This window comes from Microtus oregoni, unplaced genomic scaffold, assembly GCF_018167655.1.
Source record: "Microtus oregoni isolate MIOR12 unplaced genomic scaffold, Mior012 000018F_ref0000195, whole genome shotgun sequence".
Lineage (NCBI taxonomy): Eukaryota > Metazoa > Chordata > Mammalia > Rodentia > Cricetidae > Microtus > Microtus oregoni.
The window spans coordinates 28,053,444-28,341,801 of NW_024543077.1; the positions used below are offsets into that span (position 1 = coordinate 28,053,444).

The 288,358-nt window shown below is 43.7% G+C and overlaps 2 protein-coding genes and 1 long non-coding RNA gene across 5 annotated transcripts; 2 read left to right on the forward strand and 1 right to left on the reverse strand.

Moving 5' to 3' along the window:
- The first annotated feature begins 1,073 nt into the window (after positions 1 to 1,073).
- On the forward strand, positions 1,074 to 121,067 carry LOC121458908 (laminin subunit alpha-1). The gene is made up of 63 exons (XM_041668293.1): positions 1,074 to 1,155; positions 23,514 to 23,684; positions 23,982 to 24,094; positions 43,172 to 43,414; positions 44,462 to 44,641; positions 46,429 to 46,518; positions 47,608 to 47,725; positions 49,394 to 49,572; positions 50,208 to 50,313; positions 51,187 to 51,347; positions 52,387 to 52,527; positions 53,733 to 53,906; positions 55,767 to 55,868; positions 56,148 to 56,359; positions 57,154 to 57,265; positions 60,502 to 60,612; positions 63,915 to 64,042; positions 64,753 to 64,839; positions 65,617 to 65,828; positions 67,531 to 67,637; positions 67,923 to 68,103; positions 68,831 to 68,967; positions 70,188 to 70,424; positions 71,609 to 71,752; positions 72,562 to 72,741; positions 73,583 to 73,768; positions 74,279 to 74,406; positions 75,102 to 75,222; positions 76,236 to 76,373; positions 78,124 to 78,245; positions 80,963 to 81,049; positions 81,682 to 81,875; positions 83,007 to 83,149; positions 85,011 to 85,100; positions 87,851 to 87,962; positions 88,166 to 88,328; positions 91,190 to 91,400; positions 91,589 to 91,705; positions 91,826 to 91,989; positions 94,556 to 94,691; positions 95,514 to 95,607; positions 96,959 to 97,075; positions 98,762 to 98,944; positions 99,247 to 99,401; positions 101,952 to 102,095; positions 103,415 to 103,548; positions 104,573 to 104,723; positions 105,483 to 105,607; positions 106,226 to 106,376; positions 107,877 to 108,021; positions 108,813 to 108,954; positions 109,057 to 109,171; positions 109,338 to 109,508; positions 111,357 to 111,508; positions 112,169 to 112,354; positions 113,665 to 113,800; positions 114,930 to 115,042; positions 115,584 to 115,773; positions 116,290 to 116,448; positions 116,958 to 117,111; positions 118,897 to 119,030; positions 120,072 to 120,294; positions 120,849 to 121,067. Exons 1-63 carry the CDS (start codon positions 1,074 to 1,076, stop codon positions 121,007 to 121,009), a joined length of 9,255 nt encoding a protein of 3,084 aa, XP_041524227.1. The 3' UTR covers positions 121,010 to 121,067.
- On the reverse strand, positions 118,133 to 141,142 carry LOC121458909. 3 transcript variants are annotated; one of them, XR_005975886.1, is made up of 3 exons: positions 140,731 to 141,142; positions 130,598 to 130,714; positions 118,133 to 121,283 (listed from the first exon to the last, which is right to left on the reverse strand). It is a non-coding gene; the product is annotated as an uncharacterized LOC121458909 (long non-coding RNA). The 3 variants fall into 3 exon arrangements; XR_005975887.1 differs by lacking the exon at positions 140,731 to 141,142 and adding an exon at positions 132,006 to 132,227; XR_005975888.1 differs by lacking the exon at positions 130,598 to 130,714.
- Positions 141,143 to 199,061: 57,919 nt separating this feature from the next.
- Positions 199,062 to 206,323, forward strand: LOC121458777 (zinc finger protein 120-like). Its single transcript, XM_041668138.1, has 4 exons — positions 199,062 to 199,079; positions 203,981 to 204,107; positions 204,291 to 204,351; positions 205,435 to 206,323. Exons 1-4 carry the CDS (start codon positions 199,062 to 199,064, stop codon positions 206,321 to 206,323), a joined length of 1,095 nt encoding a protein of 364 aa, XP_041524072.1.
- Positions 206,324 to 288,358: the final 82,035 nt, after the last annotated feature.

Consider the following 288,358-nt stretch of genomic DNA (forward strand, 5'->3'; position numbering starts at 1 on the left):
TTTTTAAAGGGACAAACTCTACAGGCCTGTTTTGTACTTCCTTTTAACAAATAATAGCCGTGCATTCTCATTGAATTTTACTCATTAAGTGACTAAGGACCTGTGCTTAGAAACAGTGGAATTGATAGAGGTATCAAACTAATTTAGACAAGTGGCTATAAAAATGATTTCCCTCTAGGAAAGAGGAAATAGTGCTGAGATTACACAAGGCATTATGACGTATGCTTATATTGTGGAAATGCGTTATGAATACTTTTGCGAGGAAACTAAATTAATTTTTTTTCTAGGATTGAAAGTAGTTTTTCCAAAATCAGCGTTGAGACCTGGACTTCCCCCTTTCTTCAATAGCAAATATACATACGGATAAAGTCACTTGCAACCATCTGTGCCTTTTTTAGGTAAATAAGTTAGGAAACAAGTTATTACTCATTTTTTGAAGGAAAAAAAAAACCAGAACCCACCCCAAACTAAAACCTTAAGAGCTTCCTCTGCAGGCACAGGGTTCTGCAAAGACGGATTGTGTTCTGATAATAGTTTTTGCGGCCCGGGATTGGCCAAGACTACCCAGGTCCAACAGGCAGATTAAGGGTCAACAGGGCAAATACTTTCTTAAAATCCACCGTTCAGAGCCAGGCTTAGCAAAAAGTCTCTTCTCTGAGGCTTCTCTCTCCACTTCCAACTGGACCCTGCTGCTGAAACAGCTCACCCCAACTGGAGCCTGGGGGTCAGAGTGCCACCTGGGAGAGACACCACCCTCTAAAGAAGGACCTGGGAAAGACAGGGAGCCCCCTTCGGGGAAGGACCCCCCAGGAGGGACCCAGGCAGGGCGGGAATCCCCTGTAGGACAGAGCCTCCCCTTGGAAGGATCCCAGCAAAGTAGGGCGCCTCCTGGGGGAGGGACCCCGGGAGAGATAGGGGCGGGGAGGGGCGGGGCGCGGCTAGGTCAGCGGGGGTGTGTCCGAGAGGCCTGCGCACCAGGCGAGGGTCGGTCTGGGAAGCGCACACTTGCGCGGTGCCAGCGAGCGAGCGTGGACGCAGCCTTTCCCAGGAGCGCAAGGAGCGGCGACGGCGATATGCGCGGGGGCGGTACGAGAGCCGCGCTCCCGGTGCTCCTGGCCTCGGTGTTCTGGGTCACCGTGCAGAGCCAGCAGAGAGGTGAGCCCCGCGACCGGAACACGGGTGACCCGCGGGCTGGGGAGCGGGAGCGTGCGAGTGGCGCGGGACAAAGCGCCGAGCTCCGGCGTGGGGTGGGCGCACGCACTCTGGCGCAGCGCGGACCTACTGCAGCAGCAGAGGACGCTGGTGCTCCCGGAGCCTTAGGCTTTGGTTTCCTCTGGTTCCGGGCGGGGCGGGTGGGGGTCGCCCGCTTTCTAGTTTCTGTGGGACCTTGCGTTCCAGCAATGCAGTGAGTGAGTGGCGAGAGTGAAGTATCGCGGAGGTGAGAAGGGCCATAGACTTCTCACCCAACACCTGAGTGGTTGTGACTGGCGGGGACCTCCAAGCTGGTTGCCTGTAAGCACCGATCCTGGAATGAATGGGAACAGAGTTCTCCTGCTTTCTCCTCATTGTCCTGTGCTGCAGAGATAGAGAGGGAGAGACCCTAGTAGGAGAAAGGCTGGCTCCTCTGGGTCCGGGTTGGTCTAGTGGGAAAAGACTGATGAAGAAGGGGTCCCAAGGTCAGCCGTCCTGGGCGACTGGGGCGCGCATATGGTATCCAGTACGCAGATGTGTTCTCTGAAGCGTGGTCTTTGTGTAGTCCCTTGAGTGCCCAAAAGGACTTCCCACGCGTGTTTACACATGAGGTGGGGAGAGGCGCTAGAAAGGACGGAGAGAGTGTCCTCTCTGCGTGGAATCAGTAGCTTTTTTTTTTTTTTTGCAAGGTTTGGGGACAGAATCCAGCCCAAAGTGAATTTTCAGTGGGTGCAAAGGGTGGGAGGTGGAGGGAGAGCGAATTTGCTGTGCCACCCAGAGTTGTCCTCCGGCTTATACTTAGCTAGCCAGCCACAAATGTTTGCTGAAAACATCCCCGTGCATGCAACAAGTGACTATAAGCGTGTTCCCACACAGACTGCTCTAAGAGCGCAGGTTAAAAGTAGAAGGCCCGATTGGAAATGCCCTCGTGGGAAAATGTTTGTTTGGGCATTGTGCAGAGCTGCGAGCTGTGCAGGCCGTGAGCATCCCATTCATTCATGCATGCATTCATGATGAAAGCGCTGGACCGAGCTGGAAACACAGCCTTGAATAGCCAGGCGGCTGCTCAGCTCCCGAGCGAGCGGGGGCTGGGAGAGGGGAATTTACATAGTTATCAGGGAAAGAAAGAGCCCGCCTTTGGGAGGGAAGCCTTTGACTCTGAGAGTCCAACTCCTGGTCTGTGAGGTTGCTGAAAGTGACTAAATCACCGTTCCCACAGGGTGGAGAAAGCATCTTGCCTCGGTTTATTGTTTCAAGAAATTGAAAGTCTTAGATTGAAGAGGTGCCCTGAATGCTTTCCGATCCCCCGGGGGCCGGGCGCCTGGCCTGGGTGGTTCTGAATGGTGTTTGGAGAAAGTGGACTGCACGGGGCTTTCCTGCTTTGAGATGCGGCAGAAAGCTGCCTCAGGCAGAGCCTTTGAACCGCTCCTGTCTAGTCTGTCTTTGCCAATCCACACCTTCCCTAATGAACATCCTTGGGAATTTTGTTCCCTGTATGTGGCCTGGATGGTTGGTGAGATGGCATGACAACATAATAAAATAATCCTGACCTATAAATCATCCATTTAATTAACTACCTGTGGGATTTGGGTGTGTGTGTATGTGTGTGTGCTGTGGTATGGTCTGGTGTGTGTGTGTGTGTGTGTGTCCTATAGCTAGCCTGGGTCTCACTCGTAACATTGTCCTGATTGGTCTTAAAAGTATGGGTTCAAGTCATTCCCCTGCCTCAGCTTTCTGAGCAGCTTGGACCATAGGTACTAACCACACCTAGTGGGGTGCCTGTAGTTTTGAAACTGATCACGGTTCTAAAAGTGTTAGAACATTAAACATTCCTGTCGTTTCCATGGGGACTATATTATAACTGTGCCTCTGGCTAAGATGGAAACTTTGAAGTGAGTTGTTCAATAAGTACTGGGTAATAAGTGTTATGTTTCTAGGACTGGGTGTAGCTCAGTGGTAGAGTGCTTGTCTAGCGTGCAGAAGGCCCTAGGTTCAAACTCTAGCACAGCCCAAAGGAATGCCCAAGCGGCTGTGTTTCTTAAAATAATATGCTAACCTCAGAGCTGGCTACTGCAGGTGCAGGAGAAGACCTAGGGGCAGAGTGTGCGTTTCGGTCAGTGGTGTGTTCGTTTTAGCAGGCATACGCTTACTCCGTGCTGTGCTTCACGAACTGATTTCAAAGACCCTGCTTCTCTTTCTGAAGCTGTATTCTAGGCACAGGTAACGAGGAGGCTGGGCATACTTAAAAATGACTAACTCCCCCCCTCCATGAAGCCTGTGCTGACAGCTCTCTCTTTCCTTTCCTAGACTTCATGTATAAAGCCTGCGTTTTTAGTTAATCTTCTGTATTGACCACAGTGTCTTGGGTAGCTCTTAGAATTGTGCTATTTTATTAGCTAGCACAATTAAGTGTGTGTGTGTGTGCATGTGTGTATGTGTGTGTGTGTGCTAGTGATAATGATGCTTGAAGCACCATTTCATTCCTAAGGTCCTATGGACATTCATTACGATTTACAGTAACTTCATCGGCAAGTGATGTGATGCCTTATGCCTTTAGGTACCTAATTCTGCAGCATCACAGCTACTCACGAGGTACATCGCTCATACTTAGTTTTACTCTCTGGAAAATTAATGTAGGAAAAGAGTTCACGAGTGTACTAAATACAGCCAGGCCATGATAAACATGTGTGCCATTGCTATGAATACTGGTATTACTGTTATCTACAGAGTTATGTGGAGAAGGCCCTTTCCGAAATTATATTGTCTCTATACTGTTCTAAAACTATCGAAGTCTGTGTTTGAATCAAATTGTGCTGGGCACAACTGTTCAGATATATCGCTCTGATTGGCCTTGGCAATAGTTCTGCTTCCTAACTTTGGTGAGAGTCCATCCCCATCCTGTCCCCACCCTCAGCCCTGCTATAATCTTTCTTTTTTCTGAAAAGACTAGCTTGGGAACACTTGCCTTCCCTGCTTGGGTTTCTTTCCCATTTCCTTGATGATCGTGAGTTAGCTCCTGAGTCAGGCTCCTTCTGTGGCATGACCTTGTCTCTCCTTATATGTTCCCAGATCCTTCTGTGGCATGACCTTGTCTCTCCTTCCCAGACCCACCTTTCCAAAAATGCTACCATGGTGCTGTGTCACACTGGGCTAAACCCAGGAGGCTGGAAGGCACCCTGGCCTACTGTCTAACAGCCTAGGGTCTTAGGCAAACCTATACCTGTGCCAGGCTAACCAGTGTCCAGGAACGAATAGGAAATGCTCTGCCAGTCTGCCTGCTGTCTGGGTTCTAGAGACCTGGAACTCTTGCATGCCTTCTGTCCCAGACTCCAGTGTTTCAGAGTGCACTAAGGGATACATAAGAAACGACTGGTAATGGACTTGGTCACTCTCTTTCGAGATGGCCACTGCCTGCTATTTCTTGGCTGTCCTCGCATCGCGGTTCCTCCTTGGAATGCTTCAATGCAAACGGTTTGTGAAAATTGCTTCTCTAGTAACTGTACTGATTGTTTGCAGTTAAAGCATGGATGATGGAGACATGACTAGTACCCGCTCGCTGCTCTGCCTGTGCAAGCTGCCTCTGTGTCTCCTGGGCAGGTTTTGATCACTTACTAACGTGTGCACTTTGAAATTGCTACCTTTCAGCTTGTCCTTTCCAAATAGGCCTTGGACAGACAGTTGTTACCAGAGCAGTGTTTTCTAGAGCTCTCAAAGTTTCAAACTGGATTGTTGCTTTAGACAACTTCTAAAAGTACTGTTCCTGTATTGCTAATGGGCTTCGTTTTTTTTTTTTTTTCTTTCCTCTTGGTCCTAAGGAATTGATTGACACATATTTGAGGCTTTTTTCTGGCGCAGAGAAATGACAGCATGGCAAATCTAAGGCAGACGGGATGGCTTAGTTTTCTGAAGAAGTTATTGTTAACGAAGAAAGTTAAGCCTGCCTTGGGAAGGCTGAAATTATCAGAAGCCAACCACCAGAGAGTGTGGAAGCTACACCCGAGCCGCAGTGTTTAGTGGGTCCCGTTCCTCAGCAAAGTATGCGTGAGCTAGAAGATATGGAGCGCTTGTTTACACCCTTGTCAGGAATCCCTTAACGTGCTTCTTTTCTAATATAATAATATGCATCCCCAGACAACTGAGTCAACCAATGCATCGCAAAATTAATGAGCAGGAAAAAGCCTCTCTGTATGCCTTGTTTAGTTAAGGTCATGAACTTTGGTTCTGTTGGAGCTTGCCCATCAGGTAGCAATTTCAGCTTAAAGCATCACACACCAGCTGGGTTCATTGCTTTTTTTTTTTTTTTTTTTTTTTTTTTGTCCTTTATAGGAGGGGTGACAGTCACTGCTCAGAGTAAGCATTTGCTAATAAAGAACAGGGAATCCTTCCACTTGTGTCTTTGTTTTCTCAAGGCCGGGTCAGGAGGACTCTCTGTGGGTTAACTGGTTCCCACTCTTGCTGGGGGCCGGGGGCAGCAGACAATGGGAGCAGTGTGGAGCTCGGTGGATAACATTCTTGTCTTGGTTAGCTCTTATCTCCAAGTGTTAACTCAGAAATGGTGGCCTTGCCACCACGCTGCTAGGAGCGTGACTGCAGATTATGCCCACTTAAAAAAATAAAAAAAGTCATTCATTCCAGAAGTTATCTTTGAAGTCTGCTCTGTTGACTCAGCGGGCCTTAAACGCTTGTACCTCCGTCTGCTATCTCTGGTGGCAATGTCGCCTTTAGATCAGTGGCGATGCATGGACAGTACCAGCTTCTCTCAACTCCCGGAGGTATTTCCTGGATTTTTTCTCCCCATGGTTCTGGAATTTCCTGCCAGAACCTTAGGACATTCTCAGCAACAGTAGAGATGTTAAAGGAGACGTTTAAATTTAATAGATCATTTTTACTTAGAAAAGAACATTCAGGGCCATTGACGTGTCTCAGTGGGTAAATCACATGCTTCCTTATGACCCAAGTTTGATCCTTGGGACTCATGTGTTGGAGGGAGAGAACAACTCCAGTAAGTTGCCCTCTGACCTCTACATGTATGCTGTGACATGCCTGTGTCCATACACAAACATGCCCACACATACACATATACAATGCTGATGGTAAGAGATCACCCATTAAATGTCTTCTACGCTTGTGGTGAAGACAGAATTTTACAGATACAAAGTGGTGACTTACCACTGCAAGCAAAGGGGAAGGAATTCTTCCTTCTCAGAATGGCTCCCTCCCTCATTGCTAAACATTCATGTAGGTTTTTTTTTTTTTTTCCCCTGTGACTTTGGTTTACCAAACTCTCCTGGTTGGTTGGTTTCCTTTTTTTTTTTTTCTTTAAAACATTTGCCCAATTTGTTTCTTTGAAGTTTTTTTTTCTGTTAAAATATTCCTCCCCCCCCCCCCTCTCTCTCTCTCTCTCTCTCTCTCTCTCTCTCTCTCTCTCATTTGTTTCCTTTGCAAATAGCCCCGAGCTACCTGAATTATCAGCCAGGTGATCTCCTGTCTTGCAGCAGTGAGACTAATCCTGCTAAAAGAACTCCCCACTGTTACCGTTACTGTATGCCCCTGTCCCTTTTTTGTTTGTTTTCAGTACTGGGTTTCCACGTGTAGCTCTGGCTGTCCTGGAACTCACTTTGTAGACCAGACTGGTCTCAGACACAGAGATCTGTCTGCCTCTGCCTCTGGAATGCTGGGATTAAAGGTGTGTGCCACCACACCCAGCGTCTCTTTGCCTCCTGAGATTCCTTCTTTTGCCTTCCTACCGTGGCCCACCATAATTTGCCCAAATTCCATCCCGGCTACCAGCTGTTATGCTAGCTTGGCATCCTGCTTTTCTCTTAGAAATTGTTCCTCTCCGCGGCACAGCTGTTGAGCATCCCATCACCTGAGATGCAGCCCAGCATCTCCTCACTCACAGCCTGCAGCAAGGGATGTCTTCTTGTTACAGCCTGTGCCTGCTGCCTCATTTCTGAAACTGCACTGGATTCCGTATTCAATCAGGGTTCCCACACAGTCCTGGCTGTTCTCCGTGCCACTTCTGGATTTTTTTTCCCAGAATGCCATTAGGCAGAGTCAAAAAGAAAGGACACTTCTCGTACACTTCCAGGCGCTTCTTAGTCCACGTGGAAAATCAGGGTCCTGGCTCTAGGACCTGGGTCAGGGTGACAGGAACACCCACAGAGCCACAACGTGAAGACGAAGAGTTAGATATTCAGAGGCACTTCCTAGATGATCCATCTTGTTAGATGCCTCTCGGGTTCTCAGTTTAATTGGGGACGAGCAATGTGAACTAAGGTAACGCGGAAGCCAGTTGTCAGCTGAGGCACATCAGTCACAAGGCGAGTGGCTTCCAGTCTGGGGAAGAAAGGTGCTTCCGTGGATCTTAGCTCTACTTAAAGTTCTAGTGCTTTCAGAGGAAACTGGCCTGACCACCACAGCAGGGGACACTGATGGCAGTGACACTTGAGGTCCCCGCTGTCCCTGTGTTGTGGGCAAGCCTCCGTTGCAACAGGGAGAACAGGGTCCTCTCTGTGTGTCGGTTGAACTCTGAGTTCATGTGACTTCGAAATCCAGTAGCTGAGAGCCGATGAGATGTGGCACGCATTCCGAGGGGTCTCACACCTGGGACCTGAAAAGAAGTCTCCCCTTAAACGAAACAGAAACAGAAGAAAAGTCTCGCTCCGGAGCCATAGCGTCTCCTAGCAACGTAGTCACGGTGTGGAACCACTTAAAGCTGCGCACCTATCCCGCTCCAAGATGGCACACTCAGCCGTGACCCCTGACCCCTAGAGCATCCTAGATTTCCTGATACCCAATAGATGAGAGGCAGAATTGATGGTTCAAAAGTCCTTTTCCATTTTGTTGTTCGGAGTCACAGACCTTTCTCTCCATCTTCGACTCTACACTCTAAGTTTCCTAGTTTAAATATTTTTTTTTCCCAGAGCAGTCTCTGGCTGATTTTCTGTCTTTGTGTCTGTGTCTCACGCTTGGGTAGCATTCTTTTCCTGACCCTGAACCCCTTTATCCCAAATCTCTAATTCTAAATTTTTGTTTTGGGAGGAAATGTTTCTCGAACTCATCACCACTCTACTGCAGGCTTTATGGAAGGCGTGCGTTCATTCTAGATGTTTGGAGTGGAGGGGACTGGAGATGTTTGTTTCAAGGGATATGCTTTTGTTTCAAGGGGTATCCTTTTGTTTCAAGAGGTGTGCTTTTGGAAATTTCTTCCACTTTTTCTTAAGGAATTATCTAATGGGTTGTTGCTTGGTTTTGTGTTTTGGAATTGGGCCTTGCATTTTGTCTATGCTGGTCTTGAATTTCCGAGCTGAAGTGATTCCCCTGCCTCAGCTTCCTAAGAAGGCAGGACTGCAGGTATAAGACTTAATACTTCCTCAGGCGCAGAATAGCATTCCGTATGAGGTTGCTGTCATTTCTACCCAGGTTGCTTGTTTCTTTTCTGTGTCTTTCTCCTTCACATCCGTGTCTGTGCACTGAGGTCATGGTGGAACTCTGTGACGTGGAGGCTCTGTGTCCTAGCTAGTTTTATGTCAACTTGACACAAGCACGAGTCATCTGTAAGGAGAGAACCTCAGTTGAGAAAATGCCTCCATGAGATCAAGTTGTAGGGCATTTTCTCAATTAGTGATAAGTGGGGGAGGGCCCAGCCCGTGGTGGGTAGTGCCATCCCTGGGCTGGTGGTCCTAGGTTCTATAAGAAAGCAGGCTGAGTAAGCCATGAGAAGCAGCCAATAAGCAGCACCCCTCCATGGCCTCTGCATCAGCTCCTACATCCAGGTTCCTGCCCTGCTTGAGGTTCTGTCCTGACTTCCTCCAGTGATGAAGAGTGATGTGGAAATATGAGCCGAATAAACCCTTTCCTCCCCAACTTGCTTTGGTCCTGATGCTTCATTGAAGCAATAGAAACCCTAAGACATGCTGCTCCTGACTGCCTTCCTTTCTGTAAATCAAGGGCTGCAAGGATATTTCTCATGTTCTGGTTGGATTTGCTTTCCTGTCTGAGAAACTCAAGTGCCTGACAAGGGATTGTCTCCTTACCATGATTCTCAAGGAAGGAGTTGAGGCTCTGGAGTCCAGGCACCAGTGTTGCCTGTGGATTACGTTCCTTGTCCCTGTTTCCTTTCTTCCTTGGAGAACTCGGAGCTTCCCCAACCCCACCTGTACCTAGGCTGACCTCGCAACAGCTCCCTCCGTGGATTCTCTGCTGAGGTATGTGAGAAGGTACTGCAGTGACTCTTCCAGACAGGGCACAGAGCAGGGAGTGGGGTTCCACCTGCTGTGGCAACGTTGCCCTGCTGTGAGTGCTGGGCTGTGTCTACCGCAGCCTCTAAGACAGTTGTCAAAGTCCCCAGGAAGCTGTTGGCACCCGTCATTCCTGAAGAACGAATTGACCCTGTTGAGTGCCTCATGCTGTCTGCTGAGTGAGGCTTCCAGGGCTCTCGGCTATGACCTGACTCACCTTCCATGCTGACTGTTACCTATCTTGTGTTGCTATAGTTCTCACGTCTATGAACCTTGACTGGCTTTTCTACCACAGGAGAAGCCCTCCATTTCACTTGGGTCACTCTGACTTATTCCAGAATGCTCGCTGTTCCTTTTCCTTCTTCTCGGGCAGGTTTTGTAACTATCTCTTTGCTTGTTTGTTTTTCTACTTGTAATTTGAATACCTCACCCAGCACCCAGCACCTAGTGATGTTAGTTCTCTGGTGACTGATGGATGAGTGACTGTCCCTGTGCAGACAAACAGCAGGGGCCAGAGAGGAGAGTGGGAGACATCGTGCAGAAATCCAGACAGGTAACCTGCTTGGGGTCAGGAGAATCAGCGATAATCTCCTGAAAAGACCAGGCTAGCCCAGGAAGGCTGGAACCTCTGTGTGTCACCCGTATAGGCCTTGGAAAGAGAACAAGGAAGGATTTGGATGACAGGACTGGGCCAGGAGTGACCAAGCATTTTTAGGACCCAGGCATGAGTTCACAGTCTAGAACAGCACACACGAATAGAGACCATCTGGCAGGAGAAATACCTTCAGAAATGCTTTGGCTTAAAGTTGGGTCTTAAGAGCTCTCAGGCCAGCCAGGGTCGCCAAATCCAAGAGCTCCATTCAAATTCAGGAAGTCTCTGCCTTCAAAAAAGAAAATAAGGTGTGAAGAGATTGAGGAAGATACCCAGTGTAGCCCTTATGTCTCTAACATACACACATGCATGCACACACACACAGTCCACGGCACATCATTCTTGCCTTCCAAAGGTGTTATTAAACATTGCTATCATTTATCAGTCTTGTTAAACCTGCTGCCATTGGGTATAAACAATAGTTAAGAGGCTACTCCCCCACACTGGCTAAGACCAAGGTGGCAGCATTAGGGATGGTACTCATTGAGTCTGCTAGCCTATCTCGCAGACTTGGTGACCGTGTCTGCTACAGCAGCCTCCTCGCTCCCAGCTTTGATGACACCCACACTGTCTGTCTTCACATAACAACAGCCAGACAGCCTAAAGAAGGGTAGTAACAGACATGCTCAAACCAGAGCACCCACCAGGAACCACATCACCAGGTCACAAGAATTTAGGGCCATTTGCAGCCGTCACCAGAGTGACGGTCGATATGAACAACGTGGAACACACTGAGAAGCTGTTATCATGGATTTCTCAATGAGGATGTATTTTTAAGTGTATCTTGCCAGTTACATGTGACAAGTGGCCGTGGTAGTTATACTTACTCCAAACCAAAGGGAAGCTGCTGATCAGGGCAGATGACTGGGTGTCTAGAGAAAAAAAGCCTTTTTCCTGAGGACAACTCATAGTGACTTTAGTCTAGCTATGGGTCTAATGTTAACCTTTCTTTAACTTGAAACACACTCCGACCACACACACACACACACGATCTTGGCTTCATCCCAAAGTATCTTTAAAATAATTCTATTTATGAAACCTATTAACGTTTACATTTAGCAGAATTTTCACTGTGAGGCAAACCTCAGTTTGAGTCTTTGTCAGCATAATCAAGTGAAGAGCTGCTGAGAATCTCAGTGTGAGAGAACATAGGTGCATAGGTCAGGGCACGCAGGTGCACAGGTCAGGGCACGCAGGTGCATAGGTCAGAGCACGCAGGTGCATAGGTCAGGGCACGCAGCTGCACAGGTTAGGGCACGCAGGTGCATAGGTCAGAACATGCAGGTGCACAAGTCAGGGCACGCAGGTGCATAGGTCAGAACATGCAGGTGCACAGGTCAGGGCACACAGGTGCATAGGTCAGAACATGCAGGTGCACAGGTCAGGGCACACAGGTGCATAGGTCAGAACATGCAGGTGCACAGGTTAGGGCACGCAGGTGCATAGGTCAGGGCATGTAGGTACACAGATCAGGGCACACAGGTGCACAGGTCAGGGCACACAGGTGCATATGCACAGGTCAGGGCACGCAGGTGCATAGGTCAGAACATGCAGGTGCACAGGTCAGGGCACGCAGGTGCATAGGTCAGAACATGCAGGTGCACAGGTCAGGGCACACAGGTGCATAGGTCAGAATATGCAGGTGCATAGGTCAGGGCAGGTGCATAGGTCAGAACATGCAGGTGCACAGGTTAGGGCATGCAGGTGCATAGGTCAGAGCATATAGGTACACAGATCAGGGCATGTAGGTACATAGATCAGAGCACCCAGGTGCATAGGTCAGAGCAGGCAGGTGCACAGTTCAGCACGCAGGTGCATAGGTCAGGGCACCCAGGCTCACAGGTCAGAACATGCAGGTGCACAGGTCAGGGCACCCAGGCTCACAGGTCAGAACATGCAGGTGCACAGGTCAGGGCATGCAAGTACATAGATCAGAGCACCCAGGTGCACAGGTCAGGGCCAGGTGCACAGGTCAGAGCATGCAGGTGCATAGGTCAAAACACCCAGGTGCTTGTATAAGTCAAAGCAGACAGGTGAACAGACCAGAGCACGCAGGTGCACAGGGAAAGGAAGAACAGATGATCTTACCTGGACTTTGGGCCCTGCACCTCAAAAGAAAGATTTATGCTTTCTGGGAGACAACAAGGCCAGATCTATTCAGGGGTGCCACCAGAATAGAAACAGTTGGGAGTGGGATTCTTAAAGCTCAACAGAAAGTGAAAAAGTCCCGAAAGGGGCGGGGTGGATTTGGAACCTATACTTAATTTTTAATGAGTAAATTTAGCATGTGTCTGTGTATGTACGTACACATGTGTGCAGGTCAGGTGGGAAGGTACATATGTGGATGTCTGGGTCCATCTTGTGTCAATCATTTCTCTCCTTTCACCATGTGAGTCTTGTCAATTCAGTCGTCTGGCTTGCTTTTGCCCCTATACAGTCTTTGGAGAAGCTTTTGGCCTCCTTCTGTCTCCTAGATCCAAACCCTCCATGAAGCAGAAACTCAAGGTCTCAGGGCACCCAAGGGACAGCTTCAGAATTTCTACAAAACTGCCAGTCAGGAAATTATGCCGGCTGTTGAGTTCTGTCGGTGGACCATTTTTACTGCTTAGCAATATTGAATCTGTCCTTCCATAAATCATGTTTCTCTTTGTTTATCACCATCCTTGATTTCTCTCAGAAAATTCATGTCTTTTTTTGTGTATTGGTCTTGAATTTATTTCATTAGTTTTTAGTGCGTCTGCGTGTTGTGATTCAAGTGTGTGGCAGATGCCGCCACTGTAAGCGTCCTGTGTGAAGGCCCTAACAGATTGCCAGTGGTCTCTGTTTATAGAGCCATCTTTGCTTGGAGCCTTTAGCATTTTTCTTTCCTAACAATAAGCTACAGATCTTTGTTTTCATGAAATCTCAGCAGTTCTCCCAAAGATAGCTGCTCAAGGTCTCCGATTAGAATGCCGAGTCGGTGTCTGCAGTTCTGGTTAAAGAGTTCCCGGATTGCTGAAGGAGGCAGGATCTGCCTGCTGACCACCCTGGTGAAATTTATGCCACGCTTACTTGGCAAGATTGGCTCAGCTCAGTGTAGAGCTGGAGGAAGGCCCACAAGGTCCAGTCCTGTGAACTCAAAGCATCGTTCCCTAGGGAGTCGGTTAGACACAGAGCTTGGCGGCCCCAGTGTGACCCCAGTCCTGATTCAGCAAGATCCCCAAGTGACCTGGGAATAATAAAGCCGAGCCTTCACTTGTATCTGCCTCTCTATGCACCATGTGCACCGCCTAGTCACAGCAGCCTTGATTATGACTGGGGAGGGGGGGGGGTCACTCTTCACAGAACTAGCCTTCATTTTGTAAAAAGAAATCTTATCCACTTGGGGTGCGTTTCAAGTCTCTTTAAGGGATTGCTGGAAACCGAGTAACACTGAAGCCCAACATACTGTTTTCCCTCTGTGCACGGGCAATAGTAACTTCAATTTGTGAAGCAAACATGGCAAGAGATTAATAGCAGCCAGCGACAAAAGCGGAGCATAGAAACATAAGGCAAATTTATAGCTGAGTAGAGAGAGAATGTGAGATTCTGGAGACAGGATCGGGAAACAACTTTGCTCGGTGTTAGAGGACAGTGCCCTTTTTTTTTTTTTTTTTTTTTTTGGTTTTTCAAGACAGGGTTTCTCTGTGGTTTTGGAGCCTGTCCTGGAACTAGCTCTGTAGACCAGGCTGGTCTCGAACTCACAGAGATCCGCCTGCCTCTGCCTCCCGAGTGCTGGGATTAAAGGCGTGCGCCACCACCGCCCGGCGACAGTGCCCTTTTAACTGAGGAAACAGTGTTATGGAGGCCGTGAGAATGACACAGGTCATCTAAACTCTTCGCGCCTTCGACTGGAGCGTCTGCCTCCCTTCGTAACTCTGTGTGTCACTGACAGCCATCTCAAAAGTCTTTTGGTTTGTACAGTGTGTGCTAGATTAAAAGTAGTGTCAAGCCAGTGGGTTCAGGTACCTTGGGGGTGAGCATGGAGAGTGTTGACGTGTGGCACATCTCGAATGCCAGATGACCTCATCAGACACTATGGTCCACGTACGTCGGGAAGGCGAGTCCCCCCTGAAGCTTTCTTCAGGCATGGGCATAGTCACATAAGTTAAGGATACAAGTCAGTGCAAACGGAGTAAGGGAGAGGCAGCTTGAAATTACTAAAAATGCCAAGGTTGTTTAGGCCAAGGGCAAATGTGCACGTGACCCCCGCAGAGCATCACTCTGAGCGCATGCCTGGGGTAACATCAGGGATATTAACAATTTAAATCATAACCAGACTGCAGAAGTGGGAAAAGAGCTAGAAGAAAATAATCAAGACCGTAAAAGGCCATTAGAAGAGTGCACAGTTTGGGGAAATGTTTAGGCTGACTAGGAAGTGATGGATGATCTGGGCAGGGTGGCTGAGGCTTTTAGTCCAGCACCTGGGAGGCCAAGGCCTGAAGAGTGTGGGTGTGTAGCCAACCGCGGCTACACAGCACGACCCTGCCTTAAACAAAATGGAGTTAGTTGTTAAGTGAACAGTGAGATAGATTTGTGAATAGGAACGAATCTCTTTATCAGGAGGGAATACCCATTTCTGACTCAAAGGTCCCATTTGCTCTGACTCTCAAGTCAATCTCCTTCCTCTAAGGATTTGGAAGGAGTGAGGCGTGGGCGTCCCTGGTCAGTGGACAAGATTGAAGTTTGAAATGTATATGGATGTTGTGTTTTTGTGAAGTTTGGGTAGAATGTTGAAATTACTTTATCATGATGGGAGTGTGTGTGTGTGTGTGTGTGTGTGTGTGTGTGGTTTCTCTGCAACTAAGATTAAACTCTGAACCCAAACCTTCACTATGACCAAATATTATTAATCAAATCCCACGGGGGCTGGAGTAATAGCTCAGTGGGTAAATAAATCACTTGCCTTGCAAGCATGGAAGTCTGAGTTTGGTTCCCTGGTACTCACGTGGTGTCAGGTTCTGTAGCGTGTCTGTAAGGACTAGGATAGTGTCCTTATAGCAAGATGCAAAGTAGAGATGCCAGAGGCTCCCTTGGGAGTTAGTCTGCTGTATGTAGAGGGGGACAAGAGAGTCCAGGCCAAGGTGGAGGGTGAGGACTGCCACCCAAGGGTGTCCTCTGACCTCCCCACCTGCACTTTGGTATGCGTGTGCCTGTACACACACACACACACACACACACACACACACACACACACTTGCAAGCACACAGAGACACATACTTGCACACATAGGCACACACACACATGCACACGTGAGCACACATCAGATGCGTGCACACACACATACACAGATGAAACCCAGTCTGCAAAGTGACACACACGGAGAGAAGCAGGCCTGTACTACTGGACATTGTCCCCTACAGACCACGTTTGTGCCTAACTTGTTTCCCCCTTTGTTTTTAGCAAGGGGAGAAATCTGACTTTGTCAAGGACACCTTGAGAGCGTTGCTATGGAAGCGGGCTTTTAGCAGAGCCCTCCTACTGCCTTTTGCTCAGCCCCCACTCTCCTTTCTGAAATCAAACTTCCCTTCATCCCACTTGAGAGAGAAAGCAGTGGGCTGTGCTGAGCATGCGCTCCCAGGACCCTGGCCTGGGCTTTCCCCGTCTCCGTGGTTCCCTTTTCCTCCCTACGGTTGTCTCTCTCTTTCGTCCATCTCTGTCTCCTCTTACCCTCCCTTTCCATCTTTTCTCTCGTGCTTTCCTTCTCTCTCCCTTCCACGCTCCCTCTCTTCTCTTTCCATTTTTTGTCTCCATCTATCTTCCGCCCTCTATTTCTCTGCTTCCCCACCTCGCCCTCGTTCTCTGTCTTGTTCTACATTGCAGTGGGTCCTGCTACTCAGCCCGTGTTATCTCGGGAATGCTTCAGCCCTTTTTCTTTTACTAAAATCATCAATGATTAAATTTCCTTCCTTCCAAAAACCAAACAAGCATGTGCTTTTGGAAGAGGAGAGTCGGCAGTGGAGTTTTCTCTTTCTGGTGGCTGAAAGCATCCTGTCCCTAAAGTGATGCAGGTCACCTTTGTTTAAATAATAATTTAAAAAAAAAAAAGCACTCCTACATGTGTTCTGCTTCTTTAGTTGAGTAATAAAATAGCTAACTGGTAACTTTTGGATAATTGTCCTTGGAAGTAAATGCCCTGATTTCCATTAAACAAACAAGACTTTCATGTTTATTTAAAGCTCAGCTTTGATGTTTAGTGTTCAAACATGTGAAATACCGATCTTTGATATACAAAGCCAGTTCATTTGGTAGCAATCTGAGTAATTTTTACTTTATAACGAGCACAGTTATGGCCATTTAACCACAGGGCTGCATTCTGGGAAGGGCACTGCAGGCAGCTGCATTCTGGGGCCCAGTAGGGCTGAGGCTCCCCCACAGGCTTCAATGGGACACATCAGCCTGTTGTCACAGTCAAGAGACAGCGTAAACAAGAGGATGTGTTGCTGGCGTCACGTGGTGCACTGTTTGACAGAGAAGCTTATGTTTAAGAAGGAGATGATGAACACTCGAAAAGAAGCAGCAGGAGAGATGGCTCAGAGGTTGGGAGCATTGCCTGCTCTTCCAAGGGTCCTGGGTTCGATTCCCGGCAACCACATGGTGGCTCACAACCATCTGTAATGAGGTCTGGTGCCCTCTTCTGGCCTGTAGGCATACACACAGACAGAATATTGTATACATAATAAATAAATAAATATTTTTTTTAAAAAAAGAAAGAAAATAAACGGCAGTAAAGAAGTGTGGGGGGTGAACTGAGGAAGACAGAAACTGGCAGCCGTCATGATGATTGTCCAGTAAGTGCTTGTCCGCAGCAATGGTTGGTGCAGCGAGTTTGTTCACGTCAGCAACGCCATAAACACGTGCGTAATGTGCTGTGAGAGATTAAGTAATTGGCAACTTTGAGGGCCGTTATACACTTTTAAATATGGTTCTAGCGTCAGGATGCAGGACCTCGGACTTCCTAGCAAGCACTCTACCGCTGAACATACGCAGCCCTTTCTTGTGTATGTGACTTGGTTGGTCTCCCTGTGTAGCCCGGGGCATGCCTCAGCCTCCAGAGGGCTGAGGTTACACGAGTGTATCCCCATACCCAGTTTCCAACGCAATTTATGGGCTCGCCGGCTCTCGTGTGGCTCCTGTGTTTCTGTAAACTTTATTCTAATGCACACAACTGCACTGGAAATAGAAGTTCTTCAGAGGACATAGTTGCACTTAGACAAACCCTGGCCTCAAAGCTAAGGAGCAGATGAACTAAAAGTGCATGTTACAGGAGCGTCTGCCTGACCCTGGCCATTCAGATGGACGGTGAGGCCTCTCTGAACGTGTGTAGGACGCTGCAGTGGGCAAGCAGGGATCCATTGGCAGGAATTTGATATTGTCATGGCAAAACTCAGTCTCACATTCATTCCTTGGCCACTGATTGGTCAATTACATTCTTGGCCACTTTAATATTAAAAAACTAAGACAAAAATTTCATTCCAGTACTTATTTATTTGGTTATTAAGACTCATTCTACACTGGGACTGGAGAGATGAGGGCCCAGTTCAGATCCCTAGCAACCACACAAAGGCACGGTGGGGTTTGGTGCACGCCTGTAACTCCAGTACTGATGGGGCAGGGTGGACATGAACAGGCTAGCCCATCTCACTAATCCAGTGAGCTCCAGGCTCAGTGAGAAATATGGTCTTAAGCCCGAGGAAAGCACGTAATGGCAACCTTTGGTTGCACGTGTGATATAGACACACATGGACACACACACATTTACATGAACATACACACACAAAAGCCTTGTTCTGATTCATCACTGTTTCTTACCACACAGATGTGGTGTGTGTGTGTGTGTGTGTGTGTGTGTGTGTGTGTGTGTTTGGGTACACACATGTATATAATGAATCCTGTCTCTAGCCTGAGTGTGCTTCGAAAGTAAATTGAGGAGTAATAGCACTTACATTATTTCACGCTTGATAAGACCCTGTGGAGTTGAGTTGAAAGCAAGGGGGAACAGCACTTGAATGTGGTGTCCAGAGCCCAGTGGCACTGACTCTGTCTCTTACAGAGCAGCAAATGAGCCTGTCTCACTCCATGGTGGCTGTGTGGCACAAGGCATATGGTTTTGTCATGTTTTCTTTGGTCCTTTATGTTTTATTCATTCATTCATTCATTCATTTATTATACTTTTGTTTTGATTTTTGAGACAGGGTTTCTCTGTGTAGCCCTGGCTGTCCTGGAACTCTATAGCCCAGGCTGGTGTTGAAGTCACAGAGATCCCCCTGCCTCTGTCTCCCAAGTGCTGGGACTAAAGGAGTGTGCCACCACCACTCGGCTGGTGGTTTCATTTTGATCCGGAAGCTTGCACACATCGTTGTAACAGAGGCTTGGATTCTCAGCACGCTTATTTTACCATGTGCTGGCATAGCTGTACTGTCTTCTTGAGGAAAAACAATCGGATTAGAATGAGCTCTGCCCAGCTTGTGAGCAGCTTGCAGATCATGCTGGGGACATGTTGTGAATGACTTCAGTGTAAACCTTACCGTGTCACTCCTGAGACCCTCCTCATCCTGGTCACTGAGCAGGTGGTACGCATTACTAAAATCTGTTAAGCTTGCTGTTATTGTTAATGGTATATTCTCTTACTTAATATAGTACCTACTCCTTCTGATGTTCATTTTCTTGTAAATTAGCAAAGCTGTTGGGTATGGGCTAATCGGACTTCCGAAATGTCAGCAGCTGAACCCTGCCTTGCTGCTGAGCTGTCCTGAGCAAAAGACCAGTGGTTCCAACACACTAGTGGAACAGCCAGGACATCTTAGACAGATATGCAAAGGATTACTGCTGATGGGCTTGGCTCTTAAATGCACATAGCCCCAGGACTGTCAGAAACAAAAGCTCACAACCTGGGTGAACCTCTGTCTCCTAGCCAGATGGGGAGCACACCCCCTAGTGGAGGTTCCATTATAGCTGGCCCCAAACACAAGCTTTTATGACCCTGATTGGTCCAAAACAAATGGCTGTGTTTTGCTGCAAAGATAAGTCCAAGCTGTCCCTCAGGCGATATAAGCAGGCTGTTCAGGCTCATCAGGAAGGCCGCTAGGAGACAGCTCCTTGTGCTGCCATTCCTGATATTGCAACATCAGGACCAATAAAACTCTGGAATGGTCTTTCCTTGAGTGTTCCCAGTGGTGCAGGCTGGAATGCCGAGACAGTATAAACAAAGAAGACAGTGAGGATGACTCAGGACCTAATGGCTGAGAAAGCACAAGGCCAAGGCCAGCAGCTTCCCAACTGGCGCTCCTCAGGTCCCTGACACAGGCCAGCCAGCACCACACAGAGTTGCCTCTTGATGGCTTAAGAAGCTGGATGGAGGCCTTAATGCCGCTGCTCGGCAACTGAAATAACGCAGAGCAGGAAGACTGAGGGCCCACCAGTAGGAACTGCACAAAGGCCTGAATCTGCTCTTTGAAAGGCTTCAATGCGACTTCTGCAAAATGCCTGCTGATTCTGCTCAGCTAGAGCTGGGGAGAGATGCTTGAAAAATGCCTGATGCAATCTGCATCATGCATCTAGTTTCTGAAGTTCTTTAGGTGCTCCAGGCAGCTGCCCTAGCTGAGCTCTGATCCTATATTCTGTGTCAATATAGATAGGCACCCAGAGTTCTGGCAGCCGTAATGGAAGGAACAGGTGAATAAATAGTTCAAGAATGGTCGCTGGGGCTGGAGGGATGGCTGAGTGATTCAGAGAGCATACTGTCCTGGAGAGGACCTGCAGTGGGTTCCCAGCACCCATGACAAGCTGCTCACAGCAACCTGTGGCTCTAGAACCTGGGGATCAGATCCCCTCTTCTGTCTTACATCATACACACCTAAAAAAGAAAAAGGGGCCAGGACATGAAGAAGATAAGAAAGTAAGGAGAAAGAGACAGAGAGAGACGGGAGGAGGGGGGAGGGAGAGGGAGCGAAGGGAGGGAGCGAAGGGAAAAGGGAGAAGGAAGGAGGGATGGAGGGAGGGAGGGAGAGAAGGAGGGAGGGAGGGAGAAAGGGAGGGAGGGAGAAAGGGAGGAAGGGAGGGAGTGAGGGAGGGAGGGAAGGAGGGAGGGAGGGAGGGGACCAGCCAACCCCAAGGAGCCAGACAGGAAAATGCTCAGGTCACCAGAATTGTCAAATCTTCAGAGCCAGTGGTCTTGGGCTGCAGTGTGATCCCTGTCACATTGGCCACTGTCCCCAGTGTGAGCCCTGTCACATTGACCACTGTCCCCAGTGTGAGCCCTGTCACATTGGCCACTGTCATGTTCCAGGAGTGCTGAGAAGCTGGGAGCTTTCTTCCTTATCTCTGGATTCTGCAGTGATTTCATAGATGCATCACGGGTAATGAGAGATGAAGCAAGATAGCATTTGGCAAATGAAGACTAAATGTGTTTTAAGACTTAGCAAGAAATCACCAACTTTAATTCAGGAACTTGAATTCTTACTTGTCTTAGATTCTTCTGAGGTTTGAATCGGTGACTTTGACTGTCTTGTTCAAGTCTTCTTTGTTTTCCCGAAAAGAAAAGCGCTCGTGACACTAGACGCCATTTGATTATTCATCCGTGTAATACATTCCTAATCATGGTTTAATTCTGGAAAAAGCTATGGGAACAAGCTGACTAGGTTCCTTTCAGCAGAAACTGCAAATCCTTTCTTTGCTGATGATCACACTGATTTATAGTATGTATTAGATAAATATAACATTCTATGGACATCACAAACCATTCTTCTCCCCAAGATGGAAACACACAGTTGTACACACACACACACACACACACACACACACACACACTCTTACCTCAAGGGCCTGAAGGATTGACTCTGTAGTTTTGATCAGAATCCATGAAGAAAGTGCTGTTGTCAGCTCAATCAACATTTGAAGATGCTTTAAGGTGAAAAATTACAGTACAGGGAAGAACTCAAAAGCCCTGAATGATGAATTATTAAACAAGCGAGAAGTGTCTGGGAGGAAGCGATGGTAATTATGTAATATTATTTTTTTTTTTTGTCCATAGGTTGGTGGCAGTTTTTTTTTTTTAACCTAATTGTAGTCAGGGGACTTTCCAGTATAGTCACCTGACCCTGAAGGACATTTTGGGAGGCCAGGCGTGCTCGGTTTGTAAAGGGGGCTGAAAGCAGAGCAGCCGGCTAGCAGGGAGGCATCATTTCATGCTCTGTGGGGTTTGGTGTGACCAAGGGTGCAAGTGCTGGTTGAATGCATGGGCAGGTGGATTATTCTGTAGTGCGTTCTGAATGGGGGAGAAAGAGGTCCCAGTTACCTCGGCAATAACTGGAGGAAATGAAGCCCCAGCAAAAGCATAGAGTCTAATACATTCTGTGTGCGGCTCGCACGTACTGGGCATCAGCCTTCCATTCACCTTGGACTTTTCTATGCAAAGCCAACCTCGCCTTCTCAGGAGCTTTCAGTGGATTTCCTGTCCCTCTCTCTCTACCTGCTTAATGCCCATGCATTTGTCCTGGGTTGGGGTATCTCTGCAAACTTGAAGATGACTCAATTGCCTGGGAGAACTTAAAACACACACACACACACAAAACAAACCAAAAACAAAAACCAAACACTCTGTTCAAATTGTTCTCTACAGACACTAAGTCTGGCTCTCTTTTGCCTTCTACAATGTAACCAGACACAACAGAGAATGGTAATAACTTTCTATCATGGGAGTAAAACATATGTATGTGGTGTACAATTTTGAGCCGCTTAGAGTCTTGAGTGCGGCCCCTCTGTTATAGTAGAACTGCTAGGTAATTCTAATCTGTTATGTGAGAAAAAATAAAAGGACTACCTTTTTGTATTTTATTAATTCTTTGAGAATTTCACACAATGTATTTTGAACGTATTCACCACCCTCTCTACCCTCCCACCCAATTTTGAGAGTCCTACTTTCCCTACCGAGTCTAGTCTGTGTGCCCTGCTAGTCTGGGGATGGAAGCCTGCTCAAGGTGTGTGGTCAGGGCCACATCATTAAAACAGCAACAACAAACATCTGGCTGTCTCCCTTCGAACCGGTGCAGAGGAAGTCTTTCAAGAGAACCATTTTGTCTTTGATTTAAAATCCTAAATATTTACAATAAAGCGCCATCGAATATACTAGGTAGAACTCAATGGTTAAAGACAAGAATTCTGTCTATACAATTTGTGTTACTAAAAAGCAGGTGTGGGTATGCATACTTGTGAAGGGTTTTGGATGTCGTAGGCCAGTGCTCTACCACTGAGCTGCACCCCCAGAGCTGGGTATGTTATTTACAAAGGGCATATCAGAGTCTGTGGTCCTTAAAGATCAACATCTAGTGGGCTGGAATCTGCAGGAGGCTAAGCTCTTGTCAGAACTATTTACGCGGTCTGTTTCGGTCGATGGCTCCCCCACCCCGCGCACACTGTTATTTCTGGATCTCTATAGCTTCTCTGCTGCTAATGCCCTTCGTTATCAAGATAAAGTTAAGTCTCAGAAGAAGTCTAGTGGATATCCTGGTCTCAGAGTTGCGCAAAATCTGCCACTGAGTTCTTTGAACCTGCCCAGAGCCCAGCTGCTTGGAGATAAACATCGGCTAAGACAGAGATACTGGGCCGAGCAGGGATTATCCGTGTGGGGAGAACTGTACAGTCTGGATCCTTGTGTTCCGAAGTTTCATTCACCCAAGGAAACAAGTCATCGTGAGGGACAAAAGAAAGAAAAAAGAAGATTGGATGTAATTACAGGGAAGACCCTGCATTCCTGCCAGAGACAGGCAGCTGGCGGCTGTCTTTGAGGACAGTGGCCAGTTTCTTTGGGCAGTGTGAGAATTATAACTTGTCTTTAAACATATTGCTTAAACATTTTATTAGAAAAATTGCAACCCACGATCTAGAATTGTGCACTGAGAACCTGGATTCGACAATTGCTGTTCTCTCCCCTCTTCAGTGACTCTCCCTCCATGTGTCCGTCCGTCTCCGTGTCTGTCCAGGCTAGTTTCTGCTGTATCTCCAAACGAATTCAAGGCAGAAGAACACCCGCTCCTAAACATTGAGGCTACCTGTTCATAATCGTTTTTGTTGCTAGGTCAAGATGCGCAAATCTTCGTGTTTTCATACTATATTTTTCACAATCATATGTGCCTAAGTAAGAATCCCAAACCTGGATCAAAGTGTGGAAAATATTTACTCCCGAAAATTCCTTCATGTCTTCTAGCTAGTGTTCTTGGTTTTTCTTACAGATGTGTCCTGTTTGTCTCAGAGTTCCACATCAGTGAGCCTTGAAAGCCTTGGGTGTACCCAGTTTTGGTGGAAGGGCCCCTCATTCAGCACACGGATTTACAAGCTTTTTTGGATTTGCCCGTGATGTGGGTTGCATAGCTGGACTCGACTGATTTGGCTTTTGAACTTTGACTTCCAGGCTTGTTCCCTGCCATTCTCAACCTGGCCACCAGTGCCCACATCAGTGCCAATGCGACCTGTGGCGAGAAGGGGCCTGAGATGTTCTGCAAACTCGTGGAGCACGTACCCGGCCGGCCTGTTCGGCACTCCCAGTGCCGGGTCTGCGACAGTAACAGTACAAATCCTAGAGGTAAGTATAGCCTTTCTGTTCATAGAAAAGTGCACAGGGAGATGCTTATGCAACTTACTTTGTGGGTTCTAGGATTGAACCCAGAGCTTTGCATGTGTTTAGCATGTGTTCCGTCTCTGAGCTCCACCATGGGCTCCCCGTGGGAATTTATACTTTCTGAAGTAACAGTGACTGCCGCTGAGATCCTCAAAAGCTGCTCACCTTGGCGACTTGGCTGTGCCTTGGCGCTGAGTTTAGCAGTTCAAGAATGAAAGTCCAGAGCTGAGAGCTGCGTGTGTTCCTGTGTTCTTTTAACAGAGCGCCACCCGATATCACACGCGATAGACGGCACCAATAATTGGTGGCAGAGTCCCAGTATCCAGAACGGGAGAGAGTATCACTGGGTCACCATCACCTTGGACTTACGGCAGGTAGGTGGGGCCGGTCCTGCTGGTGGAGCTCTGTAGCCCCCTGACGTCTGCCTTCTTTCTTAACACATTTGCTCTCGTCCCGCCGTTCCTTCCAGGTGTGAGGTAGGTGATACAGAAAACTCCATAGCACCATTTCCTGGCCCTTTTGGTTGTGATCACAGCCAGGAGTGTGGGGGTAGATCTTGCTGGATGGAGAGGCTAAACGTGGTGTGGGAAGGGTCTATGGGCACCTGAGGGGCAGTCAAGGCAGGCCCTGACAGAAACCTAGGGGTTTACTGTACAGGGAGGAGTGGCTAGACCAGTCTAGATCACCCAATGGGGCAGAGGCTGTATCTGTCTGGTTGGCGGGTATCAGGCACACTCACGGGCTTGACCCTGGAGAAGGTCATACAGGACTGGGCTGGCTGAAGAGGTTGGTTGTGGTGTCTGCAGTTAGTTCTTTACTATTTTACACAGGTAACTTCCGCCCGTTTCTTCCACTGATGGGTAGCATTTGAAATATTCTGCTGTTAGGCTATTAGAGCAACCATTAAAAAAAACCTACTGGGACCCAGTGTATGGAGGAGTCTTGCTTTTCAGAAAAAGAAATGTGTCTTGATCTGGTGAAGTACAGTTAGAGTAGAACCGAAGTTTACAGGGGGCGGTGCATTCTAGTTAATTCTGCTCACTGTCGGGTGGTGTGGACACACACCCTTGCCTGAGCCCCACTGCCGTCCGTGATCAACTTCTGCTCACTGTCGGGTGGTGTGGACACACACCCTTGCCTGAGCCCCACTGCCGTCACTGATCAACTTCTGCTCACTGTTTGGTGGTGTGGACACACACCCTTGCCTGAGCCCCACTGCCGTCACTGATCAACTTCTGCTCACTGTCGGGTGGTGTGGACACACACCCTTGCCTGAGCCCCACTGCCGTCACTGATCAACTTCTGCTCACTGTCGGGTGGTGTGGACACACACCCTTGCCTGAGCCCCACTGCCGTCACTGATCAACTTCTGCTCACTGTTTGGTGGTGTGGACACACACCCTTGCCTGAGCCCCACTGCCGTCACTGATCAACTTCTGCTCACTGTCGGGTGGTGTGGACACACACCCTTGCCTGAGCCCCACTGCTGTCACTGATCAACTTCTGCTCACTGTCGGGTGGTGTGGACACACACCCTTGCCTGAGCGCCACTATTGTCACTGATGACTTTGGATGTTTTTAAACTGAACATAAATCATTCTGAGAAAGCCTGCACATTTTCTTTGAATCTTGAATTTTACGGCTCCCAGACTTACGTTAGGTCCCACTTGCTATGTTGAAGTCCGTTTCCTATGCTGACATCCCTCAGCAGGACAGAAGACTTTCTGATTGGCGGAATTCTCGATTAAAGATTAGTACCCATTAGGGAAGTGAATACCAAAAGCACAAGAAGATAGCATTTCACCCCCATCAGGATAACTGTTATAAAAGAGAAAGGAAGTCGCAGGGGTAGCCAGGGTGCAGAGGAGGAAGGCCATCTGTACACTCCTGGTTGGCTTGAAGGGATTCAGCCACCGAGGAAGACAAAATAATGGTTCCTTAATAATCTAGGTATAGACTCACAATGTGCCCAGCTAGTCTCCCTCCAGTTATAAAACCCACAGAACAGGAGGGAAGACTCAACGATACAGCAGCATCACTCACAGAGCCGAAGGGCGGGAGCAGCTCAGGTTTCCATCGGCTGATGAACGTGTAAACTGTGTGTGGTACACACATATTGCCCAGCCTTGAAAGCAAATGAAAACTTGACCTATACTCTAATGTGAGCGAATCTTGAAAACATCCCATGAAGCTGTACACCAAGAAGAAACGGTGTCTGCTTTGGAGGTAGGAAGTAGGCTGGTGGCTGCAGGTGTGGGGAGAAGAAAGAGTGGGGGGGGTTAGTGTGCAATGGGAACGTCGAATAAGGATGCCGTGTAGATGGGTGATGTTGATAGTTAAATGGCATGGATCAATGCCACCGAATCATACAACTTAAATGGCTAAAATGGTAATTTTAGTGTTACCTGTATTTTATACAAGTAAACATTTTAACACCCTATGAAGGGTGCACTGCATCAGCCCGGGTCCAGCCAGGGAACAGAGACCATGTGAGTTGCGTGTGCAGAGGGGCATTTTGACTATCAGGAACTGGTTAGACTGTTGGAGAACTGGAAAGGGGGGCGGGGCAGAAAGTCTCTCAGACAGTGACGGCCATGGAGGAACCAAAGGAGGGGTGGAATCATTCATTAGCATCTGGACCCTTGGAGCAAGGGACAACACCCCTCCGCTGACTTCAGGAGGGAGTCGGGAGCTCCTCTGGGAAATACTCAGAAGCTAGAGTCAGGCATCTGCAGGGGTGAGACTGACAGGAGAAGCAGGAGACAGGAGCAATGTAGCCTCCCTCCTTGGGTTCCGGCCTCAGCCCTGCAGCCTCCTGAAGAGACACCTGGTGATTTGCAGAGCTCTAGACTCAACCTCAAGACACAGAATCCAGGGGACACTGTCAGTCCTTTAGCCATTAGGTCCGTCTTCGCCAGCAGGTGATCACTTGCTGTGTTCCCAGCCAGCACAGAGAAGCCGCTGCAGGTGCCCTGGCATACGGTGGTCATCCAGAGCCCAAATACATTGAAAAGAAGAGCGAACTTTGGAATCCTAGCAGAATCATGGACTGACTTCACATACAGCCTAGGACCTGGTGCCCTTGGATCTCAGCTGAGAGAATGACTCAGGCAGGATCGAGGAACTTGGGAACAGTTCTGTTTCATATGAACTTGCTGTTGATTTTGTTGACTTGGTATAGTGGAGATGCATAGAAAGGGGCACCAAGGTCATCTTTTCGCAGAGTATGGTAGCATTATGAGTGGTATAGTGTGCCCAACTAATTCCTCCCATCCTGTAGACCTCAGGTTGCTTCTTCCTCTGACCTTTGTCTTTGTGCATAGTGTGTGTGTGTGTGTGTGTGTGTGTGTGTGTGTGTGTGTGTACATGAATATGGACACCAGGAATCAACGTCTAGTCTCTTTAAATGTTCTTCACCTCATCTTGTTGAGACAAAGTCACTCTAAGGACCTGGTACCCTGAATTGTCTAGGCAAGCTGACCAGTGAGCTGTGGGGTCCACTTGTCTCTGTGGTCACACATGGGCACCACCGTGCCCGGCTTGTTAATGTGTGTGCTGCGGATCCAAACTCAGGTCCCCAGGCTTGTGTGGCAGGCGTGTTATAGACTGAGCCATCTCTCAAGTCACACCCCACCCCCATTAATGTCCTCTCTCTGATCTTCAGATATCACCAGAGGAAATGCTAAGCAAGACCTTAAGATAACCTAGTTAGACTTAGCTAATAGGATTTTTAGCAATACAATCATGCGAATATGAGAAAACATGCTTGCATGTCAAGGATAATTGTGTTTAGATTTGTGAAATAGAATGGGAATATTGTAAAGCAGACAGAAGGTTCAGGTTGTCATGCAGAGGGAGAGGCGCTCACCATCCATTTACTCTTGAGAGGACCACTGATAATACTGTAAAACTGGGCCAGCTTTCCTCTTTTCGCTCTTGTATCCCTATGCATTTAATACCTCTCCAAAAGTGTTAATGTTTACTGGAACTTTCTGTGCCAGGTCTGTGATGTGTAGTCCTTTGATCTGAGGTGTGCCACTGAATTCTCATAATCAAGCTCCATTCCATGCCAGTGTCTACCTTTGTGTAGATTACTGAAAAGAGAAGAGAGTTCGTGCAGCTAGTGAAAGGGTGGGCATTTGGCCACTCAAGATGCGGGGCCATCGCGTGTGTCCTTAGACCCGGCCCTTCCTTCAGCGAGAGTCTCCGATGTAAAAGGTCATGCCCCAGTGTTTTAGTTTACATCTTGACTTGAGCATTTCCCAGTATGACTACAACTCACTATTAATGCTTTTAGAAGCTGTGCGCGTGGTCTTCTATAAGGGCTACCCAGCCTTAGCTTAGAGTTCCCGGTCCTGTGGTTTGGATTGATTCTCTTATGGATAATAACTTGAGCTTCCAATTGAAAAGTTCAGTCTCACCTCCTGCCAGAGAAATAGCGCCGTGAATAGAAGCCATATTTTGAAGTTTAAATGGCAGGTTCCTGGTGAAGTTTTGAGGGTCACTTTAAAAGGACTGTTTACTGACAAATATACAGAAACCTAGAGGTGTCACTTGGAGACGGTCCAGCCTTTTCTTCCTCAGCTCACTTCCTCCATCTGATGTCCTGACTGTCCTGCAATGCAGAGATACTCTCCATTTTAGGAAGGAAAATGCCAGGACAGAACAGCTAGGCCCCTGGCCTGTTGCTCCATATTCCTCCAAATCTCAGCTCCTTCCACACTGTCCACGCTCCCTCATGGGATCCCCAGTCATTGCTGTCTTTCAGGTCACAACATGAAGATGCAGCTGCCAAGGGTCCTTACAGGTTATTTTTTTCTTTCTATCTTGAGGGTACTGAGATTCTAGCCTCTCAGCTTCTTCTGTTGACCTTTAGTGGAGCCTCGTGGGGTCCACATCCCTGCAAATCCGCAGGTATCAGCACTGCTTCCTTGCTCTGGCAGTGCAGGTAGAATTGGGTGCTCTTGATCCCATAGTGTGGGACCGGGGAGAAAACAAATTGAATCGATATATTGTCTTTCCTTTGAAAGGAAATTTTAAAGCCTGTTCAAATATTTTTTCCAGGAGGGTCAGATTTGTGAGTTACAAAAAAAAAAAAAAAAAAAAAATCCCTTTTAAGATAAAATCTGTTTCGTGAGAAAGGAAGTGTTCCCTATGGCACCGGCAGAGGCGCTGCCTCCTGGAATCGCTCCACTTTGTGTGTGTGTGTGTGTGTGTGTAGGTTTAATTAGGAAGTGGCACTTAGTTGTGGGAACAGGCTCACAGAGGAATCTTTGTTGTGGGCAAGCTCGGGGTTGGGGGCAGTCATAGAGAGAGTCTCATTAGTTTAGAAGTCCATTGTGTTTGGTCCCCACAAGTCCCTGATAAACTGACAAGACTTGGGTGGTAGACGCTGTTGCTAGACACACACGCTGTTTGCTAAGCACATTGACCAGGTTGGTCTGAAAACTCACGCAGTGGATTGCTAAGATACCCTTAACGTGTAAACTGTGCTCTTACGACAAATGGGTCTTGGCTTGGTGCATTAAAAACAAACAAAGACAAAAGTTCTGCAGCAAAGCAGTTACCCTTCTGAAAGCTGGGTCACAGAGGCCTCTGTTACCACAGCACCGCTGTTAGGTCAGAGCCACGCTTCAGCGTGCATACTGACCTCCCCAGTCTCAGACACGAAGCTTTCCTGGCATTTGTTTGGCAGAATAAATAGAAGGAATCCATGGCTCTTCGTGGTGGTTTAGAGTCACCCACACTGTCCCTTGTTCACGCAGGGTGGTCTCTGGTAATCTCCACAAACGTTTGTTTTCGTTAGCCGTGTCTTCCGTCTCATCTTAGCTTCCATCCACAGCTGCCCAGTGGTGTGTAAGAAATCGGTGTCGCCAGCTGTGGTGTGCCATCAGGGACCACCACCCTGTTGGCTTGGGGAGTTCACCAAACACTCCTGTCCTGTTCTTCTTCTTGGGTTCTAAGCAGCTTGGACATCTTATCTGGCTCAGAATCAGCGCTTCTGGCTGGGACCTGAGAGGGATTCTGGGAAATGAATGAGGATGGCTTTATGACATTCTTTCTCAGCATGCTTTCGCTCTCCCAACTCTTTGATGTCAAACAAAACCTGCTTGTGCGTTTGGGGACAGAGAGGGAAGTCCACCAAAAAAACTCATTCTTTCTTCCTGTTATAGTAGGGATAAACAAAAAGATAAATTGCAATTTCTGAAGAACTATTTGATACATAGTTAACAGTTTGGAACTTGGAATCTATTCTAGGTCTCCCCTCTGCTTCCCTCTGCTTTTGATACAGGCTTTCCCTATGTAACCCTGCCTGGGTAGGCTGGAACTTGCTATATAGACTAGGCTGGCCTTAAACTCATAGAGATCTGCCTGCCCCTGCCTCCCTAATGCTGGGATTGAGAATTCAAGAACAATTGCAGTGGGTTTTTGATCCTACTGCACGTACTGGCTTTGTGGGAGCCTAGGCAGTTTGAATGCTCACCTTACGAGACCTGGATAGAGGTGGGCAGTCCTTGGGCTTCCCACAGGTCAGGGAACCCTGATTGCTCTTCGAGCAGATGGGGGGGGGGACTTGATCGGGGGAGGGGGAGGGAAATGGGAAGCGGTTGAGGGGACGAGGCAGAAATCCTTAATAAATAAATAAATTTAAAAAAAAAATAAAAAAATAAAAGTGTGCACTAATAAACCCATCTGCAAGGTGATTTTTATGCTTATAGTGTATACTTTTATATACAGAAAATTCTAGTGTATACTTTTATACAGAGAAAATTCTAGTGTAGAGGTAACAGGAACTTTAAGAAAATACAACAAATCATAAAACAAGAGTTTTGGAGGCCTGGGGAGATGGTTCAACAGTTCTCCAGAAACCCATGTAAATTCCATGTGGGCATGGCAACCTCCTTGTAATTCCAACCCGGAAAGCAGAAACTATGGATCCCTAGAGCAAGCTGGCTAACAAGGCACTAGCCACATCAGTGAGCTGGCTAACAAGACTAGACACATCAGTAAGATGGCTAACAAGACACTAGCCACACCAGTAAGCTGACTAACAAGACTAACCACATCAGTAAGCTGGCTAACAAGACTAGACACATCAGTAAGCTGGCTAACAAGACACTAGCCACATCAGTGAGCTCTGGTCTTGGCTGAGTGTCTTTGTGTCAATGAACAAAATGGACGAGGAACTGAGGAAGAGTCCTGACTTTAACCCCAGGCCTCTGTTCACAGGCACATACATAAACGTGTATCCACACATATGCAAAATTATGCACACACACATGCGCACATCCCACAGATGTGAAAGAGGATGGAAAAGGATTTTTTCCTAATCACCTGCAATTCTAACAGCCGGAGTTTTACTTTCTGTCCCGCTCTTCGTCTTGAGGTCTACTGTACGTATTTACTAGTTAAATACATCGTGGAGTTGCTACTCACTAGGTTCTGGAGTCTCCGGATTTGTTGATACACAAGACGACTGCTGTGCCCACGCAAAACTGTCAGTATAGAAAAAGTAAGCTCCTTATCTGTACCAGCCAACATAGCAACTTCTCTTTGGTCAGCAATTTGAAGAAGACTGTTCCCTCCTGAGGCTTGTGCTCTAGTGTAGGAAATAGATGGTCTGCAGTTAACTTCTGCCGATGCCTAGGGAACACAGAGGAAGGGGCTTAGGGCAGGCCTCTCACAGAAGGAAGGAAGGAGGAAACAAACGGGAGGATGTGCAGGAGATGGAAGCCCAGGAAAGTCTTGCAGCAGAGAAAATGAGACGTGTGGGTTTGAGACAACACATTCCGTCTGAAATGTTTTCGCTCACTTTTCTGCACTGTTCTCCATAGGATATTGATTTCAGGACTGGACTATCTCCCTGGTATCAGGATACAAACCCCAGACCCATTTTTTTATGTTATAAGGCACATTACATATGTATTAATAACATCCTCTTGTGTACTTGGAATCACCACTAGCTGACATGGCATACCTCAGGCATCAGCGTGAATGCTGGGTAAGCATTGGCTATACTGTGTTGTTCAGGGAACCAGGATAAGGAGAAACCTGCCTGGGGTCAGTCCAGCTGCAGCCGGCAAAGCCTGACAAGAACACACGAGCAGATGCTCATGTGTGATGTCGAGTCGTGTATGCTGGAGCCGTTACAGACCACGACAAGGCAGGGGGCCCAGCAATTAGCATGTGTTATCAGCCCTGGTGGGGACTCCCCTTAGTGCTGGGCTCCGATGAGGAGGACACGCTCTCAGTTGCAGGCAGTGAATTACACAGATCGCGAGTGTACAGTTGGATGGATTCAAGCCACATACTAATCAATTATGGGCCATTCTTGTCACTCCAGAGTGTTCCCCATGCCCTTCCCTGGCTGTTGCTCATCATGTTTGTCCTCTCTCTGGCCAGAGAACCCTCTGCTCTGACTGTTTCCCTTCGGTGAGTCTACACGATGATAGATAACTTCCTATCGAGAGATCTCACCCTGCATCTGGCTTCCTTCTCTGAGAGCCCTGCTGAGGTTTGCGCCTTCTCTTTCTGAGCAACGCTTCACTTTACGAGCACACTGACGTCCGTTTCTCTGCTCCTTGACAGAGCTGTTTTCAGCTTTTCTCCATTGTGTAAGAGCTTCTGTGAGTGTTCTTGTAAACATCTTTCTCTGGGTGTATATTTTTGGTTTTACAAGGGACGGAATCGACCAAAGATAAGAGTATGTTTAAGTCTAGGACAAATGAGTACATTGTAGCCCGGAAGGTGACCGCAACACAGAGCACAGAATTGTAACTCTTCTTCCAGAAGTCCAGGTACCTTCGAACCTATTGACCAATACTTAAAGACTGTCTGTCATAAACACGATCACTGTTGACTCTGCCAAGGCCAGGGAGTATTGGTTTTGTCTTTAGGGCCATCAGCTAAATTCCTATAACAGTGTCTAAAGATTGAACAGTACTTTATTATATCGGTACATAATGCTTTATTTAACGTGTTATGACAGTTGGACACCTAAAATGTGTTTCTAGTTTGGGACTACTATAAATCACAGTTTAATATTTCTGTGGCTGTGTGTTGATTATTTTTCTCACTGTGGAGTCTTTAGTACCAAGGATTGGAACTCAGCGCCTGGTACATGCTAGGCCAGTGCTCTACCACTGAGCTACATCCCAGCCCTCAAATGCAGTCTTTGCTAGTTTGGTTTATTTTTCAAAAATATTATTTGCTTTATGTGTCCATGGTGACTGAGAGTCTCACAACTCCTTAGCATCGTGTTTAAAAGGGCCCCTGCCTCACCCCACCTCTTCTTTTCTTCCCTCCTCCCCCTTTCTTTCCTTTTGAATATCAGAGAATTAACCCGTCAGTCACACACTTTTACCTTGTCATGATATTGGACATCTGTCAAGGAGCACTGGACTGAATACAGTGTTAGGTCTTCTTAATTATCTTCTCATCCATTAATTATGTTTCGATCATTAATCTCCATCAGGGCTGTCAAACTGTTCTGAAACCTGGCAGTGATGTATTTCAGGGCTCGAGGATCAGCGCCTGGATTTCCACCTCTCTTTCTAACAATCGAGAGAACAGAAGATTAACCGTGTCCTCATTTTGAGACGGTCTCAGATGAGAACGGCGGCCCTTGGGGGAAGTGATGGGACTTGAGGTGCCCCGTGTCCCCACTGTGCCTTTGGCTCAGTGCTGTCTTATCGCCGTTTCAGCTGAGACTTGTAATACAGAAATCACGTTTATTGTATGCTGTGAATAACGCAGTGGGCTATGGGAAATCCTCCTTGGGATTTATTACCTGCAGGCTATATCATGAAAAGCATTCAACTGAGTTTTATAATTGCCTAGATTGAAGGAACTTTAAAGAACACTAATCTCTAATAATGCATTACCTTTTGGCAGACAGAGTGACCAAGGTAATCCAACTGTAAACCTTAGTTCTGATGAAATCATGGTAATAGGGACAGACTCACTAGTGACTGGGCAGGCTGTTACTGGGAATGCATTTCCTTAGCACTGGGGTCCCTTTGAAATCTATACATGCATAAGGTCATGCGGACATAATGCTGCTTGCCCAAGGATGGTGCTCATACACGGAAGCATTTCCACCAGATTAGAACGGACCTGAACTCCCAGTCTGTGCCCCATATTCTTCATTGTGCTCTTTCCTTTCTCTGCCTGGTTATGTTTAGATTCCTAAATCCGTCAGTGCGGGAACACGTTGATAGATGAAAAGCCCAGGAACAGCTGTCTGAACAGAGGGCTGAGTGTGCAGTAGGTAACACCATGCTGGGGTCTGTAAGCGCACTCCGGTGTTCACAAAATCACCGAATGACCCATGTCTCCGAATGTGCCCCCTGTGCACATGGCTGTACTTCGAGAGAGGTGCCTCCCTCGAGCCTCCGTCTCAGCCTTGCTACGGTATGGAAATGAAGCCCAGGAAGCCCTGAGATCAAGTGTTACGACTGTGAATCATTAGCTGGACGGCACAGCTGTACAAACCAAGACGTCCTGGGAAAGCTGGGCAGGCTGGGAGATCATTTTCCAGCCTCAGCCGCCAATGGTGGTGGGCTAAGGTGTCTCCGGGTTCGTAATCACTATAGCATGTTCAAAATGGTTTTCCTTTTTGAAATTAATAGTCTCTTAAGGTTTTAGATTCATAGGAAAGTGGGACAGAGGTGTAAAGAATTTCCATAGAGCCTCAGTACCATTGTACTTGGGTCAAATTTGGGCTTTTCGTGATCGACCTTTAAACAGAACATTATAAAGTGGCCAACCTGGTGTATGGTCAGCAGTCCAAATGTTTCTCCCCTGCAGTACTGAGGTAACCAGAATTGTCTGTCCTCAGATTTAACTTCCTCTGTTTGCTCCATTCTTCACTATCATGGGATCAGAGATAGACACCTTTGCTGTTGCTCTGATGGATGTGCAGAAAAACAGCTTCATTGACCATGCAGAAGGGTTGTACCGGAACCACAGACTTTCAGGGTCACCGCAGCTCTAGCCTTTCTTGGGTTTCCTCGCTGCTTAGCGGTTGTTCAGGATACAGCACCCAGGAGTAAGCGTTCTGCTGACCCATGGGGCTTCCACACCAACCATCTGTCGGGCAACTCGGGTCCCCTAGCATCTGTGGGCACTGGGTTTTGCTCTAGGTAAAGTGTCTTTCTTCCCTTGCCAGAGCTTAGGAAGACCCTGACAAAAACAGTGTCACCAAAAGGATGCTATTCCAGCATCCTCTGCACTGCTCTCCTGACCTCCAGCTCACTGGGATCCTGGCTTCTCTAGACGTGGTTCCCCGCCTGGAAACACTGCGCCCTGCTCGTTCTGGTGCACACCTCTCAGTCTCCAATGAAAAGCTGCATCTTTACTTCACCCACTTCCATCTCGCTGTGCTTTCTTTCTTCCTTTTTAAGCTGGTTCTTGTAATTATACAGAATGTAAAGTTTGCCACTTTAAACATTTGAAGTGTAGCATTCAGAGGCATTTAGTGTATGCAGTTTCTCCAGCGCAGTCATTCCCCAACCCAGATCCTTTTTAATCTCCTGCTTTATCCAACACCAGCTCTGCTTATCTCTCACACACTTGGCCATGGCAACACGTATTCTTTCTTTTTATTTTCAAAATAAATATTCTATTTTATGTGCATGTGTGTGAAGCAGACTTACACATGTGGGTCTGGGTGCTCATGGAGGCCAGAGGCTTGGGTTTCCCCAGAGCTGGAGTCCTTGGTGAGTGCAGCCATCTGATGTGTGTGCAGGGAACTCAACTCAGGTTCTCACCATAGCATCCCTCACCCATCTCTCCAGCCTGACATTAGTTCCTTCTGCTAATCTGACTACTCCAGACATTCTTTAAGTAGAACAATACTATTTTTTGTAGTTTTGTGTCTGGGTTATTTCTCTTAGTGTAATGGCCTCCAGGATTGCTCATATTGCAGACTGTATTGAAATTTTATTTCTTTTTAAGACAAGATAACTTTCTCTTGTATGTCTTTCCCAAATTTCACCTAGTCAGTCATCCATGGATGGATATGTGGGTTGTTTCCAACCTTTGGCTATTATGAATAATGCTGCTATAAACACTGGTGATTAATAACTTCAAATGCATCCACTCTATCTTCCAGGCACATACCAGTATGGGAAATGTTGAACCATATAGTGATTCTCTTGTTTGATTTTTTTTAAGGGAACACATACTATTTTTCACAATGGCTCACTATTTTCTATTCCCGCCATGCTGCTTTTAAAATAATCAAAATATTTCCTACATAGTCTTCATATTTAAATTGTTTTCCTTGATGATCTCTAAATGTACTGATTTGTCAGCTCAATGTCCAACAGCTTTCAGATGCTCAGTGAAGTGAGATGTCCTGTGAACGAAAGAAGGGTTTTCACTTAGGAACCGGATGAGGGAATTCATATCCAGAGCGAAATCTTGCTTACCCACAAAGGGGCTCTCTGATCTCGCCGGTGCAAAAAGCTGTTAATGATTCAGTCGGCGATGAGGGGAAAGAAAACCTGCTGCTACCGTTCTTAGCAGTGGTCAATGTGTAACTCGCAGGGTGGTGTTGTGGGGATGGTTCAGTAGCGAGTTTCCCAGCTCTTTCATGCAGAACCCTCAGTTGGGTTTGTGGGGCGCAATGAGGAGGCCCTTTGCTGCCACTGCCTTGACCATGGTGTTTTCTTTAGAGGAGAGGTGTGGAGGGAGAGAAGGTCCGAAGCCTCTCATCGCTGCTCTGTCTGCTGGGTCAGCACCAAGTCAGTGCGCAGACTAGGAAGGTGCTCAAAGGCCGAGTTCTCAGCCCGGATTCTCGGCACCGAGACTGGAGGACAGCAGGGAGCAAGCCCCCTTCTCTCATAGTCCAGAGTGTGGAAGTTCTCAGTTACCGTCTGGCGTTAGTTTTTTCCCCCCGCACATTTTGACTTTTCAGGAAACTCTTTAGGACTTCTTGCTCATCCCTGCCCTGCTCATTTGATCTTTTCAAAGTCATCACCACCCTCTGTTATGAATTCCATGTGTCAGAATTCAAATCCACGGTCATCGCTGGCCCTGTCCTGCCCTGGTTTATGATTCTCGGTGGTCTAAGAAAACTACCATGGGATACCAAGACCTACCTAGGAGAGGTACCCATCACCTTTCCGGTCTCCTTCTGGCTGTCCGTACCAGGCCACCTGCTTGCAATGTCTATATTCTATGGTGTGAGCTGTTCCTCTCCGTCACGTTGCCTCTTTGCCCTGCTCTGTAGACACCTGTTGTCTCTTCCCACACTCACCTTTGGAACTTCTCTGGCCTCCTCTACAAACCAGATCAAACTCCCCTGCTAGATCTGAATATCCTCCCCGCCCCCTCGTTCTCCTCATGACTCGGGCAACCTCATCCACAGACGGCAGCCCCTCTGCCGCTACTGTTTTTGTGGTACCCACCACCGTCCCTCTGACACAGCAGATACACGGTCAGTGTTTTTTCAAATGAGGCGCACACGGAAAGATGTTCTGGCGTCCCCGTTCTCAATGTCACATGTGCCTTTGTGGGGTACTCCACTGCCCAGGTCTCCCCCTCTCTCATGGAAAAGCAGTTTCTCCTCTGAGGAAGAGAGGATGTGCTGCCCTGGAGTTCTGAGTGCCCTTTTATTAAGGAACAGGTTATTATCCTCAGAACACTCGGTCCCAACCACGGGACAAAGCTGAGAGGCACCCGTGTCCCTCAACTGTGCACTAGGAGAGAATGTCGCTTTCCAGAAAGCATCCCACTAAGCCACAGCCTCCAATTTTGCCCTTTTTTTCCCTGAAAAGTTGAAGGGGTTACTATATATCATCACCTCTGTTTTAACAAGAGCAAATTGGAGCTTCATTACTGGGGAAAAACCTAGTCTGATTTCAAAGGTGAAGACCTCCCGTAGGTGGAACCTGGGCCTATCTGACTGGGGGATAGGAGCGCTGTTTCTGTATTGATGGGTCTGAGACTGACCATGTTCATCCCATCCTATCTCGGGGAGCTTTCAATAGAAAGAGAAAAGGGAAGAGCCCCACAAAGAGCATTTGGTGACAAGAAGGTTCCAGAATACATAGTAGAATTTGGCCATATATTTGGAGAAATACATTGAGATAGAATACTAGGGATGGAGAACATCCTATCTTTCAGTTCTCTCTTCTCTGGTAAAGTGGCTTAACATTTTTGTATTGAAATAGTAAACACTGTTAGTAATCTTCGGGTGGGACGGTGGCATCAGGAGGATGCCTTCTGGGCTCATTGGTATAGCCTTTCCCCACTGATGGGAAACAGGTCCACCGCTGACAGACATCTTTAAAATTCCTTTTCCACCTTCAGATCACATATTAAAGCTGATTCTTGTTGGGCTCCTATCTCTGAGCCCTCTTGCTGGCCAAGGTCTTGTGCATTTACATATTTCAGCATGGATCAAAAGTGAATGTTCTTTGATGCTCTGAGATGTTCCTAAGAGTTGTAGGGTAAGAAACCTGCTTGGTCGGAGTTTATCCACACAGGCAGTCAATCCGTCCCCCCCCCCCCCCCAAGAAAAGGCAGAACAGGAAGGAGTTGGGAGTCACTGAACTTTGACCCATTTACTTCACGGGTTAATATCAGCGCCAAAGTGAGAGGAAAAGAAATCCAAAGTTCCCTCCGCATTCTTGAAGCTATCTTTTCGTCCTTATTTGTATAGGCTGGTCTTCTTGGAGGGTTCGAGAGAAACGGCCAGCCCTCACTTTACAGTAATCACTCCTGAGGGATTTGTCTAGAATCACCTTTGCAAGTGTGCCTCCCCAGCAAGAGTCTCAGCTCCCTGGCTTGCAATGTCCTCGCTTTGAGGCTCCTCCCTATCGCTTTGCCAGGTTCTCGAGTCACGGATGACCCTTCTGTTTAGCGACTGTTTCTTCATTCTCGAGTAAGAAATGAGAATCCAAGTGGTGCTTTGAAATTTCCTTATGATGGTTTCACAAGCAGCAGAGCTTACAAAGAGCAAACTCGTTGCTTCGGTAGGGAATCAGTCAAGTGATAGGGTTTTATCAAATACACTCTTCACCTAGATACCCTTTGTGATGAGTTTGTTTCCCCTGAGACTGTCAGCCATAAAGTGGTCCCTGTTCAGTCGCTGTCAGAGATGCAGGTGGGGTGGGCCTCTGCACATGGATTCTGAGAGAACGCAATGGTACAGAGAACAGCGGCGGAGGAGGAACCTCTGGCCTTGCGAATGAGGTTATCTGTGCTCTCAGATGTCTGTGCCTGGGTTGGATTTACTCTGTTTAAGTTAAGATTGAGGCTCACACCAGAATTCTGTCTGGATTTCTTTGTGTAGAAAGGCTGCAGCGTTTGATGTGTGCCGACAATACTTTCTGTGACAATGTTTATGTGTATCCAAGTATTCAGTTAACGAAGGCCAGCGAGTGGAAAGCTGTCGTGAAGTGGATTTGAAAATGGCTGGATCAGCTGCAGCTTTGGCAACACAGCACTGACTCAGACTCCCGTGGAAATGCTTGCATCAACAGTGTGTGTTCAGCCAAGCTTACACCGAGAGAAAAGACAGTTTAGTCTCTAGCATGTCAGAATACTGGCGGCAGAAGTTTCATGGATTTGGTTTGGACAAAGGTTTAAGATTCTATCCGTTAGCAGAATCTCTCGATTTCGCTTTATTGTGTGTGAGATCTGCTTCTCAACTAGAATTGGCAAGTTAGGACCTTCTTAGCTGAGACTGCTGTAACAGGTACCACAGGGCAACATAAAGGAAAGAAATTGGTCCCAGATCAAGGTATCTTTGTTTGCAGGTGGTTGCCTCTACTCTGTGTCTTCGTGTGGTATTCCCTCATGTGTGTCTGTCCCACGTTCTTCATTTATTATGTGTGTATATGCATCCATGTTTGCACACCTGTCTATGTGAAGGCCAGCCTCCAGCTCAATCGTCTTTAGATTTTTTTTCAATTTATTTTGTGTGTGAGTTAATGTATTTAGGTAAACGTATGCACAGTGGAGGCCAGAGGGTGACCTTAAGAGTCATTCCGCCAGGAGCTAACCATCTTGGGTTTGTGACACTATAGTATCTTTCATTTTATTAGACACATAGACTAGGCTGGGCTGTCTGGCCAGCAAGCCACAGGTTTTTTTCACCCAACTCCAACCTCTCCAGTGCTGGGATTACAAGGACATGCCATGGTGTCCAGCTGTTAAAATCTGGGCCCTAAGAACCAGACTCAGTTCCTCATACTTGCTGAAAGATCTGTCTTCCTGCTCCACCTCACTGGTCTGGAATTCACCAAATTGGTTTAGCTAGCTGGCGTTGGAGCCCTAGAAATCTACCTCGGAGCAGGGCTGTGATCACAAGGGCATACTTAGCGTCTCATTGTTGTTTGTTTTTATGTGAGTTCTGGGGCTTGAACTCAGACCCTTGTGCGGCACAGCAAGCTCTCAGCCGAGTGAGCTCTCTCCCACACCACTCAGTTCTTGTAAGGACGCCAGTCACGGTCAGGCAGCCACCTTTTACTTCAGAGACCTTATCTCCAAACACAGTGGCATTTGGTGGTCAGGAGTGACAAGTCAGGACTTTACCCAGGAAATCTGGGGAGTCCGTAAGTCAGCCCGCAGCATGCCTTTGGTGGCGCCCATTTATATTTAGACTCTTGACAGCATCCCCTTCCTCCTTATCAGGCTTGGAGCTCAGGCCAGTGTTCTTTTCAATTCTTGTTCCCATTTTGGGGAGCCTGAGACAGACTGAGGCAACAATGGCCAATAAAGTTGTGTTTAGAGTCCTCATCCCATCTGCTTCCTTCCTATCAGAGCTACAGCCCGCATTCCTCTTTTAGTTTGCTTCCTGGTCTCTGATTTGGGGACCTTGAGGTCTGTGGAGAGATTGTGAGAACAATGACCTGTTTCCTGATAAAAAGACAGGTGCTTGCCCTACAGAGGGACATACCACACGAACACAGAGAGCTAAAATGTCAGGCAGCCATGGCCTTCACAGGTTAGCCTCTGCAAGGGAGCACTCAGCATCGAGGGAACAATTGTTTGAGATAAGGAGAGATGGTTGTAGGCACATAACTGGTGTGTGATGGGCTAACTCTGACAAGCTCGTGTGTCCCGAAATTAGTGAGCACTAGGTGGAGAAACAGAAACCAAGAACTTCAGAGGCAGACAACTTTACGCCCTGTGTTTATGTATTCATACACAAATGTTATGTGTGTAAAGCTACAAGCATACAAAAGATCTTATGGACGCATTCACATATATGTATTATGTGTGTAAAAGTCCCCCACTTACTGACAGCGCTACTCCAGAGTCCCCTCAACATCTCAAATCCACAGATACTGGTCTGTCAGTAACTTTTCAGTGTTTCCACAAAGTCCCTGCTGAAAACAACTTCTGGTCTCCACAGGTGTGCACATGCACACGGCGTGTGTGCGCGCACGAGCACACGCACAGATTTTGGATGCTAGAAGTGATGTTTCAGAGCGCAGTTTAAATAGTTGGTGAGGGGTCATGTGACAGTGGAATCTGGCATCTTCTCACTATCACATAGGATTCAACAGATGTTTTCATCCACACAGAAACAGGGGTTGTCAGAAAGCAAACCCCATCTCAGACCAGTGAGTCTGCCATGATTGGGAATGCCCAGAGTGGTGCTGATGTGGAGAGATGGCGCCTCGTTTGTGCTGGATCTGGGACTAGATCTAAGAAATCCTGTTCAGATCTACCCTTCATCCGCCTTCTTCAATCATACCACACACAGCCTCCTCCTGTGTGCATAGTCGCCGTTGGGCTGCATTGCTTCCTAATCAGTAGCTTACACAGTTCTAGGTTCACAGTAAAGAGTGTGCAGGTCATTCATGTCTTCCTTCTTCCACCGTGAGTTCTTTTGTTATCGTCTTGAATTAGTGTGGGGCATTTATACAACCAGTGGTCCTGCATTCATCCACGCATTGACTGGTGTTTAGTTTGCTCTTCTAAGCTGTGCGTGTTCTGCATGTTTTGACCACTGTATAATGGCCTACGTCCGCAATGAAGGACCATGTAGGGTCATTTCATCTCCTGTCCCTTCTGCTTATCCCTCCCTCCCCTGAGTTTCTAACAACCTCTGATCTTTATACTGCCTCCATAGCGTTACCTTTTCCAGAATGTCAGACAGTTGGAACCTGGGGCATGTTGCCTCTTCAGAGTGGCTTCTTTCAGTTAGCGGTGTGCAACTAACTCCCCTTCCTGCCTTTTTGGCCACTGTATGTAATTTGTTTGTCTGTCCACTGGCTAGCATGCCATTTGGGTACATTGTTTACTTAGGGGAGCACTTTTTATTGCTTCTTGAGTTTGGACAGTTATAAACAAAGCTATTGGGACCATCTTTTCAAGTTTTCATTTGGGTGATTATTGACAAGCATAGTTATTGGTTCATACAGAGGGTACTTACAATTTTATGTGAAAATGTGGTACTGGTGTCTCATGTGTTCTTGTCGCTCCACGTCTTTGCCAACATTTGGTATTGTCTGTGCTTTGTATTTTGGCCCTTCTAACAGACTATGAGGAGTTATCTTTCTCACATTCAGCGTTATCTTCAATTCACTGTAAGAAATAGATTTAAGCTGGGCGGTGGTGGCGCATGCCTTTAATCCCAGTACTCGGGAGGCAGAGGCAGGCGGATCTCTGTGAGTTCAAGACCAGCCTGGTCTGCAAGAGCTAGTTCCAGGACAGGCTCCAAAACCACAGAGAAACCCTGTCTCAAAAAAACCAAAAAAAAAAAAAAATAGATTTAACATTACCATTAATGTAAAATAACACTGCTACTGTCAGATCCTAACAGGAAGATGGGAAACAGTGGAGAAATCCCATATTAACACTAACACTGTTAGTGATAAGAGTTAAGTACGTGTTGTTTCGTTGTTGTTTATTTTGGAAACAATACCTTCAGGAGGTACATGTTCCTGACTGTCAGATGTGAACAGTTGTACTTACAAGTATAGAAATACCCAGACAGTCATCATATGATGGTCCTCTCATCGAACACTCGGGCCTTCGAGCATTTGCAAATGCTGATTCTGTTTTAATATTTTATATATTTAATATTTAATGTGTACAACATCATTAGTTGCTGCATATGCATACCATGAAATAACCACAGTACGTCTGTAATTCCAGCTTTATCATCTTTGGTGTGTGTGTGTGTGTGTGTGTGTGTGTGTGTGTGTTGGAGCACAGGTCTTTCTGTTTAGCAAATTCCAAAAGAGTCCAGGATTGTTACCATAGCAACACTGTTAAACTTTGGACCTGTCTGTCCTGCACAGCTGAAAAACTGTGCCCGGCATCTGCCTCTTGTCCTTCTTCCAGCCCCTGGTAACCAGAGTTCCGCAAGGTGTCTGTGAGTTGGGTTGGTTTGGGTTCACACGCGAGCGAGTTCCTGTAGTGTTTGTCTTCTCACGTTTGACTTATTAATTCTGGATTGAAGTCTTCTAGTGTCTCTGTTTCAGGTCTTTCAGGTTGCGTATGTCATCATTAAAGCCGCCAATGCCCCTCGCCCCGGAAACTGGATTTTGGAGCGATCCGTGGATGGCATCAAGTTCAAACCCTGGCAGTACTACGCAATCAGTGATGCGGAGTGTTTGACACGCTACAAAATATCTCCAAGGCGGGGACCTCCCACTTACAGAGCTGACAATGAAGTGATCTGCACCTCGTATTATTCGAAACTTGTACCACTTGAGCATGGAGAGGTACTGTGTCCACGGCAGGAATGGCTGCCTGTTATTAGAGACCCCTACTTCAGATGCCACCATGGTATCCTTCATGGGAGTCTATAGTAAACATTCAGAATCAGTCACCCTTAATCCAAAGGTATGCCTGTGGCTGCCTTGCTACTTAAAGTCTCCCTGACTGGTGTCTGCTTTAGCTTCTTGTTTTCTTCCCAGCATGCAATTCCCTCGGTCTTCACTCTGCTGTGTTTGCACAGCCTCACCAGTCCCCTTCCCACCACAGAATCTTTCCGTAAGATCAGGGCAAGAACATGTGTTATATTAAAGAGAAGCCAGGATGGTGATATATAAGTGTAATTCTCGCACTCCAGAGGCTGAGGCAGGAGGATCATGAGTTGGAGGGATACGTAGCAAAACGTCTTCAATAGTACTAAGAACATGGGTAGAGGAAAAGGAGATAGCAAAAGTGCTTCTAAAAGGTGTAGTTCCTCTGTCTCCCTCTTCCTCAGGGGTGTGGAGCGGCCCATGAAGTAGCTACTCAGTGTATGCTTCAGTAAACCTGGAGTGAAACAGAAGCAATACAATCTTCATTGGCACCTTGCTTGATGAGCGAACGCTGTAGAACTCACAAGCGTGCTCTGTAGCCGTAGCTGGGCAGAAAACTCTCCAGTCACAGAGATTAACTAAGACAGCAGGCATCCTTAAAGTTTGGGGCACAGTTCTCTTACCCTCTCTAGCCTGCTCATGGCTTAGGCCTTTGGTTGAGGAGATGCAGCATCTTGGTCTGTGTTCAGAGACCCTCACAATGCGGGCAGAAGGGCACCATTGAAGGGACTCCGGTGGTCTCTGAGGTAGTGGAGTGGGTAACCCACAAACTGAGACAGAATGGGGATCATGGTTTATGAGTACCTAACATGCGGTAGATGGGCTGTTTCGTTTGTTTTTTGTTTTACACAGAACCCAGTTTTTAGGTTTATCTTTGTAAAGATTCTGATGCCGTCAGCCAGCATGCATGTATGTGTACATGTTACACATGCGCAGAATTGACATGTGTTTGTCTGTGTCCAGATTCACACATCACTCATCAACGGCAGGCCAAGCGCTGATGACCCTTCACCCAAGCTGCTGGAGTTCACCTCAGCGCGGTACATACGGCTTCGTCTGCAGCGTATCAGGACGCTCAATGCAGACCTCATGACCCTTAGCCATCGGGACCTCAGAGACCTTGACCCTATTGTCACAAGACGCGTGAGTATCTGCTGTGGCCCTGACCACCTTGAAGGACTTGATTCAGGACATATTCTTCGTTTCCTTTGGCTTGCTATGACTACCTCCTGTCATTTGTGGCAAAGCTCTGTAGGTGATGGCCCCGGCGTCCATTCCACAGATCTCCTTTCTCCTTCCTACCTGTCCCCATAGTGTGCACACCTGGAGAATGGCATGGCCACTGTCCTAAAGATCCCAGTCTGGTACCACATCCGAGCTTTAGCAACTCGGGCACTTTAATTTTTTTTTCTTCTGAAGCGATAAAATTGGAGAAATAGTCAGGAAGACATATTCAGGAAGCTTTTAAATGTACAGTTGAATATTAAGGTCACCTGTGGCCAAACATTTTTATGACCCTCCCATCACTTCGCAGTGAATTACTAGCTTGTGGGGTAGCTGTGTGTATAACTCAGCTAACCTTGTTTAAAAGCAGATGCCACATTTTAGTCATTTGACATTTGCAAGCCCTGATCTTTTTCTTTCTTTTACTTTTTTTAAATTTATTTATTTATTAAAGATTTCTGCCTCCTCCTCGCCACCACCTCCCATTTCCCTCCCCCTCCCCCATGAAATCCCCCTCCCTCATCAGCCCGAAGAGCAATCAGGGTTCCCTGACCTGTGGGAAGTCCAAGGACCACCCACCTCCATCCAGGTCTAGTAAGGTGAGCATCCCAACTGCCTAGGCTCCCACAAAGCCAGTGCGTGCAGTAGGATCAAAAACCCATTGCCATTGTTCTTGAGTTCTCAGTAGTTCTGCTGCCCTGATCTTATAATAGCCAGTCTTGTCAAGCCCTGCGGGCTGTTGGAATGCCACCCATGGCGCACCCTGGTGGGGTTCATTTGTATTTTCCTGATGGCTAGAATGAGCCTGTTAAGAGTTGACCTTTTTTGGTCCATTTTCGCGTATTTTTGGTTTAGACCATATTATGGATATCTTCTCACTGAGTTTTTCTGTTTATTTTTTGAAACTATAACTTTTGATGAACACATCAACATAGGAAGAATTTTGGAGGACTTTTAAACAATATTGAGTTATCTAGTCCATACACTTAACGGTACTGTCTGCACTTAGGTGACTCCGCCTTGAGTCCCCTCGGCAATATTTTATTGTTGATTCGTAAACCTGCTACTCAGAGATGCAAGAAGAAAGCAAAGATAAGCAGCACGGGTGTGCAGGACTGAGTCCTCATCGTCGGTAGCTGGCACGATCATTCGCACAGATAATCTACAAAACAACTACTAGAAATAACACTGAGGTTGGCAAGGCAGTCATGCCAAATCAATCCATAAAGGGGAAAGGCATTTCTAAATAATGGTAGCAAACAATGTAAAATAAAATTAAAAAAATAATACGACGAGACAGAAGTATGAGCCAGCGATGCAGTGTGACGTCCAAGGAAAGACGGTTTGCGCGCATGCACGAGTCCACATCTTGATGATGCGTCATCCTTCCTGTGCACGTCTGTGCACCTCGGCGGTCCTACGGAACTCAGCAGCGAGAGTGATGAAGAGGACTGCTTTGGCTTAAGGCAAAACCACATTGGAAAATTCTTCTAGACTTCTAGATTCTGTTCATGAGCTGATTCGAGTGTTATTGGTTCAAACTAAGACTTTTTTGTGTGTGCAATAACATTTAAAATGTGGATGTAATTAAGTTTAGCATTCCAAAAGCAAGCCATGAGCCCAGCTGGTATGGTGGGGTGCCATCCCTTACCTTGCACCAAAGTCAGAGGGTTTCTAACTTCTGTTTGTTACACCCCTTTTTCCAGTATTACTATTCAATCAAAGACATTTCCGTCGGAGGCATGTGCATTTGCTACGGCCACGCCAGCAGCTGCCCATGGGACGAAGAAGCTAAGGTTAGTTGTGGTGTTTTACTGTTACTGAAACCTCAGTGGAGCAGTTAAAGTGGCAATGTTTCCCTGTCTTTATTTATCCAAAGCAGACAGTAAGAGGCATCAAACCGTGTTAAAAAATTTAGACTACCTGATTGGTTTGATTTTTGCTTTGTTTGGAGGACATATTTTTAAGTAACCCCTCCTGTGTTGTTTAGTAATAATATGTCCATGAAAAGAGACTGACAACTCCATGATCTTCCATATTCTTAAAAGAGAGTCAAGTAAGTGGCATGTGCTGATATAAATTATATTTGCTATTTCTGTGATTCCCTTCTTTCCATCTCGGTGGTACTAAATCAAGATAAAATAGACTTTGTCTCTGTGGATGTAATGCTAAATTAATAATTGGATAACTCCTTTCAAAACACTCAGTTACTCCCAACCTTTAGAGCTCTGTACCGGTTGAGAAGGAGTATTCTGTGCTACTGTTAATTATATTTGTTTGATCTTTGCACTGCTTGGGGCTGAACTTGGTCCTCAGCATACTACGCAAGCACTCCATCAGTGAGACACACCCTCAGCCCACACTTTCTACTGTAAAATCATTTTTAACATTTACTTAATGAGGTGTATGCCAGGGTACATATGTAGATGTGAACTCATGGACCACAGTTCTCTCCTCCCATCATGTGACTTTCTTGGATACAACTGTAGTTTTCCGGCTTGGTGGCAAGTGCTTTCGCAGGCTTGCCTATTATTATATTTTGGTACTGAAAACTGTATTGATAAACATTAGAAAATCGTCAAGCAAACAATGATGAAATCTATTAATAAGGAGTCAAACCATTGACCGGGACTTCCAACCCTAAAGTCGGCGCATCCTTTTAAAGGACATTCTTGTTAGTTAACCCATATTTCAGTTGTGTTTGTAATCAGGTTATGTGTGTGTCCTCTCCGGAAGTCCAGTGTCAGCTGGTTTGATACAGTCCCAGATGCCTCGCTGTCAAGACTTACCACGTCACAGGATCACTTTCTTTTTTCTTAAATGAAATTAAGAAAACCACACAGGTAAAAGTTTTCAGCTTTCATTCCGTGTCCCTGTTCCGGCAGCAACTGCAGTGTCAGTGTGAGCATAACACCTGCGGGGAGAGCTGTGACCGCTGCTGTCCCGGCTTCCATCAGCAGCCCTGGAGGCCCGGGACCATTTCCTCGGGCAACGAGTGTGAGGGTGAGTACACCGTCGGCCTGGACAGAGACGGCTCCTGCTTGGCGTGCTTAAGTCATGGCGTCCTGATTATTAGAATGACTGGATCACTTGGTTTTTGTTTTGTTTTGCATTTCAAATACTACCCAAAGCAGCATATCCTTGGTGACATTTAAGGGCTAAAAGTATTATAGATTCACATTTTTTTTTTGTTTTGTTTTTTCGAGACAGGGTTTCTCTGTGACTTTGGAGCCTGTCCTGGAACTAGCTCTGTAGACCAGGCTGGTCTCGAACTCACAGAGATCCGCCTGCCTCTGCCTCCCGAGTGCTGGGATTAAAGGCGTGCGCCACCACCGCCCGGCTAGATTCACTATTTTACATACGTTTTTTTCCCCATGTGTACTGTTATTAGCTATAAATGTGAAGGTGAAATTAATTAATTATGGTACTGAGAATTGAACCTAAAGGAGTCCACCATGCTAGGAGAAGCTCTACCCCTGACTTACATCCCCAGCTATAGTTACTTGGTCCAGCCAGAGATCTCGGCAGGTAAAAGGAGCTTGCCATCAAACCCAGTGACCTGATTTTGAGCTCTGGGATCCATGTGGTGGCACACAAAACCCAACTCTCTTTTTGCTGTCGTTTGATCTCCACATGCAGCTATGGGCTACACATGCCTCCCACAACACCCTCCCCCCGCAAACACACATGCACCAGCAAATTGAAAACATGGTTAAATTGAAACAAAACAGTATTTCACTTTATCTCCCTCCTTCCCACTTTCTACTTCTTAGTATTTTTTTCTAATTATCTATGGTATATATTAATATGTTCCTATTTTCAATGTTTCTTACATGTAAAATGACATAATAATACATGCCATTCTACAGACTTGATTTTAGTTCAGCTTTTCCATGTGTCTAGGTGTGTCTTGCCTGCTTGTGTGTCTATGCGTCACTTGCATACCTAGTGCCCAGGAGGAGGGCATCAGAGCCCCAGAAGTGGACTGACAAATGGTTAGGATCTGCCCCGTGGGCATGGGAGTTGAATCTGGGTCCTCTACAAGAGCCCCAGTGCTCTCAACATCTGAGCCCTCTCTCCAACCCCAGAACTGCTTTTTTGTTTTAAGACCTGGGCCTCACATTTATCAAACAAGCAGACCCACCCTCCAAGGCAACTATATCACATTTTGAGGGGTAACAAGGTCTCCTCTAGTGCGGGCTGAGTCAGACCCCGTCCTGCTGCAGCCTCTTAACCCTGAGATTACACGTGTACGCTGCCATTTCCACCCAGTACATTTAATAATTTTGATAGCAATTCCCATTTTTTCCTCTAGGATGTTGTCTGTATCTTTTTTTTTAAGCATCTATTTATTTAGTGTGAATGGGTGTTTTGCTTGCATGCAGTCTATGCCTAGTGTCCAGGGAGGCCAGAAGAGGGCATCGGATCCCCTGGGATTGGTGTTAAGGATGGTTGTGAGCCACCATGAGTGTACTGGAAACTGAAACCTGAACCTCTGGAAGGACAGCCAGCGTCCTTTACCACTGAGCCATCTGTCCAGCCCTTGCCTATATCTAATGGAATTATTTATGCTAGGATCTTAAGGCACGGGCATTTACATTATGGAATGAGGGTTTTCTTTAGATAGGACACAGTATGTGTGTTAATTGAGATATTCAACTATTCTCCTAGAATGCAATTGTCACAATAAAGCCAAAGACTGTTACTACGACGAGAACGTTGCAAAGGAGAAGAGAAGTCTGAACATGGCTGGGCAGTACATTGGAGGGGGCGTTTGTATCAACTGCCGGCAGAATACCACAGGGATCAACTGCGAGACCTGTGTCGATCAGTATTACAGACCTCACAAGGTAGGTGTGCTTCTTCCTGCAGCCGAGCTCCAAGACCTTCTTGACCTTCTTCCTGCAGCCAGCTACACAGCCTTCGAGGCTGGAAAACACACCTCCTTAAGGGTGGACCTCTGTTGTGAAGGACCTTTCCTTTCTTCAAGGTCCTAGAGTCCTCCAGCTTTGTCTCCTACCCTGGCTTGCTGCCTTGCTCAAAGTGGAAGTCTCCATGCGTTGATATTTAACTTGAATTGGGGTTACGGGCTATGTGATTACAGATAATTCTAACTATAAATGTGCAGACTTGGTTAAGAACTAGGGGGGCCATAGCTCGTCCGTAAGATGCATTCATTCAACCTTCTGTGACTGTTACGGAGTCAGACTCTTGGAGTGGCAATTGTAAATGGCAGAGAGGGAAGGGGGACTGTGGAAACAAGAAAGGGTGACACCTTGCTGACGATACTCACTGCTGTCAGCATCAAAGAGATGTTTAGAGCCTCTTGCTTGAGGATGTATTATCTTCCTGACGCCTACATTCCCGGTTACACATATCTCTGCGATAGTCTCACCTGGAAGCTGCTGCCTTGACATGGTGGCTGTTATTTCAAGTCATGCCGTTATCCCTGGTGAGGTCATCCAGGACACCTTCTGCCTTTCAGGTGTCTCCTTATGAGGACCAGCCTTGTCGTCCCTGTGACTGTGACCCAGTGGGGTCCCTGAGTGCTGTCTGTATCAAGGATGACCTCCATTCTGACTTAGCCAACGGTAAGAACTTGGTCTGTTATTACATGCGCAGTTGATCTAGGTTGTATGTATAAACTGTCTGTGTTGTGCAGAATTGTTTCCAGGGTCGAGAAATTGGAGGGTTTGTGTGGATTCTCTTGTTCACTAACTATTTATTATCTTCCGCATGCAAACAGCCATCTAGCATGTGGGTGGAGCTTTGGTAGTCACTTTATTCTCTTATTCTGGCTCCAGGAGGGTCGTGCTATGTGGGCAGCATGTGACTATTACGGTTCTTTCTTTTATGATTAATATTTGTTTGGCTACGTCACATTTTATATGTTCAAGTAGTTATTAGTGAATGAATAGATACTATTTATTAATGGATGAATATATATATATATATATATATATATATATATATATATATAGCCTGGTATTTCTCTTTACTGAGTCTGGCTAAGACATTGAGTGCAGCTGTGGTCGGCCCATTAGTGGGGAACTTTGGGTTTCTTCGTCCCTTCCATCCGTGATGAATAACACGGCTGTGGGCATTCACGTAGTTACTTTCGTGGGTGTGTGTTCTATTTCACTGTGGGATCAGGAGTGGGGTTTCAGTATCACATGGTGGCTCTCCCTGTGGGTTTAATCTCAGTGTTTCTCATTACACCAACACTATAGCAAGCTGTGGTCTATAGGCCAGTCTGCAAACTGTTTTATGTGTCCAGAGAAAGCTGTGGACATTCGCATATGGATGGTGGTCCATGGCTGCGTGAGAGTGCTGAGAAAGAGCACACGGTTTAGTCAGCTGTACCTGAAATCCTGCTCAAAGAGGTGGCGCCATCTGCACTCGCCAGCCCCTGCTTTAAACCCTGGAACTTCATGTTGAATCAGTGTTGCTGTTTTCTCCCCCAGGGAAGTGGCCAGGCCAGTGTCCATGTAAGGAAGGTTATGCCGGAGACAAATGTGATCGCTGCCAGTTTGGCTACCGGGGTTTCCCGAACTGCATGCCCTGTGACTGCAGTACCGTGGGTAGCGTGAATGACGACCCATGCTCAGAGCCATGTCTTTGTAAGGTAAATGTGGAGCCAAAGAAGCTTTGAGTGTCTTCTGGGGCTCTCCGGTCCGCTGGATCACATGATCAGGTCTTGTGCAGAACAGGGAGGTTTTAGTAGAAGCAGCATGTCGCAGCAAGCTTGGATGGAGATGGGCACCTGGTTTCCTCTTTTGTGGCACCTCTGGGTAGCAGCCATGTATTCCCGAGGCATTTCTGGGACTTCTAGATGAAGCCCAACCTTGCATGCCATTTCCTTGGCATTGGCTTTAATTCTGGGGCATTGGCTCCCAGTTTCATGTTTGGAGGAGAACCAGGTAAATACTGAATTTCCCAGAACCCTAATGAAATGCAGATCGGTTATCTTGAATTTCTCTTCAATGAGAATTGTGTAATTGTAGGAATGTGTACATGTGGTGCCCGAGGAGGGTCTTATTTGGTTATGGGATATTAATAACCGTTTCCCCGGAATTCGTGCGATTTCCTGTATGTACCTTATGTCTTATTCCCATGAAGGCAGAGTCTTCTGTCTATGAAAATAAGCTTGCCTATAAGTAAAACAAATAACCATATAACCCTCTTCAAATCCTAAAATGGTTGTACAGGCAAGGCACGATGCGTATGCCTGAAATCCCGGTGTCTAGAAGGGTTTGAGAAATGGAGGCCAGTCAGCCTGGGCTATACAGTAAGACCCTGTCTCAAAGAGGGGGGAAAACTAAAACAAAACGAAATGCAAGTATAAATAAATAAGCGAATAGCTTTGACTTAATGAAAAGATCTAAAACAAAACAAATTTTTTTTTTGATGCGACGACCAAGCTCTAACATCTGAGACTTGGTCTTGGTCACAGAAGCAAGCCAGTTGTTGCGGGTTCCCCATTCATAAATATCAACTGCTTGAGGTTTCTCACGGACTTTGAATATTTGTTTAGCGGAGGATTTATTACCTGTTTGTGTGGCCTTCTCCTTCCCAGTGTCTGTCATGATGTGTCATCTTTCCTCTATCTCTCTGGATACATTGGCCCCCACCAGCTAATCCTTCTTTTAAAAATAACTTTACAGAAAAATGTTGAAGGAAAGAATTGTGATCGCTGCAAGCCAGGATTCTATAACTTGCAGGAAAGAAACCCCCGGGGCTGCTCTGAGTGCTTCTGCTTCGGCGTCTCTGATGTCTGTGACAGCCTCACGTGGTCCATTAGTCAGGTGAGAGACGCTGCGAGTTGGTTAGTAAGTGGGCCAGGGAGGCCATCTGTGGTCGTGTTAGGATGCCAGGAGGCCAGCTTCCCCTGAACCATTCTCTTTCCTTTGGAGAGACCAAGGCACAGATCCAAGGCAGCCCACTCGTAAGCGCATTGCTGTCTTTGCATTCTAATATGTGTGTTTATTTCCATATACGTTCTCTAGTTGGAATAATTGGCTGGAATGGTGCTGTAAAACATTCCTTGTTTGCATTTCGTCTGTAGAACACACTTGGGGTCACGGGAATTTTTCATTTCAAAGACGCTTAGAGTGGGAGGCATTCCAGCGGTGGGAGCAGAACGACCTCAGATGGCCCGGAATTATAAGGACAGGCAGGGTTGGGGTATGGGCTGTTCTGGGGCAGGGGATTGGAAGGGTTCACTGTGAGATGACTGGAAGCTAGGGAGGGGCTTCTGGGCTCTGGGATTAGCTACTAGTGATCATTGTGGTCAACACACTAGGGGGGCTTCTCACCACCCCTGGGCAAGCGACTCGTTGGCAATACAAGGTCGGAGATTTTTATATATTTTTCGTCATTTTTAGCTATAAGGCGGGACCAAGGATCATTAGAAATAGGATAGATTAGGATAGAATAGAAACAGGAAGATACTTTAATCATGACATTTATAGACTGAGCATCCCTCATCTAAGAAGCTAAGATACTGGGGAACAGAATATTTTGGATTTTTCCCTTTAGGAATATATATATTCTTTTCCCATATACACCTTATCCACATAACCTGAATATAGGTTTTATGTAATGTTTTGTATGTACCTGTTTTATTACTCAGGTGAGGTCAGGTGTGAAGCTTTCCATTTGTGATTCCAATAACTCTGGGTTTTGGGGACATTTATAGATTAGTGGTATTGAACTTGTAGTAATTTCTTTGTTCTTATTAAACATCTCAAGTTTGTAACCCTGTTCTGCATGCTCATGCCCTTCAGTTGTGTGTTAACCGATGTGGATTTGAGGTGTGTGTCATGTGCCCAGCCTCTCTGGATCCTATGACAAGTCCCTCAGTGTGGTTCAGTGACAACGATCCTGTTAGCTCTATCTTGAGCATAAACTCGCTCCACCTGTCTCCTTGTTGCAAAGATACTTACACAGGATTGGGTGGAATCTAAGGAGACCTTTATGCCATATTCTAAAATTCTTAATTTTTTTTAAGGTGACCAATATGTCAGGGTGGCTGGTCACTGACTTCATCAGTCCAAATATGATCCAGTCTCAGCAGGATGCCCTGGGTGGGCGCCATCAGGTAAGCATCAACAACACGGCCGTCATGCAGAGACTGCGGTCCACGTACTACTGGGCAGCTCCGGAGGCCTACCTCGGAAACAAGGTACGTGTGGGAAGGCAGGGGGAGGAACAATGTCCAGCTAGAAATCTCAGAGAACATTAAGAACGCAAAGCAGACTTGCCACAAGTTAGTGCTTACAGCCTTCATGCACACCACACTGGGCACTAGATCTCTTCGGTCCTTTTTGAACTCTGTAGTACAACATCCCATTATCCTTTGCTCTTCTGCATCTTGTTCCTCAACAGTGTACCTTGTGAATCTTCACCATCACTGGCTTTCTCCTTTATTCATCTGGGTCCTTGAATAAGTCAGACCTTTACGGAGTGTTGGCTACATTCTCACTTTGCCGGGTGAGCAGCAGACCCATGTAATGGTACAGTTCCCAGTGGCCCATGTAATGGTACAGGACACCCAGGGAATGGCTCCTACAGCAGAGTGTCTGTTCTCCTCCCTGTTTCCACATCAGGATAAACTGATGCTCACTGAAGGTCTCAGGAGACCAAAACAATGAATATTTTAATATAAAGAAAATGCAAGACAGTGATCTACAGTGTTGCTTGTCCAGAGAGTTGACTTTTAAGATTGAACCTTCTTCCCATCAGTGATTGGTTTTCACTCACCAGCCAATTATGCCCCATCTCTTTGGATTCTGACTAACTAGTACATACATCCAGGTGGCCTGTTTAAGTAACTCTGGTTTGTTTTAAGGTGACCCTACACCTTCATAATAGTAGTTGGTAAGCATCTAGTTAATTTTATTACCATTTTTTTCTAATTTGTATATAAATATATATGTAGAGCTACCTGCCCATCTATCTGTTTATCTGTTTGGGGGACAGACAGTTGCTGTATATCCCTGGCTGACCTGGCATTTATACTCTGGCCTTAGACTTCTGAGTACCAGAGGTATAAGTGTATACCTTCATATGTGGCCTAACTTGTAAATTATCATTATACAATAGATTCTATTAGACAGACATCTTATCACCAGAGAAATTGAAAAAATTCGTTTTCAGATTTTATGATTGTACCATTGCAGCCTGAATTTTATGGCCTATTCCTTAGGAAGGAACTCTCCAATATACATTAGTTGCCCCTAGCATGCGTTAATGGGCATTCCTAGTATATATTGATGGACATCCCTCATATACATTTAAAAGCGAAAATCTTTGAGCGCTTCCTTTAAATGAGGTATCTAATTAGCTTAGCAGTGAAATGAAAAGGTCCATGTAAGTGTAATAAATACACTGCCAAGATGGCTTGACAGGTAAAGGTGCTTGCTGCTAAGTCTGACCTGAGTTCAATCCCTAGGAACCACATGGTTAAAAGAGAGACTCAGCTTCCTTGAGTTGCCCCAGACCTTCATACCTATGCCACGGCACACACTCCATCCCCAAATAAATGCATTTAAAATTATTTTTAAGGTCTATCTATCTATCTATCTATCATCTATCTATCTCTCTATCTATCTATCATCTATCTATCTCTCTATATATGTCTATATATCTATCATCTATCTATATATCTATATATCTGTATATCTATCTATCATCTAGCTCTCTCTATATCTATCTATCATCTATATATCTATATATCTATATATCTGTATATCTTTCTATCTATCATCTAGCTAGCTAGCTATCATCTACCTCCCTCCCTACCTACCTAACCAACCTTTGTTTTTTTTTACCTTGGGGATTCTATATATCCTTCTTCTGCAAATGTCAAGGATTTCCTCCTCATCATCATATCCAGGATATTGTATATGATATGCCTTTACTGTGAATTTCCTCCCTGTCACCTTCAGGATGGATGCACCCAGGTGGATCCTAGCAACATTTTCCCCTGACTCAAGGCTATAGCCATTGTCCCCTGGTCCTTACCCTCTCTGTACTCTTTCAGCTGACAGCATTTGGCGGGTTCCTGAAGTACACGGTGTCTTATGACATCCCGGTGGAGACAGTTGACGGTGACCTCATGTCTCATGCTGACGTCATCATCAAGGTGACGAATGCGCATTGATTTGCTATAGAGCTTGGGGTCTGGTGGGAGTGGCACACTCATGAACACATACATGTGTGGGCATGTAGCATACGTGCACAACTGCATATACACACACAAAATAAAAAAATGTAGTTAACTCCCCCTTATTCAGTAACTCCAGGTTGAGAAACACGCTCCATTACATGTTTGATGTAAGAACTTGGTTGCTGGCTACAGAATTTTAATTTTTGGTCACTAAGTTGGATTACAAATGTCTCTCCTCTCGGTTTTATATGCTAGGGAAACGGGCTCACTCTAAGCACAAAGGCGGAGGGCCTGTCCTTGCAACCCTATGAGGAATACTTCAACGTGGTTAGACTTGTGCCCGAGAACTTCCGGGACTTTAAATCCAGAAGGGAGGTTGACCGCGACCAGCTAATGACCGTCCTGGCCAATGTGACACATCTCTTGATCAGAGCCAATTATAATTCTGCGAAAGTGGCACTCTACAGGTATGTACTGGAAGGAGGGAAACAGATTTCTACCGAGGTACTGCAATCTTGTCTTTAATGTTGTATACTTCTAGGTTACTATAAATATGAAGGCTACAGTTGAAGTAGGTGTGTTAGAATTGCCTTCACGCATGTGACAGTGAAGACATGAGATACGTGTAATGACAAATGCGTCTGGTAGGAAACAGACGATTTTAGGTTCAGCATCCTTCAGGTGTAGTGCTTCCAAGCAATGCTTCGTGAGCCAACAGTACCTGAGCCATTTAGTCTCCCTGGCCCTTCTCTCTCTCTCTCTCTCTCTCTCTCTCTCTCTCTCTCTCTCCCTCTCTCCCTCTCTCCCTCTCTCCCTCTCTCCCTCTCTCCCTCTCTCTCTTCATTCCCCTGATGCCAATGACCTTAGTTGTACACAGTTATTTGAACTACTGAATCATTATTTGGTTGCCTCGCGGGGGTCTGTTTGTGGAAGCCCGGTGTAAAACAGGACGCAGCTGAAGTAAGCCTGGCAACGCCCGGCAGAGGCTCGTCGCTGCATTCGCAATGAGGCAGCTGGTATTGGGGCAGTGCCTCCATCAGAGCTTTCCCTTGGCAGCCCAGGGGCAGTAGCACTTGTAAACTGCTGGAAGACTCCCACAGGAAAACGGTGGCTTCTGCAGTGCCTGGTGGAGACTCTCTAGGTACTCAAAGTCACTGCTTGCCCATGTCCTTCAACTAAACCTTTTAGGGGCCTGTCTCTGTGAAGTGGGATGATCTTTTGCAAGGATGAGAGCTATATGATGCCTCTTGTCTGTTTGCAGGCTGGATTCGGTCTCTTTGGACGTAGCGAACCCTAATGCTATAGACCTGGCAGTAGCCGCTGATGTGGAGCACTGTGAATGTCCCCAAGGCTACACGGGGACCTCCTGTGAGGTACTGCTGGCCCCTGCCAGTCTCCTCCTTTCTTTAGCTTCCAGAGGGGAAGTGTGTGCTAAAGTTGATGTGATGAACATGTGTATGTTCACTTTAGAAAACTCCCATGTGGCTGAGACTTTATTAAATTATAGGACCATTGGGCATTGTATTGTTTTCAAGAGTGAATCCTGCTCTTGCAAAGGAAGTAAATTCAATACCTAGCACCCACATCTGACAGTTCGTAACTTTCTGTAACTCTAGCTTGAGGGGGATTCGATGCCTCTGGTGTCTGTCAGCACCTGTACTCGTGTGTGTGTGTGTGTGTGTGTGTGTGTGTGAATGCACACACAGACGTGCGCGTGCACACACACATGACTAAAATACATCTTTAAAAATAAACAGACAGCTAGATTCCTCTGGAGGGGTTGACTGGTGTACCTTGAAGTCCCTGGACTCTGTACAGCTCTCTTGCCTCAGCCAATAGGAAATTGGCAGTACTTATTACTGGCTGTGCATCTCTGAGGAGGATCAACTTGATTCTCTGAACATTTCCAGCTACCTATGAAAGACCAGCATATTTGCACAAGCCAGATCCATCTTGAGACCACATAGTCCTCTGGTTTACTCTGGCTGTCTGGACCTTATATGGCAGCGCAGGTACTGCACCCATGGATTGAATCAACCATGTACTGAATGGCTATATTCCCCACTGATAATATTGTGCCTTCACCAAGTATGTATAGATCTTTTCCATATTATTCCTAAACAAGAGAGTATAATGTTTACTTGCATAGCATTTGTGTTTCACTAATTGTCATTAGCGATCTAGAGATGTGTTAAAATATCTAGAAGATGTACAGAGGTTACATACAAATACAGTATCATCTTATATAAATGGCTTCAATGTTGTGGCATCCATTGGGGACCTCGAGCCAATTCCCCACAGAGATGGAGAGGTGACTTTCTATGAAGATGTGTTTATATGTTATCAATAGAATTCTTGAAATTTAGGTAGACCAGATGGCTCAGCCTGTAAAAGTGCATGCTGCCCAACCTGGTGGTCTGAGCTTGATCTCTGATAAGCAATAATGGGAGCAAAGAACAGGTCATGCTTGCACATGCGCGAGCATGCACACACACACACTTTGGCTAAGTATTGATAATAACCACTGATGAGTACATGCTGTGTATTTAGCCAAGCTCTAAGATCTTCCATATTCTCCCTCATGATTCATGTGTCCTGACAAGTAACTCTCATGTAGGAGAGATCAACTGCTGGTGGAGTCTTTCCAAATTCCCTGGGCTTTGAGGGCTGTGGACTGATGATCATACAGACATGAAAGACTTCACTCGGCTGTGCTCAGTAGTCCTGAGGAACTGGTCCCAGGATCCATGGAGAATCTCGCAATCTGCCAATTGCATATATAGAGTTTAAGTGATATGATATTTCCATATACCCCAGCAACATGATTTTTGCCTGCTTTATATGTCCTCTAAATTACTAATAAACCCAGCAATGTAAATGTCATGTAAAGGGTTGTTAAAATATATTCAAGGGATAATACCCAGAAACATGTGTGTACATCTTTTCCCATAACACATTTATTCACTGTTGTTTGACTCTATCCCTGTGGTCCCTGAAGACATGCAGCCTTCAACTGAATGCCTTTTCCAGTGTTTTTACTAAGCAGCCGAGTTCATTCTTTTACCAAACTCATACACAGAAACTGGTATCAGGCTGCTGCTTTTACGAATGGATTTTTCTGCAGCACTTGAAGCTGCTTGCCTATGGACCGACACTCTCTAAGGGTAGCCAGTTGGATGGAGGCTTTAGGGGACTTCTGTGAGGTCCATGTGAGAGACTGTATTTATTGTTTGTATACGTTCAAAACTTTGCCTTGGACCTGGTTGCACAGGCTTGTAATAAGGGCCTGAAGCAGGGGGATTGCAAACTCGGGATTTATCTGGGAATGGTATCAAAACTATCTCAAAAAAAAAAAAAAACAGAAACAGGACTTGGCATATAGCTCTGTGGCAGAGTATATATGTGTGCAGAGTCCTACGTTCAATCCTGAGTACACACACACATGTTACACACCCCACTTATTTGTGTATGTGTGTATATATGTATTATATCATATCATATATATATGATACAAACTAGTGTTATCAAGCCTCCTTCTCCCACCCCATCTCTTCGAGAGACAGATGAGCAGGCAGTGAAAAATCCAAGCCCTTGGCAGCTGGATATGGCATGGTTTTGGAGATGGGCACTGTTGCCTTTGAGTTGTCTCCCTGAGGCCACACCAGGTGCTGCCTAATGTCCTGTGCCCTGCACTTGCTGTCTCTAAAGCAGAAGTGCTTTTCTTGAGGAGGCCTTGAGAGCCAAATGCACCGCTGTGTGGAAAGCCGATGGTTCAGGAGCAATGCGTGTCCTTGGGTGCCCATACGGCCTCTCTGACTTGATCCCACAGGAGGGGCACCTGGCGCACTGTAACCCAGGCCTGCCCTTGAGCATGGTCAATGTTTGATAGCAGCCTTCAGTGATTTGTAAGCAAAGGGGGCGGCAGGGTGGGGAGGGGAGTTGAGAGAAAAGAAGTCCTCTGATAGAAAACCGACAAGACGGGATTCCACCTATGCTCGTTGAGGGTCGGTGCAGTAGAGTCCATGAAGGTTCAGTGCGGACCCAGGGCATAGCCTTTAAATTCCTGTGTGCCTGACTCTACTTCAAAGGGAAACATGTGGGGCCTTATCATGTGGGTTTCCAAGGCCAATTCCTTGGGCCTTCTGCCAGTGTGTTAGGGTGGCCAGCATGTTGAGGACATAGTGTGATAGTTACCTATAGGTAGTCTGAACAAGTCGGTTTTGCACACACCTATAAATATATATTTACGTACATATGTACCAAATATGTCAAATGTGTGTGAGCTATATTCATCCACGGAATACATTAAATACACACTAAATAACCTTGTGCTAGCTGAGATGGTTGCACACCTCAGTAAGTTTGCTGAAAGGCACTGGGGTTGCACACTTAATTAAAGTGGACATGGAAAAGCTGTCTTGGTTAAAACGTTCGACAGTTAGAAAGGAAAAATGTGTCCCTGCTTGTGAAAAATTAAGCAGTTTGCTTTTCAAAGTGCATTGGACAGAAGATAGATTGCAGAATAGGCGAAGCCCCACGTTGCCCGATACACACACACAAGGCCGTATTTCAGGAGCCCAGGCTACAGACTGGTCCCTTTCTCTTGCAGTCCTGCCTCCCGGGCTATTATCGAGTGGATGGGATACTCTTTGGAGGAATCTGCCTACCCTGCGAATGCCATGGCCATGCATCCGAGTGTGACATTCATGGAATTTGCTCCGTGAGTCTATTGCTGACTTGGGGGTCCCTCACTCTGACTTCCTCATTGCCACGTGTTGTGAGCTGTGACTCCCGACCTCAGCTCTGATGCGGTAGACATCAAATTCAAGTCTGTATCTTCAGCCGTCACCTGTTTTTCTTTAACCTGCTTTGCTTCGTGCCTTGCTTTAGTGGGATGAGTTGAGCATCTGAAAATTCATCTCCAAATCCAAGTCCTGAACCTTGTGACCTGTGGCTTCCCATCACGAAGGAGAAGTCCCATACCCATTCTTTTGTGATGAATCACTCAAAACACATGCATGTTAAAATTATTGTATGTCTTTGCTTTCGGCCTGTGTGTATAAGGCATACACAAAACATCATGCTTAGAATTAGGTTCGATCCTCAACACACCTCATATATATTATATATATCCATATATACTATATACAAATGTACATGTAAAACTTTACAAATCTAATGTACAAATAGAATCATAAGCCTTGATAAAATCACATTTGCCATATGTAAATTTGTAGTTAGTTCAGCTGAATCCTACAGACAAAAGCCTCTTTTGTGAGCATTGTAAGTAGGAACAGAGCTCCACAAATGGGCAGTTAATCTTAAGTATGAGCTTTGTGGCTGGCGCAAGGCAATGCTTGTCTAAGTTCAACCAGGAATTCCTTCTGCCTTTAAGGAAGCTACCCTCACCCTGTGTTTAGATGGATTCACTGCTCAGGGAGTGTGTCAGTGTATATATATATATATAGTTACTGTCTGGGCAAGGAGGCCCCAGCCCCATGTTCTTTAATAAGAAAGGTTGATTGAGTCACAGGACCAAGGGAAGGTAATTGTCAGGCCCCAGGAGAAGGACCGAAGCCTGACATCCTGGATTGCCTTCTTTCTCATTGTTCATTGAGCAAACCTTCATTTGTTCTTTATTATCTTTATTCTAGCTGCTAAGCATCCACAGCCACTGCATGGGTATCTCAGTCCCTCTGGGATGGCTTTCCTTCAGAACCTGGCTCTAGTGGCCGGGGGGAGGTTGTTGTTTGTTTCTTATGTCTTCTGCCGTGTGGGTCTGCCAGCTCCTGCCCACCCCTGGCCGCAGATTTCCCACCAACATTTGAGGGTAGCCAGTGTGTTGAGGATGCGTTTCTGTTGGTTAGCTTAATTAAAGATAGTCTGCATATAAGGATTTCGTGTGCTTCTATAAATATATAGTTGCAGAAATATGTTTCAAATAAGCTCAGTGTGTATGAACTGTACTCATCTACCGAATGCATTCAGATGCAAAGGAACTAGAGCTAAATGAATGGCACCTATTTAGTATGTCTGGTAACTACTCTTTTATTCTCCACTTATAATACACAAATTCTGGAGTTGCAAACACTTTTTAGAAACTGGTTTCGACTTAGAGGGAAGCCATGGCACATTAGAGAGTCCCTTGGTGTCTTAATCAGGGTTTCTAAAGCTGTGAAGAGACACCATGATCGTGGCAACTCTTATAAAGGAAAACATTTAATTGGGGGCTGGCTTGCAGTTTCAGAGGGTCAGTCCATTATCATCATGGCAGGACGTGGTGGCATGTGGGCAGACATGTGCTAGAGAAGGAGGGATGCATCTTGATCTACAGACAACAGGAAATAGGCTGCATCACTGGGTGTAGCTTGAGCATAAGAGACCTCAAAGCCTGGCCCCATAGTGACACACTCCTCCAACAAGCCCACACCTCCTAATAGTGCTACTCCCTATGCGCGCGCGTATGGGGGCCGGTTATATTCAAACCACCGCACTTGGGGATCTTGGCCAGCATCCCAATGCTAAAATCTCACATAACTGTGACATTTTTTGTTGGTACCACACCATTCATTAAACCATGTGTTTTCCTCCCATCTTATCAGCATTTCCACTCCCACCTGTTCTCTCTTTAGGGTTAAAACCAAGAGTCCTCTGGCTTAACAAAGCCATGTTTCCCTTGTCTCCTGTCTCCTGTGGTAGCTCACACTTTCTTGTGCTCTTCACGAATGACAGACCCTCTGCCAAATGCCCTTAGCGAGGACTTGTCACATATGATGTCACATATGATGCTTCCCTGTGACTTCACTGAAACTGGACATTGGGACACAAGGCTGTGGAAATGATACAGCTTATCTGAACATCCAGGGGTCCATGACATCACTGTGTTTGCTTCTGGGGATGTCTGCCTGGTCCACCTAGATAAGATAGTACCTGCTAGCCTTTTCCACCAAGTTATTATTTTCCCCTTTAGACGGGTAATGCTTATTTTTAAGGGAAATGGGTGGAAATAAAGATAACTTAGATGAAAATTGAAGGAAATCCAAAGTCTTGCCTAAGAGCTGGGCTGAGGCTTAGTGGTTCAGTTCTTTCTTGTCTTGGGCTCTTATGTCTTAGCTGTTTCAATGAAAGAAGAAATTTCTCTTTCCAAAAGAGATGATGCTCTCACCCTCTGGCATCCAGACCACCAGCAGCATCAGCACCCAGAGTGGCCCATCCCCAAGGAAACACCAAGACATGTGCTCCTTGGGATCATCAACAGAATGGCAAAACAGTTTACCCAAATAGAAAGAAAGTTCAGCCTGGCCCCTTTGATCTGACTCCACACTCCACAGACTTGTGTGGACATAAAAACACTGCTCTTGCCTCAAAGGAGATGAGAGAAAGTTTATGTTGGAGTCAAAGTTGGATGAGTGGCGGCCCAAGAGTGCAGACTTAGGCTACCCCAAATCCATGCTGTAGCATGGCAATAGAAGTTTGTATAGTAACAGAACACGGTCTTACATCAAGGTCCTCTTCAAACCTGCTGCTGGAGAAGATAGATAGATAGATAGATAGATAGATAGATAGATAGATAGATAGATAGATAGATAGATAACCCGGTGGGGAATTCTCTGCTGCAGTCCCAGCTGCTGTCTGCTGATACACTTAGATTTTGGATGGTAGAAGCTAGTGATCTTCTCTTCCAAAGGACTTGTTGAGTTCCTAGTAGGTAACTCCCAACCTTACCTGTATCTTCAGCCCCAGGGGATCTGATGGCATCTTTTGATCTCTGCAGACATCTGCACACACGTGTGACTATACCCATGTGTGGACATACATGCGTATATGCATAATTAAAACATGTAAGACTTGTCTGTCTGAAAACAGGGAATTCTTCCCTCCGTCGCTCAGGGTCCACGTGGGTTTAAGCCCTTAACCCTTCCTTGGTTTTGTTTTAACTTGAAATTCAGCTTCTTAGTGGATGAATCAGAAAATCCTTTCAGGAAGTCTGAACTGACTCATCTTTTCATGCGTGTGACCTAGGCGTGTACACACAACACCACAGGGAATCACTGTGAACAGTGCCTGCCCGGCTTCTACGGGACACCTTTGCACGGGACGCCAGGGGACTGCCAGCCTTGTGCCTGCCCCCTCCTCATTGACTCCAACAAGTAAGTCTCAGCCTCCACTAGCTGGTTCTGTCTGGTGTGGCCAGATCCCCCCTGCTGTGCATTCTGATGTTTCCAAGCAAGACTGTGTCATGCATGTTCCGTGCCATGAGGGACAGTAAATTGGATGAGAGGCTCAGAGGGAGAATGTTGTTATTAAAAAACCTGGTGAATTTAATAACACAATGGGAGGCGTGTGACAGCAACAATGCACACACTTTTCTCATCTTGTCTAATGTCTGCCGTGTGTCTTTCACAAGAATCCATTTGGTGCTCAAGACAGTGATGATTTAAGCAATGTTCTTGGGTTGGATGAGGCTTGATCAGATGATCAAACTGTGAAAATAGAAAGCTGAGTCTATCCACCGAGTCAGCAATTGTATATTACATGCCTGTTGTAGACTGAGTTTCAAAGTAGGCGATGTGAGCTGCAGGGCACACACACATGAAGCAGTAGATGATGGACAAAGGAGGCTAATGGCTGTGCCAGGGCGGATCTAGGACCAAAGACTGAGAGAGAACCTGCAGAGGAAGCAGGAGATGATGGACAAAGGAGGCTAATGGCTGTGCCAGGGTGGATTCAGGACTAAAGACTGAGCGAGAACCTGCAGAGCATTTGTTAGGACAGATGTTTCCAAAAATAACCATTTTAAATATTTAGGAAGGAGCAGCGTCCACTGGAAAAATCACATTAATTTCACGTGTTTTCACAGTTTCAGCCCCACCTGCCACCTTACTGATGGAGAGAATGTGGTTTGTGACCAGTGTGCTCCGGGTTACTCAGGATCCTGGTGTGAGAGGTACCTTGTGGCTCTCCAACCCCCAGTTTCACAAAGCAGAATCAACTATTTTAAAAGTCCAGCAGAAAGTCCGTATTTTCTTCTTAAATATCTACAAATCTATAATGTTAGTGGATGCATAGCAGTTATCCAGACCCTGTAGATGTGGTGTGATAATTCATTGTATGTATATAATGTGTAGTGGTGGACACTTAAAATCTATAACTTTAAGTGTGGTTGTGGCATCTCGGTGCATTGCTGATATTGCATAAGGTCATGGAGAAAAGCAGGATGACCATGGAGAGAACAGTGTTTCACCTCCTGGAGTGCATCTGTGATCACACCAAAGACTATGGGGGGTGGAGGGGTCAGTAGTTACAGTCGTCATGTGTCTGAGTATTCAGTTGTCCAGACAATAGTGAAGGCATTGGGAGGTTTGATTTAGGAGCCATCTCTGGCATCCAAAAGCTCGTCTGTGTTTTCCCACATATAAGCCTTGGTGTCTCTGCCCCTGGTGCATCCTGTCAAGAGCTGGGTGACATCCTGAGTGGCCAGAGGGAGGTCAGAATTGGCTCTGGACGTGGTTGCACAGCATCTGGGTTTATGCTCGTTTTGGATCTGTTCCACCTCACAACAGGCACGGAAGATTTGTGACTGTCTGGACAGAGTCACCCTTTTTCCATTGCAAATCTTAAGGGACAGAGTCTGATTTATTAGCCACCCAGGGAGGCCCTGGCTAGTGAGGTATTATCTCAAACCCTCTTATTTATTAGATCCTGCTTTCCATCCTGGATACAGATGTGCAGACGGTTACTATGGAAACCCAACAGTGCCAGGGGGAACCTGTGTACCATGCAACTGCAGCGGCAATGTTGATCCGTTGGAGGCTGGCCACTGTGACTCTGTCACTGGGGAATGTCTGAAGTGCTTGTGGAACACAGATGGTGCCCATTGTGAAAGGTGTGCAGATGGCTTCTATGGAGATGCTGTGACTGCCAAAAATTGCCGGGGTGAGTGCGTGACCAATGCAGTCATAGCTGTTATATGTCGCCATATGAATCTCTTAACACTTGCCAAAAGAACTCAGCCTGGAGGAGACCTTAATGTCTTGTGTACTGATTGTGGGTTTTCAGTTGGACAGATGTAGATCTGATACTCAGTTCCTTCCTCTGCATTCTTCAGTGGCTTAATTCGCTGTCACCTCTAAGGTCAGCAGTCTGCAAAATGCATATCCTTCATGACCAGGGAGGAGGCTTTCTCAAGCATGGTGGTGGAGTATCCTGGTGGGCTGCTCCTGTGCTGCCTCACCCTGATATGCTGAGTTCTGCTTGGAGCCTTGAACATAGGGATGTGGTAAAGCCACTCACCAAGACAGTCAGTTTCGTGCCTGAGGGGACCCAGCTTTGGGGCTAATACTGGAGCCCTCGGCATTTGTATTGTTGCTTTGTTCAGAAAATTCTATTGTGTATGTTTTAAACATGCATACAATGTACTTTGATCAAATCTGGCCCACCAAGTCCTCCAATCTCCCTACGACTTCTCCCTCACAACTTTATGTACCTTGTTTTTAAACCTACTGAGTCCGTTTAATGCTGCCATTATGTGGATCTCAGAACTTGGGCCATACACAGAAGCAAGGGCAGTAAAAAGAGGGGTTGCATCTCTGAAGAAAACTTTCTAGTAGCCATCAACTGCCGATCACTCCTCAGCTTCATGGGTCCCTTCCCTGGTTCCCGCTGTGATTTCTGCTGGCTTGGCCTTGTTTTTGCACAGTCTTAGGAAAGGATTCATGAAAAATAATGCCACTTAAATATTTTTGATAACTCCAGGTAAATATGTTGGTCTTATATTACAGCTTGAATAAAAGGTGGTGCCAGCCATACAGAAAAAAAATAATGTAGGCACATATTAGGAGATGAAATCAATCATGGCTTTGACCCATCAGTCTAAACTACAAGGAAACCTTGGTTTAAAGTTCAGGGAGTGAGAGGTCTGTGGGTTCCAGTCTGAAGAAAGATCCCATAAGATGAGTACTCAACTCTGCTCACTGACTTTAACACTTGTGGTGTCCCAGAGACTTCTAAAAATGACACATTAGGAAATAAGAGACCAGGAGGACACAAAAAAAGAGCTGAGGTTGATGAACATCCTAAGGGAAAGAGGGATGGGAAAGAGGAGGTGTGGTAAGAGACATGCCTTCAGAAGGATAGGGTAGGGGGAAAGGAGGCAGGGAGGGGAGAGGGAGCACTCCATCAGAGTGCATCTGTCCATGTGTTGCCTGGGGCAGGGATGAGGAGTTAGGAGTTGTAATTGGAATCAAGCTACAGAATTAAAGAGTAAGACCCTTCTAGAGCATCAGGCAATGGGGCAGCAGGGTTGCAGGCCCTCAGGATATCAGGCAAAGCTTGGCATTGTCCACATACACCAAGGAAAACCAAAAGCCAGAAAGAAGCCAGGTTCTTAGGCAAGTTGGGGTTAGCCAAGAAGCTGATCCAGCCCTGGCTAACGCTATCAAGTCTGCAATGTCCAGGGTCAGTGCTTCTTCTGCTGTGGTTGCTTCACAACCTGGCTGGGCTCTCACTGTCTGTGAAGTATGTTAGCTCTGTGATCTGGCATGTTGAATGTTTAAGCCTTTTCCTGTGGGAATTAAAATGACTTTACTCTAACCCATACTTTAAAAAGAAAAAGCATTATATGTCTTGTGTGTTTTAGCCTGTAACTGCCATGAAAACGGCTCCCTTTCTGGCGTGTGCCATCTGGAGACTGGGCTGTGTGATTGCAAACCTCAAGTGACAGGCCAGCAGTGTGACCAGTGCCTGGTAAGACATCTACCAATCACTACAGGCTGTTCAGTTGCTTGCCATTGATGCATGACCGACGCTTAACCTAGGTCCACGGGAACTTGAACTGATGTGGGACGAGCATACTCTTGACTGGTCTGTGCTGTACCTTCCCATCTAAAGAGCATGCGTGCAGAGTGCCCAGGAACAGACATGTGCTGAGAGCATGATGAGTCTGTGGAACATCTTCTGTGTGTGACGTGGAGAACATTCCAGTGTGTGCATATGCCACTAACCCGTGATCCTTCCTCTCTTGTGACATAGCCTGGCTATTATGGGCTGGACACAGGGCGTGGCTGTGTGCCCTGCAACTGCAGTGTGGAGGGCTCCACATCAGACAACTGCACAGAGGATGGCCAGTGTCCCTGTGTACCGGGCGTCAGTGGGAAAACATGCAACAGGTGTTCACACGGCTTCTATGGGTACCAGGATGGTGGCTGTACACGTAAGCTCTCGAGTTCCTTATGTTCCCTATAAAGCCTTCTCTGTGACCTTCCTTGATGTCAGAATAATTTCTGTGACATTACTTTTCTCTTGTCTTTACAGCGGGTTCCCATACCCTTTTTCTGTTTCTAGATACAAGCATTTGGTCCTGGGTCCCCACCTGCTTGTGTGAGCTTAGTCTTGGTTTTTGAGACCTTGATTGCAGTCAGCATCCAGAGACTTTTGCAAGGACTGAGGGTCACATCTAACACAACAGTTGGCAGATGATGAGGACTTGATGACATTAGAGGGTGGCTCCCAACCTTCCTAGTACTGAGACCCTTTAATACAGTTCCTCATGTTGTGGTGACCCCAACCATAAAATTATTTCATTGCTACTTCATAACTAGAGGTTTGTTAGTGTAATGAATTGCAATGGAAATATCTGATGTGTGACCCCTGTAAAAGGCTCGTTTGAACCCAAGGGGTCACGACCACACAGGTTGAGAACCACTGTCTTCGAGCCATCTGTTCTTCCGGCCATCAAGGTGTGTTTGTCCCACTTCTTTCAGGCTTATGATCTCTCAGACGTGGGGAGCACCTACCTTCAGGTGCTATGAAGAGGTCTCAGGAATGATTACACCTCCTTTAACAGTGGCTCTGATAGTTGATACAAAAGAGAGGCCCCTTGTGCTCTCAGCCTTGAATCCCATCAAGCATCTAACTCTGTGATGCTTCTTTTGTTTTAGCCTGCGACTGCGCACATACTCAGAATAACTGTGACCCCGATTCTGGAGAGTGCCTCTGCCCTCCTCATACCCGGGGTCTGAAGTGTGAGGAGTGTGAAGAGGGGCACTGGAACCTGGACCCAGAGCGGGGGTGCCAGGTGGGTTCTGTCATCACGCTGGGGTAAGAGTGCCTTCCTTGGAGCAAGCTTTCTTGTATTCAGTCACTTGGTTTTAAGCAGTTAAATAACTTCATAGTTTATATTTAAAATGAGTACAGCTTGACACACTGGTGGTGCACCTGTAGTCCCAGCTACTTGGGAGGCTGAGGCAGGGGCATTGTTTGAGCCTAGTTCTAGAATAGCCTGGGGAGCTAGACTAAGGGGACTCCCACCGTGAAATAAATAAACACATACATATGGACTCAGGGATAATGCAGAAGAGTAGCATCTTTCAGGGTTTTGTCAAGAATTTAGCTTTGAAATTCATAGCTAGAACTTTCTACATAGGCAATTTCTATATATCTATCTAGATAAGAGGCAATAGCCATAGATAGAATATAGACTAGACTAAAACATAAAGGTAGTATCTATATTTATCTATAATAAATATATAAATAATATCTATATATCTAGCTATATAAAAGGCATTATCTATAGATGGCTGTCTATCTATAGATAAAATATAGATTAAACCAAAACACATTTAAGAGGCAATATCTATCTATATCAATATCTATTGTTATATAGATATAGAGAGATGGATATTGATATCCATCTATAGATAAATCTATCAATATCTATATATATCAACATATATCTATATATCTAAATAGATTGATCTGTAGATAGATAGATATAGTTATTGATAGACTAGATAACTAGAGATATTGCCTTTTAAATTTGTTTTAGTCTAATCTATATTCTATTTTCCAATGGAGTTGTAAATAGTTTCATTAGAGGATTAGGTTGAATCTGAGAGCTGTATTTTTCTGTAAATAATTTTCTTAGGATAGAATTAGGTGTAGTTTGGGGTTTAAAGTAGTGGGGCCATTGTTTGGTGTCTAAAATAATTCTGCTGAGTTGATAGCACCATTAGACCCAGTTCTAGTTCACAGTGTTGATGCATTGTTACGTGCCACCAATGTATGCGCATGCCCTGCTGTGCAGCCCTTGTCCTTTTGGTCCCTGATAGAATGGTTCCACGGAGGAACAGTACGAGGTCAGCTTATCTGAATTGCTGCCCCACACAGTGTTTCTGGTGTCTCAGTTTGTGTGCTTTCTGAGGACATAGGTTCTGCCCTTATATTAATTTTATTATCCCCCCACCCCTCTCTCTCTCTCTCTCTCTCTCTCTCTCTCTCTCTCTCTCTCTTTCACAGGCTTGCAACTGCAGCACTGCTGGCTCCACGGGTCCCCAGTGCGATGTTCTCTCTGGCCAGTGCCATTGCAAAGAAGGGTTTGGTGGGCAGAGCTGCGATCAGTGCTCCTTGGGTTACAGAAGGTTTCCTGACTGTGTTCCCTGTGGCTGCGACCCGAGGGGGACACTGGCCGACACCTGTGACCTGGAACAGGGTCTCTGCAGCTGCACAGAGGACAGCGGTGCCTGCTCCTGCAAGGTACTTGTGGTCCACTGAGCCTCTGTTTCCTTCCTCTGGCCTCCTCATTCCCACTCCCGGGCTTCTGACTATTTATTTACCTTAGATTCTAGTGTTTAGAAGCATAGTTTCAAATACTTTTCCAAACAGATTTCTGCTTTGATTTCTGACATTAGAGTCCCCCTCCATGTTCTTTCCTGAAATGGTGGAAGATTTTTAGAATATAATTTTTTACCACTTCCACATGTCTGGCGACCTAACTTCTCTGAATACATCTTGCTAGCACACATCCATAGACCGAGTAGCCATTCATTCTTGAAGAAATAAAGTAATTAACAGGGCTTTGGGGAAGATTTGGGATTAGCTATGCTCTTGGACAGGTAATTATTATATGTGTGTGCTAAAGTAAAGAGAAAATGCATACCTTGCCCCTGCGGTAAGAGTTCAATGTCACTTTGATTTGCACATGTGTCCGTTGGCTTTCCCAATATGCTTTGCAGCCAGATCATTGCCACCTTCTCTGGTCATCTCTGCAAGGAGGATGAGGTACCAGCCTGATGGTGGTGGGTTGGTGTGCAGCTAGAAGTGGTGAAGGAAAGAGTCACTGGGGCACACTTTCTTTCTTTTCTTTTTTTTTTTTTTTTTTTTTTTTTTTTTTTGGATTTTGGAGACAGGGTTTCTCTGTAGCTTCGGTGCCTGTCCTGGAACTAGCTCTTGTAGACCAGGCTGGTCTCGAACTCACAGAGATCCGCCTGCCTCTGCCTCCCGAGTGCTGGGATTAAAGGCGTGCATGACCACCGCCCGGCAACACACTTTCTAAAAATCTTTGCATGTCTGCTAGCAATCGTCCTTGCTCCAGTCAGAATGGCAAGGACCTGACAGTCTTCACGTAGCCCTACTCTCTACCTGGAGGCCCTCAGGTCAGCTGGGGACCACTGGAGATTCACATTAGGGAATACATTATTTCCAGCTCCTTGCACCGCAGTTTTGATCCTCAGTAATAGTTGGGGAGCTCTGGTGTCTGAGAGAACTAATGGTCACAAGCTTCAGTTAGGGATGTGGCCTAGAAGATTGAGTTGAGCAATGCTTGTAAGTCATGAAAGTCAGTGGTGTTTTTATTCGTTTGTATCCATGTATATATAAAATCACATCTCTTCTTTTTCAGATGTTAATTTCTTTCTTTTTTTTTTTTCTTTCACCTTTAGGAGAATGTCCTGGGACTCCAGTGCAGTGAGTGCCGAGCCGGCACCTTTGCCTTGCAAACTGACAACCCTCTAGGCTGCAGCCCATGCTTCTGCTTTGGTCTGTCCCAGCTCTGTTCAGAGTTGGAGGGGTATGTGAGGGCTCCGGTAAGTCCCGTGCACACAGTTGAAAGGGTCTTCTCTCACCTTTGAGAGTCAGGTGGACATTGGGAGGGAGCAAAGACAATAGAAATTGTAGGATAGTGATTTGCTTGGCCATACAGTCAGAGTGCTTTGAGAACTTCTGCCATCCAGTGACGTAAACAGCTAAAGGCTTTCTATGCCAACCTTCAGCTGGTCCATCGAAAGCTTTTCCTGGAAAGAAAAAAACAACTGAAACATCTCCAAGGAGTACCTACTGTCATTGACACTTGCTCCAGGGGAGCAATAGCTTGAACCTAACTAATCACAGTGCTTCAGGTCTTCCTGATCCAGATATACAATCGAAAGGAAAACGCTTTAATCTCTAGCCTTAAAATGACGCTATTTCATCTGTGGACTACACAGGGATCTAACAGATCAGATCTGGGCTCTTAAATGTGTGTGTGTGTATTTGTGTGTGTTCATGTGTGTATGCATGTGTTCGTGCATACATATGTGTGTGTATGTGAATGAGTGTGTGCATGTGTGTGTAGTGGGTGCATGTGAGTGTGTGTATCCCTGCTTTATTACTTCCCACTATAGTTTCTCGAGCCTGGGTCTTGCACTACACTTGGAGTTGGCTAGTGGCCTGTGATCCACAGCTATCCTTTCTCTGTACCCAATAGTACTGGGGTATGGGCACACATGCAGCCTCACCCAGTGTTTTGAATGAATGCTGGTACATCATGGGTCCTCATCCTTACACCACCAGTCCTGTTACCCACTGAGTCCTGGGTACTTAACCTGAAGTGCGTCTTTCTTCTTTCCATGCCTAGATAATGCTTGCCCCCGATCAGCTCCTCCTGCATGTGGTTTCCCAGAGCAACCTCAAGGGCACAGTTGAAGGCGTGCATTTCCAGGACCCTGACACCTTGCTGGATGCAGAGGCTGTCCGCCAGCATGTCCATGGGGAGCCATTTTACTGGCGGCTTCCAAAACAGTTTGAGGGAGATCAGGTGAGCACATGCCAGCCCTGCCCATTCCCTTCCCAGAGAGAAAATCAGAGTGCCCTGCTTCTGCCCATCATTAAAGGACTGGCTACTCATTGGCTCTTCTGGGTGAGGGTGGAGACATCCAGAGCTTATAGAAAACCCCTGCAGAGGTGTGGGTCTTCAGATATTTAGATTTGTAAATCTTTTACAGTTTCTTTAATTCACATTATTTTTTTCTCCTTTCTAAAGCAGTAATTCAAGAAGCCTGTTCTGTAGTTACTAGTAGCTGCTGAATGTGCTCCTCAGCGCTAGGTCTGCCCTGGGGAGAGCAGCGGTCGGTTGTTGAGCACCAACCTGTGAAAGGGCGGTTGCAGGCTTTGAGAGATGTTCCTTCTAAATTCAATCTGATCTCTATATCATGCTGAGTTTCCTGGGATAGGGTTCAGTGTGTAAGTCTAAGATAGCTTCAAATTTTCCATCCTCCTGCCTCAGTGTCTTGAATGCTAGGGTAACTGATCCTCTCCACCCTGCAGACTCACTTTGATCTTTAAATTTTATAAATCTCCAGTGGTTGTATAGATAAGGATGACTTTAATTCAAAGGAGCCTGAAAGTAATTAGAATCCTTGCCCAGTGTGCACAGGTGGTGTCTGGCGACACTAACTTTGGTGGAATCACTGGGAAGCTTAGCCTAGCTCTATCTCATAGACCGTTAATGTGCAGATTACAAGGCTGATCCCAGAATGCATGTTCATTATTGGATACATCATAACATGTAATACCTTTTGTATAATGGCAAGCTTTCCACAAAACGTCTTTAAACCAAGGCTGCATCACCAGAATAACACGAGTTTGTCATTTGTTAGCTCTTGGCTTACGGAGGGAAACTGCGGTACAGTGTGGCTTTCTACTCTACCCATGGCTCCGGCACATCCAATTACGAACCTCAAGTTCTCATCAAAGGAGGTCGGGCCAGGAAGCACGTCATTTATATGGATGCCCCAGCGCCAGAGAATGGAGTGAGACAGGCTTACGACGTGGGAATGAAAGAGGTAATGTGTGGTTGTTCCACATACGTGTGTTCATTAAGGATGTGAACTTGGCTGTCAGGTAACAAAAGTCTAGAGTGTAATAAAGACAGCAAGAAGGCCCTGGTCTAAGCTCCAGTGAGCTTATCAAGGGTTCTAAGCGTGATTGACATTTCATGGCCTCACAAAAGCACGGCTTTGCTGTCCACAGCTTTAGATATGCAAGTTCAACTGAAGTCCAGATAAATTAAATGGAAAATTCCAGAAAGTCTTTTTTAGCTCTAAATTATATACTGTTCCTAGTGAGATGATGAAATCGTGTGTCCTGCCTAAGATGCATCTCATCCCTTTAGCTAGCACATCCTCCCTGTCTGCCACCTGCTCGTTACGTCACAGCACCTCTTTGTCAGTTCATCAACCTGAGCAGGGCTCATGTCTGAAGTCACTTAAGAAAGAGCCATGTTCTCTTTTTAAGGCTGTCGGTCTGTGATGATTTGAGCTCTCAATTTAATCGAACGTATTTCTCATCCACAGGAGTTTTGGAAATATTTTAACTCTGTGTCCGAAGAGCACGTTACGCACTCCGATTTCATGTCTGTTCTGAGCAATATTGAGTATATCCTCATCAAGGCATCATATGGTCAAGGATTACAGCAGAGCAGGTAATGGCAAGCCCCTAGACCAGTGGTCCTCAGCCTTCCCTACACTGAGACTCTTTAATACAGTTCCTCATGTTGTGGTTCCTGAACAGTGGTCCTCAGCCTTCCCAACACCGAGACCCTTTAATATAGTTCCTCAAGCTGTGGTGACCTCCAACCATAACATTATTCCCGTTGCTACTTCACATTTGTCATTTTGCTACTGTTATGAATCGTAATGTAAATATGTGTGTTTTCTAATAGTGTTAGGTAACCCCTGTGACGGGATTTAACCGTCTCAAAGGGGTCATAACCCACAGGTTAAGAACTACCGTTTCTAGAGCTTTGAATATTTTCAGTATCTGGCCGAGAACTGGAAGGTTTGTCCCCTCACCCTACTGACACCTTTATTAATAGATGCATATCTATTCTTTAGTCAAACCTGGGTAAACACTAATAGCTTTTTAGTCAACTTTTTGTCGCTGTAACAGAGCACCCAAGACAAGCGGCTTGAAGGCAGTTGGGCTCTGGCATGCTGGCTGTGGCCTTTTTCTGCAACCACATACTCCTGCACGCTAAGGTGTTTTTTGGTTGTGAGCTGAACGACCCCACATGATGGGCCTCAGATGCAAATGTTAAACCATGTATGTGCGGGGTTTCTGGAAGTGTCTCACATGTTAACGCTTCTTCCCTCACCTCTTTTCCCAATGGTGGCTCAGAATTGCCAATATTTCCATGGAGGTTGGCAGGAAGGCTGGAGAGCTGCCCCCTGGGGGAGCGATCGCGTCCCTGTTAGAGCACTGTGTCTGTCCTACTGGCACCACGGGATTCTCCTGTCAGGTAAGGAGCCTCCAGTTCACATCTGCTTCCTGGCTTCCAGCTGAAGTGTGTTCATTTACAGCAATCCAGCCCAGGGAATGGAATGTATGAACATCTATAGTGTCACTTTTTATTGTTTTTAGAGCTTTAAAAAATATAAGTTTTCATTTAAATACACATAAATTCATACTTACTGTCTCCACCAACTTTTAAGTGTGGAAGTCAGCAATGTCAAGGGTGTTCACATGGTTCTGTAGACAGTTGTCCTTCAGGGCCTTCTTTCTCTTCCCAGATGGAAACTGCGTCTGTGCAGCCACCACCTGCCCCTCATCTGCTGTTTTCTTGTGTCTGCCTCTGCTCCAGTTCCCCACAGAAGGAATCCTGCAGTGTATCTGCATTTGTGACTTTCGTCTTTGCTTAGCACGTGTTTCACACATGCTGAGATTTCTTCCCTTTTAAAGCTGAATACTGTACCGTCACTCGGACACGTTCACTGTGCCCATCTGTCCATTCCTCTGTGGGGATGTGGGCTGCTTTTGTGAATAGCTCTGTGGGGAAGGGAGTGTGAAGTAGCCTTGTTAGGCACGGCTAGTGCCATTTTTAATTTTGGAGGACTGCACACTGCCTTTCTTCCGTACCAGCTGTGCACGAGCACCCCACTTTCTCCTCAATGCTTGTTCTGCCCACTGTTTTGGTTGGTGACATGGGTCTTGTGATGAGCAGGACACTTGTTCTATTGGTGGGAGTGTTTCGAGACAGTGTCTCACTCTGTCGCCTCGGCTAGCTTGAAACTTACTGTGTAGCCTAGGCTAGAGTGAAATTCACAGGAGTCCTTCTGCCTCAGTTTACCCCAGCTGGATTGTATGTCTAAGTCCTCATGCTCAGTGTTACTGTGGATTTCATCTGCATTTCTTTCTAATAGTGGTGTTGCCCTTCTCATGAGCACCTTAGCCACCTGTCTTTGCTGAAGAGCATTTACCTTTGCTCAGCTTTTAACCAGTGTCCACTTTCTTGTCCCTTTTGCCTCCCTGTAGGACTGTGCTCCTGGCTACCACAGAGGGAAGCTCCCAGAAAGCGGTGGCTGGGGACCGCGCCCTCTGCTGGCTCCTTGTGTGCCCTGCAGTTGCAACAACCACAGTGATGTCTGTGACCCCGAAACAGGGCAGTGTCTGGTATGTTTGCTTGGGAACTGACCTCAGTTTACACTGAGTGATCAGCGTGACCTGAAAGACAGCCAGGAATCAGGCAGACCCTCCAGCTGGTCCTTGCCACATGGCTGCTGCCATCGCAGTCTCAAAGACATTGAAACCTCCTCCTCCTGTCACTGGGAAACTGGCAGGGTTTGTTTCTGTGTCTCCCTCAGCCATGGATGCCTCCCTCACTCTAGTCCTCAGCAACAGGTCCTTGTTTCTCCGCTACTCTCTGGGGTGGCTCGTTCTGTAGGACAGCAGGCCCCAGGAAGCCAGGATCCATGGTCTGCTAAGGGAAGCACTTCATGCTCGTCTTGCTGGGGTTGACAGTCAACAGGGCCAGCGCCTAGAGCTGTTTCCATCTTAGCTCGTCATCTAGTACTCAGTTCTTATCTGTGTTGTGCCGTGTTGATGAAATGAGTATTTATTACAGTTTATTTTTGAAGAGAGTGCAGATAGTTCTTCTGAAGGGAGATCTATTTGGGAGATCGAGCAGATCCTGATCAAACCTATCTTTAGCAGATGAAAAAGGAATAAAACTTTTAGATGAAAGGGTGTTTTCTAGTTGCAAAGAGTCTGTGAAAATAGGCTTTTTAAAAACATTTTTGGTAGCGATTTCTCGCTCTGTCGTTTCTTGCTACTGAGGGGGACTTGGTAGATCAGGGGTGACCAGCTGCACAGGGTCTCTGTTTTGCTGTTGTTCCTCCTTGGCTGCCCTGTGCACAGCTGCCAAGCAAATAAATAGTGAGGGACCAAGCAGCAGAGATTTTAAATAAACCTGTGATGAGAATCGCTTGCACTTTGAGGTTAGAGATGCATCTACAAGATCTTCTGATTTGAGGGTCTCTGGTTCAACTAATGGCATAAAATCTTAACTGTTGTTCATTTGCTTGTTACAAGAACCTGCTGGTGGCACTCTGTGACCACGAGTTTCCTCCCTCCTTGGTTTGCTTCCCAAGCCAACTGCGTGTTCGCTTCTGCCACCGCAGCTCCGTGCGTGTGAATGTCGGATCTTGGAGTAGTTATTTTTCTGTTTTCTCTCTCTGCATGAGAATATGGAATCCTGGATTAGTGCCTTTCCTGCTGCTGTGATGAGACAGAAGGAGGAATTTATTTTGATTTTCAGTTCCAGAGGGGGAGTCCATATGTTTGCCATATGGAAGTCATGGCAGCAGGTGGCCAGAGCAGGAAGCTGAGGGATCACATGTCAACTGTACACAGGAAGCAGAGAGTGAACTAGGAATGGGGCAGGGCTTTAAACTCTCAAAGGCCACCCGCAGTGACTTGCCTTCCTCCATCAACACTCCATATTCAATAACTCCCCTTAAACAGCACCAACAACTGGGGGCAAGCACCCACATGTATGAGTCGTTTCTCGTACCAACCACACAAAGCCCTAAAGACCCATGGGTACACCACTGGTCTCCATCTACTTTAGCTCTAAGGATCTCAGTCCTGACTGCATTGGTCATTGATACTAGACCTGGGTCTGTTTTCCTCCGGGAGAATGTATTAGCAGTTTCTAGGCTTATGTAATCTTATGGTCAATAAAGGCCACAGATCTGGAAAAGCCTCCAGAATTCTAGAAAATATAAAGAAACATACCCCATCTTCCTTACGCATTAAAGAATGCTTGCTGATGTGTAACACAGTTGGTTAAAAAGCTGTTCCCTGGTGAGAATCATATCTGTTTCCCATTGCTTCTCTCTTCCACTGAAATGCTGACCTTCAGAACTGCCGTGACCACACGGCTGGTGACCACTGCGAGATGTGCGCTCCTGGCTTCTATGGGAAGGTGATTGGGTTGCCTGGAGACTGCACCCCGTGTACCTGTCCTCACCGCCCCCCTTTCAGGTAAGTCCATTCTGGGCAGCCTGACACAGCAGCTTCCTGCATTCCTAAGCTGGCTTTCATTGTCTCCAATGAGAAGTCTGGTATCATTCTGATAGGTCTAACTTTATCTGTTACTTGGCCTTTTTTCTTTGCAACTCTTAATATTCTTTCTTTACTCTGTATGTTTAGTGTTTTGATTATTATATGGCTAGAGGACTTTTTTTGGATCCAGTCTGTTTGGTGTTCTGTAAGCTTCTTGTATCTTCATAAGCATATCTTTCTTTAGGTTGGAAAAGTTTTCTTCCATGATCTTGTTAAATATATTTTCTGTGCTTTTGAGTTGAACTTCTTCTTCTATACTTATTATTCTTAGATTTGGCCTTTTCATGGTGTCCCATATTTCCTGGATATGTTGGGTTAAACTCTTGATGAGTCTATTTCCTCTATTGTATCTTCAGTGCTTGAGATTCTCTCTTCCATCTCTTATATTCTCCTGTCCATGCTTGTGTTTGTGGTTCCTGATCGTTTTCGCATGATTTCTGTTTCTATAATTTCCTTGGCTTGTGGTTTTTTATTGTCTCTATTTCAGTTTTCAAGTCCTGAATAGTTTCTTTCATATGTTTGATTTCTTTTTCTTGGTTTTCTTTAAGTGATTTGCTGATATCTTCCAATTTTTTGTTTGTCTTTACTTCCATTTCTTTAAGGGAATTTCTCATTTTCTTTTTTAGAGTTTCAAACATTCTCTTAATGTTATTTTTTAGGTCATTTCTTTCTGCCTCATCCATATTTGGTTGTGCAGGTCTTACAGTTGTAGGGTCTTTAGGTTTTACTGGTGTTGTGTTGCTCTTTGTGGTGTAGCGTGTGATCTTACCTTTTCTACTCATCTTTTCCTCTAATAGATGTGATTGGGGCTGTCTGAGATTCTGTTGAATAATCTTCTAGGTGCCAGTGAATCCAAAGCTCAGATGGTTGTTCCTCATGGTACAGCCAGTTCCACAGTTCTAGTTACCCTGTTGGTTACTCGTGTTCCTGGAAATAGCTCAGCTTTCCTGTACTTTGCTCTGCTCCCTTGGAGTTTGTTGTCTCAGGCCTACTTTGGCCTTGGTTACCGGCTTTGACCTGTTTGTGTAAATCCTGGTCTGGATCCCCTTCTGCAGAAGTCCCTGGCTTGGAGATGGACCTGGAAAGGTTTCTGGCTCCAGTCCACTGCCTCGGAGTTCCCAGGCTCAGATGCACCCAGAACCACAGAGGACCTGGCTCAGGCTTACTTCCTGAGAGGTCCCAGACTCACCTCAGACCTACAGAGGTTCCAGATTCCTGCCTATTCCCTTTGATGTCCCAGACCATTTCCCAGACCCACAGAGGTCCTGGCTAAGGCCTACTCCCTCTGAGGACCCAGACTCATGCCTGGCCCCGCAGAGATCTCTGGTTCCTGCCTACTCCCTCGGAGGTCCACGATTCATGCCCAGACTGGCTGAGGTCCTGGCTCAGGCCTAGTTCCTAGGAGGTCCTAGACTCATGCCCAGATCCACAGGGGTCCTGGCTTAGGTCTACTCCCTTGAAGGTCTCAGATTCACATCCGGACCCTCAGTGGTCTCTGGCTCTGGCTCACTCGCTCCGCGGTTACTCTCCTGTACCTGTTCTGGTAGAGATTGTTGACTCTGGATCTGGTCGCTGGCTCAATTCTGATCCCCAGTGTCCCAGGACTGGATTTGCCCCTGGCTTCTGCTCCCTGTGGACCTTGCTTCCTCAGCCTCTCTCTGTCCTAGGTCGAAAAAGATAATTTCTATACATATATTCCACATCTGTGGCCAATGGCTGTGTGCACCCAGAGAAATGTGTCCGTGGCTGTTTCGCCATTTACTGTGTGTATTTCCATACCGTGGAATAATGCACTGTATTTCCTCCATCAAAAAGAGATAACCATGCCTCCAGTTCCGTAGTCATATCTATGAGATGCGAGAATTTACAAAGTTGAGAAGCCACATCTCACTTGGTTCATCTTCCCCATATTTATTTCCCTGAAGTCTGCCTGATTAGTTAAGGAGATAGATGTTGGAGGTGGTTCAGGGCTGGTAACTCACGCTGTGGATGTCCAGCTTACTTCCCTGCAAGGAACCAGACCTAATTTCCCACTTCGAGTCAGGTCCGGTAGCCTGCAGTTACCCATTTCAGCCTCCAGGTGGCACCAGGACATTTTAAAAAAAAAGATAACTAATCCAACGCTCCATCTGGACTGTATCAGTTTACTGCTGCTGGCCTACCTGCGGCTGCCAGTCATGTTTCCCTGTTCCACCAAGTAGATTTTCTGTGACTTGTTTTCTGCACATCGTCGCAGTCTGTGGAACTGTACTAACCAGCAACATTGTCTTCCTGTTTCCCGCGCCTTGTCAGCTCAATCGCTATCTAATAAATATGGCAACCCCTCTCTCCAAATTGATTTAGAAAGTTTTCCTGGGTAGCTGGCTATGCTCTGTGAGACTGATCTACTTAGCACTCACCTGCTGCCACCCTGCAGCAAACGCCTCTTCTGACTCTGGATACAGGAGACCTCCGTGTGTCCCATAGCGTTGTCTGCAGGCTTCCATTCCTTCTGTTCTACAGAGTTGAGCTCTAGCCGCTTGTCCCGCCACCCGGTATAACCACTCAGTGTTTAGAGCGTGATGAGAAATAAATACTTTAGGATAAAGATTTGAAGCCGATGTCTGAAGTTTTCTGTAAAACCATTTTTCTTTCAGTTTCAGCCCCACCTGTGTCTTGGAAGGTGATGGTGGCTTCCGGTGTGACGCCTGCACCCCTGGCTATGAAGGACAATACTGTGAAAGGTGCACTGAGAACGGTCACAAGGAGCAAGGGACGCCCGCTCGTTGTATCTCCTGTGGGCTGTAGTCAGGATAGTGATCTGGGAATCCCTACACATTTGTTTGTGCAGATAGGTGGCCACATTGATAATCCATAGCAAGGTCTCCTAAGAGGAGGGTGTTATAGTGGCATATTGTTTGTGTTTTAATAAATGAAGCTTGCCTGAAGGTCAGTGCAAAGCAGGCACACTAGTCAGCCATACAGGGCAGACAGTAATACCAAACACCTTTAATCCCAGCAGCCATACCAGTTAGCCATAGAGGCTGGGGGAGGGTGGTGCTCGCCTTTAACCCCAGCAGTAGAGAGGAATATAAGATGGGAGGAGACAGGTCTCAGCTCAGTCTCAGACTGAGGATTCCTGGAGGCAGGATCACCCATTTCAGTCCAGGGTCAAGATACGAGCCCCAGGATGGCTGCTTTGCTTTTCTGATCTCCAGGTTGAGCCCAGTATCTGTCTCCGGGTTTTTATCATTCGTGCTACAGTGGGCTCTGCATTTCATTTGCAAAAGGGATGACGGCCTCTGGGCAGAGCTGGTGCATGTGTTCCTGGTTGGTGCAGACTGCCCTGTCTATACCTACTGTCCCCTTTTCATAGGTGCTCTACAGGCTATCATGGCAACCCGCGTGCAGCAGGTGGCAGGTGCCAGAAGTGTGACTGTCACCCCCAAGGCTCTGTCCACAGTGACTGTGACCGCACATCTGGGCAATGTGTTTGCAAGCCAGGAGCCACGGGACTCCACTGTGAGGAATGCCGGCCAAGACACATCTTGACAGAGAGCGACTGTGTGTGTAGGTGACTCTCCTGTATCTTATGTTAGGTCTTCCTTGCTGACCTGGCTGTGACACCCAAGGGCTCAGTGGGATACCACAAATCTCACTGTTCTTTACCCTTTATTGCAATTCCTTGAATTAAACCTTTAATTGTGCACAGATAAGCCAACACAACGTGGATTGTGTAGGGTCGTGCGCGATGGTCCAGGCTGACTCCAAACATCACGGTTCTGCTTCACTTTCCTGTTTATTGACTGGATTACAGAAACATGTACTACACCCAGCTAATAATTTTTATTTCATAATTTAGCTGTATCAATACTTCCTTTTTAGTGAAACTAAGGATCAATCAGTGTGGAAGAGAGGTTGTCATCTATATTGCCCAAATTTCGGGTCTCTTTAGTTTTCCCCAGTTCTGACCATGTCTGTCCAGTACAGGGGAAAGTCATTTGGGTGTCTTCTTTGTGGGTGATGGGAGAGGGTTAGAGGGGATGAGTATCAAGGAATTGGGAAAGGTTTTTACTTTCATTCTGTGACTGTTATAAGCAAGCACTCCCTCAGGTGTGTTCTTCCCTGCTCTCTGCTGGAGGAGGAAGTACTGGCACACACTGAGACCGTGGGGGTGGACTTTGGAGGGAATACCAAGACAGCTTGTAGTCAGGCCCAATTCTAGATGAGCCGTGGCACTGTAAAGGTTCTTTTTTTAAAAAAAAATATTTATTTATTTATTTATTATGTATACAATGTTCTGTCTGTGTGTACGTCTGCAGGCCAGAAGAGGGCACCAGACCTCATTACAGATGGTTGTGAGCCACCATGTGGTTGCTGGGAATTGAACTCAGGACCTTTGGAAGAGCAGGCAATGCTCTTAACCACTGAGCCATCTCTCCAGCCCCACTGTAAAGGTTCAAGTGGTGGGAAGGCATGATGCCTCGGCCACTCTGAGGCTCGGCTCCTCCTTTCCCTGTGACTTTTGTTGAGTCTCCGTTACTATAGGAGAATTGCAGCTCCCCTGCGGTTGGAGTGAGAATGAGGTGTGTGGTGCATGGAGCCCCACTGTGTGTTCTCTTTCTAACACCCTGACTCGGTCACTCAGTGTTCAAAGGCTATTTGCGTTAGCTTTCATTTTCTCCCCGTTTTCTCTTCAAGCCTGCGATGATGAGTGTGTGGGCCCCTTGCTGAATGACCTGGATGCTATTGGCAATGCTGTTCTGTCTCTGAACCTCACTGGCATCTCTTCTGCTCCTTATGGGATCTTGTCAAGTCTGGAAAACACAACTAAATATTTCCAGGTAGGTACTAAGGGTGTGGAAGATGGTGGATAGAAACACCTGTCTCTGAGAGAGAAGGAGTATGGGGGTGGTCATTTGTCTGCCCTGCCTTTCGATCCCCCATGGGTGTCAAGTGACAGTGTCTTCATCCCAGACCTCACTGGGGTCTCTGGGGAGCTCTGATGGAGCTGCTTCATGGACACCTCCTTGGACTTTCTGCCCACGGATTTTGTCCCACTCTCTAGAAGTCGGCAGCAGCCCTCCTTCTCTTCGACAGACCTTTGGGTATTTGAAAAAGCTATTCAGATACAAATACTAGGAATAATAAATCTGTCCCTTGTTAGTGCTGGTTTATGCCAAACATGAGTATTTTCTGTTACGTGTTGCTATTTTAACTGGAGTTCAAGGATATAGGATATAAAAATAGTCTTCCTCTGAAGATGGTTTAAGTCTCAAAGGGTCAATCTTTTGTTTGTGTTTTATCAAAAGATCTGACCAAAAGGAGAGTAAAGTTAAGAAATCAAATCATAGACAGTACCCTTCTCTGGAATGTTAATTTAATTGGAAAATATTGCTAAATTATACTTTTTACCTTCACATTACAATTTAAAATAATCTATCCACCATGACATGCAGTAGGACAATGGATGGTCATTACTAAATAGTATTTTACAGAAAGAGGCTCTTCTTGTGCATGCTCACCCCCCAACACACTTACACTCACTCATACATTCACACACATTCATACACACTCACTCACTCACATACACTCACTTTCAGACACACTGATACTCACACACCCACATACATTCCCATTCCCATTCTTACACGCTCACACTCACTCACACTCACATACACTCACATTCAGATATACTCACACTCACACACACTTATAATCACACCCACCCACACTCTCTCTCACACACACATTCAAATACACGTACACACACACACACACACACACACACACACACTGGTGCTGAGGAGGAGCTTATAGACTCCAGGAAATATTTTTATATTACTTTTTATCAAATAGCAAAATGGGCTTTTAAAAGATGGGTGATTCTGCATTCATTAAGAAAATCCTACAAAAAGAAAGGAAAGAAAAAGATATTCTAATATCTGCTCCAGCCATCATCTACACAGTCAATAAATGCCGTGCCCTGCCAGTTAGGTCCCAGGGATAGTACTGTACTTTGAATTTATCAGGTGAAGTGCATAGTTCGTTCAGACTGGAACTAACCTTGAGTGGTTTACTCTAATGTAGTCCATTCATCTATCCCCTTAACAATGCTTTGTGTTCGTACCCAATACTCTCCTGAGGGCAGGAATGTGAACTGAATTGTTTCTATTTTTTACCAACAGAGTGAAATTAGACAAGGTATATACACTCTTCCTAAATAGTAATGTAGCTATTTCATAGCGCTGTGAAAGATTTGCATAGCTAAACAAGAGGTTAGGATGTTGGGATGGATTAAGCACTTAATTACAAATAATCTTTTCCTTATTGAATACATTTTAATTTTCTTAGGAAGTACTTTTTCATGTATCGACAATTATAGCTAATATTTATAACGTTGACACTGAAACCAAGCAGTATTTGGTCTATGATGCCATCTGTTCAGAGTCTGCTTACTAGACCAGAGTTTAAATTTATGTCTGTCTGAGAGCAACCCAGAAAGTGATAGCAAGGAATAACATTGCTATAATTGACAGCTGGTGATGAATGAGTGAGCCCTTTTCCTTTTAAGTAACTATTAAAAGCAATCACAATGTCTTTCCGTAAACCAACAAGCAATTAGCCCACAATTCTCTGAAGAATGGAATATTTTAATGTGATACGGTAAACAATGTGATATTGCTTCTTTTTTTCCCCCCTTAGAGGTATTTATTAAAAGAAAATGCTAAGAAGATTCGGGCAGAAATCCAGCTTGAAGGTGTTGCAGAACAAACAAAAAACCTGCAAAAGGAGGTAAGTTCTTTGAAAAAAAAAAAAACAAAAACCCACCTCCCCTCGAGCCTCCCAGGGCAGCCCTTGGAAGCCTTTGGGTTCCCATCAGCCTTGCACGGCAGCCCACAGAAGCCTTTCACTTCCCACCAGCCTCTCAGGGCAGCCCCTGGGAGCATTCAGGTCTTCTCCACCCTCCCAGGGCTGTTGGAAGGAGGCCGCTTGTTCTTCCTGGCCACTCGGCTAGCTTAGACCCAAAATAATCACACAGAAACTGTATTAATTAAATCACTGTTTGGCTCATTATCTCTAACTTCTTATTGTCTAACTCTTACATCTTAAGATGTAACCCATTTCTCTTAATCTGTGCATCACCAAGAGGTCATGGGCTACCAGCAAAGTTTCAGCACGTCTGTCTCCTGTGGCTCCATGGCTTCTCTCTGACCCTGTCATTCTTCCTCCCAGCATTCAGCCTAGCTTTCCCTGCCTACCTAAGTCCTTCCTTGTTATAGGTCCAAAGTAGTTTCTTTATTTATTGATGGTAATCACAGCACAGAGAGGGAACTCCCACATCACAGGGCAGCTCTTAGGAGCCTTTGGGCTCCATCTGGTGGGTTCCAGGAGGCCCCAGATGTTGATCATCAAATGGTTCTAACCCCACGATCCTCTGTAGTGAAAAAGGTTCCTAAGCAGATCACAGTTGCCATGCATGGTAAGGAAGAAACGCATGGTTCACTTAGCTGTTTGCCTTCTCTCCTTAACCTAAGGGGAACTAAAAGATTGTTGAGGTTTCCTCCTTGTCCTAAATCCAGTCATCGTGGGGTTTGTGAGGTGGAGTGGCTTTGGTACTTAGTGGTCCTTGACTTGCAGGTTTCATGCCTGTTGAATCTGATGGTTTTAGGTCCTAGATAAAATTAGCTTGGTCTTCATGTCAGCAGGGAATTATTTATTTTGTTTACCTCATGGAAGGGTGTGAACCATCAAAACATCTTCTGATTTGTAGCGGGTGAGAGGGGCCTGTTATCAAATATATTTTATTATAGATGTCTCGATATGTTCAGACATACACAGCCATGCATGCAGAAGAAAGTACTATCTTGATGCCAGGAAATTTGAAACCAAAGATGATATTAGAATAACTTGCATGTTTGAGTAAGGACTTTGGGTCCCTCAGCAAGCAGATATTGTCTAGAAAATAATCTGATTAAAATAATTTTTTTTTCTCATCATGAAAGAAGCTTCTATTTGGTGTTAAGGAGAAAATACCTGCAGGCCCAATCCTGTTATTTTATAGTCTTTGATATTACAATCACAATCTCCTTTTGACTTATGAAATTACTGAAAAGAAATGACAGCTGAGGACGGTTGTGTCAGTGTCAGAGCTGAGAGTTTTGTGGTCACGGCTTCACTCCCACTCCTAAGGAGGTGCTGGTGTGACCCCCATGTTACTGATCAGGCTGGAGGTGGACAGCTCTACTGGCTGCGAGATTCAGGCCTTAGGCAGTCTTCCTGACAACTTGTTCTTGTTTCATAGGAACTAAAACCTCCCAGGCAGTGAGGTTCCACTTCCCATAGTCAGTGTGAAATCCTGCACTGCACACTGACATTTTGGTCTCCAGGCAGTGAGGTTCCACTCCCGGTAGTCAGTGTGAGATCCTGCACTGTACACTGACATTCTGGTCTCCCATCTCAGAAAAGTACATGTTGTTCAGTCAACTCTTAACTGTGCCAACATCATGTGTCTGCACTAGTGCTGGTGTGAGCAGCCTACCACACCGCCAGCTGTGTACAAGTCCGGCACACTTGTATGAAGTATATACTGCTGCAGTGACAGTGACAGATGGTGCTGCTGCCAACCGAGGTGTTTACAGGATGGTATTTCCCCTGACGGCAGTGTATCCCTGCTCTGCCACCAGGCTCATACATCCCTTATTCATTGAGTTCCTGGATTTTATCATATTCTCTGGAGCTTGCTGTAATCATACATGATTGTATTCTTCATGGCCCAAGGAGCAATGGGCTACATACACCTTAAATGTGTGTGTGTTATACTTGCACACATAGAAGTACCATTTGGCTTAGGTGTAAGTACACAATGCCTTTTTGTGTAAGGAAGCACACAGTGTATATGGATGACAACAGTATATCTCCTAAGGAGTCCTTTCTCTTGTCACTGGGTGATATGTGACTGTACTTGGGTGCTAATATCTTAAGGCTTCCACAACTGGACACAAGCTTTGCTAGTCATCTAGACTGCTTGTAAAAATAAACCATCCTATCTCACAGCGAGCATGTCTTAGGTGATTTCAGTATCAAGTCAGTCAAATCTGAGCCTAGAAATATTTACCTTGGTTTGCATGTGTTGTTCTTAATTTCTGCGGGTTGTTCTTAATTTCTGCGGGTTAGACGAGGGTTACGCTAGAAAAGACACAGACACGCGGCGGTACCACGTGGTACACTTTTTAATGGGAGGGGAAAACACACTAGGAAAAGTGAAAGGAAGGGACAAGGGGAAGGGATAAGAAGGGCCGAACTTGTGGCTTGTCCTTGCTTTTAACAGAGGATGCAAAGGCTTCTGGGAAATGTGTCCCGCGCTTGCCGTGCGCTGGAGTCCAGAGGGATGTTGGGAGTTGTAGTGTTGCAAGGGAACAACAGCATGATCATGCAATCTTTATGATCTGTATATATTTTGTCCCTTTAAAGAGGCAACAGTTTGTGTTGAGAAGCTCATATAATATTAAACCTCACTAACCTAGTCCTTCCTGCCCTCTCAGCTCACTAGAGTCTTAGCAAGCAGTCAGCAGGTGAATAGAGCAACAACAAGAACTGTCAATGGGACTCGAGCCCTGGCCACGTTCATTGAGCAGCTGCATGCCAACATCAAAGGTAGTGTGGACAGGCTCTCCTTTGGGGACTTTGTGCTTTGTTAGTAGAGTCACGATCGCCTTATGAAGCACATGAACAGTGTTGGGCTGGGCTTCCTAATACCAAGGGACTAAACCATCCCATAGCACGGGGACCCTGAAATGCCTGGGATCTCTACTTGTCTACATTGAAGAGACTTACTTAGTGACATATCTTCTCTGTAGACATCATGGAAAAGGTGGCAGCGTTGAATGAGACGGCACGTGGGGACGTCCAGCCACCCATTTCTACTCTTCAGAGCATGCACCAGAACATTTCTTCTCTGCTGGAACTTATAAGGAAAAAGAATTTCACAGAGTTGCACCAAAATGCTACCCTTGAACTCAAGTAAGTCCTGAGCACTGTTCAGACTACCATCAGCGAGAACCAGGCATTTGGTTGCTGGAGAGGGGAAATTGTGGGGAGAATGATCTTTGAGAATTAATATTGTTAATTGAGGAGAGAGGCCCAGCTGTCCAGGAAATGAAGGGATGGGTACCTGCCCCTCCATATACAGAAAACAGACCAGGGAAACCAGTATAGTCCATCTCTGCGTACTGTGCAATAGGCTCTGTTTTCCTGTGACTTGTAGGTTAATTTCACCCACTGCAAACCAGAGAGCATAGTGAAGTGTTATGTAGATCACACACAGGGTGATCTGTCAAGAAGAATAATGGAGACACCTAGACGATCAACTCTGGGACAGACAGACACTGTCAGCATCACAGAGCTCGGTCCTGAAACCCTCATAGAACCATACAGTGTGCAGCCCCAGAGAATGGTTGTTTGTAGACTTGGGAGCTTGCAGTTTCCTTCCTGACCCTTTTCTAGTTTTTTTCCACATGGTTGTTAGCTAGTATTGTCCTTCCATTCGGTAGTTTGAGGATCATTTTAACCAGTTACATGAGACTCGCTCATGCTCTATTCTTTCTAGTATAGTATGGAAGTGTTTGTAAACTTTGTTATTGTAAATTATCATGTGATAGATATCTTGGACAGGCATTTTCTGTTATCTTCCATATTTCTATGTGTTTTCATATAGATATTTATACTACAAGTTCTTGCCCTCACTCTCCCTTTTCTTGTCCCATCCCCCCTCCTCCTTTTTCTTCTCCTTCCTGTCCTATTCTTCCTCCCCCTCCTTCCTCTCCCCTTTTTCTTTCTCCTTTGAAGCAGGGTCCCACTGTATCCCTGCTGGCCTAGAACTTAAAATTGTCTCGTCTCAACCTCCTGAAAGCTGCGTTTACAGTATGTGTCTATGCAGACTCTGCCCTGCCTGTCTGGGTTTCAGGACAGTAGATTACCAGAGTAGACAGTAGGACCAGATCATTTAGTCCCAGAATCTGCACATGGAGGCTCCCTAGCGCTCAGTTCCAGATCAGTTCCACAAGGATGCTAATGTAAGCACTGTGCGCTTTTCCCCAGCAACACACACATTAGGTTCATCATTCCTTTTGCCCTTGAACATATCTTTGTCCTTTTGCTTTGCTTGGGTGGAACTTAAAAGGAAAGGCTTGGTTCCAAGATAGGCTTTGGGATGAGATCTCATGAAACAGTCACTCGAATGTTGGTTCAGAGAGACCAGACAGGCCCCGAGAAAACCGAACTGAATGCTGTGAAGGCAGCAAGATGCCAGAGCAGGTAACAAGACCACAGAGTGCCCAGCTACGCCAGCGAGAGTGGCAGCTCTGTCTCCTGCTGCTGCCCCACGTAGGACAGAATCCTTGCCTATGAAGGAGCTTAGTAAGATGTAGATTCCGGGCTGATCGTCCTAGAGATCCAAAGCCACCTGTGGGAGTCCCCTTCCTCACGCCACCCTTTGGTCACTCAATGGACAGATATGAACCCCATGTGCAAATGTGATAGCAGGATTTGGGGATACCCAGAGAGACAATAGAGCCTTTGTGCTCACCAGAGCTTCTAGACCACTTAAGAAGAGTTCACTTTTTGAGAATGCATTTGAAACAAAGCAGGGAAGGCAGGGCCAGCCCCTCTCCCTCCCAACGGGCTGGATCTTCTGGGACTGCCGGTTCTATAATTGCATCTCCCTTTCTGTTTAGAATGCAACTGTCAATCAGATTCTATACTTCTCTCTTCCATCTATAAGTGAAGTTATGACTTGGGGCCTTTATTTTTAAACAACAGGAATTCAAAATGAATTTTCTAGCCTCCACTTTTTAGTTTCCAAGATAATCCCTCTTCCAATGTCACGGGTTGTTGCAGGAATGACTTGTCATCATATTACTAATTATAGTTATTATAAAATTCATGCTCTGTGCTCGAGTCTGGGTAATCAGCTTTGGTGCACCTGCCAGTCATTCACTCAGTGCCAGACCACTCCCATCTTCAGGGACCTACTGCAGCTCCCAGGATTCCAGGTGTTGCTGCAGTTCCCAAGATTCTCAGCACTTATGGCTCAGATGAGGAAAAGGACAAGAAGCCTGCAGGGAAGTGTGGGAAGGAGTGCGTCTAGCCCTGTCAATGCTGAGGCATGCATGGGCAGCCCGTATATGGTGATTCTGTTGAACTTGTCCATGTTGGGTTTCATGGTCTAAGTTGATGAGGATGACTGACCAGGTCTCTTCCTCAAGAGGGCACCAGATGTCATTACAGATGGTTGTGAGTCACCATATGGTTGCTGGGAATTGAACTTAAGACCTTGAATGGTGGCTCAGATGGCTCAGCAGTTAAAAGCACTGTCTGCTCTTCCAGAGGTCCTGAGTTCCATTTCCAGCTTCCACATGGTGGCTCACAAGCATCTATAGTGGGATCTGATGCCCTCTTCTGGCATGCAGGCATCCATACAAGTATGGTAAGGGCCAGACCTTAATGTCCTCTGAACTCTGCATATTTGACATGGCACTTATACATCCCTTCCCTCATTACACACACTTATGCACACAAAACATATAAAGAAAGAAAAATTGCTTCTAGTCTTAAGCGATCAGGATCCATGCTAAGCTTGGTCATTTACACTTATAATCGTAACAATGAGGGAGGCTGAGGCAGGAGAATTTTTTTGAGTTCAAGACCAGCCTAAGGAGTATAGCCAAGACCTGTCTAAAAAAAACAAAAGACAAAAAATAAAAAACAAAACAAGAAGTAAGTCACTCTATATTCCTAGAAGGAGCTATGATCATTTGAAAATCTCTTATTAGGGTTTTAAGACCCAAGTTTTACTTCCTAAGTGGACCATTTCTCTTTATCAGGGCTGCTAAAGAGTTATTGTCACGAATTCAGAAGAGGTTCCAGAAGCCCCAGGAAAAGCTGAAGGCATTGAAGGAGTCAGCCAGTGGCCTCCTTTCAAACCACAGTGAAGAGCTGCAGGCGGCAGAGGAGCTCCTGAAGGAAGCTGAGACCAAGACCCAGGAGAGCAACCGCCTGCTGCTCCTCGTCAAGGCCAACCTGAAAGAGTTCAGCGTGAGTCTCAGTATCTCCTTCCTCCTCAATTAGGACGGTCACTGCTTAAGTGTGTTTGTAAACAGCACCAGCTTTAGCCTCTGACAAAGGGAGCCTGGCTCCTGGCTTCAGCCAGTGACACTTGGTGCCAAAGTCAGAAGCTGGCTTGCTTTCATTGTATATCCTTAATTGATGATTTTTTGATGCAGGAGAAAAAGCTGAATGTTCAAGAAGAACAAAACTTGACCTCAAAGCTCTTCGCCAAAGGAAGAGAATGGGTAGATTTCGCCACCGCTCACGTGGATACTGTTCAAGACACCCTAACAGTAAGTGCCAATTTGGGCAGCCATAGCAGTTTCCAGAGTAGCCACACACTTCATTCATGTGTATACATGCGCACTAGCAAATCATCATGCATTTATTTACGTTTTCATTTCTCCATGCAGCAGCTGGAGCGGCACAGAGATGAGCTCCTTTTGTGGAGCAGTAAGCTCCGGAGCCACGTCGATGAGCTGGTCATGCAGATGTCCAAACGAAGAGCTCGTGACCTGGTCCACAGAGCTGAGAGCCATGCCTCTGAGCTGCAGAGCCTTGCAGGTGTTTTCGACAGGTAGGGGTGCAGAGTTTTCATAATCCAGGAAGTGCTTGTCAACCCACCGACCAGGGCGAGGGTGGCTTTTTGAATGACAGCATTGAATCACTTTGATGCTGTGTTTGTGGGCACACCCATGCATGCACACTCATGTATGCCTATGCATATGTGTGTATGTATATGTAGATCCATGCCTACTTAGAAGACACACATGTGAATGCCATAGGACAATCTTTGAGGTCACCCTTAATGTTGTACACACATTTTAGAGCAGTGTCTTGGTGACCAGGAACTCACTAGGCTAGCTGGCTCGTAAGCGCTGCCTCTCTCAGCCTCCCTAGTGCTGGGATTATAAACAACTATGCTTGCCCTTTTCACACGGACTCTGGGAAACAGTAGGAAAGTGCTCATGCCTTCAAACCAAGCATTGTGCATGGAAAATTTGAGGGTCGTATTTTACTTGTGTGGCAATTTAGATTCCCTCCTGCATCTGCCAGCTTTACTGCAGGCATGCATGTATGATGGAGAACGCTGTGCTGCATGACAGGCTAGCAAGGCTTTTCTAAGTACCTACAGTGCTCAAGCGCTCTGTGTACGAGATGCACAAGGACACTGTGTTCTCTACACATCTTGTGTTCATGGAGTCCAAGATTCAAATTGAGGGTGTGGCTGCCCATGCTCCACCTGTAGAAGTGCTGAGAGTCTCTTTGCCAGTGCTCAAAGAACCGCATCCGGCATTAGCTGCCTCCTGGTGGTCTATGCTTGTAATATTGTAATATAATTATTTTTCCAAAAGTGGGTGTGAGGTCCAGGACAGGCTCCAAAACCACAGAGAAACCCTGACTCGAAAAACCAAAAAAAAAAAAAAAAAAAAAGTGGGTGTGAGGTACCGTGTGTGCTGCAACCCACAGAGACCAAAAGAGGGCATCAGATCCAACGGAGTTAAAGTACCAGGCTCTTGAGCACTGCCCTAACTAAGTTAAATAAGTGTAAATAAGTATAAATAAGTCTAGAAACCTTGCTGGCCTGTAGCTTTGCTTTATTTTTAACAAGGTGAGGAAAAGTTTATGTAATAAGTGCAACTATTAGTTAAAGCAGCTTTGGGATAGTAGCTCAAGGGGTGGCTTAACTAACTGTTGAGAGACCAAGTTCAGGTGCCAACTTAGGGCACCACATCAAATACTGGTGTCTGGTACCTTGTTCTTCCTTCCCCGAAATGGTGACTTCAGTTCTTTGGGTTATGGGTTATGGCTTGGGATTTACAGTTTTTTCTGAGAGAGAGAGAGAGAGAGAGAGAGAGAGAGAGAGAGAGTTACAATACTGGGTATTGAACCAACTAACAGCCTCGTGCATGCCAATCAATCACTGTAACACGGAGCTATGTCCACAGTCCTCTTCATACTTTTATCTTGAGACAAGCTCTCACTAGTTGCTTAGAACTCACTGTGTAGCCCAGGCTAGCTCTGCATATGTGATCCTCCTGACTCAGCCCCCTAGTCTAGGCCAGGAGGCCTAGCTAATCTTGGGGTGTTAATTATTTGGTGAATTTATTAAACTTTGCTATAAAGGATGAATGTAAAAAATCTTAGTGGGAACATTTGTGAATAGGAAAATAGGCATCGAGAAACAGTGTCATGAATAGGTTACTTAACACACGCAATTAAAACCGACCCAATAGATGATCGCCTAATTTATGTGCTGAATTGAATGGCCATGAGTACCATACCAGCCAGTCACAGAGAATGGAGATAGAGCCTCTGCTTCTCTGTATCCTCTTCAATCATTCCTTAAAGAGAAGAAATTTGGGCTCCATTTACGGTTAGATTAAAATCTTTATAATTTAATCTAAGAGTAGTAAAAGCATCTTGATTATGATAGTCAACATTAAATAACTTATTTTTAATTTATAAATCATTGGATTTTCCAGTCAAATAGCAACAGACAGTAATTGCTGATGTCTGGGATGGGAATTGCTCAGTTCGAGAAGGTTGGGGGGAAATGAAGTGTTTCCTTGTCACGGATTGTCTGCACAGAGCTAGTGAAATCCCACCCTGGCCAGTTGGCAAATTCCTAAACCTTTCGCCTGCTTGTTAGAACGAAGTTCAACTGATTGGCATATTATCTGACTCGACTGCAGAAAGCCAGGCGAATCTCATCAAATTGGGGTACAGCCTTTGGGGACCACCTTAGCACCCCTTCCTGTGGTCAGAAAGCTTTTTGAAAATTAAATGGTTTTCAAGAGAGATTATACACAATGCACACATGCAGGGGCACCCCAACATGTACCTTGAACTTAACATGGAAAGTGGGGGACAGATGGTGGGAATCATCAGATGGCTCGCTAAGGTAAATGGTCATCATGACTTTGTGTTGATTAAAAGCAGTCGCCATGACAGGCAGCTTCTCAGGCATGTCTTCTGTGTGTGGAGGGGAAGCCATTGGTCCCTAGTTCTGGCTTCTTTTCCAAGAAGAAAGAAACTAGCAAGCTTTCAAGTTCAGTAGAGGCACCCACTGTATTCGTGAGTGACTCCACTAATTCAGTTTTTTTTTTAAATAACGTCTCTACATAATGCTTACTTGATAGTGACCTTGAAAATGTTAGAAACGTGTCCTTGAACGCCACCAGCGCAGCCCACGTTCACGCCAACATTCAGATCATGATGGAAGAAGCAGAGAGACTAGCCGCTGATGCTCACAAGACTGCGAATAAGACAGCCTTGGTGAGAGATAGCCAAGGGCTTCATTGTGCATCTTCCTTTTCTGCATTCCTTGGATGGCTTCTAGAATAGCAGTTCTCAACCTGTGGGTCACTACCCCTGGGGGGGGGGTTGAACATCCTTTCCATGGGGGCCACCCAAAACCATCGGAAAAATGCAGATATTTACATGACAATTCACAACAGCACCAAAATTACAGTATGAGGTTGCAACGGAAATCAGCACAACACGAGGAACTGTATTAAAGGGTTGTGGCATTAAGAAGGTTGAGTACCACTACTCTAGAATTTTTTGAGCATACACTCAGTGGCTCAACTATATTTACCTACAGTCTTTTCTTGTGGAGACTGTTTGTATTTTTTGCTTTTTTTCCCGGCATATTATATGCCCTTTAATTCTTAAAACATTTTGAGAAAACAGGGTCTCACTATGCAGTAGAGCCTGGCCTTCAATCCTGAATTCAAGTGAGCCCCCTGCCCCAGCCTTCTGGATAGTTAGAAATACATTGGACCATCTCACCTATGTTTTTAAGTCATTTTTGCTTCTTTGTGAAGACTAATGACTGCAATTAAAGACAAAGGGAAACCTCGGTTTCTTCTGGTAAAGACGTTGATGCCGTCCATTACCCACTAACAGTTTTATAATGGCCAAGTTCCTTCTTTATATACGTAACCATGTCCCTGTGTTCTTCCTCTCAAACACTGAATTTTCCCTCTGGCTCTGAGGTGGACTTTTGTTCTGGAAGCTTGCCGTTGATCTTCCAATAGGGCTGCTCTCTCGGGGGGGGGGGGGGGGTTACTATGTGTGAATTGTTCTGTTTTTCAGATCTCGGAACCCCTGGTTTCTCAGGGGAACACAGTTCTGCAGCGCACTTCCAGGTTTCTAAAGGAAAGCGTCAGTGCCAGGAGGAAGCAGCAAGGTCAGTTTGCATTTGGACGAGCGGGATGGGTGGTCACGTGGTGATGAGCATCCTCAGAGATTGGTCTCTTCCTAGAGCAATTTGAAGCTCCTCGTGTCTCTCTCCTTAATGTAATAATTTCGTCTCATCTCAACTTCGTGTGGTTCTCAATCTTATTCTAGTGTCGTTTACTTGAACGTGCACGCGTCTCTGTACTTAAGCCTTCCTTATGACCAAATTCCAGGGGTTGCCCAAGTTGGCACTGCCGCTGTTCTTCCTGGTGGATGTGGGGGTGCTTCTCTTTTGTTCTCAAGCCTCCCAGATCCTTGAGGAAAGGGGCTCTATCCAGTACCATCTTTATAGTTTTCATCTGACTCAAACATGATAGGCCCTCATTGAAATGTTACTGGGTTAAATCATAAATGATAAGCCCTTTTCCATAAATACCTATACGGTTCAAGAATTTCAGCAAGCGATCACTTGGGACATGAAAGAGCATAACATAAAATGCCAAGAATCTGTTCTATGTGAGAAAATATGCAGGCATGGGATTTTGGTGGCTGTATAATCTGCTTCTCAACATTGATGCAGGTAGTTTGTAGAGGTAGCATTAGACCCTCCCGTAGCTCCATGAACTCTCGGAATCAAGAGCTAGGCCCAACTGTAGCTGACTGAACTAAGGGTTTGGGCCTGGGCATTTTTGTTTGTTTCTCTGTAAGGAGACAATTTAGAAACTCCCCTGTCCTCTGAATGTCACATCTTCACAGTTCTTGTTCACCAATTCAATCATAAAGGCCGATGGGCTTTGGCTTCAGTTTGCACAGGGAAGGTACACTGAACTCTGGATTCTTGGCAATTATAATTCCATGCTTTCATCATGTGTTCGGAATACTAGCTTTGGTTTCACATTGTGAACAGAGACTGTAAAAGTTTTAATCCAACAGTGTAAATTAAAACTGAAGGAAGTTGAAATGAGTCCAGACTCAGTAGGTGAAGGGAATAGAAAAGAGCTGATTGGTCAGAGTGACAGGTTGGGGACCACCATCAGGGTTTGACAGCCTTGATGAGAAAGGTTGCGGGTTCCAGCATGGGGAGAAAATCATGAAATCTGACAGTTTAAACATTTCTTCGCCTTTGTGCTTTCAGGAGCTTAGGCACAAAAATTCAAGGACAAGTAATAGTACAAAAGGCATTAGCAACATTGACGAAAGGACCAAACCAACCAAACCCAGTATCTGCAATGACTATTGCTAAGAATTGTTGGGAAAACTCTCAGCATTGCTGTAAATGGATGAGGAAGGATCAAGCTGTTGCCTAGGCAGCGTGCTAGCGAACTAACCTAACGTGGACCTTTCTTTCCCCCTTCATACAGGTATTTTACTGAAGCTAGATGAGTTGAAAAATCTCACGAGTCAGTTTCAAGAGAGTGTGGATAACATCACGAGGCAGACCAACAACTCCCTCTCCATACTTAGAGAAATTCCTGGAGGTAAGCAGAAACGAGTTCCATGGTGTAATTACCTTCTCATTGTAAAAGCGTTACACGTAAGCATGAGGAAGACCTGCCTAAACTCTCCTTAGGAACTACAGTCGGAAGCGAGACCAAGATTGGTTAAGTTCCAGCTTGCGAAGGAGTGTGACTTAGAGGTGAAAACCACGAACCGCTTTAAACCAGGTGCCTCAGTTCACACTCCTTCGAGGGTTATGATTACACCCTGAAGAGATTTACGGCCTTTTGTAACCATGTTAGTTACTGACTTTGAAAATGGGTTTAACTCAGCACGTCAAGGACAGGGGGACCTTCCAAAGAGGTCAAGAAGAAAAGAGAAGGTTATTGCCTCTCCTTGGATGGGGTACCATGCTCACTGTGAATGTGACAAGTGTAGGAATTTTTATTTTGTGATCTTCCTCCCTTAGGCGAGGAAACATGGTAAAGTCAGCCTGTTTGTTCATCCTTGAACGCTGATGGTTTGGAAGCACATGGTTCTCCAGCACTTTAAGTTTGAGTCATAACCCAATGAGTGGCGTTCTCTGCATTCTGTACATGGCCCTGTCCCCTTGTTTGCTTCAAAGACTCACCTGGTGCTTCCTCACCTGGGAATCTCTCTTTTCCTTTCTTTTCACCACCCCAAGGAGAGTTATCCTTCATCTATTTTAGTAAAACACATTTTTATTTGGGCCTGCTCCAAATTACAGAGAAGTTCAGAGAGAAGGGCAGAACTGCCTAGGGATTTTCTCGCTTATTTTCTGGGGTCTTACCATGTAACCCAGTCTGGCATCAACCTCATGATCGTGTTGTGCCTGCTTCTGGGTACTGGAATTACAGGCATGCGCCACCATGCCTGGCTTGGTTGCCGTATACTTTTATATGGCTTCTTCCGGGATGGTTGTTTTGCTCTGTGTGCTGAGGCATTCTCAAGTGAGTAACAGCTCCATGAAGACGTCCTCACCCAGGGGTTCTTGAATAACAGAGTTCCTTTTCCTTTAGCATCCATGTCCTCCCTGTGCTGCTGTTCTTGTAGCAGCCAGTCCAGGCTGTGTCTTAACACCACTTTGTCCAGCCATGGCCAACTCCCTCTTGATTCCAGGCTTCAGTTCCAGAGCTTTATCCAGACATGAAGTGACGTGGAGGTGACGATGAGGGTTACAGAAAGGGACTAAATAGAGAAGCTTGAGGCTGGAGAGATGACTCAGGGTGTAATGCCCCTGCTGCCAAGCCTAGAGACCTGACTTTCATCTCTGGACCCACACATTGGAAAGGAAAACCCCCCTCCCACACGTTGTCCTTTGGCTTCCGTATGTGCACCATAGTGCATGAACATTCACACATACGTGTGCACACACTAAATAAATACACAAAGTAATTAAAGTCCTTTCGGTTTATCACCCCAGAATTTAAAACCATGGCCACTAGCCACTGCTTTCGTAGTCACACTGTGCCATTAAACTCATATTCGAGGGAATTAAGTATCCAAGTTATTTCATTGGTTCTTTAATGAGGTGATAGATGGACCATAGGAAACATGCAGCCTTAACTGACATTAACAAAGCAAGAAGCCTTGTTTTGTAGTCAACAGGAAAAAACGACGGTTGGAATGTGTTTCTGTGTAAAACGACACTTGTAGTTTTACCCTTGTCCCAGCAGGGCGCGTGACTGTCCGTGTCTTTATTTTAGGTCTGAGAGAGAAGGGGAGGAAAGCCAGAGAGCTGGCTGCAGCTGCCAACCAGAGTGCAGCGAGGACACTAGAGGAAGTCCTGGGTTTAAGCCTGGGGGTTGTCAACACATCAGGGGACCTGTCCAGAGTGAATGCCACAGTGCAGGAGACAAATGACCTTCTGCGTAGCTCCTCAATGACCAGTACGTCGGTGGGCCTCCTCCCTCTTTTGAAAGCCGGCAGCCTGCTGATTGGGAGAGAGCCGGGGAGGGGTGGGGAACAGCACAAGGATGCAGAATGCAAATGTCCTACCATGTAGATCCCCACTTGTGAAGGAGAGGGGCCTCGGGGAAATGCACATTGCCAATGTGTGAATTCTTCATGTATTCCGGGGTTTGATCACTCTGTCCTGTCTTACCCGGTGTCTTAATAATGAGCACTGCCCTTCCCTGCTTTCCCTCCTGCCTAACTCTCCTGCCACCCCTTTCCTCCTTGTCTTCATCAGCTCTGTTGGCTGGAAGGAAAATGAAAGACATGGAAATGCAAGCCAATCTCTTATTCGATCGACTGAAGCCTATGAAATCGCTGGAAGAAAACCTGAGCCGAAACCTGTCAGAGATCAAGCTTCTGATCAGCCGGGCCCGCAAACAGGCAGCTTCGGTGAGCTGAGCTTGTGGCTTGTGATAGCATGACTCCCAGAGCCTGGCTCCTGCTCACAAATCGTGGGCTCCTGCTCACAGGTCCTGGGCTCCTCCTGCTCACAGGTCCTGGCTCCTGCTCACAAATCATGGGCTCAGCTGCCCCAACTTTCCAGTTCTTGATAACCCCATGTCCACTTAGCCTCCTCTTGGGATAGTTAAATCATTTTTCTTAGAATCCCGCTCATGTTTAGTGTATTTCAAAGATTCTTAAGAAAAAGCTGTCCTGACTTTATGGGAATTTATGGTTAATGCCTGATCATAGCTTAACCTTCCTGCTATGAAAGTAAGTTATGCAGTGTTATGAATTATGTATAGAATTGAGTGGCCATTGAGTGGTTCCATCTGATGTTGTTCCTTCCATTCACCAATTAATTTTTAATGGTGGGGGTATTCTCCAGATTGAGCAGCGTGGGCCTCGCCCTCCAGGTCTCTGAGAAAACAGTTTGAATGCATACAGATGCTGTACAAGTCTACTTCACAAAATGCCTGATACGCCAGAGAGGTCAAAGTAGGGGAATCGTTCAGTAACTACCCGGGGGTCAACTCACTCATTCTCAAGCACATAGTAGGACCCCTGAGAGAGAGTGCTGTTGCCACAGTGTGGGTCCCTAGAGAGGAAGAGTGTGACCCCTGATCCCAGCTTGGTCTTTCTCAGCTTTCTAGACAAAGGCACTCTGGTCTCTGCTAGAGTCTGACTTTCTAGAAAGGGATGCAGGCTCACACGGGCTCTGACCTCCCTCTGTGTCATGGAGAGCCTAAGTCAACATAAACCAAACTTATAGTTCTAGATCTCATGGTTAATACAGACTTGGAAGAGTTGAGATTAATAGAAAATCTATTCACAGATAATTATGAAGAGAGCAATATGTAGTTAATAACACTTTATAGCTTTTATTGCGTGATATAATAATACATTACCCCTGCATTTATTTAAGAAATGATCATCACAACCAGGCAATGGTGGCGCATGCCTTTAATCCCAGCATTCAGGAGGCAGAGGCAGGTGGATTGCTATTATTTTGAGGCTAGCCTGGTCTACAAAGCGAGTTCCAGAACAGCCAGAGATACACAGAGAAACCCTGTCTCAAAAAAGGAAGAAAGGGAGGGAGGGAGGGAGGAAGGAAGGAAGGAAGGAAGAAAGAAAGAAAGATCAAATACTTGTACCAGGTTTTTTCTTTTGGACCACCAAACTGCTCCCAAATCATGACACAGAGACTTAGTAGTTTTGAATGTTTCGCCTAGCTTAGACACACTTCTGGCTAGCTCTTTTAACTTAAATATGCCTGTTTCTCTTCATCTACCTTTTGCTTCAGGGCTTACTACCTTTCTTACTTCTGCATAACTTACTTTCACTGCTTCTTGCCTGGGTGTGTCCCTTGTTCTCTCCTTCTTCCTCCTTCTCCCAAGCCTTGATTACTCCTCCTCTTTATTCTCCTGCCTGCCAGCCTTGCCCATCCCTCCTCTGCCTAGCTATTGGCCGTCCAGCTCTTTATTAGACAATCAGGTGCCTTAGGACAGGCAAGGTGGAACACATGCAGCATGCCTTTACATAATTCAACGCATCCTTTCATCATTAAACAAATGAATTATAAACAAAAGAGCACACCTTTACACAGTTACCATAATAGTCCACTGCATAAACAAAGGTAACACATTTTTGCCTAGTTAAAATAATATTTCACAACAACTACTTGTGGGTCAGGTGGTACGAGTCCACAGGAACAAGTGATTAACTCTTATGTAAATGAGACAGTTCCCTGTGTAACTGAGCCTATTGAAAACTAAAGGGCTGGAGCTAGGCTTGGTGGTACATGCCTTTAATCCCAGCACTTAAAGGAGCAAGGGCAGGCAGATCTCTGTGAGTTCGAGGCCAGCCTGGTCTACAACCAGGGCTATTAACACAAAAAAAACCTGTCTCAAAAAACAAAAAAGTAGGAAAACTAAAGGGCTGGAGAGACTGCTCAGCAGTTCAAAGCATTTGCTCTTCTTGTGGAAGACTGGAGATAGGAACCCAGGTCAAGAGGTGGGTCGTGACTGACTGTAACTCCTGCTCCTGGAACTTTGAAGCCCTCTTCTGGCCTCTGGGAAGTACTGCACTCACATGCATATATATCCAGACATAGACACACATACGTACAAAAAAAAAAAAAAAAAACAAAATCAAGTAAATCTTAAACAAACAAAACCAAAACCAAGAAAAATTAGTTCTTCATAGTGATACACACCTGTAACCCCAGGCTGAGAAAAGGAGGATTATACATTTCAGTTGGAGGCCAGCCTGATCTACACAGTGAGACACTGTCTCTAAATAAACAAATAAAGCAAAGCCTAATTTAAATGACTGCCCTGTATCTAAACAGCCTGTGATGTCTCGCTCTGTGACGCCAAAAGTGTTATGAATTATGTACAGGAGAAATGCTTCACAGACACAGTAGATGGGCATCTCCAGCATCCTGAAAACCTGCCCCTGTGTGTCACCAAGTCATGGATGCTTTCTCTTCCCCGTCAGATCAAGGTTGCTGTGTCTGCGGACAGAGACTGCATCCGCGCCTACCAGCCTCAGATTTCCTCTGCCAACTATAACACATTGACGCTGACCGTTAAGACGCAAGAGCCTGACAACCTTCTCTTCTACCTTGGCAGCAGCACCAGTGTAAGTGAGCGACCCAGATGTTTGGGAATACAGGTGTTTCCTGGGGGATGATACTCTCGTGGAAACATCACAGTGACCACCCTGACGTCAGGGATAACCTTTGCTACAGTTGTCGTGTTGAATTTCAAATAAATGCAAAAGTAACCACCTGAGGTTTGGGCAGATAGGTCTGTAGGTAAAACAGTTTTGCCTGTAAGTCTGAGAATCTGAGCTTGATTCCCAGGACCCACTCAAACAAAACCTGGGCATTGTGGTGGGCCTTTGTGTTTCCAAAACTGGACAGGTAGAGGCTGTCAGATCTCCGAGGTTCCCTGGTCAGCTGGCCTAGTCTGCTTAGCTAAGTACCAGGTCAGTGAGTACAGGTCAGTGAGTACAGGTCAGTGAGTACTAGGGGCCGTTTCAAAATGTAGATAGCACATAGGCATAGACCTGAGGCTGTCTTCCAACCTCCCTGTGAACATGCCATGCTAATATACATATATGTGAACTTACATACACACATGGGCACACACACGTACAGAGAACTCCACAAGTAGGAAAGTAACACATCTGACCAGGGTCCCCATCTGCAACCTTATTGGTACACCTTGGGTACCAAATGCCTCTGTCGACTTGAGGTGAGTCTCAGATTGCCCGGCATCACCCACGTTCCTCCTGCCAAGGAGCTGCCTGTGGTCCTCAGATGACGAGATTCCTAGAGAAGACCACTGCTCCTTTGGCTGTTTTTAGGAGGGATCCAAGCCCTTGGGACTTGGGGATGTCAGGGAGGAGATGTTAAGACATAAGGGAGACACGAAGCAGAGCTCACTCCTTTTTGTGGCTCCTGTCTTGATATGCACACCACACCACTCAGTGCCTTCTGAAAGAGAAGGAAGCCAGAACCCTTGCTGCCTAATCCTCCTGTTGCTTGGTGACAAACCCTTTGAATGTTCTTGGGAGCTTCCCGAGAGGACTAGTGGACGGTCAGTCTGTAAGAACACTAATGTCAGGTCTGCCTTCTGCCTCAGGAATCTCCACGCTGCAGCCCCAGGGTTATTATTTTTTTTTAATAATTTATTTAACTTTATTTTATGTGCATTGGTGCAAAGGTGTCACATAAGATCCCCTGGAACTGGAGTTACAGATAGTTGTGAGCTGCCATGTGGGTGCTGGGAATTGAACCCAGGTCCTCTGGAAGAATGTCCAGTGCTCTTAACCACTGAGCCATCTCTCCAGCCCCCCCGCCCCAGGGTTATTATTGACAGAAGAGCACTGAAGCATTGGGCTGGCTGTGTAAATAGCAATATGTAACTCATCCCTACTCTTTTCCCGCCCCACAGTCCGATTTTCTCGCAGTGGAGATGCGGCGGGGAAAAGTGGCCTTTCTCTGGGACTTGGGCTCCGGGTCCACAAGGTTGGAATTCCCAGATGTCTCCATCAATGACAACAGGTGGCACAGCATCTACATAACCAGGTAGCAGAGGAGGTCCTCCAGCATCTTTCTTCCTTTTATCGTACCTTATAACACATTTGTGACACGTATCATAAGCAGGTTTGAGTCATTGGTAAAGTTGGATTATAAACAACTTTATATTAACTATAGGAATGAGGTGGGTTTTTTTAAATTAAAATAATCCTTTTTTTGCCAGAAGCAAGGGTCGTAAGAAGGAAAACATGTATATCTTGTTTCACTTTTAAGATTTATTTTTATTTTATGTATATGAGTGTTTGTCTCTATATATGTATGTGCACCATGGGTGTGCAGAGCCTGCAAACGCCAGATGAGAGCATCAGATTCACAGGAACTCTACTTACCGATGGTTGTGAACCACCATGTGGGTGCTGGGAATAGAACCCAGGTCCCCTTCAGGAGCAGCCAGGACTCAGCCACGGAGCTGTCTCTCCAACCCCCAGATTATTTTCTAACATATCTCTGGAAAGTCTAAGTCCAGGGGGAGCCACTTACCAGCCTTATTCCATGGCTCCTTCCACCCAAGACAATTCAGTAAAAAGCAACAGAAGAGGGGGGAGAGGGCGATGAAAATGAGAAATGTGCCTTCTTAAAATTCAAATACAAAGCCAAATTCTTCCTCTTAAAGCCCCCGCCCCAGAAATAACTTCCTTTAAGTAGTCTTACAAAGAACTTTCCTCTTCCTTCCCTAAAATATTGGGGGGAGGGGTCTGTTGATGGCGTTGTTGGAAATATTGACACTAAATAAAAAAGTGACGTCATAGCGAAAGGAGTAATTTTTATTCAGATGAAGCTTAACTCAGTAATGACTTTAAATAGGGGAGTGATATGACGAAATGTCTGTTTTCCCAAAACATGGTTTGGGGGAGTGAGGCAGAGTTTGAAGGGCAAAGTTGGGAGCACAGAGAGCAGGTGGAGGTTGCAGGAGCCACTCTGGAGAGGCAGGTAGGGTGGGTACGAGAGGCATGCTTCTACATGTGACAATGTAAAATGTTTACTGTTCCTCTTGCAACCCTTTTGACCTCAGGTTTGGAAACGTGGGGTCACTGAGTGTAAAGGAACTAAGTTCAGCTGAGAACCCACCAGTCAAAACAAGCAAATCTCCTGGGATGGCCAAAGTTCTGGACATAAACAATTCAACACGAATCTTCGTGGGAGGGCTTGGAGGTCAGATCAAGGTAATGTTCTCCGAGTGTGTCTGAGCAGGACCCTCTGGCTGACAGGCATGTTCCTGGTTTAGTATATCCTTCACTAACCAAAATCGTCTGCTTTTATTAGTTTTCATTTTGGCAATGGGTCCGCAAAGCTGGGCTGGTTTTGCCAGGGTAAAGGGTCATTTTCAATCATGAAGATGAATGCGAGAGAAATCAGTGGTGCTGTTTGCCATGTAGAGATCTTTTCCGGTGATGAAATGGGGGATTAAATAAATGTATAGTGATTTCTGTGAAGTCCCTTTCTCTGTTTTAATTCTCATGGTAATTAGCCCCTGGGAGTTGGGCGAGAGTGCGTTGCATTTGTTTTATGACATCACCTAGTTAGACTGGATTCAGCATTCTGAGTTTGAAAGGAAGGTCTCTATCCAAGGACTAAACCACTGACCCTTGTCTGGTCTGATGATCACCGATAGCAGGCTTTCCCCAGACCCCTAGAAACTGAGTTGATCTTTAGGATACTGTCCAGAGCTGGGTCTGGTTCATGCGCACAGGCCTGTAATCCCAGCATTCTTGAGGCTGAAGCAGGAGAACTGAGAGTGTGATCTTCGCACAGAGCAAGAGTCTCCCTAAGCGCCCCTTTCCCCTCAAAACAAACAAAGCAATGCAAATCTCTTGGGATTTGGCTTTCAGGATTTAAGCTTCCAGGGCAATTTTGGAGTTGGAGAATGTATGCTTCCAGCCAACTGGATGCACATTGTGTGTTTACTTTTGTCTTTCTATCAGAAATCGCCAGCTGTGAAGGTTACTCATTTTAAGGGCTGCATGGGAGAGGCCTTCTTGAATGGCAAATCCATCGGCCTGTGGAATTATATTGAAAGAGAGGGGAAGTGCAATGGCTGCTTTGGAAGGTAATCCACCCCCACATTTTAAATGGTCTTTTATCTCTATACTCCATAGCCCCTTGAAAGGTTATGCATGGAATCTTGGTTGCTGCGGCCTTTGAAGTAAAAGGAACACTGGGTTTGGAGTACATCTTTCTCAGGCTGCTGGCCCAGGCCATCTTCTAAGTTTTTCTTGGTTACTTTGGCTAATGAACCTCTTCACCTGAGGTTTGGTGTCTTCCAGACTTATCTTACCCTCTCCCATCCCTCACCTCCCCACTACTCCCAATTGGATAATTGCATATGCATAATGAAGTATCCTGGAGGTAGGATCTAATCCAGACACAGACTTTATGTTACCATCATACCATACACATGGCCCGGGGTCGTTCTAATGTATTTTAAACCAAAGTGTCTTGGTGCATACTTGTTCCCTCGTGTTACCATGTCTGTCTATACTCAGAGCTGTTCAGATGTCAGATCACTTCAGTTTTCACGAGTTCAAATTAGGGGTGCGACTTGTCTTCCTTACCATCTTACTATCAGTGATGAAGATAAAAGTCTTTCGTGGTTTAGGATTATGGAATTCCTTTGTCTCCCAGCCCTCCCAAGAGCAGGTGATATGTCATGGCTTCTACTTCACAGCTCGCAGAACGAAGACTCTTCCTTCCATTTTGATGGAAGTGGGTACGCGGTCGTGGAGAAGACCCTGCGGACCACCGTGACACAGATACTCGTTCTCTTCAGCACCTTCTCTCCCAACGGGCTTCTTTTCTACCTGGCTTCCAATGGCACCGTGAGTATTTCCGGAGCACCTGGCTCTCTGACCTGTTCCCTGTGTGATTTTTCCTGGGGAGAGCTGGACAAATGTCCGTTCAGTCCGGACCAGAGGAATGCCTCCATCACACCTCGCTAGGAGAACTGATGTCTTTATGGGGTTTGCGTAGAGGAGTGTGAATGAGGACTTAACCACAGGAGAGTCCCCAGGACAGCTGCAGGACTGAGACAGCTCACCCCAGTGTGCATGATGAACCCCCAAACCCTGCATGTGCGCAAACTCTTGCTGTCAGTTCTGCTTTTCTTAAGTATTCCACCACCCCCCGAATCCGCGGGGAGCTTGGGGGTCACTACAGGGAGGAGGAAAGCACAGAAGTGGGCAGTGATTTTCTGCACGCTCAGGTGAGGGTCTCCACATTCTCTGCCAGAGCATCAGCAACTCAGCTCGTCGAGGTCTCGTTCGGGTAGTCATAATCACTGTGAGGAACATGGTGACAGCATGCTATAGCTTGAGGACGGAGTTCCACAGCGGTATCTCATTAAGATTTCATGATATATGAAACTTACCTTAGCCAGTTTCCACATACTACTGTAATCTACACATATATGCTGTGCAGGTTCCCACTTAAAATCACTATCAGCTAACACAAATTCATGAAGAACCATGCTTACCATAGGAAGCACTGGGTAAAAGTGTGCCTCCACTTGGCACGGTGTCAGTGGAACATTTGCTGTCAAGTCCTAGTTCAAATCGTGTCCTGTTCCCTTGTGTGACCACTGTGGCCTTGGTTTTAAATTGTTTTTATTATTATTTTATGTGGATGAGTAGTTTCTCTGCTTGTATGTCTGTGCACCATATGTATGAGGTCAGATGAGGGCATTGGATCCCCTGGGACTGGAGTTACAGATGGTTGTGAGCAAGCAAGTAGGTGTTGGTCCTCTGCAAGAGCAACCAGTGTCCTTCACTGCTAAGCCATCTATCCATCCACTATAGTACCCTCATTTGAATCTCATCTCCAGGAATTCTCCCCTTTTGATCTTATGTGCTGGTCATTTTCAGAAACAGCCCACTTGTCAATTTAAATAATAAGGACAGGCTGGAGAGATGGCTCAGCCATTAAGAGCACTGCCTGCTATTCCAGAGGTCCTGAGTTCAATTCCCAGCAACCACACGATGGCTCACAACCATCTGTAGTAACATCTGGTACCCTCTTCTGGCCTGCAGAACACTGTATACATAATGAATAAATAAATGTTTAAAAAATATTAAAGAAAAAGCACAGAAAAGCCCAGTGTGCCTACTAAAATATGGATTTGGGAAAGGATAGCAGTTAATTTAATTCTCAATAGTATTCTACAAAACCACTAGGGGCATTTTTACTTTCATGTAACGGACTAGCTATGGGCCCCCAGGCTCAGTTTCCCCAGTTTGACTCTTAAGAGGTTACTTCTACCCCTAACTTGGGTGGGAAAAGTCTAGAAAAGACGTATCTGCAAAGAAATGTCCTTTCCTTCACAGAAGGACTTTCTGTCCATCGAGCTGGTCCGTGGCAGGGTTAAAGTGATGGTGGATTTGGGGTCAGGACCCCTCACTCTTATGACAGACAGACGCTATAACAACGGAACCTGGTACAAGATCGCCTTCCAGCGAAACCGGAAGCAAGGTGGGCGCACAGGGTAGACGTCTGAGGTGTTGGCTGCCCCTCTGAGAACAAACAGCACTATGAAACAACAGGCGTTATACTCCGTTAGCTTTCCAGCTACATCCTATGATATTAGAGTATACCACCCTCATCGTTCACCACTTGGCTGCAACTACATTCTCTAGTGATATTCTGATTGAAAAGCTGCCTTATTGTTGGAAGAACAATATCATTCCATTTGTCTGTGGTTTCAGTATTTCTCATTAAATGCCAAATTGGAACAAGAATCAAATCCCGTTTCCTTGCACACACCTACTGTTACCATTCAGCTGTGTATATTCTGGATCTGCCTACTTTTGCTTTTTAATGGTGAAGAATAGCCTGGTCAAATTTGCAGAATTGAAAAGAACATGTGTTGTTTTTAATCTAAGTTGTTGGAAGTCAGATATTGGGGTGAAAACTTGATAGATCACAGAAGTTGAAGAGGTGCGACCAGCTGGCCTTCTCCTGTGTCCTGGAGACCCAGCAAGCTTGTCTCTCTCCACAAGTCCCAGACTGTAAAGACCACGAATCTCTAAGTCCCTCCCTACTCCTTCCAGTGACTCTCTATCTCTGTCCCTGCGTCCTCCGAACTCTCTATGGCTAATTTTTGTCGACTGGTCTCTGGCTTTGTCCCCCGATCCAAGGTTAATTTTATTAACACAGTTCCAGAGTTTCTGTGCATCAAATGTCCACAACAAACGTGTTTATAAGCAGACTGTGTTAACAGGAGCTTACATTCACATCAACCGTTCCTTTTCACTTCCCACCAGGGCTGCTGGCTGTCTTCCACGCCTATGACACGAGCGACAAGGAGACCAAGCAAGGAGAAACCCCAGGAGCCTCTTCCGACCTCAATCGGCTGGAGAAAGACCTGATTTACGTGGGTGGAGTACCCCACTCTACAGCTGTGAGGTATGATGTGAAACTGGGGGTCGCCCCTCTGTGGGGTTGTCACGTGGGATTTTCAGGCCTCTTTTACCCAGCATGTGAACGGTCTTCTGTCCTTGCCTCCAGGAAAGGGGTCAGCAGCAGAAGCTACGTGGGCTGTATCAAGAACCTGGAAATATCTAGGTCCACCTTTGATTTGCTGAGGAACTCCTATGGCGTGAGGAAAGGCTGTGCATTGGAGGTGGGAAGCAAGCATTGCCGTGGGGGTCTGGATGGCTTTCTGTAAATGCCCAGTGGTTTATCTCTATAATAAAGCTGAAAGCTCTCAACCAGCAAACGGGTAGGATGCAGGAAGTCAGGCAGACCTGCAGCAGCAGGCCAACCTCACTGCTCCCTTTTGTCACCAGCCCATCCAGAGTGTGAGTTTCCTGAGAGGTGGCTACGTGGAGGTACCACCCAAATCTCTGTCACCAGAATCATCCCTGCTAGCCACGTTCACCACCAAGAACAGCAGTGGCATCATCGTGGCTGCTCTGGGCAAGGATGTGGAGAAGGCTGGTTGGTCTCAGGCACATGTGGTGAGTAGCTGTGACCCACAGTAAGAGATGCCTTCCCTTTCAGAAACATGCGTGGGAAATGTCTGACTCAAGTTGACTGCAGCTGTTTCTGAATGGTTATGCATGAGTGCTTTTTAATTTATTTGAGTATAAGTTATTACTGCCGAATGTTCTGCTCATGACGCCATGATTTCCAGAGTTTCGTGATCAATGTCCCACTTCTAGGCGTGAGTGAAAGGCTGCTGTCCTCCAAGTAAAGGAACTTTTGACGCTGAGTCCTGGTTTCCCTGTGTGCAGTGCTCGCAGTGGAGTGAAAGCTCCTTCCTTACATCTTTTGGGGGAATTTGTTGTTCTGAATGTGAAGGGAGGAGACAATGTGGCCTGTGATGGACATGGTGGTCCAGACGTGGCAGAAAGCAGAGACGAAGGCATTTTTCCCGAGTTAGACTCCCTACAAGAGGATGACCTGTAATCACATGACTAAAAGAAATGCTGGGGAACACAGGGGTGTGGCTTGGTGAAGGAGAGCCTGCGCACGGGCAGTTTATGGAAAGGTGTGCTCCGCTGCTCCATGTGGCTATGTAGCTCATCATGCATCCTGCACCGCAGTACTGCTTCCTAAACTTTGTGGGACAAAAAATAGGTTCGGAGAGCCTCATTAGGCCGCCCAAGGTGTGTCAGAACCAAGGTCAGAATACCAGTCTATGGACCCCGGATGTGGCATGGGTCACTTAACCAAAGTGCCTGGGACTGGAATTGGTTTTGTGAGCTTCGCTGATCTATTTTTAAGTTGAGGTGAAATTCATATAACATTAACCACTTCAATAATTCATTCAGTAGCACTATGTGCACTTAGCGTCATGACGTCACCTCCTTCATCGAGTTGCAAATGTTTTCATCACCCAAATTAGCAGCCTATGTCCCCCAAGGAGCAGCTCTCCATCCTCCCCTCCCCACTCCTGGCCGCCATCAGCCTGTTCTGTATCTATGGATGGCTTACGTATTAGATAGTGTGTACTATTGAATCAGATACAGTACTGTCTTCTACAGTTGTTACTTAGCAGGTTTTCAAGTTCCATACACATTCGACTGCATATTTGATCGGCTCTATGCCTTCCTATTTCTCTGTATGTACATCCCAGAGGTCATCATTTGTTCACTGTTGGCCCTGGTTCTTTCTACTCTGGGGCACTCAGGAACAATTCTGCTATGGTTTAGGCCCTCATCTTCCTTCCTTCTGGGCCTAGACCTTCAAGTGGAATTTCTGGTAGAGTGGTTTTGTATTTTACCTTCCGAGGAACTGCTGAACTCCTTCCCTCCACCAGTCATGAGATGGTTGCACACAAGTCCAAGTTTTCTTCCTGAGCCGGTGGAAAGGGTGGGTGCAACTGCCGTGGCAAGGGCATCGGGTACACATTTCAGTTCTGGGGCTGGCTTGAGAAACTGTTGTGCTTTTTGTCAGCGAGGCAAGGGAGCTTTAAGAGCTTTAAATGTCTTCAGACCCTTCTAACTCTTAATGCTAGAAGCAGTCCACGGGCAAAGGAAACATCAAATTATGTGTATGGTAATAGAAAATTCGAAGTTCTTGCTGAAAAAATAGTCTATCTGGTGGTGCGTCGTGTAGCGGTAACTAGCGTGTATGGGGCCTTGCAGGAATAGAAACAGTGAGAGAATCAGTGTCAGCATGATGCAGAGGATAAACCACAGGGGCACAGATGAGACAGCAGACACTAAGTCCAGCACGTGTGACAGCTGGTGACATGTGCCCTTGCTGGCCTTGCGTTAACATGCCTACATTATCTATGGAGGGTGGAAGCGCCGCAAATCCTTCAGTAATGTATTTTGTTTTGGAAAATGCATCCTCCGCAGCCCTTCTTCTCCATCATGCTGAGTGAAGGCCGCATTGAAGTGCATGTCAACTCCGGGGATGGGACCAGTCTACGGAAAGCCCTGCTGCATGCCCCCACTGGCTCCTACGGTGACGGACAAGAACATTCCATCTCCTTGGTTAGGAATCGAAGGTATCTTAGCTCTCAGGTCTTTGTGTCAGGAGGCTGAGATGAGGAAGCGCCTCCTTAGGAACCTTGCCAAATACTCGGTGTGATTTTAGATGGCGGAGATGGTTCCCGCGATGTCATTAGCAACCATAGTTCTTAGTGTTTCAAAACAATTCTAGGAATTTGCTGGAATTCTACAATAAAGTCAGCTTTCTTCTACTTTGTAGTAATGTTTTTGAAATTTTCCTAATTGAGAATCTTTTACTTAATTAAATTTTCCTTTCCTTAAGCCCAATACAAACTGTTTACAAAGTGGAGGAATTTAATGGTGAACAGTAGGTTGGTTTTGGTGGGAAGTATCTTACCTGCAGCTAAAGCTATCATATCAGCATTCCATGTATTTCCCAATTCAGCTGGAGAACTGTGCTTGAGGCACACTGGCTATTTTCACAGTAGGATAAGAGGTGTTTGAACACACACGTTTACTCTAATAACCAATCGAATTCAGTGATGTATCCATTGATTTTATTCTTCTATGTTGTATGTGGGATTCACATACGATGCCATGCCAAAATTTGTCTCTAGGACAAAATCTATTAGTCCTAAAGAACTTGCTAGAATTGCCGATGACAATGGCGCTATTCACTGTGCTTGAAAAGTCCGTTTTCTCTTTTCATCTGGCAGAGTCATCACCATACAAATGGACGAGAGCAGTCTTGTAGAAATGAAGTTGGGTCCATTAGCCGAAGGAAGGACAATCGACATAGCCAACTTGTACGTAGGGGGGCTTCCGATGGACAAGGGGACGCCGATGCTCAGGATGAGGACTTCTTTCCATGGCTGTATCAAAAACTTGGTCTTTGACTCTGAGTAAGTGTGATTGGTTCTCGTCATGCACTGGCACTTTCTCAACTGCTTTCTGAGTTTGCTGCTTGAGATGTCGTGAGTTCTGCAAGTTCTTCTGTAACAAGTGAATTTCCTTGGTCTATAATGATAGTCTCTTCCAGTGGAAGGGTTAATGTGGTAGATTGATCTGGCCATCCTATCTTATTAATAAAATAACCACCATTAACCCTGTGTGCATGTGTAGTATGGAACATTGAACTGGGCCTTGATGCGTGCTGGGCAGACACCCTACCACTGACCTATATCCCTTCCCCAAGTGTACTTCTGCAAGAACCCAACTGGATTACTAATGGCTACATTTTATTAATGGCTTTCCCTAAAACAGTTGCTATATTATTAAATATTGCAAGTCTCTGTTCTCTGTGAAGAAGAGAATTATCATCTGTACAAATGGCTGTTCATCTCACCTCTCCCTAGTTCTAGCTAAACTGAGTTGATAGGTAAAGTTGTGACTGAATCTACAGGTCAGAATCTGCTTATAGGAGTTCACAATGGGCTCTGCAGCAGAAGACACTGAGCCCATCCTCACTAGGCTGCTGGCTTGTAGGTAATCGTGAGCAAGGGACACAGTCACGGTGTCCTTCTCTGAGTAACAGCCTCCCAGGAATCCCTGAATACAGAAAGAATAAGGCCTGTAGCACAGACTCCAATAGCGGGGCCTTACTCAGTTACCTGTAGCTGTATACACATTCAGCAGTTGCTCATCCATCCCTTCAGTGATGAGGAAACTTCATGTTCCTGAAAGCCACAATACTCTGGACTCCATAGGCAGACAGGTGGAGTCCACCTTTGGGAGGTGGCAATGGGAGCCAGGCTGGTGCAGGACACCCAGCTAGAGCTAAGTAGAAAGACCCGTGTCAAGCACAGATCAGAACAAGAAACCGGTGTTAAGTGGAAGCTGTTGTGTGGTTGTGTGGTGATGCAGGAGCCAGACACGTGTGTGTGTGTGTGTGTGTGTGTGTGTGTGTGTGTGTGTGTGTGTGTTTGAGAGAGAGAGAGAGAGAGAGAGAGAGAGAGAGAGAGAGAGAAAGAGAGAGAGAGATCCCAGCCTGCAGGACGCTTGAGTCTACTCTGAATTCAGGAAGGCCCAAGTCACCAGCCTGCAACCCAACAGAACAATGTGACTTGGCCACTGTGAAGGATGGCCAATTTGGTTATTCTAAGAGAAGTGGATCAGTGGTTTAAAATGGGGTTAACTACCCAGTACTCAAATAGTTGGGCCCCCAGACTGGTTCATGGTGTTTTCATTTAGTTGTTCTCTTGTTTGTCTGTAGACTTTTGGATTTCACCCATGCGGTTGGCTCTGAACTAGTAGAGCTGGACACTTGCTTGCTGGCAGAAGAACCCCTGCAAGAGCTTCATGAAGAACACGGGGAACTCCCTCCAGAGCCCCCAACGCTACAACAGCCTGTAAGCACGACCTCCTTCAGTGGCGTCAGGACAGTTTGAGAGAGGCACAGGGATAGAGAGAAAGTGGGACTGAGTCCCAAGGAGGGGAACGTGGCCTGGCCATGCCCTCTTCCTGCCCTCCAGTTCTCCAGCTGTGCCTCCAATGGCAGAATACCCAAGAGCCCTTTGTCTATGGAGACTGAGAGGTAGATTTCTGGATCTTGCTTCCTGTGATAAACAGCCAGCAAGGGACTAGGTAATAGTGCTTGTCTGAGGGTACCCTGGGTTCAGCCCTGATGCTCAGCACCCCAAGTGGCTAGCACACCACAAGAGGTTTGGTAGAGTCTCCCTAATCTTCCTTAGTGCTTTAGGGGCAAGTGGGGGGATACAGGAAATAAGCAACTTCTGTGAGCTACCGCGCACTCTTCAGTGTTGGAGGTCAGATTCTGAGTCATTAAGCAAATGCTAGTCGTGACTCTTCATTTTCTCCTCTTGTGACTTCTATCTCCTGGTGCACTTTAATAATTTAGAAGATAGTATGCTTCTCTCAAAAGAGCATCGGCTATGGAGAGCCAAGGAGTTCAGGACAGTTTTCCTAGTTGTATGTGTCTACTTTAAGTCACAAAGCTAAGTTTGGGACTCACTTGACTCGGGGTCCTGGATGAGACGCTGTAGGGGCAGCCACCACTGCCAAGGCCCTACCTTATGCTCTTACACTTCTAGCTAGAGTCTGGGGCTCCTTCCAGTCCGGCTCCTCTCTCCTCACCCTGCCCCGTGAGACCTGAGGGCGCCATCGTCTCCCAGGAGTGTCCCAGCCGTGGCTCCCTTTGGGCCACTGCTGTCCTTGGACTGGCCCCATAGTCCCTTGTGCCCAAGGAAGGTTCACAGAGGAACTCCCTTATCTATTTGAGGGAAAGTGAACTTTGGTGATGGTAAAAGATGGAAGGAAGCTCAGACTGCTCTCTGGGGAGAGAGGACATGAAGGCACACGGTTTAAAACAGATCTCGGGATAAGTCAGAAGTCAGAGCACAGTGGCAGCTACTGCTGTTCTGACACAGCGGCTTCTGTGACATTTTCTTTGTGGAAGAACACGCCCGTGTCAGCAGGGTCCTGCTACAGTGGCTGAGGGTCCTCATCCGCCTCTTACAGGAACTCTGCACAGTGGACCCGGCTCCAGGGTTTGTTTCAAGCGCTCACCAGTTTGGCCACACAGAAAACAGCCACTTAGTGTTGCCTTTGAATCAGTCCGATGTCCGAAAGAGGTATGCTTTTTCCTGAGGTCCCTCTGAGATTTTTGTTGTTAGACGATGAGGCAAGTGTGGTGTTGACTTCTGAAACGTGCTCGTACCAGACAGGTTCAGTGCCCACAAGGACCCAGGCAAGGGTCCCATCTGTCAACTCCCATCAGGCTCCCTTGGTCACATACTCTGTATTGTCATAAAGCAAATGAAGGCTTTCCTCTTGGCCTGTGGGGGAGTCTTGCCCATTTCTGACACTCGGGGCTTAACTGAATTATAATCTTTTCAGAGTTCAGTCCACTCTAACAGCTTAGTACAGCCACCCGTGGGCCTCTCAGTGATACAGGACAACTGTGACATGGTCTAGCCTTCCTTTCAGACTTAAGGGACTCCCCGTTGACTGTCATAGAACTGTTCCCATCAGAGTGGCCCTCTGTGCCATGAATGGGCACACAAGTGAATGAACACTCTCTTGAGAAGCTAAATACACATGCTGAAGCAGCAGTGGGTAACACAGGAAGCTGATCTTCCTGATCCCTGGCACTGACTTCCTGTTCTTGCTCAGGCTCCAGGTTCAGCTGAACATTCGGACATTTGCCTCCAGTGGCCTTATTTATTACATGGCAAATCAGAACCAAATGGACTATGCCACACTCCAGCTCCACGAGGGCCGCCTCCACTTCATGTTTGACCTTGGCAAGGGCCGAACCAAGGTCTCCCATCCTACACTGCTCAGTGATGGCAAATGGCACACGGTAAGTTCTCGGGAGGCCCTGTCTCCTGTCCCAAATTTTCTCCCTCCATCTCTGGTACTGATTGCATTTTCTTGGAGGGAAGCTATGCATTTTGATTCCGCGTTGGCCTTATGTTTGACATCACCTCCAAGTGATGTAAGCATCTTGTCAGTAGGGCCCTTTTTTGCTTCCTGAATCCTTCCAGGCACTTGTTCTGAACACTCACTAAGCACTCAGCAGCTGGTTTCGGAATGAATTGAAGGTCTCAAAAATGTGTTTGACTTGACAGGAAGCTAGTAAGGCCCAGCTGTGGCCTGAAAAGACCGAGCCGCTCACTGTGGTGTCTGCTGGTAACCAGGGTTCTGGAGGTTGGCTGTAGTCTTCCCGTTTCTCATAAGCGTCAGCCACATCCTCAGTTCTGGCTGTGCCACAGGCCGAGCCCTCCACAAAACCTGGGCTCTTAAAGATCTAAGAAACACAGACTGTTAAAGTTTTCTCAAATAGTTTACAAGTTCCAGATGTTTTCATCTCGTGCAGGTCAAGACGGAGTACGTTAAAAGAAAGGGCTTCCTGACTGTTGATGGCCAAGAGTCCCCGACTGTGACTGTGGTGGGCAATGCAACGACACTGGATGTGGAAGGGAAGCTGTACCTTGGAGGCCTTCCTGTCCACTACAGGGCCAGGAACATTGGGAACGTAAGCAGCGGCCACCTTGCTGGGGTTGTGTTTTCGTACAAGGCCATCATTCTCTGATGCTTCTGTTTAAGTTATTCTGCCTGAACCTGGGGCTCACTGGAAGGTGCAGACCCTTCAGCGCATGTGCATAGGTCATGTGCTGGGCTTACCCTCAGAGCCATCCTTCCAGCTTTTTCTGCCTTCCAGATAATGAACTTCTCCTTTTCTGAAGACATGCAGTCCCAAAGCAACTCGGGAAAAGTCCAGGCAATTGTATGGTATTTTAGTGAGAAAAGCAGTCTAGATTCCAGGAGTATTTTAGGAAAAAGAGAGAACACACTTCCACTACATTATGACCAAAGTACTGGAGTGAGGGGAGAAAGCGAAACATTCACGTGAGGGATTGCCACAATTACGCTTTAAAAACCAAGATGGAGTAATGTGCGTTATTGAGACAGTTTCAGTGAAGTACAGGAGAAAGATGCCCTGTGTCATCATCGCCACCTCCTCTCCTGTCTCTCTTGGTTTAGACGACCCACAGCATCCCTGCCTGCATTGGGGAAGTGACAGTAAACAGCAAACAGCTGGATAAAGACAGCCCCACGTCTGCCTTTGCAGTGGACAGGTGCTATGCATTGGCCCAAGAAGGAACTTTCTTTGAAGGAAGTGGATATGCAGCTCTTGGTACGTGCTCTTAACAGTCTGGAAGGGATGCCCTGGGTTTAATGACGTCTAGAAGGAGCACCCTGGGTTTAGTGTGTACTCTAAGCTGACGTCTGGAAGGAGCACCCTGGGTTTAGTGTGTACTCTAAGCTGATGTCTGGAAGGAGCACCCTGGGTTTAGTGTGTACTCTCAGCTGACGTCTGGAAGGAGCACCCTGGGTTTAGTGTGTACTCTAAGCTGACGTCTGGAAGGAGCACCCTGGGTTTAGTGTGTACTCTAAGCTGATGTCTGGAAGGAGCACCCTAGGTTTAGTGTGTACTCTCAGCTGATGTCTGGAAGGAGCACCTTGGTTTAGTGTGTACTCTAAGCTGACATCTAGAAGGAGCGTCCTGGGTTTAGTGTGTACTCTAAGCTGATGTCTGGAAGGAGCACCCTAGGTTTAGTGTGTACTCTCAGCTGACGTCTGGAAGGAGCACCCTAGGTTTAGTGTGTACTCTAAGCTGATGTCTTGAAGGAGCACCTGGGTTTAGTGTGTACTCTAAGCTGACATCTAGAAGGAGCGTCTTGGGTTTAGTGTGTACTCTAAGCTGATGTGGATCCAGGAAACACTGAGAGGCTAGGACTCAGCTGGAAAGACTGCCTAAGACCGTGTTTCTTCCATTCAGTGCTCTGATCTCTTTCTAGTGTTTTTCCTGTTTGTGCAGAAGCCTGCACCAGTCTTGTGCCCTGCAGGAGGCCTAACGAGGCCTTCTCCCTGCAGATCTGGACAGTCACGAGCTCCTGGCTTCATCTGCACCTTCCCCAGGTTTATGTAGGGCATGTTCCCTGTCCAAGTTAATAAAGACCTTTGAATTAGAAAGCAGGTGTGTCAGCTGAGCGGTGGCGCACACCTTTAATCCCAGCACTCAGGAGGCAGAGGCAGAACTCTGTGAGTTCGAGGCCAGCCTGGTCTACAGAGTTAGTTCCAGGAGAGCCGTGTCTACACATAGAGAAGCCGTATCTTGAGAAACAAACAAAAAAAGCAGGCGTGTGCATCTGTAATTCCAACATATGCCAGTAGGACATTTATTCTGTCTAGGCTATGATAGCATCACCTTTCCCTTTTTATTCAGCCCCAGGCATGTGACAAATGACTTCTATTGTCAACCCCAGGCATGGTGACAAATGCCTTCTATTGTCAACCCCAGGCATGGTGACAAATGCCTTCTATTGTCAACCCCAGGCATGGTGACAAATGCCTTCTATTAACAATATCCAACTCTTTTTGTCCCTTGAATTAAAGAATAAAATTATTCAATTCCCACTTTGAAAACACCTACTGTAGAGGCTGATTCAAACCAGTAAATGATGCTATCCAAGGTACATACAAATTAAGAAGCTAAAGTCTAAGGGGGATAAATCTACAACACATAGAAAGATCACCAGACTGAAGGCACGAGATGTCCCCAGGGCTGCAGATGACGGAAGTCCCTGCCGGTGCTTGCTCTAATTTGTGACTGGACACCCTCTTCAATGGCAGTGTACCAATGTACCAATGGTTGTGTACATCCGTGATCTCAGCACTCAGGACGCAGAGTCAGGACAGCTTGACTACATAGCAAGACTCCATTAAAACAAACAGAAGCAGGGAAAAAAAAGCAATGCTTCTTCTTACTGGGGAATGGAGGAGCTGAGACCCAGAGGATGGGGTGGGAGTGTAGCATGATCTTGAACTTGGCCAATACCATGAATGCTTAGCCAGCCAAAGGCAGCCTGGAAAGTCCATCTTGTGGGTTCTCTCAGTAACAGTGTGCCGTGTTTTTCAGTCAAGGAAGGCTACAGAGTGCGATTAGATTTAAACATCACCCTGGAGTTCCGCACCTCCTCTAAGAATGGTGTCCTTCTGGGAATCAGCAGTGCCAAAGTGGATGCCATTGGCCTAGAGATTGTAGACGGCAAGGTAGGTGCCCTACCTCCATGCCATAGCTGTTCCTGGTGTTCATTCTCCCTTTCCTCCCCTTTGGGGCCACATGAACATGCGGAGGGGAGTTGGGGTCCCCTCTCTTTCTGTGGGGTGTTAGTTGGGGCCCCTGAAGTTGGTCCTCAGGGGCCCATATACGTTTGACTGTTGGCACAAATGGCCTGAGGTCTCAGTGCTGCCACTGGGTGGTGACACCTCCTAGACCATGTACACTTCAACCCTTGGGGACTAGACTTCCCAAGTGTCTTCGCCAGGGCTGCATCTTCAGCTGGAGCTACCATCCATCCCACTATCTGGCACATGAGAGAAATGGGCATGTATACCGTGCCACACTTAAGCCACAGAAACTATGGACATTGGCGTCTTGGGTTTCCCTCTCCTGGTGAGCTCTGACACCAGTTTTATTATAAGATGCTTCAGTGTTCCCTTTGGAAGGCAACGAAGATGGTGTCCCTCAAATTCACATGCTAAAGCCCTACCTACTCTCACCTCTCAGGATGTGATCTTGTTTAGACTTTAAGGAGGTAATTAGGAGCTAGCGAGATGGCTTCCTGGGCATAAATGCCAGGTGCCAATTCTAACAACCTCAGTTCAACCCCCAGAATCCACAGGATGGTAGGAAAGAACCAATTCCAGCAAGTTGGTCTGTGGTTTCTGCATGTGCTCATGCATGGGCACACAGATACACACAATAAATAAATGTGAATGAAAGGATAACTCGATTAAAGTGAGGTCACTGATGTGAGCTCTGAGCCAATCTGACTGTGTCCACGTAAGTAGGAGGCACCAGAGCACACAGAGAAGTCCAGTGGAACAGAAGTCTCCTTGCAGGCTCCCATGAACCTACTTGCTTGTTTTTAGCATTTCATTTCCAGGTTCTTGGCCCTTAGATTTCCCACAGTGGGAACAATTCATCAATGCTCTGTGCTCCATGGCTTCTTGGTCTTCTGGTTGAGATCTAGTGCAAAGAAGACGGTGGTCTTGAACAGAAAACCTCACCCAAGTGTTTGCTTTCTTCAGGTCTTATTTCACGTCAACAATGGCGCTGGTAGGATAACAGCCACATACGAGCCCAGAGCCTCCAGAACTCTCTGTGACGGGAAATGGCACATGCTCCAAGCCCAGAAAAGCAAACACCGCATTGCCCTGACTGTGGATGGGAATCCTGTTAGGGCTGAAAGTCCTCACACCCATTCCACCTCGGCCGACACTAATGATCCCATTTATGTGGGCGGCTATCCTGGTATGTATGACTCCAGTCTCTTTACCTTATGGGAAGCCCAGTCCCAGGAAGGTAGAACCTCAGAGGAATACAGGCTAGGGATAGAGAGATACACGGTTCAGTGACAAGTCTCACCGTTTTAGAAAAGCTGTTTGGAATATCATACCTAAACATTCTTGGGGAATTTAGCATAACCCTCACACACACATTTCTCATTGAGAACATTGGTTCTGATGGCAAGCAGGTGGGATGATCGTACTTCTTCCCTAGATGGTTCCAAGGTCACAGGGTTAGGCAGGCTTCACCCTCTTGCACCAATTTTGCATTTTGAATTGAGCATTTAAGATGTCCCGAGAAATTACTGCAAATCCTTAACGCCTGTTGCATGATTTTTCAAGTCGCGGCTATGTCTTCAAGTGTTAACAGTTCCGAGGAATTCTGCCATCCGCTAAAGCCACGTGTGTGGGAAATAGCCTAGTTTGATAGAAGATCCACTTAGATAATTTTTTGTTCCTAATGTACAACTTACCCTATCAACAAAATTGAGCAAGGCTTATGTCTTGTTTTCTCAACAGCCCACGTCAAGCAGAACTGTCTGACCAGCCAGACCTCGTTCCGGGGCTGTGTGAGGAATCTGAAGCTGAGCAGGGGAACACAAGTGCAGGCCTTGGACTTGAGCAGGGCCTTTGACATACAAGGAGTCTTCCCTCATTCCTGCCCTGGGCCTGAGTCCTGAACTGCTGCCAGAACCCTCCTTTGGGATCATTGCTAACATGCTGAGGAGAAACAAGTTGGTGAACTCAAGTGTCTTCTCTTCAGGTTTCCTTTCCAACTCAGGTTATGTTTCCAGAGAAAAATGCTGTATTTATGTTGAACTAAAGCCACATGTACAACAGATACCTCTATTAAATAGTCCAAAATGTCAGTTGAATTCATGGTCTCCTTTTTCAGGTTGTCCAAATGGATCTTTGTGGACATGGTGCATTCTGCTGAAGACTTGACAGTGTTCCCTGGGGGGTGGCAGATCACAGTATTAGATTAGAGCAGAATATGGATAGTTTCATTTCTTCTCTCTTTGCTTTTAACCTTCATACATTGTACTCACTGGGTAGCAATTAGGACACAGTCTAGTTGGTTTCCTACCAAAACAGAAACATTGTCAAGGCCTCTCGGTAGGTAGGATCCAGAGTCTGAGACATGTGATGGCCCACGGTTGGGATAGAACTTAATGCCTCTCCTCACATGCAGCCAGGGAAAGAAGATCAAGTTTTCAAAGAGAGTGAAATCAATAAGTGCCATCCTCAGGAAAGAATTTATCAGACAAAACTTTCACTCCTTTATGATTAGTCACATACATCTTTACATGGCCCAGTCTGGCCTTGAGCACACTTCCCGAGTCAGCTTCTCACATCTGATTCTCAAAGTTTGCCTCCATGCCCAGCTCAAGGACTTTAAAGTAGCTATTATTTCATCTCAGCAATATGAGGACAAGGAAATATTTGCGTGTTTTGGTGTATGAAGTGGCAGAAATTTTAACAAAAAATTGGGAAATATGAGAGAGATTGAAATGGAAGTTATTTATGTTATTTTTTATTATTATTCTTTTACTTTTTAGGCCAGGGTCTACTATATAGCCCTAGATGTCCTAGAACTCACTATGTAGAGCAATCTGGGATCCAACTCAGAGATCCTCCCACCTCTGCTTCATGAATACTGTGAGTAAAGGTCTGTGCCATCATTCCTGGACAAAAACAAACATCTAATAATTCAAGAGTCATATTTAAACATAGTAAAGATAAATGTTGCAAACCCATAGGTAACAGTTTGCTAAGCACTGAGAAGATGGCATCACTCCTTTGATTTGGAAGAGCCAACTGTGTCTACTCTCAATATTTCTCTTCTTTTTATTTATTCTTTGTGTCTTTCACATCATGCATCTCCATTCCATTCATTTCCCCATCCCTTCATATCCACCCTCTGCCCTTACAACCTCCTCCTCCCCAGAATAAAATAATATAAAATTTAGGAGAAAAAAGAAAAGAGAAGGAAAAGAATCAATTTAGTCACAGAAGCTATAATGTGATGTTGTAGGAGGCCACTTGTTTGTTTCTGTCTGCTCAGTCCCAAAATAACCACACAGAAACCATATTGAAATAATGAATATTATTGAATAATTGGAAATCAGTACTGTTTGGCCAATAGCTTAAGCATATTTCTGACTAGCTCATATCTTAAATTAATTCATCTCCATTAATCTATGTATTGCCCCAACGCTGTGGCTTACCAGGTAATGTCTGGCATGTCTGTTTCCTAAGGGGCTTCATAGCTTTTCCCTGACTCCTCCTTCTTTCTCCCAGCATTCAGTTTAGTATTCCCTGCCTAATTCCACTCTGCCCTATCAACAGGCCAAGGCAGTTTTCTTTATTCATTAACCAATAAAAGCAACACATATATAGGACCTCCCACACCAATGTGATGTAGTGAGCGATGCAGTAGACCCTTTTATTCATATATTTTCACTTGCAAGTGTTCATTGCAAAGAGTCATTGGTCTGGTTCAAGGCCTCTGGTTTCTGCTACACTCTTGATGCTGGGCTGGCCATCACTGGAACTCCTCATTGTTAATCCTGCTGTTGTTCTGTGTTGTGGAAATCCTGTAGCTTTGGATCTGCAGGACCCATTCCTTCACGCGCTCCAACAGATCCCAGATAGGGTAGATGATGGCATGGGCCTGGGTAGTTGCGGATTCCCCTAAACAACAACCAAGGCAATTCTGAGGGACAGAGATGGTCTCGTTGTCCTGACTGGAACTGGAGGGGCATAGGACATGTGGCTACCTTCTGACAAATCTGCAGAGTCCTTCCCTCAGGCTCCTCAGATGTGGAAGACTGAGGATTGGAATAATGATGAAGTATATAGTAAGCAAGCAGTGTCCTTTGACAGCATGCCCCTGGAATACCACTGTGGAGAAGCCTCTGGCACAGCAAATGTCTCCTCTAGACTGGGCATGCAGGGCACACAGGGATTGGGTATCCGGCTCGTCCTCCCCATGTTGGCCTCAACACTGTGATGTCAGGCCTCACAGAACTCAGTACATTCTGTCTAGGTGAACTGTATGGTGACATTGAATTGGTCACTTTGTGCTTTGAGCATTTGTCACTTTGCCAGGCACTGGATCTGTAAGCAGAGTCTTCCAATCTGGACAACTGTTCCCAGTGGACAACAGCTCCACATCCCCCATCCCAGTACTGATCACAGTCTTGCTGCCTACTCCAGCCATCCTCTTCAGAGATGGGTGTCCAGGCTGGCACTAGTGCGCTTGAGCTCAGTGGCCAGCATCCTACAGTTTGTCACTTCATGTTCCTACAAGTGGTGGCCTGGCCTGGGGCAGATTCTCACGGCACAACTAATAGTCAATACTGGTCCCATCAAGGCTGAATACCACCTGAAGGGCAGCACCAGGGCTTGCTGCTATAATAGCATGTCCCCATGTCTTTCTCTACACATATGTGTCAGCCGGTATGTCTTTTTGTTGGAATCTTGTGATTTGAAAGGTGTCATTGAGATTCAGCAACCATCCTGTCTACATCCTAGCTCTTTATTCAATTGTGGGTATTTTTTAATGGCGTATTATATATCCGTTAAAGTTCTTTTCCACACCCATTTAGAAAAATAATGGCCTTCATTAAGGTTATGTATCGGTGTACATGCTTTTGCACGCACCATTTTCTTTCCTTTTCTGCCTGTTCTGGTCACTCCTCCTGACCCCTTTGTGTGGGTTTCCTTCCATCCTCAAATATTTCCTCAGCCTGAATTTACATCTTATGTATTTCATACTATGCCTCCTGTGTCTTGTCCACAAGAGTTCTTCTCTTCTCCTCTCACACTGGCCCACTCTTGCTTTCATGTCCCAAGCCTAGCCACATCCACACAAACACATGTGCTCACAGTCAAACACAAAGGCTCACTCAGTCATGCTCACACACACGCGCGTAGACACGTACACACACACACACACACACACACTCACACACTCACCCAGAAAGACATGGAATACAGAAACAAGCATCTTGCTTCAGCTTATTACAGAAAATCGGACACTTGTCTCTGAGCCTGGTTTATTTAGTTCACTTTAGCACAGTGATCTCAGGTAGACCTATTCCTGCTTATCTCATTTTCCTCTGCAGTTACCCATGTCCCAATGTTCCAGATTTCTTGTCCCCGTTCATGTGTTGGCGAACATCTTGGCTGTTCCTTTTTTGAGCTATTGTGAACCTGGCTATGTAAGCATCCCTGTCGTCCATTGATGGGTTAGACAGCAATCCTAGTTTAGTTTCTCTGAGGAACTCAGTGCTGGCAGTCAAGGAGGCTGCCCCTAGGTTCAGTTCCCACTAGCAGTGTGTAAGCATCCATGTTCTCCACACCTTGCCCGGCACGGCACCTGTTGGCCTTGCTTTCCTAGGTACTAGCCATTGTAACCAGGGTGAGAGGTGACTTCCAAACACTTTTTATCCCCTATCATGGATAATGAGTATGGTGAACACTTGTTCGAGTTTGTCTTTCTTCCTCTGAGGACCATCTCCTCAGTTCACTGTCCTGTTCATGGATTGGATGAAGTGGTTTCTGCTGTGTCATTTACAGCTTTCCATGTGTTAGAAGTGTCAATCAGATCTAGAGCTGATGACTTTCTGTTTTTTTGCCTGTTCTGCAGGTGTCCCTTTACAGTGGCCACTTTCCCTTTGTTTGTTTTCAGTTTCACATAAGCCCGCTTGTGAATTCCTGACACTATTTCCTAGATTATGTGGTAAAGTGTGCTCTGATTTCCTGTAGCACTTCAGGTCTTATCTTTGTGGCTTTGATGCATTCAGAACGATCCAGATGTGGGGTCATGAGGAGTTCACTCTCTTACATGCTGATTTTCCGTTTTCCCTACAACATTTTTTGAGAAAGCTGTTCCTTTACCTATAGTTTTCCTTCATCAACTAGATATATTCAGGTGAGTCGTGACATGTGGACTTATTTTCAGTCCTCCATTTGATTCCAGTGACAAGTCTTGTTTCTGTAGATGTGTGGTATTGGCATAGTTCCAGCACCATGTTTTTTCTTCCTCCTCTTCGTCTTCCTTCTTTCTTCACTCTACACCTCTTCCTCTGCTCCTCTTCATCTCTTTCTTTTTTTTTTTTTTTTGAGGCAGGGTCTAAATGTGTAGCTCTGACTGTCAAGAAACTCACATTGGAGACCAGGCTGTCCTCACACTCAAGGGTGTGCCGCCTGCTCTGCCTCTCAAGTGCTGGGATGAGTGGCACACATTTCCTCTCCGTCGTTAGGCTTATTTGTAGTATTTCCTCTGAAGAGATTTTGTGTAGGATTGGATTTCCTGGTTGCTTTCTCAACAAATCTAAAATCGGTTTGTAGAATCAAAATGGTATTCGGATTAGACATATAAATACATTCTATAATGATAAAAATGTAAACACTGCATTATGCCAGAAATGGAATAATTTCTGCAGTAGCTTTGGCCTGAGGATTTTTCTTGGATCTGTTGAAAATTGGCATTGTGTCCATTCAGGTTTAATAATGTACTACTTGGGACATGGCCATCTGCCAGACTAGCATCCTTGAAACAGCAAGAGTGGCCCAGATGTAGGGTTATGTGAATGGTGATGGAAAGTGACTGTAAATGCTATATATGTTCTATCACAGTTTATTAATGATGACTAAACATATGACCTCAGACACACAAGACAAAGTTAAATACATGTCTAGGGACCAAAATGATATGATCTATGTTTTAGAACTCTCAACTGAGTTGTATATAAATAAATAAGTTAGATATACATAAAAAGCACCCTGATTTCTAGCCAATCAGGCTTCGAGATTTTCCAACCATCAATGGTCTGATTCAATTCTTACATCGCCTTTTCCTTGTCTGTTCTCTGAAACCCGTCAATTGCTTGGGTTGGCCCCTGGCAGTTGTCTTTATTGTGGGAAACCAGAGGGAGGGCTCTAGGATGCTCTCAGTCTCCTTGTTCATCTACCATACCATACCATAGATGCCTGGACTCCATTGAGTGGACACACATACAAAACACATGTATGTACATCCAAACACACACACACACACACACACACACACACACACACACACACACCTAAACCCTTGAGCCTAATCTCCAGTGTCTTGGAGAAACCAGCCTCTGTCTACCAATCCTATTCCTGATGCTTCCCCGGGACACATACAGGGGGCGCTGTGACTGTCCTCATTGAATAGGCTGGCATTCTAGGACATCTTTCCGCCTCTGCTGAGCTCTGCAGTCTGTCCCAGGGCCATGACCAAGAGCTAGGACTAATGGGCTTTTCTCTACTCCTGTGATGTCAGAAGGGTCATGATTCTCAGGACTGCGTCCATGGCAGGAAGGAAATAGCTCCATTAAGAGGATTTCCTTGCTTTTGAGTCTTCTGGCATTCCTAGTATTGAGTCTTCCTCCTCTCTAAAATGATCATGCTGCATGCTTAGTATCTCATTATTATATATTTGAGGGCCAAATGAGAAAAGCACTAACCAGCTGTAGTGGGCCAGTTGCCTCCGTTTAGGGCATTGGAGAACCGCAAGCTCATGCGCAGACAATCGCACACAGACACAGCAGTCTAGGAGGCAATTCATCTCAAGATGTGAGCACCTTCCTTTGTCCACCTCAAGTGTAGATCTATGTAAGGGTCTGCAGCAGACTTGCCTCCTGGTCAGTACAAGGAGAGGGAGGGAAAATCGGTAGAAATGTGTGTGGTCTCAAAGGGTGAGGTTCTGTCCACAGTTAGGGAGGCTTTGGTGATCCCTTTGTGACTTGGAAAAGGGAAAGGAAGAAGGACGAGAGCACATCTCCAGCTTTGATGGGGACATCTGGGACTTACTTTTCTTCTTGCTATGAGAAGACACCTAAGAAAAGCAACCCAAGAAGGAGGGTATGCTCTGGCTCAGACTTTGTTGCCACAGTACATCATGGTGGGGAAAGCAGGTCAAAGGAGAGAGAGCAACTGGTCACAGTGTGTGTCCACAGGAGTCCCTGTCAGCTGACTGCTGAGGTTCCGGTGAGAGCAACTGGTCACAATGTGTGTCCACAGGAGTCCCTGTCAGCTGACTGCTGAGGTTCCGGTGAGAGCAACTGGTCACACACTGAGTCACAGTCAGGAGTCCCAGACAGCTGACTGTTGAGGTTCCAATAGTTTTCTCAGATTTTCACAACTGGTCACACTATGTCCACAGTCAGGAGTCCCAGACAGCTGACTGCTGAGGTTCCAGTGACAACAACTGGTCACAGTCAGGAGTTCCAGACAGCTGTCTGCTGAGGTTCCAGGAGTTTTCTCGGATTTTCACTGCTGGCGATGCAGCCTGAAGAACTGTTCCACACATAATCTTCAGGGCGGGTCTTACTAACTCAGAGACACTTCTTTCAGAAACACCCTCAGATATGTGCCCCAGATATCTGCCTCTTAAGCAAACCTAGAGCCTGTCATAGTACCCAGAGCAGGTTCAGGTCTGGGAATCCAAGGTACACTTAAAGGGAAGAAAAAAATTTCACAAAAATCACTTCAGGCCAAGAAACAGGAGGGCTTAACAAGGGGAGGGGAGGGCACAGAAGGATGATCTGGAAAAAAACTGTGGACTCAAGCTGAGTGAGCTCCTGCCCGGGAAGATGTTGCTGACAGACACACTGTGGACTCAAGCTGAGTGAGCTCCTGCCCGGGAAGATGTTGCTGACAGACACACTGTGGATGATAAATACATCTTGATCCTGGAGCCACCAACTCAATAGTCCCTGCCACTTCTCAGTATGCAGAGCAGGAAGGAAGAAGTCTCTGACAGAGAGGGCAGGAGTACTGGTTGGCTCTGCCAACTTCACACAAATGAGTCACAGGGGAGGGGAAACTCAATAAGAAATTGGCTCCATCACTTCATCCTGTGATCATTCCGTGGACCACTTCCTTCATCACTGATGACGCTCTAGCTCTACCAGCCCACTGTGGGGGGGAGGGGCAGCCCTGGGCAGTGGTCCTGTTTCATATGAGAAAGCAAGCTGAGCAAGCTAACTTTACCCCAGGGCTCTTGCCTCTGCTCCTGCTTGAGTCCTTACCCTGACTTTCCTCGGTGATGGGCTTTGATTGGGATATACAAGCTAAATAAACCCCTTCCTCCCTAAGATGCTGTTGGTCATGGTGTGGGACAACAAGCACATGAATGCTGGCCCCACTGCCATGGAGTGCCCTAGTCCCTTCCTTCAGGAGGAGGAGGTGTGCTCACGATTGGGAAGATGAGTCGGAACAGAGTAGACGTTTTACTTTGGTCTCTCGGTTCCCACCACTCCTTATGAACTAGTTTATGTTTGTCTCAAAGACAGCAAGAGATTAAAATCTGGTTCAGAGGCAAGATCCAAAATAGAGACTCTCAGGAACTATGAGACAGGATTGACTGGAGATGGCTCGAGAAGCAGATGAGAGGGGGCAATCGTGCTCTAGAAGCTGCCCTGATCGTCCCTGGTCACTGGTCAGAAGGCCAATCAACACTCAGGATCACAAGAGAGAAATCAGATCTCCTATCTATAAGGAGCTGAGTCACCACAGTGGTTGCCCAGGACGCCATGAGGTGAACAGGCACAATAACAGCCTAGAGTCCTCTTCTTCCAACTACCACTGCTTCCTAAAGAAGAAAGCAACTTCAAGCCCAAGAGACCCCAGGGGGCTCCCTTCTACTTTCTGGGCATTCACACTTAAAGTGCCCTGTTCCATCACACCAGAAGCAAGCCCCTGGACCAGGACCGGGACTAACAGGTTCAGGATAGAGAGTGACCAAGAGCTCCCCATACCCATGCCCTTTATTCCCCTGGCCCCAAGAATGGAAGACTGTAAACATGGCTTTGACAGAATCTCCTAAGGACTTTGTCTCTTTGTAGGATACCTGTTCAAACTGTATCCCATCCTTAAAGGGCCAGACACAGTTTGAGGTCCTTAGGATACAGCTATAAAGGTCACTGCCACTGTGCTGGCTGGAATCTCTCAACGAGTAAGCATCAGTCTCTTTGATCCACTGAAGCCGAAGCTGGGGGACGCTAGTTGCCTTTTCCTAAGTAGGGGAAAGCTGCCTGTGGTCAGACAGGGAGACAGTCACTGCAGGCTACAGCCTGCTGCTATTGGTCCATTTCTTGCTCTGACCTCACAAACAGTCACTGAGATGGAAGAATGAGAGGCCTGCATAGAAGGCTGTAGCCTGGGCTGCATTTCTGTCCAGAGACCAGGGAGCTGGTTCTGTGACCTGTGGGACTCCTTCATTCGTGTCTTAATTGGAGCTGTCTATTTGATCTCCGGCACAACCTTTCTGGACAGGAGGCCAGTAAACACCAAGCCTCATGCCCTGCTTCCCCCAAAAGGGGAGCCTAAACAAGCAGTACAAAATACTGTACACCATCGGCCAGGGTGGATTTGGCTGTGTACAACTGGCCCTCCATCGCCTCACAGGCATGCCCGTCGCAATTAAAGTTGTAGAAAATGTGACGAAACACCTGCGCCTCGTTCTATCAGAGATAGCGGTACTGGAAACCATGCGACATCCACACATCATCCGCCTCTTCCAGGTTTTAACGACCACAAAATACTGCTATATAATAACAGAGTATGTGCCGGGAGGCAATCTGTACCAACTGGTTAAGGAAGAAGGCAGGCTGCCGGAGGAACAGGCACAGGTAATATTTGGGCAGCTAGTGTCAGCCCTAAGGTGCTGCCATGACCATGACATCGTCCACCGAGACCTGAAGCCCCCAAACATCCTGCTAGATGCACAGAGAAATGTCAAGCTGGGAGACTTTGGCCTTGCTACCAGGTGCAGAGCTGGCACTGTGCTGTATGGGCGCTGTGGAACCAAGAGTTGTAATGCCCCAGAAATGGTTCTGAGGGAGGGCTACGATGGGAAGAAGGCAGACGTGTGGAGTCTGGGTGTGCTGCTGTACTTTATGACAACTGGGCACCACCCCTTCAGAGGAAGCACCCTGGAAGAGACCGAGAAAAAGATCACTATTGGCATGTATAACATCCCAGCTCACATCTCTGGGCAACTTGAAAATCTCATTCACCAAATCTTAACAGTTGCCCCAGAGAGGAGGCCCTCCACTGAAGATATTCAGCACCATCCATGGGTCAAGAACCCTGAAGAAAACATCTTTAGTGACCCCTACCCAGATCCTAAAATTGTTGACAAGCTGTTTGACCATGGGTTTGCTGCCAATGAGATCTTTGACTCACTGCAGAAGCGGAAATACGATGAGATAATGGGGACATACCTGTTACTACAAGAACAGGAACACCAGGGGCTTGACTCCACCTCCTCATTCACTACGGCAGACCCTGGCCCTGCACCTCCACCATCTCCAGTCTCTTCTTTAACATCTGGTCGTTACCTAAAAAGAGGAGCCAGTGAGCCCACCTTTGGCCTTTTCCACACACAACCTTCACAACAGCACCTGCCTGATGTCCTGACACTATCAGGGCAGAAGATAAACCAGAGTGCCTCCATGCCTCTATGGTGTTCCCAGAAGAAAAGCCCCACTTCGAGCCATGCCCCACCGACCAAGGCCGCATTTGCCCCATGTGTCTACCGCAGCAGGGTAGAAGAAGAAATGCCCCTGCCACCTGGACCTGACTCTAACATGGAAAAATCATGCCTCCCTCAGAACATCGAGTGCTTCAGCGGACTGTGCAGGAGAATCAGAGTTTGCCTGTCAAGATTGTGTTACTTCCCACGAGCTTCAAATCCACAAACCAGGCGTGTGTTCAACACCAAAGTGGCTCCTCTGGAAGAGTCAGGAGGCAGACGCAGTGAGGAATAGAGTGAGTACGTAAGAGATGATGCATGTGTTAGAGTCAGGAGGCAGACGCAGTGAGGAGTAGGGAAGTACGTAAGAGATGATGCATGCGTGTTAGAGTCAGGAGGCAGACGCAGTGAGGAGTAGGGAAGTACGTAAGAGATGATGCATGCGTGTTAGAGTCAGGAGGCAGACGCAGTGAGGAGTAGAGTGAGTACGTAAGAGATGATGCATGTGTTAGAGTCAGGAGGCAGACGCAGTGAGGAGTAGGGAAGTACGTAAGAGATGATGCATGTGTTAGAGTCAGGAGGCAGACGCAGTGAGGAGTAGAGTGAGTACGTAGAGATGATGCATGCGTGTTAGAGTCAGGAGGCAGACGCAGTGAGGAGTAGGGTGAGTACGTAAGAGATGATGCATGTGTGTTAGAGTCAGGAGGCAGATGCAGTGAGGAGTAGGGTGAGTACGTAAGAGATGATGCATGTGTGTTAGAGTCAGGAGGCAGACGCAGTGAGGAGTAGGCGAGTACGTAAGAGATGATGCATGCGTGTTAGAGTCAGGAGGCAGACACAGTGAGGAGTAGGGAAGGACGTAAGAGATGATGCATGTGTTAGAGTCAGGAGGCAGACGCAGTGAGGAATAGAGTGAGTACGTAAAAGATGATGCATACGTGTTAGAGTCAGGAGGCAGACGCAGTGAGGAGTAGAGTGAGTACGTAAGAGATGATGCATATGTATTTTATATTTCATTTTGACCATGTATTTTTCATTTGAAAATCAAAAATGTGTGTGTTTGTCGTATCCAAAAGGTTGTTCAGATGTCTACATAATTTGGATGGAAACCTGGAACTTAGCATACTTCCTCAGGAAGAAATCCTCCAGGAACATACCTAGGTGGTATCCGATGCAGCTGGACTAGCAGTGTCAAGGCCAACATGGGGAGGACGAGCTGGATACCCAGTTCCTGTGTGCCCTGCATATGTGTCTAGAGCAGATGTTTGCAGGACCAGAGGCCTCTCCACAGCAGCATTCCAGGAGCATGCCCTCAAGAGACAGAGTGGGGAGCCAAGCTCAAAGAAGATATTGTTGGACGAAGAAAACCATCAGACATCTGTCACCTGTTATCCCTGGGTTGTCAGTGTGATGATCTGGAACATCTATGTTCATTTGCATTATGCTGATTGTGACTTACACTTCCAGGTTACACTGAGTTATCACAATGATGTCAAAGCACAGGTACAAAGTGGCTACTCATCCCATATCCACAGTCAAGAGCAGAGAGAAATAAATGCATGCATTTAAGCTTGCTTGCACTCCACTAGAGGTACCCCCTCCTATGCAGTCTAGTACTGAAGCCTACAGAAAGGCACTGCCCTAAAGAGTTGCGTCTCTCCATATCAGTGAAGATAATCAAATACCTCCTCTACAGGCATGCTCACAGGTGAACCTTTTCTAGATGATTCCTCAGTGTAGACTGGAGTCCCAGGTCACTCTTAGCTGCACCATTGCTCCCAGTGAACACCACAGCTCCCAGCACTGAAATCTCTCAGTTCCATGGCCAGAGACTTCGGCCTCTTGGCTTTCCCTGGTTCAAAGGAGACATCCAGTAGCATGTCCTCTCTTCTACTCTCCTCTCCCCCAGAATAACTGACTTTGTCTGTAGTCAGCAGACATCACCGTGCTGTCCCCACTGTGTCCAGGCCCAATGCTTCCTAGACTTAGATTATTTCCCACCAGACCGTGCTGCCTTCGGGTCAACCCTTTCTTCTCTTTCCAGCTCTGTATGGCTCTTGTCAAGTTGTGACGCCCATCTTTCCTGAACTGTTAGTGACTCCAGTCCACATTCCTACTACTAGCCTGTGCTAGTGTGGACTTGGCAGAGTCAGTCAATATCAGCTCCATTTTGGTATGTATGTTGCCTACAAACCTTAGCCTATTTCAGAAAGATGGGTGAGCTCTGAGAGCCCAGGTCACCTTGCCAGACTCTTAAAATCATCTACAGTGCCTCACTTATTTCTCTGTCTCCCCCTCTGTCTGTCTGTCTCTGGTGTTCACCTGTCTGTGTGAGCAGCACCAGTGTGTGCTCTTTAGCATGTGGAGGTTGCAGGATAACCGTATAAACTCATTCTCCCCAACTGCTCTGTAGACTCAACTCTGTTGCTTCTTCCTCCAAATGTTTTTGCAGGTGGAAACCCTGATGGACATGAAGCAATGCCAGCACTTGCTGGAGAAGTCAGGGATGGCTCTGAGGAGTGGGAGTCCTGGCCTTGGCCCACACATGTTTTACTGTCCTTCCCTGATGCCAGTCAGGACAACGAGACCATCTCTGTCCCTCAGAGTTGACTTGGTTGTTGTTTTGGGGAACCCTCAACCTCTCACCTTACTTCTCTGACTTTAGACTTACTGAATCTTAGTGTCCTGGTCCACATACCCTTTTCTTTACTAGAACTTTCTCTGGCTGTAACTGTAAGTATGTACCATTTTAGAACGCTGCTACTCACATTAGCATACTCAGAGCCCTTGGCCAAGGAAGCTCTTGCTTACATGTGAGGAGAGCAAGCCAGGAACTTTAATCCTTCCTCAGGGACGAGAATAACCTAAAGCTCAGAGCATGACTTTGCCACGGTGTGGTCCCTGAGCCAGGAAGCTCCTGACTCCACTGTCCAAGCTTCTTGGTTTATTCTGTGTTGGGACCTTTTCCACTCCTTACTTGGCAGCGTCAACCAACGCTTCAACAAAAACTGCAGTCCAGATAAGCGGGGCAGGGTTTCCAGTAGGATCTTGATTCATCTTGGTTCTCTTGGCTTCCATTCCTGCATTCACCAATATATACATGACATTACTCCATAGGTCTCGTCTGTTCCTATGCCCTGCACGCAGTGAGGAGTTTCGAAACAAGTATAAAATAAGGAAATACAGGGTCTGGAATCTATGAGAAAGCCTGAATCAGACCTGTGAGGCCCCCGGAAAATAACAACCTGTTCAGGTTCTAAGACCCTGTGAAGAGATGAAGACAAGGTAGAAAGGGGGCTCACCGCAGGAAGTGTGTCAGAGGTCTACCCACTGCTTTGTGCAAATTTTCATTTAAATGGAACACTAACAAATTCCCCTCATTACTGTCTTCTGGAAGACAGGTCAAGATGCTGATGTAAGGACTGGTGGTATGAGCACTCAGATATTCACTCTAAAATGGAAAGCAAAGCCATGGATTGCCCATCCAATGGACTTTTCTCAGGAGATCACCAAGGACATCATTTTAGGTATATGTAGATGGCCAAATTCGAGGCCCATAGGTTCTGATGCTAATGCACTGCAGCTCTGAACAGCTGTGTGGGGAGAGGGCTGAGAGTGATGCTCAGGCCTGTAGCAGGTGCCTGGTTTAAGTGAGGCCCTGATTTCTGTTCTCTGGAGTCACTCTGGAAAAATGTCTATTTTCTGAAAAAAGGAAGTTCTCAAGCAATGTCAGGTCTCAGGAATGTAGAAGCTTTAGTTTGCACCAAAATTCTGCACTTTCCTGAACAGAAACTGAGGAGGGGTTGATTGTGAGTGGAGATGGGATGAAGGGAAGGGAAAATGTAGCCCTGATGTAAAATTAATTTTGAACTGCATCTAAAAATACCCTAAAAGAAGTATCCGACAATATCCTTCTGATTAAGGTTGCTTTGAGGGGATGTTGAGAAACTCTGCATATACCTAAGCAGAAGGAGAGACCCCAGTTTCTCATCAGACCTCTCTGCTTCCCTTCTGCAGCCTTTCCAGGGCCCACTTTGCGATTGTGATCCCAGGTCCACTGGTTAGAGCTAGGAGGTGGGAAATGGCTGCGTATACACAACCCCAACCCTATGCCGGAGCTGTCATTTAGTATGGTCACCATGGTCTTTTCTCCTCTAGTGCCATCCAGTTGTGGCATAGACATCCTGCTAGAATCAAAGGACAATGCTTCTAAACTCTCACTACTGGAAGGACAGGGTACTTAGTGTGTTCTGGGCTGCCGGGAAAGGGGCAGTGGTGCAAGGAAGAAATCTGATCAACAGGTGGATTGCACTCAAGAACACAGCCCCCATTACACATACCTATTTCATTGTTCTCACTGCCAGCACCTTGGCTTATGGTCCAGACTTCAGTCACCTTTCAGACATCTCGCCCTCGTGTAATACATCAGACAGTCGCCACGTCCAGTGTCCCACTCAATACAGCTCTAAGGTGACTCAGCTCTCACTACACAGCTAGGGTGGGAAGCTTTCCTTTGTAGCCTTGCAGCCATTCTTGGTCTCTTCCGTACACTTTCCTGGTACACTCAGACCTAGGGAATGTTATCCCAGGATTCCCTCCCCTTGTCAAGTCCTCACAGCGTCCAGCACGATGTCCTCTGCATTTTCAGGTGAGCCTATGCACCAACTCCGCCCATCAAATAGAGCAGCTAAATCTCACTGCGATTGTTTTCTGAACTGGCCCATGGCTCACCTCTGTGCTGCTCAGGAGGTTTAATGCATCTCTCAATTTTCCAGGGTCCCCTTGGTGAGATGACACTCGGAAGGGGAGCAGAGGTGGAAGGTCCTCTCTTGAGCATCCTAAGGGAGCTTAGCTGCTGACGCACACATGGAGGGAGACCATATCAGGAACTGGCATTTATGGAACCCCATATGCTCTAGGAATGTAAAGCAGTGAGACTGGGGTTCCTTCAAAATGGCTGTATCCCATGTTTTCTCACAGGAGAGAGAGTGTCTTTCCAAATTTTACATGGGAGCTTGCCTTCTCCTATAGGCCTGAGCTGGCTGTCGTACAGCACACGCTGGGAGATTAGAGTCTTCAACAAGAAAGCAGCCCACTTCTTCTGGCCAACAGGGAACCACTGACCGCCTGACTGCCAATTCTTTCTGTTGCCTGGAGATCCCAGATACTCCGGAGTTTATCAGGTGGGGAGCACGTGGGCTACAGGGCAGCTGTGGTGTCTGATGCAGAAGTGCCTCCACTTCCTGCTCATTCTGCCCTCCTCCTATCCCTGCTCTCTGCCATCACAGAATGCTATGCTGTTCTTCAAGCTTTCCCAGTCTTCCTGGAGAACTCAATCTGCCTGGTCATTAGAACCTCCTGCAGAGCGTATGACTTGGAAACGTGAGCTTTCATGATTATCCTTTAGTGTTCTGACTGGGTATATGTAAACATTTATGAAGTTCAAGTTCAAACTATGCAGACAAGACACTTTAGAAAACTGTCAACTCTCTTGTCCCTTGCCATTTCGGTCCACTAAGCACCCTCTGACAACTTATCTTGTTCCCATCCTTTCCTCCACCTGTCTGGTCTTTGTCAGTTGCTACTGACACATGGTCATCCTTTTCCTGTCTTCTGGAAATGACCTGGTTGCTTTTAGTGGGCTGCCTACATCATTCTCCTTGGGTGCCTGTTAGGAAGACCATCCCACCTGTCCTGTCTGATGGGCAATTAGCATTGGCAAATGATTTGTGAGAAGAGTCCTTGCCCAGATGCAAAGTGGTATTGATGGGCTGAACCTTCAGAGAAACTCCCAGAGCTAGGCCTGAGGGTTTCAAGAGAAGCACAGTAAGTTGTTACATGTTAGGGAATTCCCACCTTGCTGTATGCCAATGTGATATGTTCAAAAACTGAAGTACTGTGGCGAGCTAAATTCTGGAATACTCATTTGGTACTGAGAAGCCTGGATACTACTTTTCCATAGAAGGCTGAATTTAGGACTGTCCAGGTAGAGTTCAAAGAATTCCATGTTCAGGTTTCACACATACCTAGGGCTGAAAGACAAATCTTCTAAAGTCCTTGACTTTCCCACAGACTGTCAACACAAGCTACCAGCACTAGGTCTCATGAATGGTCATTCACTTGTAGCTAACTTTTCATCAACCTTTCCTTCTAGCGTCCTTTTTTGTCTCATGTGCTTGCTACCTCCTGGCATATGCCATGCTCCCCTCCGCTGATCCCTTGTTCTCCACCAGGTTCTGGGACAGAAGAAAGCCTGGATGCTGCTGCCATGAGCTGTCTGCTGGCATGTACGCTGGAGAGAAGCTGACTGGTTTGTGGGCTTTTCCTGACGTCAAGGTGTCTGCATGGTGAGACAGGCCAGGTTCCTACAGTCCCGAATCAGTTGTCATGACGTACCACACTCTGTTCTACTGGGGAAGGAATAGGATAGGAAAAAGGAGAGCAAGCATGGTTCAGCGTTGGCTTACTTCTCACTATAGTCTCAGGGATTCTCAACTCTGCACCACATTTGTTGTCGCCAAAGGTGCAGCACAGGCTCACTGTTTTATGAGTAACTGTTCCTGGGCCGGTTGATGAGTTGGGACTGTCCTCACTGGATTCTCTTTGTAGACCAATCTGTACCTCTATTTTCATACCTGCCTTCAGTCTGACCAATCATATGATTCCTTCCGGAGAATATTCCTCCTCTTATCATTTTCAGTAAACTCATCAACCAGATGCTGGAATTCATGTGCCATCTCTGAGCCCTCCTGACCCAGTCCTGACCCACGGTGGAGCTCTGTCATCATTGGAGGAAAGGATCCAGGCTGATTCAAGACAAACATCATCTATGAACATTTATCAAGATGTAATAAGATGATCTCAGCACTTTGACTGGTAAGTAAGTCTAAAATGTATTCCTTGCAACCCTTATTGGTCGAAGTAGGGGAGAAGTCTTCTGAAGTCCTTGTAGGATATTGGGTACATGTCTCAGAGGACATCTCTGGACAGTGGCATGTCTGCATTGTCTCATCATTTCTTCATGATGCTCATCATCATACTGGGACTTAAAGAGGACACAGTACAGGAACACTCTAGTCTATGATGCATGAATTTGGCATGTACACAGCAGAGCAGGCACTCATGTGAAATAGTATTTGGACATGTTTTCCACTAGGTGGAAGAGCCATTTGTCCACTGTCCTCATCCCTGGATGAACTGACACATGGGTCTCTACCCTTCTGATTATCCCTGCCCTTGTGATTTTCTCTGCCCTTGTGGTTTTGAGCCCCAAGGATGGCAACTTTTGGTGCAGGTAGCTCCAGGACCTGCCTGAGTGCTCTTTGCCTTGACTTCTACAGATGGATAACACAGGTGATGTTCCCTGGAACTGCTGACATGATCCCTGCAGAGGCAACGTGTCTCTTCCTCTCCTGGGAGTGCCTGGGTTCCTTACGCAGTCTGCTCACTTATCCCAGTCCTGAAGCACTCCCACACCTGCTTCTCTTCACGTGATTACACGCTTACTTCGACTTTACGTGTGTCCATGGGAACAGCCCAGGCTAGATATTTCAGTTCTCAGCCCCATTTTACATGCAGTGTAAAAATGCCTGGCACTCAACACCAGAAACACTGAGGGCTAGGACCCTATGACTTCACACAAAGTCACCCAGTATGACTCTGGATAGGCAGTATGGCAGAAGTCAACTCTGACATAAATAGCCTGATTGACATAGGATACACAGAGAGAGAACCCACAGTTCCTCTGTCTCAGTGGCCTTCTGTTTTCTGTTTGTCTCTTTGGCCAACACTTGAAAGAGTCTCTGATTCTTCATGCTTTGAAGTGAGTGGTCTCAGAAAGGAAGGACCACCAAAAAGCTCAAAGTTCAGGCTACATGAACAAGTACAGCAATGATGTTTTTTTTGTGATTGGTGAGCCGCCACACTGCTGATAAGAAGGACAGGTGAGTATGTGCTAGGAACATATCTTCTGCAAGGAATATTGCTCCCCTCACTTTACACGAGCTCCTATATATTGTTATGCAGATTCAGCTCTGACACCAAACATCTTGGCCACTCTGATGTCCCCAGATTAGCATATATGATGGCAGCTGAGAGGCCTGCCTATTGTAAGGATGAATGACTTCTTTCTGAACCATTTGAATAGCACCTTCAAGGAAGAGAAAGGTACAAGGAGAAAGGCTCATCAAGTTGCAAGAATAAGTGTTCATCAGGAATTCCAGGGTACAGACAGCCTGACTGCCTGAGGTCAGAGGTTACCTCAGAATCCTAGAAGAGACAGAGGGCTCCTTTCCACAAAGGAGAAGAGCCAGAAGTAGCCTCTTGTTGAAGCTATGGCGGTGAAACTTTTAACTCTGTGGACACAAGACTCAGAAGTATTTTGTCCAGCCATCTACAGTCCTTCTCACATCTCACGTGGCATAACTACCAGTGAGGCCTCGCAAGTGTCTTGTGACACACCAGCAAAGGGACTTCTGTCCTTTACGGGGTCTGGAAATAGGCTGGACACACAGTCTACATTAAAGCTGCACTTCTGTACTTTGTGTTATTTTCCCTTTTTACACTGGTTTCACTGGGAACAAGGAACGGAGCCTGATGTTCCAGAATCCAGTACCGTGAAACTCAGAATCCCACGGCTCAAAACAATACAGACATCATTATGGGGTGAATCCAAGCACAAGAACTCTGAGGTGGGAATTATGCAGATCTACAGATCCAGGATGGAGGAACACTTAACCTACAGAGAATCCTCCAGGGATTCCAACATGGTGGTGGCATTAAAGAAAAGGAGCCAGTTTGGCCTACACGAGACACGTATCTAAAAAACTAACATAACTGAGTGTGAGTGCCCTAAAAGAAAGCAACACGATGTGTATTTCTGCCATCACTGAGGGGTCTGGGCAGAGCTCTGAATGTGGTCCCTGTGGACGGTACTCTGTGAGGAGAGGAAAGGGAGTCTCCCTGCTGTTTTACCTTTCTAGCTTCCTTTGGGGCTAAACCTTTCTCGAGATTTCTATCTCAAATTTTTCATCCTTTGAATTACATGCGTCAATGTGACATTTATTCCAGTCTTTTAAATTACCATACTATGTCCTACTTTTAAATTTGATTTCTATTGAAGGATTTTTAGCTTGGGCTGAAGAGATGGTTCAGCGTTTAAGAGCACTGGTTACTCTTCCAGAGGACCCAGGTTCAATTCCCAGTACCCACATGGAAGCTCATAACAGTCTGTGACCCCAGTACAGGGGACCTGACACGTTCACAGTCATACAAGTAGGCAAAATAGGCTGGGGGGGGGGGTGGCTCACGCCTTTAATCCCAGCAGTCGGGAGGCAGAGGCAGGTGGATCTCTGTGAGTTTGAGGCCAGTCTGGTCTACAAGCGCTAGTTCCAGGACAGGTTCTAAAGTTACAGAGAAACCCTGTCTCAAATAACCAAAAACCACATAAAATAAAAATAAATAAATCATTAAAAAGAAAGAGAGACAGAGGCCATGCTTTAAAAAAAAAAATAAGACTCTGGGTAAGGAACCGTTCCTAAGCTCCCCATACCCTGGAGTGGTCTTTCTGAGGAGGACCCCTGAGACTTTGATGTCCAACATCCAAATAATTATCAGGACTTTTGGAGCAACGCTGTATTGGACTTTGTAAAACTTCAGTCATTAACCCTAGCCAGCCTGCGGGCAGAGGATAACACACAGCAGCAAGAGTGCGGGAGGGGGACAGGCGACAGCAGGAAGACAGCTCCCATGGCCTCAGGGGCCCTAGCCTTGGCAGGCCAAGGCAGCAGGACCAGGGCCACCTGACGAGTTAATGGCGGTGACCCACCCAGACTTCAGGCCCCCACCTCCTCGCAAGCCTCCCTCCCGAGCCCGGGCGCGTACCTGACACACAGCAGCGCGGAACCCTCAGAGCCTGCAGACCTGCAGTGCGCGCTCCCCGAGCTCCGACTCCTTCCCGCGCCGGTCAAACAAGTACACGGTCCTGCAGTCATCGACGCCTCCGCCTGTCCCAGAGCCCGCCGAGAGGCCTCCGGGATTGCTGGCGCCCGTCACTGCCATATTGCAGTGAACACCCCACGGCCCTCCCTCGGGAGCACTTCGCGGCGACGCCCACTCCGCGCGTGCCCTCGGCTCCAGCAGCCATGGCTCGGGGTCTAGGCCAGCGGCGCAGCACCTCCTCGGCTGCGGCCTGGAAGCAACCCGGGAACCGATTCAAACGCTCTCTTGCCGGGGTGCCCCGCGTCACTTCCGCGACCCGCAGGGATGCGCTGTGCGCGCCTCGGAGTCAACTGGCTGCGCCCTCCGTCACCCAGGAGAGCCTGGCTTCCTAATGGCTTTTTAACTAGAGAGCAGGAGGGAGAGAGCGGTGGGCGGGGCCGGCGAGTCCCAGAGGCCACAGGGAGGGGCGGGGCAAAGCGGGGTTGCACGCTGTCCCCCCCCCCAACACACACAACGCCACGCCCCTAACAGGGCGGGGATTCGCGCAGCCCAAGACCCTGGGGACCAAAGACAGAGGAAAAGCTCTCCCTTTGCCCCAAGGACTCTTGCCACTTGCAGGCCAAGGAAGCAGGACCAAGACCTTCTGACAAGTTTATGGCTGTAACCTAACCGGGTTTAGGGCCGCCAACCCCCACCTCCTGGCAATCATCCCTCCTGTGCCAGGGGAGAACCTGACACACAGAAGCACCGAGCCCCGCATAGCCTATGCAGTTCGAATCCAGCAGTGAGTGCTCCCTGAGCTCAGACTTCTTTCCGCACCAAACAATTACACTGTCTTGCAGCCAGCTATGCCTCCTTCCCTCTGATACTCTGACAAGAGGCCTTCAAGTTTGCTGGCGAACGTCACTGCCTTATTGTGGAGACCAACCCACGGCCCTCCCTCTTGGGCGCTTGCTAAAATATAGTCTAATGATCTTATTCACACACAAACACACACACACACACACACACACGAATGCAAAGGTATGTTTAAAGATAAAAAAGAAAAATGCGAATAATGGTAGTCAATGAACAGCTTCAAAATGGGTAATTTTTTGCTTTGTATTTCTCTTTATTTTTTTTTCAAAAGCAATATACGTTGAAAATACTAACAATTTCAAAGAGGAAATTTTTTTCAGAGTATCCATTTCGAAAAATTCCAGACTAATTTTTGGTGATAGTTGGTATTTCTGCTAGATTACTTACATTGCTCTACTTCGAATATTGAATTCACTCATGGGCAGAAAGCAGGTTGGGAATACCCATTACAAGGTTACTCCTCCCGTAACAAAGCTACGTCGGTGCCTGTGCTGTGTTCTGATTTGTGTAGAGACCTTTTCTCCCATTGTAATGTACGATGAATCTCATGTCTAATCCATGAGAACTTTGTTTCTACTTATATTATCTTCCAGAGGATTGAGAGCAACAGCCCACGTGCTTTACGGCTACCAATGCCATCATGCATGCTCATACATACATACATACATACATACATCATACATACAATGCCATGAATGCTTCTGTCACAGTTCTTTTATTTTCAGTGTCCAGTATCTTAGCTTAACAGGCAACAGTTGCTGTGAAGTGAAATCCAGAATCCCGCGTTTGTCAGTTCCTCTTTTTACTGAGCTTTTGACTTTAAAAATTTAGCAATATAAATCTGTATCTCAGCTTCTATTGTCAAGCATTCATTCTCCTCTCCACAGAAACACAAAACATTCTGATCACTCCCTAAAGGACAATTTCCTCTGTGCTTCTAAGAAGTTTATTAAAGATTGAAAGAGTTTGTAAAGTAGAAGCCGTGCATGTCTTTCCTTTTCCTGTTTATATTATAGGAAATCTCTGCCGTTGCTCGGTGACACTCATGATTTGATATGAAAACAAAGCATCACTGGTGAGCTGTACCCCTGAGTACCTGGTGATTGTTGTTTGACAGCTCAGACGTGTGACCTGCTCCCCTTTGTTTTGGTTTTCTTGAATTTTAATTTGTCACCCTTGGGATCCTCAGCAGCATTCCAACTCTGCAGTCCTTCATGAATTATAAACGACGGGCATGGTGGACTGAACTTCTGCCCTGCAGTGAGCATGAAGCCCGAACAGAGGCTGCCAGCCTTCTCTGTCACGTTGTCTGCTATTCCGTCTGCACAAAACAGACCCAGCCATTGTCTCCTGCTAGCCTAGAAAGGAGGGCTGGAAATTTGGTTTTATAGATTAGCTCAGCTAAAATCACTTTCACAAAATGTGCAGCTCCCATGCTCATATTCTTTACATGGTACCTATGGAATATATTTCCCTGGGAGTGATTTTTAACCATGAGTACTTCTCTAAATATCTTATTTATCCATTGATTTCAGTATGTATGTATTTGGCACTGGTTCTAGTTTCTTTTCTGTTGTGATAAACACCATTACCAAAAGCAACCTGGGGAGGAAAGGGTTTATTTGGCTTATACTTCCAGATCACAGTCCCTCATTGAGAGAACTCAGGGTAGGCGCTCAAGACAGGAACTAAAGAGGAAACCACAAAGGAACGTGGCTCACTAGCCCACTCCTACATCTGTGCTCTCTTAGCTTTCTTATTCAGCCCAAGCCAACCTGCCTGGACTAATGCTGCCCACCGTGGGCCAGCCCTTCCCTCATTAATCAAGACAGTGCCCCAGAGACTGGCCCATAGGCCAGTCTGATTTAGACAACTCCTCAGCTGAGGTTCCCAAACCCCCAAAGACTCTTCAATTGTGTCAAATTGACAGCTGAAGATACCTGGAAAAATTCCTACAAATATTATCTAGTAAAAATATCAAGATTTGAAGAGGCCATCACTCACCTTTTCTGGTAACAAGAGCAAAGAGAGCAGGTAGTAAGAGCACTGAAGGTTCAGAAAACAAACTGAATGCTATTCTTGTAGACATTGTGTTCCATACTGAATTGTTTGAACATTTTTTTCTCTTTTATAAGTCTTTTGCTTATATATTATGGTTTCCGAGTTAGTGTTTTTGTGGGTGTTTTTTATGTGTAAATTTCTTGCATTATAGGTCTCTCTGTGTGTATGTGCAGACAATTAAATTGTTCATCTTTGCACGGCTGAAGTACTCCTCTCCCAACACACATGCACACTCACCCACACACGCACGGGCAATTCCGCTTAGAGAACACCTACCTCTGTGAAATTTGGCCAAGACTTTAGTGTTCCCCACTGTGAACAGCTTGCCCTCAGAAGACGGAAACGGGTCCGAACAGAGCTGTATTTTAGTGTTCTTAAGAACACGCCACACCGCAATTTAGCTTATTCCATGCTGTTAGATTAAACCCAGACTCCTAATGTAGTAGAGTAAGACAAGAGAGTCTCCTGTGAAAGGAGGAACACACAGCAGCAGCGACAGAAGACCTGAGTGGGTCTCCCTGGGTCATTAATTAATCCCCCTATAGAAATTTAAGTTAAAAGTGAAATCTGTTGTATGACTTATATTCTAGTAATACTGATGGCTAGGACCTCGCCTCTCTTCCTGCTCACTCTGAGGCAGCTGGTGAATTGAGCAGCAAGTGCATAGACGTGAAAGTGTCTTCTATTTCATTCTGTATTTAAATCACTTCACCCTTCACTTTGTGTCTGTTTCAAGAGCCATGGAATACAGGACACCACTGACTACTGGACCATCCGCAAACCTTTAAAAGCACAGACCCAACCCCTGACCTAGAGCAATTATCCCATAATTCATATACACAGAATTGATGCCCAATAGCCCACCTATCAGCTACCAATATGGAAGAGAGGAGAGCTCGTCAGTCATTTAAGGGATGTTGCCTTAATTTTGCTTGTTTGTTTTAATGCTTACTAGGTGGCCACCTTATCTTACTGATCTGACTCAGTTTCTCCTCAGTACTCCAAGGCTGAGGCTGTAGTCTGATGGCTGCCACACCCTTTGCTCACAGGACACTCTGCCCTTGACATAACAGGACAGTTGTTATGACTAATATTCTTTTTTAAAAAATGCTGCAAGATCACCACTGCAGTAGGCAGCAGAGAGTAGGTCCCAAATGGTGGTAGCGGGCCATGTGGTGGCAGGCAGAGGGCTCTGGGAGCAGCCAGTCCTAGGCAAAGATGGCTGCTGGTCCCTGAGCAATGGCTGATCCCAGGCCATGTGCAGGGAGACACATGGCGGGTGGGCAGAAACATGGATAGACACTACGTGCAGGGTGAGGTTGAATGTTTATTCAGGGGGTTATGGAGGAGGAAAGGTGAAGGGGGGCAGAGAGAGAAGGAGAGAGAGAGAGAGAGAGAGAGAGAGAGAGAGAGAGAAGAAGGAGGAGGAGGAGGAGGAGGAGGAGGAGGAGAAAGAGACAGAGAAGGGGGGGGAAAGCAGAGAAGTGGGGAGAGAGGCAGAAGCGAAGCTGCCTCTCCAAATAACTAGAGATTACTTTTTGTTCTACCAGAGAGGAAGATGGAAAGAGAGCGAGCTCAAGCTGGAGCTGAAAATCAGCCTGCCCCAGCGGATGGGGGAGGGAGTGGGCATGGCTTGTCTCTTAAAGGGACCAAAACCATAACAATGACTTAAGTTAAATTTCATGCGAGTACCTGGATGATATTTTGGAAAGTCTGTTTATGCGTTATATATTCACAATCATGTGTGTTTTGTGTGCAAAGATTCTTTACCCTGAACTGCATTTCCTCATCAAACTTACACTGCAAACTCTCAAGATGAAGGTGATTTTTTTCCCCCTCTGACTTAAATCTGTCCTTCAGTTGTCTTTAAGAAAAGACCACATAGAAATAGTTAAGGAAATTCTTTCTTGGCACTTTTTATTTCATATTTGCTTTCCACATTCCATTCCCCTTTTGTGGTTCCTCATCAACTATCATGCTAATGCTAGTTCAAGGTGTCAAAGTAAGTTTAGTCTATCTGTTACACAAAACCTCTTAAATTACATAAAGTCACCTAATCCCCAAATCTCCCATTTTATATGGCGACTTTTTCTATTCATCTCTCATATCACAAGCTTTCAGGAGCATTTATTTTCCTTTAAAAATATTTTGACTTATCCATGTTTGTTTGAGAATTGCTCAGAAAATCACCACATGACTCCAGAGTGTAAGTTACACAGAGGACTGAGGGAATATTGTTCTTGGTTGTGTTCACACCATCATTTCTGCATCTAATATTTCATTAATCCCTTGACCCTGTGCAAACAGTAAACCCATGTCAAGTCCACATCACACTCCTTATAGCTTGTCACATTCGCTGTGTCCTGTTTTCATGTGACATATGTCAGGACAAACTTCCCAGGTCCCATGTGGCTGAAGTTCACATGTTGAACAGACCGCTGATTTTGAATCTAAATTGCTGCCCAATGACAAAATTGAGACAAGTCCATCCAGACCGCTCATTATGGAGTTTGGTAAAGAATGACTTATTTCCTGGCCTTAACTGCTTTTGTCAAATTCGTACTTTTAAGAATGAGCTCCAGGCCAGAGGTGTGCTGCCGAGAAGCAGGAGAACATGCTCTCTGGTTCTCTTCTTTTACCCCCGTGAGTCCTCTGCTGTTGCTCACATAGGAGAATCCTTCTCTTAAAAGTAGAAACTAAGCAAAGCTCCCTTAATTGTCGCAAAGGTTTATTTCCAATCAAATACTTCTTTTGAGATCTAAGCTATTTCATTCTCTACTGGAACAATGTCAGTTTAGAATCTGCCTCAGACATGTCACTCAATCAAGTTGGAAGTAAACCTAGGAGCTTCCTTAAGACTGCCTTACTGTTGGCACACATCTGCCATTTTCATCTTCCTGAAGATGGATTAATGGGAATTCTTCATCATTAGGTACCTGTCCATCCTTTCTGTAAAATCAAGAATTTTTTTTAACTTATTACAAAGGTCTGTTTATTTAGTTACTGTCTATTAGACAGGATCTCACTGCGTAGGTCTAGTTGACCTAGAATTTACTATGCAGACCAGGCTGACCTCTAACTCACAAGAGATCAGGCTGTCTCTGCCCTCTGCCTCTGGAGTTTGGGGATTAAAAGCATCTACTACCACTCCCGACTTGTTTTATTTTTGAGCTAATTAATTGATTTGTTTTACGAAAACATACCATACAGCAGTGAAGAATACTGTTCATTTGTATTGATTTTCATTTCTGTCTTTAGGGAATGCTTTTTGTAAGAGTGGCCTCAAACTCATAATCCTCCTGCTTCAGTCTCTCTGATTGGGATTGCAAGCATGTGCCATCACATCTTACTCCTTCTGGATTATTGATATTAAGTTTTAGAAACTTCATAATGACATGGCATTTATAACAAAAATGGAATTTTTAAGAGTTCATAAAATAGACTTTTTTTTGTATGTTTTAAAAGTGGATTTGGCAAACTCTGTGTCCCAGGTTTGCAACTTCTTGAGTCTTAGTATTGCAGGTGTAAATCACCATGCCCAGTTAAACAACCTTATTTCATCTTTTCTACTCAGAAGAAATCTCTGTGATATACAGAATCATAAGTATAGCAACTGAATATATTTATATTTGTTGATTTACATGTATTTCATGTATAGAGGTGTCTCAATATATTAACCTCAAGAAAATTAAGAACTGAGTTTTGTAACTTTCAGAAAAATCTAAACACATATCCTACAGAGAAATGGCTGTCCTCTCTTCAACTAGTGTCATGGAAACTAACAGAAAAGCATTATGGTAAACAGAAAGAAGGCTAATTATGACAGTCTGACCAATACCAATACAAATCCTTTGGACAAACCATCCTTTAAGGAATTCAAAAGCAAATTAATTTTAAAAGTCCACAACTCTAAGACTCTAATATATCTCTTACTTTTATATTGCACAATAATGGCTGCCATTACAGCATCCACATATTCATAAATACTTGGGCATGCTGGTTGTGATGGATGGGAGTGATTATCTGCTTGGCAGGATCTGGGTTCACCTGGGACACAAACTTCTGGGCATGCATCTGAGGTGGTTTCTATATTGAGTTGACTGAACAGTGAATACTCAGTCTGAATGTAGGCAGTATCATTTATGGGCAGTGTGGGGATTGTGTCCGGGAATAAATTAAAAGGAGAAAGTAGAATGAACACTGGCATTCCACGCCCTCTGCTTCTTGGCTACTGCTATATGGCCAGCTGCCTACATTCCTGCCACCACGTACTCTCACACAAACTCTTACATCTTTCTAGGCTTTTTTTTTTTTTTTTTTTTTTTTTTTTGAGACGGGGTTTCTCTGTAGCTTTGGAGCCTGTCCTGGAACTAACTCTTACAACTTTATGTCACTTTGTAGTATAAGTTGTTCTAACCATGAGACAAATCATTAATATAGCGGCTCGGTGAAGGGGACTACAAGGAGCGCGCCGCAGCAGGTGGGCTGGGTCTACGCAGCGACCAGCGTGGCCGTCCAAACGTCCGCACGTCCATCCATCCATCCTTCCGCTGGCCCGGGTGGTGGAGCGCAAGGGAGGAGTGCGGCTGCGGTGGCCTGGAGGGGCGTGGCGGGTCCGGGAGGGAGGGAGGGGGGCAGCAGAGGCCTCCGAGTCCGAGTGGCAGCGGGGGTCGCGCCGGGGTCGCGCTGGGGTCGCGCTTGGGTCCCGCGCGCCACGCCACGGGGCCTTGGGCGAGAGTAGTCGCGGCTCCCGGGGCGGCACCGCGCCTCGGGCTGGGAACTTGTCCCTCTCGCGCCTCTCCCGGAGCCGTCCACGCCTCGTCCGGCGGCCGTGCCAATTTCCTTCGCCGGCCGCTGCAAACGCTGCTCTGTCCTACAAAGGAGGGCGAATGAGGCGGCGGCAGCGCGGCCCGGGGGCCCCCTGGGCGGCAGGGATGGCGGCCGCCCCCGGCACCACCCAAGACGCCCCCGCGCGCCCAGCCTCGGCCCAGGCCGGAGCTCCGCAGGCGGCCGAGCGCTGCGTGTCGCCCGTGGCCCCCTGGGAGGCGGAGGAGCAGGACGAGGAGCTCCGGTTCCCGCGCCACGCTGCGCCGCGCGCCCTCGTCTGCCCTTGTCCGTGCTGCGCGCTGGACCAGTTTGGCGAAGTTGCTGGGGCCCCACGCCGCCCAGATGTGGGACCTCATTGAGCCGCAGCCAAGTGAGAAGATCCGCGGGATGAAGACTTTGAGGAGAACTTTGTCAGAGAGTTTCAGCAGCATAGGTGAGTGCGCTCTGATGGCTCCCCACCCCCACCCCACCCGACCTCACCCCCACTCCCACCCCACTCCCACCCCACCCCACCCGACCTCACCCCCACTCCTACCCCACCCTCACCCCCACTCCTATCCCACCCCACCGCACCCTACCCTCACCCCCACTCCCACCCCACTCCCACCCCACCCCACCCGACCTCACCCCCACTCCTATCCCACCCTCACCCCCACTCCTATCCCACCCCACCCCACCCTCACCCCCACTCCCACCCCACTCTCACCCCACCCCACCCGACCTCGCCCCCACCCCACCCTCACTCCCACTCCTACCACACCCCACCTTCACCCCCACTCCCACCCCACCCCACCCCACCCGACCTCACCCCCACTCCTACCCCACCTCACTTCCACCCCCTTACCCCCACTCCTACCCCACCCCACCTTACTCCCACCCCACCCTCACCCCCACTCCCACCCCAACCCCCGTGCGCTGCCAGCTATCCCTGGGCTCGCTCCCTTGGCTCCGCGCCCCCCCCCCCCCCATGCTTCCAGCACCTGCCAGGCATCTGCCACCTCCAGGCGAGCTGTGGACCAGGGATGGAGGGGAACATCGCTGGGAGGGCCGCCCCTTCTTCCTCAGGATTTGGGCTTCATTCGTGGACCTTCCCAAGGCTTTAATTCGGGTTCCTCCTCTCAGCCACTAGTATCTTTCGCACCCACAGTGGACAGCGAGGGGACACCAGCTCCTCACCGCCATAGGGGTTCTGCAGCCACCCAGGTTACTTGTTATTTTTAAAGCTCTTTGGTATTAGGTGTTTAACCAGTAATCTAGCTTTGAGAATCGCCAACATGCTGACGTGTGCCTGATGTCGTTTAAGGTAGCCAACCTAAAGGAAGTGGGGCAGATACCTTGAGACTTCTTGTTCCGTCCCTACTTGGGGTCCTATAAATGGAGGTTTGGGTGTTCAGTTCTTAGGACGCTGAATCTTCCAGCTGCTGTTGTGGGGACTCTATGAATCCGTCTCCTGAACTTGCTGCAGTAGTACAGTCCAGAGGCTATTGTCTTTTAAAAAGAGCAACCAACTTAACAAGGAACAAACGACAAAAAAGATCAAGGAATGTTTAGGATACTTCCACTGTATAATTTTAGCTTCTTTATCAAAAATCAGCTGTTCAAAGGTGTATTGATTAATATCCTGGTCTTCAATTCACAGAGATCCGCCTGCCACTGCCTCCCCAGTGCTGGGCCACTACCACCCGGCACTACTGATTTTTTTTTTTTTTGAGTTGATCTTGTACCCTGCCACATCACTGAAAGTATTTATCAGCTGTAGGCATTCTTTGGTAAAGTTTTTGGGGTCACTTATGTACATTATCACATCATCTACAAATAACGAAAGTTTGACTTCTTCCTTTCCAATTCGAATCCCCTTGATCTCCTTATGTTCTCTTATTGCTATTGCTTCAAGCACTATGTTGAAGAGATATGGAGAGAGTGGACAGCCTTGTCTTGTTCCTGATTTTAGTGGAATGGCTTTGAGTTTCTCTCCATTTAATTTGATGTTAGCTGTCGGCTTGCTGTATATTGCTTTTATTATACTTAAATATGATATTTGTATCCCTGATCTCTCCAAGACCTTTATCATAAAGGGGTGTTGAATTTTGTCAAATGCTTTTTCGGCATCTAATGAAATAATATTTTTTTCTTTCGGTTTATTTATATGATGGATTACATTGATAGATTTTCGTATGTTGAACCAGCCCTGCATCTCTGGCAGGAAGCCTACTTGATCATAATGGAAGATTTTTTTATGCGTTCTTGGATTCAGTTTGCCAGTATTTTATTGAGAATTTTTGCATCGATGTTCATGAGTGAGATTGGCCTGTAATTTTCTTTCTTGGTTGAGTCTTTGTGTGGTTTTGGTATCAGGGTAACTGTAGCTTCATAAAAAGAGTTTGGCAATGACCCTTCTGTTTCTATTATGTGAAACACATTAAGGAGTATAGGTATTAGCTCTTCTTGGAAATTCTGGTAGAATTCTGCACTAAAACTATCTGGTCCTGGGCTTTTTTTGGTTGGGAAGTTGTTTTTTTTTTTTATGACAGCTTCTATTTCCTTGACTTATAGGTCTATTTTAATTGCTCACTTGGTCTTGATTTAATTTTGGTAATGGTAGCTATCTAAAAAATTTTCTATTTCTTTTACATTTTCCAGTTTTGTGGAGTACAGGCTTTTGTAGTAAGACCTAATGATTCTCTGAATTTCCTCAGTGTCTGTTATTATATCCCCCTTTTCATTTCTGATCTTGTTAATTTGGATGTTCTCTCTCTGCCTTTTGATTAGTTTGGGTAGAGGTTTGTCAGTCTTGTTGATTTTCTCAAAGAACCAGCTTTTTGCTTCATTGATTCTTTGAATTGTTTTCTGTGTTTCTGTTTTGTTGATTTCAGCCCTCAGTTGATTATTTCCAGTCTTCTACTCCTCCGCTTCTTTTTTTTCTGGAGCTTTCAGGTGTGCTGTTAAGTCTCTAATGTGAGATTTCCCCGTTTTCTTTATGTGTGAATTTTAGTGCTATGAACTTTCCTCTTAACACTGCTTTCATAGTGTCCCATAGGTTTGGGTATGTTGTGTCTTCATTTTCCTTGAATTCAAGGAAGGCTTTAATTTCTTTCTTATTTCTTCCTTGACCTGGGGGTGGTTCAGTAGTTGACTGTTCAGTTTACATGAGTTTGTAGACTTTCTGTGGGGTAGTATTGTTGTTAAATTCTAACTTTATTCCATGGTGATCCGATAAGACACAGGTTACTCCATTTTTTTTTGTATCTGTGGATGTTTGCTTTGTTACCAAGAATGTGATCAATTTTCTAGAAGGTTCCATGAGGTGCTGAGAAGAAGGTATATTCTTTCCTGTTTGGGTGGAATGTTCTATAGAGTCTGTTAAGTCCATTTGATTCATTACATCTGTTAGTTCTCTTATTTCTCTGTTAAGTTTCTATCTGGTTCATCTGTCCATTGTTGAGAGAGGAGTGTTGAGATCTACTGTTAGTGTGTAGGGTTTGATGTGTGATTTGAGTTTTAGTAATGTTTTCTTTACATATGTGGGTGCTTTTATATTAGGGACATAGATATTCAGGATTGAGACTTCATCATGATGAATTGTTCCTGTTATGAGTATAAAGTGTCCTTTTTCATCTCTTCTGGTTGATTTTAGTTTGAAATCAATTTTGTTAGATATTAGTATAGCCACACCCACTTGTTTCTTAGGTCCCTTTGATTGGAAAACCTTTTCCCAACCCTTTACTCTGAGGTAGTGTCTGCATTTGAGGTTGAGGTGTGTTTCTTGTAAACAGCAGAATGCTGGATCCTGTTTTCATATCCATTCTCTTACCTGTGCCTTTTTATAGGTGAATTGACTCCTTTAATATTAAGTGATATTAATGACCAGTGGCTGTTAACTCTGGTTATATTTGGTGGTAGTGTTTGTGTGTTTCTCTTCTTTGAGTTGTGCTGGTGGAGGTTTATCACATGCCTGTGCTATTGTGGCTGTTGTTAGTTTCTATGGGTTGAGGTTTTTCTTCTAGTATTTTCTGTAAGGCTGGGTTTGGTGATACGTATTGTTTAAATCTGTGTTTGTCATGGAATATCTTGTTTCCTCCATCGATGATGAAAAATCTTTTATGGTTTTTATGAGCAGATAGAAGAGAGAAAATATTTCAACAATATGTAGTTGAATTCCCAGGAAAGTTCACATTTGTCTTCTCAGTGATAAAAATGCTTTTTCCTCTGTTTTGTTTGAGACAAGGTCTTACTGTATAGCCCTGGCTAGCATGGTATTTGCTGTGTCGCTTAGGATGGCCCTGGATTCATAGTGCTCTTCCTGCTTCAGCTTCCTGAGTGCTGGGTTTGCATATCACATTCGGCTTTAAACATATAAACATTACATGTAGGTACTGAAAGAGGCGGAGAGCTCAGAGAGTGTTTGAATGCTCAATTCCATGTCCTTACTAGCTCTTTTTCAGTTCTAGGACCTCCACATGTGAGGAGTCTATATGGCGTGATGTTTGGATGGTGTCCTGCTATCCCTCGAACGTGTTACGCAGCTCTGTGTCCCAGTCAGTTTAAAGGCTGAAGCGTGCAATTCATCTTCTTTTAAAAAAAGCAGATTGATGCCAGTCTTTCAGTGTATTTTAATGGTTCTTTGGAAAGGGAAAGGAGCGGAGAAAGTTGTAATTATAATAGCACAAACTTGCGACCTCCCAGGGTTTGCCAGTGAGAATGTGTCAGTCATAATCTTATCAACCGTAGCGTATGCTTTGGTGCAAACAAACTGAAATATGTCCCTATAATTTAGTTCTTCTTTTAAGAACAGACACTGACTCTAACTTAGTTTTCTCTGGGTATTTATTATTCTGTTTTATGGCACGGGGGCTATGAAGCCGCAGTGGCTCTTGGGAGGGGAGGAGGAAGGGAGAGAGTTCTCTACCTATCCCCTGAGGATTGGGGTGTAGGCCTCTCAGGGCCTGACTCTACTCAAACCTTGATGCAATGGTTGGAGGTAGCCAGAGTCAGTGCTAAGGCTTTTTGTATCCTTTAAGTGTGTACAAGTCAGGGCTGGAGAGATGGCTCAGAGGTTAAGAGCACTGGTTGCTCTTCCAGAGGTCCTGAGTTCAATTCCCAGCAACCACATGGTGGCTCACAACCATCTGTAATGAGATCTGGCGCCCTCTTCTGGTGTGTGCAAGCATACATGGCAGCAGAATGTTGTATACATAACAGAGCCCACCTCAAACCTCCTACATCACATCTCATGGACCAGACCCCCTAGAGTCCTCTCCTCATCAAAGCCCGAGATGCACTGTCTAGAACATAGGCCACGTGGAAATCCTCCAATGGCTGAAATTCCTCCACGACCACCTACACTGGAGACTCATCCACCTTTGGCACTTCATAATCACTGGCCAAGAAGAAAACTGAAGAGTCATTGAAAAATCAAGGTGCAGTATGAAACATGAGGTGGCAGGCTAGTACCAAAACCCAAGCCTATTTCATAAAACTATATGACCTTGAAAAGGAACTGGGCAGCAAAACAGAACCAAGTGCTAACACAAGCAAACACAGCATTCACCGTGTTCAGCGGGTTTCAGGGCTTCCGAGTGAGCATGTGCAGCAGGAACTGTGCTGGGTGACAGCTCTTGCCACACTGCCAGCCCTGACATAGACAGAGCACACTCCATCAGCCAGCCTCTCCTCTGCTGATCTCACACACACGGTGAATGAATTCATGCAAAGAAATCTTTCGTCCAAAATTAAAAGTCTCTCTACATATCTGTGGCCACTGAGGCCCAGACTCGGACTCTTTTACTTTGGTAGAAAAGTAACCACCAGTGTGATTACCAAATGCTACCTCATGGATTACGTGGACAAATAGGATACCTACATGGTGGTAAGACCGTTTTGAAGACAGAAAAGAAACAGGAAAACATTCCAAAGAATAATTTCCACATTTGTTTTATGCACTATTATTCTACTTTTTGTATTCAGGATTAAGAATACACAGGGCATTGCTCAGAGACACGGTGATGAGGTTGCATGGGGAGGGGCTATATTTCTTTTATTTTAAAATTTGACTAATAGGGAAAAATATGTCAGTTACATTATACTTCTCTTTGACGATCATGGCCTGGAAGTTCATCAGAATTATCTCAATGCTTATGAATTAGTTTATGTATTTTACTATTTTCTTCTCCTGATTAGACATTGTCTGTGTAGATTACAACCATTTGTTTTCAAAAGATGGAAGATTTGGAGTCAACCTGGTATAGGTGGTGAACTCCAAGATATCCAGAACTACATAGAGAGACCCTGTCTCAAAAAACAAAGCAAATATACAGAAAAAAAATGGAGGAGCATCCTGTATTTTGGTAGTGTGGTAAGTATATATTCAGTTTATTTATGTAGAATGCTCATTCAAGATCTATCTACTGGGTCATCCACAATACTAGTGACTTTCTCCCAATACTGTGAGGAAGTTTCTCCTGAGGAAAGGTTTCCTACGTGCCTCTGTGGCAAGGGCCATGCTTGCCAGGGGACCTACCATCAGACCCCTCAGGACGGCCAAGTGTGCTGCCTGGGCTGTGTACCCTGTGGGAGAAGAGGTGTGGCTGATGCAGGGGTGTGCAGAGTGGTGGCATGGTGAGGAGGTGGTACTCGTGAGTGAAACCTGATGCTGGTCCAGTGAGTAGCATGGCGGTGTGTTTGGACTTCCTGGAAGAGGTTATGGTCCCTAGACCAGGAACCAGCACTGCAAGAATTTTCTGACAGTTTTGTGCTTGCTGTTTAGAATGATTAAATAATGGGACTTACGGACCTAAGAGAATGTCTCTCTCAGCATTTACCTTGGGGTTGGACACAAAGTCTGAAGGCTGAAGGGGTGTACATAGTATCCCTTTCTGCACCAGGGAAGGCTCTTGGGCTGAGTTGGGATAAATGCTAGTAGTTCTTGTAGGTGCCAGAGCAGAAAGCTCCGTCAAGCACAAATACTAATTATAATCAACCCCTAAATGATGTCCATAAACCCAAGGACAAACTTTATTGGGAGAGGGGACGTCGTTCTCTAGAATTACTTCCAGCTGTCATGGGGGCGACATTCTTTCTGGGGGATTCTGTGAAAGTAAAATGATGGTTAAATTTCAAGATCAATGTCTTTTAAAATTGCAAATAGTCTCTGAGTATTTTGTGGAGGTCTGGTCAGAATGTTGTACAAGATGTGCACTATTTCAGCTAACCAAGTTGGAACTGTCTTGTGCACCTGGTACCCAAAACAGGTCTTGTAGTAGCGCTATCAGTATCATGACGTCATATCAACCAGGTGGAGTTGTTGTTGTGGGGCCCCATCTTCTCCCTGGAAACTTCAAATGTCACTGCAGGAAAACTCATTGTTCATTGTGAAAAACTTAAACATTAATCATATAGACATATATAGACATACATATATTCAATGGAAGGCATGATAGATATATTCAATGAAAGGTATGATAGATATGGAGAAAAGCAAAGATGTTTTCTAAACTCACATTTCTTTCTGTCCCATCTGTAGCTCATTACATCATATACAGTGGCCTAGAATCTTGCTGAGCCTAAGATGAGGTAAATAAGCTCTCGTTCGAGTTTGTGGAGGGCTCTGAGGTTCTTGAGCTGGTCATGCCCAGTTCCTAGGTGCATTCCAGTGTTCAGCGCTGTCCATGTGGCCAAGGAAAGTGATTGGCAGTGAGGAACAACTTTCTATTTCCTGTTATTTACTCAAAATCATAAACAGGAAGTGTTTTTATACTTATAACACGACTAAAAATAGATGGGAAAATCTGTTTTGTAGACAACAGTTTGCAACTTTATTTTTGTTTCTGCTCAAAGTCCTTTTTTTCAGATATTCTCAGTGAAATTTGTTAATTCAATCTTCTTCTTCACATTTTAATTTTCCTTATATAACCTTCCAGAAGAATGCTCGGAACTGAAGCTATGATAAAGGGCTCAAAGTGAGTAGGAAATGCGGTAGGGCATCTTTCCTTCTCTTAGAGCAGAAACAGCAGAGATTTCTGGATCCGTGTCTGTGATCATTTTCTAGATAATCTAGACCCGTACTGTCTAATCATGTAGCCCTTAGAGCAGAAACGGCAGAGATGGTCTGGATCCGTGTCCGTGATCATTTTCCTGATGATCTAGACCCGTACTGTCTAATCATGTAGCCCTTATATGGTTCTTCCCGCCCACTCTGTGGAAGGTGACTTTTAGGACTAAAGAACTGAACTTTTCATCTCAGTTCCTTTAGGAAACACCATGGACCTAGTGGCTGCTTTATCAACAGCTCTAGAGAGTAATTTCCTTTCTCAAGGCATTCTCCAGAATTTATTGTCTGTCTACTTATGTCATGCTAAGAATGTTGCTGAAGCTTTCATTTTTTACCACAAGTAAGAATACCTCGAGCTCCTGTTACACTGTAAGGAAGCCGCCGTGAACTGCAGTTACACTGTAGGGACACCTGGGCCCACAGAATGTAAGATGGCCAGGCCAGCTGTCCAATGTCTGTCTTTGCTTCTTTTTAGTGAGAGTCTAGTTTTTGTTCCTCCAGTGATAGCATCTCTTGTTAGTCAGGATTAATTTTTGCTTTTCTAATACTTTACGATTAGATTACAATTTCCTGCTATTTTCACCACCCTAAAATAGAATGCCAGACCCAGTGGTGTTCTTCCCCCACTCCCCACTCGCAACTCCTTCCTCCGTCATTTTCTCTAGAGGTGACATCAGAGACGACTTTGGCTCCAGTCTTGTGTCGCACAATCCTCTGTCCTGGTGTCTTACAAGCATCGTGTATTCGCTAGTAGCAGTTCTTGAGGCTGGCGGTCTGAGATGGGACCTCAGTCTAGTCCCGGTCCAGTGAGAGTGCTGTTCTAACTGCAGAGCTCCTGACTTCCTGCAGTGACCAGACAGAAGGGATGCTTTGTCTTCTGGTAAATGCACCAGTGCCACTCATGAGGGTTCTACTCTCATGGTTTAATTGCGTTCCAGTGGCCCCATTTCCCACTACCATCCCACCAGAGATTATACTGGAATGTAATGCACTTTGAGATCTGCGCCATAAACCTTCAGACCACAAAACAAACAAACAAACAAACAAGGAGTACCTGGAGCGATATTAGACTGTCAATTCTACCATTTTCTTCGAGGATATTTGCCTCATACCAAGAGAATTCGGGATAGCTTTTCTGCTTCCCAGCCTGTCAGTAAGTTGGCTCTGGGGCTGTGAGCTGGGTCAAAGGTGCTGCTGTACAGGGCAGCCACCTGATTTAATCCCAGAACTCACATAAAAGGAGAGGGAGCAGAGCAGTTTTTTTTTTTTTTTTTTTGCAAGGTATCCAGGAAATCAAGCAGTTGTTCGAAAACTAATTGAGCAAAATGGCAACATGAACAAATCAAAAGAAACTAAAGGTTATTCAACTGGCTTGCATGTTGCCAAGGAACGGTACACTAACCAAGGGTGTGATGTAGCAGGTCAGGAAGGCATGGTTAAACGTGGGCTGGTAAAATGGGTGTATGGGTGAATGGTTGTCTGGGGAGCAGGCTACACCAACTCTGTGAAAGGCAATGGTACTGGGGCTGCATATCCTTTGAAGACTTCCAGTCTCTGAATGGAAGAGAGGGATCAGCTCTAAAGCAGGCCACTTCATCCAACCTACACTAGCGGGGTTAAGACACAAATGGAGAAAGGGACAGTTGACAACTCAGTGAGGGGAGGAGGGTAAGGTGTTCTCTTCTGAGAAAGGAGGAGAACTCAGGCTGTTCAGGAGAGGATGGGGATGGCTCAGTGATTAAGAGCTCTGCCTTCTCTTGCAAAGGACTAGTCAGGTCCCAGCACAGACGTGGTGGCTCATAGGCATGTAACTCCAGTAACGGGAAGTGACACTGGCTTCAGGCCTCCATGGGCACTGCGCACACACATGATGCACTTACCTGCATGTAGTCCAAATGTTCACACACACAAAAAAAAAAAAATCTTAAAAAAAGAGGCCACCTTAGGAAACTCTGGGGCTCTCTGTTTTTAAAGAATATAGCCAGTTGTGCATATCCGTAATTCCAACAATCCAAAGGCTGGTGCAGGACGACAGCAATGTGCTCCAGGCCAGTCTGGTCTACATAGTGAGACCCTGTCTCTAAAAGAAAAACAACAAATCCGGGAGCACGCACTGCATGTCTGGAACTGTGCAGGCTATGCGGGGTTTTCCTCACTTTTGTGTGTCAGATAAGTCCCAGGGCAAGGAGATGGTGGTAGGTGGCCCGAAGCCAGGGTGGGCACTGCCATAAACTCCTCAGATGACCTTGGACCTGCATCCCTGGCCTGCAAGTCGCTTTCCCGCCAGGGCCACCAAGGCCCCCCGGGAAGAGGGTCTTTGCTCTGTCAACAGTCCCTGAAGTCCATGTGAGGTCTAGGGTGTGGGAGGGGCGAAGCCCCGCCCTCCAGAGGCGTGGCCTTGGGAAACCGCAGGAAGCCCCGCCCCACCCCGTGGCCCACGGTACTCTTCGGCTCCGCCCACCACTCTCCCCATCATTCCTGGTGGTGGCCTGCTCTTAGGGTTTGGTCACGAAGCCTGGCTCTCCTGGGTGGCAGCGGTCGCAGTCAGTAGAGACCGAAGCTCGCACAGCGCGTCCTGCCTCCGTGGGTCGCGGAAGTGACGCGGGGCACCCCGGCAAGAGAGCCTTTGAATCGGTTCCAGGGTTGCTTCCAGGCCGCAGCCGCAGAGGTGCTGTGAGGCCTGTCTAGGCCCGAGCTGTGGCGGTTGGAGCTGAGCGCACGTGCGGGGTCGGCGTCGCTGCGAAGTGCTCCCGAGGGAGGGCCATGGGGTGTTCTCCCCAATATGGCAGCGACGGGCGCCAGCGATCCCGGAGGCCTCTCGGCAGGGTCTGAGAGGGGTGGAGGCGTCGATGGCACGCACTGCAGGTGTCGAACTGTGCAGGCATTGCAGGGGTTCTGCGGTTCTCTGTGTCAGGTAAGCTGCCAGGAGGAGGGATGTTTGCCAGGAGGTGGGGGTAGCCGGCCCGACGCCAGGGTGGGTCACCACCTAAAACTTGTCAGAGGGCCCTGGTCCTCTGTCCTTGGCCTATGCTGGGGGCCCGTGTTACTGATGATCCCCCTCCCCACCCCCGCATTGGAATATGCTCTGGCCTGGCTTTGGCCAGTAAGCACGGGGTCCCGCCCCTCCGTTGGCCTCTGCTGGCCTAACATTAGGGCCCTCGAAGTTATAAGGCGCTTATCGGGTTAGCAACTGCTTGATCGCTGCCAAGCAGTTCATTTTCTTTAGTTTGTAACTTACAAATTTGTATAGTCAGAGGTGCGAGGATTGCGATGTTAGAGGTGGTGAAATTCCTGGAGTCCGGGCGGCCCGGGTTCAATGTAGTCATTTCCAGGGTCGTCTTGTCAGAAAGGTTTGCCTGTGATTCTTCTACAGCATAACTCTACAGTTAGCTTTGTATGCCCTCCTGGTTTTCTGAGCGCCAACCTTGGGAGTTCCTGTACTAGCCCTTAGTGTCCATAGGGACAACAAAGAACGTGTGTACCGGCTTGAGAAATGAATGGCTATGTGGCAAAACCTGCCTCATATTGTGTGATGCTTTATGGTCTGGTGGTGTTACTGTTTCCTGAGCTTGTGAATACGTTTGGGGAGGGGTGTTGTAAGGTTTTGTTTTGAGACAAGGTCTTGCTGTTTAGCTCTGACTAGCCTAGAAGTCTAATATTGACCAGGTTGACCCCAAACTTTCCACCATTCTGCCTTTGCTGCCCAGTGTTGGAGGTCACAGGCCTGACTGCCACAGTTCTGAGTTCTGAGCTTTTCAAAGAAAGAATATAGTAATGTCTGCATTAACCACAGAAACAGCTCCAAAAGAAAGACATTTGAGGTGATGTCTTTCCTTCAGAAGACTTGAGAAGTTTAGGAATGGCTTCCAACAGTGGTTCTCGGCCTTCTAATACTGCGACTCCTTAACACAGTTTCTCAATTTGTGGTGACCCCAAGCATAAAATTATTTTACTTCTTTGTAACTGATTTTTTTGCTACTGTTTGAATTGTAAATATCTATGTTTTCCTCTGGCCTTAGGAGACCCCTGAGAAAGAGTCATTTGACCAGTTGAAAAACACTGGCCTAGGATATAATTTTGTACAGTGAGTGAAAAAATTCAGATTGAGATGGGCTTTGCCAAGGTGAACTCTCTTCTGTTTGTAGCTCTCTTCCCAGTGTCTGTCACATAGGAACACAGTTAAATGGATACATGAGCCAGGAGAAAAGTAGGCAAACTCTGAAGTTCATTTTATGCCTGTGTATGTGATAGTAGATTGTCTGTCTTGTTTTAAGACTGATTCTCACCTTTAATCCTAGTACTCGGGAGGCAGAGGCAGGTGGATCGTTGTGAGTTCCAGGCCAGCCTTCTACAGAACAAGTTCCAGGCTCCAAAGCTACACAGAGAAATCCTATCTGAAAACAAAACAAAACAAAACAACAACAACAAAAAAGACTGCCCTTCCCCAAAATAACCAAAAGCAAAACAAAACAAAAACTCCAATTCATTCTCTGTAGCCAAGGCTAACCAGAAGCTCTGAATGTGTTCCACTGCCAACAATTTAAAATTATGGAACCTCAGTGTTACTCCTATGAGTCCCTCTTTTTATACCAATGTAATACATGTTTTACATATAGTTTTTTTTTTCAGTTAATATTGTCCGGAAAGTCTATTTTTTAAAACAAAGTTATTATTTTCTGTGTATGGGTGTTTGCATGCATGCATGTCTCTGTGCACTGATTCATGCCTGGTGCCTTCAGAGAGCAGAAGAGGTGTCTTGTGAGCAGGCATGGGCGCTGGGACCCAAACATGGTCCTCTGCAAGACCCAGTGCTCTCAGTGCAGAGTCCACTCTCCAGCCACAGAAGTGTCATCCTACTACAGAATTCACAGAATCTCTTCAGTATTACTATTCATGTAACAACTGGAATTTACTTTCAGAATTGTAATTTTTGGTACTGCTATGATGAGCATTTTTGAATTCATATCTTTTTTGTTCATTGTTTCGGGAGCATCTTTAAAGTTCCCTCCCTTGCGTGTGCTGTGGCCCGCGTGGAGGGCAGCAAGCTAGTTGTTTCCTTCTCAGTCCTCAGACTCTGCAGTGCTCCAGCACCAGACCACCCCCGTGCCCCCTTTTCCTTCTTAATAATCTTTGGAGACAAGGTCTCTTCTCCTTCTTGTAACCGAGGCTGACCCCAGACTTGTGGCATTCCTCATGCCTCAGACTTCAGAGTGTCAAAGTTACAGGTGTGTCTCTGTATTAGGCACCATGTTGCTTATGATAAGTATTTTTTTTCTTTTTTTTTTTCTTTTTTGGTTTTTTGAGACAGGGTTTCTCTGTGGTTTTGGAGCCTGTCCTGGAACTAGCTCTTGTAGACCAGGCTGGTCTCGAACTCACAGAGATCCGCCTGCCTCTGCCTCCCGAGTGCTGGGATTAAAGGCGTGCGCCACCACCGCCCGGCTATGATAAGTATTTTTAAATCACTTTTCAAAAAATGATTTCCTTTTCCTCTGAAAATATACCATTTCTCCCTATCCCCCGTGAAATAAATGTCTAACTCCCTTAGATAAATTGCGTACTAAAAGGTGAGTTAGTATCCAAGCCCTGTACTTTATGTTGCATCTTTCTGCTCCCTTTTTACTTTGTAAACTTTTTTTTTAAACTAGCTCTGGTAGACCAGGGTGTCTTCAAACTAACAGAGATCGACCTGCTTCTGCCTCCCGAGTGCTGGGATTAAAGGCGTGCGCCACCATCACCATTCACAGGAACCATGTATTTTTGTAACCCTTTTAATTTCTAGCTAAACACCAAGGAAGATATTTCTTTTAATTTCCTTTTTCTTGTTTATTCTAGAGCTGATGAAGGTTAAAATTGAACAGAAGTGAGGGGAGTGAAGAACTAATAAAAAGAAAAGGTTTAAAGATAGGAAGACTAACTTTTAAAAATCACTCTATCTGCTAAAAAACTTACTTTTTTTTTTTCCCACCACCGCCCGGCTAAAAAACTTACTTTTATGTGTAAGTTTTGCCTGTACGTATGTTTGTGTACCACATGAATGTCTGGTGCCTGTGGAGGCTAGAAGAGGCCGTCAGATCCCCTGGAACTTAATTACAGACTATTGTGAGCCATCTTGTGGGTGCTGGGGACCAAACAGGTTCTCGGCAAGAGTAGCAGGTGGCTCCTTAACCACGGAGCCACCTGAGCCCCTTGATCTGCCTGTTATGCCCTACACATCCTGTGGCATCGTTTCCATTACACAGATGGACTGAATCAAGTACCTCAATTACATACAATATTGCATAGTTATCTTCGTGTGCTTTCTATTGATGTGATAGAACACTGTGACCAAAAGCGACATGGGGAGGAAAGGTTTATTTGGTCGCATATCCCAGTCACAGTGCATCATTGAGGGGAGCAGGGCAGGAAGTGAAGGCGGGAAATGAAACCGACTATGAAGAATGCTGCTTACTGGCTTGCTCTCCGTGGCTTCAGCTTGCTTTTACATGCACATGCACACACGCATGCTCGGCTGGGTCCTGCCATAGCAGTAAGAAAATGCTCCACAGACTAGCCAGCAGGACAGTCTGATGGAAGCATTTTCTCTGCTGAGCCTTTCTTCCTAGATGACTCTAGCTTGTGTCAAGTTGACAAAAAACTAACCAGCACAGAGCTTAACAAGAAGTAAAATCAGCAGACTTGGTCATTTGTTGTTTGTGACGGATGGAGCACAGTTGGTCTGGAACACACGTGTAGTCTTGCCTGGCCGTGAACTCTCCTGCTGTCTCACCCTCCATAGCTTAGATCAGTTTGATTACAAAGAAAAAAATCTCCCTTACACTGCTGTACTGTTATTTACCTTTTCCTGCTGCTACCTCCACTTCTTCCTGCTCTTTCTTGTTGACAGAGCACACTAGTTTTTAGCTGTGGTTTAGGATATGCTTTGTACTCTGGGCTGGCCTCAAACTGCGAGCAGACCTTCTGCTTAGCCTCCAAGTGTTAGAATTACAGACACGGCTACAGTGTCCATCTTAAATCATACCATTTACCATACATGTCTTTTTACTTTTGGGGCAAGAACACTGTAAAATTACTTCTAGCAGATTTCAAATATGCAAGATACTGATTTTTTAACCCATGAGATTTATTTCTATGAATGTGTGTGGTACATGTGTGTGTTTATGCACATGTATGGAGATCAGAGAACAGCTTGTAGGAGTGGGTTCTTGCCTTCCCCTATGTGGGTCCTGACCCCTGAACTCTAGGTAGTCTTTGTTGTTCTCCAACAGTATTTCTCTGGAGCAGAGGGGAAGTGTAGACAACTCACATGGCTTTATTGGGAGGGAGATTCTCAGTGATTCCCTCATGAAATCTTGCGTTCACATCCTGCAAATTCCTCCGAGTTTATTCTCCAAACAGCCATCCACAATTGAGCAGACAAAGGTGGAAATGGGGGTGGAACCAACCAGTTGGTTGCAAATGAACAGAGAAAGAAAATTGGAAGGAGAGGGCAAGAACAAGAGCAAGCACTTGGAAAAACACTGACACTGGGGTGTAATTTGCTTTACGTTAGATAGTCTCAATTTAAAATATTTTTTGTAAATGCCTGCTTAAGGACATTTTGAATTCGACTAGGAATTGCAAGAAACCCACTTTTAATGCATGCCTATGACTCGAGCCTGTTGCGGTACATCCACTGGAATAGCGTGCTAAGTCAAAAAAACAGGTCCATGAGAAATTGGTTAGGGACATCTCCCACCCCAAATCTCATCTCAGCAAGAAGCCTGGCCTTTGCCGCACGTATGTCAGGCTTTTGGCATGGCTGAGAATTCAACAAAAGCCTGAAAAGCTAATGGGTCACCCCCAAAACCCTACCTGCATGCAGTTTATAAAGGGGAACTCACCAAGTGAAGCTGAACTTGTCTGACAGAATGTGTGTGCAGGAGGGGTGTTTTCAGAATGACCCTGGCCCGCAGGAAAAAAATGAACCCCCTCAGTGGAAACCTCCATTATGTCAGGAAAAAATCCTAAGATGAGCCACTTTGCCAGCGCACAAAAATCCAATTAAAGCAAATTAAGCAGAATTAAAATGCCCATGTTTTATTAAGTAGTGTATAACAGGAAAGACAGAAAACTGGGGAGCACATGCAAACCTGGCACCATGTATTCCTCCTTTGGGAAACCACTTAAATACCCTGTGGGAATGGTCCCGACCCCTCCCCGGGGGAGGGTCAGGACCTGGCCTACTAGAATTTGGAGTCCAGACCAATGCAACTCTCAGGCCAGGAGATGGGATGGATGCCAGGGGCTAGGGCGACTCTCCCAACTTAACATTAACAACTCAGCCATCATTCCAGCCCAACTGACATATATACAGGCAAAATACTGATATGCATAAGTTTACAAGAAAATATTTTATGGAATATTTTACATGCACTTAATAAATTTGAGTCAGATCCACTCCATTCTTTCTCCTCTAGTCCTCCATGCCCTTCACCATTTAATGTGCTTCCTTTCTTTTTTAGAAAATAGTGCCCCCTTAGTACTACATGACTAGAGCATGGGCAGCCTGTCAGGGACCTCTCCCCCAGCACCCATCAATTGCCAATAGCTCCTCAGGTATGGATGAGATGTCATGAGCCCCTCCACCATCCATGTGGGGACTTTTGGGCTGGTGTGATCTCGTTCAAGTCTTATGCATCCAGTCAGTCCCAGTGCTTTTAGTTTATGCGTATGACTCTGTCATGTCTGGCAAATACTGTTTTGCTTAGAGATTATTATACTCTCTGACTCTTAAAATCTTTCCACTCCCTTATTACATAATGGTCCCTGGACTTTGGGTGGAATGGGTGTAAATTCTGATCTTTTCCTGGGTTATGTATATGTTGCCCTGAGAAGCAATGTGAGAATAGTGTATATTTACATATGTCTTAATTATTTCCTTAAGTTAAATTCTGAGAAATGGTATTTCTAGGTTAAAAAAATAAGAATTTTAAGGTTTTTGCTACATGTAACTCAGTACTTTGATAAAGTTATATTTTTTTATATTTCTACCACAGATATGAGTGATCCTATTGAATTTCATACTTGACCTCATGTTTTAAGTAACAACTTAACATCTGGGCTGTATACAGGCTGTAAAAATTTACAAGACGAAGTGACTTTGAAAGGTTAGCAAAACCATGCTTTTTTTCTTTTTAGTGATACCTGTGTGCCCTTAGTTATAGAGGATTTATTATAGGGCTTGGTTTTATTACAGGGCTTTGTGATAAATACTCCAAAACAGAACACTGTGCTTTTCTCCTGAAGAGTTTTGTATTTCCTGAGGTCTGTGAGAGTTATATTAACATACTGAATACTGTTAGGACAGTAGAATGGTGTTTAGGGTAATCTATATAAATCATGTCATACTTCTTGAAAATGTCTAGAATTACATGTGATTCATTAGTATTCTGTATTTTTACTTTGAGGCTCAGTTTTTGAGATTGTCACAGCTATTAGGGAATAGGACCCAGTTTTGTATCAGAACACGCTTGTGGACAGTGCTTCCAGCACAGGAAAGCTGGGCATGACAGCTCGGCTGGAATCTATTTTAGCTCCCTTGGGATTTCATCAGATGAACAAAGATTTTTAGTGACTCACCTCATTTTGTGGTGTGGGCAGTGAATCCAGGATGTGGTACATGCTAGGCAAGAGCCCGGAACTGAGTAACACCTCAGTTCTCCAGCCCTGTCTGACAGATAGTGGAGAGAACAAAGACTACGGTGTCCTTTGATTGGTCTGATTTGCCTGGCCATTTATTTTTGTGGGGCACTTTACCTCTGTGTCTCACTGTCTTTCCTCTTCCCAGCATTCTCCTGTTCTTGTCGCCCTGCCTGTATTTCCTGCCTGGCTACTAGCCAATCAGTGTTTTATTGGAACAGTACAAGACCATTGTCCCATAGCAATTCCCCAGGAGTCTCAGGAACATCAAGTGTTCTTAACTACTGAGCCATCTCTCTAGTCCCCAGTACTCTCAATTCATGTTGAAGGAGTGAGGATTACCCGGCTAACCTGTGGCATAGTGTGAGACTGTCCAGGTAGGTTGGTGGATGAAGGAAGGAAACCTAACAAAACCAAAGTTGGTTCTTAGCACCCAACTCCAGCTCTAGAGAGAGAAACCTATCAGACCTCTCAGTCTGTCTATCTATATCTGTCTGTCATCTGCTATCATCTATCCATCCATCTGTCTTTCCATTTATTCACCCACATCTATTCTAGTGTTTTATTTAGATTTTTTTTCTCTTTTCTATCTATCCAGGCCCCTTCATTCTTTGAGTGATGTGTGTGTGGTTTGTGTGTGCGTTTACCTTTTTTGCAGGTGGGGTAGAATTCAATTTTTAAAGAATGGTTGACAATCTTCCTTAGCACTGTCCATTTCCTTAATAATTTATGTGAATATTTTCAAACATGCAATAAGTTGAAATTCTATAGTGAATATACCCACCCGCGAGTTCTAGCATCCGTTCTTATTTATTTTATTTTATGCGTATGTGTATGCTTACTATGTATGTGTAGGTACCTATGTACATATATACATTATTTTATTTTACATGTATGGGTGTGTTGTCTATAGGTACGTCAATCCACCACATTTGTGCATTGCTCTCAGATGCCAGAAGAGGGCATCAGATTCCTGATCTTAGAACTACAAATGATCCACTATGCGGGTTCTGGGAATCAGACTCGGGTCCTCTCTAAGAGAGCAGCTAGTACTCTTATCTGCCGAGCCATCTCTCCAGTCCCACTAATACATTTTTAACAGGTGGCAGTGGTTCGTTTCAGTGTTTAGTTTTTCTAGGTATGATCAGCACCTTGCTTTATAACAGTCTAGTCTGGCTTACTGCCGACTTGCAGTCTCTAGTGCACAGAGATGTTTCCTTCTCTAGTCTGGCTTCCTGCCGACTTGTCTCTAGTGCACAGAGACGTTTCCTTCTCTAGTCTGGCTTACTGCCGACTTGTCTCTAGTGCACAGAGATGTTTCCTTCTCTTCTGCGCTCACTCGCTTTTGAGGACGAGTCTCATATAGACCAGGATGGCTTTGAACTCAGAGAAGTCCACCTGCTTCTTCCTCCCAAGTTGTGGAATTATCCATGTATCCGCCAGGTTGGTTTCTTTCTCTGATTTTCAGAAGTTGAACTCTGATGTGTCTAGGCTATGGCTCTTCATCATTTCATTCTCTTTGGAATTAATTCAAGTCCTTTTATTTGAGTTCAGACAAGTCATGTTGCCTGCTCTATGGCCTCAGCGTGCAGCATGTAACTCGTGTGGGCTGTCAGTCCTCCAGTATATCCAACCAATCTTGTATCTTCCAGAGAATTCATCTGTGCCACACCTGTGTAAGTTCCTGATGTTGGTGTGCCATCTTGTCCAAGTGCTGTCATCACAGACCTCGGGTGCAGTGTCCTTCCATCCTGTGCACGTCTGTCATCACAGACCTCAGGTGCAGTGTGTCCTTCCATCCTATCCACGTCCTGTCATCACAGACCTCAGGTGTAGTGTGTCCTTCCATCCTGTCCACGTCCTGACATCACAGACCTCAGGTGCAGTGTCCTTCCATCCCGTCCACGTCCTGTCACACAGACCTCAGGTGCAGTGTGTCATACCCCAGCACTGGCTACTGTGACCGTGGTACATCCTGACCTGGCCACCTTCTGTGCAGAGGCGGTTGAGGCTTTCCAGCATGGTAAGGTGAGACCTAAGCTGGACGTGGGCCTGGAAGTACTTTCTCACCCTCCCTCGGCCCTCACGCTTTCTCAGTTTCCTACCAGACCCAGAGGATGGAATGAGGACCATGCTCCTAGAACCGCCCACTACACCTCCCTAGAGCCACTGGGTCTGCTCAGCAACCCTGCACTGCTAGTCTCCATATGGGGAGGATGCTGGAGAGGATGGCAATGGCAGCACCATGACCCAGGGTCCACGCCATGGCCAGCAGAGGCTTCTGTGGCTCCTTTTCTGTAATGCCACCACCATGTTGGAATCCCTGGAGGATTCTCTGTAGGTTAAGTGTTCCTCCATCCTGGATCTGTAGGTCTGTATAATTCCCACCTCAGAGTTCTTGTGCTTGGATTCACCCCATAATGATGTCTGTATTGTTTTGAGCCATGGGATTCTGAGATTCACAGTACTGGATTCTGGAACATCAGGCTCCGTTCCTTGTTCCGAGTGAAACCAGTGTAAAAAGGGAAAATAACAGCAAAGTACAGAACTTTTCTCCTTGTACCTTTCTCTTCCTTGAAGGTGCTATTCAAATGGTTCGTAAAGAAGTCATTCATCCTTACATTAGCCAGGCCTCTCAGCTGCCATCCATATGCTAACCTGGGGACATCAAAGAGGCCAAGATGTTCGGTGTCAGAGCTGAATCTGCACAACAATATAAAGGGGCTCGTATAAGGTGAGGGGAGCAATATTCCTTGCAGAAGATATGTTCCTAGCACATACTACCTGTCCTTCCTATAAGCAGTGTGGCAGCCTACCAATCCACACACAAAAACCCATCTTTGCTATACTTGTTCCTGTAGCCTGATCTTTGAGCTTTTTGGTGGCCCTTCCTGTCTGAGACCACCCCCTTTGAAGCATGAAGAATCAGAGGTTCTTTCAAGTGTTGGCCAAAGAGACAAACAGAAAACAGAAGGCCACTGAGACAGAGGAACTGTGGGTTCTCTCTCTGTGTATCCTATGTCAATCAGGCTATTTATGTCAGAGTTGACTTCTGCCATACTCCCTATTCAGAGTCATACTGGGTGACTTTGTGTGAAGTCAGAGGGTCCTAGCCCTCAGTGTTTCTGGTGTTGAGTGCCAGGCATTTTTACACTGCATGTAAAATGGGGCTGAGAACTGAAATATCTAGCCTGAGCTGTTCCCATGGACACATGTAAAGTCAAAGTAACGTGAAGAGAAGCAGGTGTGGGAGTGCTTCAGGACTGGGATAAGTGAGCAGACTGCGTAAGGAACCCAGGCACTCCCAGGAGAGGAAGAGACACGTTGCCTCTGCAGGGATCATGTCAGCAGTTCCAGGGAACATCACCTGTGTTATCATCTGCAGAAGTCAGGCAAAGAGCACCCAGGCAGGTCCTGGAGCTACCTGCATCAAAAGTTGCCATCCTTGGGGCTCAAAACCACAAGGGCAGAGAAAATCACAGGAGTAGAGACCCATGTGTCAGTTCATCCAGGGATGAGGACAGTGGACAAATGGCTCTTCCACCTAGTGGAAAATATGTCCAAATACTATTTCACATGAGTACCTGCTCTGCTGTGTACATGGCAAATTCATACACCATAGACTAGAGTGTTCCTGTACTGTGTCGTCAAGTCCCAGTATGATGATGAGCATCATGAAGAAATGATGAGACAATGCAGACATGCCACTGTCCAGAGATGTCCTCTGAGACATGTACCCAGGATCCTAAAAGGACTTCAGAAGACTTCTCCCCTACTTCGACCAATAAGAGTAGCAAGGAACACATTTTAGACTTACCTACCAGTCAAAGTGCTGAGATCATCTTATTACATCTTGATAAATATTCATAGATGATGTTTGTCTTGAATCAGCCTGGATCCATTCCTCCAATGATGACAGAGCTCCACCGTGGGTCAGGACTGGGTCAGGAGGGCTCAGAGATGGCACATGAATTCCAGCATCTGGTTGATGAGTTTACTGAAAATGATAAGAGGAGGAATATTCTCCGGAAGGAATCATATGATTGGTCAGACTGAAGGCAGGTATGAAAATAGAGGTACAGATTGGTCTACAAAGAGCATCCAGTGAGGACAGTCCCAACTCATCAACCGGCCCAGGAACAGTTACTCATAACACAGTGAGCCTGTGCTGCACCTTTGGCGACAGCAAATGTGGTGCAGAGTTGAAAAGCCCTTAGACTCTAGTGAGAAGTAAGCCAACGCTGGACCAGGTTTGCTCTCCTTTTTCCTATCCTATTCCTTCCCCAGTAGAACAGAGTGTGGTACGTCATGACAACTGATTCGGAACTGTAGGAACCTGGCCTGTCTCACCATGCAGACACCTTGACGTCAGGAAAAGCCCACAAACCAGTCAGCTTCTCTCCAGCGTACATGCCAGCAGACAGCTCATGGCAGCAGCATCCAGGCTTTCTTCTGTCCCAGAACCTGGTGGAGAACAAGGGATCAGCGGAGGGGAGCATGGCATATGCCAGGAGGTAGCAAGCACATGAAACAAAAAAGGACGCTAGAAGGAAAGGTTGATGAAAAGTTACCTGCAAGTGAATGACCATTCATGAGACCTAGTGCTGGTAGCTTCTGTTAGCAGTCTGTGGGAAAGTCAAGGACTTTAGAAGATTTGTCTTTCAGCCCTGGGTATGTGTGAAACCTGAACATGGAATTCTTTGAACTATGCCTGGACAGTCCTAAATTCAGCCTGCTATGGAAAAGTAGTATCCAGGCTTCTCAGTACCAAATGAGTATTCCAGAATTAGGTAGCCACAGTACTTCAGTTCTTTTTTTTTTATATATTTTATTTATTTATTATGTATACAATGTTCTGTCTGTGTGTATGTCTGCAGGCCAGAAGAGGGCACCAGACCCCATCACAGATGGTTGTGAGCCATCATGTGGTTGCTGGGAATTGAACTCAGGACCTTTGGAAGAGCAGGCAATGCTCTTAACCACTGAGCCATCTCTCCAGCCCGTACTTCAGTTCTTGAACATATCACAGTGGCATACAGCAAGGTGGGAATTCCCTAACATATAACAACTTACTGTGCTTCTCTTGAAACCCTCAGACCCAGCTCTGGGAGTTTCCCTGAAGGTTCAGCCCATCAATACCACTTTGCATCTGGGCAAGGACTCTTCTCACAAATCATTTGCCAATGCTAATTGCCCATCAGACAGGACAGGTGGGATGGTCTTCCTAACAAGCACCCAAGGAGAATGATGTAGGCAGCCCACTAAAAACAACCAGGTTATTGCCAGAAGACAGGAAAAGGATGACCATGTGTCAGTAGCAACTGACAAAGACCAGACAGGTTGAGGAAAGGATGGGAACAAGATAAGTTGTCAGAGGGTGCTTAGTGGACGGAAATGGCAAGGGACAAGAGAGTTGACAGTTTTCTAAAGTGTCTTGTCTGCATTGTTTGAACTTGAACTTCATAAATGTTTACATATACCCAGTCAGAACACTAAAAGCATGCAAGGGTAATAATGGAAGCTCACGTGTTTCCAGATCATACGCTCTGCAGGAGGTTCTAATGACCAGGCAGATTGAGTTCTCCAGGAAGACTGGGAAAGCTTGAAGAACAGCATAGCATTCTGTGATGGCAGAGAGCAGGGATAGGAGGAGGGCAGAATGAGCAGGAAGTGGAGGCACTTCTGCATCAGACACCACAGCTGCCCTGTAGCCCACGTGCTCCCCACCTGATAAACTCCAGAGTATCTGGGATCTCCACGCAACAGAAAGAATTGGCAGTCAGGTGGTCAGTGGTTCCCTGTTGGCCAGAAGAAGTGGGCTGCTTTCTTATTGAAGACTCTAATCTCCCAGCGTGTGCTGTACGACAGCCAGCTCAGGCCTATAGGAGAAGGCAAGCTCCCATGTAAAATTTAGAAAGACACTCTCTCTACTGTGAGAAAACATGGGATACAGCCATTTTGAAGGAACCCCAGTCTCACTGCTTTACATTCCTAGAGCATATGGGGTTCCATAAATGCCAGTTCCTGATATGGTCTCCCTCCATGTGTGCGTCAACAGCTAAAGCTCCCTTAGGACGCTCAAGAGAGGACCTTCCACCTCTGCTCCCCTTCCGAGTGTCATCTCACCAAGGGGACCCTGGAAAATTGAGAGATGCATTAAACCTCCTGAGCAGCACAGAGGTGAGCCATGGGCCAGTTCAGAAAATAATCGCAGTGAGGTTTAGCTGCTCTATTTGATGGGCGGAGTTGGTGCATAGGCTCACCTGAAAATGCAGAGGACATCGTGCTGGACGCTGTGAGGACTTGACAAGGGGAGGGAATCCTGGGATAACATTCCCTAGGTCTGAGTGTACCAGGAAAGTGTACGGAAGAGACCAAGAATGGCTGCAAGGCTACAAAGGAAAGCTTCCCACCCTAGCTGTGTAGTGAGAGCTGAGTCACCTTAGAGCTGTATTGAGTGGGACACTGGACGTGGCGACTGTCTGATGTATTACACGAGGGCGAGATGTCTGAAAGGTGACTGAAGTCTGGACCATAAGCCAAGGTGCTGGCAGTGAGAACAATGAAATAGGTATGTGTAATGGGGGCTGTGTTCTTGAGTGCAATCCACCTGTTGATCAGATTTCTTCCTTGCACCACTGCCCCTTTCCCGGCAGCCCAGAACACACTAAGTACCCTGTCCTTCCAGTAGTGAGAGTTTTGAAGCATTGTCCTTTGATTCTAGTGAGATGTTTATCGCACACGTGACGACCATACTAAATGACAGCTTCAGCAAGAGGGTTAGGATTGGGTATATGCAGCCACTTTCCACCCTCCTAGCCCTAACCCATTGGCCTGGGATCACAGTCCTAAAACTGGTTCTAGAAAGGCTGGCGGAAAAGTCTGATGAGAAACTGGGGTCTCTCCTTCTGCTTAGGTATATGCAAAGAGTTTCTCATCATCCCCTCAAAGCAACCTTAATTGGAAGGGTATTGTCGGATACTTCTTTTAGGGTATTTTTAAGATGCAGTTTAAAATTAATTTATTTTACATCAAGGCCACATTTTCCCTTCCCTCAGTCCCTTCCCTTCACCCCATCTCCACTCACAATCAACCCCTCCTCAGTTTCTGTTCAGGAAAGTGCAGAATTTTGGTGCAAACTAAGGCTTCTACAATCCTGAGACCTGACATTGCTTGGGAACTTCCTTTTTTCAGAAAATAGACATTTTTCCAGAGTGACTCCAGAGAACAGAAATCAGGGCCTCACTTAAACCAGGCACCTGCTACAGACCTGAGCATCACTCTCAGCCCTCTCCCCACACAGCTGTTCAGAACCCAGGGCATTAGCATCAGAAGCTAAGGGACTCTAAGTTGGCCATCCTATGTATACCTAAACATTATATCCTTGGTGAGCTCCTGAGAAAAATCCAAGGCAATCATGAGGTATGGAAAAGGTCTCTTGCTGATGTGGGAGTGTCATATATCAATCTGTTGATTTCATTGGTTAAGCAATAAAGAAACTGCTTGGACCTGATAGGTTAAAACATAGGTGGGAGGAGTAAACAGAACAGAATGCTGGGAGGAAGTGGAAGTGAGCTCAGAGACGCCAGGCTCCCCTCTCCCTGGCGGACGCGAGAGCTCTGCTTTCTGAGGCACACGCGATGAAGCTCCGTCCCAGGATGGACATAGGCTAGAATCTTTCCCGGTAAGACTGATGCTACACAGATGATTAGAAATGGGCTAGTCCAGGTGCAAGAGTTAGCCGAGAAGAGGATAGATATAATGGGCCAAGCAGTGTTTAAATACAATTTGTGTGTTGTTATTTCGGCGCATAAGCTAGCCAGGCGGCCCGGGTGCGGGGGACGCAGCCCCGCCACTCCTAATAGAACACCTTGCTGACTTTCATTCAGTGAAGGACAGCAGCACGTGTGTGTGCCAAGGCCAAGGCTCCCACTCCTCTTAGCTGTCTTTGACTTCTCCAGCAAGTGCTGGCATTGCTTCATGTCCATCAGGGAGGGTCTTTACCTTCAAAAACATTTGAACTCTGTTGCTTCCTCCTTCAATCTACAAACCAGTTTGAGAGAATGAGTTTATTGGGTTATCGTGCAACCTCCATATGCTAAACATAGCATATAGGTGCTGTACACATAGATGGATGCACACAACAGACAAGCAGAGAGAAGATGGGAGAGAGAGAGAATTAAGTGAGACAATGTAAATGATTTCAAGTGATTAACGAGGTGACCTGGGCTCTCGGAGCTCAAACATCTTTCTGAAATAGGCTAAGGTTTGTAGGCAACATACATACCAAAATGGAGCTGATATTGACTGACTCTTCTAAGTCCAAGCTAATATAGGTTAGTAGTAGGAATGGGGGCTGAAATCGCTAATTGTTCATGGAAGGAGGTGTGTCATGACTTGAGATGATCTACACAGAACAGGAAAGAGAAGAAAGGATTCATCAAAAGGCAGCACAGTCCAGTGGAAAGTAGGTAATCTAACTCTAGGAACCATTGGGCCAGGACACAGTGTGGACAGCCCAGTGATGTTTGCTGACTACAGACAAAGTCAGTTATTCTGGGGGAGATGCGAAGGCTAAAGAGGATGTGCTACTGGGTGTCTGCTTTGAACCAGGCAAAGCCAAGGGGCTGACGCCTCTGGCCATGGAACTGAGAGATTTCAGTGTTGGAGTATGATGTTCACTGGGAACAATGGTGCAGGTAAGAGTGACCTTGGTCTCCATTCTACACTGAGGAATAGTATAGGAAAGGCTCACGAACATGCCTATAGAGGAGGTATTTGATTATCTTAATTGACATGGAGAGACTCAACTCTTTAGGCCAGTGCCATTCTCTAGGCTTCGGTCCTAGACTGCATTGGGGGCGGGGGGGGGGAGCTCTAGTGGAGTGCAGGCAAGCTTAAATGCATGCATTTATTTCTCTCTGCTCTTGACCGTGGCTATGGATGAGCAGGGGCTTTGTATTTGTGCCTTGACTTCACTGTGATAATGCAGTGTAACCTGGAACTGTAAGTTCCAATCAGAACAATGGCAGAGAAACTAGAACAGTTTTTTTTTCCAGATCATCACACTGACAGCCGAGGGATAACATTGACAGATATCTGATGGTTCTCTTAGTTCCAACAATAACTTTTTCATGCTTAGCTCCCGACTTGTGCTCTGTAGCACCTATTAACCTCTATACTAGAGATGGTGCTGATAATGCAGATGAGGGAGAAGGGAGAAGATGAAAAACCATGGGACGAGAATGACAGTGATTCCCAAGAACCTTGACAATAAACCAGCCCATACCATCCTGAGGCCCTAACAATGAACAGATAGATCCTGAAGGATGATGAGGGACAGGCAAAGGGAAGAATTGCCCACATTGTGAGTCACAGTAATCACAAAGAGAGGACAGCAGAAAGACTGCACAGATGGTGTGGGAGTATAGGACATTCCCATATTCCTGGATTAGCAAGGCTTACCCTAGGATCAGGCAATGGCCTTGCAGAGAAGACAAGGGTAAATGAAGATGGAAGCAGAGAACACTGAGTCTTCCAAGCTAATCAGTAATCACAACGTCTTCACTGGTGAGAGACCAGCTGATGCAAATCCAGGTGCCCTGTCTGGTGCAGGCTCTTGGCATCAGGGAAGTCTAGGCGCTCAATGCACTGTTTCAGCATGTTCTCTGTTGGCCTTAATAAAATATCTTCTATGGAGATGGCAGCTGGGATCCACAAAGGCAGATCTTCAGAGAATAAGTTCTGGAGTGTTCAGGTTGAAGAGTTCATAATCACACCTCCCACACCCTGATGTTCAAAGAATTAAGAGAAACAGTTCCATGCAGAGGGATCTGAAAGGCCCCTGCAGGAGACATGCCACTCAGGGATTCAGGGATCCCTTACTCCCAGTACATTAGGGGCATATTCATTCCCAGAACTATTGCTAGTTTGAGGTTGGGACAGAAGGAACTTGGGGAAGTGGTCTACATAAGCTTCATGGGAGCTTCTGGTCTTCCTCACCTGGTCTTCTATCTGAAATCTAGGCACTGTCTTCTCTTACATAGAAATTGCCTGCTTTGAGGCTAGAAAACTCATGTTTTCAAATACATGGCCTAGCTTTTGACAGCAGGAGAAGCAGCAACAGCAATGATTTCAGTGAGTTCCTGTCGCAACCGCCTCAACCAGCAAGGATGACACAACACTGGAGCTCTTCTTGCAAGCAGTTTATTCAGGGCCTTGTTGACAATGATCTCTCTCTATCAGGCAAGCCTCTCCCAGCCCTGATATATGCATGGACCACCAACCCTGGATCGCCATGTGGACACGCAAGCAGCTTACGATCATCGCGTGATGATAGCATGAGTCTGGCCTTAGCCATATATGGGGTTGTTTATCACAGAGAGCACTCGCTTTAGCGATCGCGGAGGGCGGAAGCCAGCACCATCTTTAAGGAACAGCTCCACGCAGCTCTCTATAAGTTCCAGAGCATCTGACCTGAGACAGCATACAGACACAGCGTGAATTTGTGTTCAGACTACTCTTAGCAGCCACAAACAGGGACCTTGGTGCACAATTCTTTGATGTGACTCCAGCCCAGAATGTCCCCATCACGGAAGCCTCACAGTGCCTGCCTGCTTTACTGAAGTTCAGACTCACAGATGGTGACATCTACAAAGAAGACCGTGATAGTAAGTCAGGGTAGACTGGATTTTGGGTACGCTTCGAACTGCCCTACTCAGTGCCTTACTTTCAGATTAAAAAGAAAAATCCTGCATAGTGACAGGTCTTCTTAAGGTGACTAAGCGTCTGGGTGGGACAGAAAGCATCAGGGGCTGAGAATGATCCAGGTTCAGGAGGACATTTTACCTGGAATAATCACTGGCTCTGAAACTCCTGCATGTTGCATTCCCACAGCGGGAACATGGTCCCTTAGCGCTGAGAGTCCACCATTGACACCCTCTCGGGCTGGATTCTAGCTCCTATCTTCTCCACAGTTCTACCCCTCCTCTGCCTTTCTCACCAGCAGCAGAAGAGGAGGGCATACTGCAGGCCGATGGCCATGTTGAAACTGCCAACACTCTCAGGGCCTGGGAGCCAAGAGAGATTTGAGAATACCATTTAGACAAAATTTAAAATACAAAAAAATTGCTTTCAAAGTCTAGAAACGCTTCACTATCACAGAGAGACATAAGGAGCAGGCATCAATGCCAGCAGCCTGTCACATGGCTGTTTTCAAGGTCCTCTGTCTCATCCCCTCTTTCCTCCCTGGGTCTACCCAGCTGTGACCTTCACACAAGACAAATCTTTTCGATCACTGAGTACTACCATGCACCTGTCAGGTCCCTTATCTATTTGTTTTCATGTGGACTTGAGGCAGCTTCGTCTTTTTGATTTTCCTGGACTATGACCGCATCCCAACTTTTTGGTAGCAGCTTGACCATCAGACTAATGATCCTGGCATCTTTCACCTACTGAGGTCCTTACACACCACCATGTTTATTGAATGTCAACTGACAAAAGAGCAGCGAAGAGGCAGCCAGAAACATTGGTCACATGATCGCCACTGTTACTCCTTGGAGATAAGAATGGAATCAGGCCCATGGAGGGAAGAATTGCTACCAAGATGCTACAGGAGGCCTGGAACGAACACAGCCCAGGGAGTGAGAGTCTTCATGGCTAGAATTGTGAGCCCAGCCCTGTCTGACATCCCACACCTGGAACAAAATCCCAAGGAAATTCAGCAACAGTGGTCATAGGGCCATGCACTGAAGAATCTGGAGAGGCCCTCCTGCAGACGCTTCAGGTCTAGAAGACTGAGAACTAAAGCTGAAGGAGATTCAGGGAATAAGATGTTGCCTTCTTGGTGACAGAACTGTCACTACGAGGACACCAGTGAAGAACGCGGGTCTGAAGAGGGGATCTGTGGTTTCACTATCTAGTTCTCCATTACAGCTGGGACTCACATTGTCTTCCCTTCCAACCTCCTCCTGTCAAAGTCCTTCTTGTCTTGGTGTCACCATAGTGACAGTAGAACCCGGAAGGGCAGACTGGGGTGTGCTTACATGGAGACAGGTGAATCAGCTCCTCATCTCATAGGGCAGAAGAGCTTTGTCAACAATATTGTGTGTTGTCACAAGAGCTTCTGCATTAGATGGTGACAACGCCCCAGCTTAGGCAAGGACCTTCCAGAGACTGCCCACATCCTGATCGTTCATGCAGGTATATGAGAACAGAGATTCCCCAATCCCCTCTCCAACTGTTTTTCCCATGATCTGGAAGAGGGTTAGACTGACCACGGGGAGGAATTGTCTTCTGGGTTATTGGAGGTAGAATGCATGAATAAAGGGAGAGAAAAACGGGCCCCATTAGAGTCCTATGAGAAGAATATTACTATGGTCTTCAGATGGAGGGCTTGAAAACATTCTCGCAGACCGTCTTTTCTGTCACCAGGTTATTGGGGTGGCTATCATGGCACCCTCTGTTCTGGAGAATGGAGTTAGTTCCCCATGGAGAATCCTGTGGCACTGCAATCTTACTACCTTCCTTTCTTGTGTCCATGGACAATAGGACTGCTCTGGAGGCTGGAGCCTTAACAGGACGGCTCAGCACTGGAGTAAACATGTCCTAAATTTTGGGAAAATAGGCTACCTGAAGCTTGGGTGTAGAAGGGAACTGCAAGCTGTGTTCCTGCCACCTGGCTCCCAGCTGCCTGGCTAGCTTATACCCCGAAATAACAACACACAAATTGTATTCATTTAAACACTGCTTGGCCCATTATATCTAGCCTCTTCTTGGCTCTCACATCTTGACTAACCCATTCCTAATAATCTGTGTAGCACCACGAGGTAGTGGCTTACCCGAAGATTCTAGCGTACTTCCATCTTGGGCTGGAGCTTCATCTCGTCTACCCTGGAGAGGAGCAGCATGGCGTCTGAGCTCACTTCCCTTCTTCCCAGCATTCTGTTCTGTCTACTCCACCTACCTAATTTTCTGACCTATCAGGCCAAGCAGTTTTCTTTATTGATTAACCAATGAAACAGCAGATTGACAAATGACCTTCCTACATCACTTGGGTATGGGGGGGGGTGGTGGGTTCTGCATGATAAAGTGATCCTGCTCTTGTCCCTGAGAGCTCCTACAGCTGAGTTATATTCTGCTTTCTTAAGGGAACATCTTCTCCAGTACAAGATGTTTGTTCTTTCAAACATTTGCTAAAGGGGCAGCCCCTGGAAATGTAGATTCCCTCCAGTACATGGGAAAAGTTGTTACTTTTTTGCTCAGCCTTGCTTGGCATCCCATCCATCCCGCCCACACTCCTTTGTGCTATTATGGAGTTTCCTAGCAAGGATCTTTAGTTCTACTAGGCCAGGCTGACATCCCCTAGGGAGTTTCTTGGCAAAGTCTCAGGGTTATATTCCACTCAGTCTTTTTCAAGGTTTTTCCTAAGAAAGGGTGGTGTCCAGTGGACTCTAGACAACTGTCTTCCTCCCATTTTAGCCTTCCTTCAGAACCAGTTCTGAAGAACATTGTAGCTCCCATTGTAGCTCTGAACACCATGGCACCCTAGCAGCACAGTGCCAGCTCTGCATCTTGTTCCAAGACCAAAGTCTTTCAGGTTGACATTGCTCTCTGTATCTTGCAGGAAGTTTGGGGCTTCAGGTGTGAAGGGCTGTCACCCAAGACTCTTGAGAAAGAGATTTCTTTAGGAAGGAGGCACCCAAGAGAGTGGCTATCTCTGCCAGGGAGAGACTAATGACAGCCTCTAATGGAATTGGCACAGAGGCCCAGATAGGGCTTCTTAGATGTGGAGTTTTTCCGGGGAGAAGGGATCCAGATTGGTTAGTTTTTTCCTGCTCATGGCTTGGTCAGTAGAGTTGGTCAGGGGAAGAGATGGATCTGACTTCATGGCCAAGCTCTATTTCATTCACAGGTTCCTCAGGTCTGGATGTGCGAGATCGAGGTCATGGCAGTACTTGATTGCTGACACTAGCTGCACAATTATTTTTTGTGCCTTTTCTTACTGCAGCCTGCCTTCTTCCTTTACTTGCTAGCACAGATTTCCTCCCGTCGCATATTGTATAACTGTGTGAAAATTTTGTTGTCTTTAAAGCCTCTGAGAGGTGAATGATGTGGATGGATTTTTTTTTTTTTTAAGATTCTCTACCACTTTCGTTGTGACGGGAATGCAAGGAAGGCAATTCTAGGTCAGGTTCACAGAGCCAAATTGAACCTTGGCTGCCTGGACAGAGCATTTTTAATTGTCTGCTCAGGCTACCTGTTTGGGGGAGGCAGTTCACTAGGCTTGGTGTTCACCAGCCTACTATCCAGAAATATTGTGCCAAAGCCTCAAACCCACAGGTAAAAAAAAATGACTTTAAAGGAGTCCCACAGTTCTCCAAATTTAGCTCCACTGGACTGCTGGGGCAGATATTCAGCCCAGACTCCAGCCTTATATACAGGACATACATTCTTCCATCTTCTTTTGCTTACACTGCTCTAAAGGGGAAGCCCAGGCAGAAATGTAGCAGTCTACCTTCGGCTCAGATGAAAAGTTGGTACTTTCTCTACCCAGTCTTGCTTAACTTTGCCCCCATCTTCCCACTTTTTCTTTCCCCCTTCTTATAAGGATCCCCCTAGCAAGGTTTTTCCCTTCACCTTACTGAGGTCTCCTAGGGAGGATTTCAGCCTGGTTTCTCAGCTCAGTCTCCTAACACATTTCCTAGCAAGTTTCTTCTTGTCTGTGTAAGAAAATTAAAGCAGTCATTCAAGGCTCTTTTGAGAAAGATATTCTTTGGGAAGGAGGACTATAGGAAAGTGGCAGCCTGTGTCAGAAAGGAACTAATGGAAGCCTGTAACAGAATGGGCATAGAGCCTCATATAGGGCTTCTAAGAGGCAGACTATTCCTAGGGAGAAGGGATCATAATGGGTTAGTATTTCTTGCTCAAGGATTGGTCAGTTGGCCAAAATTTGTTTCTCTCACTGGTCTTCCAGGTCCTGATGGACAAGATTATGGTCATGGCAGTACTTGATGGCAAACACTAGCTGCCCGAATATTTTCTTCATCTTTTCCTTCTGCAGATTGCCTTCTTCCTATACTATCTCTTACAAGGTCATGGATATTGATGTCAAGACGAAGGATAGATATGGACACTGGAAATGAGCCACTCAAAGCTCCCAAACTCTATCTAGGAAGAGGATTGAAGAGAATGATGGGTAGAGTCTGCCTTATGAACACTAGGCACTTCCACGTTTTAGGGATTAGCATTTGTTGACGTCAGGACAACATTCCTAAGAAGAAATAGAAAATTCCAGGTCAAGTAACTAGGCTGTGGGAACAAGAGCTAGAATGCTTCAGGGCTGTTTCCTTGGAAAGCCTATGATGGGAGGAAGGCAGATGTGTGGAGGCAGGCTGTGCTACTCTGTTCTGTGACCACTGGACAGAACCGCTTCAGAATAAACACCTTGATAGAGACCGAGGGAAACATCACCAGTGGTACATATGACATCCCAGCCCATTTCTACTTGATAACCTAATAGGTCAAATATTAACAGTTGCCCCAGATAGGAGGCCCTCCATTGAAGAAGTCAGCAGCATCCATGGGTAAAGAACTCTGAAGAAAACATCCCTAGTGACCGCTGCCCAGATCATAAAATCATAGACATGCTCTGACCTCACAAATGGGCACTGAGATGGAAGAATGGGTGTTCAGTGTAAAAGTTGTAGGCTGGGCAGCATCTCTGTCCCAACAGACCAGGGAGCTAATTTCAGTGACCTCTGGGACTCCTTCACAGGTGTCTTTGTTTAAGCTGTTGGTTTGAGGCTTTGACAGAACCTTTTTGGACAGGAAGGCAGTGATTGCCAGGCCTCATGGCCTGCCTCCCTTAAAAGGGGGGGCAAGCAGACAGTTTAAAGTGATGTGCTCCCTCGTCCAAGGTGGATTTGGCTCTCTCAAACTGGCCTAGCATACCTCACTTTTTGATGCATGCCCGTCACAACAAAAGTCATAGAGATTCTTAAGAAACACCTGCACCTAATCATGACAGAGATGGCAGTACTGCAAACCGTTCACCATCCACACATCGTTCGCCTCTTCCAGGCTTTAACAGCAACAAAATATTCATGCATAATTAGAGAATATGTGCCAGGAGGCAATCTGTACCAGCTAGTGAAGGCAGGCTGCAGGAGGAAAAGGTCCGGAAGATATTCGGGCAGCGAGTGTCAGCCATCGGGTCCTGCCATGACCATGATCTAGCCCACCAGAATCTGAAGCCCAAAAACACCCTTCAAGATGCAGAGGTCAAGGTGAAGCTCCGACACTTTGGCCTTGCCATCAGGAGTGGAGCTGGCACTCTGCTGCATGGGCGCTGTGTGGTACCAAGAGCTACAATGCTCCAGAACTGGTTCTGAGGGAAGGCTACTATGGGAGAAAGGCAGAGAGAAGTGTGGAGTCTTGGTGTGCTTCTCTATTTTATCGCCACTGGGCACTACCCCTTCAGAGGAAGCATCCTGAAAGAGACTGGGAAAGTATAACCAATGGGACCTTTGGTGTCACAGCTCACATCTCTGGACAACTTGAAAACCTAATTCATCAAATTTTAACGGTTACTTCAGAGAGCAGGCCCTTTATTGAAGGTCTTCATTAGCATCCATGGGTAAAGAACTCTGAAGGAAACATGCCCAGTGATCCTTATGTAGATCCTAAGATCATAGACAAGCCCTTTGACATTGGGTTTAATGCCAAAAACTGAAGTACGACGAGATAACATGTCACACCTAATACTCGAAGAGTAGGTAAACAGGGCTGGAGGTTGACTTCCCCCAACTTAGTCAAGTTGGCAGAACTTGGCCCTACACCTCTACCATCTCTGGTACCTCTTTTTATATCTGATTGTCACCAAAAACAAAGAGCCAGTGAGCCCTTTTGTCCTTTTCCACACCCTGCTTTCCTAATGCACCTGCCTGCTGTCCTGACACTATCAGGGCAGAAGATGACCAGGTACCTCCGTGCCTCTATGTTGTCAACAGGAAGAATTCCACTTGTAGCTATGCCCCGCTGGCCAAGGCTGTGGCTGCCCCATGATTGTGCAGCTGCGTGTTGGAATTGGAAATACCCTGCCACCTTGACCTGACTCTGACGTGGAGTAATTCAGGAGTGAATCATAGCTTGCCTGTCAAGATTGTGTGGCTCCCCGAGGGCTCCAAGTACACAAACCCAGTGTGTATTGAACAACAAAGTGGCTCCTCTGAAAGAGTCAGGAGGCAGAGCCTGTGAGGAATTGGGCAAGTACGTAAGAAATGATGCATACGTACTTTATATTTAATCTTCACCATTTATATTTCATGTCTGTTCATTAGAAAATTTAAAAAAAATGGGGCTACACCAGTTGGACTGAAACCTGCTACTTAGCATACCTCTTCAGGAAGAAATCCTGAAGAAACATACCTAAGAGGTCTCTCACGCAGCTGGATGAGCAGTAGACAGCAGGACTTTGATTAGTACTGGCATGGGGGATGTGGATCTGTTGACCACTGTGAACAGTTGTCCAGATTGGGAAACTCTGCTTAGGGATCTCGTTTTTGGAAAAGGACAGTGAAAAAAAGCACAAAGGAGCCAATTCAACGTCTCCCTACAGTTTGTCTCTACAGGCAGAGTGTGCTGAGCTGGTGAGACCTGACATCACAGTGTCAAGACCAACATGGGGAGGCCGACCTGGATTCCAAGTTCCCTTGTGCCCTGTAATCCCATCTCGAGGAGTTGTTTGCAGTATCAGAGGCTTCTCCACAAGGGCATTCCAGAAGCATGCCCTCAAAGAATAGAGTTGCCTGCTGAGCACTCATGTTTTCCAACCCTCAGCCTTCCATATCTGAGGAGCCCCGATGATGGATTTGTTCGATGGGACATGACCTATGTTCCTGCGATACCTTTGAGTTACTTCCTACTTGTAGGTTGTCTGACTACCAAGAATGGTGGACCATTGTTGCTGAGGCTCAGGTCTGTCTGTAATAGAACTTAGCTGGAAGCGTGAAGTAAAATTCCCTTACCTGAGCAAGCGATGGAGAAGGGAGAGGAAGCTGTTGTGCATAAGGAACAAATGTCCAGATGGAATCTAATGTGATAATCTGATGTTGGGAGCTGCAGATCCCTGGCCCCTTGACTTTCTTTGCCTGCCTCAGATTCATTGCCTGCTGGAGTGAACTGAGCCCAAGACCTACAGCTGCTCTTAGCATGAGACCTTGATGGCAGGGGAGTGGATTCTGATGAGGCCTTCAGATGAAAATCCCAGGAGCTGGGCGTGGCTACCAGTTATCTTTTTATAATACTCCCCTTGGCCTGAGCACAATAAACTTGGCACTTTTATATAAAGGATGACCTTTGTCCGTGTCTCTGTCTGTGTGCATGTTTTAAAATCTCCAGGCCCTGTTTTGAAAGCTCATACAACCTTTCCTGTAGTGGCACGGGCACTACAGGACTGTCGAGATTTTACAGTCTGGTGCCTGGCACAGGGACTATGGTCAAGGCTAAAGGCGTCACCTCAATGTCTCCCGGCAGTTAAGATAGACAAATGGAGATACTGACCTCAGCCATGTTTGCTAATATCAGAAACTGGGGCATCAGAGAAGTCTGGACAGTAACATCTGATGAGAGTCTGAATGTTTAGTATCTCATGATGCATGACCAGTCCACGGACACCAGCCAGTACAGGAAGGCGATATGATTGTAGTGACACAGGACTCTCCATGGGGAACTAATTACATTCTCTACAGAAGAACAGAGCAGAGCCAGGCTGTACATGGTCCCCAGAGGCCACGCCCTTAAACGGCCGGGATTCGCACATCCCATTCCCCTCGGGACCAGTAACAAGGGGTAAAACTTTCCCATTTCCCAGGGTCCTCTGCCACCCAGGGATGCCTGCCTTCCTAACTGGAAAGCAGGCCTCACAGGAGGAACAGAGCAGTGGGCATGACAAGCGAGTCCCATAGGACAAGGGGCTGGGCAAATGGTGCAGCAAGGTGTCTCCCCCCAAGTCACTCCCCTACAGGGCTGGGATTCCCACTTCCCATGGCCCTAAGGACCAATGACAGAGGGAAGAACTCGCCCATTGCCCCAGGGCCCCTCCCCACTTGCAGGACCAGGGCCTTCTGACAATTTTATGGCAGTTACCCAATCAGGCTTTGGACCGCCTACCCCCACCTCCTGGCAATCATCCCTCCTGGGCCCTGGGGCGAATCTGACACACAGAAGCACTGAACTCTGCTTAACCTATGCAGTTTGAGACCTGCAGTGCGCGCTCCTGAGCTCTGACTCCTTCCCGCACCGGTCGAACAAGTACACAGCCCCGCAGCCATCTGTGCCTCCTACCCTCCCAGACTCCAACAAGAGACCTCCAGGATCGCTGGCGCCCCTCACTGCCAAATTGTGAAGAACGACCCAAGGCCCTCCCTGGAGAGCACTTCGCGGCCACGCCCACTCGGCTGCAAAGCCCATTCCCTAGAAGCGCTGGGCTCCGGCCTCCCGGGCCTCAGGCCTAGGCCAGTCCTGCAGCACCACCTAGGCTGCAGCCAGGAAGCAGCCCTGGAACCAATTCAAAATCTCTTTTGCCTGTGTGTCACGTGTCACTTCTGGCTCCTGTGGAGGCAGAGACACACCGCGCTTGCCTTGGAGTCAGCTGGCTGCGTCCTCAGCCACCCCAAAGTGCCTGGCTTCCTAATTGAAGAGCAGGCCACACAAGAGGACAAGAGAGGTGGGCGGGACCAGCGAGTCCCAGAGGCTGCATGGCTGTTTCAGAGCGAATAGGAACCAGGGAGAACTAGGGAGGCAGAGACAATACAGGGAATGGTGAGATTCATTCTACCAGTCCTGTTCATGTGGAGAATCTTGAATATTGCAGCTGCATGTTTTTATGCACCAGTCCATGGAGGAATGTGCTGGCTAACAGCAGTGCTCATAAAGACATTCTCCCTGGTTCTGTTATTCCCTACGTATCCAAATTTCCACGAACACTACTCTCTTTATTATTTTTCATTTGCTGGAATCTGCTCTGAATTTCAGGAATAAAACTCATAAAGCCATGGAGCTGTCATCCAGCGTTCTGATGGGGAAAATATCTATTATCTTGTTTGAGATCTGGTCTGCTTTTCATTGTTGTCTGAAATTGCTGTGACAACCAGGTAAAAAGTAGCTTCAGTTCATCTGACCTCACCGTGAAACCAGAGAACAAACATCTCCTTTTGTGACCTTAAAACTCTCTACCTGTTAATATTCTGGGCACCCTTCCCCCTGTGAGGCAGGAAATCTCTCCGCCCACCTAATACAGTGTACTGTAAAAGCTAGCTAGCCAAGTTGTGTTCAGTAGGAAAAAGGGAAAGTTCCTACGGAGTGAAAGAAGTCTGCATCTGCTTGGGAGCCAGGGGCAAGTGCTATTGAAATGCATATCCTGGCCGAGCTAGAAAAGATCTTTGACTGGTGTGGAATGACCAGAAACCACTGTGCTGTGCCTTTAAGCACACAATAGCCCTGTGGGAGGTGTTTTTGTCACTCAGGCCGCACTAGCCAATCAGGCCCTCCAGATGACCTGCCAGTCAGAAGTCGTGCAGGACTCTTCCGGGCACCGGGTTTCAGGTTTGGCTTTGAAGAGGAGCTGGCGCCAGTGGTTTAGTATGCTGTGGAGCTGCTGCTGCTGCTGCAGGGAGAGGATGAGCTAAGAGTTTTGGCGAGCTGGGGAACCACAACATGGTGAGCTAGGGAAAGCTGTCTCCAGATGGGGAACAGCAGAGGGTGAGGTGCGGGAGACACGAGGATGCATTCTCCCTGGATGTGGGTGGGAACCTGCCACCAGATTCCATGCAGTTCTTGCTAATTCGTGGAACTGCAGGCAGGGCTGTGAATAACTCTGCTCTGTGGGCTTAATTTGCTTAGAGAGTTGGGAGCAGGGAGCTGTGTGTACAAACGTCTTTCTAGTCAACTTCTACAGGCTTCATGCATCTATGGAAACAAGTTGTCAAACTCGTAGAGGCCTAGATGCTGCAGTATCTTCTCGACATTGAGCACTTTGCATTTCACCTTTACAAATAATCTCCATTTATATTTAAGTTTGTGGAGGTTATCAAAGGCATCTCACGTGTTGTGTAGCACTGTCTTAATGTTGAAAGACCCCCGTGGTAGGCAGTCTTTCAGACTGGGGAGACCCTCCCAAGGAACAGCGAGACCACTCTCCGGATGCAAACAGCAAGAGGCTTTTATTGAGTACACAGGTACCTGGGGCGGCTTAGTCTTTCGGGAGACAAGCGCGCCTGCAGACTGGGGGAAGGTCTTTTTATAGGAAAGAGGGCAGCAGAAGCAGATTACAGAAGCAAATGCATCGTTAGTGGTCAGTTGGAATGGGGCAAGGGGCACAGGTGGTTTTTCCTCTCCCAGCACAGATGTATGGGAACAGATATTCTGTTAATTGATGTCCTGTCCTAATCTATGGATATAAAGATCCTGTTTTGCAGCCAGGGACCCTGACCTTACTCTGCACTTACAGTCGTTCGTCAAAAGCTTTGTGAAATGACGTTACAGCAGATAAGCTGGGATCTTTCATAGGGGGAGTTGTCTCTTCTGTGAATTACTGATATTCTAAGTTGGGCACATGTGCTGACTATAGGCATCCTGTTTCCCTAAGCAAACGGGATGTTCTCATTAGAGCAGGCCAGCTGCGGGTTCCTTATCGCTTGGGGCCAGATGGCTGACCGGCTGACCGCAGATATCTTGCCTGGCTTCTCCGCCCTTGTTCTTAAGTCGAACTTCCCTGCTCTAATTACTTGCGTTGCTCCAAAGTTTAAGCCTTGCAAAATGGCGTTACTGCTGCTTAGTGAGTGGGGGTCTTTCATTGTACAAGAGTAGAATTAGAGATATAAAGGATTTACTAATGCTTAGAAAATAGTTAAGTCTCACAAAGTAGAATTTAGCTGATGGAAGACTGTTTAAAACACTCAAAAGATTAAGTGTATGTAAATCAGGGCTGGTAGAGATTAGGATGCTAGGGCACGCATTGTTCTTTAGGGTTGTCCAGATATGTAGCTCCAAACCATTACAAAGAAGCCACCCCTGATTCACAACCAGTCTCTAGGCCAATCCCCATATCAAAGAAAAGGCCTCTAGCAAGCTGTGCAAGGAGGCATTACAGGGTCCCAGCCAACCTTAAGGCCTGGTGTGCCTTAAAGTTTCTGTTTTCTTTTTGAGAAAAGCACAGTTCTGACAGATGGGCAATATGACATCAGGTGACAAATATATGAAAAGTAAAACACTGTTGTGATAAGGACTGACCTGATCAATTAAGGCTTTCATTTAGGACCTCAGGCAGGGAGAAAGAACGTTCTTGGGAGCATTCCCTAAGGGGCCGATGTATTGATAATAAAACACAGCTCCTTCTCTAAAACCAGGAATGTGTTTGGAAGAGCTGGTAATGGTCTGGGGCTAAGTCCTTTGTGGAGGGGTTGCTTCAGGTCCTGAGAAACCCAGTCTTCCAAGCATATAGAGCTTTGATTTTTAGTCCCCAAGGCCACACTGCACTTAGTAAAGTTTCTGAGATACCCTGTGTTCTCCTTGTGTAGAATTGTTTGACTAACTTCCTCCTAAATTTGTCCCATCGTGTGATAGTTTCTACTGACTTCATAAAATTCTCCCAATTCCTTCCATCCCCCCCTAGAAGATATAAAATATAAGATGCTATTCTTTCTTTTTGTTGTTGGTTTTTTGTTTTTGAGACAAGATTTCTCTGTGGGTTAGTCCTAACTATCTTGGAACTCACTCTGTAGACCAGGCTGGCCTCACAGGGATCCACCTGCTTCTGCTTCCTGAGTCCTGGGATTAAAGGCATGCGCCACCAGCACCCGGGAAAATCCTATTCTTGGGACATACCCTCTGCAAGACCTCCCCACCCTAGCTTTTATGTTTCTTACCTTCTACTTGTCCTATCTTTGTCATCCCCTGTGATTTCCTCAGAACCCTGTCATTGGAGTGGACTGCTGTTTCAGCTCACGGGTATACTTTAGAAATTATTCTGGCAATGTTTTTGTTCTATAACTCCCCTATCTGCCTAAATGTCTAGCCGGCAAAGTGCCTGTTTCTATTTCAGTTGTTCAAAGAGTAACCTGGAGCCTGACCCTAAAGGATACTTAAGGAAACAGCCTATGTGGAATGCAAAATCTGTGTAGCTGGCTCCTCTTTGAGCATTAGCCGGAGATGGATGCATGCCATCATTAAACAGAGTTTTCTGTATTAATCTCCTAGGTGTGTGAAGTGATTTGTCATTGGAAAGGCATATTAGTTCTACAACAGTTGCATTTCCGTCCTGTTAGAAAACTTGTTTCTGAGACAACTTCTCTTATGTTGACTTAGGTAGCCTTGTTCTGCTGCTGTCCAGGGCAATGACCTTGCTGTCCTCCATATTACACTTTCAAAATTCTTAAATTAGAAGACTGTACTACCTCACAGTTTTAAAATTATACATTTGAGTCACGTAGTTGACTATCCGGTGCAGTTGCAGGGAAAGGATTTGCATATGAAAACGGAGCATTCCTTCTGTCCTCAGACCACAATAGGAAAAATAGATTATTGTGTGCACTGCAGGGGGCACAGCATAGGGAATCAGCTGTTGGAGCCACCACTATGAAAAAGGGATAGTGATTTTGTAATTTCCCAGCATGTTTTAATGAATGTCGTGTGACTGAATACAGACCAGATTGTGTGGGTGTATAGATTGGGAAGGTTATCTTGAACTAATTAATACTGAATTTACAATTAGGCAACTATCCTCTGCAGATATGATTGATCTTGCTTGACACAGTCATGTCAGCTCAGAGATTTGAGAAACAGGCCATTGACTGTAACTCCATGTGTCAGGTTACAGCCAACATATGTATATGGGCACCATCAATCTACCTCTTACTAATGACATCCCCTCTCCTAGGGAAGGGCCTACTCTTTTCCAAAGTCAATATAGTAAAGTTTTATCTAATCTTAAAAATGCATTATTCCTATCATTTTTAAAAATCACTTTTTGGTCTTATTTTCAAATACTTTAAGTGTATTGCTGCTCTTATCTCTATTTGTTTCTGTTCTCCAATGTTTCTAGGTCATTAATAGTTGCATTTTATTTCTTTCAAGTGATGTTATTATTGGCTTCTGTGTAGAGCAATGTCTCCTATAGTTTAGGCTTGCCTCATGCTATGTAATTGAGAATCATTGTGAACACCCAATCCTGCCTCTGCTGCCCAGTGCTGGGAAGACAGTCCTGCATCCTTTTCCAAACTGGGACTTGACTAGTCAGTGAGAATAAAAATAGAGCAGTTCATGAGTGTCTACTGATCTTTCTGGCTTTTATTGGGGACTTAGAAGAAGAGAAACCTGTGCAAGAATTGAGCTCATTGACACTCTTTGAAGCTGGTGCAGACAGTGCAGGAAAGGAGAGAATGGAGGGAGGGTGAGAGCTTTCCTCCTTCAGTAGTAGTTGAGATTAGCTATGGGGAGACAGGTCGTCGATTGTAGATGCTCTATGAATGTCCTGATTGGCCCTTGTCTTAATAATTGACTTATATTCTATTGTGTAAATGTACCACATTTTTATCCATTCTCTGGTTGAGGGACATCTACATCTAGTTTGTTCTGGTTTCTGGCTATTATTATCCTATATCCAGTAACTATAAACACAGTTGAGTTGAGCAGGTGTTCTTATGGTAGGATGACTGGAAAATTCAAACAACCTCCATTATTTAGGTCTATCTTTTAAAAGGGAAGTAAAAAATGTATTTGTAAAATGGAAATCAAAATCCTTTTTTTTTTCTTTTTTCGAGACAGGGTTTCTCTGTGGTTTTGGAGCCTGTTCTGGAACTAGCTCTTGTAGACCAGGCTGGTCTCGAACTCACAGAGATCTGCCTGCCTCTGCCTACCAAGTGCTGGGATTAAAGGCGTGTGCCACCACCGCCCGGCGGAAATCAAAATTCTTTGGAGAAGAAGTTTTGCTTTTGTTTCCATGGAAAACATGAGGCTGTGAATTTGTTCCAGGTTGATATGGATGAAGTTTGATCAGGGAATACCCCCTGAATCTTGATAGGTGATATATATCAACAAAGTTTATAGCTGGTCCTCCCTGGTCTTGGCTATTTTCTCAAATTTTCTTAGGGACTTGTAGAGATGCCTCCATCCACAGGCAACAGGACTTGGTATAGAGAAAATGACACATATATTCCCAAGAGTTATGATGTGGGAGGCTTTTGGTTATTTGGTGTGTCATGGATGTTTGCTGTAATTTAGGGAAATATAGGATAAAAAGATAACTATTTATCTCATATATTTTACATTGGTATGGATTTTGGTATAATGATCAAATTTAAAGTTAATTCCGTTACACTGTATGTTTCTATTCTTATTTGGGTATTGTCTTTATGCAGCTGATTTAAAATTCAATAATTAAGAAATTAGGTTACTAGTTAATCTCTAATAATCAAACTTGTAGTCACATTAGGTATGTTTTCAAGCTTATATCACTATATTTTAGAAAGATAGATCATTTTAAAACTCACAAAATATGACATTTAAGATGTTTAATAACCTAAGGGTTTTCATGACAATGAGACATATCTGCTCCTGGCAGCACCAATTTACTTAAAAAAAAATAATGGGCATTGAAGAAACCGTTGGAGTTTGCTTTCCTTGTGGCAAGGTTAGCCATTTGGGCAAGAAACTGTTTTTCCTTGACTGCTTGCTAGTATGCTGTTTAAGCAAGACATGCAGGACTCATGGGAAAATGACTGCTGACCTTTGCCAAAACAAAGGGGGATGGTTTTCAGGTTTCCTGCTTCACTGGAGATTCTGCCAGGCATTTTGCAAGACAGAGAGGAAAATGACTGATGGAATTTGTCAGTACAAGGTGTAACAGTCCTTAAAATGTCCTGCTTCACTATAAACTCTGCCAGATACTGTAGTATCTGTTGATAATGGATGGCCCAGTATTGCGGAACTTTGGGTGACTGTCCAGGCAGCCAGATTTCTCTTATAATAAGTAATATTATATTCTTCTCGAGTCTTTGATGGAACTAAAGAGTAAATAATTTTTAGAACTTAAGATAGAAAGTAAATTAGGGGGCAGGAGAAATGGCTCAGCGGTTAAGAGCACTGACTGCTCTTCCAGAGGACCCAGGTTCAATTCCCAGCACCCACATGGCAGCTCACAACAGTCTGAAAATCCAGTTCCAGGGGATCTGACACCTTCACACCAATGCACATTAAAAAAAAATAAAGATAAACAAATAAAAAAAAGAAAGTAGAATGGCTTTGAGTTTCTCTCCGTTTAATTTGATGTTAGCTGTCGGCTTGCTGTATATAGCTTTTATTATATTTAGGTATGACCCTTGTATCCCTAATCTCTCCAATACTTTTATCATAAAGGGATGTTGAATTTTGTCAAATGCTTTTTCAGCATCTAATGAAATGATAATATGGTTTTTTTCTTTCAGTTTATTTATATGATGGATTACATTGATAGATTTTCATATGTTGAACCAGCCCTGCATCTCTGGGATGAAGCCTACTTGATCATAATAGATAATTTTTCTAATGTGTTCCCGGATTCGGTTTGCCAGTATTTTGTTGAGGATTTTTGCGTCGATATTCATGAGTGAGATTGGCCTATAATTCTCTTTCTTGGTTGAGTCTTTGTGCGGTTTTGGTATCAGAGTAACTGTAGCTTCATAAAAGGAATTTGGCAATGCCTCTTCTGTTCCTATATTGTGAAATACATTAAGGAGTATAGGTATTAGGTCTTCTTGGAAGTTCTGATATAATTCCGCATTGAAGCCATCTGGTCCTGGGCTGTTTTTGGTAGGGAGGTTTTTGATAACCTCTTTTAATTCTTCGCGACTAACAGGTCTATTTAGATTGTTCACCTGTTCCTGGTTTAACTTTGGTATATGGCATTTATCTAAAAAAGTGTCCATTTCCTTTACATTTTCCAATTTTGTGGCATATAGGCTTTTGTAGTAAGATCTAATGATTCTCTGAATTTCCTCTGTGTCTGTGGTTATGTCCCCCTTTTCATTTCTGATCTTATTAATTTGCAAATTCTCTCTCTGCCGTTTGATTAGTTTGGATAGGGGTTTGTCAATCTTGTTGATTTTCTCCAGGAACCAGCTTTTTGTTTGATTGATTCTTTGGATTGTTTTCTGTGTTTCTATTTTGTTGATTTCAGCCCTCAGTTTGATTATTTCCAGTCTTCTACTCCTCCTAGGTGAGTTTGCTTCTTTTTTTTCTAGAGCTTTCAGGGAGGCTGTTAAGTCTGCAATGTGAGCTTTCTCTGTTTTCTTTAAGTGGGCACTTAGTGCTATGAACTTCCCTCTTAGGACTGCTTTCATAGTGTCCCATAAGTTTGAGTATGTTGTTTCTTCATTTTCATTGAATTCCAGGAAGACTTTAATTTCTTTCTTTATTTCTTCCTTAATCCAGGTATGGTTCAGTAGTTGACTGTTCAGTTTCCATGAGTTTGTAGGCTTTCTGGGGGTAGCATTGTTATTGAATTCTAACTTTAATCCATGGTGATCTGATAAGACACAGGTGGTTACTAATATTTTTTTGTAACTGTAGATGTTTGCTTTGTTACCGATTATGTGGTCGATTTTCGAGAAGGTTCCATGAGCTGCAGAGAAGAAGGTATATTCTTTCCTATTTGGGTGGAATGTTCTATAGATGTCTGTTAAGTCCATTTGCTTCATTACCTCCATTAATTCTCTTATTTCTCTGTTAGGTTTCTGTCTGATTGGCCTGTCCATTGGTGAGAGAGGAGTGTTGAAGTCTCCTACTATTAGTGTGTGCGGTTTGATGGCTGCCTTGAGTTTTAGCAATGTTTCTTTTATGTACGTGGGTGCTTTTATATTAGGGGCATAGATGTTCAGGATTGAGACTTCATCCTGATGAACTGTTCCTGTTATGAGTATAAAATGCCCCTCTCCATCTCTTCTGATTGATTTAAGTTTGAAGACTACTTTGTTAGAGATTAGTATGGCCACACCTGCTTGTTTCTTAGGTCCATTTGCTTGATAAGCCTTTTCCCAGCCCTTTACTCTGAGTAGATGCCTGTCTTTTTGAGAGAAAAGGGAGAAGGGGAGGATGGGGGGAACTTGGGGGAAAAGGATGATTGGGATAAAGGAAGGTTGGATAGGGGAGCACGGAAGCACAATTCTTAGTTAAGGGAGCCACCTTAGGGTTGGCAAGAGACTTGAACCTAGAGTGGCTCCCAGGAGCCCAAGGCGATGTCCCCAGTTAGTTCCTTGGGCAGCTGAGGATAGGGAACCTGAAATGACCCTATCCTAGAGCAATACTGACGAATATCTTGCATATCACCATAGAACCTTCATCTGGTGATGGATGGAGAGAGAGACAGAGACCCACACTGGAGCACTGGACTGAGCTCCCAAGGTCCCAATGAGGAGCAGAAGGAGGGAGAACATGAGCAGAGAAGTCGGGACCACGAGGGGTGCACCCACCCACTGAGACAGTGGAGCTGATCTATTGGGAACTCACCAAGGCCAGCTGGACTGTGACTGAAAAAGCTTGGGATAGGGCCGGACTCTCTGAACATGGCGAACAATGAGGGCTGATGAGAAGCCAAGGACAATGGCACGGGTTTTGATCCTACTTAATGTGCTGGCTTGGTGGGAGCCTAGCCAGTTTGGATGTTCACCTTCCTAGAGATGGACGGAGGCGGGAGGTCCTAGGACTTACCACAGGGCAGGGAACCCTGACTGCTCTTTGGACTGGAGAGAGAGGGGGAGAGGAGTGGGGAGGAGGGGGAGAAGGGGGAGAGGAGGGGGAGAAGGGTGGGAGGAGGGGGAGGGAAATGGGAGGCTGGGACGAGGCAGAAACTTGTTTTTTTTCCCTTTTCTCAATAAAAAAAAAGAAAAGATTTCAAAAAAAAAAGAAAGTAAATTAGGTGTGAAACTTTTGAATCATCAAGATAGGATAGATAGTAGAGTATTTTCCCTAAATTTGCTAAATATAAATGTACTGAATATTGTAAATATAATTCTTCTTGATAACTGTTTTTACTGTATGTAGTTTAACAATATTAAAGTTAAGACCTTTCATTTTTATTGAGATACAAAGGGGAAATGTGGAATGTTAGATGTGTTACCTTTGTTTATGCTGTGGACTATTTACTGATGCAAGGACGCTTATTTGAGCCTGAATGCCTTCAAATACTTCTGGGTGTCCAGCTGCTTTGAAGAGCTCTCCATGGTGCCCCCATTTCCTTCTTAGACTTCAGATCTTGCTAGAGTCTTGGAATATTTCAGGCACAGCAGGTGTGATCCTATCCTTAAAGGTGAACTCCTTGGCAAAAGTGGAAATGTTTTAAGGTAAACAAACTGAACTGTTGTTTTGAGGTATTTGCTATTTTGTATTTAATATTCTGGTTATTAGCTATTCACAGAAATATGGAGCTTGTTGGTATTATACATTTTGGCTGTTTCTATAGATTATGCTTGTAGTCTATTGACAAGAGTTGTGGTAATTGAAGTCAGAATGGCAAAGGGCAACCAAAAATTAACAAAAAATACGGGAGAGGAACTGAGGGAAAATGTAATATCATGAGCAAGAATGGAGACATGTGAAGTTAGTGTAACAAATGTTATATTTTATTATACTTATGTTCATCATCCAAGTTTACATTCTCCATTCCTTACTAAGGTCCTAAGCCTCCTCCACCCAAGCTGTTCTCCCTCTCCTGTGCTAAGTATGTTAGCTGAAGGTCGGGTACAGTCTCTAACAGAAATCTGTTTTTGAAGGTCAGAAACCTGGGGGAGACTTTTCAGACGCAGTGTAGATCAAGGTGGTGTCTCCCCATTCATACAGAACAGAGCATTGCTTTTGATTTCTGCTTATATACTGCCCAGTGTGTGTCATGGAGTTCTAGGTCTGTGTCTCCTTGTTATGAGATAGTGATGTCCCTAAGTTCTGTTTTTCAGGAGCACTGTTGGGTGTAGTTTTATTGACTAAGCTATTTTTACAGGTCTAAAAGACAATTTTTTTACTATGCTCATTACAATGAGGCTTCTGATGCACAAATATATTTGACCATGAATAACTTAAAATATGCCAGAATGCTTTGGGATTAATGATAATTTGGCATATATGGGAAAAAATAAAAGTTGTATATGTGCAAGTTACTAGAAGTAAAGTTATTGAAGCAGGCATCTCAAAAACATAACTGATATTAAAGGAGGGCTTCACTAGCCTTCCCGTCCTGTTTAAGGATAAGGAATAACTTTGTCATTATTCCCTCATTGGGTTTAATGGAAGCGGAATACTTTATGCAGTCTATCATGGCATCTTAGGTGGGCCCTACCAAAAAGTTCATAGTCTAATAATTATGGTGTAAACAACTTATACTTTTAGTCTTTCTAAATATTATGGGTTCATTGTTTCCACGCACAGGAAGACATCTCATACTTCCTTGTGAAGATTAATACTTAGTACCTGTTGTAGTCTGCATATAATTGGCTCGGAGAGAGTGGCACTATTAGGAGGTATGTGTTTGTGGCCGTAGGTATGGACTTGTTGGAAGAAATGTGTCACTGTATGGGTGGTCGTTGAGGTCTCATGTATGCTCATGCACATGTGGTGTCCCCAACCACTTTGTGTCACCAGTGGGTCTAGATGTACAGCAGCATGTCTGTCTGCACTCCACCATGTTGTGCCATGATGACAGTTTCCAAACCTCTGAAAATGTGATACACCCCAATTAAGTGTTTTTTGTTTATTAAGAGTTGCCATGTTTATGGTGTCTCTTCACAGCAATTGAAAACCTGCCTAAGGGCAGTGCAAAATTCATTACCCTTGAGAGAGGAAATATGAGAAACACTGTTAATTTTCCTTTTGGTAGCATCATATTATGCATTGGTTTGTGTACCTGCTCCTAAGGTGTTATTAATAGAATACCTATTGGTCCACTATAGCCATTCTTTATCAGGTACTTGATTATAGGCATGGTTTCTCTCTTTTTTTTTTTTTTATTTTTTGAGACAGGGTTTCTCCGTAGCTTTTGGTTCCTGTCCTGGAACTAGCTCTTGTAGAACAGGCTGGCCTCGAACTCACAGAGATCCGCCTGCCCCTGCCTTCCGAGTGCTGGGATTAAAGGCGTGCGCCACCACCGCCCGGCTGGTTTGTCTCTTAAAGGAACAGGACAGATCATTACATTCCCATCTCTCTCTCTTATTTTTTTAATAAAAAGGCGGGAGACTTGACCTAACTGCCTGAGACAGACCTACAAGATTTGCTGTTTGCCCTGATGAATTTTAGTCTTACGTTGTTCAAGTTTTCCCTAGCTGTTTCCATATTCCTTTCTTTCCTTTTTTAAATTTACTCTTTTCTCATACAGTACCTCCAACTGCAGCTTCCTCTCCCTCTACTCCTCCCAGTCCTCTTCACTGCTTCCTTCTCCACCAGATCCACTCCTCCATTTAATTTCAGAATAGATCAGGTATCCTAGGGATATCAGCAAAGCATTGCATAGCAAGTTACAATGAGACTAGACACAAACCTTCATATCAAGGCTGGATGAGGCAACCTTGTAGAAGGAAAAGCATTCCAAGAGCAAGTAAAAGAGCCAGCGATATCTCCTCACCAGTCCCACTGGCACCAAAACACCAAGCTACACAATAACTTATATGCAGAGGACCTAGTGCAGACCCATGCATGTTTACACAATAACTTATATGCAGAGGACCTAGTGCAGACCCATGCATGTTTACACAATAACTTATATGCAGAGGACCTAGTGCAGACCCATGCACGTTCAGTGATTGCAGTTTCAGTCTCTGTGAGTCCCCATGAGGCCTGCTTAGTTGATTTTGTGGGCTGTGTTCTCCAGTGTCCATTTTTATGTTAGGAAAATTTTTGACTTAATTTTTAAAATTTTTTTTCTTGACCTTTGAGCTGTGATTCTTCTTTTATTCCTATTATTCTTATTTGTTCTTTTCATAGTGTCCAGATGTCCTGGATATTATATTTCAGAAAATTTCTATTTATATCTAATATTCTTTGATTGCTATATCTATTTCATTTATCATACATTCAAAGCCCAAATTTCTGTTTTATGTCTTGTATTTTTAGTGGCATTTGCCTCTAAAATAATAACCTAGAGTTTTTCATTTCCAGAATTCCTTTAGTTTGCATTTTTAATTGCTTCTATTTCCATTTTCTGGTCTTGAATAGATTCGTTCATTTCTGTCAACTGTTTGTTTCTTTTTTGGCTTTCTTTATATATTCTCTAATATATATTATATTATTTTTCTTGCTTTTTTTATAAAGGAATTCATTTACTTCCTCCTTAAGGACCTCTATCATGTTTATAAAGTTTATGTTAACTTAATTGCACTTCAACTGTGTTTGAATATTCAGTGTGTTCTGCAGTAGGATTGCTGGAATCTGGGTGGTGTCATATTGCTCTGTCTGTTGTTGATCATGTTTTTATGCTGGTGTCCAGGTATCTGGGTTTGAGGTGATTGTGGGTATATGTGCCAATTTCTGTTTGTCTTTGTTGCATGGGTGGTTTTTTTCTTGGTTTATATTTGCTGTCTGGTAATCTGGTCTGTGAAGCCTGTGGTTGAACTGGGGTTCTTACCCCAATTTGGGGGTTGAAAGTCTTGTAGTAAGTGTGGCCTTTGTTCTAGAGGGGAGTATCTGCCCAAGGAGATTGGGACTGAAAATTTGAAGAGGGAAGGGAGCTTGTGGATAGTGTTGAGGGTGCAGTGAGAGCATGGGGGAGGTCTGGGGGTGGGTGGCCTACATGGACTTCTGCCAGATGGTTTGTCTTTTGAGCACAGGGTCTCCACCCATGTTGCAGGCTACAACATAGGGAGAAGGAGGGAAGTGGAATTTGGGATAGTGTTGGTGGTTTTTTTTTTTTTTTGAAAGAATGTAAGAGGTCCATAGGCTAGTAGCCTATGTGAATTTCTGATGGCTTCCATGGCTTCTGGTCCGGCAAGTGGTCTTTGCCTCAGTTTGCCTATTTGTTCTTCTTGCTGGTGTGGCCTGTTCTTGTACAGAGGCTATCCATTCAGTTTGTGGGGGAAGAGCATGATGTTAGTGGTGGTAGCTATAGGGCTGGCTGGGGATTGTGTCTGGGAATGTAGTGAGTGTGTTAGTTTCATAGGTTGGCGGACTGCCTACCTGTTTTTCTGACTGGGATGATATGCACATGGGCAGGGATTGTCTGCTTAAGATTGGGACTGGAACACAACCATATTCCTCTTTTTTTTCCTAACGGAAATGCATCCTGTGCCATTGCATGTTGGAAAACCTTAGTTTGTTTCTTGATTTTACAAGATGTGTCAAGAGATTGTCTTGAATGTCAGAAAAGTTTTTGGACATTTGTGTTACATGGGCTATTACAGATTGTGAGGATCTAAGAACTTAGACTAAATGCATTTTCATTTTCTCTGTTTCTCTTTGTATTTATTCCTCTGTCATACAAAACACCCTGGCTGCAGCTTTTGCTTCCTCCACTCCTTCCATTCCCCCCAATACTCCTTCTCCTAGATCCACTGCTATTCTATTATCCTTCAGAAAATAGCAGGACTGAAAGGGATATCAAACATACACATAATTATAATCTGCAAAAATGGTAGGTACAAATGCTTATCAAAGCTGAACAAAGCAAACCAATAGGAAGAAAAAAGCCACAACTGTTGAGAGAGGGCCCTTGTTATGTCCCGGTTGCCCAGCTAGCTTACACCTGAAATAACCACACAGAAATTGTATTAATTAAATCACTGCCTGGTCCATTATCTCTAGCCTCGTGTTGGCTAACTCTTACATCTTGATTCAACCCATTTCTAATAATCTGTATGTCACCATGAGGCTGTGGCTTACCGGGAAAGATTCAGCATGTCTGTCTCTGGTGGTTCCATGGTGTCTCTCTTTGACTCTGTTTCCTTCCTCCCAGAATTCAGTTCTGTCTTCTCCACTTACCTAAGTTCTGCTCTATCAGGCTGAGCAGTTTCTTTATTGATTAACCAATGAAAGCAACATATAAACAGAAGGACCTCCTATACCACACAAGAACTGGCCAAAGAGTCAGAGACACCAAAATTTCTACAGTTGGTAATTACACAAACACTCAAAGCTAAACAATCAAAGCACACATGCACAGGGCCTGGAACAAAGCCGTCCAGTATCCATGATTTCCACTTAAGTTCTGAGCCCCTATGAGACCTGTTTAGTCGATTCTGTGGGTAAGGTTCTCCTGGGTTCCTCAAACCCTCCAGATTCTGCAATTCTTATTGCACAGGCTTCCTTCCACAGGCTTCCTAGAGTTGAAGCTAATGTTTGGGTAGGGAATTCTGTATGTGCAACCGTCAGCTGCTGGAAGAAGCCTCTCTGATGACAACGGTGCTAGGAATCAGTCTGTGATTATAGATGTGAATCATTTCATAGATTTTTTTTTCCTGGTCAGTTATATTTGGTTCTACCCTAATTCTGAAAGCCAACAATTTCTGGTTCCTGGCCATCCAGGCAGTATCAGACATTGGCTTCTTCACACAGCTTGGACTAAAAGTTAGACCAGTCATTGGTTGGTCACTTCAGAAACTCTGAGGCACCTTTGCCCCAGCATATCTTGCAGGCAGGACAAGTGTGGTTCTAATGTTTAGTGGCCGACTTGATGTCCCAGTCCTACCATTGGGAGCCTTATGTGGTTACAAAAGATGGCTCTGTATTCCTCATTACTAGGAGTCCTCCATAGTGCCTTCCTTATAGGTGCCAGGAAGTTTGCACTGCACGGTTTTTACATCTCCTGCAAAACGCTCCCCGATTCCTGTCATCGCTCCCTCCTGTTCTCCATCTTTGTCCCTTCCTTACTCGTTTGATCCTTCCTGTTCCCATCCCCACCTGCCTTCACTGTACAAAGTCTATTCTATTTCTTCTTTCCAGAGAGATCCATGCAGCTCCCCTAAAGCCATTTTTGTTACTTAGCCTCTTAGCATCTATGGATTTTACTATCTTTAACTGTGATTACTGTGGTTGTACTTTACTTAACTGCTAATATCCACTTGTAAGTGAGTGTACTATATTGGTCTATTGCTTCTGGGTTGCCTCATTGATTATAGTAATGAACTCATAAAACTAAACAACAACCAAAGAACCCAAATATAATGGGGTACACCTCTAAACAGAATTCTCAGTAGAGGAATCTAAAATGGCTGAAAAACATGTGAAGAAATGTTCAACCTGACAGAATGGATAAAATCAATAATACAAGTGACAGTTAATGCTGCCAAGGACACGGACAAGGAGACTTATTGCTGTTGTAAGTGCAAACTTGTACAGTCACTGTGGAAATCAATATGTAATTCTCAGGAAATTGGGAGACAATCTATCTCAAGACCCAGCTGTACCACTCTTGGGCATATTCCCAAAATCTGCTCCTCCATCCTACCACATTGTCACTTGCTCAACTATGTTCCCAATAACCAGAAACTGCCGTGTCTGTGAGAGATTTTGTTGATTGATGATTGATGTAGGAAGTCCCTAGGAAAGTGGACCTGTGCTGGGATATGGAGCATTCTAAGTATAAGACAGTAACTAGGAAAGAGAGAAAGCCTCTAAACAGTCTGTGCACATGGGTTTTCCCTTCAATTGTTGGCTTGAGTTTCCTTCCTAAGCTCCCAAAATGATAGAGTGTGATCTAACATAATCAACCAAAATAAACCCATATATCGTCTGAGATGCCTTCAGCTAGAGGATTAAATCATAAAGTCATTAAATCAGTTAGAGGATTAAAGCATAAAAGTAGTTTAGAACAAAAAATGAAACACAAAAAGTGATTTTGTTGCAAGATAGAATCTGGGAATATTGACTTTTGGAAGACTTTAGGTGGCAGAAACAGAATGCTGTACATAGAACATAGACTATTCTTATAGGACCAGGAAAATGAAAATGTTAAGAGCAATGGCAGAAGTGGAGATTGAGATAATAGGATTTCAGTTAGAAATAGATAAACTCCATAAGAAATTAAGCCCAATGTTATTTGTGTGATATTTTGGTTCCAAAATCTTTCTGCCTATTCTCTGGAAATTTAGTAAGGTGAATTAAAAAATGATGGGCTAATTTCACAAATGGAATATTGAATCTGTTCAATGGTTTTACTGATGACTCAGGTGTACAGTGGGAAAAAATAAGTGGGGCAGAAATAATGAAAATGAAAAGGTAGTTTCAGATGGCAGTCATGTATTGAAACAGACAGGAACTTTCAAAGAGTTTATTACCATTACAGAGAAGACCCTTGCTTTGGAATGGAAGCTTGTCAAAGTGCCCTAAGGGTAAGACTCCATCCACATAAATCTTCAATGTAGGGAATTTGTGAGCAAAGTGATTCATAGTCTCGGGAAGCTACTTCTTTCAAAACCTTCTGCACCTGTGGTCGAAGCTCGTTAGTGTCCTTCACAATTAAGATATCACATTTTCAGCATCACCCATCATGTCTTGGAAATAAAAAAGAATTAAAATTTAAGATCATGGATTTTTACTTTATGGTTACAGTTTACCATTATTGCAGGCATCTGTGTTTGGCAGAATCAGAAGCTCAGTGAGGAGACAGGGAGAGTTGATTGCATGAAGCTGTGAGGATTGAAGCCTGGTGTTGTTGGTTGTTTCTTTTACTCTTTTCTCTGTTGAGGGCCTGCCACCCAGTTCTTAAATAAATCTTACACACAGCGACTTATTTTTTCTTATGCATGTCTGACCTTGGCTTGACTTGTTTTGACTCAGCTTTTCTTAAATTATCCAATGTACCTTTTCCCTCTGGGCTTTTATCTTTCTCTATTCAGTATTCCTTTCTTTATTTCTTACTCTACAGCTTGCTGTGTAACTGAGTGATGACCCCTGTTGTCCTCTCCTTTTCTTACTTCTTCCTTTTTTTCTTCCCAGATTTTTCCTCCCATTTATTCTCTTTGCCTGCCAACCCTGCCTATCCAGCAAGAGCTCAGCACTGCTCAGCCTTGTCTCCAGGCCTGTGTTGATTATTTATGACCAACATTTATATTGCTAATGTTTCTATTTGTCCATTTGTAACTGCTTAAACATGGAGTTTCTTTTTGTAAAATGTCATTTGTGTAGCAGTTTAAATTGGAGCATGTCAGATTTTGGAAAGATGAACACAGAACTGGAGTGAATATATTTGTAGGAACTTCAGTAAAAACCTCTTGAGTTCTTTCTATCTGTTTTGTTTGCTTTACTGATTTTTGCAATGGAGACAGGGTCTTAATGTGTACTTCCACCTGTCCTGGACCTGATTGCATAGACTTGACTGGCATTCAACTCAGAGACAAATATACCCACCTGTGCTTTCTGAGTGCTGTGCTTAAAGGTACAATACACCCAGTTTGTCCATCTTATTTTTTCTTTTTGTAGTTAGTAACTCTTCATACAATTTTTATTATGTGTACTCTGTACTGCTGATCTGGTTACTTTTCTCTCTGTTAATAGACATATCTCTTGTAAGGTGATGTCCCATTCAAAGGGTACAGAAACAACAGAGTTGACCCTGCAGTTTTCTTCTAAAGTGACTTAGTGATTACACTATAATGTTTATGTCATGGAATAAGAGATGAAATACCAGAATCATATGACTATACTCTCAAAGAAGTATACATTTACAATGTTGTCAGTATCATGCTTTCTGTTGTACACTTGTATGGGATATTTTAGAAGGCTGTGACCTATGATGATGTGCATATCAACTTCACTTGGGAAGAGTGGAATTTGCTGGATCCTTCCCAGAAGACTCTTTACAGAGATGTGATGCTGGAGACCTACAGAAACCTCGCTACTGTAGGTAAAAATGAATTTCCGTTTTGTTTCCAAATAAGGGGACAACTGTTCCTTGGTTTTTGATAATCTGTTATCTGAGAAAGAAGAATGAGGTGAATAAATAGTTCTAAGGTTCATGGAAGATAGTAACTTAAGTTTTGCACAATTTTCAATAATGTAACATACATTTTCTGGTACTCTATTTTAGGATACATTTGGGAAAACCATAATATTGAAGAACATTGTCAAATTTCTAGAAGACATGAAAGGTAATTTTCCTGTGCAAGCTAATAACAGTGTGCCTCTGATGAAACTGTAATGTGTCCTGGAAGCTTTACACAAGAGCAACAGTGTAAATAAGCATGGCTTTAAGTGTATTGATGATTAGTAAATTCTCACTAATCCATATACCTCAATTGCAGGGAGTTGAATTGCATTTGCAAGTCATTCTTCTAAGATACAAGCCAAGAAACAATGCCTAAATAGATATCACCATTTGAATCATAGCACCATGAAAGCTCTTCTGTAGATCTGCCAATCCATTAATTTTTTGTTACTCATAATACAAGAGTTATACGCATTGAAGAGATGATAAGTATATATACAAAGCCTTCTACTAAGCCAGTAGTCCATAGTACATCTTGTACTGTGCATATACTTGCTGTGAGGCAGAGTCAAGAGTCAAGGGCCAATTGTTGTAGAGGAACTTTAATACCTATACCAAAAGTCTTTGAGGAACAGAAAGTCAAATGTAAAAATCTTTTATTTGTAATTCTTCCTTTACTATGAATGCCATACAAGCATATGAGCATAGGGTAATGGAAAGATATAGTATACCTCTCTTTAAAAACAATTATAAGATAAGCAGTAGTCCTCATGTTGAGTATACTTGTTGAATTTGTTTCTCCTATACAAGTAATTGAATTTCCACCATCATGTTAAAACATGTGAAAAAAAAAACTTGTAAAAAAGTCCTATGAGTTCTAGGTCTGTGCAAATACTTCTGGGTGTCCTAATTCACTTAGCAAATGTAATATCATTCACAGTATAGGAGAATTTATGAATGCAAGAAAGATGGTAAACCTCTGTGTTTATCTAGTTCTCTTCATATAGAAAAACATTTCCGTAAAGGAGACCCATGAAATGAAGGAATTTACCATCACAGGTATCTTCAAAGATGCAAAATGACTCTTAATTGAAAAGCAAAGCATGAGTTTTTACAGGTAGAAAACCTTACTATCTGATTCCTCTTTACAATGGGAACACATTTTAAGATTAATTCATACAGTTATGTAGGTTAAACAGTATATTGAATGTGGTAAAGTTTTTACATGTGCCAATTATCCTTACAGGCAAGAAAGAAACCAAACTGGAGAGAAACTTTCAGTATATACTCAATATGTTAAAGCCTTTCCTTATGATAGTTACCTTCAAAAGAACGAAAGAACACAGACTGGAGAGAAACCCTATGAAATTAATCAGTGTGGTCAAGCTTTTGCTTATGTCAGTCATCTTCAAATGCATAAAAGAACATATGTTAGAGTGAAACCTTACGAATGTAATCAGTGTGGTAAGACCTTTGCACGTCATAGTCATCTTCAAATGCATGAAAGAACACACACTGGAGAGAAACCCTATGAATGCAATCAATGTGATAAAGCCTTCGCTCTTTATGAAAATCTTCAAAGGCATAAAAGAACGCATACTGGAGAGAAACCCTATGAATGTAAACAGTGTGGTAAGACCTTTGCTCATCACAGTAATCTTCAAATGCATAAAAGAACACATACTGGAGAGAAACCCTATGAATGCAATCAGTGTGGTAAAACCTTTGCATATCAAAGTAGTCTTCAAAAGCATAAAAGAACACATACTGGAGAGAAACCCTTTGAATGTAATCAGTGTGGTAAAGCTTTTGCACATTATAGTACTCTCCAAATGCATAAAAGAACACATACTGGAGAGAAACCTTATGAATGTAATCAGTGTAGTAAGGCCTTTGCTCGTCACAGTCATCTTCAAATGCATGAAAGAACACATACTGGAGAGAAACCCTATAAATGTAATCAATGTGGTAAATTGTTTTCACAACTCAGTAATCTTCAAATGCATAAAAGAACACATACTGGAGAGAAGCCCTATAAATGTAATCAGTGCGGTAAAGCATTTGCTCATCACAATACTCTTCAAACACATAAAAAAACACATACAAGAGAGAAACTGTATGCATGTAATCTGTGAGGTAAAGCATTTGCATGTCCCTGTAATCTTCAAATGCATAAAGGAACACATACTGGAGAGAAACCCAATAAATGGAATCAGTGTCGTAAGGCCTTTATGTGTCATAATAATCTCCAAATACATAAAATAAACCATTCTAGAGAAAAACTATAAATTTAGTCAGTGTAGTCTTCAAAAACATGAAAAAAAGTCATACTGGAATGAAACTCTATAAATGATTTCAGTATGGTAATATTTTTCACCTATATAGGAGTAAAACTTTTTGTGTGCACTCAATCTGATCAAGCTTTTGCATATTACAGTAGTCTTTGCATACCTGAAAAAGATACTGAGGATTTTTGTTATAAATTACTTTTTAAGATTCTTAGCAAACATGCAGTCATTTAACCAACAGCATTTATTCTGTAGAAAAATGAATTGACAGTGTCAACAATCTATTCAAGCTTTATGATATCCATTTTTATTTTGTTTGTCCCAGCAAACCAATGAACAAAACTGAATTCATGAATTTGTGAAGCCCTATGGGTAGAATAAAGGGCCAGTCAAAGAAACACACCCTGGTCCTGAAACCAGAGCCAAAGGAATACACTTTGTCCCTAAATCTATAACCAGTGAAAGAAACATTATCACCCTGAAACAGAGCCAAAAAGTTAAGAAGGGCAGGGGAAATAAACACATGTTGACACTCAAACTAGAGCAAAATAAACATGCTTTGCCCTTGACCACATGTGCATAAAAAAATCAACCAACCCCTGAGTGTAAAATCCAGCCCATCTCTGAACTTGTTCTAGCTCAAGATTGAAATCTGAGCAATTGCCACCCTCAAAATCTCCTTAGAAAACCTCTGGATCTAAGAAGCTCTATATAAACTGTGTGCTCTTTCAGTTGGCTCCTGCCCTTCAAACCTGGCCGAGACACCCACTTTCCTGGATTCCTCCTTCCCAAATGAATCTCGTGACTGAGTTTTGTGTGAAGACCTTATTTCACTGGAATGGGTCAGAAACTCCCTTGTGGAGATAAACTGAGATACAGATGATACCTCTGTGTGGAAATTCACTTAGCATAGAAGAGCAGAGAAGCAGTGAACACCTCTTACGGGATACTCCTCTAGTGGAGTGGAGCAGATCAGCAACAGACATCTCTGCTGGGCTGCTCTCTTAGAATTATGGAGCCCAGTTGTAGTGGCGCTCTCTCTCTCTCTCTCTCTCTCTCTCTATATATATATATATATATATATATATATATATATATATATATATATATCAGGATTGCTAGATCTAGTGGGGAGACCTTCCCCCACTGCAACACAAATCCAGGTATATTCTGAATTCCTGACAGTCAGGATTCCTTTCTCCTTATAGTTGTAGGTCTTCTGGATACCTTTCCTTCACAACTGTAGGTATTTCCTGACTCCAGACAGTCAGGGTACCTTTCCTTCCAGAGCTGGAACACTTGCACTGTGAATCCATTTAGTGAAGTTCATTTTGTAGTCCTTGTATTCCTTCTATGGTTTTTGTTCATCTTCTGTTGTGCCTTTACCTAGAGATAGGTATTTTTCTGCTGCAACCTGAAAGAATGGTGTCCCCATAATCCTAGTGTCCCATTGGTTCTTGAAATATCAGGCCATGTGCGATCATACTTTTCAAGTAATTGTGTCTGAAAGGGTAGTCAGTTGTTTCTGGTTTTGTCTTTCATATTTTTCAAAAATTCCCTTGAGATTTTGTTGTTTGTTCTTCATCCTGGCTTGGATGTCAGCAATGATTCAGGGATACATTTTATCTCATGATGCTCATGTGTTTGCTATATTCTCATACACATACACACAGAGAGACACAAACACACAAAGAAAAAAGAAAAATGTACAGTTAATGATTAATATGTACAAATTTTCCTTACAGCAAAAATACATTAATCCAAAGTACAAAAAATATTGCAAACTTAATGTCCAAGTGTAAAGGAATGTTTAAATAAATTTCTGTGTAGTTGAATGATGAAATGCAACAGACATGAGAAAACATTTTTAAAGAAATATTGGATTAAAGGAAATTATCATGATGTAATCAATGGGAGGGGAAATGGGCAAACCATCAAACATTGCATTTACTTCTGTCCTCATCTTATTTTTTTACAATTATTTGTCCCTTTGATATATGATTAAGTCTAGAAAATGCTGGAAAATTGTGGTGAGATACTAACTAACAGTTGCTTCCATTCTGGGCAGTGTGGTTACAGATAACTACTCTTTACTTTTTCAACAATGTTAGATATTTCTAAATAAATATGACATTGAACCAAAGAAAGGATGGTATTCTTTTTAAGAAGTTGGGGACACCTTGTTCCAGACAGATGGGCTCTGGTAGGGTGTAAGTGATGAAGATGGTGATGCAAGCTCAGCCATGTGGGAAGACACAGAGAAAGGGTCAAAAATAAAAATAGGAAATACTGACAGGGATGAATAAAATAGTTGGGGAAGGACATATGTGGGATAGAATATGTGATTTACCTATACTATTTGCCATCCTAGAAAAGGGTGAGGAAGAGGGAAGACTGTGGGCTTCAGGAGATTTCTTGGATGGGTAGAGATGCTACTGCCATCTACTGTGGTGCAAAAAATATGTGCAACAGAGGTAGCCTGTGCTGGGGAACTCCTGCAGTCAATAGCCTTTAAGATACCTTGGGCATGATCTCATGTACGATAAATGCAGACAACAAGTGTGTGCAGGCCTTCCCAGGGAATTAACAACAGAAGCTGAGAAAAAAATTGGCTTTGATTGAAGAGCAATTACAAGAGGCACATGTGGATTGTGTGGATCCTAATCTTATTTTTTTAACTTTTTTTTTTATTGAGAAAAGAAAAAAAAAACAAGTTTCCAGCTCCTCCCAGCCTCCCATTTCCCTCCCCCTCCTCCCACCCTTCTCCTTCTCCCCCCAATCCTCTCCCCCTCCCTCTCCAGTCCAAAGAGCAGTCAGGGTTCCCTGCCCTGTGGTAAGTCCTAGGTCTCCCCCCTCCGTCCATTTCTAGGAAGGTGAACATCCAAACTGGCTAGGCTCCCACAAAGCCAGCACATTACGTAGGTTCAAAACCCCATGCCATTGTCCTTGGCTTCTCATCAGCCCTCATTGTTCGCCATGTTCAGAGAGTCCAGTTTTATCCCATGCTTTTTCAGTCACAGTCCAGCTGGCCTTGGTGAGCTCCCAATAGATCAGCTCCACTGTCTCAGTGGGTGGGTGCACCCCTCGTGGTCCCGACTTCTTTGCTCATGTTCTCCCTCCTTCTGTTCCTCATTGGGACCTTGGGAGCTCAGTCCAGTGCTCCAGTGTGGGTCTCTGTCTCTATCTCCATCCATCACCAGATGAAGGTTCTATGATGATATGCAAGATATTCGTCAGTATTGCTATAGGATAGGGTCATTTCAGGTTCCCTATCCTCAGCTGCCCAAGGAACTAACTGGGGACCTCGGCTTGGGCACCTGGGAGCCACTCTTGGTTCAAGTCTCTTGCCAACCCCAGGGTGGCTCCTTTAACTAAGAATTGTGCTTCCGTGCTCCCCTATCCAACCTTCCTTTATCCCAATCCTCCTTTTTCCCCAAGTTCCCCCCATTCTCCCCTTCTCCCTTTTCTCTCCCCATCTCCCCTTACCCCCATCCCACCCCACCCCCAAGATCTCAATTTTCTCCCCGGCAATTTTGTCTACTTCCCATAGCCAAGAGGACAACTATATGTTTTTCCTTTGGTTCACCTTCTTACTTAGCTTCTTTGGGATCACCGATTGTAGACTCCATGACCCTTATTTATGGCTAGAAACCAATTATGAGTGAGTACATCCCATATTCATCTTTTTGGTTCTGGGTTACCTCACTCAGGATAGTGTTTTCTATTTCCATCCATTTGCATGCAAAATTTGAGAAGTCATTGTTTTTTACCACAGCGTAGTACTCTGAAGGCGTAAGTCACAAACAATGCCACACCAATTCGGGGTTATGATTATTAGGGTGGTATTTATTTAAAGGGGAAAAAACTTACAGATCACTGTCCCAGGCAACAGCCCTCTACGCAACCAGGAAAGGAGTCTAGTTGCCAGCGGAGCAGGAAGTGAAGAGAGAGAGGAGAGGGAAGTGGCCGCTTTTTTAAAGGGAGGGAAACCACGCCCCAGTATGCTGGTACCTCAGCGGTGATAGGCTGGAGGAGTGGAGGACCTCCCGCAACACCTCCCCCTTTTGTTTAAATAAGAGAGTTCTAAACCTACTATGAAATTATATACAATAAGTACAAATATCCTATTCTAACTAGCTTAGGTCTTGTATAATAAATAACTTGGCCAAGTCATGAGAGAAAGTAACTACATTTATATAGTCTTCAACCCCATCGAAGATCTGAGAAGGGAAATAATGTTACCTGGGTAATTAGGAAGTTCAGTAAAACAACTTCCAAAACATGCAACAAATTATAGAGACAACTAGCTACCTGGGCAATCACCCAAAGTCACATTAGCAGCGTTGAAGCAACCAACTTTGGCTAAGGCCTAACATAACTGACATACCATTTTCTAAGGCAAGCAACTTTTCAAAACTATCTTACCCTGTCTTGGCAGGATATGACAGTCCTGTTTTATCCATTGATGCATGCTCTGTATCTTTGTCAGTTGTTGAGGTATGGGCATTTCTTTGCCCAAACGCCAGTTCTGCCAAAAAGAAAGGCTCCAGGTGGAGTGTCTTTGGTGCTCAACATTCTCGGGAATAGAGTGGTGTTGCCAGGAGCAATTGTGTCTCACTACCACAAAACTCTGAGTTAGATTAAAGGCCATTTTCTACAGCTCTTTGAAGAAGTTGAAGATTATCTATCTATACTGAGTATAATCTCTATATATCTAAAGAACCTGATTAGTCTATTATAAATGACAAACTTAGATGACTACTAGTCTATATAATTCTCAATATCTATCTAACTTAAAGACTAAGACAATAAACGACTGTGAAACAAATGAGGACAATGACCTCCAAATATAAACAATGTACAAATATACATTGCAGTAGGTAAATATATATCAATAGACAATCATTATATAAGTATCTTAATCAGAGGTAGAAATGTACACTGCAATATGGTAAATATATACAATATATATGTATATATATATATATATATCAATACAATATATGTCAATACATAAAAAATGTTTTAAACAGAGGTAGAAACATGCATGCGTACAATAGTCAATATAATTTAACTTTGTATCAATATACAAGAATCTATACCAATGTATTTGTCTAAAAACAGTAACTCACAATTACAAATCTATTATCCCATCATCCCTCTTTTTTTTTTTCAAAATGATCCCTGAGCGTATAAAATTCCTCCCCCAACCCTCAATCGTATACTAATTATAATCAACCCCTAAATGATGTCCCTAAACCCAAGGGCAAGTTTTACTGGGAAAGGGGACGTCGTCCTCTAGAATTACTTCCAGCTGTCATGGGGGCGACGTTCTTTCTGGGGGATCCTGTGAAAGTGAAATGATGGTTAAATTTCAAGATCAATGTCTTTTAAAATTGCCAATAGTCTCTGAGTATTTTGTGCAGGTCTGGCCAAAATGTTGTATAAGATGTGCACCATTTCAGCTAACCAAGTTGGAACTGTCTTGTGCAGCTGGTACCAAAAGCAGGTCTTGTAGTAGCGCTATCAGTATCATGACATCATATCAACCAGGTGGAGTTGTTGTTATGGGGCCGCATCTTCTTCCTGGAAACTTCAAATGTCACTTCAGGAAAAACTCATTGTTCATTATGAAAAACTTAAACATTAATCATATAGACATATATAGACATATATATATATATATATATTCAATGAAAGACATGATAGATATATTCAATGAAAAGTATGATAGATATGAAGAAAAGCAAAGATGTTTTCTAAACTCATATTTCTTTCTGTCCCATATCATGGCTCTTGACATGAGACAGAAACTCCAGAAACTCTGGGTTTTTCTCTTACTAACAGGCTTGGAATTGGAAAGGGACTGAGCCAGAGTCCAACTTCAAAACCAGCTTTATAAATTTAGAAATATGGTTTAATATTACTTACACAACCCATTCAGTTGTCTTGATATTTCCTATTGGGCAGGTATTTTTCCATCTGTCAGTATCCAAACATCCAGGGTCCCTTGAATTTCTCAAAGATGAGTGTTTTCCTGTGGAGATAAGAACAGAACCCTGCCCCCATTCTATATGTTTTTCTTACCACCTGTATGAATATCATCGTTGTGGATGAGTTGTCATTTCTCCTTTCCAAGAGGTTTCTCCTCTTCAAATCGAAACTTTATTAATTTTGATGGTATCCACAATTTTTCTTCTCCTGTGGAAACAAGAGCAAAACCCCTTCCCCAACGTAGCACATCTCCTGGCTTCCACTGAGAGGTCAGCACATCTTTGAAATAAATCGGTTGATTTAGTTCAGCAGACTTTTCCATTATCCAGTGTCTTTCTGCTGCTGTCGTTCCTTTCTCATTAGCGTTAAGAAAATTCAAGGTTAATAAAGCATTATGTAATCTATTTCTGGGGGTATTTTCAGTCCCTTTCTGTTTGTTCAGCATATCCTTTATAGTACGATTTGATCTTTCTATAACTGCCTGACCTGTAGGATTATTTGGTATACCTGTAATGTGTTTTATATTATAATAATCAAAAAAGCGTTTCATTTTCTTAGATACATATGCTGGACCATTATCTGTCTTTATTTGCGCAGGTATACCCACGATGGCCATAACTTCCAATAAATGTGTGATTACTGAATCAGCCTTTTCTGAGCTCAGGGCAGTAGCCCATTGAAAACCTGAATACGTGTCTATGGTGTGGTGTACATATTTTAATTTACCAAATTCCATAAAGTGGAACACATCCATCTGCCAGATTTCATTTCTCTTAGTACCCTTTGGGTTACTCCCTGCAGGCAACGGTGTTTGATTATAGAAAGAACAAGTAGGACATCTCTTTATAATGTCCTTAGCTTGTTGCCAAGTAATGGAAAATTCTTTCTTTAGGCCTTTACTATTGACATGATGCTTTTTATGAAATTCCGAGGCCTGCAACACACTTCCAATCAATAATTGATCAATCTCAGCATTGCCTTGGGCTAGAGGACCAGGCAGACCTGTATGGGACTGGATGTGTGTTATGTACATCGGACAAAGCCTGTTCCTGATTATGTCTTGTACCTGGATAAACAATGAAGTCAACTCTGTGTCATCTGGTATAAATTCAGCGGTTTCAATATGCAAGATAACTTTCTGCATATTGTGAATCTGTAACTATATTAAGAGGTTCTTTAAAATCCCTTAGCACCATAAGAATGGCATATAATTCTGCCTTCTGTACAGAATTATAAGGGCTTTGTTCCACCTTACTCAATTCATCTGACTTGTAACCTGCTTTCCCTGATTTATTTGCATCAGTATAGAACGTACGGGCTCCAGTTATTGGAGCATCACGTACAATTCTAGGAAGAATTCAAGAAGTTCTTTTTATGAGATTAAGTCTACCACTTTTGGGATAGTTGCTATTAATTTCTCCCAAAAAGTTAGCACAAGCTCTTTGCCACGGTTCATTGTCTTCCCATAACTTTTTTATTTCTTCAGTAGTAAAAGGCACTATAATTTCTGCTGGGTCTATACCTGCTAGTTGACGAAGTCTCAGCTTACCTTTTATAATTAATTCAGAGACTTTTTCCACATAAGTTTTTAATTTTTTACTTGGTTTATTAGGTATAAATATCCACTCTAAAATAATATCTTCCCTCTGCATTAGAATCCCTGTAGGAGAAATTCTGGAAGGCAATATGACTAGGATGCAGCTAAGATTTGGGTTCACCCTATCCACATGTGCCTCCTGTAATTATTCCTCAATCATTGTCAGTTCCTTTTCTGCTTCAGCTGTCAGTTCTCTTGGACTATTCAAATCTTTGTCACCATCTAAGGTTTTGTTTAAATGAACTATTAGATCAGGTGTTATCCCAACAGCTGGTTGTAAACTGGAAATGTCTCCTAACAATCTTTGGAAGTCATTAAGAGTCTTTAACCGGTCTCTCCTAATTTGTGCCTTTTGCGTTTTAATTTTCTCTAACCCTATTCTGTAACCTAGGTAATTAATAGAATTTCCTCTTTGAATCTTTTCAGGGGCAATTTGTAATCCCCACCTAGGCAAGACTTTCTTTACTTCTTCAAACATCCTTTCTAAAGTATCTTTCTTTGAATCAGATAACAAGATGTCATCCATGTAATGATAAATGATGGACTTGGGGAATTGTTTACGAATTATTTCCAATGGCTTACTTACAAAATATTGGCACAGTGTAGGACTATTGAGCATACCCTGTGGGAGGACAGTCCATTGATATCTCCTATTAGGCTGAGAATTATTATAAGTAGGCACTGTGAAGGCAAATTTTTCTCTATCCTTTTCTTGTAACGGTATAGTGAAAAAACAATCTTTCAAATCAATAACTATAAGAGGCCATCCTTTTGGTAACAGAGAAGGCAAAGGTTTTCCAGATTGTAGTGGGCCCATAGGTTGACTTACTTTGTTGACAGCTCTTAGATCTGTCACCATTCTCCATTTACCAGATTTCTTTTTTACAACAAACACAGGAGAATTCCAAGGGCTGGTTGATTCTTCAATATGGTGAGCATCTAGTTGCTCTTGCACCAGCTGTTCCAATGCCTGTAGTTTATCTTCAGCTAGAGGCCATTGTTTGGTCCATATTGGCTTCTCAGTTAGCCATTTTAAAGGTAGGGCTGTTGGTACCTCTAAAGGTTTGGTATTTGCTGTATGTTCTTGTACAGCCTGAGTGGCTGGTGACCTTTTTCCATAATACCTCATCATATCCTTCCCAGAATTATGAGTTCCTGGAAATACAGGAATGTTAATCTGGGTATACCATTGCTGTAGCAGGTCACGGCCCCATAAATTTATGGCAATATTGGCTACATATGTCCTTAGTCTTCCTATTTGCCCTTCGGGCCCTATGCATTCAACCCATCTTGTGCTTTGTTTTACATGAGATAGGGTTCCAATTCCCAGGAACTGAACATCTACCTCTTGAAGAGGCCAATTCGGATGCCAAGATTCTGGGGTAATGATACTTACATCCGCACCTGTGTCTAATAAGCCTTCAATAAAAGTGCCATTTATACAGACTCTTAGCTTTGGTCTTTGATCATTAATAGAAGTCTGCCAAAATATATGTTTACTCTGTCCTATTGGGTTTTTTGACTCATCCTCCACACGTAATTCTTCATTTAGACCAGTATTACTTTTTACAGCAGAAATTGGAGCTTTTAATTTTCTTGGTGAGGCACGTTCTCCACTGTGACTGGGAATGACTGGGCCACTGTTGGCTTGGGGGCCTGCGAGAGGCCCCCCAAGGAGTTTCCCGATGATATCGGATTGCCCCGTCTGTCTGTTGTTGACCTACATTCGTTGGACTAATGCCTGCCTTTACCGCATCTCCTACATATACCTGAAGGCCGAGGTCTCCTATTTTTGTCATTCCCAGAAGAGATATTATTCCTAGAAATTCTTTGCCTGCAATCCCTTTGCAAATGTCCTAATTTACCACAATTAAAACACCTGGCAGTTTGATGTCTCCTCATTGCTTTGGAAATCGCTTCTCCTACCCAAGATTCATCATTATAGCTAAACGTCTCAACATTCATCATATGCTGAATCCATTCATCCATAGGTGCTGATCTAGACTTTAAAGGCCCAATTATCTTTTTGCATTCTATGTTTGCATTCTCAAAAGGTAGAGATTCAAGAAGTATTCGTCTAGCTTCTCGGTCTGTTACCCCTATGTCCAGAGCCTTAATTAATCTTTGCAAAAAGTCAATAAAGGGTTCTCTCTGTCCCTGCCTAAGTCTGGTATATGATTCAACCCTTTTTGCTGGATCTTGTGTCCTATTCCAAGCATTTAAAGCTGCTTGGTGACATAGACACAGTACTTCATCGTCATAAAGAGCTTGGACCTGTGGATCAGCATATTCTCCTGCACCAAGAATTTGATCTTGGGAAACCTCAATACCTTTTGCTCTTCCTTGCTGTTCCATATGTTTGGATTCTTCTCTGAAATAAATTCCAAACATCAAGGAAGGTCTATTATCTAAAACTGCAGAAACTAACTGATGGAAATCATGGGGAGTAGCTCTAGCATTAGAAGCCCAAGTCCTTATCATTTCCTTTACATATGCATTGTGCAAGCCAAAATTAACAACAGCTTGCTTAATTTCTTTCAGATCATTCATTGCTATTGGCGTCCATCTAGCTTCTCTGACTCCCTTTGAGCCTTTAGAAGTTGATGCTTTTTCAGAATTAAGTATAGGGTATGTCGCTAGAACCCTGGGTAAGCCAGTTCTAATAGCTGGTGGAGGCATTGTATCCTCTCCTTGTGCCTCCTTACTCTGTTCACCAGCTGCAATAATTTCCCCAATCTTTTCAAATCTTTTTATCATTGTCTCTCTTAAATCCTGAATCTCTTGACCTGTATATATTTCCAGTGATTTCACTGAGGTATCAATTTTTTGGTCCCCATTCTGCACCTGTGATTCCAAAGCTTTAATTTTTTCCTTCAAAGATATCATGTCCTCCTTAAACTTTTCTTGTATATCATGTAGATTCCCATCTTGGAGGTACATTCTGTCTGTTACCTTATCAAAACTTTGTGATAAAGTCTGAAGGTCAAATTCAACAGCCTGAACCCTTTCAGGTAACTTTCTAATACCCTTGGATATGGAATCAATTTTGTCTGTCATAGTATCCACTTGTTCAGATAACCTCTGATTTTCAATAATTTTAATCCTGTCAATTAGTTGTTCATTATTAGTTCGTAAAGATTCTATCATTCTTAGGAGTGCCATATTCTTCTGTTCATTATTAGTTTGTAAAGATTCTATCGTTTTTAGGAGTGCCATATTCTTCTGTTCATTATTAGTACGTAAAGATTCAATCGTTCTTAGGAGTGCCATATTCTTCTGTTCATTATTAGTACATAAAGATTCAATCGTTCTTAGGAGTGCCATATTCTTCTGTTCATTATTAGTACGTAAAGATTCAATCGTTCTTAGGAGTGCCATATTCTTCTGTTCATTATTAGTACGTAAAGATTCAATCGTTCTTAGGAGTGCCATATTCTTCCTTAATGATAGAATATGGAAAAGAAAACTGAGGTCTAGTAACAAGCAAATTAAAGTATCCCCATAATCATATAAACCTTGTATGATGTAATTCATTGTATTAGTAAATATAAGCTTACTAATCCATTGTATTAGTAAAAACAAAGCAGTAAAATTTGCGTTAGAAACGAAAACTGCCATATTACCTATTATCCAGAAGGTGGCGCTGTTGCAGAGTCGCGGTGAAAACATGGTCCTGTTTCAGTGCCTTAGTAGATGTTAAAAACTGGAAAATGCAAGTTTCTCAACAAAGTAAATGTAATTAAATCAATTCCTGAGACGGAACCAGAAACCCAGAATCCAGGGATAGAGAAGAGCAATCTGGAAGCCGCTTATGCCTCCACGTGACAGAGTCACCCTGAGGGGTTGCAGCTTTCAGCAACTGCGTGCTCTGGTTCGTGCCACTTAAGAGCTGTACTTGCAAGGGAGATTTAAAAATGACTCAGAAAAGAGCAAACCAAACCACGCGGGCAGAGACTATGCGGGCCTGTGGAGTTTAAATCCACGTGGGGAGTCCAAGGCCACCGCTTCAAGGCACAGGCGGCGGCTGAGGAAGGGAGGGCTCCCACCTAGCCAAACTCGCGGCTGCCAAGCCGGACTCGCGGCCGCCAAGCCGAACTCGCGGCCGCCAAGCCGAACTTGTGGCCGCCAAGCCGAAATCGCGGCTGTGAGCGGGGAAAGGAGAGGTTCTGAAACCAAACGTTGGGTGCCAAAATGAAGGCGTAAGTCACAAACAATGCCACACCAATTCGGGGTTATGATTATTAGGGTGGTATTTATTTAAAGGAGAAAAAACTTACAGATCACTGTCCCAGGCAACAGCCCTCTACGCAACCAGGAAAGGAGTCTAGTCGCCAGCGGAGCAGGAAGTGAAGAGAGAGAGGAGAGGGAAGTGGCCGCTTTTTTAAAGGGAGAGAAACCACGCCCCAGTGGGCTGGTACCTCAGCGGTGATAGGCTGGAGGAGTGGGAGGACCTCCCGCAACAGTACTCTAATGTGTAGATATTCCACACTTTCTTCATTCTTCCATTGAAGGGCATCTAGGTTGTTTCCAGGTTCTGGCTATTACAAATAATACTGCTATGAACATAGTTGAAGAAATGCTCTTGTCATATGATAGGGCATCTCTTGGGTATATTCCCAGGAGTGGTATTGTTGGGTCCAGGGGTAAGTTGATCCCGAATTTCCTGAGAAACCGAAACACCGATTTCCAAAGTGGTTGCACAAGATTGCATTCCCACAGCAATGGATGAGGGTACCCCTTCTTCCACAGCCTCTCCAGCAAAGGCTATCATTGGAGTTTTTTATTTTAGCCATTCTGACAGGTGTAAGATGATATCTCAAAGTTGTTTTGATTTGCATTTCCCTGATCGCTAAGGAGGTTGAGCATGACCTTAAGTGTCTTTTGGCCATTTGAACTTCCTCTGCTGAGAATTCTCTGTTCAGTTCAGTGCCCCATTTTTTAATTGGTTTAATTAGCATTTTAAAGTCTAGTTTCTTGAGTTCTCTATATATTTTGGAGATCAGACCTTTGTCTGTTGCGGGGTTGGTGAAGATCTTCTCCCAGTCAGTAGGTTGCCTTTTTGTCTTGGTGACAGTGTCCTTTGCTTTACAGAAGCTTCTCAGTTTTAGTAGGTCCCATTTATTCAATGTTGCCGTTAATGTCTGTGCTGTTGGGGTTACACATATGAAGCGATCTCCTGTGCCCATCTGCTGTAGGGTATTTCCCACTTTCTCTTCTATCAGGTTCAATGTGTTCTGACTGATAGTGAGGTCTTTAATCCATTTGGACTTGAGTTTTGTGCATGGTGATAGATATGGGTCTATTTTCATTCTTCTACAGGTTGACATCCAGTTATGCCAGCACCATTTGTTGAAGATGCTTTCTTTCTTCCATTGTATACTTTTGGCTCCTTTATCAAAAATGAGGTGTTCATAGGTTTGTGGGTTAAAATTCGGGTCTTCTATATGATTCCATTGGTCGACTTCTCTGTTTTTATGCCAGTACCACACTGTTTTCATCACTGTAGCTCTGTAATAGAGTTTGAAGCCAGGGATGGTAATGCCTCCAGACAATCCTTTATTGTATAAGATCGTTTGGCTATCCTGGGTTTTTTGTTTTTCCATATAAAGTTGATTATTGTCCTCTCCAGATCTGTGAAGAATTTTGATGGGACCTTGATGGGGATTGCATTGAATCTATAAATTGCCTTTGGTAGAATTGCCATTTTTACTATGTTGATCCTCCCAATCCAAGAGCAAGGGAGGTCCTTCCATTTTCTGGTATACTCCTCAGTTTTTTTCTTCAATGCCTTAAAGTTCTTGTCAAATAGATCTTTCACTTCCTTGGTTAGAGTTACCCCAAGATATTTTATGCTGTTTGTGGCTATCGTGAAAGGTGAAGCTTCTCTGATTTCCCTCTCTGCTTCCATATCCTTTGTGTATAAGAGGGCAACTGATTTTTTGGAGTTGATCTTGTATCCTGCCACATTACTAAAGGTGTTTATTAGCTGTAAAAGTTCTTTGGTGGAGTTTTGGGGGTCGCTTATGGACACTATCATATCATCTGCAAATAACGAAAGTTTCACTTCCTTTCCAATTCGAATCCCCTTGATCCCCTTATGTTGTCTTATTGCTATTACTAGAACTTCAAGCACTATATTGAAGAGGTATGGCGAGAGTGGATAGCCTTGTCGTGTTCCTGAGTTTAGTGAGATGGCTTTGAGTTTCTCTCCGTTTAATTTGATGTTAGCTGTCGGCTTGCTGTATATAGCTTTTATTATATTTAGGTATGACCCTTGTATCCCTAATCTCTCCAATACTTTTATCATAAAGGGATGTTGAATTTTGTCAAATGCTTTTTCAGCATCTAATGAAATGATCATATGGTTTTTTTTTCAGTTTATTTATGTGATGGATTACATTGATAGATTTTCATATGTTGAACCAGCCCTGCATCCCTGGGATGAAGCCTACTTGGATAATTTTTCTAATGTGTTCCTGGATTCGGTTTGCCAGTATTTTGTTGAGGATTTTTGCATCGATGTTCATGAGTGAGATTGGCCTATAATTTTCTTTCTTGGTTGAGTCTTTGTGCGGTTTTGGTATCAGAGTAACTGTAGCTTCATAAAAGGAATTTGGCAATGCCTCTTCTGTTTCTATATTGTGAAATACATTAAGGAGTATAGGTATTAGGTCTTCTTGGAAGTTCTGGTAGAATTCCGCTTTGAAACCATCTGGTCCTGGGCTTTTTTTGGTAGTGAGGTTTTTGATAACCTCTTCTAATTCTTCGCGACTAACAGGTCTATTTAGATTGTTCACCTGTTCCTGGTTTAACTTTGGTATATGGCATTTATCTAAAAAAGTGTCCATTTCCTTTACATTTTCCAATTTTGTAGCATATACACTTTTGTAGTAAGATCTAATGATTCTCTGAATTTCCTCTGTGTCTGTGGTTATGTCCCCCTTTTCATTTCTGATCTTATTAATTTGCAAATTCTCTCTCTGCCGTTTGATTAGTTGGATAGGGGTTTGTCAATCTTGTTGATCTTCTCCAGGAACCAGCTTTTTGTTTCATTGATTCTTTGGATTGTTTTCTGTGTTTCTATTTTGTTGATTTCAGCCCTCAGTTTGATTATTTCCAGTCTTCTACTCCTCCTAGGTGAGTCTGCTTTTTTTTTCTAGAGCTTTCGGGTGGGCTGTTAAGTCTGCAATGTGAGCTTTCTCTGTTTTCTTTAAGTGGGCACTTAGTGCTATGAACTTCCCTCTTAGGACTGCTTTCATAGTGTCCCATAAGTTTGAGTATGTTGTTTCTTTATTTTCATTGAATTCCAGGAAGACTTTAATTTCTTTCTTAATTTCTTCCTTAATCCAGGTATGGTTCAGTAGTTGACTGTTAAGTTTCCATGAGTTGTTGAATTCTAACTTTAATCCATGGTGATCTGATAAGACACAGGTGGTTACTAATATTTTTTTGTAACTGTGGATGTTTGCTTTGTTACCGACTATGTGGTCGATTTTCGAGAAGGTTCCATGAGCTGCAGAGAAGAAGGTATATTCTTTCCTATTTGGGTGGAATGTTCTATAGATGTCTGTTAAGTCCATTTGCTTCATTACCTCCATTAATTCTCTTATTTCTTTGTTAGGTTTCTGTCTGATTGACCTGTCCATTGGTGAGAGAGGAGTGTTGAAGTCTCCTACTATTAGTGTGTGCGGTTTGATGGCTGCCTTGAGTTTTAGCAATGTTTCTTTTACATACGTGGGTGCTTTTATATTAGGGGCATAGATGTTCAGGATTGAGACTTCATCCTGATGAACTGTTCCTGTTATGAGTATAAAATGCCCCTCTCCATCTCTTCTGATTGATTTAAGTTTGAAGTCAACTTTGTTAGAAATTAGTATGGCCACACCTGCTTGTTTCTTAGGTCCATTTGCTTGATAAGCCTTTTCCCAGCCCTTTACTCTGAGTAGGTGCCTGTCTTTGTGGTTGAGGTGTGTTTCTTTTAAACAGCAGAATGTTTTTATCCTGTTTTCGTATCCAATCTCTTAGCCTGTGCCTTTTAATAGGTGAGTTGATTCCAGTGACATTAAGTGATATTAATGACCAGTGGTTGTTAACTCTGGTCATTTTTTTAGTCGTAGAGTTTGTGTGTTTCCCTTCTTTGACTTGTGTGGGTGAAGGGTCTCTAGATGTCTGAGTTATTGTGGTCATTGTTGGACTCCTTGGTTAGTGATTTTCCTTCTATTACTTTCTGTAAGGCTGGATTTGTGGCTGCGTATTGTTTAAATTTGTTTTTATCCTGAAAAATTTTATTTTCTCCATTTATAGTGAACAAAAGCTTGGCTGGGTATAGTAACCTGGGCTTGCATCCATGGTCTCTCAGTTTCTGCAGTACATCTATCCAGGACCTTCTGGCTTTCATGGTTTCCATGGAGAAGTCAGGTGAAAGTCTGATAGGTTTACCTTTATAAGTAATTTGGCCTTTTTCCTTTGCAGCTCTTAATATTCTTTCCTTATTCTGTATGCTTTCTGTGTTGTGATAATTTTATAGCGAGGGGATGTTTTTTTTTTTTGATCCAGCCTGTTCGGTGTTCTGTATGCTTCTTGAACCTTCATAGGTATATCTTTCTTTAGGTTGGGAAAGTTTTCTTCTATAATTTTATTAAATATATTTTCTGGACCATTGTGCTGCACTTCTTCTCCTTCTTCTACTCCTATTATTCTTAGGTTTGGTCTTTTTATTGTGTCCCATATTTCCTGAATATTTTGTGATGAGAGTTTGTTGGACTTGCCGTTATCTTTGATCAGTGTGTTTATTTTCTCTATGGTATCTTCAGAATCTGAGATTCTTTCTTCTAACTCTTGTATTCTGTTGGTTATGCTTGTATCTGTAGACTTGTTTGTTTACTTAAATTTTCCATGTCCAGCCGGCCCTCTGTTTGTGTTTTCTTCTTTGCCTCCATTTCAGTTTTCAGGTCTTGAACTGTTTCCATTATCTGTTTGATTGTTTTTCCTTGGTTTTCTAGGGTATCATTCACTGATTTATTCAATTCTTCAAACTTTATGTTATGTTTCTCATCCATTTCTATAAGAGCGTTTTTTACATGCTGTTTAAGGGCGTCAATCACTTTCATGAAGTCAATCTTTTCTACTTCTTCTTGATTAAGGTGTTCATGTCCTCCCGTTGTGAGGTCGCTGGTTTCTGGTGGCTTCATGTTGCTTTTCATCTTGTTGTGCGAATTCTTGCCTTGGTGTCTGCCCATCTCTTCTTCCAAATGCTCCCTTATGGATATTTTAACCACTGAATTTATACTGGATAATACTGAATTGACTTCATTATTTATTCAGGCTCAAGATATAATCAGGAATAGAATTTGCGTCATATATGTAACACAGATAAAATTCCATTTGGTTCCACCAGGTCCTCTAGCACAAGATAATGCAGAAATTGATCAATTATTATTGGAAATGTGCTGGTGGCCTCAGAATTTTTATTTAAATATGTCAATAGCTCAAGTTTAAAAAACTTGTTTTCTATTACATGACAAGCTAAGGAGAGTATAAGGAGATGTTCTTACATGTTCTTTATATAACAAAACACCACTACCTGCAGGGAGTAACCCAAAGGGTATTCAAACGAATAAAATCTGGCAGATGGATATGTTCTACTTTGTAGAATTTGGACAATTAAAACATGTACACCATACCATTAACACCTATTCAGGTTTTCAATGAGCAACTACTTTGAGTTCAGAAAAGGCTGACTTGGTAAACATACATTTACTAGTAGTTACAGCCATCGTGGGTATACCTGCACATGTAAAAATAGACAACAGTCCAGCATAGGTTGCTTAGAAAATTAAACAGGTTTTGCTTATTAGACTATAAAGTATAATACAGGTCAGGCAGTTAAAGAAAGAGCAAATTGAAGTATAAAGGATATGTTAAAAGAAAAAATGAAAAATAGCCCTAGTAATAGATTCCATAATGCTTTATTAACGTTGAATTTTCTTAATGCTAATGAGAAATGAACAACCGTAGCAGAGAGACATTAGAAATTAGAAAAACTTCTGAATTAAATCAGCTGGTGTATTTCAAGGATTGCTGACCTTAGAATGAAAACCAGGATTTTCATTCTATGTGCTATTTTAGGGGTGGGGTTTCATTCTTGTTTCCAGAAAAGATGAAATACTACGGATACCATTAAAATTGTTAAAGGTTCTGTTTGAAAAAGAGATATCTCTTGATAAAGAGAAATGACAGCTCATACACAAAATTGACAATCCTACGGGTATTTGGAAACCTCATAAGTGTTGGGCAGCGTTCTGTTCTTATCTTTGCAGGAAAATACCATACGTCTTCAAAAATCCAGAGACTTGGTCATCTAGATGCTTAAAGAAGAAAATATAACTGTCTAGAAAGATTCACCAAGCAAAGAGAAATCTGACTTATGATATCCATATTCTTTGCAAGGTAAGATCTTATTGACATACAATAGTACTTTCCATTTATAAAAATCAAAGCTGGCTTTGGAGTTGGACAGTGGCTATCCTTCTCTAAACCCAAGCATGTCGTTGAAATAAACATTCAGAGTTTCTTTCTCATATCAGGAGCCACCTGTTATGAGAATTTTAAAATAAAATTTAGAGACTATTGTTATCAAACTTCCGCTTTCAAAAATTTTGCTTTTCGTCATATCTATTTTTCTCTCTATGGTACCTTTCATTAAATATATGTCTAAATAAATAATTTTTAATTGTCCACAATAAGCAATATTTTTTTCTGCAGTAATCTTTGAAGTTTCTAGGAAGAAGAAGTTTTCCCACAAAACAATTCCACCTGGTTTATATGATGTCATTATGCTGATAGCACCACTTTAAAATTGGTTGTGGGTTACAAACTGCTCATGATCATTCCAACCTGGCTGGTTGTGATGGTGCACCTTCTGACAATGTTCTGGCCAGAACTTCAAATAAGAACTTCAGTAAAGCCCTACTGACCACTCAGAGACTATCTGTAATTGTGCCAGACAGTAATCTTGAAACTTAACCATCATTTTCAGTTTTTACAGGAGCCCATAGAAATAACATTACTGCCAAGACAGCTGGAAGTCATTTTAGAAAACAACATTCCCTCTACGAGCAAAGTTTGTCCTCAGGGTTAGGGACATCAATTAAGAGCTGGTTATAAGTGGTATGGGGTTGCAGGTGAAAATGAAGTAATCTCAGGGATCTCTTCTGATAATAAAGGGATTTGGATGGCATGGGATAATAAGTAGATTACTTGTGAGCTCCCATTTGTAGACAATTTACATTTGTGTAGATTCTTCTATATTGATACTAATTCAAATTATATTTGCTATATTTAATATACTCCTATTTGTCTTTACAACATTTGTATACCTATGCCAAGTTATTTTGTCATATTGTATGCTGTAGTAGGAGCATGCTTGTTCATTTCCTGGCCACGCAGACTCTCAAAATAACCACACAGACACTATATTATTTAAATCACTGCTTGGCCAATCACTTAAGTGTATTACTAGCTAGCTCTCACATCTAGTTTTAACCCATTTTCAATATTTTATATTTTACCATGAGGCTCATGGCCTACCAGCAAGGTTCTGACATATCTGTCTCTGGTGGTGGCTCCATGGCTTCTCTAAACTCTGCCTCCTTTCTCCCAGCATACAGTTTAGTTTTCTACCTTTTCCCCTATTTGCTCTGTGCAGGCCCAAGACAATTTCTTTATTAACCGATAGTATTCACAACATACAGGGAGAAATCTCACATCAGTATGCTTGCATATGTTAACCTCTGCTTAAGATACTTTGTAATATTGACACAATTTTAAGATATGTTTATCATGTTGCCCTATACATTTCTACCTTTGTTCAAGATACTTATATATTGCTCACATTTTGAAGTTATTTTCATCATTTTCTACACATTTGTTTAAAGATTGTTTAATTTTTTAAGATGAAGTTTTAGTCTTTAAGTTATTTAGGTATTAAGAATTATAGGTCAAAAAAAAAAAGAATTATAGGTCAGTAGTCATCCATGTTTGCCATACTCAGAGTAATCAGAATCTTTAGATGCATAGAGATTGTATTTCATATAGATAGGTAAGCGTCAAACACTTTAAACAATTATAGACTATGGTACTTAGTTAACTTAAAATTCTATGGACATGAGACACAATTACTCCTGGAAGCACTGATCTGTTATTAAAAGAATCTTGGGCACTGATTACACCCCACTTGGAACTTCTTTTTTCTTTGCAAAATTGGCCTTTGTGCAAAGAACTGCTCCTACTTCCACCGGTGAAAAAATGCATGGTGTCCAGACTAGATAAGTGATATACAAGCAAAAAAGGCTGCTGAATCTTGACAAGATAGGGTAATACTGTTTTTTAAAAAAAATTTCCTGCTTCTGGAAATTGTCTGTTAGTTACTCTAGGCCTTAGCCAAATTTGGTTGCCCCAACATTGCAAATGAGACCTTGAGTGATTACCCAGTTAGATGATTGTCTTTGTCGTTTCTTGTACCTTTTGGAAGTAGCTTGATTGCATTTCCTGTTTACTCAAGTAATATTATTTCCCTTTTCAGGTCTTTGATAGGTTTGAAGACTAGATTGTCATAGTTACATTTCTTTCATGAGTTTACTAAGCCATTTTTAGTATAAGACTTAGACTCCTTGGAATATGTTAATGATTGAAACATTTAATAATGGTTGAAATGTTAAATAATATTAAATAGTAATTAACTTTTAATAATGATTGAAACATTTAACATGTGTTTGATGTGTTTAATATATGTTTGATTTGTTTAATATATGCTTGATGTTTTTCATGGTGAGTGTAATTCTATTTTTTTGTATATTTTGCATCTTCTTTTCCCTGGACAATTGTTGATATTTGTTCTTAGTGTATATAGTTTTGTATTAGGTTCTTTTGGCTGCTGGATTCAAATCCAGTTCCCAGCACATGCAGAGTACTGTGGATCAGATCACTATTCTTTCTGTGAGTTTATCCACAGATAAATAAACCTTTATTATACTCCATTCCAGGGTATTGTGAAACTTTTTTGTATGATAAGATGCCTGAGAATACACTGATCATGGTCTCATATCCACTTGTTTCAAGTGTCTTCCAAGCAGCAAAAAGACATAGACCTATTCATAGAAAGATAGAAAACAAGAGCTAAATATTATTTTGTGTTTATGATAAGCATACATATTATTATAAATTATAAATTCTACTATCTTATTTACAGCTGTATTTTAGTATTTAAATTGTGGCTAGTGTCTTTATTGTAAAAGGGAAGGAAGGGCAGGGAAAGTCCTGAAAAAATTTATGTGGCTTAAGTGAGCATGTAAAACACCCATTACAAACATTTGTAACATCTCCCCTTCCAAGTAAGTAGTCTTCCTCAAAGTTAGGTACATGGACGGAGGGATCAAAGGCTACCCAGGAATATTGGAAGAAAATAACTCTTTTTTCAGTGTAGGCAGCCAGGCCTAGTAAAGGATCAAACCAGACTCAGAGCCCGTGGCATGCAAAGGGCAAAGCTACAAGACACATTTCCTTGTAACATTTTTTAATCCTTTTTTAAAAAATATTAAAAACATTTACTGAATTCAAATAAGCTACACAGAAATAATGTGGATTGATAATGTTTTCACACATTTCTTCTTTTATTACTTTATGAATAATACCAATCAAAATTTCACTTCCTCCCCTCCTCCCTCTTCCCTCCCAGGCCACAGCAGATTCTGCTTTGGGAATTGTCTACCAAATGAGAAAATTCAGTAAGAAAGAACAGCTGTATTTAGAGCAGTGGGACCAGAACCTGTGATGTGAGCAAGGTACAGCAGGCGGGACCAGGCAACTTAGAGCATGAGCTCACGTGCACGTGCAGCTGTGACACTGTCTAGCACTGGGAACTAACTCAGGGGTATACAGAGGCAACCTGGAAGAGGGAATTTAAAACCTGGCATTAAGCATGCAGGCGGGAGAATCTGACGTGCATGGCCAGCGACTGCCAGGCTGTTGAAAATGCCTTTGTGAGCATTCTGTGGACCTGTGGCAGTCATGGCCTTTCTCAGGCCAGATCTAGTGGTTGTAGGATGAGGCTGGAGGCAGGACACTGTGCCTAAGCAGCACTTCTATCTATAAGTTCTCCTGGAGACCTGCTGAAGAAAGAGAAACAGTCATCAAAAGTCTCCCAACCAAAAAATTCCATTGCCAAATGCTTTCACTGCAGAATTCTACAAGATTTTCAAAAAAGAACTGATATGAATATTCCTCCAATTGTTCCACATTACAGAAAGAGAAGGAAAATTGACAAACTGTTTATATGAATGTGTGATTACCCTGATACCCAAACCACACAAAGACTTTATTAAGAAAGAGGATTATGGATCAATTTCCCTCATGAACATTGTTGCAAAAATACTCAATAAAATACGGGCAAACCGAATCCAAGAACACATCAGAAAAATCATCCACCATGATCAAGTTGGCTTCATCCCAAAGATGCAGGGATGGTTCAATATACAAAAATCTGTCAATAAACAACTTGAAGAAAAATTAACCATATGATAATCTCATGAGATGTTGAAAAGCCCTTCAATAAAATACAAGATCCCTTCATGATAAAGGTCTTGGAGAAAACAGGGATATAAGGAACATACCTAAATACAATAAAGGCAATATATAACAAGTCAATTGCTAACATCAAACTAAATGGAGAAAAACTCAAAGCAAGCCCACTGAAATCAGGAACGAGACAAGGTTATCCACTCTCTCTATGTCTATTCAATATAGTACTTGTGGTTCTAACTAGATAATGTTTACAATTAACATTACATAAATCCCATCTAAATTAGTTTGGATTAGAGGACCCTGATTCCATTCCCGGCCCCTACATGCTAATTCACCATTTGTTCTAATTCCAGTCCCAGGTATCTCCTCCCTTCTTCTGCCCTGTGTAGGTGCTGTGCACAGACACATGCAAGCGAAACACCATTTAACTAAATATTTTTTAAAGTTAGAAAAAATAAAGAAAGAAATTCTGCAGTGATGTCCCAACCCTGAGACAGACAGCAAGCCAGGCCTAGTTAAAATGGACTCCTTGGGGGCTGGAGAGATGGCTCAGAGGTTAAGAGCATTGCTTGCTCTTCCGAAGGTCCTGAGTTCAATTCCCAGCACCCACATGGTGGCTCACAAGCACCTGTAATTCGATCAGGTTCCCTCTTCTGGCCTGCAGACAGAACACTGTATACATAATAAATAAATAAAATTTAAAAAAAAATAATAAAATAAAATGGACTCCTTGTCTCGTATGGAAGCAGCTGTGACCTTCCTCCTAATCACCCTACTCAGAGCAAAAGCAGCTTTGCTCTAAGATTAATAGAGATCATCATAACCGTTCATCCAGGAACACTGTATAGGTGACTTTTCCTTGAAGTCTTATGGTTTTGTGTTCTCTATCTTTTCTGTGTGTGAGAATTATGGTGTTGGTACAGTTATCTTTCAGATCAAACATCAAGATTGATAACCGACTTTTCAGAGTGTCATTAACTTGATTTTCTGCTAGACCTTATGGTAAAATATGAACATGCTAGAGGCAATTCTTTTCATCATTTTTGTGATTTACATTTATTCCTATATGACTTTGGGGTAAGAATGTCCCTAACTCTGTTTCTGTGATCATGTTCAGAAGTGGATTTGTTAACTGAGCCTGCTTAAGAAAAGGAAGAACATTACATGAGCATGATCAGGCTTCCTAAGTAAAATTCCCATGATTCCTTTGTTGAGGAAAAACACTGTTTTGAAAATAACTCCCAGTCACTCCATGCCTCCTGCAGGTAAAAATTTTTTTCTCATTTCCTCTGTCTTGGCTGTTGAGATGGCTATTTTTGGTAGTCAAACTGACTACCTCTGGGATTAAGTAATGCATAAAAGATTGAGTATACCTGAGAGAAATTTTACTTTCAAGGTTTGAAATGGGAAAATTCTCCTTTACTCTGCATAATTTGAGATGATAGGAATCACTTTAGCTGCTTGGTGTCAGTGCACACTTTTGACACCATCATACAAGAGTCAGAGGCAGTGCGGTTTTTTGAGTTTGAGACCAGTCTGGCCTACAGAATGAGTTCCACAACTACACAGATAAATCCTGTTTTGAAATCACCAAAAGAAAAAAATCTGAATCAAAAAAAGACTATGATTTAACTTTAACCAGGATCTCACCTTCTGGTAACAACAGTCACTTTTAAAATATATTAATTTTTTATAATTTTTTTTTTTGGTTCCTTGTTCTAGCTCTGGCTTCCCAACTCCTTCCTTTTCTAACATTATAGCCTACTTCATTGAAATTTTGGTGAATACTTAAAAGTAGCTGATAGATTCAAACTCGTGGGCTAAAAAACTCCTGGATTTTTCACTTGATCTCAGGCAAAAGGCTGAGAAGCAATCTACTGGATTCTTCAATTTCTGTTGGTAGGCAGCTATTTCTAGACAACCTGGATCAGAGCTTGTGAGACATTCTACTAAGCCCTCTTTTTACATACATAGTGAGATTTAGTCATCCTGTCATGTAAAGAATCTTAAATAATGCACTTGTTTCTTTTATTCACCTTACCATGGAGAAAGACGTGCTGGCTAACAATAGTCATCATGAAGACATTTTTCCTAGTTCCATTATTCTCTACGTATTCAAATTTCCATGAACACTACTCTTTTGATTATTATTCATTTGCCTAGAGCATGCTTTGAATTTTGAATTTCAGGGATAGAACCCGTCAAGCAATGGAGCCATTATCCAGCTTTCCAGTGGGGGAAAGACCAATCATCTTGCTTGAGATCTAGTTCCTGCTTTTCTCTTTTCTGTTTTGTGAAATCCCTGTGAAAACCACGTAAAAATACCTCAGTTCATCTGACCTCAGCATGAAGCCACAAAACAAACATCTTTTTTTGTGACCTTAAAACTCTCTTTAGCTGTTAATATTCTGGGCATCCTTCCCCTGTGGGACAGGAAATCACTGCACCCACCTAATATAGTGCAGTGTAGAAGCTAGCTAGCCAAATTGTGTCCTGGAGGAAAAAGGGAAAGTTCCTATGGAATGCAAGGTGGAGGCAGTGTTTGTTTTTGGAGCCAGGGAAAGTACTATTGAAATACATATGTTTGTAGATCTAGAAAATGTCTTTGATTGGGGTGGAAGGAATGGCCAGGAACCACTGTGCTGTGTCTTTACACTGCACTGGTAGGTGCTCTTGCCACTCAGAACTCACTAGCCAATCAGGCCCTCCAGGTGACCTGCCAGTCAGAAGTGGTGCAGGGCTCTTCCGGCACCCGCCTTCAGACTAGGCTTTGCCAAGGAGCCTCTGCCATTGTTTTCCTGTGCCGTGGTGCAGTTGCTGCTGCAGGGAGATGATGAACTGAGAGCTTTGGTGACCTGGGGAACCACAACATGGTGAGTGAGGGAATGCTGTCTCCGGATGGGGAGGAGCAGAGGGTGAGGTGAGGGAGGCTGCATGGTGCGTCCTCCATGGATCCGTGTGGGAACCTGCCGCCAGATTCCCTGTGCTGTGGAAGTCCCATGTGGTCTTTGTTAATTCATAGACCTGGGACAGACCTTTGAATGACTTTGGTTGGTGGTATTATCTACTTAGAGTATTGGGAGAGGGATGCTCTATGTAAAAACATATTTCTTCTGAACTTCAATATGCCAAACTCCAAGAGTCCTAGTTTCTCCAATATCTTCTCGCTATTGATCAATTTATATTTAACCTTTACATATAATCTCTATTTATATTTAACTATGTGGACGGTATCAAGGCATCTCACCTGTTGGGTAGCACTGCACTTCCAAGCCGCAGCATAGAAGAGTAGAATTGGTGATGTAAATGAGTTGCCAATGTCTTGGAAATAGTTTAGTCTGACAAAGTAGCTGAGGGAGGACCAGCCCTAAAACACCCAGAAGGTAAATGTGTTTTAATCAGGGCTGTTAGAGATTATGATGCAAGGGTACACATCGCTCAACTGGATTGTCCAGATATTTGGCTCCAAACCATTTACAAAGAAGCCACCACTGATTTAAAACCAGACACCAGGCACATCCCCATATCAAAAAAACAAACAAACAAAAAATACCAAGCCTCTAACAAGCTTCCCAAGGAGGCATTACAGGTTCCCAACCAACCATAAGGTCTAATGTGCCTTAAAGTTCCAGTTTTCTTCTTAAGAAAAGCACAGTTCTTCCAGATGGGCAATAGGACACCAGGTGACATATATTGAAATGTGAAAAGTTGTTGTGCTGATCAATCAAGGGTTTTATTTATTCCCTCAGGCAGGGAGCAGGGACATTCCTAGGAGATCTGGTAACAGCCTGGGGGCTAAGCCTTGTGAGTTTCCCTAAGGACTGATAATAAGTATTGATAATAAAACAGAGCTCCTTCTCTAAAACAAGGAATGTGCTTTGGAGAGCTGGTGCCAAGGCCTTTGTGGAGGGGTTGCTTGAGATCTTAAGAACCCAACTCTTCCCACCTTATGGAGCTGTGGTTATCATTCCCAAGGTCACTCTGCACTTAGTAAAGTTCTTAAGATACCCTGTGTTCCCCTTGTGTTGAATTGTTTGACTAGTCTCCTCCTAAATTTTTTGATAATTTATATTGACTTCTTATAATTCTCCCATTTCCATCCATTCTCTCTCAGGAAGTATATAAGATGCTCCTCCTCCTCCTCCTGCTCCTCTTCTTCTCTTCTTCTTCTTCTTCTTCTTCTTCTTCTTCTTCTTCTTCCTCTTCCTCCTCCTCATCCTCCTCCTCCTCCTCCTCGTCGTCGTCGTCTTCTTCTTCTTCTACTTCTTCTTCTTCTTCTTCTTCTTCTTCTTCTTCTTCTTCCTTCTCCCTCCTTCTTTCAGTTTTTGGTTTTATTTTTTGAGACAGGGTTTCTCTGTAGGACTGTCATGACTAGCCTGGAATTCACTCTGTAGACCAGGCTGTCCTGGAACTCAAAGAGATCACAGTGCTCAGCCTCCTGAGTCCTGAGATTAAAGGTGTGTGCCACCACTGCCAGGCAAGATCTATTTTTGTTAGGAAGCTTACTAGGCATCTGCAAGACCTCCCCATCCTAACTTTTTATCTTTTTACATTTTACTTTTCCTATCTTTCTCATCTCCTCTCACCTTCACCTCAGAACCCTGTCACTGAAGAATAACCTGATTCCAGTGGCCAGTGTACTTATGAAATTACCCTGGGACTATCTTTGCTCTGTAACTCTCCTATCTGCCTAAATGTCTATCCTGGCAAGGTGCCTCTTTCCATTTCAGTTGTTCAAAGTGTAACCTAGAGCCTAAACCTAAAGGACACTTAAGGACAACAGCAAATGTGGAATCTCTGTAGCTGGCTCCTCTTTGAGCTCTAGCCAGAAATTGGTATGTACCATCATTAAAGAGGTTTTTCTTTATTAATCTCGTAGGTGTGTAAAGTCATTTCCCAATGGAAAGGCATATTAGTTCTAGAACAGCTGCATTTCCACCCTGTTAGGAAAATAGTTTCTGAGACAAGTTCTCTTATGTTGACTCAGTTGGCCTTGTTCTGTTGCCGTCCAGAGCAATAACCTTGCTGTCCTGTATATTACGCTTTCAAAATTATTTTATTTAATTTTTGTTTTTGTTTTTGTTTTTCGAGACAGGGTTTCTCTGTGGTTTTGGAGCCTGTCCTTGAACTAGCTCTTGTAGACCAGGCTGGTCTCGAACTCACAGAGATCCGCCTGCCTCTGCCTCCCGAGTGCTGGAATTAAAGGCGTGCGCCACTCCCGCCCGGCTCAAAATTATTTTAAAAATTTACTGTACTGCTCTTTTTTTCCTCTCTCTCTTGATGATGCATTGCCTGTCTCTTTGTCTCTCTGTCTCTCTGCCTTTCTCTCCCTGCCTCTTTTTTTCTGCTGCTTCTGTCCCCAAAGGCAGGTCTTCCCTCTCCCCTTCTCCCTTAACGATTCACTTTCCTCCAATAAAAAACCTCCCCACCTAAGCTCTGTCACAAAAAAATTGCAGCACTGGCTATCCCTGGGAAAGGCCTCTCTCTGCAGTCAGTGAGAACCCAGAGGCCAGAGCAACAAGGTCACAGAGCACTTAATAAACAAGAACACAGCATAGTTGTTGAGTAGGCAAATTAAAAAAAAAAAAGAGTAAAAGGAGGACTTGACTGCTCCCAGTTCCCTTGGTCCAAACCTTGCTGTGGCTCAGGAACCACTTCATCTGTGGGCCTGAGAAAAGTTCTTAGGTGTAAGAAACATCAGACATTACCATACCACAAACAAAAGATAGGAGCAAAGAGACCAGCTATGCCAGGATGTGACCAGCACCTAAGCTTTCTCAGCACCCCCCCCCAGATGATGCCCACAAATAAAGCAGGAAGCAGTCTTGAGAATTTGTCATCCCAATTCCTTTAACCTGTTGTGCCTATCTTCCCACCTTTTTAAAAAAAAGATTTATTTATTTATTTATTTATTTATTTATTATGTATACAACATTCTGCCTTCATGTGTGCACAGACGCCAGAAGAGGGCACCAGATCTCATTACCAGGTGGTTGTGAGCCACCATGTGGTTGCTGGGAATTGAACTCAGGACCTATGGAAGAGCAGTCAGTGCTCTTAACCACTGAGCCATCTCTCCATCCCCCTCCCCTTTTTATTATAAAACAGACAGGGGAATGTAATGGCCTGTCCTGTTCCTTTAACAGACAAGCCCTGCCCTCTCCCTCCCCCATCCTCTGCTGAGGCAGGCATATTTTCCTTCTGCTTTCAGTACGAGATCTCTCTCTCTCTCTCTCTCTCTCTCTCTCTCTCTCCTCCCAGGCAGCTTCTTTCTCTCCCTTCTTCCCACTTTTCCCTTCCTCCCTCTCTCTCTGCATAAACCATCAATTAAATATCTAAGTTCACTCTGTGAAAAAAATGACTATACCACCTCACAGTTATAAAATTATGCATTTGAGTTATGTAGTTGACTGTCCAGTGCAGTCACAGGAAAAAGATTTGCATATGGAACATTCCTTCTGTCTTCAGACCACAAAAGGAGGAATAGTTTATCGTATACACTTCAGGGGAAACAGTGTAGTCAGTCAGCTGTTGGAGTCACCATTATGAAAAAGGGCTGATTGTGGTAGGGGGAGTGAATTTGTAATTGCCCAGCATGCTTTATTTTAATTAATGTCATGTGAATGAATACAGAGCAGATTGTGTGGGTGTCCAGATTGGGAAGGTTATCTTGAGCCAATGAGCATTGAATTTGGAATTAGGCAATAATTTTATGCAGATATGATTGATCTTGCTTGATACAGTTATGTCAGCTCAGAGATTTGAGAAACAGGCCCTTGACTAATTCTGTGTCAGATTACAGATCTCAGCAGCCAAATTATGCTTATTAGCACCATCAATCTATCTCTTATTAATGACATCCACTTTCCTATAGAAGGGCCTACTCTTTTTCAAAATCAATATAGAAAGTTTTATTTAATCTTAAGAGTGTGATTTTTTTTATCATTTTAAAAATTACTTTTTGGTATCATTTTAAAATTCTTTAAGTGTATTGCTGCTGTTATCTCTATTTGTTTCTGTTCTCCAATGTTTCTAGGTCATTTCTCTCAGATGATATTTGTTTTTGATTTCTGTGTCGATCAATGTCTCCTCTAGTTTAGGCTTGCCTCATACTATATAATTGAGAATCATTTTGAACACCTATTCCTGCCTCTGCTGCCCAGTGCTGGGAAGACAGTCCTGCAACTCCTTCCTTCTAGGTTTGTCTTTTGTCAGTGAGAAAGAAAAATAGAGCAGTTGATGAGTGTCTGCTGATCTTTCTGGCTTTCTGGGGACTTAGAAGCACAGGGAGCTTTGCAAGGTTGAGCTCATTGTCCAACTTGAAGCTGGTAGAGCCACTGTGCAGAAAGGGAGAGGCTGGACTAAAGGTGAAAAAGCTTTCCTCCTTCCACAGTAGTTGAGATTAGTTCTGTGGAATCGGGCCGTCAGTTGTAGATGCCGCATGGGTTGTCCTGGTTGAGCATCCTTTGCAGCCAGGGGCTGGGGCTATGCTCCCAACTTAACATTTCAGACTGTTTGGATATAGGGGTGACAGGAAATTGAAGTGATAATTATGAGAAACATTTAGTCTGTCTTTGGAAAAAGGGCATAGACTCAAGTCTGGCTGCTTTCTGCGGGCACGGAGCGACGTGGGGAGGGGAGAGCTGGCTTTTGGTAGACCCAGTTTAGCGGGTGGTGTGGTGGAGAGGCATCCTGTCAGCTGTCATTCTGGAGATGCCGGGCATTTGTTTTGTGAGGGAGGTAAGAAGGCAGGTGTCTAAGAAAAAAACATAATTATTATTTCTGGACCTTTGTAGTAGGGCTATCCCTGGGATGAGACACAATAGGAGATGAAACTAGATTTGGGTTGGCCGGTGTCCATGATCCAGGAGAGCTGGTACCAATGGTGTCCCACGAGCTGGTTAGCATTGTTCTGGGAGCATTTTGTAGGTTAGTCTTGGGTTATTCACCAGGAGTAACCTGAAAAATATGCTTAGAACTGGAAAATTAAAACAATACACAGCAATACACAGAAAGAGTTTGAAAATGATACCAAAAAGTAATTTTTAAAATAATAAAAAATCACACTTTTAACATTAAAACTTTCGCTCAGGTGATGTTGATTATTGATTTCTCTGTAGAGCAATGTCTCCTATAGTTTAGGCTTCCCTCATGCTATGTAATTGAGGATCATTTTGAACACCTACTCCTGCCTCTGCTACCAGTGCTGGGAAAAGAGTCCTGCAACTCCTTCCAGGTTTGACCTTGACTTATCAATAAGAAAGTAAAGTAGAACAGTTAATGAGTGTCTGCTGATCTTTCTGGCTTTTACTGGGGACTTAGAAGAAGAGAGACTTGTGCAAGAGTTGAACTCACTGACCAACTTTGAAGCTGGTGGAGACACAGGGCAGAAAGGGAGCAGCTGGGCAGAAGGTGAGCGCTTTCCTCTTTAAACAGTCATTGATATTAGCTCTGTGGAATCAGGTAGTCAATTGTAGATGCTCTGTGAATGTCCTGAATGATCATTGTTTGAGTACACAGACCAGGCCTATCAAGAATCTGGGTAAGGGACTGACCTTATCTTTAAACCTAACTGCTGTATTTACAGTAGCTTATCCAAAATAGAAGATCTGGGTAAATTGTTGTGGCCCTGCTTCTCAGGACTGTTACTTTTCTGGATTAAGATGTTTATTTTTAGAGAAATAATCAGAAATCTTTAATGTGCTCTAATACAAATCCCTAGTCTAAGGAGCTCATGGCAAAAAGTCTGTTTCAACTTTACAAAGATTTTTTTGAGATGAAACTACATCATATTTATGTTCTCTTTGCTGCCTTCAAGCCCTAAGGTGATCCCAATTATTTTCTAATTATGGTCTGCTTTTCTTTAACAAAGTAACAAGAGTTACACAGTAACTTAGTTTTTTCATGTTAAAATCCCTGGCAGCTAGGGCACAGTTCCTTTCAGTTGCTGATGGGGTGATGCACTCTTTCAAGCAGTGAGTCATTCAAACTAATTTGTGTTTCTCTGAGTAATCCCTTATTGGTCAGTGAAGTATGAGATCTCAACAGGACAATTGGTCTGAGACAAAAACACTATATTTCCTGTATAGCTTGCAGTCTTCATGATATCCTGGCCACTATACTGTATTGATCCTGATTACTATTATCTTTTAGTTCTGATAAAGATATAAATGTCTGATTGCCCTCAATGGACAGTCAGAGCCTTGTCTTGCTGTGGCCTCTCCAGCCAAAGCCTGGTTTCATTCCTTGTGGTCCTATTGGTGATCTTTGCCTGGTAAGTGCAGGTGCTTTGAAGACTTCATAAAAATATTTAACGTTTGTGTGATATTTTAGCCCCAAACCTATCTGGATTTTTTCATGTTCCAAGAATAAAAACACTAGGTAGTTTCAGATGGCATTCCGTTCGTAAAAAAGAGACAGGGATTTTCAGAGATTTTAGCATCATTAAAGGAAGGTGCCCTAAGTCTAAGACTCTATCTGTTTATGCCCCTAATTTATGGAAAGACTATGCAAAGTAATTCCTTGTCTCAGGAGCAACAACATTCATAACTTGCAGTAAATTAAGTCCCAGCTTGACAGGGTCCATCAGACCTTGGCAAGATCACCTATGTTTTACTGATTCTGGAAATAAGAGAGATGCAAAATGTAAAGGTCATGGATTCTTCTTCTGTGGTCAGTTCATCACAATTGTAGCCATCTATGATTGGGAGATTCAGAACCCTAGGGACGAGACTGTGGGAGTTCATTGTGTTAAGTGTTGAAGATGAAGCTTTCTTACATTTGAGACCACAGGATGTTGAGATTTCCAAGCTTTGAGACATCTGTCATGGATGTCTGCATATGAGGAATGGAAATTGCAATAGAGTGAGATATATGAGAAGTTGCAGAGGGTTGTGTAATAGCTTGACCTTATTATGATAATAAACTTTGTTTGTAGTCAGAGATCAGAGCTAGCCATTAGCTGAACAAAAATATCATAGAGGTTTTGAGGACTGTGACCTGATAAGAGACAGGAAGTAGACAGGTGGGGCTGAGAGAGGATCTTTTTCTTGTTTAGATGAAGGAACTCAGAGTCACTGGTGGTGCTCTTATGCTTCTCTGATCTCTCAGGTTCATACCCCCATATCTGACTCCTGATTTTTTTATTGATAAAGATTCATTAGATTAGCACTTCATCAGGCATCTTAAAAGATATGCTCAGTTAGCACAATGGGGTAATTAAGGCCCACAGAGATAGTGAAAGACTCTAAATGCATTTCTGAGGCCTCTCAGCTCTAAAGACATTTATTTTCTGAAGCCTCTTAGCATTTGGAAATGGGACATTCGTCCACACACACATGCTGGACTACTCATCCTCCTGCGTCCTTGTGAATAATCTTCAAACATAACTGCATTCTGGGAATTGAGGCAAAGACAACCCACAGATGTTGACTCGGTTCTTGATGCATTGCTTGTTCCTGAACAAGGCCAGGATGACCCACAGATGCTCCCCCTTACTTCACCCTATCAGGTAGCTATTCTCCTACCCTGGCACAGTCCAATCAGTACTATTAGCCTTTCAAATAAGCCAATCCAATTAGTTGGAAAACAACCCTCAGGCTCCCCCCTTGTTTCTGTGGCTCTTTGCTTTAAAAATGGAAATTTAACTGTTAATAGACACTCTTCACTTAGCTGAAGGGTCCTGTCATGACAGAAGTAAAATCCTCTTGCATTTGCATCGACTCTTGGGTCATAATGGTTCCTAGGGGCAACTCTTTCCTGATGTTTGGACTTCTAGTCCAAAAATAGGTTACAGAATAGATTATTAACTTTAAAATTTATTTATTTATTTATTTATTTATTATTTATTATGTATACAATAGTCTATCTGTGTGTATGCCGAAGGCCAGAAGAGGGCACCAGACCTTAATACAGCTCCTTGTGAGCCACCGTGCGGCTGCTGGGAATTGAACTCAGGATCTTTGGAAGAGCAGGCAATGCTCTTAACCACTGAGCCATCACTCCAGCCCTCTAACTTTAAAATTTTTAAATGCTAATGGAAAGGAAACAACATCTTTGGGGAGACAGTAGGCAATAAAAAAACCCTGCTAAATTAACTTAACCTGTTTGCTTTAAAGATATGTTGAGCTCAGAATAAAAAGCAGGATATGTGTTAAATTGGAGAATAAAGTTATAGAGACCATCAAAGTTGTTTAAGATTAGATTCAAACAAAAGGACTCTTGATTTAGAGATAATAGGAAATCAAAGAGCATTACCATTCAATCTAAATTAATTTGTAAGACTAACAGATGTTTTCCTTTTGATTCAATTTAATTGCCAAAAATAAAACTCCATAAAGTCAGGGTTGAGGCAGAGTTTTGTTTTATCATTATAAAACCATGAAAACATCAACCAAGGAATCTGAAAACCACTGGACAACCGAGACATCTAAAAGTTAAACACTTCATCCAAATAAAATATCCTTCTCCAAAAGAATAAATTAGCCTAACAATCACTTATTATAATCATACTTATAGTCATATTAGGTATGCTTATAAGGTAAAAAAATTTTTTTTTTTTTTTGGTTTTTTAAAAACAGATTCCTGTGTTGCTCTGGCTTTCCTGGAACTCACTTTGTAGGACAGGCTGGACTCTATCTCAATGAGATATACCTGCCTCTGCTGTGAAAGTGCTGGGATTGAAGGCCTGCACCACCACAGCCTGGCAAAAATTTATTTTTAATAGATAGGTGGTGTCATTTCTTCATTTTAAACATTGATTTCTTTACACTTCCTTTTTTACTTCAGTAATTTTATTTCTTTTAAGTTTTTGTATGGAGCTAAGCACTTGATAATTCTAATTATTCATGTTACCAAGTTGAAAAATGAACTCAAAAAATGTATAATATATCTAAGGTTAAGAGACATAAACAGATTATTTAAGGTTGGTAATACAAGTTAAGATAAAAAGTAAGTTAGGCACAACACCTTGGGCTTACTAAGGTAGAATAGATAATAAAATATTTTGAATAAAGTTACCAAGTGCAAATGGATTGGGTATTGTTAATATAATTCTTCCCTGTGTGTGTGCGTGTGTTTGTGTGTGTGTGTATATATATATATATATCTCAAATATAGTTATTGTATTTAGTGTGTATAGTTTTACTGTGTTAGTTAAAACTTTCACTTTTTAATTGGACAAAAGGGGGAAACGTGATACTTTGATTATATTGTGATAATAAAGCTTACTTGGAGTCAGGGCAGAGCTAATCACTACCTGACCAAGAATTACCATAAAGGTTGGGAGGACTCTGGACAGATAGGAGTCAGGATTTCTTAGGCAAGGCTGCGAGCATATTAGCGCTTTATCTGCATGGAGAAACCGAAGAGATAGTAGTCACCGGAGGGTGGTCAACCACTTCTCTGATCTTTCAGGTTCTTATCCTGCTCTCTGACTTTTGATGTTTTTATTGTTGAATGTCAATTAGATTAATGCTTCAGCATGGACAGAGCTTTCTAAGTCCTTTGAAAATGAAGCCCATGTACCTGAGATAGAGCCACAGGATCTGTCATTTGCCCTGCTGAATCTTCATCTTTCCTTGACCCAATCTTTCCTGAGTTTTCCTCATTCCTCTCTTCCATTTATCTTTTATTTATTCTTCTTTCATCCTGATGGCAGTGTTTCCTCCCACCATTTTCTTCTGTCCCAACCTTCCCCCAATTCTCTCTTCTTTGTTTAACTTTAGGAAAGAGCAGGTCACTCATACATATCAACCAAATGTGGTGTCTTAATTAAGTTCTCTGTTGTGATGAAACATCATGACCAAAAACCACGAAGAGGAGAAAAGGGTTTATTTGGGTTACAATTCCATATTGTTCACTATTAAAGGATGTCAGGGCAGGGACTCAAACAGGACAGGGTCCTGGAGGCAGGAGGTATGCAAATGCCTTGGAAGGGTGCTTCTTTCTTGCTTTCTTCACATGGCTTGCTCAACTTCATTTCTTATAGAACCCAGGACTACCATCCTAGGGATGGCATTCTCAATGGGTTTTACCCTATGCCATTGATCAATAATTGAGAGAATGCCTTATTGCTGGACCTTGTGGAGGCTTTTCCTCTCTTGAGGCTCCCTGCTTTCTTATGTTTCTAGTTATTAGCCAAGAAGATATGCAAAACGAGCCCATACACATGGTACAATGAGTTAAAATAAGACCAGGGAAAACCTATATCAAGACTGGATAAAGTAACCCAGTATGAGAAGAGGGTCCCAAGGGCTGTCAAATGAATCAAAGTCAGCCCTCCCCCTGCCACAAATACTGCTAGAATTTTCTCAAAACGGCAAAGTATTAAAGCATATAGATAAATAGTTTATAAGTGTGCAAAAAACTAAAGGACTTAGCACAAAGCCCTATGGGATCATGATACTCACTTTAGTCTTTGAGCACCAATGACTCCTGCTTAGTTGGTTCTGTGGGGTCTGTTATTCTAGTGTCCTCAACCACGTTGGGAGGTGGCTGCTATAGTTCTTCCTTCTTACTATCAGGCACTCCTGAACTCCTCCTATTTCTTGGTTCTGGGTCTCTATATGTGTTGCTTTCAGTTCCTGGATTAAGTGAGTCTGATAGCAATTGGACGAGGGACCATTCTGTGAGTATAGTAGAACATCATTAGGAATCATTTCATTGACTTTTCTTGTCAATCTTATTTTGTTCTCTCCTAGACCTCTGGTCTATTGAGCTTCAGGTTCTAGGCAATCTAAGCAATCATGGGCATGGGCAACATCTCATGGAATGGGCCAGAGGTAACACCATTTCTTGGTTGGTTACCCCTCCATGTTTCGAGAAACATATGACCCTGTATGTCTTGCAAGCAGGACTAATTGTAGGTTGAAGGTTTTGTGGCTGGGTTGGTGTCCCAGTCCCAATACTGACTGCTTTGCCTGCTAAGAGAGGGCTCGACAGGCTCCTTATCCCCCACTCCTAAGAGGTCTTGCTAAGGTCATTTTCATAGAATCTGTTGAGGATTCATTGTACTAGGTTTTCCTTATCAACTTCCAAGTATTTTGAATTTCAGTAGTGTCTCCCTGTTCTTCCTCCATCCAACCATCCCCAACCTGCTTTCTCCTGTTGCCATCCCTACCCAGGTCATGTCATACAGAAAAATCTATTCTAGTCCTCTTTTCCAGGGAGATCCAGGTACCCCCTTTGAGCCTTCATTGTTAATTACCCTCTCTTTCTCTGTCGATTGTAATATGATTATACTTTACAACACATATTCGTGTATCAGAGAATTCATACCGTATTTGTCATTTCTGCCTTTGTTACCTCACTCCGAATGATTATTTTGTATTTCCTTTCATTCATCTGCAAGTTTTATGATGTCCTTGACTAATATTCTATAGTATAAATCTAACACGTTTTTAAATTCATTCTTTGGTTGAGGGACATCAACATCTAGGTTGTCTACAGTTTTTGGCTATTAGGAATAAAGCTCCTTTAAATACCGTTGAGCTGGTGGTTCTTGTGGTAGGATGACTGCAAAATTCAACCCACCTTGATACTTTAGGTTTATCTTAACTTTAAAAAGGAAGTCAAAAATGTGTTTGTCACAGGAGGCAGAGGCAGGCGGATCTCTGTGAGTTCGAGACCAGCCTGGTCTACAAGAGCTAGTTCCAGGACAGGCTCCAAAACCACAGAGAAACCCTGTCTCGAAAAACCAAAAAAAAAAAAAAATGTGTTTGTCAAATGGAAATCAAAAATGCTTTGGAAGCTGGGCAGAGGTGGCACACTCCTTTAATCCCAGAACGTGGGGGGTAGAGGCAGGTGGATCTCTGTGAGTTCGAGGTCAGCATGGTTGACAAGGGCTAGTTTCAGGACAGACTCTAAAGCTACAGAGAAACCCTGTCTTGAAAAACCACAATAAATGTTTTTGAGAAGAGATTTTGCTTTTGGTTCCATGGGAAACAAGAGGCTGTGGACTTGACCTAGGTTCATATTGATCAGATTTTATCAGTAAATAAACCCTGAATCTTTACAGGTGATATATATTGACAAAGTATATAACATGTCCTATCCGTTCTTAGCCATTTTCTCAAATTTTCTTAGGGATTACTGAAGATGCCTTCGCATACAGACAACAAGAGTTTGAATAGAGAAAATGACACCCACATTCCCAAGAACTGGTGTGTGGGCTTTTGCTAATTTGGTGGGTCATGGATGTTTGGTGTAATTTAGGAAAATGTAGAAAAAAAAAGACAACTATTAATCTGATATTTTGCATTGGAATTAATTTTGCTATATTGATACAAATTTAAAGTTAATTTTATTACAGTGTATGTTGCTACTCTTATTTGGGCTATTGTCTTTATGTATATGACTTAAATATGCAATAATTAAGAAACGAAGTTTCTAAATGATCTCTAATAATCAATTTGTAGGCATATTAGGTAGATTTTGAAGCTTACACATTTATTTTAGACAGATAGAGACTTTTAAAACACTTCAAAGGGCCGGGCATTGGTGGCGCACGCCTTTAATCCCAGCACTCGGGACGCAGAGTCAGGTGGATCTGTGTGAGTTCGAGACCAGCCTGGTCTACAGGGCTAGTTCCAGGACAGGCTCCAAAGCCGCAGAGAACCCTGTCTCGAAAAAAAAAAACAAACAAACAAAAAAAAAAAACCCTTCAGAGAGTTATATAATATGGCATTTAAGGTATTTAATAACCTTAGGTTTTCATAACAATGAGACACATGTGCCACTGGCAGCAGAAATTTGTTTCAAAAAAGGATGATAGATATTGAAAAACTTCCATTGGAGCTTGCTTTCATTGTGGCAAGGTTAGTCATTTGGACGAGATAGTGTGTTTTTTCCTTGACTGCATGATAGTATGTTGTTTAAGCAGGATATGTAGGACCCATGGGAAAATGATCACTGAAATTTATCCAAACTTGGTGGGATGGTCGTCAGGGTTCCTGCTATACCAGAGTCTGACAGCCATTCTGCAGGTCACAGAGGAAAGTAACTGATAAAATTTGCCAGTAGGAGTTGGGACAGTCCTTTAAATTTCCTGCTTCACTGAGAAGTCTGTCAGATACTCTAGGCCTGTAGGTTGAAGATGGATGACCCGGGGTTGCAGAGGAACTTTGAATGACTGTCCAGGTAGCCAAAATTCTCTGATATCAGTTAATATTGCATCCTTCTGGGGTCTGTGATGGAGCTAAAGATGAAATAGATTTATAGTTTTCCTTACTTATGATGGAAAGTAAATTAGGTGTAAAGCTTTTGAGTCACCAAAGCAGGATAGGTACTAGAGTATTTTCTATAAACTTGCTAAATACAAAAGTACTGAATATTTTAAATATAATTCTTCTTTATATTATAAATGGTACAAATTAGAAGAGACTGGTTGCAGACTCTTAATGACTTTCAAAGATTGTTAAGAGACATTTTTAGTCTATTACCCCACTGTTGGGATAATGCCTGATCTAATAGTTCATTTAAATAAAACCTTAGATGGTGACAGAGAGTTGAATAGACCCAGAGAATTAAGAGCTAAAGCAGAAACGGTATTGATGATTATTAAGGAGAAATTACAAGAGACACACATGGATAGGGTAAATCCAAATCTTAATTGCATTCTAGTCATATTGCCTCCCACAATTTCTCCTAAAGGAATTTTAATGCAGAGGGATGATATTATCTTAGAATGGATCATTTTGCCACATAAACCAAGTAAAAATAATAAAAATTTACATGGACAAAGTCTCTGAATTCATTATAAAAGGTAAATTGAGACATTTTCAATTGGCAGGTGGAGACCAGGCAGAGATTGTAGTGCCTTTCACTACTGGTGGGAAAACAATGAACCATAGCAAAGAGCTTGTGCTAATTTTGGAGGGGAGAAATTAATAGCAATTAATTAATTAATTATCCCAAAAGTGATAGGCTTAAACTTATAAGGAGAACTTCTTGGATTCTTTCCAGAATTGTACGCGATGCTTCAATAATTAGAACACATACGTTTTATACTGATGCAAAATACATCCGGAAAGATGGGTTACAAAACAGAAGAATTAAGTAAGGTGGAACAAAGCTCTTATAATTCTGTCCAGTAGGCAGAATTATATGCTATTCTTATGGTGCTAAGGGAATTTAAAGAACTTCTTAATAGTTTTACTGATGCACCCTATGCAGAAAGAGTTATCTTGCATATTGAAACCACTGAATTTATACCAGACGATACAGAATTGACTTCATTATTTATCCAGGTGTAAGACATTATCAGAAATAGGCCTTGTCCTGTATACATAACACACATCCGATCCCATACGGGTCTGCCAGGTGGTCTAGCACAAGGTAATGCAGAAATTGATCAATTATTGATTAGAAGTGTATTGCAGGCCCCAGAATTTCATAAAAATTATTATGTCAATAGCAAAGTTTTAAGGAAAGATTATTCTCTTACATGGAAACAAGCTAAGGAGATTATAAAGAGATGCCCTATGTGCTCTTTCAATAACCAAACAATGCTACCTACCAGGACTAACCCAAAGGGCACTCAAAGAAGGAAATCTGGCAGATGGATGTGTTCCACTTTGTAAAATTTAGAAAATTAAAATATGTACACTACACCATTGACACTTATTCAGGTTTTCAGTGGGCAACTGCTTTAAACTCAGAAAAGGCTGATTCAGTAATCACAAGTTTATTAGAAGTTATGGCCATTATGGGTATACCTGCACAAAGAAAGACAGATAATGGTCCAGAAACTGTCTCTAGGAAAATGAAATAGTTGTTAGCTTATTTTAATATTAAGCATATTGCAGGTATACCACACAATCCTACAGGTCGGGCAGTTATAGAAAGATCAAATCAAACTATAAAGGATATGTTAAACCATTAGAAAGGGTGGAGAATGCTCTCAGAAATAGATTAGATAATGTTTCATTAACCTTGAATTATTTTAACGCTAATGAAAAAGGGACAACAACAGCAGAGAGACATTGGATAATAGAACAGTCTTCTGAATTAAATCAACAATTTTATTCAAGGATAAGTTGACCTTACCATGGAAGGACAGGATTTGTGTTATGTTGGGGAACAGTTTTTGCTCTTGTTTCCACAGGAGAAGAAAAATTATGGATACCATCAATATTAATAAATATTCAGTTTGAAAAAGAAAAAATCTCTTGAAAAAAGAGAAATGACAGCTCACCCACAATGGTGACAACCATACAGATGGTAAGGAAACCTCATAAGTGTTGGGACAGTGTTCAGTTCTTGTCTTTGCAGACAAATACTCATCTTCAAAAATTCAAGAGACCCTAAATGTTTGGATTCTGACAGAATAAAAACATAATTATCAATAAGGATCATCAGAAAGACAAATATGACTCCTAAGTACAGATATATAACATATATATATATATATACATATATATATGAATATATGGAGCTAGCTTTGGAGTTGGACACTGGTTCTGTCCCTCTCTAACTCCAAGCATGTTGTTAAAATAAAAATTCAGAATTTCTATCTCATGTCAGGAGCCATGATATGGGACCGAAAAAAAGAATTTAGAGAACATTTTACTTTTTTTGTATTTATTTTTGTTTCTATCATACATTTCATTCGATATATATATATATATATATATATAAATAATGTTTAAATTTTACACCCTGAACAATGAATTTTCCTGCAGTAATCTTTGAAGTTTCCAGGAAAAAGATGGGGACCCGCAACAACAGCTCCAACTAGTTGATAGGACTTCATAATGCTGATAGTGCTACTACAAGACCTGTTTTGTGTACCAACTGCTCAATTTGATTCCAACTCGCTTAGCTCAAATGGTGTACTTTTTACAATGTTCTAGCCAGAGTTCGAAATAGAAAGCTCAGAAAAACCCTACCAAATGCTCAGAGACTCTTTGCAATTATACTAGACAGTAATCTTGGAAGTATCCATCATTTTACTTTCATAGGATCCCATAGAAAGAACATCGTCCCCATGACAGCTGGAAGAAATTCTAGAAGATGATGTCCCCTTTCCCAGCAAAGTTTGTCCTCGGGTTAGGGATATCATTTTGGGGTTGATTATAATTGGTATAGTCTTGGGGTTCGCTGGGGAATTTTATCGGCGCAGGGATCTCTTTGAAAAAAAGGAGGGAATTCGATGGGATAGTAGATTAGTATAAGCTTACTCACACTAATAATAACAGTGAGTAATAGCTGGACGGCGGTGGCGCACGCCTTTAATCCCAGCACTCGGGAGGTAGAGGCAGGCGGATCTCTGTGAGTTCGAGACCAGCCTGGCCTACAAGAGTTAGTTCCAGGACAGGCTCCAAAACCACAGAGAAACCCTGTCTCGAAAAACAAAAAAAGCAAAACAAAACAAAAAAAATGCATAAAAGAGTGAGTAATAAAGTGAATAATTGTGAGTTATTATTTATAGTTAATTGCATTGGTATGGATTCTTGTATATTGACACAAAGTTAATTTATATTGAATATTATATGCATGCATGCTTCTACCTCTCCTTAAAACATTTTTATATATTGATAAATATTTATCACATTGCAACGTACATTTCTACCTCTGATCAAGATACTTATACATTGTTTACAATTTGAGGTCATTGTCCTCATTTGTTGCACAGTTGTTTATTGTATAATATTCTTTTTTTTTATTGAGAAAAGGAAGAAAAAAAAAACAAGTTTCCACCTCCTCCCAGCCTCCCATTTCCCTCCCCCTCCTCCCACCCTTCTCGCCCTCCTGCCACTCTTCTCCCCCTCCCTCTCCAGTCCAAAGAGCAGTCAGGGTTCCCTGCCCTGTGGTAAGTCCTAGGTCCTTCCCCCTCTGTTCATATCTAGGAAGGTGAACATCCAAACTGACTAGGCTCCCACAAAGCCAGCACATTAAGTAGGATCAAAACCCCGTGCCATTGTCCTTGGCTTCTCATCAGCGCTCATTGTTCGCCATGTTCAGAGAGTCCAGTTTTAACCCATGCTTTTTCAGTCACAGTCCAGCTGGCCTTGGTGAGCTCCCAGGAGATCAGCTCCACTGTCTCAATGGGTGGGTGCACCCCTCGTGGTCCCGACTTCTTTGCTCATGTTCTCCCTCCTTCTGCTCCTCATTGGGACCTTGGGAGCTCAGTCCAGTGCTCCAGTGTGGGTCTCTGTCTCTAGCTCCATCCATCACCAGATGAAGGGTCTATGATGATATGCAGGATATTCGTCAGTATTGCTATAGGCTAGGGTCATTTCAGGTTCCCTATCCTCAGCTGCCCAAGGAACTAACTGGGGACCTCGGCTTGGGCTCCTGGGAGCCACTCTAGGTTCAAGTCTCTTGCCAACCCTAAGGGTACGCTGCGGTAAAAAGCAATGACTTCTCGAATTTTGCATGCAAATGGATGGAAATAGAAAACACTATTCTGAGTGAGGTAACCCAGACCCAAAAAGATGAATATGGGATGTACTCACTCATAATTGGTTTCTAGCCATAAATAAGGGTCACGGAGTCTACAATTGGTGATCCTAAAGAAGCTAAGTAAGAAGTTGAACCAAAGGAAAAACATATAGTTATCCTCTTGGCTATGGGAAGTAGACAAAATTGCCGGGGAGAAAATTGGGATCTTGGGGGTGGGGTGGGATGGGGGTAAGGGAAGATGGGGAGAGAAAAGGTAGAAGGGGAGGATGGGGGGGACTTGGGGAAAAAGGAAGATTGGGATAAAGGAAGGTTGGATAGGGGAGCACGGAAGCACAATTATTGTATAATATTATAATATGAAGTCTTAGTCTTTAAATTATATGGGTATTGAGAATTATAGATCAATAGTTCTCTATATTTTTCATACTTATAGTTAGACTAAGCAGGTTGTTTAGATACATAGAGAGATAATCTTCAATCACTTCAATGACCTGTAGAATATGGCATTTAAATAACTTAGGATTCTGTTGAAATGAAACACTATTGCTCCTGGCACCACAGATCTAATCGTGAGAGAATGTTGAACATCGAAGATACTCCCACTTGGAGCTTATTTTCTTCTTGACAAAACTGTCCTTTGGGTAAAGAAATGTCCATACCTTGACCGCTGACAAGATAAATGGTATCTAAAAATGGATAAGCAGGTCTGTCAAATCTTGCCACAATAGGGTAAGACTGTTGTGAAAATTTTTCTGCCTCTGAAAATGGTCTGTCAGTTATTCTGGCCCTTAGCCAATGTTGTCTGCTTCAACATTGCAAATGAGACTTTGGGTGATTGCTCACGTAGCCAGTTGTCTCTCTCATTTGTTACACATTTTGAAAGTTACTTGATTGCACTTCCTGCTTACTCAAGTAATATATTTTCCTTCTTAGATCTTCAAATGGGGTTGAAGACCAGATAGTAGTAGTTACTTTTCTCTCATGACTGGACGAAGTTATTTATTATACAAGACTTAAATTAGTTAGGATAGAATAATTATTGAATATATTTGTTCTTATTGTATATAATTTTGTATTAGGCTTACAACTCTCTAATTTAAACAAGAGGGGAGGTGCTGTAGGAAGTCTACAGCCAGTGGTTATCTGCCCACTGGGGTGTGAACTCTTAAACTATATATGTCGCTGTAGAGCATGCATCCAGCCTCTCTTTTCCAGCTATGGAATTTGGTTTCTGATCTCCGTACAAGCAGAGGATTCTGATTTATGAGTCTACTCATATATAAATAAACATTTATTTCTCAGTTCTGAGCTAGTGTTGGATTTCTTTTAAGCGTCCTTTTCCAAAAATCTTTAAATGTGAATCATTGAAGTTTCTAAATGCATGTTGACAATGAACCAATAGTGACTGGGTTCAGAATGTACTTGACCGAATGAATAACCTCCTAGAAATGATCATGTATTTGAACAAGTTTCTCTCCTTGGTGGTTTTCTCTCAATTTTGGTGAATCTTTAGTAGGAGAAGCCTTTCTAGATGAAATTCCTCATTGTATGTGATCAGTTTCAATCCCTTAAGTAATATCCTGATATTTATATTCACTGTGTTGTGCTTGACATTAATCAGCCAACTTCCTACCTTACTACTGAAATGCTTTTACCATCATTATAATCTTGATCTCTAAATAGCATAAGATGTAGCAGAAACAGTTGGTATTCAGTGCTAAGGGGTTTGGTAACCTGCTGCTTTAATTGTTTTGTTTGCTTATCTAAGTAGTCCTTGCTGTGTGGCTCCAAATTCCTGAATGAAAAGGGGGGCATCATTCTTGTCTCTATTTGGTTTTATGTTATTGGATGATGTCCCTGAAATGTAGTTTTTTTTTTCATGTCCAATATAAGCTGTTGTGCTTTGCTTCATGCTTATCTTGAATTTTAAAATTTGACAGAGAATATCACTCTGATTCCCAGGGTGCCATGTATTCATAACATTAATACTGCCTGAGTATTCTGAGTCATTAAATTGTAGTTGCATGAAATTCTTCTTGATTGTTATACTTGCTGTTATTTTTTTAAAATCAATATGACTATTTTATATGTCTGCATGGATATGCACCTCATGGGTACCTGGTCATCAGAGTGATCAAAGGGTCTCATAAATCCTGACCATGGAAAAATGGAGAGTTGTGAACCCCATGTAAGTACTGGCAAATGTGTCCACCTCATTCAAAACCAGCAAGAGTGCTGTATTATTCTTCCCTCTCTCCAACTCTATGTTGGTTATTTATGACCAACATTTATATTTCTATTTGTTTTCATCTGTCCATTTGTAACTTTTTTTAAACATACAGTTAGTTCCTTTCTAGAAAATGTTACTGGTATTGTAGTTTCAATTATGGTACTTCAGGGGTCTGAAAGATGAATACAGAACTGGAGTGAAAGCAAAACTCTTGGTAGGAACTTCAATAAGTGCCTTTCAGTTCTTTCTATCCCATTCTTTCACTTAATTTTGCAAAGGAGACAGGGTCTTAATGTGTACTTCCACCTGTCCTGAACCTGATTGCATAGACTTGACTGGCATTCCACTCAGAGACAAATATACCCACCTCTGTTTTCTGAGTATTTTGGCTAAAGGTACAATACACCCAGTTTGTCCATCTTTTTTTTTTTTGGGGGCAGTCTGTCATTTTTCATACACTTTTCTCGGTATTGTTGATCTTTCTCCTTGTCTCTCCCTGTTAATAAACATTGCTCTTATAAGGTGAAATCCCATTCAAAGTGTAGAGGAATGACAGAATTGACTCTCCTTTTCAATTTCCTTCTAAAGTGATTGTCTATGTCATGGAATAAGAGTGGGGAACACCAGAATCATATAACCATACTGTCAAAGAAGTATGCATCTCCAATGTTGTCACTGTCATGCTTTCCATTATACACATGTATGGTATATTTTCGAAGGCCGTCACCTATGATGATGTGCATATCAACTTCACTCAGGAAGAGTGGGATTTGCTGGATCCTTTCCAGAAGAATCTCTACAAAGATGTGATGCTGGAGACCTACAGGAACCTCACTACTATAGGTAAAAATAAATTTCCTTCATGTTTTAAAATATGAAGACAACTTTTCCTCGGTTAATGATATTCTATACTTTGATTTAGAAAGAAGAAGAAAGTAAATAATGCAGTCAATAGTTCTTAGGTTCACTTAAGATAATAAGCTAAATGTTACACAATGTTAAATAATATAACATTCATATCTTGGTACTGTATTTTAGGATACATTTGGGAAGACAACAACACTAAAGAACATTGTCAATGTTGTAGAAGACCTGCAAGGTAATTTTGTTGTGAACATTGATAACAGTGTGCCTCTGATGAGATTGTAATGTGTCCTGGAACAATTAATCAAAAGCAACAGTATAAAGAAGCACAGCTTTATATGCATTGATGGTTATTAATTTCTCACAAATCCATATACCTCAATTCCATGTATGTGAAATGTATTTGCAAGGCATTCATTTAAGAAAGAAGTCTAATTGGGATGAGTTTCTGTCCCACGGCGCCAGCCTGGGACGGGGAGCTTGGGGGTTTCTTGGTACCCTGTCCTTCTTGGGCTCTCTGCAGGGCCTCTACTCCCTGGGTGCTGCCTCTTTCTTCCTGGCCCACCCAGCTTCCGTCCAGAGCCCTCCCCACTTCGGCCCCACTGCCCTCTTTTGGCGCGTGGCATCGCCCAGCCCAGCCTATCTGGGCGCTGGGTCCGGGGCTCCCGGCGGGCTGCAGTTCCTTTGTTTCTGTGGCCTGCCTGCACCAAGCGGGGTAGGCGCTTTGTTTGCGAGCTGCCCAATCAGCATGGAGGCCTGATCTTTCGGCGCCAGGAGACCCAGCATTGGGGTGAGTTTCTGGCCCACGGCGCCATGGGACGGGGAGCTCGGGGGTTTCTTGGCCCCCTGTCCTGCTTGGGCTCTCTGCAGGGCCTCTACTCCCCGGGTGCTGCCTCTTTCTTCCTGGCCCACCCAGCTTCCGTCCAGAGCCCTCCCCACTTCGGCCCCACTGCCCTCTTTTGGCGCGTGGCATCGCCCAGCCCAGCCTATCGGGGCGCTGGGTCCGAGTACTCGGGGCTCCCGGGCGGGCAGCAGTTCCTTTGTTTCTGTGGCCTGCCTGCACCAAGCGGGGTAGGTGCTTTGTTTGTGAGCTGCCCAACCAGCATGGAGGCCTGATCTCTCATCGCCAGAGAGCCAACATTGGGAAGAGACAGCGTATGGTAGGCAAGGAGACCTGATCCGGTAAAAGAAGATCCATAGGGAGCATTTGGAAGAAGCAATGGGCCGACGTCAAGGCAAAATTCGCCCAACAAGCTGAAAAGCAACATGAAGCCACCAGAAACAAGCGACCTCACAACGGGAGGACAAGAACCCCTTAATCAAGAGGAAGGAGAAAAGATTGACTTCATGAAAGTGATTGACACCCTTAAACAGCATGTAAAAAACGCCCTTATAGAAATGGATGAGAAATATAACAGAAAGTTTGAAGAATTGAATAAATCAGTGAATGATACCCTAGAAAACCAAGGAAAAACAATCAAACAGATAATGGAAACAGTTCAAGACCTGAAAACTGAAATGGAGGCAAAGAAGAAAACACAAACAGAGGGCCGGCTGGACATGGAAAATCTAGGTAAACGAATAGAGACTACAGAAACAAGCATAACCAGCAGAATACAAGAGATAGAAGAAAGACTCTCGGATTCTGAAGATACCATAGAGAAAATAAACACACTGATCAAAGAAAACAGCAAGTCCAACAAACTCTCATCACAAAACATTCAGGAAATATGGGACACAATAAAAAGACCAAACCTAAGAATAATAGGAGTAGAAGAAGGAGAAGAAGGGCAGCTCAATAGTCCAGAAAATATATTTAATAAAATTATAGAAGAAAACTTTCCCAACCTAAAGAAAGATATTCCTATGAAGGTGCAAGAAGCATACAGAACACCGAATAGGCTGGATCAAAAAAAAAAATCCCCTCGCCATATAATTATCTAAACACAAAGCATACAGAATAAGGAAAGAATATTAAGAGCTGCAAGGAAAAAGGCCAAATTACTTATAAAGGTAAACCTATCAGACTTACACCTGACTTCTCCATGGAAACCATGAAAGCCAGAAGGTCCTGGATAGATGTACTGCAGAAACTGAGAGACCATGGGTGCAAGCCCAGATTACTATACCCAGCCAAGCTTTCATTCACTATAAATGGAGAAAATAAAATTTTCCAGGATAAAAACAAATTTAAACAATACGCAGCCACAAATCCAGCCTTACAGAAAGTAATTGAAGGAAAATCACTAACCAAGGAGTCCAACAATGACCACAATAACTCAGACATCTAGAGACCCTTCACCAACACAAAACAAAGAAGGGAAACACACAAACTCTACGACTAAAAAAAAATGACCGGAGTTAACAACCACTGGTCATTAATATCACTTAATGTCAATGGACTCAACTCACCTATAAAAAGGCACAGGCTAAGAGATTGGATAAGAAAACAGGATCCAACATTCTGCTGTTTACAAGAAACACACCTCAACCACAAAGACAGGCACCTACTCAGAGTAAAGGGCTGGGAAAAGGCCTATCAAGCAAATGGACCTAAGAAACAGGCAGGTGTGGCCATACTAATCTCTAACAAAGTTGACTTTAAACTTAAATCAATCAGAAGAGATGGAGAGGGGCATTTTATACTCATAACAGGAACAGTTCATCAGGATGAAGTCTCAATCCTGAACATCTATGCCCCTAATATAAAAGCACCCACGTACATAAAAGAAACATTGCTAAAATTCAAGGCAGCCATCAAACCGCACACACTAATACTAGGAGACTTCAACACTCCTCTCTCACCAATGGACAGGTCAATCAGACAGAAACCTAACAGAGAAATAAGAGAATTAATGGAGGTAATGAATCAAATGGACTTAACAGACATCTATAGAACATTCCATCCAAATAGGAAAGAATATACCTTCTTCTCTGCAGCTCATGGAACCTTCTCGAAAATCGACCACATAGTCGGTAACAAAGCAAACATCCACAGTTACAAAAAAATATTAGTAACCACCTGTGTCTTATCAGATCACCATGGATTAAAGTTAGAATTCAACGATAATGCTACCCCCAGAAAGCATACAAAGTCATGGAAACTGAACAGTCAACTATTGAACCATACCTGGATTAAGGAAGAAATAAAGAAAGAAATTAAAGTCTTCCTGGAATTCAATGAAAATAAAGAAACAACATACTCAAACTTATGGGACACTATGAAAGCAGTCCTAAGAGGAAAGTTCATAGCACTAAGTGCCCACTTAAAGAAAACAGAGAAAGCTCACATTGGAGACTTAACAGCCCACCTGAAAGCTCTAGAAAAAAAAGAAGCAGACTCACCTAGGAGGAGTAGAAGACTGGAAATAATCAAACTGAGGGCTGAAATCAACAAAATAGAAACACAGAAAACAATCCAAAGAATCAATGAAACAAAAAGCTGGTTCCTGGAGAAGATCAACAAGATTGACAAACCCCTATCCAACTAATCAAACGGCAGAGAGAGAATTTGCAAATTAATAAGATCAGAAATGAAAAGGGGGACATAACCACAGACACAGAGGAAATTCAGAGAATCATTAGATCTTACTACAAAAGCCTATATGCTACAAAATTGGAAAATGTAAAGGAAATGGATACTTTTTTAGATAGATATCATATACCAAAGTTAAATCAGGACCTGGTGAACAATCTAAATAGACCTGTTAGTCGCGAAGAATTAGAAGAGGTTATCAAAAACCTCCCTACAAAAAAAGCCCAGGACCAGATGGTTTCAATGCGGAATTCTACCAGATCTTCCAAGAAGATCTAATACCTATACTCCTTAATGTATTCCACAATATAGAAACAGAAGGGTCATTACCAAACTCCTTTTATGAAGCCACAATTACTCTGATACCAAAACCACTCAAAGACTCAACCAGGAAAGAGAACTACAGGCCAATCTCACTCATGAATATCAACGCAAAAATCCTCAACAAAATACTGGCAAATCGAATCCAAGAACACATCTGAAAAATTATCCATTATGATCAAGTAGGCTTCATTCCTGAGATACAGGGCTGGTTCAACATACGAAAATCTATCAATGTAATCCAGCATATAAATAAACTGAAAGAAAAAAACCATATGATCATTTCATTAGATGCTGAAAAAGCATTTGACAAAATTCAACATCCATTTATGTTAAAAGTCTTGGAGAGATTAGGGATACAAGGGTCATACCTAAATATAATAAAAGCTATATACAGCAAGCCAACAGCTAACATCAAATTAAACGGAGAGAAACTCAAAGCCATCCCACTTAACTCAGGAACACGACAAGGCTGTCCACTCTCGCCATACCTCTTCAATATAGTGCTTGAAGTTCTAGCAATAGCAATAAGACAACATAATGGAATCAAGGGGATTCGAATTGGAAAGGAAGAAGTTAAACTTTCGTTATTTGCAGATGATATGATAGTGTACATAAGCGACCCCAAAAACTCCACCAAAGAACTTTTACAGCTGATAAACAGCTTTAGTAATGTGGCAGGATACAAGATCAACTCCAAAACATCAGTCGCCCTCTTATACACAAAGGATATGGAAGCAGAGAGGGAAATCAGAGAAGCTTCACCATTCACAATAGCCAAAAACAGCATAAAATATCTTGGGGTAAATCTAACCAAGGAAGTGAAAGATCTATTTGACAAGAACTTTAAGGCATTGAAGAAAGAAATTGAGGAGGATACCAAAAAATGGATGGACCTCCCTTGCTCTTGGATTGGGAGGATCAACATAGTAAAAATGGCAATTCTACCAAAGGCAATTTATAGATTCAATGCAATCCCCATCAAGATCCCATCAAAATTCTTCACAGATCTGGAGAGGACAATAATCAACTTTATATGGAAAAACAAAAAACCCAGGATAGCCAAAACAATCCTATACAATAAAGGATCGTCTGGAGGCATTACCATCCCTGACTTCAAACTCTATTACAGAGCTACAGTAATGAAAACAGTGTGGTACTGGCATAAAAACAGAGAAGTCGACCAATGGAATCGTATAGAAGACCCGGATTTTATCCCACAAACCTATGAACACCTCATTTTTGATAAAGGAGCTAAAAGTATACAATGGAAGAAAGAAAGCATCTTCAACAAATGGTGCTGGCACAACTGGATGTCATCCTGTAGAAGAATGAAAATAGACCCTTATCTATCAAGGTGCACAAAACTCAAGTCCAAATGGATTAAAGACCTCAATATCAGCCCGAACACACTGAACCTGATAGAAGAGAAAGTGGGAAGTACCCTACAGGAGATGGGCACAGGAGATCGCTTCCTATGTATAACCCCAGAAGCACAGACATTAAGGGCAACATTGAATAAATGGGACCTACTTAAACTGAGAAGCTTCTGTAAAGCAAAGGACATAGTCACTAAGATACAAAGGCAACCTACTGACTGGGAGAAGATCTTCACCAACCCCACAACAGACAAAGGTCTGATCTCCAAAATATATAAAGAACTCAAGAACCTAGACTTTAAAATGCTAATTAACCCAATTAAAAAATGAGGCACTGAACTGAACAGAGAATTCTCAGCAGAGGAAGTTCAAATGGCCAAAAGACACTTAAAGTCGTGCTCAACTTCCTTAGCAATCAGGGAAATGCAAATCAAAACAACTTTGAGATATCATCTTACACCTGTCAGAATGGCTAAAGTCAAAAACACCAAGGATAACCTTTGCTGGAGAGGCTGTGGAGGAACGGGTACCCTCATCCATTGCTGGTGGGAATGCAATCTTGTGCAACCACTGTGGAAGTCAGTGTTTCGGTTTCTCAGGAAATTCGGGATCAACTTACCCCTGGACCCAGCAATACCACTCCTGGGAATATACCCAAGAGATGCTCTATCATATGACAAAAGCATTTGTTCAACTATGTTCATAGCAGTATTATTTGTAATAACCAGAACCTGGAAACAACCTAGATGCCCTTCAATGGAAGAATGGATGAAGAAAGTATCGAATATATACACGCTAGAGTACTACGCTGCGGTAAAAAACAATGACTTCTCGAATTTTGCATGCAAATGGATGGAAATAGAAAACACTATCCTGAGTGAGGTGTCCCAGACCCAAAAAGATGAACATGGGATGTACTCGCTCATAATTGGTTTCTAGCCATAAATAAGGGCCACGGAGTCTACAATAGGTGAACCTAAAGAAGCTAAGTAAGAAGGTGAACCCAAGGAAAAACATATAGTTATCCTCTTGGCTAAGGGAAGTAGACCAAATTGCCGGGGAGAAAATTAGGATCTTGGGGGTGGGGTGGGATGGGGGTAAGGGGAGATGGGGAGAGAAAAGGTAGAAGGGAAGGAGGGGGGACTTGGGGAATCAGGAGAATTGGGATAAAGGAAAGGTGGATAGGGGAGCACGGAACCACAATTCTTAGTTAAGGGAGCCACTTTAGGGTGGGCAAGAGATTTGACCCTAGAGGGGCTCCCAAGTGCCCAAGATGAGGTTCCCAGTTAGTTCCTTGGGCAGCTGAGGATTGGGAACCTGAAATGACCCTATCCTAGAGCAATACTGACGAATATCTTGCATATCATCATAGAACCTTCATCTGGTGATGGATGGAGATAGAGACAGAGACCCACACATGAGCACTGGACTGAACTCCCAAGGTCCCAATGAGGAGCAGAAGGAGGGAGAACATGAGCAAAGAAGTTGGGACCACAAGGGGTGCACCCACCCACTGAGACAGTGGAGCTGATCTACTGGGAGCTCACCAAGGCCAGCTGGACTGTGACCGAAAAAGCATGGGATAAAACCGGACTCTCTGAACATGGCGAACAATGAGGGCTGATGAGAAGCCAAGTACAATGGCACGGGGTTTTGATCCTACTTAATGTGCTGGCTTTGTGGAAGCCTAGCCAGTTTGGATGTTCACCTTCCTAGATATGGACGGAGGGGGGAGGACCTAGGACTTACCACAGGGCAGGGAACCCGAACTGCTCTGTGGACTGGAGAGGGAGGGGGAGAGGAGTGGGAGGAGGGGGAGAAAGGTGGGAGGAGGGGGAGGGAAATGGGAGGCTGGGAGGAGGTGGAAACTTGTTTTTTGTTTATGTTTTTTTTCTTCTTTTCTTAATAAAAAAAAAAGAAAAAAAAAGAAAGAAGTCTAGAAATCAATGCCTAAACAGATATTATCATTTGAATCATAGCACCATGAGAGCTAAAGTAGATCTTCCAATCATTTATTTCTTGCTACTCATGAAACAAAATGTATACACATTTCAGTGATGATAAGTGTATCTGCAAAACTTTCTACTAAATCAAAATCCCATGGTAAGTGTTATATTACTCATATACTTTTTGGGATTGTGCTAAGTTTAGTGAAAGCAGCATTAGAGTCAAGGGTCAAGGGGCAGTTGTGGAGAAACCTTAATATGTATACCACAGGTCTGTGAAGAACAGAAAGTCAAACCATGAGAATTCAGTGTGGAAGTATTTTATTCACTGTTATTCCTTTACTATGTGTATCATATGTGACTCTTGATGCAAGCATATGAGCAAAGGGCTATGGAAAGATTTCACACATCTCTCCTTAAGAACAATTAGAAGATAACCAGTTTTTCCCATGTAGAGTATACTTGTTGAATTTGATTCATGTATACAAGTAATTGGTTTTCTACCATCATTAATACATCAACAAACTCACATTACAAACAAGCCCCATGAGTTCTAGGTCTGTGCCGACAAACCTGTGTCTCCTAGTTCACTTAGCAAGTGTAATATGATTCACAGTATAGTAAAATTTATGAATGCAGTAAAGATGGTAATGCTCTCAGTGCATCCAGTTCTCTTGAAAATTGTGAAAAATGTCATATAAAATGTTTTTGTAAAGGTGAAAAAGTAAACCATGAAACAAAGGAATTTACAATCACACATATTCTTCAAGATGCAAAATGGCCCCTAATGAAAGAATGAAGTGATTTTAAACAGAGTTATAAAATCTTAATAACTGATTCCTCTTTACATTTGGAACTAATTATAAAATTTATTCATATAGATATGAGGTTCAACAGTGTATTGAGTGTGGTAAAGCTTTTATATGTGCCAATTTTCTTTGCAGGATTGAAAGAAATCAAACTGGAGAGAAACATTCAGTATATACTCACTCTGCTAAAGCCTGGTCTTATGACACCCACCTTCTAAGGAATGAAAATACACATGCTGGAGAACAACATTATGAAATTAAGCAATGTGGAAAAGTCTTAGCTCATCACAGTGATCTTCAAATGAATACAAGAAAATACACGGGAGAAAAGCACTATGAATACACTCAAGGTGCTAAAGACTTTGTTCTTTATGAGACTCATCCATGTCATAAAGGAACATATACTGGAGGGATACCGGATGGATATAATCTGTGTGGTAAAGCCTTTCCTGATCACATTAGTCTTCAAAGCCATAAAAGAACACTTAATGGGGAGAAACCCTATGAATGTTATCAATGTGGTAAGGCCTTTGGCAGGCACAGTCATCTTCAAAGGCATAAACGATCACATACTGGAGAGAAACCCTATGAATGTAATCAGTGTGGTAAGACCTTTGCATTTCAGCGTTATCTTCAAATGCATAAACGAACACATACTGGAGAGAAACCCTATGAATGCTATCAGTGTGGTAAAACCTTTGCATATCAAAGTAGTCTTCAAAAGCATAAAAGATCACACACTGGAGAGAAACCTTATGAATGCAATCAGTGTGGTAAAACCTTTGCATATCAAACTAGTCTTCAAAAGCATAAAAGATCACATACTGGAGAGACACCCTATGAATGTAATCAGTGTGGTAAGGCCTTTGCATTTCAGAGTTATCTTCAAATGCATGAAAGAACACATACTGGAGAGAAACCCTACAAATGTAATCAGTGTGGTAAGGCCTTTGCATATCAGAGTTATCTTCAAATGCATGAAAGAACACATACTGGGGAGAAACCCTACAAATGTAATCAGTGTAGAAAGGCCTTTGCACGTCACGGTCAACTTCAGGTGCATGAAAGAACACATACTGGAGAGAAACCTTATGAATGTAGTCAGTGTAGTAAGGCCTTTGCTCGTCACAGTCATCTTCAAATACACGAAAGAACACATACTGGAGAGAAACCCTTTAAATGTAATCAGTGTGGTAAATTGTTTTCACGACTCAGTTATCTTCAAATGCATAAAAGAATACATACTTAGAGAAGCCCTATAAATGTAATCAGTGTGGTAAAGCATTTGCTCATCACAATACTCTTCAAACACATAAAAAAACACATACAGGAGAGAAACTATATGCATGTAATCTGTGAGGTAAAGCATTTGCATGTCTCTGTCTTTTTCAAATGCATAAAAACACATACTGGAGAGAAACCCAATAAATGGATTTTGTGTGCTAATGCCTTTGTGTGTCATAATAAACTCCAAAAAACATAAAATAAACCATTCTAGAGAGAAACTATAAATTTAGTCAGCGTAGTTTTCAAAAACATGAAAAAAGACATACTGGAATGAAACTCAATAAAATGATTTCAATATGGTAATGTTTTTCACCTATATAGGAGTAAAATTTTGTGTACAATCAATATGATAAATATAATTGTAATACTTGCATATTACAGTAGTTTTTGCTTACGTGAAAAAGATTCTGAGGACTTTTTGTTATAAATTACTTTTTATGATTTTAGCAAACATACAGTCATTTAACCAACAACATTTATTCTGTAGAAAAATGAATTGGCAGTGTCATAAATCTATTCAAGCTTTATGATATTCATTTTTATTTTGTTTGTCCCAGCAAACCAATGGACAAAACTGATTTCAAGAATTTGTGAAGCCCTATGGGTAGAATAAAGGGCCAGTCAAAGAATCACACCCTGGTCCTGAAACCAGAGCCAAAGGAATACACTTTGTCCCTAAATCTATAACCAGTGAAAGAAACATTATCACCCTGAATCAGAGCCAAAATGTTAAGAAGGGCAGGAGAAATAAACACATGTTGACACTCAAACTAGAGCAAAATAAACATGCTTTGCCCTTGACCACATGTGCATAAAAAGTCAACCAACCCCTGAGTGTAAAATCCAGCCCATCTCTGAACTTGTTCTAGCTCAGGATTGAAATCTGAGCAATTGCCACCCTTATTGGCCTCCATAGCATCCCGTACATCATGTCTCCATGAGTGTGAGGCCAAAACCTGAGAGAACAGAATTCCTTCATTGCTGGAGCCCAAGGGCCAAACTGCTGCTGGTAAATGCGGTACTGCAAATCCGGGTTGAGAGCACAGTTCCTTAAAGTACAGTCACTGGATTAAATGCAAAACATCAGTGTGGCCCTCCTGTGGTGACTGCCAGTCACCACAACCCCACAAAAGCCCTCTGTCTGCCATATTGGATCTTCCTCTCTCCTCTGGGACTCTCAGTGAGGTAGTCTGAAAAGAGAAAGGGAATTTAAAAGCAGGGAAAGTGAAAGAAACTGCTCCCCTTGAGTTCTAGTTGGTATGTCTGACTCAACAAGAGTCAAAAACTTCAAGACAGTGACATAAAGCAGATTTTCTGCAGATGTGGTATCCATCTTCCTAAAGATATAACAAAGAGAATGTACAGAACAAGTAATCAAATGGACAATAGGGGTATACGCCTTCAATCCCAACACTCAGGAGGCAGAGGCGGGTGGATCTCTATGAGTTTGAGGCCAGGCTGGTCTACAAAGAAATTTTCAGGACAGCCAGTGTGGTTACACAGAGAAACCATGTCTTGGGGAAAAAAACTAAATTAACAAAAAAACTACCCACAAATTAATAAACAACTCTATTTAATTAGGGCCAGCATGTCTGTTCCTTGCATTTAACTATGCTAGCATGCCACACTCATCTCTAAATATAAATAATACACCTTACAATTTCATTTACAAAGGAAATACTTGAGGGTGAGGGATAAAATCTGGAAGGATGACTCGACAGTTAAGAGCATTTACTATTCGTGCAGAGGATCCATATGCACAGGGCAGCTCACAACTCAGATCCAGGAGACCCACTGCCCTTTTCTGGCCTCCATGGGTACTGCACACACATGGTCCATATATAGATAAGCAGGCAAATATTAATATACATAACAATATATATACTTTTTGATTTTTTTAAAGATTTATTTATCATGTATACAATATTCCTCCTGCATGTATATCTCTATGCCAGGAGAGGACACCAGACCTCATTACAGATGGTTATGAACCATTATGTGGTTGCTGGGAAGTGAACTCAGGACCACTGGAAGAACAGCCAGTGTTCTTAACCTCTTAGCCATCTCTCCAGCCCCTATATATACTTTTTGAAATCATATACTTCTACTTTCAATTTGTGCTAAATCTCTAAGTTTTAAATTTTCATTATTTGTTTTTATTTATTCTTTTTTGAAACAAGGTCTTATGTAGCCCTTGCCTGGTCTAGAACTAACCATGTAGACCAGTGTTCTGCCTGCCTCTGCATGGGAAATTTTTGTGTATATGTATTGCTTTTATTGGTTAATGAATAACGAAGCTGCTTTTAGCCAATGGCTTAACAGAACGTAGCCATGCTGGAAAAGAAATAAATGGAGAGTAGGTAGAATCAGACGAGAAACAATGTACCTGCCACAGGAGAGAGACACCACCGAGTGCTGATATTAAAGGCTTATACCACTGTGTACATCCTTTAAGCCACGTGACAAATATTTATGTATCTTTCGTAAAGACACCTAAGCACGTGTGTCTCTCTGTTTAGTACCTACCTTAGATGTACATACCTTCCCCCTCTGTCTCTTTGAATTTTGCTGAAATATTCTCCTGTGGTATAGCCAAGGATTCAATTTTACCCAAGTGGTGGTTCCTAAATAGGGCTCTTTCCAAGACATTGATAGCAATACTGGACTGAATCTTCCCACTGAAGTTGATACAAGCAGGCCAAAGGGAAGTTACCAGGACTCATGGATATCTTCCAATCAGTCTGGGTATGCTACTTTTAATTCAGTCTTTGCAAGGATATCATCATCCCTTACACACTTAGTGTATCATCTTTTTTTAAAAAAAAAATTGTGCCTATTGTTAAATAAAAAGTGGGAGGGGGTAATAAATCAGTATGAACTTTTTATACAGTAATTGGGCAACAAACCAGGCACATTCTGGAAAATTGTGGTGACATACTAACAGTTGCTTCCATTCTGGGCAGTGTGGTTACAGATAACTAATCTTCTTTTCAAAAAAGTTAGATATTTCTAAATAAATATGACCTTGAACCAAAGAAAGGTTGGTATTCTTTTTAAGAAGTTGGGAACACCTTGTTCCAGACAGATGGGCTCTGTAGGGGTATAAGTGATGAAGATGGTGATGCAAGCTCAGCCATGTGGGAAGACACAGAGAGAGGGTCAAAAATAAAAATAGGAAATATTGACAGGGATGAATAAAATAGTTGGGGAAGGACATATGTGGGATAGAATATGTGATTTACCTATACTATTTGCCATCCTAGAAAAGGGTGAGGAAGAGGGAAGACTGTGGGCTTCAGGAGATTTCTTGGATGGGTAGAGATGCTACTGCCATCTACTGTGGTGCAAAAAATATGTGCAACAGAGGTAGCCTGTGCTGGGGAACTCCTGCAGTCAATAGCCTTTAAGATACTTTGGGCATCATTTCATGTACGATAAATGCAGACAACAAGTGTGTGCAGGCCTTCCCAGGGAATTAACAACAGAAGCTGAAAAAAAATTGACTTTGATTGAAGAGCAATTACAGGAGGCACATGTGGATTGTGTGGATCCTAGTCTTTTTTTTTTTTTTTTGAGACAAGGTTTATCTGAGGCTTTGGAGACTGTCCTGGAACTAGCTCTTCTAGACCAGGCTGAGATCCGCCTGCCTCTGCAGTCTCTGCTCTGCACTTCTCAGCCGCAGCGTAGAAGAGTAGAATTGGTGATATAAAGGATTTGCCAATGCCTCTGCCTCCCGAGTGCTGGGATTAAAGGGATGCGCCACCATCTCTTGGCAATGGCAGATCCTAATCTTAACTGCATTCTGGTCATATACACTTCAAATATCCCCCTACAAGAATTTTAATGCAGAGGGAATATCTTATCTTAGAATGAATCTTTTACCATATAAACTGAGTAAAAAACTTAAAATATTATGTGGAAAAGGTCACTGAATTAATTATAAAAGGAAAATTGAGACTCTGTCATTTAGTAGAAATAGACCCATCGGAGATTATAATACCTTTTACTAATGATGAAATTTTAAAAATAATGGGAAGACAATGATCCCTGACAAAGAGCTTGTACAAAACTTTGAGAGATTAATAGCAAGTATTCTAAATTAATAGAATTTTAAAGAGAACTACTTGGATCCTTCCTCTCTTTGTATGTGACACACCAGTAACTGGAGCTTGTAATTCTATACTTATGCAAATAAATCAGGATAGGCAGGTTACAAAGAAGATTTAAGTAAAGTAGAACAAAGCCACTATAATTCTGTATAAAAGTCAGAATTACATGCTATTCTCATGGTACTAAGGAATTATAAAGAACCTCAGTATACTTACTGCTCTGCAATATACAGAAACTTATTTTGCATATTTTAACCACTGAATTTATACTGGATAATACAGAATTGACTTCATTATTTATTCAGGCTCCAGATATAATCAGGAATAGACTTTGCCTCATATATGTAACACAGAAATAATTCCATATGGTTCCACCAGTTCCTCTAGCACAAGGTAATGCAGAAATTGATCAATTATTATTTGGAAGTGTGCTGATGGCCTCAGAATTTTATAAAAATATGTCAATAGCTCAAGTTCAAAAAACTTCTTCTCTATTACATGACAACAAGCTAAGGAGATTATAAGGAGAAGTCTTACTTGTTCTTTATATAACAAAACACCACTACCTGCAGAGAGTAACCCAAAGGGTATTCAAACGAATAAAATCTGGCAGATGGATATGTTCCACTTTGTAGAATTTGGAAAATTAAAACAAGTACACCATACCGTTAACACCTATTCAGGTTTTCAATGGGCAACTACTTTGAGTTCAGAAAAGGCTGACTTGGTAAACATACATTTACTAGTAGTTACAGCCATCATGGGTATACCTGCACATGTAAAAATAGACAACAGTCCAGCATAGGTTGCTTAGAAAATTAAACAGATTTTTCTCATTAGACTATAAAGTATAATACAGGTATACCACACAATCCTCAGGTCAGGCAGTTAAAGAAAGAGCAAATTGAACTATAAAGGATATGTTAAACAAACAGAAAGAAATGAAAAATAGCTCTAGAAATTGATTCCATAATGCTTTATTAACGGTGAATTTTTTAATGCTAATGAGAAATGAACAAAAGTAGCAGTGAGATATTAGACGATAGAAAAACCTCTGAATTAAATCAGCTGGTGTATTTCAAGGATTGCTGACCTTAGAATGAAAACCAGGATTTTCATTCTATGTGCTATGCTGGGGGAAGGGGTTTCACTCTTATTTCCAGAAAAGATCAAATACTATGGTGACCATTAAAATTGTTAAAGATTCTGTTTGAAAAAGAGAAACCCCTTGATAAAGAGAAATGACAGCTCTTTCACAAAATTGACAATCCTACAGGTATTTGGAAACCCCATAAGTGTTGGGCAGGGTTCTGTTCTTATCTTTGTAGGAAAATACCATACATCTTCAAAAATCCAGGCCCTTTAGTCATCTAGGTGCTTAAAGAAGAAAATACAGCTGTCTAGAAAGATCACCAAGCAAAGAGAAATCTGACTTATGATATCCATATTCTTTGCAAGGTAAGATCTTATTGACATACATATAATAGTAGTTAGCATTTATAAAAATCAAAGCTGGGTTTGGAGTTGGACAGTGTCTATCCTTCCCAAAACCCAAGCATGTCATTAAATTAAAAATTAAGAGTTTCTCTCTCTATTAGTAGTCACCTGGTATGAGAATAAAGATAAAATTTAGAGACTTCTCTAATCAAAACTCTGCTTTCAAAAATTTTGCTTCTGGCCATATCTATTTTTGTCTCTATAGTACCTTTCATTAAATATATGTCTATAGAAATAATGTTTAAGTTTTCCATAATAAGCAATAATTTTTTCTGCAGTAATCTTTGAAGTTTCTAGGAAGAAGAAGTTTCCCCATAACAACAATTCCATCTGGTTGATATGACGTCATTATGCTGGTAGCACCACTGAAAATTGGTTGTGGGTTACAAACTGCTCATGATCATTCCAACTTGGCTGGTTGTGATGGTGCACCTTCTGACAATGTTCTGGCCAGAACTTCAAATAAGAACTTCAGTAAAGCCCTACTGACCACTCAGAGACTATCTGCAATTGTGCCAGACAGTAATCTTGAAACTTAACCATCATTTTCAGTTTCTACAGGAGCCCATAGAAATAACATTACTGCCAAGACAGCTGGAAGTCATTTTAGAAAACAACATTCCCTCTACGAGCAAAGTTTGTCCTCAGGGTTAGGGACATCAATTAAGAGCTGGTTATAAGTGGTATGGGGTTGCAGGTGAAAATGAAGTAATCTCAGGGATCTCTTCTGATAATAAAGGGATTTGGATGGCATGGGATAATAAGTAGATTACTTGTGAGCTCCCATTTGTAGACAATTTACATTTGTGTAAATTCTTCTATATTGATACTAATTCAAATTATATTTGTTGTATTTAATATACTCCTATTTGTGTTTACAACATTTGTGTACCTATGCAAAGTTAGTTTGTCATATTGTATGCTGTAGTAGGAGCATGCTTGTTCATTTCCTGGCCACGCAGACTCCCAAAATAACCATACAGATAATATATTATTTAAATCACTGCTTGACCAAGTATTTAAGTGTATTACTAGCTAGCTCTCACATCTAGTATTAATCCATTTCCAGTATTTTATATTTTACCATGAGGCTCATGGCCTACCAGCAAGGTTCTGACATATCTGTCTCTGGTGGTGGCTCCATGGCTTCTCTAAAGTCTGCCTACTTTCTCCCAGCATTCAGTTTAGTTTTCCACCCCTACCTCTATTCTGCTCTGTGCAGGCCCAAGACAATTTCTTTATTAACCGATAGTATTCACAACATACAGAGGGAAATCTCACATCAGTATGCTTGCATATGTTAACCTCTGCTTAAATACTTTGTAATATTGACAGAACTTTAAGACATGTTTATCATGTTGCCCTATACATTTCTACCTTTGTTCAAGATACTTATAATTGCTCACATTTTGAAGTTATTGTCATCATTTTCTACACATTTGTTTAAAGATTGTTTAATTTTTTAAGATGAAGTTTTAGTCTTTAAGTTATATACGTAATAAGAATTATAGGTCAATAGTCATCCATGTTTGTCATACTCATAGTTAGACTAATCAGAGTCTTTGGATGAATAGAGATTGTTTTCCATAAGGATAGGTAAGCTTCAAACACTTCAAACAATAATAGATTATGGTATTTAGTTAACTTAAAATTCTATGGACATGAGACAAAATTACTCCTGGAAGTACTGATCTGTTATTAAAAGAATGTTGGGCACTGAAGACACCCCACTTGGAACTTGTTTTTTCGTGGCAAAATTGGCCTTTGGGCAAAGAACTGCTGCTCCTGCTTCCACCGGTGACAAAACACATGGTGTTCAGACTAGATAGGTGATATACAAGCAGAAAAGACTGCTGAAACTTGACAAGATAGGGTAATACAGCTTTAAAAATTTTTTTCCTGCATCTGAAAATTGTCTATTACTTACTCTAGGCCTTAGCCAAATTTAGTTGCCCCAATCTTGCTAATGAGACCTTGAGTGATTACCCAGTTAGACGATTGTCTTTGTCGTTTCTTGTACCTTTTGCAAGTAGCTTGATTGTACTTCCTGTTTACTCAAGTAATATTATTTCCCTTTTAAGGTCTTTGATAGGTTTGAAGACTAGATTGTCATAGTTATTTTTCTTTCATGAGTTTACCAAGCCATTTTTAGTATAAGACTTAGACTTCTTGGAATATGTTAATGATTGAAATATTTAATCATGGTTGAAACATTAAATAACACTAAATAATTAACCTTTAATAATTTTTGAATGATTAAATAATGATTGAAACATTTAATATATCTTTGATGTGTGTAATATATGTTTGATATGTTTAATATATGTTTGATGTTTTTCATGATGACTGTAATTCTATTTTTTTTGTATATTTTGCCTCTTCTTTTCCCTGGACAATACTTGATATTTGTTCTTATTGTATATAGTTTTGTATTAGGTCCTTTTGGCTGCTGGATACAATTCCAGTTCCCAGCACACGCAGAGGACAGTGTATCAGATCACTATTCTTCCTGTGAGTTTATCCACAGATAAATAAACCTTTATTATACTCCATTCTAGGGTATTGTGAAGCTTTTTTGTATACTAAGAAGCCTGAGAATACACTGATCATGGTCTCATACCTCTTGTTTCAAATGTCTCCAAGGCAGCAAAAAGACATAGATCTATTCATAGAAAGATAGAAAACAAGAGCTAAACATTACTTTGTGTTCATGATAAGAGATTTACCATGGTATATTATGATAAATTATAAATTCTCCTATCTTATTTACAGCTGTATTTTAATATTTAAATTGTGACTAGTGTTTTTATTGGAAAAGGCAAGGAAGGGAAGAGAAAGTCCTGAAGAAATTTATGTGGCTTAAGTGAGCATGTAAAACACCCATTACATCCATTTGTAACATCTTCCCCTCCCAAGTAAGTAGTCTTCCTCAAAGTTAGGTAGATGATGGAGGGATCAAAGGCTACCCAGGAATATTGGAAGGAGATAACTCCTTTTTTCAGTGTAGGCAGCCAGGCCTAGTAAAGGATCAAACCAGACCAGAGCCTGTGGCATGCAAAGGGCAAAGCTACATTTTTAATCCTTTTTTTTTTAATATTAAAAACATTTACTGAATTCAAATAAACTACAAAGAAATAATGTGGATTGATAATGTTTTCACACATTTCTTCTTTTATTACTTTATAAATAATACCAATCAAAATTTCCACTTCCTCCCCTCCTCCCTCTTCCCTCCCAGGCCACAGCAGATTCTGCTTTGGGAATTGCCTACCAAATGAGAAAATTCAGGAAGAAAGAACAGCTGTATTCAGAGCAGTGGGACCAGAACCTGTGATGTGAGCAAGATTCAGCAGGCGGGACCAGGCAGCTTAGAGCATGAGCTCACGTGCACGTGCAGCTGTGACACTGTCTAGCACTGGGAACTAACTCAGGGGTACACAGAGGCAACCTGGAAGAGGGAATTTAAAACCTGGCATTAGCCGGGCGGTGGTGGCGCACGCCTTTAATCCCAGCACTCGGGAGGCAGAGGCAGGCGGATCTCTGTGAGTTCGAGACCAGCCTGGTCTACAGAGCTAGTTCCAGGACAGGCTCCAAAGCCACAGAGAAACCCTGTCTCGAAAAACCAAAAAAAATAAAAAAATAAAAAAAAAAAAATAAAACCTGGCATTAAGCATGCAGGCGGGAGAATCTGACATGCATGGCTAGTGACTGCCAGGCTGTTGAAAATGCCTTTGTGAGCATTCTGTGGACCTGTAGCAGTCATGACCTTTCTCAGGCCAGATCTAGTGGTTGTAGGAAGAGGCTGGAGGCAGGACACCTGTGCCTAAGCAGCACTTCTATCAATAAGATCTCCTGGAGACCTGCTGAAGAAATAGAAACAGTCATCAAAAGTCTCCCAACCAAAAAAGTCCATTGCCAAATGGTTTCACTGCAGAATTCTACAAGATTTTCAAAAAAGAACTGATATGAATATTCCTCCAATTGTTCCACATTACAGAATGAGTAGGAAAATTGACAAACTGTTTATATGAATGTGTGATTACCATGATACCCAAACCACACAAAGACTTTGTTAAGAAAGAGGATTATGGACCAATTTCCCTCATGAACATTGTTGCAAAAATACTCAATAAAATACGGGCAAACGAATCCAAGAACACATCAGAAAAATCATCCACCATGATCAAGTCTGCTTCATCCCAATGATGCAGGGATGGTTCAATATACAAAAATCTGTCAATGTAACCACCACATAAACAACGTGAAGAAAAATAAACCATATGATAATCTCAACAGATGTTGAAAAGCCCTTCAATAAAATACAAGATTTCTTCATGATAAAGGTCTTGGAGAAAACAGGGATATAAGAAACATACCTAAACACAATAAAGGCAATATATAGCAAGTCAATTGCTAACATCAAACTAAATAGAGAAAAACTCAAAGCAATCCCACTGAAATCAGGAACAAGACAAGGTTATCCACACTCTCTCTGTCTATTCAATATAGTACTTGTAGTTCTAGCTAGATGATGTTTACAATTAACATTACATAAATCCCATCTAAATTAGTTGGGATTAGAGGACCATGATTCTATTCCCAGACCCTACATGCTAATTCACCATTTGTTCTAATTCCAGTCCCAGGTATCTCCTCCCTTCTTCTGCCCTGTGTAGGTGCTGTGCACAGGCACATGCAAGCAAAACACCATTGAACTAAATATTTTTTAAAGTTAGAAAAAATAAAGAATGAAATTCTCTACAGTGATGTCCCAACCCTGAGACAGACAGCAAGCCAGGCCTAGTTAAAATAGTCTCCTTGTCTCATATGGAAGCATCTGTGACCTTCCTCCTAGTCACCCTGCTCAGAGCAAAAGCAACTTTGCTCTAAGATTAATAGAGATCATCATAACCGTTCATCCAGGAACACTGTATAGGTGACTTTTCCTTGAAGTCTTATGGTTTTGTGTTCTCTATCTCTTCTGTGTGTGAGAATTATGTGCAGGTACAGTTATCTTTCAGATCAAACATCAAGATTGATAATCGACTTTTCACAGTGTCATTTACTTGATTTTCTCCTAGACCTTATGGTAAAATATGAACATGCTAGAGGCAATTCTTTTCATCATTTTTGTGATTTACATTTGTTCCTATATGACTTTGAGGTAAGAATATCCCTAACTCTGTTTCTGTGATCATGTTCAGAAGTGGATTTGTTAACTGAGCCTGCTTAAGAAAAGGATGAACATTACATGAGCATGTTCAGGCTTCCTAAGTAAAATTCCCATGATTCCTTTGTTGAGGAAAAACACTGTTTTGAAAATAACTCCCAGTCACTCCATGCCTCCTGCAGGTAAGAATTTTTTTCTCATTTCTTCTGTCTTGGCTGTTGAGATGGCTATTTTTGGTAGTCAAACTGACTACCTCTGGGATTAAGTAATGCATAAAAGATTGAGTATACCTGAGAGAAATTTTACTTTCAAGGTTTGAAATGAGAAAATTCTCCTTTACTCTGCATAATTTGAGATGATAGGAATCACTTTAGCTGCTTGGTGTCAGTGCACACTTTTAACACCATCATACAAGAGTCAGAGGCAGTGGGGTTTTTTGAGTTCGAGACCAGTCTGGCCTACAGAATGAGTTCCACAACTACACAGATAAATCCTGTTTTGAAATCACCAAAAGAAAAAAATCTGAATCAAACAAACACTATGATCTAACTTTAACCAGGATCTCACCTTCTGGTAACAACAGTCACTTTTAAAATGTATTAATGAAATGTCTTTTATTCTTTTTGCTTCCTTTTTCTAGCTCTGGCTTCCCAACTCCTTCCTTACCTAGCATTAGAGCCTATTTCTTTGAAATTTTCTTGTGTACTTAAAAATAGCTGAGACATTGAACCTCATGGGCTGAAAACCTCCTGGATTTTTCACTTGATCTCAGGCAAAAGGCTGAGAAGCAATCTACTGGATTCTTCAATTTCTGTTGGTAGGCAGCTATTTCTAGACAACCTGGACCAGAGCTTGTGAGACATTCTACTAAGCCCTCTTTTTACATACATAGTGAGATTTAGTCATCCTGTCATGTAAAGAATCTTAAATAATGCACTTGTTTCTTTTATTCACCTTACCATGGAGAAAGACGTGCTGGCTAACAATAGTCATCATGAAGACATTTTTCCTAGTTCCATTATTCTCTACGTATTCAAATTTCCATGAACACTACTCTTTTGATTATTATTCATTTGCCTAGAGCATGCTTTGAATTTTGAATTTCAGGGATAGAACCCGTCAAGCAATGGAGCCATTATCCAGCTTTCCAGTGGGGGAAAGACCAATCATCTTGCTTGAGATCTAGTTCCTGCTTTTCTCTTTTCTGTTTTGTGAAATCCCTGTGAAAACCACGTAAAAATACCTCAGTTCATCTGACCTCAGCATGAAGCCACAAAACAAACATCTCCTTTTGTGACCTTAAAACTCTCTTTAGCTGTTAATATTCTAGGCATCCTTCCCCTGTGGGACAGGAAATCATTGCACCCACCTAATATAGTGCAGCGTAGAAGCTAGCTAGCCAAATTGTGTCCTGGTGGATAAAGGGAAAGTTCCTATGGAGTGCAAGAGATGGCAGTGTTTGTTTTTGGAGCCAGGGAAAGTACTATTGAAATGCATATGTTTGTAGATCTAGAAAATGTCTTTGATTGGGGTGGAAGGAATGGCCAGGAACCACTGTGCTGTGTCTGTACACTGTAGGCCTAGGATAGGTGCTCTTGCCACTCAGAACTCACTAGCCAATCAGGCCCTCCAGGTGACCTGCCAGTCAGAAGTGGTGCAGGGCTCTTCCGGCACCCGCCTTCAGACTAGGCTTTGCCAAGGAGCCTCTGCCATTGTTTTCCTGTGCCGTGGTGCAGTTGCTGCTGCAGGGAGATGATGAACTGAGAGCTTTGGCGAACTGGGGAACCACAACATGGTGAGTAAGGGAATGCTGTCTCCTGATGGGGAGGAGCAGAGGGTGAGCTGCGGGAGGCAGCATGGTGCGTCCTCCATGGATCCGTGTGGGAATCTGCCGCCATATTCCCTGTGCTGTGAAGTCCCTGTGGTCTTTTTTAATTCATAGACCTGGGACAGACCTTTGAATGACTTTGGTTGGTGGTATTATCTACTTAGAGAATTGGGAGCAGGATGCTCTGTGTAAAAACTATTTAACTATGTGGACGTTATCAAGGCATCTCACCTGTCACGTAGCACTGCACTTCTAAGCTGCAGCATAGAAGAGTAGAATTGGTGATGTAAATGATGTAAATGATGCCTTGGAAATAGTTCAGTCTCACAAAGTAGCTGAGGGAGGACCAGCCCTAAAACACCCAGAAGGAAAATGTGTTTTAATCAGAGGTTAGAATGCAAGGGTACGCATCGCTCAACTGGATTGTCCAGATATTTGGCTCCAAACCATTTACAAAGAAGCCACCACTGATTTAAAAGCAGACACCAGGCACATCCCCATACCAAAAAAAAAAAACAAAAAACAAACAAACAAACAAAAAAACAAACCAAAAACAAAAAAGGAAAAAACCAAGCCTTTAACAAGCTTCCCGAGGAGGCATTACAGGTTCCTAACCAACCATAAGGTCTAATGTGCCTTAAAGTTCCAGTTTTCTTCTTAAGAAAAGCACAATTCTTCCAGATGGGCAATAGGACACAAGGTGACATATATATTTGAAATGCAAAACAGTGTTTTGCTGGGAGTTACCTGATCAGTCAAGGGTTTTATTTATTCCCTCAGGCAGGGAGCAGGGACATTCCTAGGAGATTAGTAACAGCCTGGGGGCTAAGCCTTGTGAGTTTCCCTAAGGACCTGATGTATTGATAATAAAACAGAGCTCCTTCTCTAAAACTAGGAATATGCTTTGGGGAGCTGGTAATGGTCTGGTGCCAAGGCCTTTGTGGAGGGGTTGCTTCAGATCCTAAGAACCCAACTCTTCCCACGATATGGAGCTGTGGTTATCATTCCCAAGGCCACTCTGCACTTAGTAAAGTTCTTGAGATACCCTGTGTTCCCCTTGTGCAGAATTGTTTGACTAGCCTCCTCCTAAAATTGTTTGATAATTTCTATTGACTTCTAATAATTCTCCCATTTCAATCCATTCTCTCTCAGGAAGTATATAAGATCCTCCTCCTCTTCTTCTTCCTCATCCTCTTCCTCCTCCTCCTCCTTCTTTTAGTTTTTGTTTTTTTTTTTTTCTTGAGAGAGGGTTTCTCTGTAGGACTGTCATGACTAGCCTGGAATTCACTCTGTAGACCAGGCTGTCCTGGAACTCAAAGAGATCACAGTGCTCAGCCTCCTGAGTCCTGAGATTAAAGGTGTGTGCCACCACTGCCAGGCAAGATCTATTTTTGTTAGGAAGCTTACTAGGCATCTGCAAGACCTCCCCATCCTAACTTTTTATCTTTTTACATTTTACTTTTCCTATCTTTCTCATCTCCTCTCACCTTCACCTCAGAACCCTGTCACTGAAGAATAACCTGATTCCAGTGGCCAGTGTACTTATGAAATTACCCTGGGACTATCTTTGCTCTGTAACTCTCCTATCTGCCTAAATGTCTATCCTGGCAAGGTGCCTGTTTCCATTTCAGTTGTTCAAAGTGTAACCTAGAACCTAAACCTAAAGGACACTTAAGGACAACAGCAAATGTGGAATCTGTGTAGCTGGCTCCTCTTTGAGCTCTAGCCAGAGGTTGGTGTCTACCATCATTAAAAAGGTTTTTCTTTATTAATCTCGTAGGTGTGTAAAGTCATTTCCCAATGGAAAGGCATATTAGTTCTAGAACTGCTGCATTTCCACCCTGTTAGAAAAATAGTTTCTGAGACAAGTTCTCTTATGTTAACTTAGGTGGCCTTAGGTCTGCTGCTGTCCAGGGCAATGATCTTGCTGTCCTCTACATTAGACTTTCAAAATTATTTTAAAAAATTACTGTACTGCTCTTTTTTCTCTCACTCTTGATGATGCATTGCCTATCTCTTTGTCTCTCTGTCTCTCTGCCTTTCTCTCTCTGCCTCTTCTTTTCTTCTGCTTCTGTCCCCAAAGGCAGGTCTTCCCTCTCCCATTCCCCCTTTACCTATTCACTTTCCTCCAATAAAAAACCTCCCCACCCAAGCTCTGTCACATACTGGGTGTCTTCCTTTCACACACTGCTTTTAAAAAAAAAAAAAATTGCAGCACTGGCTATCCCTGGGAAAGGCCTGTCTCTGCAGTCAGTGAGAACCCAGAGGCCAGAGCAACAAGGTCACAGAACATTTAATAAACAAGAACACAGCATAGTTGTTGAGTAGGTAAATTAAAAAAAAAGGGGGGGGGGTAAAAGGAGGACCTGACTGCTCTCAGGTCCCTTGGTCCAAACCTTGCTGTGGCTCAGGAACCACTTCATCTGTTGGCCTGAGAAAAGTTCTTAGGTGTAAGAAACACCAGACATTACCATACCACAAACAAAAGATAAGAGCAAAGAGACCAGCTATGCCAGGATGTGACCAGCACCCAAGCTTTCTCAGCTTCCCCCCAGATGATGCCCACAAATAAAGCAGGAAGCAGTCTTGAGAATTTGTCATCCCAATTCCTTTAACCTGTTGTGCCTATCCTTCCACCTTTTTTAAAGAAAGATTTATTTATATATTTGTTATGTATTCAACATTCTGCCTTCATGTGTGCACACGCGCCAGAAGAGGGCACCAGATCTCATTACCAGGTGGTTGTGAGCCACCATGTGGTTGCTGGGAATTGAACTCAGGACCTATGGAAGAGCAGTCAGTGCTCTTAACCACTGAGCCATCTCTCCAGCCTTCTCCACCTTTTTATTATAAAAAAGACAAAGGAATGTAATGGCCTGTCCTGTTCCTTTAACAGAAAAGCCCTGCTCTCTCCCTCCCCCATCCTCTGCTGAGGCAGGCAGATTTCCCTTCTGCTTCCAGTATGAGATCCCTCTCTTTCTCTCTCTCTCTCCCCCCCAGGCAGCTTCTTTCTCTCCCTTCTTCCCACTTTTTCCTTCCTTCCTCCCTCTCTCTCTCTCTCTCTCTCTCTCTCTCTGCCTTTCTCTCTGCTCTTCCCCCATCTTCCCCTCCCTTCCATAAACCATTAATTAAACATCTAACTTCACTCTGTGAAAAAAATGACTGTATCACCTCACAGTTATAAAATTATGCATTTGAGTTATGTAGTTGACTGTCCAGTGCAGTCACAGGAAAAAGATTTGCATATGGAACATTCCTTCTGTCTTCAGACCACAAAAGGAGGAATAGTTTATTGTATACACTTCAGGGGAAACAGTGTAGTCAGTCAGCTGTTGGAGTCACCATAATGAAAAAGGGCTGATTGTGGTAGGGGGAGTGAATTTGTAATTGCCCAGCATGCTTTATTTTTATTAATGTCATGTGAATGAATACAGAGCAGATTGTGTGGGTGTCCAGATTGGGAAGGTTATCTTGAGCTAATGAGCATTGAATTTGGAATTAGGCAATAATTTTATGCAGGTATGATTGATCTTGCTTGATACAGTTATGTCAGCTCAGAGATTTGAGAAACAGGCCATTGACTAACTCTATGTGTCAGATTACAGATCTCAGCGGCCAACTTATGCTTATTAGCACCATCAATCTATCTCTTATTAATGACATCCACTTTACTGTAGAAGGGCCTACTCTTTTCAAAGTCAATATAGAAAGTTTTATTTAATCTTAAGAGTGTGATTTTTTTATTAATTTAAATGATAACTTTTTCATATCATTTTTAAATTCTTTAAGTGTATTGCTGCTCTTGTCTCTATTTGTTTCTGTTCTCCAATGTTTCTAGGTCATTAATACTTGCATTTCATTTCTCTCAAGTGATATTGATTTTTGATTTCTGTGTCGAGCAATGTCTCCTATAGTTTAGGCTTGCCTCATACTATATAATTGAGAATCATTTTGAACACCTATTCCTGCCTCTGCTGCCCAGTGCTGGGAAGACAGTCCTGCAACTCCTTCTAGGTTTGTCTTTTGTCAGTGAGAAAGAAAAATAGAGCAGTTGATGAGTGTCTGCTGATCTTTCTGGCTTTCTGGGGACTTAGAAGCAGAGGGAATTTTTACAAGGTTGAGCTCATTGTCCAACTTGAAGCTGGTGGAGCCACTGTGCAGAAAGGGAGAGGCTGGACTAAAGGTGAAAGCTTTCCTCCTTCCACAGTAATTGAGATTAGTTCTGTGGAATTGGGCCGTCAGTTGTAGATGAGTTATAAATTGTCCTGGTTGAGCATCCTGTGCAGCCAGGGGCTGGGGCTATGCTCCCAACTTAACATTCCAGACTGTTTGGATATAGGGGTGACAGAAAATTAAAGTGATAATTATGAGAAACATTTAGGCTGTCTTTGGAAAAAGGGCATAGACTCAAGTCTGACTGCTTCCTGCGGGCACGGGGCGACGTGGGGAGGGGAGAGCTGGCTGTTAGTGGATTCAGTTTAGCTGGTGGTGTGGTGGAGAGGCATCCTGTCAGCTGTCATTCTGGAGACACCGGGCATTTGTTTTTTGAGGGAGGTAAGAAGGCAGGTGTCTAGGAGAAAAAAACATAATTGTTATTACTGGACCTTTGTAGTAGGCCTATCCCTGGGATGAGACACAATATGAGATGAAACCAGATTTGGGTTGGCCGGTGTCCATGATCCAGGAGAGCTGGTACCAGTGGAAAATTAAAACAATACATAGCAATACACTGAAAGAGTTTGAAAATGATACTAAAAAGTAATTTTTAAAATAATAAAAAATCAGTTTTAAGATTAAAACTTTCTCTCAGGTGATGTTGATTATTGACTTCTCTGTAGAGCAATGTCTCCTATAGTTTAGGCTTGCCTCATGCTATGTAATTGAGGATCATTTTGAACACCTACTCCTGCCTCTGCTGGCCAGTGCTGGGAAAACAGTCCAGCAACTCCTTCCAGGTTTGACCTTGACTTATCAATGAGAAAGTAAAGTAGAACAGTTAATGAGTGTCTGCTGATCTTTCTGGCTTTTATTGGGGACTTAGAAGAAGAGAGACTTGTGCAAGAGTTGAACTCACTGACCAACTTTGAATCTGGTGGAGACACAGGGCAGAAAGGGAGCAGCTGGGCAGAAGGTGAGAGCTTTCCTCTTTCAACAGTCATTGAGATTAGCTCTGTGGAATCAGGTAGTCAATTGTGGATGCTCTGTGAATGTCCTGAATGATCATTGTTTGAGTACACAGACCAGGCCTATCAAGAATCTGGGTAAGGGACTGACCTTATCTTTAAACCTAATTGCTATATTTACAGTAGTTTATCCAAAATAGAAGATCTGGGTAAAATGTTGTGGCCCTGCTTCTCAGGACTGTTACTTATCTGGATTAAGATGTTTATTTTTAGAGAAATAATCAGAAATCTTTAATGTGCTCTAATACAAATCCCTAGTCTAAGGAGCTCACGGCAAAAAGTCTGTTTCAACTTTACAAAGATTTTTTGAGATGAAAACTACATCATATTTATGTTCTCTTTGCTGCCTTCAAGCCCTAAGGTGATCCCAATTATTTTCTAATTATGGTCTGCTTTTCTTTAACAAAGTAACAAGAGTTACACAGTAACTTAGTTTTTTCATGTTAAAATCCCTGGCAGCTAGGGTACAGTGCCTTTCAGTTGCTGATGGGCTGATGCACTCTTTCAAGCAGTGAGTCATTCAAACTAATTTGTGTTTCTCTGAGTAATCCCTTAGTGGTCAATGAAGTATGAGATCTCAACAGGACAATTGGTCTGAGACAAAAACACTATATTCCCTGTATAGCTTGCAGTATTCATGATATCCTGGCCACTATACTGTATTGATCCTGATTACTATTATCTTTTAGTTCTGATAAAGATATAAAAAGTCTGATTACTCTCAATAGACAGTCAGAGCCTTGTCTTGCTGTGGCCTCTCCAGCCAAAGCCTAGCTTCATTCCTTGTAGTCCTATTTGTGATCTTTGCCTGGTGGGTGCAGGTGCTTTGAAGACTTCATAAAAATACTTAACGTTTGTGTGATATTTTAGCCCCAAACCTATCTGAAGTTTTTCATGTCCCAAGAATAAAAACACTAGGTAGTTTCAGATGGCATTCCAGTGGTAAAAAAGAGACAGGGATTTTCAAAGATTTTAGCATCATTAAAGGAAGGCGCCCTAAGTCTAAGACTCTATCTGTTTATGCCCCTAATTTATGGAAAGACTATGCAAAGTAATTCCTTGTCTCAGGAGCAACAACATTCATAACTTGCAGTAAATTAAGTCCCAGCTTGACAGGGTCCATCAGACCTTGGCAGGATCACCTATGTTTTACTGATTCTGGAAATAAGAGAGATGCAAAATGTAAAGGTCATGGATTCTTCTTCTGTGGTCAGTTCATCACAATTGTAGCCATCTGTGATTGGGAGATTCAGAGCCCTAGTGACGAGACTGTGGGAGTTCATTGCGTTAAGTGTTGAAGATGAAGCTTTCTTACATTTGAGACCACAGGATGTTGAGATTTCCAAGCTTTGAGACATCTGTCATGGAGGTCTGCATATGAGGATGGAAATTGCAAAAGAGTGAGATATATGAGAAGTTGCAGAGGGTTGTGTAATAGCTTGACCTTATTATGATAATAAACTTTGTTTATAGTCAGAGATCAGAGCTAGCCATTTGCTGAACAAAAATATCATAGAGGTTTTGAGGACTGTGACCTGATAAGAGACAGGAAGTAGATAGGTGGGGCTGAGAGAGGATCTTTTTCTTGTTTAGATGAAGGAACTCAGAGTCACTGGTGGTGCTCTTATGCTTCTCTGAACTTTCAGGTTCATACCCCCATATCTGACTCCTGATTTTTTATTGATAAAGATTCATTAGATTAGCACTTCATCAGGCATCTTGAAAGATATGCTCAGTTAGCACAGTGGGGTAATTAAGGCCCACAGAGATAGTGAAAGACTCTAAATGCATTTCTGAGGCCTCTCAGCTCTAAAGACATTTATTTTCTGAAGCCTCTTAGCATTTGGAAATGGGACATTCGTCCACACACACATGCTGGACTACTCATCTTCCTGCGTCCTTGTATATAATCTTCAATCGTAACTGCATTCTGGGAATTGAGGCAAAGACAACCCACAGATGTTGACTCGGTTCCTGATGTATTGCTTTAGTTATTGGAACAAGGCCAGGATGACCCAAAGATGCTCCCCATTACTTCACCCTATCAGGTAGCTATTCTCCTACCCTGGCACAGTCCAATCAGTACTAGTAGACCTTCAAATAAGCCAATCCAATTAGTTGGAAAACAACTCTCAGGCTCCCCCCTTATTTCTGTGGCTCTTTGCTTTAAAAATGGAAATTTAACTGTTAATAGACACTCTTCACTTAGCTGAAGGGTCCTGTCATGACAGAAGTAAAATCCTCTTGCATTTGCATCAACTCTGGGGTCATCATGTTTCCTTGGGGGCAACTCTTTCCTGATGTTTGGACTTCTAGTCCAAAAATAGATTATTAACTTTAAAATTTTTAAATGCTAATGGAAAGGAAACAACAGCTTTGGGGAGGCAGTAGGCAATAAAAAAAAACCTGCTAAATCACATCAACCTGTTTGCTTTAAAGATATGTTGAGCTCAGAATAAAAAGCAGGATATGTGTTAAATTGGGGAATAAAGTTATAGAGACCATCAAAGTTGTTTAAGATTAGATTCAAACAAAAGGACTCTTGATTAAGAAATAATAGTTCATCAAAGAGCATTACCATTCAATCTAAATTAATTTGTAAGACTAACAGATGTTTTCCTTTTGATTCAATTTAATTGTTATAAATAAAACTCCATAAAGTCAGGGTTGAAGCAGAGTTTTGTTTTATCATTATAAAACCATGAAAACATCAACTAAGGAATCTGAAAACCACTGGACAACTGAGACATCTAAAAATAAAACACTTTATCCAAAAAAAATTCTTCTCCAAAAGTATAAATTAGCCTAACAATCACTTATTATAATCACACTTATAGTCATATTAGGTATGTTTAGAAGGTAAAAAAAAAATTTTTTAAAGACAGATTTCTCTGTGTTGCTCTGGCTTTCCTGGAACTCACTTTGTATGACAGGCTGGACTCTATCTCAATGAGATATATCTGCCTCTGCTGTGAAAGTGCTGGGATTGAAGGCCTGCACCACCACAGCCTGTCAAAATTTATTTTTAAAAGACAGGTGGTGTCATTTCTTCAGTTTAAACGTTGATTTCTTTACACTTCCTTTTTACTTTGATAATTTTATTTCTTTTGAGTTTTTGTATGGAGCTAAGAATTTGTTAATTCTAATGATTCAGGTTACCAAGTTAAAAAAAGAACTCAAAAAATGTATAAAATATCTAAGGTTAAAAGACATATAAAGATTATTTTAGGTTGGTAATACAAGTTAAGATAAAAAGTAATTTAGGCACAACACCTAGGGCTTTCTAAGATAGAATAGATAATAAAATATTTTGAATAAAGTTACCAAGTGCAAATGGATTGGGTATTGTTAATATAATTCTTCCCTGTGTGTGTGCGTCTGTTTGTGTGTGTGTGTGTCTCAAATATAGTTATTGTATTTAGTGTGTATAGTTTTACTGTGTTAGTTAAAACTTTCACTTTTTAATTGGACAAAAGGGGGAAACATGTGATACTTTGATTATATTGTGATAATAAAGCTTACTTGGAGTCAGGGCAGAGCTAATCACTACCTGACCAAGAATTACCATAAAGGTTGGGAGGACTCTCGACAGATAGGAGTCAGGATTACTTAGGCAAGGCTGAGAGCATATTAGCGCTTTATCTGCATGGAGAAACCGAAGAGATAGTAGTCACCGGAGGGTGGTCAACCACTTCTCTGATCTTTCAGGTTCTTATCCTGCTCTCTGACTTTTGATGTTTTTATTGTTGAATGTCAATTATATTAATGCTTCAGCATGGACAGAGCTTTCTCAGCCCTCTGAAAATGAAGCCCATGTACCTGAGATAGAGCCACAGGATCTGTCATTTGCCCTGCTGAATCTTCATCTTTCCTTGACCCAATCTTTTCTGAGTTTTCCTCATTCCTCTCTTCCATTTATCTTTTATTTATTCTTCTTTCATCCTGATGGCAGTGTTTCCTCCCACCATTGCCCTCTGTCCCAACCTTCCTCCAATTCTCTCTTCTTTGTTTAACTTTAGGAAAGAGCAGGTCTCTCATACATATCAACCAAATGTGGTGTCTAAATTAGGTTCTCTGTTGTGATGAAACATCATGACCAAAACCACAAAGAGGAGAAAAGGGTTTATTTGGGTTACAATTCCATATTGTTGTTCACTATTAAAGGATGTCAGGGCAGGGACTCAAACAGGACAGGGTCCTGGAGGCAGGAGGTATGCAAATGCCTTATAAGGGTGCTTCTTTCTTGCTTTCTTCACATGGCTTGCTCAACTTCATTTCTTATAGAACCCAGGAGTACCATCCTAGGGATTGCATTCTCAATGGGTTTTTCCCTATGCCATTGATCAATAATTGAGAGAATGCCTCATTGCTGGACCTTGTGGAGGCTTTTCCTTTCCGGAGGCTCCCTGCTCTCTTATGCTTCTAGCTTTTAGCCAAGAAGATATGCAAAACGAGCCCATACACATGGTACAATGAGTTAAAATAAGACCAGGGAAAACCTATATCAAGCCTGGATAAAGTAACCCAGTTTGAGAAAAGGGTCCCAAGGGCTGTCAAATGAATCAAAGTCAGCCCTCCCCCTGCCACAAACACTGCTAGAACTTTCTCAAAACAGCAAAGAATTAAAACATACAGATATATAGTTTATAGATGTGCAAAATCTAAAGGACTTAGCACAAAGCCCTAAGGGATCATGATACTCACTTTAGTCTTTGAGCACCAATGACTCCTGCTTAGTTGGTACTGTGGGGTCTGTTATTCTAGTGTCCTCAACCACTTTGGGAGGTGACTGCTATAGTTCTTCCTTCTTACTACCAGGCACTCCTGAACTACTCCTATTTCTTGGTTCTCGGTCTCTATATGTGTTGCTTTCAGTTCCTGGATTAAGCGAGTCTGATAGCAATTGGACTAGGTACCATTCTGTGAGTATAGTAGAATATCATTAGGAATCATTTCATCGACTTTTCTTGTCAATCTTATTTTGTTCTCTCCTAGACCTCTGCTCTATTGAGCTTCAGGTTCTAGGCAATCTAAGCAATCATGAGCATGGGCAACATCTCATGGAATGGGCCAGAAGTCACACCATTTCTTGGTTGATTACCCCTCCATGTTTGGAGAAACATATAACCCTGTATATCTTGCAAGCAGGACTAATTGTAGGTTGAAGGTTTTGTGGCTGGGTTGGTTTCCCAGTCCCAATACTGACTGCTTTGCCTGCTTAGAGAGGGCTCCACAGGCTCCTTATCCCCCACTCCTAAGAGGTCTTGCTAAGGTCATTTTCATAGAATCTGTTGAGGATTCATTGTACTAGGTTTTCCTTATCAACTTCCAAGTATTTTGAATTCCAGTAGTGTCTCCCTGTTCTTCCTCCATCCAACCATCCCCAACCTGCTTTCTCCTGTTGCCATCCCTACCCAGGTCATGTCATACAGAAAAATCTATTCTAGTCCTCTTTTCCAGGGAGATCCAGGTACCCCCTTATAGCCTTCATTGTTAATTACCCTATCTTTGTCTGTGCATTGTAATATGATTATACTTTACAACACATATTCGTGTATAAGAGAGTTCATACCATATTTGTCATTTGTGACTTGGTTACCTCACTCCGAATGATTATTTTGTATTTCCTTTCATTTATCTGCAAGTTTTATGATGTCCTTGACTAATATTCTATAGTATAAATCTAACACGTTTTTAAATTCATTCTTTGGTTGAGGGACATCAACATCTAGGTTGTCTACAGTTTTTGGCTATTAGGAATAAAGCTCCTTTAAATACCGTTGAGCTGGTGGTTCTTGTGGTAGGATGACTGCAAAATTCAACAAACCTTGATACTTTAGGTTTATCTTAACTTTAAAAAGGAAGTCAAAAATGTGTTTGTCAAATGGAAATCCAAAATACTTTGGAAGCTTGGCAGAGGTGGCACACTCCTTCAATTCCAGAACGTGGGAGGTAGAGGCAGGTGGATCTCTGTGAGTTCGAGGTCAGCATGGTTGACAAGGGCTAGTTTCAGGACAGACTCTAAAGCTACAGAGAAACCCTGTCTTGAAAAACCACAAAAAAATGTTTTGGAGAAGAGATTTTGCTTTTGGTTCCATGGGAAACAAGAGGCTGTGGACTTGACCTAGGTTCATATTGATCAGATTTTATCAGTAAATAAACCCTGAATCTTTACAGGTGATATATATTGACAAAGTATATAACATGTCCTATCCGTTCTTAGCCATTTTCTCAAATTTTCTCAGGGATTACTGAAGATGCCTTTGCATACAGACAACAGGAGTTTGAATAGAGAAAATGACACCCACATTCTCAAGAACTGGTGTGTAGGCTTTTGCATTTGGTGGGTCATGGATGTTTGGTGTAATTTAGGAAAATGGAGAAAAAAAAGACAACTATTAATCTGATATTTTGCATTGGAATTGATTTTGCTATATTGATACAAATTTAAAGTTAATTTTATTACAGTGTATGTTGCTACTCTCATTTGGGCTATTGTCCTTGTGCAGATGACTTAAATATGTAATAATTAGTAAACAAAGTTTCTAAATGATCTCTAATAATCAATTTGTAGGCATATTAGGTAGATTTTCAACTTACACATTTATTTTAGACAGATAGAGACTTTTAAAACACTTCAAAGAGTTATATAATATGGCATTTAAGATATTTAATAACCTTAGGTTTTCATAACAATGAGACACATGTGCCACTGGCAGCAGAAATTTGTTTCAAAAAAGGATGATAGATATTGAAAAAATTCCATTGGAGCTTGCTTTCATTGTGGCAACGTTAGTCATTTGGACCAGATAGTGTTTTTTTTCCTTCACTGCTTGATAGTATGTTGTTTAAGCAGGATATGTAGGACCCATGGGAAAATGATCACTGAAATTTTTCAAAACATGGTGGGATGGTCGTCTGGGTTCCCGCTATACCAGAGAGTCTGAAAGACTTTCTGCAGGTCACAGAGGAAAGTAACTGATAAAATTTGCCAGTAGGAGTTGGGACAGTCCTTCAAGTTTCCTGCTTCACTGAGAAGTCTGTCAGATACTCTAGGCCTGTAGGTTGAAGATGGATGACCCGGGGTTGCAGAGGAACTTTGAATGACTGTCCAGGTAGCCAAAATTCTCTGATATCAGGTAATATTGCATCCTTCTGGGGTCTGTGATGGAGCTAAAGATGAAATAGATTTATAGTTTTCCTTACTTATGATGGAAAGTAAATTAGGTGTAAAGCTTTTGAGTCACCAAAGCAGGATAGGTACTAGAGTATTTTCTATAAACTTGTTAAATACAAAAGTACTGAATATTTTAAATATAATTCTTCTTTATATTATTTATGGCACAAATTAGAAGAGACTGGTTGCAGACTCTTAATGACTTTCAAAGATTGTTAAGAGACATTTTTAGTCTATTACCCCACTGTTGGGATAATGCCTGATCTAATAGTTCATTTAAATAAAACCTTAGATGGTGACAAAGAGTTGAATAGACCCAGAGAATTAAGAGCTAGAGCAGAAAAGGTATTGATGATTATTAAGGAGAAATTACAGGAGACACACATGGATAGGGTAAATCCAAATCTTAATTGCATTCTAGTCATATTGCCTCCCACAATTTTTCCTAAAGGAATTTTAATGTAGAGGGATGATATTATCTTAGAATGGATCATTTTGCCATATAAACCAAGTAAAAATAATAAAAATTTACATGGAAAAAGTCTCTGAATTCATTATAAAAGGTAAATTGAGACATTTTCAATTAGCAGGTGGAGATCCAGCAGAGATTGTAGTGCCTTTCACTACTGGTGGGAAAACAATGAACCATGGAAAAGAGCTTGTGCTAAGTTTTGGGCAGGAGAAATTAGTAGTAATTAATTAATTAATTTCCCCAAAAGTGATAGTCTTAAACTTATAAAGAGAACTTCTTGGATTCTTTCCAGAATTGTACACATGCTTCAATAACTGGAACGCATACATTTTGTACTGATGCAAAATAAATCAGGAAAGGTGGGTTACAAATCAGAAGAATTAAGTAAGGTGGAACAAAGCTCTTATAATTCTGTCCAGTAGGCAGAATTATATGCTATTCTTATGGTGCTAAGGGAATTTAAAGAACTTCTTGATAGTTTTACTGATCCACCCTATGCAGAAAGAGTTATCTTGCATATTGAAACCACTGAATTTATACCAGACGATACAGAATTGACTTCATTATTTATCCAAGTGTAAGACATTATCAGAAATAGGCCTTGTCCTGTATACATAACACACATCCGATCCCATACGGGTCTGCCAGGTGGTCTAGCACAAGGTAATGCAGAAATTGATCAATTATTGATTAGAAGTGTATTGCAGGCCCCAGAATTTCATAAAAATTATTATGTCAATAGCAAAGTTTTAAGGAAAGATTATTCTCTTACATGGAAACAAGCTGTGGAGATTATAAAGAGATGCCCTATGTGCTCTTTCTGTAACCAAACAATGCTACCTACCAGGACTAACCCAAAGGGCACTCAAAGAAGGAAATCTGGCAGATGGATGTGTTCCACTTTGTAAAATTTAGAAAATTAAAATATGTACACTACACCATTGACACTTATTCAGGTTTTCAGTGGGCAACTGCTTTAAACTCAGAAAAGGCTGATTCAGTAATCACAAGTTTATTAGAAGTTATGGCCATTATGGGTATACCTGCACAAAGAAAGACAGATAATGGTCCAGCAACTGTCTCTAGGAAAATGAAATAGTTGTTAGCTTATTTTAATATTAAGCATATTGCAGGTATACCACACAATCCTACAGGTCGGGCAGTTATAGAAAGATCAAATCAAACTATAAAGGATATGTTAAACCATCAGAAAGGGTGAGAATGCTCTCAGAAATAGATTAGATAATGCTTTATTAACCTTGAATTATTTTAACGCTAATGAAAAAGGGACAACAACAGCAGAGAGACATTGGATAATAGAACAGTCTTCTGAATTAAATCAACAATTTTATTTCAAGGATAAGTTGACCTTACCATGGAAGGACAGGATTTGTGTTATGTTGGGGAACAGTTTTTGCTCTTGTTTCCACAGGAGAAGAAAAGTTATGGATACCATCGATATTAATAAATATTCAGTTTGAAAAAGAAAAAAATCTCTTGA

Coding starts and splice junctions, on each gene's coding strand:
- LOC121458908 (XM_041668293.1), top strand. CDS start 1,074: ATGCGCGGGGGCGGTACGAGAGCCGCGCTCCCGGTGCTCCTGGCCTCG. Junction 73,769..74,278: donor ACGACGTGGGAATGAAAGAG/GTAATGTGTGGT, acceptor TCTCATCCACAG/GAGTTTTGGAAATATTTTAA. Junction 91,706..91,825: donor CTGTTCAAGACACCCTAACA/GTAAGTGCCAAT, acceptor TTCTCCATGCAG/CAGCTGGAGCGGCACAGAGA.
- LOC121458777 (XM_041668138.1), top strand. Junction 204,108..204,290: donor CAGAAACCTCGCTACTGTAG/GTAAAAATGAAT, acceptor ACTCTATTTTAG/GATACATTTGGGAAAACCAT. Junction 204,352..205,434: donor ATTTCTAGAAGACATGAAAG/GTAATTTTCCTG, acceptor TTATCCTTACAG/GCAAGAAAGAAACCAAACTG.